Raw genomic sequence first — 205,167 nt, 5'->3', positions numbered from 1 at the left:
GTTCTCACGTCCCCCTCTCCAGAACCGGCCGGCGCTGAGGGGGTGGCCCCACCTGCGCAGCTCTGCGCCCCCAACGCCGGCCCCTCGTCCACCCCACCCCCACCCCAGGTCAGGCCTGCTCTGCCCGGAGAGCGCGCCGCTGCTCTGGAAGGAGCCCGTGAGGTAGCTAAGTCTCGTCCTCATCTCTCCCGCCCCGGGTGCGCGCAGCGGGAGGGGGAGGGGAGGCTGGGGCGGGGCCACGGCCCAAGGCCCCACCCTGCAGCCCCGCCCCTGCCCGCTCCCCACGCCCCCCACCGCCGGGAAAGCCCGCTTGGCCCCACGCCCCGCCCTGCCTGCCCGCCTGGCGCCGCGGCCACCGCGCTAGGCCTTCTTGCACTTGCCCTTCTTCTCGCGCTGCTGGAACTTGCGCAGCCGCCTCGCCCACGTGTCCCGCCACTGGATCACCAGGCTGCTTTTGTCTGCCACGATGCCGCTCTGGTCCGGCGAGTCCTCCGCGTTGCCCAGCAGCAGGTACTTCTTGAGGGGCTTGATTTTGGGACACTTGCAGGCGATGTCCCGTGAGCGGATCCACAGGCTCTGGTCACCACGGCGGATGCGGCTTGTGCCCTGCTTGTACACGGAGATGATGTTCACTGTGAACTTCCACCAGTCCCCTGCCTTGTCCGCTTTCAGAATGTGGATCTGGACCGCTGCAAGGAAGCACAGGCAGGAGAGTGGGACCCCGGGGCCAAGGAGTGCCGCCTGCCCCCGACCCCACTTCCTGCAGTCAGGTGGGCCCTGCCTGCTTGCACAACCGAGGATAGGTCAGCCAGTCTGATGGACAAGACACAGCTGGGACGGGACGGCACAGGGTATCCCACTGGGTGGTACCGAAAAGGATCTGGGGAACCCCACCTGCTGCTCCAGGAAGCCTTACATCATGCCTCTGTTGAATCTTTGCCTTTGGGGACAAACCTCCTCTAGGGCCAGCAAGGCCAGAAGAAGCTTAGAGGAACTGAACACCCCTCCTCCCAGCACTCTGGGCAGAGTCGCTGCCCAAGACAGGTGCCTTCTGTGAGAGCAGTGCCTGTCACTCCTCAGGCTGGGTAGGAACCTCCTTTAGTGCCCCCCCCACCCTCCTTCCTGCCACGGCGTTTACAAGGGCTCCAAGCACTGAACGTCAAACCTCATGACACCTCCAGACACACAACCTTGCCCTTGACCCAGTCCCAGAAAACCATGATGGGCTCTCAGTGCCGTGAACCTACCCCTCCAGATGGCCATGGCGCCCTTACAGCGTCCAGGGTCCTTGTAGGGCACCCCCTCCCATCCCTGCCAGGCTGCCTGCCTCCCTCCCGACCCTTTCCAATTCCCCAGGCCATTCGCCTCCTAATTCTCAACTGAAACGTCCCATGGTACAGGGGTTTGACCACTGGAGCCTGCATTGGAATGCCCCAAAGGGCTTGGTAAACAGACACTGCTGGGCCTCACCCCAGAATTTGATTCAACAGGTCTGGAGTCCACCTGTCACCAGTTCCCAGGTGGAGCTACTGCTGCTCCCAGAACACACTTTGAGAATCAGTGGCCTAGTAAATGTTAATGTCATTTCTGCTGGATAGTAAGAGAGATTTTTAAAGTAGGGAGAAATGCCTTTAAAAAAAAAAAAAGATGGGGAACTTTGCTTCAATAATGTTTGTGAAATTGAGTTAAAGTCAAGAGGTTTCTTTAACTGCAGGACTTTTCAGAGCCTTCAGTCTATAAATCGTTATATGCATGTGGGTTGGTTTCCCAAAAAACTCTTGAGTGCAGACCTGTGCAGCTAGCGCATCTCGGGTTAGCAGAGCCCTGTGCAGCCCAGTTGGGGAACTGCTGGGGGAGCACACAGTCATTCCAGGGGCGAAGGGAAGAGGTCTCTGCTGCACTGACCGATCAAGGAAAACCCGGTCATGAACCATCATTGGAACAGGGCATGCTGCCCTTGCTGAGCCCACTGCCACCCCCTGCACCTTCCCCCCCTGGCCCAGGCTCAGGAGTGCCCTGGTAGATGAGTGGACTAGGGTCCTCCTGGAAAAGCAGCAGCAGCTCGTCTCCAGATTACACCTGAAGGACCCGAGCCGTGGGCCAGCTCAGTGGCTCCCACAGCCTCGAGGACCTGTCCCCAGGCATGCCAAGCGGTCCTCACCTGCCCGCTTACGGCCTACCTGCCCATGCCGGCCAGCCTCCCTTAAGATCCCTGGGGCCCTTCCTGCTCCGCCTTCTGTCCCCACACTTGGCTCAGGATGCTGGCGAGGTTCAGGGATGGTGGGGCCCAGGGGCACGTCTGCCACCCTTCAGCTCTTCCTTCTGGGGTGAGGGACATGCCAGATTTTCCCATATTTCATTTCAGCCATTCCTGGGCATCCTGAACTTTGCACTCCAGTCTGAGGGCTCCAAAGAATGGCTGCCATGGCAACCGTTTCCATGTTTTTGTCACCAAGGGACTCAAGACTCAGTGTGAACTCTGAGGTGGGGTGGGGAGCCCTCTCCAGCGTGCAGAAGTGGCTGGGCCGTGTGTTTGTGCACACGGAGGTCACCGTGGCAACTGAGTGCCCCTCGGCTAAGCGACAGGGGAGCCGGCTCCCTGAGAACCCCAGTTTCCTCTCCTCGGGACTGAGCTGAATGCAGAATGAGGCTCCGTCAGGATGCCACTGTTTCCCTGCGTGGGACCCCCGACCCCCCGGCCCAGCCATGGTGCCCTCCCCCATCCCCCACCCCCATGCCTGCCGGCCGGGGTGAGCAAAGACTGGCCCCACAGAGATGCTGCAGAAGGCCCCTGGGGAACGCAGCTGTGACTCCAGGCACTGAGCACCCTGTGGTGTGACAGGCTGAGCCATGTCTCCCAGCCCCAGATGTCCCAGGAAGAAGTGCCAACCCTCCAGACCTGAGGATGTGCTCGAGTCCAGAGGGTAATTACGGAGGTTGTGAAGTTCCGAGGAAGGCAGGAGGGGCACTAGTGTCCCCATGAGGACACAGCGAGAAGCAGCCATCCGCGAACTGAGGAGGGGGCCCTCCGGAGAAGCCGCGTGCGGACACCTCCATCTCGGACTCCCGGCGTCCGGAACCCGAGACAATAAACTTCTGTTGTTCCAGCCCCTGTCCTGCAGTGCTTGGTTCTGGCAGCCCGAGCATATTTGTACATTTGGAACTGGGGGCTCGGGACCTTAGGTGTTGGCCGCGAGCTGGGCGGGAGGGCAGCCCCGAGTATGTGGGCCAGCCAGGCTGGGAGGCAGCCAGAGCACGCTTGCCTGACCTGGTCAGGCCCTGGGCTGGCCATTCTTACTCTTTGGCTCTTCACGGAGCAGGAGGATGGGAGACCCCCGCCTCACCCTTCCGGGGTCTGGACTTTCCCTCCCCTGAAGGAATGTTCTGGAACACCAGGCAGGGCATCCAAAGCAGCCCTCCTCCCCCACCGCACTTCCCCCGGCCCTGCCAGTAGGCCTGGAGGGGATCCACTCAACACTGAGGATGCAGCCCAAAGGGGTACCCCATCCCTGAACACCCTGCTGTCTGTGAGAATTCAGGGGCCAGAAGCAAAGGACACCGGTCCATGGAGACAAAGCAATGGTCCCTGTTCTCTCTCCACCCCAGCAGCTCACGGCAGCTCCCGGGCCTTGGAGCTGGACGGCACAGGCGGGCGCAGGGGAGGGTGGCAGTGGGGTTCATGTGATTATGCTGGAAAAAATCCACAGTTCCGCTGCCCTTGGCAACGCGTCCGCACATTACACAGCCCACCAAGTATGAGCTGCACACATAGTGTGCGGGCCAAGTCCCTGCCGTGCACATGCAGCTGAAAATATTCAAAATACACATTGAAACGGTGACCTCAGGCAGACCCACTCCGCATGCTCGGTGAACGCGCCCGCCACAGCGCCGGGAGTCCAGGATGGCTGGGGTCCCCTGGGGGGCCCGTGGCATTGCCCAACAGGCACGCCAGGCCCCAGGCAGCTCTGCCCATCTGTGCACCCATGTCCTAGCTTGACCTTCAGGAGGGCAGACTGGGCGCCCAGTAAGGATCCCTCATCCCATCTTCAGAAATGAAGGAGGTGACCCTCAGAAAGGCAGACAGAGACTACCTGGGACAGGAAGAGGCGTGCGGAGACCAGCCTGCAGGCAGAGGGTCCCAGCACAGAACCAGGGGGTCCCCCTCTGGTGCAGAGGCCAGGCAATGGCTGGGCTGGGGAGACAAAGTGGCCCCGCTCTCAGTGGTAAGCAGCCAGATCTCGGGGTCCACACCGCAAATGCCCACCCTTATGCTGAGGGCTTGGGCTGCAAGCATGCCCGGGGGTGGGGGTTCCGCCCTTCGCAAGACAAAAGCAGGCATTGGCGGGGGGGACCTGGAACTCATGAGGCAAGATGGGTGAGGTCAGCACCCCCGTGGATGTCGCTGAGCAAAGCCGCAGGGGGCAGCATGTCTGCAGAACGGGGCAGATGCCCGAGGAAAGGCATGGAGAGGGCTCATGGGCTCCAGGGAGCAAGGAGCTGGCCTCTGTGGCCCACGTCCTAAGGGCCAGGCCAGCCTAGGAGTCCCCACCATCGCAGCCAGCTCTGATCGGCAAGGCTGCAGACAGGGCGGGGCAGCCCCCCTTAGCAATTCTGGGGTTCACAGGAAGGACTTAGCAGCCCCCGACACAGGACTGTGACAACCGACTTCTCTTCTAATCCTGGCTTGTGGCAGGGCTGGCGGGGACCATTCACCTCTCATTCCTCCCCTCGGCTGCAGGTCTGGCTGTGACTGGGAGCAGGGCAGTGGCCGACCAAGGGCCAGGCCCACAGAAGCCAGTCAGCAAGAAGGGCCTGTGCCCGAGTTGGGCGGTGGACTCAGAAGGCAGGCCCAGGGTAGGCTGGGTGCCTCTGGCTGGCACCGGGGGGTGGGGGTTCCTCTCAGCAGCTGGGTGTGCAAGGCCCTCTGTGTCCTATAGGAACAGGCCTCGCCCTCTTTCCGGGGAGCCTCAACCTCTATGAGTCCCAATGCAGGGAGACCCTCAGGTCACCAAGGCACCCTAAAAAGTCGGAAGCTCCGGGTCCCATGCTTGGGTTCCTCCACAGGGGGACCTGCTGGCCCACAGCAGATAGTCTTGTCTTGCCCTGGACAGGGGAGCCCCCCATTCATTCCGAGCCTCCGTCCCCAGCTCCAGCCCTGATCCAAGAGACTCCGAGTCTGTCAGCTTGGCCCTCGGAGGACCTGGCACAGCCACCTCTGGGGACAGTTACTGATAGGAAGTAGCTCCAAGCTGACTGGTAGGTTTTGGGGACCCCCTACTGGCATCAAAGCTCCCGACTGGGCCAGATTCTAAGAACAGAAGTGTATACAGTTGTTGCTCATTCATCTGCTGGCTCAGCCTGAGGACAACCTGCTGGGCTGGGGCCCTGGGGGAGGGGCCATGGCAGAGGGGCCCTGGCACCCACCCGAGGGGAGAGGGGCTGCCAACCATCATCCTCTTCCCACAAGCCTTGAGCCCTGGGACACCTCCTCGGGGAGGCTTCCTGCCGCCTGGAGGTCTCCTGGATTTATGGGCCGCTCAGGGTGGGCCCCCAGGGGCTTCCCAGCAGCCGCCCCTCCCAAGCAGGCCTGGTGGCCAGCCCCTGGCCTCCCCCGGCGCCCCGCCGCCCGCCCAGCCATACCTTCCTGTTGGGCCGGTCCGGCCGGGGAAGGCTTGTCACCCATCTGTCTCGGAGACAGCGGCCAGGACGAATGGGGGAGGACACTAACCCCACAGAAACCATTAAAACCATGCAGCCCCATAAATCTCCCGGTATAGAAAGTGTGTCATGAGTTGCAGCTGCTTTCATAAAATGCAGCCCTGACCACATGTTTCCCCATCCCCCATGAAGGTAAGAAAGCCCGGAGCCTGGCCAAGTCTTGTTCTTGGAGATGCTGACCTGCCGGAGGCGGGGCGGGGGAGGGGGGCAGCGAGTGTGCGGGTGGAGAGGGGGTGTAGGGCATTGAGGCAGGACCCGTGTACCCACCACGGGGTATCTCGGCCGTCCTCTATAAAGCGAGGTGGTGAGCTGAAGCGAGCTGTGGCCACAGCAGGCCACAGCCCCCCAGCCATAGCCCCCCACAGGAGTCCTCTGGAGTCCCCCAGCTGCCACCCCCAAAAAGTCACACCTCAAACCTCAAAGAAGGCAGGGACGCCCACCTGCAGGCCGGCTGAGGGTCCCTCCTTTTTCCCCCTCTCAGCAAAGACATCTTGGTTTGCCCCCCTCTCCCTCTGAACCAAGAGCAACGTGAATGCTGCCTCAGTTTCCCAGCCAGGCCCCAAGGCTCCAGCTCCATTCCTGGGAGGGGAGAGGGGTAAGATCTGGGACCATCTCCCTGCACAGGGATCCTCAGAGGAGGGGATGCTGGGAATCAGAGTCAGACTCTGGGTAAGACATGAGCCCCATTCCCTGGGCAATGGTCCCAGCCTGACCCGGCCACCTGCATCCTCCTTCATGAGTGAGACGGGGTCAGGGGACTGGCCACCCCACTTGGCCAAAGGCTCAGGTAGGAGAGTGGGGCGCCCTCATCAGCGGGCTGGTCTCTTCCTCAAAGGAGCCAAAGGGACAGAGGGCCCCCTCCCAGTCAGGAGGGACGGAAAAAGCCTGGCTTGTCCCCTGCCCCCCATCGCAGGTCTGGCCAGAGCTGCCGGAGTGTCACCCGGAGGATGGCCTCACACAGCCCCAGGAGATGCCCGACAACCAAGCCCGCTTCCCAGCACCCCCGGGAAGGCCCAGGGAGGAGCGCCGCCCCAGGCTGGTGCACCAGTGGGGTCCTGGCCTCTGAAGGAGGGCAAGGCAAGCAGATTGACCTCTGCTAATATGGCCTCAGATCAGGCCCCTCATCACCCCCCCAAAGTACCCCTGCCCCCGGGCAACGCCCAGACATGAGGCCTCCAGGACTCACAGAAAGCCTGGTGCAGCGGGTACTTTTCTGGCTACAGATTGATGCACACTCCATGGTGGGGGTGTGGCCCGTCGAGCTCCCCAAACAGCCTGTAGCCCAGTGCCCATTTAGGACATGACCTCCAGGCAGCCCCTTCACAGGAGTTCAAAGAGCAGCCAAGCCCGCTTCCCCAACCGGAGCCCTGGAGTGGGGGTGTCCAGCAGCCATGGGTCCTCTCATGCACCCTCCGCATGCCCCACTCGACCTAGCTCCTAAAAGGCAACCCACACCCAAAGGACGGAAACCACTTCTCCAAGGAACCCTGAAGACAGGGCACCAGGCCTGGAAACAGGAACCAAGCAGGATCCAGACTACAGCCCCAGAGTCCTGGGGGTGCTCCTTGGCCGGCCACGTTCCCCCAGGGGAATCTAGCAGACACCTGTGAGCACTCGGAAGGGTGTCCCTGGTCCCCTGGCATGCCTCCCACAGTCCCGCTCCAGAGGGTGCCCTTGGGTCTGGGGGCAGGGTTGCACACAGCAGGTGTACACAGACTGGGGGCAGGCCTGGGGCAGGAAGGACCCACAGGATCCCCACCACGGTGGCGCAGGGGTCCATTTGAGCCCTGCGTCGCTGAACAAGATGCTCTGTGACCCTGGACACAGGCCCCCGGTGGGCAAAGAGGACAAGTGCTGCCCGTCACAGGTGTGGGACACAGCCGGCGCCCCCAGCCCCAGGGGCAGAGCTCTCCAGGCACCTTGGACAGATTCCCGACCCCACCCCCTCCAAGCCTCCACGTTCCAATCAAGCTGTCCCGGGGGGCCCTTGGGCCCTCCCTGCCCAACCTGGTGGTCACCCGCATTCCTCGACCCCAGCCTGACTCACACGGACCCAGCCCCACATCTGGCCTCCATATGGAGCTGGCCCTCTGGGAGTGGGGAGGAAGGAAGGTCACATCTGGCTGGGGAAATCGGAGTCTCCCCAGGGGGATGGTGACCCCCCCCCAGGGAAGGGTCAGCGAGCCTCTGAAACACCATGCCACGTGCCGCTGGCTGCTCAGTGTTCCACTCCCTGGGGCTATGGGGAACTGGGGGTGGGGGGTGGGGGCTGGCGTCTCCCAGGAACGGCCTCAGGAGGGGGAACACCCGCACCCACACCCAAGCCCCTGGATTGCAGGGGGCTGCAGACCCAGGCACGTCGTCCCTGGGACATGGTGGAGAACCCGTCCAGCTCTCTGCACTTAACGGGATTGGTCCTGACCAGGAAAGCTCTTGAACTCAAGGTCAAGAAAAGGAAGGGGACAGAGTGTTACAAGGGGAGAGGCCATAGTTTGCAGAGACTGTCCTCCCTCTCCCCCGGGTCCCTGGAGCCAGTGAGACAAAAAGAGACCTGAGTTAGGAGCCTCTCCCCTGACCCCATCTGATCTCCAGCCTCAGCAGTCCTCGCCAGCTCCGCGATCATCGGCGGGCTCCCACCAGCGGCGGCGCCCCCACATGCACCCCCCTCGGGGACCGCCGGGGACCTCCCTCCCCAAGGCTGCCATGCCCATCGCCAGCCCCGCTGGTCCCAGCCATGATGTCTGCCGTGTCGGCTCCATCATCACTAAACATCATCCCAACACCACAGGGACCCCTCCTGCCCCTCTGTGCGGCCTGGAAGTCTCTCGGGCTTTGCAGTCCCCAGTCCAGAGCACACTCCCGTGTCTGGTTGAGTCTCAGCATAACGTGGGCAGGACACGGTGTGTGCCCCGTGACAGGTGTTCGTGTGGATTTGTCAAGGACAGGAAGGAAGGCCATGAGGTGCCCCATCCCAGGCCTCGCAAGGCCCCGGGAGGTCCCTGGGTGCGGGGGGGGGGGATGTTGGGGTGAATGACAGTTCCAATTAGGTCCCAGGCCTGCTTCTGCCACGGGGCCTCCTGAGAAAGCAGGCGCATGCGCATACGCACAGCCCAGCAAGCCCCGTCTCTCCCCACGGATGCCAGCAGGGTCTCCCCTTTGAGCCGCACCCAGACGCCATCCTTGCGGGAGCTCAGGAGGCGTACTGGACGCAGATCGTCTCGTGAAAAGCATTCTGATTTTTCCATCGGGTGGTGCCAAAATGTCTTTCAACAAAAGGGGTGACTAATAAACATTTCTGGGAACGAATCATTTTTCCAAGAACTGGCAAAAGTGAGATGATCTCACCTTTCAGAATGTGAGCTGTCTGTCTCCCCCCACTTGCGAAGCCCAGGGAGAAGGAAAAGCCTGGAGGCAGCACCGAGGAGCCCACGGCGGCCCGCGTGAGCAGGCCCAGCTCTCCGTGGGCTCGGACGTGGCCGTGGATGCTGAGGCCCACTGGGGGCTCACTCCAGGCTCTCTGGCCCCCACACCCTTGCAGCCAGCACCTGCTTCCCCAGCCCGTTTCCACTTCTGTGGCCAAGGCCTTCCTCCCTCTGCCTGGGAGCCTTGCTTTGCCCCGTGAGCACTGGCTACCGAGGCCCCCTCCTCCAGGAAGCCCTCCCTCTATGCCCTGGCTGGAGAGCCAGGCTCTGGAACTCAGGCTTGTCCACCCCGCCCCGCTCTCGACTGTGTGCCTGTTGCCCTCCTAGACTGTAAGTTCCTTGGGGGCTAAGCCAGTGTCTCCTCCGAATCCATAAGCTCAGGTCAGGATGGGGCATACAGCAGGTGCTCGATGAGTGTGTGAAGAGGGACCGGCTGGGGATGGGTGTGTGAGGGAGCAGGACACCCCGGGATGTGTGTCGGAGTGGGGGGAGGGTGCACAGGTGTGGTGAGTGAGGACAGGGCCCAGAAGGAGGTCAGGGACAAGAGAGAGCAGAGGCAGGAGGCCGAGCGGCCCGGCCTGGATGGAAGGTCATGGCAGCGCAGTGAGAGCTGTGGGCCTGAGACCTTCCCTGGCCCCAGCCTGGCGCCCACCCCCCACAGTGCCCTGGGGACAGTGTCAGTCTGTCACCCTCATTGCCTTGACTCCCCTGGCTGGCAGCGCGTGACTCCGGGGGAGGGGCTCCAGACAGATGCTGCCCGGACTCGGTGGTGAACACACAAGCAGGCACACTCACACACACTCATGGGCCCACACAGGCACACACAGGTGTGCTCCCTATCACACAAGCACACACGCGCTCTGATGTACACACACACACAGGGTCACAAACACACATGTGCATCTGTGCACACGCATTCATACCTGCACACCTACCCCTGCTGTCACACAAGGCACGTGTGCACGCTCACACATACAGCCACACATGTGCGCACACACACCCACATGCACACACAGGAACACTTGCATGTGCTCACACACTGTCACACTCGTGCACCCACATGTGAGCACACTCACACAGGTAGCTCCACAGGAGCCCACTCACACGCCCACATCCACACTCACGTGCCCACACTCACGTGCACACCCACAAGCACACACGCAGCTGTTCACACAATCGCACCTACCCGTGCACACTCATGCATGCTCTCACACGAGCACACTCACCAGGGGCGTTCACATGAGGCAGGGCCCCTCCCAGGCGAGTGTCCCCAACTGGCCAGCATCACGGACACTGGACAATCACGCGCGCACCTGTTCTCCACGTGCAGCTCGCCAGCAGGGTCCCCTCGAGGACAACAGAGGGCCAGGTGACCACAGACCACGGGGTCAACCTGCACCTGCCCCGAGCACACTGGGTCTCATCCAGAAAGGTATCATGTCCCCTGGATGAGACCCCCATGTGACAGGAATCCGAGGCCCAGGCTGGTGAGGCTCCTGCCCCAAGTCCCACAGCACACTGGGAGGCTGCATGTCCAGACCATGGGGCTGCTGTCCCCTCCCTGCAGATGGGAAGAGAACGGGCCTCCCTTCCCTGCTAGTGGCGCTCTGTGGATGCAAGAAGTGCGGTGGGACTTGGCCCTGAGGCCCTCCCCTGACCCCCGTCCCCCTTGCTCCGCTTGGTGCCCACCCCAGCCCCTCTCATTGGGAACGTGCCAGAGTGAACACAGGGCAGGACCCGCCTGCACATCCCTTCTTCCCCCTGCTCCGGTCGGCAGAGACCCAGCTCCACGTCCCCGGCAGGAGACAGGGGGCCCAGGGCCTGCTCTTCATGTGGCGGGGCAGCCATCCCAGGGCGCTCATCAGCAGCTTCTGGAACATTGAGGGCACTGGTTACATTTTCTAGTTGGCTCCCTGCCGGGTGTCGGAGCAGGGAGGATGCAGCACCTCCAGAAAGTCTAGTCCCCAGTCCTCCTCGGCCTGGCCCGCTCTGCCCGCCTCACCTCCCCGCAGACCCCCAGGCCAGCTCCCTCCTCATCCTCTTCCTGTGCATCACACCCCCGCATCAGCCTGGGGAGGGATGCCCCGCTCTCATGTTATCCGGGGGTCTGTGGTCCCAACGGAATGCAGGGTCCTGCGAACCCAAGCACGACACCTCACCAGCCCCCCACCCCCAGCCCCAGTACGAGGCCTCCGGCTGCAACTGCGGGCCCCTGCCCTGGTGGGGAGCTGCTCCCTCCCTCCTGAATAAGCCGATGGGTCCCCTCTAAGTTCATAAAAAGACTGTGTCTGGTCCCCTTTGACAAAAAGAGGGTGTTTAGCCCTCCTGCTGATGGGGGCCAGCAGAGCACCGAGGGGGGACAAGGGTCCCCCAGAACATTGGGGGTCAGGAGAGCTGAATTCAACAGAGGAAAAGAAGACGAGAGAACAAAACGGGGCCGAGACCCACAGAACCAGGTGTGACGCACGCGCTATTCTGGTAACTGTTTTAAAAGCCTAATTTTTCCTTTCTTTGCTTTTAGAACCAAACAGGGGCTGCAGGCCAGCACCTCACGGAAGGACTGCTGGGCCCTCCTCCTCCAGCCCTCAGGTGTGTTCCCACAAAGATGCTTCCAGAAGAACTCCAAGCTCTCCCGCCCCAGCACACCCACCATGGTGTCCCCCATTCCAGGCAGCGCTCTCTACGGCCGCTGGCAGAGCCCCCACTGGAACCCCAGGCCCCAAGCCTGCGACTGCGACAAAACCCTTGGGCCCCCCTGCCTGAGCCCTCATCCCTCCCTTGTGTGTGTCACCGGGGCTGAGACCGTGCTCCCTTTTCCCTTCAACCATTTCAAGGTTTCTTCTTTTTCCAGCGGCCGCTGGACGTTCCTGCACTGTCGCGGGCGCAAACACTTGAACGGGGCTTTGGGGAACTGGCTGTTGGCCCCACAGGGGTCTGGATCGGGGCCACCTGGAGACATAACCCCAGCAAGGGGCAGGCCAGGCACCTTGGGCAGGCTCTAGGCTCTGGGGACATAACGTTGCGTGTGTGCGTGCGTGTGTACCCGTGTCCGTACACACACTCACATGGGTACAAGGATTACGTTTTATAAGTTCTCCAAATTCCTCTGGGTTCCCTCATGCATTTCGTTACATTTAAAGGGCCGGACCCTTGTCCTTATTAAAGAGAAACCCCTTATGTCTGGTTCCCAGGGCCTGCCCCAGGCAGACGGCAGGCCGGGCTGGGTCACAGAGGGACAGAGGGACAGACAGAGGTCCTCTTCTGGCTCTGCTCCTTCCTCCCTCCCTTCCTGCCCAGCTGCCAGGCAACTCACAAGGGTCGCTCCTCCCCGGGAGCCTGGGAGGCACCGGGCCCTGTTCTGGCAGCTTCCAGACATACAGGTCTGGAAAGGTGGACAGGAGAGGCCGGCGTGGTATGGGGTGGACAGGCCTGCCAAGCCCGTGGCTGGGGGACCACCTCTGGGGGCCAGGTGACAAACAGGACCGGGCAGCAGCAGTGGGAGTGGGGGGTGATGGAGGGGGGCAGGGAGGGTCAGCTGCCTCCCCAAATCCGCCAGACCCAGTGGGTCTAGAGGAGGGCCAGACGGTGGAAGGTGCCAGGCCTGGGTTCAGAGCCCCTGGGCCTCCATCCAGGCCGCAGTGACCTCTTGGCCGGGTGACAGGGGCCTCAGCTACCCATGTGGACACCCAGGTCTCTGCCTGGGGTCCTCCCCTGCCACTGCCAGCAGATCCCCTGGGGCTCCTGTTTGCTAGGCCCCTGCTCTGAAGTGACCCCCAGCTCTTGGCTGCAAGGGTGGCCTTGAGGGGCTCCCCTCCTCCAGCAGGCTCCCCAACAGCCTCCCAAGTCAGGCTTTGACCCCACATCACGTGTTGTCTGGCCAGCCCAGGCCTCCAGCCAGCACAGCCACTCTCAGGGACCAGACACCACAAAGCCGGCTCCTCACCTCCTCCTGGGGTTGGGCGGCAGCCTGGCAGGAAGGAGGTTTCCAGCAAGTGCATATGGAGGGGGACAGGACCATCCAACAGAGAAAGGGGGCACAGGGGCCCAGACAGCTCAAGGGACAGGGCTGTCAGCCCCAGAGCTGCTGGCCACAAAGCACCCTCCTGGACCTAGCGACCACTTAAAATGCAGATTCCCCGGCCCACCCCAGCCTTTACAGAATCAGCATTTGGAAGGAGGAGGCTTTTAAGCCCACAGAGCTGCTGCCCCCTTTCCCGACACCTGGAGGACCCCATGCTGAGCCACGGAGGGAGACTCGAGTTGAAAGCCCATCATATGGAGAATGGCACCCAAGATCAGAGAGGCAAAGCGACTAAATCTAAGGCCACACAGCCCCTAACCTGGGGCAGAGTGGAGGCCGGAGGCCAGGCTGGGAATCCCAGCCACAGGGGAGCCCCTGCTCGGGGCAGAGAAAACTCAGTCCTCCAGCCCTGCAATCCCCTTGTGCCCCCCGGAAGTCCTCTGGCGCCCCTTGCCTCCGAGGGCCTCGGGGGAAGAGCTGACAAGTTCCTTGGGCGTGGGATCCCACAGCCAGGCCCCTGGCGATCACGGGACACCAGGACCCGCCCCCCCCCCACTGGTCACATGGCCCCCAGACAGGGAGCCGGGCACTCACCATAGTCCTTCCTGCAGTACTTTTTCATGTTAATCTTCAGCTTCCCTTTGGAGGCCTTGCAGTAGGAATCACAGTCTGCAGGGGAGGAGAACACAGACAAAAAACCTAATTAGGCTGGCGATGAATAGGCCGGGGGCGAGGGGGAGGCCGCCTCCCCAGATGCCTGGAGGCCTGCGATACCCACGGGCCGGGCGGGGCGGCCATTCAGGGCAGCCAGGCCTTCTCAAGAGGCGCTTGGGACAAAGGGCCCCCCACCCGGCCCGGCCCCCCACCCCGTGGCCCCAAGGAGCCCTTCAGCCACTGCCTGGAGCCCCCTTGGCCTCCGCGAAGGACACTGGGGCCTGTGGTATTGTGCCACCCAGGGCTTCCGAGCGCCGCCCAGATTCCCCCCACCCCGTTCTTAAGACACAACTGGAACCTGATTAAAGCCGATAGAGGCCTCATTGTCACCCCGCGCCCCGGGTCTGTGTCAGGCGCTGGCTTTCATGGCGCAGTGCCTCTGGCTGGGGTCAGACCCCAACAAAAGAGGTCACGGAGGAAATTAGCAGCCCATGAAGCATTAGAAAACGCCTTTGGTGTCCACTCTACTGGAGTGTGCAAATAGAATGGCCCGCGGAGGGGAGTTCAGTTCTAATGGGCCCCACTGCTGCGAGGCAGGGCTGTGGGCCTACGGCCACCAGGAGCATGTCGGGGGGCTTCCCGGAGCCGGGGTGCGAGCCAGGCGGAAAGTGCAGGGCCCCCTGGGGTCGGCTAGCCCCTGGGCCCGCTTCTCCTGGGGCTGAGGGACTCCGTCCAACCATAAGAGCAAACAACCTGCCTCGGCCCAGCCGGGCCCTCTCCTGGCCAGCTCTTCCCGCTCCTCTGACAAGGCAATGCAATGCTTGGCCAGATCCACAGGGGACCGTCACACTCAGCACGATGGCCAGCCCACGCCTGGGGCCCAAGACATCACTCCAGCCCACTGCACGCCACTGCCCGACATGCCAGGCCTCACTCAGTCTCACCATCGTTCTAGGATGTGGGGGTGACGGTCCCATTCCGCAGATAGGAACACTGAGGCCCCCTGCCCAAGGCCTCCCTGACAGCTGGTGCCCAGGCTGGGCCTTGAACTCGGACGTGAGAGGCCCAAGGACTGCTCTCTTGGTTACGCCACGCTGCGGTTCAGTGAACACAATGCGAGCAGGGCGTGAAGCTCAGAGCAGGGCACGAGGAGTACCCCGTGTTCCAGCAAGGCCCAGACAGCCGGTGGAGGGCCCAGAATGTTCTAGAAGCTTCTGGGGGTGTGTCCGGGTGACAGGTTGGGAGGGCTAAAAAGGGGACACACACACATCGAGGGGACCGCCCCAGGAGCAGGTGCAGTCCCTCCCCCGGCAGAGGGCATCGCCAAGCTGACCTGGGGGTAAGGAAGGATCTGTGTGGGGCACAGGACAAAGCTGGGGAGGGAGTCAGGCCTCCCAGTGCCCCTCACCCGACCCCCGCCTTGGCTTAGCGATGCAGAGAATATTCAGAGACACCTCCCACTCCAGAGCTGGTCTCTGGCCCCATGAGATGTGGCTGCCTCCTTCCAGGTCTTGGAATTCACTGACTAGTGCCTCGGTTAGAGTCGAAACTGCTCCATCCCACTGCCCAGGGGGCCCATAGCCTGGCAGCTCCCTGCTGTCTCCTGAGCCAGCTTTTGGGAGGGGCAGGGGGAGCACCCAGTGGGGAACCAGTCCCAGGAAATAGAGGAAAACACAGCCCCCCTGCTTCCTGGTCCCCTGTGGTCTGAGCCCCGGGACCCCATCCTGGTCGCCAGGATAGCCTGCCAGGGGCACCTGGAGGCTATCCTGCTAGTGACTTCTGCCAGATAGCTGGCTGGCCAACAGGGGAGGGAGGGGACCTCTTGGGAGGCAGGGACACAGCTGTCCAGGGACCACCGCCCACATTCTGCAGCCACCAAGCCCGAGTGGTCAACGCAAGGTGATGGCAGCCCAAATGCACGGACCCGAGGCACCCGCACTGGGCCCAGCGCCCCATGCCTCACCCTAGGGAGCAGCTGCTCCAGGCCACGGGTCAGCCAACACAGGGACAGATGACGCGCACAGCAAAGCCACTGACGCAGCTGAACCCAGGATGTGCAAGAGACCCGCGGTCCCAAGAGCAGGCTGGGCTCCCTCCCTGCTCTCACCACCTAGAGAAGCTAATAGGATTGCAAGCAGTGCTGGGTGATCTCCCCGGGACGGCCTTGAACCCCCTCCCTCCTCGCCTTCTGGTTATTTTTTACCGAAGTCAAAAACCTTTGGCCCATGTCTGTGCTTGCATTCCGGGTTGGGAGGAAAATCATCTCCGCCCTCCCTCCCTGGGGGGCCTCTCCGGCTGGGCCCTGAGACACACAGCCCAGAGGGGAGGGGGACACAGCACCGTGTAGCTTCGGCCTCTACACACCTGTGAGGGAGGGCCTGTAGGCCCCACCTGAAAGCCAGGAAGCCAGAGCTCAGGAAGGTTCTAGAACACCTGCCATGCACCGTGGGGGCCGAAGACACGGTGGCAGAGCCCGGTGACAGTCTCCTCCCAGGGCACCTTGAGCTTACTTCTTGCCTTCTCTCCTGCTAACACCGAAAGTGGTTCTTTCCAGAGCCAGATATCCACCTGGGACAGACATTATCCCAGAGTATGTGGCATCCATTCCCAGCCCAATGAGAACATAGGAGTACCAGCCCCATTTCAGACCTGGGGTGGGCCGGCCGCAGAGACTCAATCCCAGGACCCCGAGATCATGACCTGAGCTGAACGCAGACGCTCAACCCACAGAGCCCCCCAAAAGCCCCAGAAATACTTCTTAAGGGCCGTGCGCTCATTGTGAGATGTCCCCCGACTCCCTTTGGATTTGTCGATTCCAGCTGGGTTGAGAGTAGGAAAACAAAGACCGAGACTCTTAGACCTCTACGTAAAACATGGGTAAACAGGCCTGGAATGAGGATGATGGAAACACTCTCCTTTGGGCAGAGTCAGTAACGTCCGGGTCACGGACACCGTGGCCGCTATCTGGCGGCCAGCGGATTCTTTGTTTTGGGTGTGTTCCACACAACTGAGGTCATCGGACAAGTGGTCCCTGGGTAGGGAAAATGTTCCTGCCTTTTCTTCTTCTATCAAATACACACACAGCCACACAGACGGCCTCAGGAGGGACAAGCCACAGGTTTCACATGTGGTTCTGACTCCTTCAAAATGGCATATCTACTTGACAGTGACCCACGGAGCCCCTCTTTGCCTGGTGCCAAAAGAGCTGTAAAGATGAGAAAAATGAAAATTCACACTCCCGCCAAAGAAAACCAAACAGATAGATGACCCCGTGCTGGAATCTGGGAGCAGTCTCTATTAATTAAAGGCAGATGGTAGCAGGAGAAAACCTGTCCCGGGTTTTACCTCGAGATGCAGCCTCTCGTCTGACGCATGGAGAGATCTTGAAGAAAGAGAGGACACAGGGACAATGAGCAGGAAACAATGGGCAGGAGGTAGGCAGGGGCGCTGGGGCTGGTGCCCTCCTTCAGGGAGGGGACACTGAAGGAAGGGGAGGGCCCAGAAGGACAGACAGTGCGCCTGCATATTTGCACTTCCATTTTTATCAAAGTGACCGGCGCAGAGAATGAGGAAATCAGGCAGTGCGGGTAGAAGGATGCCATCCCCAAGGAATACAGTGAATCAAGGGGAGACACTGGCAGGAGCCAGGGAGCAGGGCCAGAGCTATACCTAGTCCCCTGCCATCCAGCGTGTATCCGAGATGGGAATCCAGTTGTCCTAGTAGAAGGATCTCCATTTTTTTTTTCAAAATTACAAACAGTAAATATTTTAAGCTTTGCAGGCCATACAGTCTCTATCACAAGTATTCAAAGTGTCTGCTGCTGGGGCATGACAACAGCCATGGACAGCATGTGACCGAACTGGTAGGGCAGACTAAAAAAGATCTAAAAAGACACGGCTTCTGTAAAGTTGGAGAAGAAAGGCAGAAGGGAAAACCAGCCTGAGCTAAAGAGGCCATAGGATGATACAAAGAATGTGACACAGAAGAGGAAGAAGAGCTGGAAAAACCAAGACCCAAACCAAAAAACTCAGTAGCACAATCAAAATCCATTTCAGAAGCAGTCAAGAGAAGGGATCCTGGAGACACCTGATTCGGACGCAGAGAGAATGAACTGGGGAAACTCTTGCAGATTCTAGAGGAAAAGGAGAAAGACAATACAGGATAAAGGATAAAGACGAAGGAGAGAATGGTGAGAATGTGGAGGGTGACGTACGATGGGGCGAGAAGGCAGCAGAAGCCAAGCAGGATAGAAACAATGAACAAAGATCGGACTTCTGAGCTAAAGGCAGACCAACACATGCACAAGAAGGCTCACCAGCTTTTTGAAAAAACATCAAGGAAGAGAGGCCAACACCCAGACACATCTTCGCACACATATGACATCCCAGGATGAGGGAAAATCAGGGGCGGATTAGAAATCAACAAGAAGAAGCCAGCCAGATGGCCATGGAGCGATGCCCACAGGTCGTGAGGAGGGCAAAGTCTGTGACCAAGGAATTTTATACCCAGCTAGACTGTCTCGTATGTGTGTGCAGGCCACAAGAAGCCGAAGGCATTCTCCAGTGTGCAAGGCTGCAGACAATATTCCAATCATATATCCCTTTCGAGAGAGGTACTTGTGAATGTTTTCCAGACAACTAGGAAATGAATCAGAAGTAAGAGTTTAAGAGGGGGCAGCCTCGGTGAGACCGTACACTACCCATGTGGTCACGGGCTTGGAAACCTGTGAGGCGGAGATTTCATATTTGGTTCTAAAACTGAAGGCAGGGGTGTCTGGGTGGCTCAGTCATTAAGCATCTGCCTTCGGCTTGGGTCATGGTCCTAGGATCCTGGGATCGAGTCCCTGCATCGGGTTCCCTGCTCCACGGGAAGCCTGCTTCTCCCTCTCCCACACTCCCTGCTTGTGTTCCTTCTCTCACTGTGTCTCTCTTAAAGATTTTTAAATAAAATCTTTAAAATAAAATAAAACTGGGGAACCTGGATGACTCAGTGGGTTAAAGCCACTGCCTTCGGCTCGGGTCATGATCCCAGTGTTCTGGGATCGAGCCCTACATTGGGCTCTCTGCTCGTTGGGGAGCCTGCTTCCTCCTCTCTCTCTGCCTGCCTCTCTGCCTACTTGTGATTTCTGTCTGTCAAATTAATAAATAAAATCTTAAAAAAAAATCCATTTCAAAGGGACATCACTAAATGAAGCAATTTGTTTTTTAAAGCTTACAACTTTGAAAGAAGACACTATAAAGATTCTTTAAAGACGTTCTAAGTTCGTCACCCGCTAACAAAGAAGTTCGCCTTGTAATTAAAAAAAGAGAGTGTTTTGCCTGGAATAACATCATATTGAAATATACTAAGAACAAAAGTGTTAGGAACACATAAGGGAACAGACAGCAACCTGAGCAGTAAAATGTTGCTTAATTAATTCCAAAGGAGCTGGAATCATATAGGCCATGTTTCCTGACAGCAACATAATGATCAGGATTTATTGTTAAACAGAGAAGAATGACAATATATGTATTCCGCTCTAGAAGTTAGAAAGCAAGCAAAACCAACTCTGAAGAAAGCCGGAGAGAGACGGGCAGCAGAAGCTGAAACACCAGAAAAAACTCACACGTTGTAAATACCCCCCAAAACGGATTCTCAGGAAAGCCCCCAAACCAAGAAACATAAAAAACACAGACCAAAAAAACAAAAACAATGAAACAAAACAAAACAAAACAAAAACCAGACAAAACACTGTCATGTCTAATTATGAATATGAGAGAGAAATCAGGCCCGCATTAGGAAGTCAGGAGGAAGGGACTATAATCAGAGTCAAAAGTGTAATTATGTTATAAATCAGAAGGCTGCTACCCTACACCGCTTTAGGCTGAAAGCTACACGAAACGAACTCCATGACTTTTTAGGAAAATGTACATGACCAAGTCAAACAAAGAGAGGCAGAATCTTGGGCCATCTCTGGACCTTATGCTACCTGACCCGGGCAGAAACAGGAAGAGGTGGAAATTGCTTAGGAAATTCCAAGTACCTAAAATCGATCCTTTTGCAACTTAAAGAAAAAGTAGGGGGCCACGTCCTGTGATTCAACACTGATATAAAAGCCAGCATGAGCCCACGGTCACATAGATCCTGCAGCCCAGCTGACTGATCTCATTCAATAAGGCCCGATGTTTCCCGTCCGGCGTGGTCCAAGCCTCCCTGAACAAGTGGCCGGGCCCCCACCCCAGCGCCTGGGTCTGCCTCGCACAGGAGTAGTGAGGGAGGGGGTGAGGAGGATGCTTGGGGGCCCCTCTTCTCTCAGGGGACCCTCTGGGGCTCAAATGGAGGGTGCAGGTAAATCCAGGAGAGCTGCAGGGGTTCCCACACCGGAGTCACCCGCGGCTCCCGTCCTCCTCCCCAAAAAGATGGGAACTGCCAGGGAGGGACACGGGGACCCGGGAGAGCCGCGGAGACCCAGAGGCTGCCATCTGTGGCTCACAGCAGGTCCATCCTGGCTGGCTGGCATCCTGGCTCCTCCTGGGAGCAGCCGACCTCCCTTTTATTCCCCCCACCTGCTCCCCTGACCAAGCCCCAGCCAAGAGCCAAGAGGGGGCCCTACAGGCCCAATCCCAGAGGCAGCGCTGCTCCCTCCTCTCCCACCACCTTGGGTAGCTCATCCCTCTGGTCTGCCTCCTGTGTCCCAGGTGCCAAAAATCCTGCTGGGCAGGCCTGCTTGCCGGATCGAAGCTCATCTCTGAGCATATGGCAGGCGGGGCCCAGTGTCCCCCCGTCGGAGCCAAGGGCGCTGCATCTGGCGCCTCCCTCAGAGCAGGACGGGGAGCTGGCCAAGGTCTCGCTCTGAGAAGCACCCCTGCCTTCTCTGCCTTTGGGCTGTCAGGCTTGGGAAGGTGGGGCTGTGGTGGGGGCGGGGGGAATGAGCAAGGGACGCCAGCCCCCGAGGTCCATCCCAAGGCGGAGGTATGAAGGGTGGGTGAGTTAGCAGACTCCACCGGCTGGGCGCAGAGGAGGGAGGGGTTCCTGGTGCCACCCCCGGCCCCCTCCCCCAGCCAGGTGGAGGAGCTCAAGGAGGTGGGATGAGGAGGGACACCCCACTGGCTCCATCCATATCGACGGGGCCACTCTGCCCACCAGCAGGTGACAAAGGGCAGGTGAGGCCAGTCTGCCTGGACAAAGTGTGTTTTAGCTCCACCGGACTGGGGAGCCGCGGAGCTGCCTGGAACCCTTCAGGCCAGAGCCCCATTTGCCCACGGCGAGCGTCCATGGGTTTCATAAATTAGACATGATGAGGATGGGGGAGGCACTGCTCGAGAAGCCACTCTTGCCGCTTCCTCCGCAGCTGCAGGTGACTTAACGCTCCCCCCGCCCCAAGACACCTTTTCAGAATCCTCACCCACAAGCACTGAACCCAGGGTTCATCCAGCTCTCTCAGGAAAGCCGGGCTCCCAGGCAGCTCTTGAGTCTCCAGACATCTCTCTAAGCCGACGCTGGTCTTGCCCATCCACTCCAACACATCTAAGCCCTACCCACCTCTACAACATAGCGCCCTTCTGACTTCGGTCTCTGGGGCAGAAAACCCAAGGACCACTGCCACTGGCCCCCGCAAAAATGAGGCAGTCAGAGGAGAGAGGCACATAGTGCCTGCAACTGTGAGCAAATGACTACAGAAAAGCCAAAAGCGTTTGCTTTTGAGAGCAAAGGATTGGGGTCTTTAATATATAAAGAACTCTTCCGAACCAATAAGACAAGCAACTCAAAATTCAAAAAAGAAGAACAGGCAATTCACAAGAGGCAGGGGGAAGGGAGACCAAGGAGATATAAAACAGCCAATCTCAAGTAATCAAGGAAATGCAGCTTAAACCGATGGGAATATAGGACTTGTGGCTTGTGAAATGCCAAACGCAAACACACGCACATAAAAGGAGGTAGGGGTGCAAATTCCTCTTCTCTGACTTCAACTGGCATCAACATGTCAAAACCGCAGAAAGAACCTCACCCTTTGGTGCAGCACCCCGACGTCTGTGAAGTTATCATCCATTCACTCCCTTACAAAGTCGGCTAAGCGAGATCCCCGTGGCCAGGGATGGGAAGCACTGGGTAGACAGTGAGGCTGAGGAACAGTCGTGGGGGCTTTGCAGCAGGAGGGGACAGGTCAGTAACATGGGTGTGACATGCTCACCCAAGAGGGACACTCATAAAGGGGAGACGATGAGCAGAGGGCGCTGGTGGAGAACAAGCATGGGGATGCATTAATGAAGGCCAGTCTGAGGGAGGAGACATCTAGGAGGACAAGGACTTAGCTCCAGGAAGCACACAGGGCAGCAAAGGGCCAGGCAGGAGAGAGGAAGCAAATGGAGGAGGTGGCAGCCAGAGTTCAGGGGGTGCCTGGGAGCTGGTCAACCTTGGCAGGGGTTTGAATTTTATTCTAGAAAAGTATGTTATGTACCAAAATGTGGGTTGTTGGGACTGTGGTTGGTTTTTATGCTCTTGCTTGGGCTTCTCTATGTTTTTCATTTTACTAAAATGAGTATATAGTTCTTTTTTTGTTTTTAAGATTTTATTTATTTATTTGACAGACAGAGACCACAAGTAGGCAGAGAGGCAGAGAGAGAGAGGTGGGGAAGCAGGCTCCCTGCCGAGCAGAGAGCCCGATGCGGGACTCGATCCCAGGACCCTGAGATCATGACCTGAGCCGAAGGCAGAGGCTTAACCCACTGAGCCACCCAAGGCGCCCCGAGTATATAGTTCTTATAGTCGAAAGAAAAAAAAACATTAAAAATATTCTGAGGCCAGTCTTCCCTTAGTGATAACGGAGACTACTTCTTTTTGGGGGATCTTGTAATAAGCTGGTATCACGTCAGCAAGGCGACACCTGTATTGGTAACCCACGGGGCCACTGCCACTGGGAAGTGCTCTATCCCCCCCGCAAGAGATGGTGAGTGTACGCTTAGGTGCACGATCTTCCATCTTCCCTGAGCAGGTGACACAACACAGACCTACATGGTGCCAAGGGGGCGGGGCAAGAAGTTCTGAAGGAAGAGGGTTCCAAGCAGGGAAGACAGTCTGTGCAAAGGCCCTGAGGCAAAATCGTGCCTGGCACCTCCCAGCAACTGAATGAAGGCTGGGGTGCCTTGCACAGAGTGAACAAAGAGAGAGGGCAGAGAGGCAACTCCACAGTCTGATGGGCCTTGTGGGGTCAGGTATGGTTTTGGATTCTACTTTAAATGGAATGCAAAGCCACCAGAAGGTTCTAGTATGGCCTAGGTTGCTTGGCACTGTGAGGTGTAGGGTCTCTAGTTGTGCGGGTAGAGGGAGACGTTCAGCCTCCCACTAGCAGGGATGGGGCCCCCAGGCTTCCCAGCCCCCACCTCACATGATCTCCAGTCTGTGCTGTCCTTACAAAGAGGCGGCCCCCAAGCTCTTAGATACCTACCCTGTTGTTTGGCCCCACGAGCCTCATTCCTGCTCAGCATGCAACCACGTACTCTGGTGAGGAAGTATGGACCTGTGTGCTTTATAGTGTCATGAACTAAGTGCCAATTCTCTTTCTGCATCAAGCTGGGGGCCTGGGGCTCAGCGGGGTAGAGCCGAGGCTAGTGCTCCAGCCACCATCCCATGCTGTAAGGGGAGCCCTGCCCTGCCTTTCTGCCCCTTCCTCAGCTGTGGCCACAGGTACCCAGGGCTTCCTAGATCATCCCCTTGCTGCACCTGGAGGGGTGGGCAGCATGTGCACTGCACAAAGCCCACCCAGAGCCCTCCTTTCCCGTACTTTCCCCCACAAAGCCACCTGCTGTGACGGCTCAACCATGAGCCTTGGGTCCGACAGATCTGCTACTGCCTCTTCAGCATTCACCCGCCTTTCTTCCCAGATACCAAACCCCAATATTTCCAACTTAATATTCTCCAACATGCCCTTGTAGCCACACACCCAATTCTGGCCCTGATGGTGTCACTGAAGTCACCTGGGAGGGACTCCAGGGGAAGCAGCTGCTTCTTGTTGAAAGGGGTCACATCACCAGCCCAATGATCTGGGGCCCTTAACCACTCTGAGCCTCAGTTTCCCCATCAATAAAACAGGGTCATGGTGATGACATCCCACCCACGCACAGGGTTTAGGAGGTAGCAATGATGGTGCGGTGACAGAGACCAGGTTGGTCAGACAGAGACGGCCTCTCAAGGACAGGACCTCTCGCCTGGGACCTCGGGGAGGACAAGGTGCTGCCCCCATGCCCTCAGAGCACCCTTGCGGGGTCCCCAGCTGAATAAGGGGAATGACGAGCAGCAGGAAAGCTGGGGCCGGACCCTGGTGCTCAGCAGAGACTATGAAACTGACCCAAACCAAGCAGCGGCCGGTGTGGGCGTGGGGGGCGGGGTCTGGGCCCCCAAAAGGAGCCTCATCTGCCTCCACGATCACCATCCTTTCTGGATCCAGAGCCACGCATCCAACACTCCACAACAGCTGCCCCCCCCTCTGCCCCGCAGACCTTCGTCCCAGCATGTGGCACAGTGCAGGTCACCCCCGCACGTTCCCTGAACCCATCGGACAGCGCAGTATAAAATAAGCCGAAAGCAGTCGCCCTTGCAAGGTATGAAGCCCTCTGAGCCAACCAAACCCGCAGATGCAGGTTCCCCAAACAAGGGACGCGATCAGCAACTTTCACAACTGTTCGGTGACACCCACGAGAAATCACGGGTTCAGGCTTGGGCGTCTGTGACAACAAAGGGGGCAGAGCTGGGCTGGAGAGGGCTTGGGTGGGGGGCCCCCCCAGGATCAGGAGGCCCTGCTGCCTCTGCTGGGATCAGCGGCTGGTAGCTGAGGAGCGACATCCTGGAGCTCCGGCCCAAGGGGCTCTCCAGTGGGTCTCCTCTGCCTGTTCTCTTTGGAGCATCCATCTCCACCGCACCCCGGGACGCGATGCAGCAGGAACGGCCTGTCTCAGAACACCCTTGAACTTCAGGGCTGCAGGACGCTGGGGGAGGGACGTTAGCAGGTAGGCGGTGGAGGAACAGGGAATGCTGGCCCCAGGAGGTAGAGGCTGTGTGTCTCTGGGTACATGACCGCACCTCTCTGAATTAGAGACTTCTCACTGGATTGCTGGGCACGAGCGATTAAATTTTTTTTTTTTTTACAATTCTCACTCAAATATGGACTGATTGGCCTCTGGCTGTTCGGAAAAGCAGACCCATCTTTAGGGGTTCTGGTTCCCTCCCAGCACTGGCTATAAAACGCATATTCAATCTGGTCTATCTTCCGCTTCCCTCCCCGAGGATGGGGGCCACGGCCTCGTTCGCTGCTCTCTCCACAGGGCCCGGGACACGTGTAAGTCCTCGATAAATATTCCTTGAATGAGTTGAGTAAAAGGGGGGGGGATCGGCTTGCCGCCATGCTTCCCTGTCCAAGGGCGGAAGACAGGAGGACCCCAACACAGAGAAGGCAGGCAAGCAAAGGCCCGAGGCAGGGCTCTGAAGGGAGAGTGGAGAAAGACGATTCTGGAAAACGCTGGGAGACACAAAACCCGGCCCTTGGCGAGCCACGGCTCCTTGCCTGGGGAGTGCAACCGGAGCCCATAAATCTTCCGTCTCCGGGGAGGGTGCGAGGGCTTTGGTGTCGGGTTTGGACTTTAATAACACGGCTTCTAAATCCGCTGCCTTATTGTGAGAATATATTTGCAGATTTAAAATACCGAGGCCTGGGTCTGAGCGCTGCTCTTCCAGGAGGAGCTAGGAAGACTGCGGACCGGGCTGACCCCACGGGAAAGAGTACCCTGCCCTCCCCACCCCCAACACTACCTGCCCCGGAAGCCTGTCCTGGAAGCCTGGTACAAGGCATAGGGACACTGGCCTCCTGGAAAAGGGGACCAGCAAGCAGCCTTTCCCTCCCTCGGATGAGTGCGGTGACCAGCCCAGGCCCCTCCCAGGGGGGTGGGGGGCAGGGCGGCCTCCAGCCCGGTTTTGGGGGTGGAGGGGCCGGGCTGGGAGAGGTCAGGGGCTGCGCTGGCCACGTGAGGCAGGAGAGCAGCCCCTCTTCTCCACTTGGAACAAGAGGGTGCCGTGAGCCCTCAGCGCGCTCTTTCTTCTTGCTGAACAAGATGGATTGGAAAACAAATTGGCTGAAATAAAGCATGTAATTAGATTAAAGCCTCTTGCCCAGAGCCTTTGGGGCTGCAGAAAGCCCTCCCGACTGGAGGCAGGACAGCTCGGCAGGCTGAACCAGCTCCTGGACATCCAGAATTTTCTCCGGACCCCAGGCCGCCCACCCCCAGTCCTCCCCAGATGGTGGGAACCTCGCCGGCGGGATTCATCCCACCGCAAAGATGGCCCCAGCCCCGCCTCTGCCCCCAGTCCCACGGGCCTTGGGGTCACCCCGTTCCCCGATGGCAGATCCTGTCCTGTCCACAAGATGCAGCTGGGGCTCAGCCCACCTCCAGCCTGAACACCTGCACCGTGTTGAGCCTACACCTGGGCAGCCCCCCCAACCCAGGTGCGCTTTCCACCCGCAGCCTTTGAGCAGCGTAACAACCTCTGAGGAGACGGGCTCGAGGGTCAGCACTGCCATCTCCATCACAAACATGAGAAGACTGAGGCCCTGAATGCCCGGTGTCCTGGGTGCCCGGCTGGCGGGGACACGTCACTTTTACTAACACCAGCTGCCCCTGGGCCCTTCTCGGGTGCTCAGGAAACCGCCGCACCCAGGGACAGACTTCTCCTACAAGGGTCTTGGGAGGCGCTCCCTCCCCAACCCCCCGAAACAGCAGAGGAGTTTCTGGCCCTTAGCGTCAAACGAGACCCCGGGCAGGGTGAAAAAGAAAAAAAAGAGAGGAAAGTGGGTATGAAACTGGGGGCTCCTGATTGTAGGGCCTGGTCGTTAGCAACTTATCTCCGGGGTAGGGGGATGAGGCCTGCTGGAGGAGACAGGGCTTAAGAGCAAGCCTGGGGCGGGAAAAGCGAACAGGCAGCCCATGGGCCAACGGCATCCTGTGCCGAGCTCATGGCAGACCTCACAGTCAACCCCAGAACTCATCAGCCTGTTCTCAGTACTCCCTGGCAAAGCTGACACATTCTTGCCATCCGTGGTTTATTCCGAATGATACATCGGGCACAGGCCAGGGAGCCCAGCCTCTCTGCACTGGAAGGGTTCTCCAAGGTGGGCCGGCCCTCCCTGGTCCCTCCCTGCTGCCAGGTCAAGCCTAAATATGCCTCACCAGGCCTCTGAGTTTACGTTAAGCAGGACTTCTGTGAGCTGGACCTCACCTGTTTCCGTAACTCCCACAGGTGGCCTCCGTTCTCCACTCCAGACCAGCCCGGCACACGCCCACCGCCCACCTACCCAACAGATCAGCCCACAAGACCTTCAAAGAAAGCGTCCCAAGTCTTCCTGTTTCCCCCAAACCCCAAAAACCACAGCTTTCAGAAGTCCCACCATACTGGTCCCTCGCCTTAAATTAAACTCTCTGTCCCTCGGCTATCTGAAGTGAGAGCCAAAGGGACTAGTCCTGTCTCCTCCTCCCTTCACGGGTATCTAGGCAGAGTGTGGAGATGCTTCAGGACCACAGTGTCCTGCTGAAGCAGAGGTCACCTGCCTGTCTCGGGGCAGGGCAGGGGAGAACCAGGAAGGAGCAGGTCCAAGCAGCCCAACTGCCATCGTAAAAGCAAATCCCTTGGGGTCTCTGTTCATAGATTAAGCATCCTTCCTCATGGACTGAGAATGGATGCTGTCGGCACCACCCCAGAACACGGAATGGAAGGATGGAGAGATCTAAAGAGTGGGGGGGCCCCTCTGGAGACTGACCCATGGCAGGGAGGAGGAGGGGCTAGCCGGCGGAAGGTGGAGAGGAGGCAGGAAACAACAAGAGCAAGGGAAGCACATGTGGTACATCCGAGGGCCACAGAGAACAGAGGCAAGTGGTCCTACCACAGCTGGACAGCCTCGGGATGACGACAGCATCCCAGCACCATCCTGTCCTGCACCTACCGCAGCACCTGAAAGGCAGGATCGTGTTCAGTGGGCACTGCTCAGGGAGAGGGAAAGCTGGCGAGGCATCTGGGAAAGATTTCCATCCGAAATGATCAAAAAGGAAAAAAAAAAAAAGGTACATGGCATTTCAAGGAACTGTGACTCAGGTGTCTGCAAACCGTACTGGCGGTGGGGTGGTTGTCGTCCTCCAGCCACGCAGGAACCCTGGCAAATACTGAAATACGCCCCGTCATGACCAAACCTCTACCTTCCCACATGCAGAACGAGGGTAGTGTGTCTGCCTTGGGGAAGTAAAGCATTCTCAAAAGGCTCCACATAACCATGCAAATGCCCCTCCCCTCCCCACCCCCCAACTCCCGTAGAAGGTTCTAGAAGTCTTCACGTTCCTGGTGGAGGCACAGCCACTGTCCCCTGACCACTGCAGCGCTTAAAGGCTGGAGGTCACCAAGAGGCCAGTAGATACCCTGGGCCTCATCCCTGTGCTGCCCTCCCCACCCGGACACGTCTAGGCTGTCAAGAGACGGCCAAGGTCGTCGTTTATACCAGTCTGCCATTCTGTAACCAACCACCTCTTCGGTATCCAAGAACTCCCCAGACACAGGATTTCCAACTGAGGCTCAGCCTCCGTCTCCTAGTACTGGAGGGCGCCCCGGACGCGTCAGGCACAGGCCTCCCGGAGAGGCTGCTGGGAAAATTCGCGTGCAGAAAGTCTAACAGGCTCTGACTCCCGGGAGTGGGGGCATACGTGTGGGACACCATTCAGCTCCGTACCCAGCCTCCACAAGCACCAGCTCCCGTAAGTAGTAACCGGCCGTAGCAGCCTGTGACCCCCCAAACCCCCAGCTCAAGGACAGTTACTCAGAGCCCATTGGTTTCATGTGCCTCTGCCCTTGCGAGAGCAGGCTTTGTGGTAGGCCCTGACATCCTCACCACCCCCTTCGTCCCCCCTCCCCACTATAACACACTCATCAAAACCTTGAACAAAAATCCTTGCACCAGAGATGAGCCCAGCAAACCCGCTGGAGAGGACAAACAAGGAAGTCCGCTTGCTTCAGAAAGACGGGCTGCCCACAGCTCAATGAGGGGTCTCCAGCTGGGGCAGATGGCGGGGGTCCCGTCTCTACGTGGGAATGACATGGAGACTGAATCTGTCTCTGAGCCAGAGAAATACAGCCCCCCAAGCTGTTTTCATATGTCAACTCTGCCACAGCAGATGGACATTCTAGGAGTTTCGCTTGAGGACCCCAAATTTCTAGATATGCCACTGGTTCTCCTGCTCGTCATCTGCACTGGTGACGAGCCACCCTGGACCTGCGGCTTTGGATGAAGGAGGAACAGACCCAGCGAGGGCTCTCGGTGAAGCCTGACCTTGGGAGGCCCGTGGAAGGCCCCGTGGGGGGCTACTGACACATGATCAACTTGGCTTTACTTACTGTCCCAGGTTAACGGTCTGATTCAGAATCATCTGACTCTCCCGCACAGTCCCCTGAACTCAGGGAGAGTTCCACGGGGTTCCATCATCTCTGTAAACACAGCACAGGCCCCCGCACCGGCCCTCAGGAAGTGTGCAGGGGATGAACGAATGAAGACGGAATGAATAAACAGACGAGAGCACAAATCCTCCGACTGGAATTCCCAAGGAATGCTGGGAACGGAGGGGTGCAGGGTCCTCGAAAAGCATCACTGAGCCTGGCTGGACAAGAAATCCCCACTTGCAGCCCGCAGCCCAGAAGAGGCCAAGGCAAGGATTTAGAGAGCGCAGGATCTGTATTCCATAAACCCTTCCAAATTGCAGAAAAGACTGCACCTGCCAGCGTCCGTCTGTGGCTACTAATCCCCTGGAGCAGCTCTGTGCCCTCCATTCTGGCTCCCACTTGGAGGGCAGAGTTATCCCGTGTATTCGCCTTTAATAAGCTGAAGCCATTCGGGGCGCTGCATTCACCGGAATCTGCTCCCACAGGGCCGGCCCCACGGGGTCTCCTTGTCGGCTCTCTGAGCGAACAGGGGATTTTGTGTTCGGCAGGGAAAACAAAGCTGTCCCGATGGGGATGCAGTTGGCTCTCGAAACACTGCCAGAGCCAATGGTGGACACAGCCCGGAGCTGCTGTCTGCACTGGAGGGTGGTTCAGGGGAGCAAGGGAGGGGGAGGCTAAGCTGGGGCTCCCCAGGAAGGTCATGAAAGGGGGATGCCTGTAGCCCTGTAGTGTCTGCCGGCTGGTTGGTTGGCAGATTGGCCTAGCTGGTTAAGCCACTGCCAATGAGGTCATGCCTTGGAACTCGGTCTGGCTTTTGCTTACTTTCCCGGGGTGGGGGTAGGGAGCTACACCCCAAATCCCAGCTGTCCGGCAAGATGCACGCCCCCTCCCCCCTCCTTCCTACACACAGAAAAAGGCCCTCACAGTTTGCCATCTCTTTCCAGTGCCAATAACTGGGGCACCACGATGACAGAGGTGGCCACAGAGGCCCCTGAAGTCAAGCAGAGCGAACAAAGGTCTATGGCGAAAGAGTGTGCTCGGTTCTTGTGCCTCCTGAGCTAACGAACTACATTACCCAAAACCCTTTGCGTTCAGGTGTGACCACGTGACTGAAGTCTCGCTAATGGGACACAAGGAGAAGTGATGCCTGGGCAAGCTCTGACCCAGGCTTACACACTACACTGCCCAGCCCCCACTGCAGTCAGGTGTGGTCATGTGACTGAGTTCTGGTCAATGGGACATGGGTAGGCGTGACACCCGAAGAAGTCTGGCCTGGGCTTACAGACTACATTACCCAGCACCCCTTGCAGCCAGGTGTGGTCATGTGACTGAGTTCTGGCCAACGGGACACGGTGTGGGTGGGAGAAAGTGATGCCCAGACAAGCCTCCCACAGGGGCCCTAAGCTCTCTCCCGCCAAACCAGTGATGACTCCAGGGCCCGAGGGGAGGGCAGAGCCACATGATGGAAGGAGCCTGGGCCCCTGCCTCACTGCTTGGAACGGAGCCAACCAACCAGAAACACCTGCGTGGGGCTGCTAGCGCCACTTGACGTGGCCACTGCCTGCCCTAACCCACAGTCCTTACTGACTGGCTGGATACCAGAGGGGGACACGGGACTCCAGAGAATAACCACCAGGTCTTTTTACAGCGTAGGGAGGTTGGAGTACACAAGACCCACAGGTGGTCCCCAAGTCCCAGTAAAACGTGTTTTCCCCCCAAACAGTGTAGGAGGCACAGCAGATGTGGTTGGTACCCGGCCCAGAGCCCCCTTATGGGGCCTGCGCACCCACGTCCAGCTGCAGGTGCTGGCGGCTAATGGCTCCCACTTGTACCTTCTCTGGCTTGCCCTTGGCTGATGGAAACTGCTCTGCTTGCAAATAGCTGGGAAGTTGCACACCCCCCTCCCAGGGGGGGCGGGGGCAGGCAGTCCACAGCCTATGGCCAGGCTACATGGCAGGTATAACTATCTAGTCCTTTGACCTTTAAGCAGGATAACTGTGGTGTGATTCACTCTTCAACTCTCCACGGGATCAGGTTGGGGCCAGACTTCTCCCAAACCCAAATGTTTTCCTAGCTTCTTCTGCTACCCTGTCCTTCCCTCGCTCCTTTACCAATTTCTCCCAAGAACAACCCTCAGTAAATCATCTGCACAAGAATCTCTGTCTCGGGGCCCCTGATAACCCCAAAGAATGGCTGCCACTCCACTTCTCCTCCGTCTACAGCAGTACCTTTACCACAAAGAGGAAAAAGGGCAGGGATGAAGTCCAGAGCCAGGACAGTCCTGGACTCCGGAGCCTGAAAAGATGACCACCTTGTCAGAGCCATTTCCATCTGCTGCAGACACTGAAGTATGACTTCCCAACCCTGACACCGAAGGAGGTGGCCTTGTGGGGCAGAAGGAATGCTTGGCCAGGAAACCGAGAGTGGGTCCCACCTGCTGGGTGTGGAAGGGGGCAGGGGAGGGCAATGGGTGGAAAGCCCAATCCAGCCTGGACCCCAGCCCATTTCTAATCTCGGCAAACAAAACGACTTTCTCCTTTTCTCAATCCTACAGAGACCTTCGCTACTGAGCAGAGATCATAAAACAGGGCAAATGACACTTGGCGTCGTCTTCCCCAGGGAGACCCTGACCAGTCCAGTAGAGGTGGCTCTGCCCTGGGGTCCCAAGACACAAAGTCCCTAATATTTGTGTCCACGCCTTGGGGCACAGCAGGGACCCACAGCTTTAGGGGCGGAGGGACAAAGCAGCAGAGAACAGCAGGAGGTGCGGCTGGGAGGGCAGTCTGGGCATCACCCCTGGGTGCAGGAGGAGGCAGCCGGCAGCCTCCCCGCCTCAAGGCTACGTTGCTCCCTCCAACTCTGAAGGTCTATGTCCACAGTAAGGAGGACACCCAGTCAGTAGGCAGATAACGCCTGAGTCCATTCTCCCCTTCTCCTTCCCTTCCCCTGGGTCCTGGCACCCTTCATGGTCTAAATCCCCCACGGCCCTTTCAACACAGACCCAGAAAAGCCCCCAAGGCAACCCCCCAAGCCCAGGGGCCAGCGGGCCCTATGACTCAGTTGGCTTCCTGACCAGCCGGGAGAGGCTGGATAGATCAGGTAGCCCACTGGGCTTCCTTGTCGTTGAGAAGACCAAGCGCCAAACTATCAATTAGCTTAGGAGGACACTTTAATTGGGGTGGGGAGAGAATCATGAAAAACAATCCATGCTCTTAAGTAAAAAAACTACATGGTTTAAGGTTGCTGCCATTATGACCCACTACAGACTGTGTGGTACCCCCCCGGGGCACCCTGATCTTGGAATTCCAGCCTCCGAAACAGAGAGAAAGTCAACTCCTGGTGCTCCAGCTGTGAGCCCTGGTGACAAATGCAAGGTATAGAAGAATTGGAAGGGACCACTGCATGTGCTGCCCAACCCCCACCCCTGGGCACGGGGAGCCTTACTTGCTCCAGGGCCCTGGCTGAAAAGGTTCTGCTGGGGCCGAGGCTGACAGCAGTCCTGACCAAGATAGAGGGCAGACCATGGGCTCTGGGGCTCTGACAGCCTCCTGGCACAGCCCAGCCACGGTGCACCGCCCACCGGTGCCCAGCCCGGGGCCTCGACAGGAACCCTGTGCGGAGGCTTCTAGCTTTCCTCTGTCCAGCCCCGCAGCCTGCTCACCAACAAGGACCCTGGGACATCTGTGTGACACGGGGGCACGCCCCAGGGATTCCAATCCCCTCTCTCACTGACACCTGTCACTTGTCCCATTCCCATCAGCCGTCCCCTGGAGTCCCCAGTGGGAAGAGCTCCCAGGAAGGGCTAAATATTCCGCCCCCCACTTGTTCCCCTGGCCTCCCCTTGGCCTCCCCGCTCATCCCTTTATCCTCCTCCAGGCTGGTGGCCCTTTCCACCTGCAGAGGAAACAATGGGGTCCTGAAACCCGCTATGCAAATGGCTTCCTTTGTGCTCCCTGGGGTGACCGAGTCCCCAGGCAGGGGGGTGGGCGTAGTGTGCTCTCCCCCCACCCCCTGCTCACCCCCACCCTGACCTCTGCCCCAGGCCTTTGTGCAGACCCCCAACAGGGGAGAGTCAAGGGGGAGGGGGAGGGGACCAGGGCGGGAGAAGGAATAAGGAAGGTGTGGGAGAGGGGAGGAGAAGAGAGACAGAAGGAAGGGCAGGGAAAAAGAGACAGACGGAGAGACAGACAGAGTGAGAAGGAAGGAAAGAGGTCTGCTTCGGGCAGGTTGCCCAGAGCCGGGTCTCTTGGCCAAGGGGATGCAAACAGTAAGCTAGGCTCTCTGAAACTGCCCTTCCTGGGGGTCACCAATGGTCAAAGAAGATGACAATTCCATTCACTCCAACTGAATAGGTCTGGGATCAGCGTGGTCCCCAACCAGGGGGGACAAAGCAGATCCCACACACAGGCCGCACGTTCCCTGGGCTTGGCCTCGGGACTCCCTTCCTGGAGTGTTCTGGGGGGACTGGGTGAGGTCAGGAAATCTGCATCTACCCCAGTGGTTCTCATCCCGGGGCTGTTTTGTCCACTGGGGGACCCTGGATTATCACGACTGTCTGGAGGGGGGAAGCCAGGGCTGCGTGCAAGACCCCGGATGCACCAGAGAGCCCCCACACCCCAACTAAGAATTCTCCAGGCCTACTGGAGCCACACCGGGACCAAGAAACCAGGCTTCACACCCTGCGCCCTGATGGACATGGTCCATCACTGGGAAACCTCTCCGCTCCCACCACGGAGTAGTATGGCAAGGATTCACGATGGTGTCTTGTTCCCTCATGTCCTCTGCTGTGGCGGTTCCCCCTCCTCAGCAACACTCCCCTAAAGGAGGCTCAGAGCTCACACCTCCCACCCTCCACCCCAAAGGCACAGCGCGGGCCACAGTCAGGCTGGACGTGGTCCAGCCCCTTCGTTAAGCCACGAGATTAATGACGGTGATGGATGGTGGACACGTCACACTTGTCATCAGACACGCCACCCCACATGCGTTATGGCCTCAGAAGCAGCCCGTGCCCGGGGACGAGATGGGGCTCTGGAGACAAGGCTTTGTAAAACCCGTTAGCGCACAGCGCGTTAACAACGAAACCTTCGGGCAAACCCAGCTACAAAGGACGCGGGAAGTCTGAAGGCCGTCTGGGTGCCAGTTGACACGAACGATGTTTGGTTCATTTTGTCAGGTGTAACCACGTTATGGAGAAGATTTAGGAACGTGTCCTTAAGCTGTCAGAAATGGTATTCTGAAATATTGAGGGGTGAAATGTAATGTCTAAGCTTTTTTTTTTTTAAAGATTTTATGTATTTATTTGAGAAAGAGAGAACAAGAAGGTGAGGGATAAAGGCAGATGAGGAGGAGGAGGAGGAGCAGACTCCCCGCTGAGCAGGGAGCCCGATGCGGGACTCCATCCTGGAACCCTGGGACCATGACCTGAGCCAAAAGCAGATGCTTCACCAACTGACCACCCAGCCATCCCTAAGCTTTTCTTTAAAAATGTTTCAGGAAAGGGTGCCTGGGTGGCTCAGTTGGTTAAGCAGCTGCCTTCGGCTCAGGTCATGATCCCAGAGTCCCGGGATCGAGTTCCGCATCGGCATCCCAGCTCCATGGGGAGTCTGCTTCTCCCTCTGACCTTCTCCCCTCTCATCCTCTCTCTCACTCTCTCTCTAATAAATAAATAAATTCTTAAATAAAATAAAATAAGTAAAAATGTTTCAGCAAAAAACTAAATGCTTGAAGTGAAGAGGGCAAAATGTGACTCGCTAAGGCTAGGTGACAGGGATGGGGGTATCCACCACTCTGTCCTCCCTGGGGCTCTGAGGTTTTTCCACAATAAAAAGTGTAACAATTTGTTAAGTCACGTTAATTCCAAAATACAGCAATTTATAGGAACACTGAAAATTTGGGATTTTATTTTAGATTGGGCCACATTTTCCATGGAAAACAGACTAGCAAACATTTCCTACGTGAACACAAGATTTCTTTGCTGACTTGCGAAAATATCGCTTTCTAAACCCTCAGCTGCCCCCATTTCAATGTCCCGAGTATCAGATGAGCCCGTCTATGAATGTGGCAACATCTTTCCTTAATACTTTTGGAGCGAACACATGGATTTCATCCTGTGCCGGTGTACCACCTTGAAGGCACGTATTAGCATATGTGGCTGGATAATTCTTTGTTGGGGGTGCTGCCCTGTGTCTTTGGGGTGATCTCTCCCCACTGGATGCCAGCAATACCACCCTCCCTTCAGTGGTGACAATCAAAAATGTCTTCCAGGGGCGCCTGGGTGGCTCAGTGGGTTAAGCCTCTGCCTTCAGCTCGGGTCATGATCTCAGGATCCTGGGATTGAGCCCCACAGCGGGCTCTCTGCTCAGCAAGGAGCCTGCCCTGCCCCACCCTGTCTGCCTCTCTGCCTGCTTGTGATCTCTCTGTCAAATAAATAAAATCTTTAAAAAAAAATGTCTTCTAGAAATGTCCAAATGTCCCCTGGGGGAGGGGAGCAAATTTAGCCCCATCGCCAAGAACCACAGAAATATGTGAGCACAATGAAATCATTTACTTAACAAGTTCTATAAGCCAGGCTTTTCGCCAAAGCTGGCCCTCCAGAATGTACTTATCATTAATCATGCATATGGTCCCTCTGTTCACCAAAGTTGACCCTCCATGTGTAATCTGCTTTGGCAATATATCTTTCCATTTCATATTTCAATATTCTCCTACAACATAATTATACGGAGAACCTGTAACTGAGTAACACTATTGAAAGACATCTGGTTGTTTCCCTCTTTTGTTACTATAAACAATGCCACAAAAAGGAACCTTGTAGCTAAATCTTGGTACACATCACTATTTCCTTAGGATAAGTTCCTAGAAATGAAAGTGTGGGTCAAAGATACCTTATGATATGTTATGTTCAATCACCCTTCATAGAAGCAGTACCAACCTGACCTCCCATCACCAGAGTGGGTGAGTGCCTGTTTCCCCAATGCTTTAAAAACTGGGAATTACTTTTTGTTTTGTAAACGGTTATCAATTTAGTAAGTTTTAAAATGGTATTATTGTTAATGCTGTTTCTTTATTAATAGGTAGGTATAATACTTAAGATGCTTATTGCCATGTGTATCAATTCTCCAAATTTCTAATTCATTCTCTCAACCCAATTTTGTAATAGTATCTCCCCCGCTTCTTGTTGAATTGTAAGAGCTCTTTATTTATTGTGGATATTAATCTTTGGTCATCCACATCACAGTTATTTTTCTCTGCTTTTAGTCTGTCTTTCTGTTGCTTATAGAAAATTTTGACAGACTGAGGTTTTCACTTTTTTCAACTTAGGATCTTTCCCCTTATGATTTATGACTCCTGTATCATATTTAGAAAGCTTTCCTCGCCCCAAGATTACATTGACACTGATATATTTTATTCTAGGACTTTTAAGGATTCATTAAAAATATAGAAATATTTACTCCACTGGGATTTATGTTGGCTTACAGCCTGTAGTAGAAATATCATCTATAATTATTTTAAAATAAATAGTCAGTTTTCCCAGCATCATTTACTGATTGAGTCACTCTTTCTTCACTGATTAGTAATCACAGCTTTACCATCTACTAAGTTCTTATATTTACATTTGAGTCTATTTCTGGACTTCTACTCAGCTTGTGGAATTTCTCTATCACACTAATTTAAATATCCTGGTTATAATACTGTAAAAATCTGGTAGGCCAAGTTACCCTTCATTACTCTTCTTTTCAAAAAGTTCCTGCCTATGAGTATTTATTTTTCTAGCTGAACTTACGAATCCTGTCCTGTCCCATTACAATTTTGACAAGAATCATGCTAACCCAACAGATTATTTTGGGGAGAATTGGCACTTTATGGTCTTGACTCCCACCCTCCCAGAATGTGGTAAGATCTTCCTTTTCTCCCCCCCCTCCTTTCTGATTTTCCATAGTGTCCCTTCAAGAAGTTTTACCCTTTGTTAAAAAAAAAAATCTACATTCTGCACTTTAAAGGTTACACTTATTTCTGTATACTTGATATTTCTGGTACTGTTCTCATTGGGCTTCTGTTTCTATTATACAAATGTTGTGTCTTCATTGATCACTTACTATAGGCCAGACATCCCCTTAACATTTTCACTCACTAGGTCACTTTTTATGTTGTTCTTATGGATACATAAGAAAAGTTACTGCCCTTTGAATGTTAATTGTGTTAAGGTTAATCCTGGCCATGCTCCTACCCATTGTAACAGTTTTTGGGTGTTTCTCTACTGGCATGTTCTTAGGATACAAGTATCATCCTGTGTGTGAGAAAGGTGCCTGCCCCCCCCACCCCGCCCCAGTAAGTATAATACTTCAGATGCTTATTGCCATGTGTATAAATTCTCCAAATTTCTAATTCATTCTCTCAACCCAATTTTATAATGGAATCTCTCCCTTCTTGTTGAATTATAAGAGCTCCTTATTTATTGAGGATATTAATGTTTGGTTGTCCATGTCACAAATATTCTTCTATAAGCTGATTCATCTGCCTCATAGTGCTCAGGGCCACTTGCGACCAAAAAGACAGAGCTCTGCATGGCCCTCCATGCCCAGAACCTGTGGCCTCAGCCATGCCAGCCCCTCATGCTGATGGACCACACCCCCAACACACCCCCAAGAGCCACTGTAACAGACACTTGCAAAAACACAGAAGCTTTTAACCAGCTGCCCTTCTACCTCTACCTTGGTTTTTGGTCCCTACAGACACACTGGTTTGTCTTCTCTCTTGGTAGAATGCTACCACATGTTCTGGAAGATAGATTTAAAAATTACTCTAAACTGGCCAACCAGCATAGCTCCCTGGAGACAGAATGACATGGAGCTTAACTCCGAGGCCAGAAGACTTTGCCTGGGATCCCAGCTGTGCTGCCTATGGGTCCTATTGGACCTTTCTGTGACTCAGTCTCTCCTGGGCAACATGGGGGCCAATAACAGTGCACACCTCATCTGGGTGGGGGACGGATGATTAACAACTAATAACTGAGAAGAGTGCCTAGCACAGAGTAAGAGTTCCATGAATGTCATCTCCTTTCCCTTCTTTGCTGAGCTAGAATCTATTTATCTTTCATCGTGTGTCGGGTCCAACCTCTCCTGGGGGTCACACTTATCCGATGGTCATGACCGAAATAGCTGAACCTGGACAGGCTAATGTCCCGTTTCATACCACCTTTGAAAACCAGGATTTCAGTCCATTAACAGACTCTAGTTCTTACAAGTGGCATCAGCTGCCTACATGGTCAGGGACCCTAGCTCCTGCCAGCAGCACCCCCTGTGTGGACCCACGGGTCCCTTTCTCCTACAGCAGGAGTACTGAAAGCTCAGGAAAACCAATGACCCCCAAAAGGAGAAAGAGGATGCAAGCTGTGTGGCCAGACTTTTTTTACATAATGGGAGGGAACATGATCCCTGCTGAACGCCTGGAAGGCACAGAGGCTGTCTGAGCCACTCCTGTGTAGAGATGACGTGAGAAGGTGCTCGAAGATACCCATGGCCTCTAAATTCTCCAAGTGATCAAAGGGACAGGAGGGCAAGCATGTCCCCGATGGCTGCTTGTGCCCCAGCCCCCTGTCCCCATGGCTCCTGCTCTCCACTCAGCTCTCCCCAAGCTACCCACATTCACATCTCTCTTGGACCCTTGACCTTAAGCAAGTTTTAAGCAATTTTTTTTAAATTACTGTAAAATACACCTAAAATTTACCGTTCTCACCCTTTTCAATGAGGCAATTCATTGGCATTAAGCACATTCACAACATGACCCATCCCCCTGGTCTCGTTCCAGAACCTTCCTGCCACCTCCAAAAAGGAGGTATCCATCACACATCACTTGCCACTCCTCCCACCTCCCAGGCCCTGGCAACCACTAATCTTACTTCTGGTATCCGGATTTGCTCATTCCGGGCATTTCATATAAATGGAATCACGCACTACGCGGCTTCTCTCATTCTGCAAACCTCGCGTGTATAGGTACCTCATTCCTTTTTGTGACCAAACACACTAGTCCCTGTACGGACAGGCCACACCATGTTTACCTACTTGGGCAGCGATGGACATCTGGGGTGTCTCCACCTCTCAGCTCTCATAGAGGCAAGCTCTTGACCTTTAACTGACTTCCGGTTTTCAACTCCCCGCTAAGTTGGGGGTCTAACAGCAGCTGCTGGGAAGGCTGTGACGAGGACCACCCCACCCCCGGCAGTCCCTTCAGCTGCCCCGCCCCCACCCCAGGCAGCACCACCTGTTCCCTCCCAAGGTCCTCTCAAGAGACCTCCAGCAAGCTGACCCTTCCCACCTGTCCTCAGGCCCATAAGTCTCGCCTCCCCATGGTGAGCAGGTGAGCGGGCAGGAGAGCTCAGCTCGGCTCGATTCACCTTCTTCATTGCCCCACGTGCGCATGTCCCCATCGTTTCCTCACCAGAAGACAGGCAAGCACCGGACAGTAAGATGCGTTGAGCGAGAGACCTCATTCCCGTAACTTTTATTACAGACTCTTGCTATAGCTGTTCTATTTTATTACGAGTTACTGTTCATCTCTCACTGTGCCTGATTTATACATTAAGCCCTGCACAGGTAGGCACATATGAGCAAAGACAGTATGAACAGGGTTCCGTATTATCCACGGTTTCAAGCATCCACTGGGGGTCTTGGAACGTATTCCAAGTGGATAATGGGCCAGGGGTTGGGGGGACACACAACTGTCTCAGGAAACCAGACCAGGCAGAACTCAGGCCCCAGGGCTCCAGATTTAGTCAGTGCTTTTTCCTCCCCCACTGTCCTGGGCCCCCAGCAACCTGGCCTGTGTTATCAGTACCCAACCTATAGCTTCTCTTGCAAAATGAAAGCCAAAAATGAGAGAGTGCCAAGCTAATCCAGGTTGTAGGTGTATATAGACCGATCTCCCATGAAAAAGATGGCAGGGCTGAGAAACTACCAAAGGGGACGCGTGTAAGGTCAGCCCCAGCCTGGCACCCACGCCTGGGAGCACCGGTGGGTGAGGTCCTTCCTACAGCTGGGGGGCTCCCCGGGTTCTCTCCAGACCCCCCTGGAAGGCTGGTCCATGCCTCACCTCGGAGCAGGTGGCAGGAGGCACCTCGCAGGGCCCCAGCTTGGGGGCGGGGGGGGGGGGACTGGCCACAGGTGGAGTGTTTACACTAGGGAACTCGGCAGACGCTACAAACCAGGCCTGCCCCTGCCAGCCATCAACCATTTCCCTGGACGCTCCCGCCCACGGAGAGCTCTGTAAGGGACTGTGGACAAAGCAAAGCCTGTCACTGCCTGAGGCCTCACACCAGTGGAGAACCAACCCCAGGTGGCGCCCAGCTCCAAACCACGCTCCTTCCACTGAACCAAACATGCAGACTGACAATCGCCTTGGAGCTGACGGAGGGCCGCCGAAGTCAGGTGGCCTTCTTTTAGGCCTGGGAGGTGGAGGTTTCTGCAACCATAAGCAGGTGGGTATGGGGTGGGTGGTCCCGATCCCCTTCCTACCCGTTTCTGGTCCCCACCCCCCACCCGGGGCCCCCAGACCTCCCACGGGCAAGGCGTTCCTCACCTCCCCGTCCCCAGAGAGGGTCCCAGCCAGCTCTGTGAGCAGGTGGACAGCGTTCGCCGAGTGAGCTGGCCCTTCAAGGGGAATGGGTTCAGGCTGAGGTTATGTCCATCAGCTTTCAGGACAAATTCTCCGTTTATTAATTCTCCTCCATTACGCAGGCAAAAGTAAACAAGCTTTTCTCAGGCAGCCTGGCACGGAGGGCTTCCCTATTCAAACATTGCAAGAATCGACAGGCTTGGAAGTATGAGCTCCCAGCCCCGCTTCCCAGGGGGCCCCCTGGCCTCCTGCCCAGGACGCCCCGGCCTGCCGAGACAGGCGAGCTGGGCTCTGTGCGGCAGTGGCCGGCTCCGGAGTCCGGTGCTCCAGGCCTGGGAGTAGCCTCGGCTCCCCCGAGGGAGCACCATGGACTTCCAGGCACCTGGAAACACCCCGGAGAAGGTCAGAAAGGCTCAGGCCACAGCCACGGGCACTGGGACAAGCATCACACCTGCCCACCTCCCCCCTCCACAGGAGGTTGCGAGTGTTTCTAAGTAGTTAGTTGTGCGGGAGACTTTTCCCTGCGCAGCCGAGATGGCTGCCTGTTTTCAAGTCAAGTTGCAGAAGCAGGGAGAGAGAGAGAGAGACAAACAGACAGACAGACAGAGGCCAGGACCCAACTTGGCCTTGGCCCAGCTGCGCACACCACCCCAAGGAGGACCGTGCCCAGGTGAGTCCTCCTGTGACCCATGTCACAAGGAGAAAGTCGGCATCCACTGGAGGGAAATGTCTTCCAGCTTCCAAAATGCCCCTCCCCCACCGCCCCAGAGCTGGATGAACAGGGAGGTTCCTCTGAATTATGTCTTCACAGAAAGAGCCCCCTCGTCCCACCTCCCAGGTACTGGGGGACCCTACTTCTCTACCAAGCCTTGCCACCGCTGTTTCTCCTGGAAGGGTCCCCCGCAGCTCAAACAAAGGGGACTTCAGACTGCCCAACAACCCAAGACCCAGATCTCGGTGATTTTCTACGGTGTGGCCGCAGGGACTCTGTCCCTTCCTGGCTGCGGGCTGTTGCCCTCATGGCAGGCCTGGCCTGCTCTCCACCAGGCACCCCCTGTCCAGCCAGGCCACAAGCCCTCTTTGTACCCAGAGCCCAGGCTGCAGAACCCCTCCAGTACCAAGGGCCAGGGGATCCCCGGGGGCCCTTTCTCCTAGCAGTAATTCTAAATGCACAAATAATACACACCAGAGTACAAAGGAAACGCATCACACTAAACTATACCTATCCGAGTATTTTCCCCAAAACCCAGCTCTACGATACAGTTATGTAATACAGAAGCTTCTTTATTAATGATTACAAATCAGGATCTTGCAGCAGGCCCGGTGACTTCCGTCATTCTGAAGCAAAGCGCCAGCAAACACACACAGATTTTCATGATCTCTGCACCGACTCGTGTGTGGGGTGAAATTCGCTGTGACTTCCGTGCGCTGCCCCCTGCCCCCACCCCGCTGGGGGCTGGCGGTCCACGGAAAGACGCTGATTTCAGGCAGAAGTGAGGGGCAGTGAGGGTGCAATGTTCTTCCTCTCCCAGCTCCCTGCACCCCCACCCCGAATCCTGTTCGTGGACCCCTGTGCTCAAGATGCCTTTTTTATCCCCTCCCCACCTCCTGCCTCTCGGCAGCTCCAGGAAGGAGTATGCGCCCCAGCTTGGACGGTAAGGGGCACACAGGCACCTTGCTGCTCTTGGGGGATGAGCGGGAGGGGTGCACCTCTGTGGGTCTCATGCTGGGGCAAGAAGGAAGCCCCCTCCCTTTTATTCCTAGAGGGGGCATCACTGGGAAAATGCCCTGTGGCTCCTCCTACTCGATCCAGCCTGTGGGGCACCAAAGGCACCCAGCAGGGCCCCAACGGCGGCTCTCGGGAGTCCTGTAGCTCTGATTCCCCCCACCCTGGCGTCCCCACTGGCAAAGAGGGACACGCTTACCTTCTGGCTCCTCCACGCTGCTGGCGGCCGTGGTCGGTGGTGCCACAGGGATCTCTGTGAGGTTTGGGGTGGGAGGAAGAGACAACGAGGGAAGGAGACGTTATTTGTGACCTTGGAAGAGGATGAGCAGGACACAGACTCCTCCCTGGGCCCTCCTCCCTTCCCCACTCCTCAGCCCCAGCAGAGGAGGGCCGGGGAGCTGGAGGAAACCAGCAGGGGGGGCCCGGAACGTTGCTTTGCCTCTCCTCTGAGTACTGTCCCTCCAAGTGGGCAGGAACAGGAGTGGGGAGCAGGCAGGGTGGCCCCACAGCGTGGAGGGCTGACCTCCCACATGACATGGCTGTTTCGTTCTGACCTCCCCGGGTGGGCGAGGAGGCCTTCCGTGGCAGGGGCTGCATGTGAGGGGCCTGGGGAGGCACCTCACGCATGCAGAGGGGTCTGCACCCCTGGCCCAGGTTCCCACAGGCTCACGCTGTTCTCGGTGGCCCGAAGACTAAGGACAACCCAAGGGCCTGCGAGAAGCATGTGCTTTACTGGGGTCGTTCCCTTTCCACCTGGAAAGCCAATTCTTTCCTACCAGCCCCTGACTCCGCCCTGTGCTCAGGAAAGGTGAAGAGGTCCTGCCAGTCTCTGGAAAAGTCCCCAAGGGGAGGGACTTGCCTCCTCTGGGGCCGGACCACAAGAACGGGGGGGGGGGTGTCACAGGGGTCTCCACAAATCCCCTGGACTCTGGCCACCAGCTGACTGTTCCGGCAAAGACCTCCCTCAACCTCCAGACAGATCAACTGTGTCCTGAGGCTTGGTGGGTGGAGACAACTGCTGGCTGGGACCCGGGGGGCATGCCTGAGACCCAGCCCTCCATTCAGGGGGGCCACTCCTGCCCGTCTCCCAGAGCTGTGATCTGACAGGCAGGAGCCCAGCCCCCGCCCTCCTATTCCCTGGTAACACAGCCCGTAGCTGGAGCTCCCAGAAACCCCAGGGCGGATGGCCAGGTCTATACCTGGCCTCTGCCAGAACAGGTTGCAGAGTGAGAAATCCGGTTTCCCCAGGTCTCTGTCCCCGACTGTGGGCCACCGGCTCCACGTCAACGTCCTCCCCCTACCCCCGGGAGGCTCTGAAGTGGAGGTACCAGCCACTTCTGAGCTCCGTTTGTTTTTCTGATGTTTTCACACCCCCTGGGGGCAGTGCTGGGTTTCCTCCCGGCTTTCTAGAAATGTTCAGTTTGCAGCTTTTTGGATAGATGGAAGAGAAGGGTTTCTGCAGACCTTGAGACTCTGACGCGTAGAGGCGGTCTTGAAAACCGTGTCAAGGGGCTTGCACCGGAGAAATGCGGAGCTCGATTTCCCAGGGGGCTGGGATTTGGGTTATCCGCCGCCAGCAGGCCCCTGTGACCGCCATAGGCCAGCAGACTCTCTTAGGAAGAGCCATCTGGTGAACGTGGCCAGCTCTGCGGGCCACAGGCCTCTGACGTAGCCACTCAGCTTCGCTAGGGCTCCACGCAGCCACAGACAGCGGGTACACAGCGGGCATGCCTGTGTCCCCGTGTAAGTTCACGGACACGCCACTTCTCATCACACACATCCCACGTGTCATAAAATATTCGCCTTCTGACTTTGGTTTCGGTCATTAAAGAATTATTAAAAGAAAACACTGAGCCCCACGAAAACAGGAGGTGGGTCAAATCCCTGGGCCAAGTCCCGTTCTAGAGATGCCAACCTCAACCCTCGGGTCTGCCTACTTCGCTGGGATCTGCCCCTTTTTCTGCTCGCCCTTCTGGGTTAGGTCAGTCTTGCACAAGGAATGGGGAAGGCCAAGGTCTTGCCTTCCAACCAAGACTAAGTGTCCACTCTTAACACCTGGGAGAGTCCTACCGGTTATAAAACATGAAGTCTGTTCCGATCCAGGGCCCCGGAGTGGCCCTTGCCATCTTGCCCATCCCCTGCTCTCGTTCCAGCAACTAGGGGGCTAGCAGCTGGTCCAAGGGGCCACCAGGACTATAAGGGGAGTCACCGTCCCTTGTAAGGGCTGTGGAGGGCACGGGAGCCTGTAGCATCAGCCCGTTCTGCTCCCAATCTGCCAGGGCCTGGGGATCCTGGAATTCCCGCCACAGCTGCCATGGCGAGCCCTGGTTCAAGGCCACCTCAGTTCCAGGGCTTGCTTCCCCCTGGGAGTGGACGATTCAGTCTTTCTCAGGACAGAGAAAAGCAGGCCGCCTCTGCTGAGCTCCCAGCTTGGGAAGTCTCGCACGGCATCCCCCGTGGAAAAGCGTTCAAGCAGCTGCATATCAGCAGGGTTCAGGGAAGGTGATCTACCACCAGCCCTAAACCCGGAGCCCAGCCAAAGCCCGGAGCCCCGAGCCCGGAGGAGGAGGGGGCACGTACTTATGCAGGGGGCAATGGGAGAGCGGCTCTGCTGGTAGCCCTTGGCACAGCGGTTGCATGTGATGCCGGTCACGCCGTCCTTGCAGGGGCACTGGCCCGTTGTCTGATTGCAGGTCTTGCCGGCGGCGCCCACGGGGTGGCAATCGCAGGCTGTGGAGGACACACGACAGGAAGGTCAGAGGGCGGTGGGGGGTGGCCGGCCCCTCCCATGGCACCACATAGACCCCCACGCTGGGAAGGCAGGCCCAGTCAAGCACACACACACACACACACACACATTCCAGAACATATTCAGATCTCTGGCCACCTGCTCCCCTGGAAATGGGCAACAGAAGTCAAAATGGACCATCATGAAAGCCTGCGTGGGCAGGTGGGAAATGGAGCAGGGGAGCCCCTCCAAAGCCCCGAGGGGAAGAGAGGAAAGCAGACACTGAAGGATGTTTCCAGGAAGGCACAGCCCACAGGCTCATCACCAGCAGAAGAGTCTGAATCCCTAGAGGGTGAGTCTGCATCTCCTCACTCCTCTGCACCCAGGCCTCCTTCCCAGGCCCCCAGGTGTGGACCGCATACAGACTGGGGGTGTGCCAGGCCTGAGGGGGTGGGCAGGGAGGTGGGACTTGCCAGGCTACCGCGCCTGCCCTGATCTACAGCCAGGAGGCCCGAGGTGCCAGCCGTAAACCTCAGGACCAGGCCACGGCCACCACCTAGTTCAATACCCCGATTAGATGTGCAGAGTGACGAGGGGAAGGGCCCTCCCGGGGCCCTTGAAGAAAGGGGGCGGCCGCGCTGGGAGGTGGAGGTCAGGGGCTGCTCGTCACAGCTCCCCTATACCCCTTGTCCTGCTCTGGAACAGGCTGGAAGGCTGGGGTGAGCCCCTCCTAGGAGGAGGAAGAGAGAGTGTTTCTGCACAAGCACGCAGCAGGAAGGCTGTGCCCCTGCCCCAGGAAACCGGCCTCCCCCAAAACACAGGAGCTGGGGTCGCCGATCTTGTATGTCTCAGCTCTGGAACTGTGAGAAGTAAAATGCTGGATGTCAAAACCACCCCGTCTGTGAGGTTTTGTCCAGGAGCCCAAGCAACCAAGGTGCCCACCAAGCCTGGGCGGCTCGGGCAAGAGGAGCTGTGCCCACACGGACAGGGCGCCCGCGTTCCCGGCCCACTCCCACTTCCTGGAATCCAGGGGTGCGCTCAGGGGGCGGGGGGGGGGCGAGGCAGACATGAAGCCTCTCCCTCCGCTGCCCACCCGCTTCCCCAGGGAAGCCTGGGTGTGGGGCGTGGAGGCGGGAGGGTGTTGGGGCTGGGGGGAGAGCCGTCTGCAGGAAGCTGCTAAGTGTTTCTGCTCCAAATGGGGAAAAACCCTCCAACACAAGAAGGGCGAGCACAGCGTCCAGCCAGCACTGCTTGGTGAGCGCAAGCCTGCCGGTGAGAACTTGCCCCCCTCTGCCCCCCCCAAGTCGGTCCGGGGTTCCCGAATGGCCGAAGAGGAGAAGTTGGAAGCGGGAGGCAGAAAGGAGAGGAACGTGAGGGTTTGTCAAACTTGAGCCTGGACATGTAGGAGCTTCTGGAAGCTCTCCGGGTGGGGGTCCTGGCCGTGGGCAGCCCCCCAGTCAGCTTAGAGGAGGGCAGGGGACACGGACCAGGGACAGAGGGGATGCGGGTGCCCCAAAGCAGCCCGGGGTGGGGTGCAGTGAGGTGGGGGGTTGTCAGCGGGTTTCTCCTGGTGCAGGATCCATGGGAGGACAGTGAGCTGTCCCCATCTCGTCCCTGTAAACAGCAGTAAATCCTTCTGGTAGGAACTTGTCCTCTTCCATTTCCCCTAAATTCAAGCTCCTCCCCTGCCGCTGGTCTTTCATTTTTCTCTTCTTTTGTGGTGAGAAAAGACTCGGGCCGAGGATGCTGCTGGGAGGAGGGCATGTCCGGAGAAGCCCTCTGACCTTCCCCTGTGCCCTGAAACCCCGCTCCTGCGGTGAGAAGGGGGATCGGGCCTGGGGCAGCATCTCTAAGGTGGCCACATGAAAGCAAAGGGCCACAGCACGGGACCCCGCTGTCCCAAGCCCAGTGGGGGTCACGGGGCACCGGGCGGATGTGCACGCCCGAGGCCCATGCCAGCTGACCTCCCGTGGCCTGCTTTGCAAGCCTGCTGGTAACGCTCTGATTCGTGCCAAGACCTCCTCCCCTCCGCGCTGACGGAACACAGCTGTGTGCCAGTAACTTCTGGATCCTTGCACTTGGCTGCGAGGAGGTCACAGAAGGATGCTCGGGCTCTGAGGGGTGAGAGCTAGGTCTCCCAGCGGCACAGGTCACCTTTCCCGAAGCAGGAGCCATGCAGAGCAGAATCTCAGGGGGCTTCTCTGGTTGGGTGGCATGGTCCTAGCCCGTGGCCCCTCGTAGCTGGTGACCTGTGAGCTGCCAGGGCTCGTGAGACGTGGGGCGGGGTTGGTGGGGGGTGGGGGGATGGGCGCCAGCTGACACCGGCTGGGGTGGAGGGCCGTCCTCAGCGATGGCGGGAAGCCGGCACATCCTCTGGGTCCGTCCTTTGATTAAGGAAGGGGCTGCTTTGCTGCTGGGTTTCCCATCTTTCTCCCCAGATTTCGCAGAGACTATGAGCCCCCGTCCCCTTCGGCTGGTCTGACGAAGGCAGCAAGCCAGGCTGGTTGGGCTTCCATGAAAATTCACCATTCCGGGAAGAGAAGCCATCGGGGTGCTAAAGGGGGGGCGGGGAGCCTCAGAAGGCTACTCAGGTCACCTCTGGGCACACCAGCACCTGGATACCTGGGAACACGTGAGGGCATCCACATGTCCTCACACATCGTCACCTCGGGTCCTCCGCTCTCCTATGGGGTCTGCCAGACCCCAGAGGACGAGACCACGGGCTGCCCAGGAGAGCCCCAGCGGAGGGGAGACGGTAAGGACCTGCTCTCTCAGGGCATCATGGAGACCCTCACCCTCTCCGGACAGCCCCCTCTGCACTTCTGGGTCCAGAAGGAGACATCCCCGCTTGTCGGGCTTGCCGGGCTTTCTGTTTCCCTGGCACCAAATGTAATCCCAGCAGACTTGCAATGTGCTCATTCTCCATTCCAAGCAACAGAGCCACACAAAGCAAGGGTTCTTTCCAAAACCCACACACAAGAAAAGCCCAAGTGATGTCCTCTGTGCGAAGAAGGGTGAGCTTCAAGGTTTGGGGACAAGAGACAGGTGACCGTGCCCCACCGTGGGTTCCTCTGCAGCCTGGGAGTCTGACCAAGGGAGCTGACCAAGGGAGTCTGAGCCCAGCAGTTACAAAGGAGGCCCCGGGCCCCTGCTCTTAGGGAGAGAAAGCCAAAGGGATTCCGCTGTATTTGCTCAGCCCGGAAACACACCCAGACACACACACAGACTCCTCCCAACTTACGTTCACATGGACATGCTTGGACCCACACAGATACAAACACACAGACTCCTATTCCCTCTCCGCACAGGCTCACCTGGGACCTCAGTGGGCAGGGCAGTGGAGGGGCGGGGCCAAGCAGGGGGGTGGGGGGATGTGGATGAGGAGGGAGTGCAGGTCTTCCCCACCCCCCATCCCCCCAGGGCAAGAGGTCTGGTAAGAGGCCAGGGAGAGAGCCTCCCTAATCCTTCTGAGAACAGGGTCTGGGGCAGAGCACCTCCCGCCACGGGAAGGCCAGCTGGTGACTCCTATTTCCCTGGAAGCGAGCCACTCTTCTGGAGGAGGTCAATCCCTTCTGTGGCAGGTCACCCCGTGTGCATAGGGCAGGCAGCACCTGGTCATGGGAACCAATCTACCCGAGGGTTTTTCCATAAAGAGGAAGGTGAGAGCGGACGGAAGCCCGGGGCCCTGAGAAGGCGGCCGGGTTAGGTTTCTCACGCGTGCAGGGGGCTGGAGTGCCTCCCAGTGTGGAGGGAAGCCCGGGCCATCTCTGCTCTAGGCCATCAGTCAGGGACAGCCAGCTCAGGGCACACAGACGGTTTCTGGGAGAGGCGTCAGCACACCCAGGTCCCGGCCCGTCCTGCCAGGACCGCTGTGTGACTCTGGGTTAGTGCCTCGTTCTCTCTGGACCACGGGTGGTCTGCCACCTTAACAGTCCAATGCTTGGTGTCTATGGTTTCAAGGCCTCTGGAAGCACCCCCAACCCCTCCTCGCCCCACACTGCTGGAGGTCACTGCAGTCCTGGCCCAAGGGACACGTTGCCTGGTGTACCAGGCCTTCTGTCCACACCCAGAGCCCTGGCAAAGCTGACTGGAAAGGCAGACAGTCCCAATCCCAGGTTGCTTGTCCCCGAGCACTGCCCCTCCCAGCTTCTCCCAACGCCCCCTGTCCTGGGTCCCGAAAGGCTCACGGCCTCCATCAGGAGAGGATGCATGTCTAAGGCAGGCCTTATCCACTGCAGCCCACACAGATTTCCTGCACCCTATCAGGAGATCTGGCTGCTTTTCCTGCACACCTAGCTCCAGGGCACCCCACCCCAGGGGTCAGGCAGGACCCTCCAGAGGACATCCCTGCAGAGGAGATGGGAGCTGGCTTAGCACCCAGACCCCCTGGGAGCTGCTCCAGGATGGAGGGGGGACTTAGAACAATCACAACACTGACCCCAACTTCAGAGGTCATCACAGCTCACACATGTACACATCTTGTGCTAAGCCTGGACCCAGCATCTTCTTCCCTAGGCCAACTGCTGACTTTGTGAAAAGGAAGACAATCAGCCTGGGGGTCCTGATCATGCTGTTAGTGAACATAGCTCTCCCCGGAGCTGACCAGGTCACCTGAGGCCCAAGAGCCATGTCTGGTTGGGGTGTTGGGTGAGGGGGGGAATGTTCTTCTCTGCTCTGGTGAGACTGATCTGTGTGCCTGGCTGCCACCCACAATGAAGGTAAAGGCAGTCAGGACCCTCAGTGTGGGCCAGGCTGAGCTCCAGCTGCTGTGGGAGGTCAGGTAGGGAGGAGGGAAGAGAGGAAGAGGAAGGAGGAGGGAAGAGGGGAGGGTAGGATAAAGGAAGGAGGAGGAGGAGGAGAAAAGAAGAGGAAGGGGAAGGAGGGGAGGAGGGAGGAAGAGGGAGATAGAGGGAGGAAGGGAGGACTGTCAGGAGGAGGAGGAGGGCTGGAGCATGTTCAGTGCAGGTGAGGGTAGTGCACAGAGACAGAAGGGTCAGCGTCCTCAAAGAAAACCAGGCTCAGTTCCGTAGGGTTCCCATATCTTTCGTATGTGTGTTGGGCCTCTTAGGGGAAGCCCTGAGAGACCCCCTTGCCTAGAGGTGGTGCTGGGGGAGGACAAAGTGGACACATGTTGGGCACTAAGCGGTGTCCAAGAACATGCTTTTTCTCCACTTCCCCAAACGGGGTGAGGAGGACTTGCCACCAAGAAGAGAAATATGGAAGCTGACCAAGGCTGGCTGGGGTGCTCCAGAATGGAGGAGACCTGAGGCAAGGTGGCAGACTGGTGGGGTCGGGCTTAGGGACCCAAGCAGGAGAAGGAGCAAAGGGGGATGGACCTGAGTGAGACTGGTTGCCAAGTGAGCTCAGAGCTGTGAGTAACATGAGATGGCAAGCAAGAGGGCCAAAGACAGGCTGTCAGAGAGCCCCATGGAAAACTTCTCACCATCACCATCATCATTTCACTCGCATGGAGCTACAGCACTTTTTTGGCTGTACCGTCTTACGGGTTTTATCGCATGTGTAGATTCCCGGAACCACCACGCCAGTCAGGATATAGAATATTCCAACTCTCCCAGGAAGTCCCTCATGTTTGTCTGTGGCCAGCACCCCCACCCCAATTCCTGGGGACCACAGATCTGTTCTGTCCCTCTAGCTTCTGCTTCTCAGAACATCGTATTCTGGGACTGTCCAGTATGTACGACGTACGGATGCACCATATGGAGTCTCTGGGCCTGGCCTCCTTTACTCAGCCAAATGTATCTGAGATGTGTCCCAGCTGCTGCAACTGCTGAGCAACTGCTCATTCATTTTCATGGCCCAGTAGTGCTCCACGGTACACAGACTGCAAACTTTTACAACCGATCTATGTTTAATTTTATAAGAAACTGCAAAACTGTCTTCCAAAGTGGCTTTGCCGTTTTGAATTCCCACCAGCCGTGTATGAGAGTTCCAGTCATTACATATCCTCGCTGATGCCTGGAATTGGCAGTACTATGTATTTTTGACATTCTAATAGGTGTACAATTGTATCTCATGGTTTTAATCTATATTTCTCCGATGACTAATAATGGTTTATGTATTAAATTGCCACCTGTGCGTCTTTGGTAAGTACCTGTTCAAGTATGTCGCCCATTTCTAACTGAGTGGTCTGTTTTCTTACTGATGAATTTTGAGAGTTCTTCGTGTATTGTGAATCATGCATGGCCTTTGTCCAGTTGTGATGTGGGAACATTTTCTCCCATCCATGGCACATCCTATAGAAGGAGCATCTTAAAAAGTAAGCCAGATCCATCACTCTAGTCTCTCCTCTCCTGACTGTACCCCCCCACCATGGCTTTCAATGCTGTTTGAATTGGGTCCTCCTCCCGTCCACGCTCCCAAGAACTGCCCCTCAACCACCTCAGCTCCCTTTCCTGCTTCCAGACGCTGGTACTGCACACTCCTCAGCTTCCTCTTGCTTTTCATATCACAGATTTCACCTCGAATGTTCTGTCCTGAGAGAGGTCGTCCCTGGCCACCTGGCAGAGGGGCTCCACCCCCCACCATGACATGCTCTCCTACCACCCGGTGTATTTCCTCGACACAACTCACCACAATCTATACAATCTTCTACTTACTTTTTGTCCTTTCTTCACCATTGACCTCCCTCCAGCAAGTGAGCTCCAAGGGATGGTGTCTGCCTTGCTCAGCACTGGAACCACCCCTCTGCTGCATGCAAGCAGGTGTTCAATAATCATGCAGTCAGTACATAAACTTGGGCCAAATTCCCTCCCTGGAGGGAAGAAGTGGGGCAGCACGAAAGGTAATCCCCTCACATCCTAGATCGTGAGCAACCTCCATGCACAACACTTCCCACTCCTAAATTCTGCACACTCACGAGGGAGTGAGGATAATTTATGTCCGCAAATTATGCACAAACTGCCCCTCAGCACTCTGTCTGTGTCCACCTCCTCTGCGGCTATGCTTTCCTTTCTCCCAGCAGTTGCTAACAAGGCACAAAAGAATGAATGTTTCAAGTTGCACTACCTTGCCTCTCCCCTGCCCCACTTGGATCAAGGTGCAGACAGCAGGAAGGGGAGGGGAGCCCCATAATCCCAAGCTGGGTTATTTGACCCTCCGTGATCTAGTTAACCGTAGCCTTCCTGCACCTGATCTACAGCTGAGGCGGAAGGCACGGGTCCTACAGATGGTTCCCAGAGAGAGATGGAGATGGGGAGAGAGCATGCCTGTGTGTGTGTATGTGCCTGTGTGCCTGTGTGTGTGTGTGTGTGTGTGTCCACGCACACAGGCTTGGGGCAGGTGATGGGGGCTGGACAGCAGCTCAATGAGGAGGCACCAGAGCACCTGGGTCCCCATGTAGCAGGGCAGTGGGGACCAGCATGGACCTTGCATCCTGCTCCCGACCCCACGCTGGCCAGGAACCCCCAGGAGGCTGCCAGGCCCTTCTCAATAGCACTCTTACATGTACATGTACATGTACATTTACATGCACACAGCCCATCCCACATGTCCCTCAGCATTTCCACAAGCAGCTACTGGGCACACTCAATGCTGCTGTGCACCCCATGTGTCATTTTTGCTCCCAAAGCACGTCCATCCCTGACAGCGAGTGTGCAACAGCATTACAGCAGACACCGGGGCGGAGCCCCTCCAGCGGGCAGGGCCAGTTCCCCCATGCACCACGGCTTACTGAAGGCACTAAGGTGATCAGACAGTCTCTGCTCTGTGTGCAAGCTGGCCACCACAGGCGGCTCTGTTTAGTGGATCTTCTCCTATTTGGACAAAGGATCCTAACCGCTACCAGGCACGGGGTGTGTGCGCCATGTGCCTGGGACGTCTTCTGTGCCATCTCATGTACTGGACACCCCTGAGTAACATGCGCTCCATTAACTGAGGCATCTCAGAGATCCAAGGGCTTTTCTGCTCAAGAGTAGGGCCCGTGGGCTCCCCACGAATGTCCTAGCAGAAACAGGAGGAGAGTGGGTGTCCCGTGGCAGGGTGGCAAGGGCAACTGGCCAGGGTGTCAGGGAAATGGGACACAGAGCTGAGCTGAAAGACCCCGTTGTAGGAGCAGGGCACTTGTGCGGGTCACGGGAGCGGGGACGCCCCCAGAGCAACGTCACCTGCACTCCATTTCCTGGTTCTGCCGGCTCTTCCAAGCCCCAGGGTCACAAATTCCACCAATGCAGGACACTGTCCCGCTGTTATCAGGGACCCGTAAAATTCTGAAGATTTGAAAAGAGCACGCAGGCCGTGGAATGTGCAAGCTGGCCGGGACTCAGAGGCCATAAATCTGAACATGATTTCACAGATGAGGATACTGAGGTCTGGGGGGGGGGGTCACGTGATTTGCCGGATGCTCCACAGGCTTTGAACCTGGAGCCAAATCCGGAGATCGGGGGTTCTGACCCCCATGGTCCCCGGGAACAGGGGAAGGATGCGCCACCAGAGACCACAGTTGGAGTCGGCTCTTGCATGGGGGAATTTCCTCTCCTGATTTTCCCTCGCCCCTGAGTGCTGGGCCATCTCAGCCCCCTGACAGAGCCCATGGGCTCTCCAGGAGCTGCCGTGGCCACTGAGCGCCTTCCTCCCTAAGTGGATCATGCTTTTCCCTGCACTCCCAACAGGGTCACAGACCAGAAATAAATGTCACACGGGACCCACAGAACAAAGGGCATTCCTGAGGTTTTTAGGTTTTTGTAGGCTGCCTGGACATCACCTGAGAGTCAGGAAGGAGTCCCAGCTTCCTAGCTGTGATGTCATTAACCTCTCAAATGAGACAGAGACAAACCATGAAACAAAACTGAGGGTTGCTGGAGGGGAGGGGAGTGGGGAGATGGGGTAGCAGGGTGATGGGCATTAAGGAGGGCACGTGATGGGATGAGCACCGGGTGTTGTTGCTTTTTTTTTTTTTTTAAGTTTTATTGATCTATTTGACAGAGAGAAAGAGAGTGAGCACTAGCAGGGGGAGCACCAAGTAGAGAAAGAAGGAGAAGAAGGCTCCCCGCTGAGCAGGGAGCCACATGCGGGGCTCCATCCCAGGACCCTGGGATCATGATCTGAGCCGAAGGCAGATGCTTAACCAACTGAGCCACCCATAAAACCCATAAAACACTGGGGTTTACACGCAACCGACATTACTGAACTCTGCATCTGAAACTAATGATATACTATATGTTGACTAATTGAATTTAAATTTTAAAAAACATTAGAATTAAAAGGGACTTAAAATTAAAAAATATAATAAACCCTCAAACGATCCAATCTGCTTTGCACGCATTGTCACGTGCGTGCAAGTGCGTGCACACACACACACACACACACACCATCTAGCTGCGATAACCATCTAATCCCGTGTTTCCCTCTGGACACTAAGTCATCAGGATATACCAGCTAAGCTCCCAGCCTTGCCTGGCAAAAATTTAATTTTTAAAAAAATGTTAAACAATCCCGTCCCACTCAATTTTCGTCAAGAGAGCCTTAAAAAAACATTTACATTCATTGATAATAAGTCCCGCCCCTCCCCCACAAGCATCACCAGCTCAGGTCCTGGGTCTCACTCCTTTCCTTATTCCCCAGTGCTTGGGTCTCATCTGGACTCATTCATTAAGACGGGATCTCTGGGGGGGGGGGTGTCAGATTTTCAAATCTCCGGGCAATTCCAAAGTGCAGCCAAGGGCGACAACAAGTTGGACGATACCAAGGATGCCCTTTAGTGAAGGTCGAGAGTCAAGGCTGAGAAAGACATGGGGAGACCCACACAGTGGTCAGGGGGGCTAACGGGGTGGGCCCCGGTGCCCAGTTCCTCCCCGAGCTCTGGCAGAGCTGCCATTAAAACAGGGGGGATGGTGGTGGTGGCTGGGAGTCTCAGGTGTGCACTGGCCAAGACGGCAAGAACGGTGCGTGCCTGGGCCCTGCGACCGCCCAAGGACCCGGCCAGACCATCGTGGTGGTCTGCATTTTGGCTACGCTGACTGTGGCCTTGGAGGGTGGAGGCGGGCAAGGCAGGGCAACCTGGGAAGGAAACTGCCCAGAGAGACGGGACGCAGGCCCTTTGTGCGGGGAGCGTTGGCGGGACGCGGTGGTTCATTTCTTAACTCTCATTGCGATTCGGTGCACGGGAGACTCCCGGAATGTCTTTATCCATCACAGATGGTTTGGGAAGATGATAAATTAATATCGTTCAAATAGAGACACGGCTGGAACGGTCCAACGGCAGTGTCTTCTTTGCCGGCTCTAAAGAGAAAGGAGCCCCCGAGTCCATAAAGAAGACAAATGGTAAACAAAACTGCCTATCTTTTGACAGATTCCAGGATGAGTATCCTTCACAAACCATTCTGCGGAGAAAAGGGAGAGATTCATCTCCTCTGACTTTGTATGGGACAACAGCCCGCGCCATAATGAGGCCTTCCCAGTGGTGTGAAATTACGCTGAATAGCGGCGGACTGCAGCCGCCTGTGTCCCCGGGCATGTTTATTATGGCCCTTTGTATGCACCAGCCTGGCCAGCCCCGGTTTGGTTCTAAACCAGGGAAGGGAAGAAAGAACCCAACGAATCTGTTGCTATGAAACTTCCCCAATGGGGGGACTGCACAGTAACGTTTGGAATCTGATGCCCTTGCTCCAAGCTGCTCTTGTCTGGGTCCACCCCTGCTCTAAAGTGAGCGAGGTCGGGAGCCCAGCCAATCGCCAGCAGGGCCTGGGTGGCCTCAGCCCCCGGCCTGGGGCTCCTCCGGGGCCCTGGAAAGTCAAGGGTAAAGAGGGCCCCAGTGGCCATAACCAAGCAGCCTCGGGTCAACGGCCTCTGCCGGTTGTCCCAGTTCCCCAGTGAAATGTCCCCGCAACAGAGCAAGCAAGCACACAACCGGAGGCTACAGTGGGGCTCCCGGAGGTCAGCCCCAGGAGGCCGGGGCCTCACGCCACCGCTGCATGTAGCTCATCATCCCGGGGCCAAAGGCTTCCAGCAAAGGAGCCGTTTCCTCAAACTGACCCACCCTGGGAAGACAAGACACTGGACAGGACAGACAAACGGATGGACGGATAGACTCCGTGAGGGTAGGGTGGGGACAGCGACTACCGTCTGAAGACCTCAAGGGTACACAGCCCTCTCTGCTGGGGTCTGAGCCCGCAGCTGGACTCTCCCCAACGACGCCCCTAAGAGGTAGGTTCTCCATTGGGTGGGCAATGTCCCATGGTGAACAGGGGATTCAGAGTTCCCACTGGTCCTGAGGGGCTGACACCAGACAAAAGAGAGCAAAGAGGAAAGATCTAGAACTTTCCGCACCGGAAAACTGGCAGGACCTTTCAGGTCACATACCTCCTGTTCACTGATCAGAGAACAGATCGTTCAGGCAGTGTCTTTCCTCGCCCATCAGGAAGCAGGACCCACTACGGCTGAGGGCAGCTGCTATCCAAGGCTCTGAGGGATCACAGAGCTACCAAGGCCAGCCACAGCATTCGAAGTAAGAAGACAGGACCACACCTTCGTCTGCCTGCGCCTGTCCCGCCTGGGAACCAGCAGAGTGGCAGAGCCCCAGAGGACAACCTGCAGGTTCCTAGGACCTGGTGGCCTCTCGATATCTCAGCCTGAGCCAGGAGAGGCTGCAGGTGGCTCTCCGGCCTCCCCGCATGCAACAGAGGAGAGGGACGGGAGGTGAATGGTAAGATGACCGAGGCCCTGCGCCCTCCTGCCTCTCCAGGGGACAGGTCTTTCCTGCTCTGAGGGCGCATGACTGCTGCCCTTCCGCGCACAGCTGAGAGACGCCCCCCAACCACGGGCATAGGGCTGCCCACCTGAGTGGCTCCTGCTGATTAAAATTCCCCTGCAAGATCCCCAAGAAATCTATGTGCGACCGTTGTTCACAAGTCCTCAGCTTTGATTTCTTCTGTAAAGGGAAGACGACAGGGGAAGGACCTGGACACCTTCCAAGTTTGGTCTCTGAAAACCTGAAGCCCATTCTCTCTCCCTGGTCATGCTGCTGCTCATGACTTCCGGCCACCAGAGGCATTTCTGGGTCCCTTTGCTGCCGGCCACCTTCTCGGTGGGTCCCTGCTCCAAGTCTCCTGGGGGAGTGTCACCTTGATTCGCTGGTTTGGGATGTGGAAATAGCCGGGCCACCTTTAGGGGTAAACTTCTCTTGACAACCACCAGAGGCAGCCTTCGGTCCACAGATTTGGGAGGACAGCTCGCTGGTGTCCCGGGAGCCACCCACGATTCACCCCTGCTCCTGTGGAACCCAAGGGACTCCTCCTGGAGGAGACAGGCTGGGAACCTGTTTCGGTTTGGCGGAAAGAATTCTCCACCAGCGGGGCCGGCTTCCTGGGCCCGGTTGGTGATGGCTCCGCTTGCTGCCAATTTTAAAAAATTCTTAGCAGTGCCTCTAAAAGAAGCCCTGGGTTGTGGTTCTGCGCTGGGCCGAGTCATGGAGCCGGTGGTCCGCACGCGTGTCCGACATCCGGCAGATTTCCGGATAAGACGGGTTTCTGGAATGCAGCTCGTCGGAGCCTGACCCTGCTGTGGCTGGGGACTTGCTTATGTCAGGGTCTACACGGGTCTGTCTCAGGACCCCGATCATGTCGGATGACGGCCCCAAGAGCCCTCGGAGAGAAATCTCTTCTTGGGAACCCAGGTTCACGGCAAAGCCCCGGCTCTAGGGCCTCAAGTTTTAGACGGGGGCAGCCCCAGTTCCTGGAATTCCCAAAAGCAAATGTGGCGTGGAGGGATCCCCAGGACCTCCCCCCCCCGCCCCCAACAATAGCACTGAGTTCCTGGCATTTCAACAGCTCTGAGTTATCTGACCATTGCTTCATTTTTGTTGGGGGTTGGGGGGGTAAACACAACAGCAGAAAGGGAGAACATTCAGTCTCCGATCTCCCTTTAATTTTTTTTTTGTCCTCAGAAGGAAAGCTGTTTGCAGGTGGATTAAAAATGTTCCTTCTGAGACCCTGCCCCCCGAAGCCGCCGACCTCACCGCGACCGTGACCGTGCGTGTCTGTGTGAGTGCCGGGAGGCCCGGGGAGGGGCCGGGGCGCACACACATCCAAAGAAATACGTCTGCGTGGTTCGGGTAAAAGAGGGCCCTTTGTGCGGCCGGTAAGCCCGGTGAACATGACCCCCGCCCCCTGGTATGCAGCACACCTGCGCTGGGAGGAGCAGCCGGGCGGGGGCGGGGGCCCTGCACCCTCGAGGGGCTCACACCTTCTCCTTTCTTCTCCTCGGGGCCATGTCTCCACCGCCCCTTTGTTCCGGCTTACACCCCCAAATACCAGGGAGGCCGTGTGTGCACGCGTGCATACATGCGAGCGAGCAAGCGACACGGTCCCAGTCGAGGCCAGTGTGCATGGGGACAAGGGAGGACAGAGGAGAAGACAGGAGAACCCGTTCCCGAGGCCCCGCCCCTGCCTACCTTTGCAGGCCTTGCGGTGGGTGATGGGCTTGCCCATGTCGCGGTAGTAGCCCTCCTTGCAGTAGTGGCAGTGGCGGCCGGCCGTGTTGTGGCGGCAGTTCAGACAGACGCCCCCGCTCTTGCGTCCCGACAGCTTGTAGAGCTCCATGTTGAAGCGGCAGCGCCGGGCGTGCAGGTTACAGTTACAGGCTGTGGGAGGCAGGAGAGGCGTCAGGGCAGGGGCGAGGGAGGGACTGTCCCCAGCCTCCCCCCACTCTGCTGCTGGACCGCAGGAGGGACTGTCCCCGGCCTCCCCCCAGCTCCGCTGCGGGACCGCAGGAGGGACTGGCCCCGGCCTCCCCCAGCTCCTCTGCTGGACTGCAGGAGGGTCTGTCCCTGGCCTCCCCCTACTCTGCTGCTGGACCGCAGGAGGGACTGTCCCCGGCCTCCCCCCAGCTCCGCTGCTGGACCGCAGGAGGAACTGTCCCCGGCCTTCCCCCAGCTCCACTGCGGGACCGCAGGAGGGACTGTCCCCGGCCTCCCCCAGCTCCGCTGCTGGACCGCAGGAGGGACTGTCCCCGGCCTCCCCCAGCTCCGCTGCTGGACCGCAGGAAGGACTGTCCCCGGCCTCCCCCAGCTCTTCTGCTGGACCGCAGGAGGGACTGTCCCTGGCCTCCCCCAGCTCCTCTGCTGGACTGCAGGAGGGACTGTCCCTGGCCTCCCCCTACTCTGCTGCTGGACCGCAGGAGGGACTGTCCCCGGCCTCCCCCCAGCTCCGCTGCTGGACCGCAGGAGGAACTGTCCCCGGCCTCCCCCCAGCTCCACTGCGGGACCGCAGGAGGGACTGTCCCCGGCCTCCCCCAGCTCCGCTGCTGGACCGCAGGAGGGACTGTCCCCGGCCTCCCCCAGCTCCGCTGCTGGACTGCAGGAAGGACTGTCCCCGGCCTCCCTCAGCTCCGCTGCTGGACCGCAATCCTTCCCTGGGAGCTTCTCCTTGGTTCCCGTTTGCATTCAGAAGCACCGACCAGCCACCCAGCCACACCTGAACCACAGGCAAGTCCCCTGCGTCCCTCTCATGTGGACACTGTTCATTTCCATCCATCAGGCTGCCAGCTCCCCACCTCCATCACACACACACACATACCCCTTAAAATTGGGAGCTGGGGCGGCCATCCTCCTCCTGCCCCAATCCTGCTTTCGAGGAGCTGGTGGTGACCGTCCTCCCCATTCATACGCGGAGGCCCTCACCCAGCTGCTGAGAACAGCCTGTGTTTGGGGACGTGGCCTTTCCAGAGCTGATTACATCAAAACAAGGCTCCGAGGGTGGGCTGTCCTCCAATCTGACAGGACACCTTATGAGAAGAGGCAGTTTGCACACACAGGGGCGCACACACAGAGGAGAGGGGGTCTGCTAGCCAAGCAGAGAGGCCCCGGGAGGAACCAACTCTGCCGACACCTTGACCTTGGACTTCCAGCCTCCAGAACCATGAGAAACACACGTGTACCGGCTAAGCCTCCAGCCTGAGGTTTCCGGAGACGGCAGCCCGAGCAGACTCCTGCGTTATTTCCAGGGAGTTCTGCTCCGCGGGAGCACACTGCCCCCTCCCTCCCGAGCTCGGGCCACCAGACTGTCCCCGCCACCTGTGGCTGTTCCACAAGCCACGGAGGGCTCAGGGGCCGCCTGCACTGGGGTCTCCTTCCCGCCTTCCCTCGGGCACCCTCTCATCTGGTTTCCCTCCTGCCGGCCCCGCTTCCCTTCCCACGGCCACCAGAGCAGGAATTCTGGGCTCCAGTCTGAGGATGTCCGTCACCAGCTGAAAGTCTTTCCGTGGCCCTCCCGTTTTTCCTCTGGGTAAAATCTCAATCAGCTGTCACACCCTCGGGGCTCCGAATAAGCTGGTCCTGCTTCTCCCCAACCCCGCTCTTCAGCTCTGCTCACCCTACCCCCACCCTGCTCTGAGGCTTGAGTGGTCCCCCACGTTTTTCAGTTTCTAGAGCACACCATGGGTGAGGACCCCCTGGCCTGCCCCCTCCGTGGCTTGGAGGACTCTCTTCTCCCCAGAACCCTCCTCATCTGCTCGCACCCTTCTTATTCCCATGCCTTGGTGTTAACATCTGTCCCAGACCCACCTTCCTTTTACCCCCCACCCCCACCCGGGGCATCCCGCGCGGCCCCCTCAGACCAACACCGTGTTGCCTGTGACCTGCTCCTCTGAGCTCCCACCTCTAGGCTAACTCAGTTTCCCTCTGGTCTACTCCCGCTCCCTCCTCAGCATGCTTTGCCTGCTTTTGTGCTCAGTTTGTTTCAAATCGCGTTTTATGGAATGTCTAAAGAAATGCTCAGTGTCAGACATTTGATAAACAAAAGCAGAAAAGGGGAGGGGGTACGCACTCAGATTTGCAGCCAAAGGACCCACGGTGAACACAGGGGTCGTCCCTTGCAGACTTTAACTGACGTTTGCTCAGCTGCGGAGCTGTCAAACTTTGCTACGGACCTGGCTCACACTCGTGCATCTCCCTCCTTGGCCTATTTTCCCGGAATAATGAACATCTTTTAATGCCAGATATTGTTCTGCATGACTGAGAGAGGCCATCTCGCCTCCCTTGTGTACGTGTGTGTGTTATGGGCTCTTTGGAATCCCCAGCGGGTGCATTTCAAAGCGGGGCCTCCCCGGGGGTTGAGCAGTTGGTTTGTTCCGGGTTCGTGACTGTAACACACAACACCGACGGTGACCAGCTTTGGACCTGTGTATCTGTGCTCTGCTCTGATGGCCGCTGCCCCGGGAGTTTCTCAAGACGGCATGCCTAGGGTAGTTGCTGGATCCGCATGGTTTTAACTCAGGATCCAAACTGCCAAATCGCCCTGGAGAAAGGGGATCCTAGCTTCCAGTCCCTCCACATAGGATCTGAGAGCTACTGTCTCACCACGCCCTTGGAAGGAAAGAGCATTACCCCTTTGCTATCGGAATTCTTTATTTTTCATCTCTGCTGATTTGTCTGGAAAACACACACACACAATTTTAATTTGTGTGTCTTCCGTTACCAGTGAGGTTGGACATTTCTCCGTGGGTTTGTTTTTCTTTGTTATTTCTCTCTCTCTCTCTTTTTTTTTCCCTATGCATTGCCTGTTCATGCCATTTGACCACTTTTCAAATGAGGTAGGTTTTTTTTTCTTACAATATCTAATGCTCTTATAATAATGGACTAAAAACTATGTGCCTTTTCTACCATACAAGCTGCATAAATCTGTACCAGCTTCGTATTTATTTATTGCTTTTGTGATTAAAAAAATACATTTGCCTCTTTAATTTTTCTGACATTACTAGTTTCTTCAGATGTTCTTGCAAGAGGCATGCCACTAGTCACTTAGCTGACAAGCAGAGAAGGACACGGCTTAATAGGGAGGCATTGTGGGGGAGGGGTCTCAAGAGAAGTTCAGTTCACACCTGAGTCTGGAAGCAACCGGAAGGCAAATTAGACCACAGAATGACTCCTGAGAGCCTCACTAAGGGTCCCTCAGCACCTCCAGCCCCTGGATCAGCCTCGCCTCTGCCCCAGCACAAGGGACCATCAAGCATACATATGCACGTCCACTGTCCCTCTGGACTTACTCAGCCACACAGGATGCTCGGGGCTGCTCAGGATGAACTAACCTATCAGGACCACCAAGGCAGTAAATGGGGGCCCAGGACTAGAGCCCAGGTCTTCTGGTTCCTGGCCCACTACCCCAGAGGAAAGGATCCACATTACTGGAAGGAACAGCAGGGACTACAGCACAGAATCTGGACCTTTCCTACAGGCACAGAAGTCACGGGGCTTTGTACACCTGCCTAGGTGCAGGAATCTGGAAAGATCACTCAAGTCTGGCTTCCTCAAGGCTCTCTTGTACTGGGAGAGCCTCACTAGCAGTATCTTCTGGTCCTTCACAGAGACAGATGCTCACCGTGTCCTCCTCTGCAAAGACAGTGTCAGCTGTCCCTCACCCCCCCGCCAAAGAAGCTACCTGAAACTCTGAGCCCCTCCAGGGAGCTCAGCACCTCCCTTCCCCACCCCAAGGGGGACCCCTGGGTGATCGCTCTCTTCCATACGCACCTTACACCAACAGAAGTCTCTTCCTAAACAACTGGTCACACAAAAGAAAGCTCAGAGACCAAACATCAAAAGGCAGGACTCCCCTCCCTCCCACCTCCTCTTGGAGCTGTCAGGGGACATCAAGTGGCAATTGCCCACGCTCAGGCTTCTGCAAAGTATTTTACGGCTTGTTTTCTTTTCTCTGTGTTTTATTTTCTCTGCACAAATGGAAAAATGCATCAGGCGAAGCATCCCCATCTGGGTCTGTCGGCTCCACACCGAGATGTCACCCCACTCCCAGCTGGGCCCCAGCCCCTTCCTCAAAAGGACACCTTAATCCCTCATGCCTTCCTGTTTATCTCCTGCCTCTCTTGGAGGCAAAAATATTGGGTATTAGTTTCATTATCAGATTTCAAGGAGGGAAGGAAAGGGTAGCTTTGTGAGAGCAGAGGTCAGCCTGGGGGAAAAGGGGGCAGGGGGCAGCACAACTTCTGAGGAACCTCCATGAGCCAGGGCCAGGAGCCCTGCAGGCACTGTGTCCTGTCCAGAGGTCCCCCAGGCACCCAGAGAGAGCGGGTCTGGACCCCAACCTCCATGCCCTCGTTCAATTGTCAAGTGGGGATCCCCACGGACACATCACGTGTGGCTACATTTCAGACCTAGGGGCATAACACGGGGCAAGGAGGTAGGAACAGGAGACCTCCCCCCCATATCCCCCTTCCAAAATCTGATGGGAAAAGGGGCCCAACAAATGCTTCCATCAAGAGGTCCTCTAAGTCCTGTTTTAACATATTCCTGTCACCATCATTCCTTAAGTTTTTCCAAACCTGTCCCACAAACCTGGGTTGTCTGAACCCTCAGCACCGCACCACCCAAGCCAGTTCAACTCAACACACACCTAAGCACCCCAGCTACATGTCGGGCCCCATGCCACAGGCCACGAGGGACATGGGCATGGATTACGCACCCTCAAACTGTCCAGGAGCTCCCTGTCTGACAGAAGGAGGGGGCAGACGAGGGCTCTTGGCAGCAAGCTTTCAGATAAAGTAGGATAAATGCTCTCCCGAGCTGTGCTGGTTCCTTGAGCACAGGGCGGTGTTTGCCCTTACCTCCTCCGGCCCAGAGCAGATCTCATGGTACAAATAAGAAAGAGCAAAAGCAGGCAAGTTAGAAAGTAGATGATGGATGGCTGAATGGGTGGATGGATGGATGGATGGATGGAGAGAAAGATGGATGGACAGATGAGTGGGTGTGTGAGTGGGTGGGTGGATGGATGGATGGATGGACGGATGGATGAGTGGGTGTGTGAGTGGGTGGGGGGGTGGGTGGATGGATGGATGGATGGACAGATGGATGGACGGATGAGTGGGTGTGTGAGTGGGTGGGTGGGTGGGTGGATGGATGGACAGATGGATGGATGGATGAGTGGGTGTGTCAGTGGGTGGGTGGGTGGATGGATGGATGGATGGACAGATGGGTGGATGGATGAGTGTGTGTGTGAGTGGATGGATGGGTGGATGGATGGATGGACGGATGAGTGGGTGTGTGAGTGGGTGGGTGGGTGGATGGATGGACAGATGGATGGATGGATGAGTTTGTGTGTGAGTGGATGGATGGGTGGATGGAAGGATGGACAGATGGATGGACGGATGAGTGGGTGTGTGAGTGGGTGGGTGGGTGGGTGGATGGATGGATGGACAGATGGATGGACGGATGAGTGGGTGTGTGAGTGGGTGGGTGGGTGGGTGGATGGATGGATGGATGGATGGACAGATGGATGGACGGATGAGTGGGTGTGTGAGTGGGTGGGTGGGTGGGTGGATGGATGGATGGACAGATGGATGGACGGATGAGTGGGTGTGTGAGTGGGTGGGTGGGTGGGTGGATGGGTGGACAGATGGATGGACGGATGAGTGGGTGTGTGAGTGGGTGGATGGATGGATGGATGGACAGATGGGTGGATGGATGAGTGGGTGTGTCAGTGGATGGATGGATGGATGAACAGATGGATGGATGGATGGATGAGTGTGTGTGTGAGTGGATGGATGGGTAAGTGGGTGTGTGAGTGGGTGGCTGGCTGGCTGGCGGATGAGGGGGTGGATGGATGGGTGGATGGATGGATGAAAAGATTATGCATGCACGGGTGGATAGGTATGTAGGTGGACAGGTGCATGGGTAGAAAAAGAGGACAGATAGAGAATTATGTGGTCTGCCTGGACCACATCCTGGCAATCTACAGCTTTGCGACATTCGTGACATTTCTTGTGTTGCTTTGAGCTACTTAAATCTTGTCTGCTGCTTTAACTCCTTTGCGGAGTTCCAAATGGCACAGTTTCTTTCTGGCTGATCTGAGGGCCGTGCTTCTGCAGGATGGGTATCCTAGGACTGGCAACCAGTTTCTTGCATATGCAGCCTCCAGTCTGTGGACGGTGCATACATGGGCCGGTTATTTTGGACAGTTTAGCTGTAAACAGGTAAATCTAAAATTCCTATGCTGGGGGCACCTGGGTGGCTCAGTGGGTGAAGCGTCTGCCTTTGGCTCAGGTCATGATCTTGGGCTCCTGGGCTCAAGCCCCAAGTCTGGGTCCCTGTCCCACAGGGAGCCTGCATCTCTCCCTCCTTCTGCCCCTTCCCCCTACTCATGTGCACTGTTTCAAATAAACAAAAATTTTAAAAATTAAAGAAGGAATAAAACTCCCACTCTGCTACAGCAGCAAGTGGGGGTTGCCTTCTCAGAAGGTAAGAGGGGTTGGAGAGAGACTCTCATGGTCTCACCCCTGGGAGCTGGCTAAGATGCTATTCTCTAAGAGCAAACTCGAACACTGCCCAGGGGGTGAGAGACGTGTGCGCTCCTTCAGCAGACGCCGCCTGGAGCCTTTGAACAAACAGGGAGCTGGCTGAGTTCAGGGGAGACAGAAGCAAACGAGGCAGAGCCCTGCCCTCCGTGGGCACAGGAAATCCATCAACCATGTCCAAGTGTCCTGACTGCTGTAAGGACTCGACAGCCAGAGAGGGCACTCTGCTAGGCCCCTCTGGGGACCATCGCCCAGGGCAGGACCTGGGAAGAGAACCAGGACACAGACGGAACATTCCGGCTGGCCGGCCAGCCCTGTCCCGAACGTGACCTGCACGTGGGAGTCACCTGGGCATCCGGTTCAAATCCCGATTCAGCTTCAGGGGGTCTGGGGCGGGCCTGGGAGTCTGCATTTCTGACAAGCCCTGCTCCCCCCACCCCAGGCTAGTAGACCTGGAACGAAAGCAAAAGAAACGGGAGGGAACATGAGCCACTCGCTGGACAGGGAGCCCACAGGGAGATGATGGGTAGAGTTTGTGGCCAGGTGTCCGCGCTGGGGCCGCGGGCAGAGGTCTGGTTTCAAAAGACACTACTCCTTGGACGCCTGGTTTGGAATGAGGCCAATATTTAAGCTGGTTTTAAGAGTCTGAGGCAGCTTGTATGCCCTTTTATCTGTTTCTTCGCTACTCTATTTGATATCTATTTATTTAGCAGTGGTTTGACCCTTGTTTACAAATCTTATCGCTTTCCGCCTTCTGTGGCGTGTTGTCTGAGACCAGATCTCAGCTTCTGAGGTGACCAGGCCGGGCTGTTGCTGCTCCCCACACCCCCACACCTGGCTCCCGCCAGCACCCGAGGACACTCGGAGCCGGGCTCCCCAAAGGCTCCTTCCCGGACAGGGGCCACGTGAGGCAGATTTCTGGGGCCCAGACCCTCTCATGCCTACGCTACGGGTGAACTGGGCAGAAAAGCGATGACCACACACCGAGATCCATTCAGAAAACAATCCATTCACCTTACTAACGGCAAATGGATTTATTTTTTCCTTCAACGGATACTGCCTGAGCCCCTGGGGATGTCACAGTGCACAGGACAGATGCGGTCCTCGCCCTCGCCGAGTCTCTGTCATTAACCTGGCACGAATGGGTCTGGTGAACGCCACTGCCACGGTCACCTTCCTCCAAGGCCTTCCCCTATCCCCCAAACACAGGCCTGAGAGCCTGTCACCAGAGTCGTCAACCAGCCAGACGCTACAAGCAGGGACCGGCCGGAATGAGCCAAGCAAATGGGACAATTGCTAAGAGACCAGAAGCATCGCACGTGGGCAGTCTGGTTCCAGTCAGGGCCCTAGAGGTGTGCGTCCGTCTGAAGGGCGCCTTGCATCAATTTTAATTCAAAGGCTGTTTACGAGCCTCGCCTAGACGTGACGAGGAGCACTGGACAACTGTCAGGGAGACGGGAGTGAAGGGGCACCTGGGGGGCAGGCGGCTGGCTAGGCGTCTGTCTGCCTTCGACTCGGGTCATGATGCCAGCATCCTGGGATCGAGTCCCACATCGGGCTCGCCGCTCTGCGGGGAGTCTGCTTCTCCCTCTCCCTCTGCCCCTCTCCCCTGCTTGTTCTCAAATCAATAAAATCTTTTTTAAAATGTGCGTCAGGGGGACACCTGGGTGGCTCAGTGGGTTAAAGCCTCTGCCTTCGGCTCAGGTCATGGTCTCGGGGTCCTGGGATCGAGCCCCGCATCGGGCTCTCTGCTCAGCAGGGAGCCTGCTTCCCCTCTGTCTCTGGCTGCTGCTCTGCCTACTTGTGATCTCTCTCTCTCTCTCTGTCAAATAAATAAATAAAATCTTAAAAAAAAAAAAAAAGTGCGTCAGGAAGCCCCGCTGCTGCAGAGTTGACATTGGGCTTGACAGAGTTGTGCTTGACATCGGGCTGACGTCGGCGCTCTCGAGGCTATGACCCCTTCCTCCTCCTCTCAAGCCCTGGTTGGCAATTCAAGGAGCCACTCACCACCCCCCCCCCCAAGACCCCAGTACAGGACGGTTCTCAGAGGCGGGTGCAGAGAATCACTGAAATTGCCTTCCAAAAGGCAGACGGCTGAGCCCCAGCCCTGGAAGATTCTGATTCCGTAGGTACCTTGTGGCTTCCACCTGCTGGAGGAGGCGACGATGGGGGACAGGGGGGCAGCCAACGGGCCAGGGGTGACTTGGGTCTTCCAGGAGGAAAGGGTGTAGCAAGGACACCCAGCAGGGTGTCGGGCAGAGGAAACCACTCTGAGGAGGAGAACGAATCCACTCTGGGGCATGTGGGGGTCCCAGAGTGGGGGCTGGGGGAGGAGGTGTGTCAGCAGCACGGATCTCCGCCGGTGAGCCCGGGAGCCCTGCCAAAGCCACATTCTCATAGGGAGGCGTCTCTCCGATGAGCCTCCTCTCGGTGGACAGAAGGCCCACAGAGCCACAGCATAGTTTTGTGGTTTGGTTTTGTTGATTTTTTTTTTTTTAAAGCTCCAACTTGAAAACGGAAACTCTGACCCCCAGACCTGCGCTTTATCTCCAGTATCAGAAACAGAATCGACAAGATGTGGATCAAGGTGGTCGGAAAAATGAGCCATAAAAACGGGAGTGGGAAACCAGTCAAGGAGGCCCGCGTTCCCAGCAGCCACAACGGGGCCTTAGATGGTTCTGATAAAGTCCCCAGAGATAAGTGGCCTGTGTTTGCCGAGGGCTTAGAGAGCTTTAGCCCGGTGTGCGCACAAAGGGGCCCTCTGTCAACAGTCCTTCAGGCCACTAATAGGGCTGAACAAACACTAGGAGTAACAAGCTCTTCACACCTGTGGGGCTTGGGAAAGGCCGGCCCCTTTGTCAAGATGTCAGACAAAAGAGCCGCTGGGAGCCGCCCCCCCCCCCACCCAGCCAGACCCTCTCCTGGCTGCTGGAAAAGGACAGACTGGGAGTGGGGGACAGATTGGAGGTCTGAGGGGGGACTTGCCTCCCTCCTGCAGCCAAATGTGGACTCCAGCTGGGCAAGGAGAGTGGCCCACCATGGGGGCACCCCTACACCCCCGCCCCAGGCTGTTGGGGAGCTGGGGCTGGGCCGGGGTCCTGAGTACCCGGGTACCTGAGTCAGTGGCGCCACAGTCCCCCAGGCACAGCCATGGCCTGCTGGGACACCGGTTTCTCCTCCGTGGACAGACCAGGGCCACCCCCTCCCCCCCGCATCGGCCTGACCTCGCCGTCACTTTTTCCACTGACTTTTTCGCTCTGTAAACATCTTAGCGTTTTCTTCCCTCTGCCCTTTTATGGCTTCTCTGCCTCCCCTCGGGCTTTGACGCCTTCGGCCGCTACCGCCAAACTCAACAGGGCCTCCTGTTGCATGAACATCCTTGTCTTCGTGAGCAGGGAGGCCCCTCTCGGTGGAGGAAATGCCGAGGAGGCTTTGGTGAGCTCTGAGCAGTCATCAATTCTCTGTCTGCAGCCCTCATTCCTTGGATCCTCCCTCCCGGCCGTTCCAGAGCCCCGCCCCAGGCAGCTGGGCAGAGGGGGCCCTGCGCTGTCACCTCCCCACCGCCTCAGGGGGTGTGGGGGGGGACTCCAGCCCTGGCCCACTGTGAGGCATTCCCAGTTCCAACGGCCCTCCCTCCCAAAACCCCCTTCAAGCTCCTCTCACCTTGTTGCTGCCCTGTTCCGGAACCTTCTGGACCCTGTTCTGTAATCTTTTTTGGGGGAGTCCCGCTAAGTACAAAATGCAAACTCTCTCGCCGGCAAGGGTAGTACTGGCTGCAAAGCAGAGCTCCAGAGATGAGGGGGTCTTGCCTCTTCCTTACAGTAGGACCCTGTATGAATGCCCCTACCCCATCCCTGTCCTCACCCAAGATCTCTCAACCCAAAGGGGAAAGGGGATGTTGTCCCCCACCAAGGGCAAAATCAGGGTTTTGGAGCTGGTGTGGGCTTTCAGCATTTCCTAGTTTACCCTCTTGTCGGAGAGATGAGAAAAATGCAGCCCCAACTGGCCAAGGGACTTTGCCAAGGACCTGGAACTCATTAGGGGCACTCTTAATTCAGGGCTCTCTCCAGACCTCCAGCACGCAAGAGAGTGGCATGGTCGTGGGCAGGACAGACCTTGATAAAGCCCCGGTGTGTGGCTGCTGAAATGCATTCCCAAAGGCCAAGAGGTTTCTCGAAGTGGACGCTAGATTCTACGAGCAAAGCTTCCCCCCAAGGACTTTGGTGGCCCCGAAATCCTCTCCGCCTTGTGGCTTGTCCGCCCTGCCCGGAAGGGGCTCCCTTCCAAGCCCGCTTCCCCAGAGGTGGTGCACACACTCCCTGTGTTTTATTAAACGGACATATGAGGGCTGATTTGCCAGCCGCGCTGGCCAAGCCTGGCTCCTGGTTCCCTGGAGTCGTTTCCCATCTGTAATGGGTCCCATCACCGGATCTGGCACATGCCGGGCTGGAGATGCGAGGCCATGGGAGAGGCTGGTGGCAAGGGAGGTTTAATGACTTGAAGTGGTTCTGCCCCTGTGACACCGGGAGGAAATGCTTTTGATTCCCAGGACACCTCTCCCATTTCCATCACCACGGACCCACGGGCAGCGACGCTCCTGTCCTGGACCTGTTGTTTATTTCAACTCAGACTCGGACTGGAAGCTCCGGGGTCCAGCCTAACCTGCAGCCCAAACAGCTCCAGGGATGGGACACAGCACACGGCGCCCCTTGAGCCCAGGAGCCCGAGCTACCTGCCCCTGGACGGGGACAGGCTAAAACTGGGCTCCCGCGGAGGTGGTGGGGGGGGGGTTCGCACTGGGTCAACACCAAATGCCCTCTACCAACTAGGACTGCCAGATTCAGCAAATAAATATATGGGGACGCTCAGTTCCAGGGGAATTTCAACAAATACTTCCTGGTAAAAATATGTCCCAAGCGCGGCAAGGCTATCCTATCTCCAGCGCCTTCCAGAGCCCCATCACATGTGTGCTTTGCCTGCAATGTGATTTTTTACGTAACAGCTTAAAAAAAAAACTTTTTTTTTTTTTTAAATCAAAGGCAGCTGTCATCTTCTGGGCATCCATGAGTCCCACCAGAGGGTAGCAGGGGGTCCCACTCAAGGTGTCCTCCTGGCTGTGGACACCATCGTCAATGCTGAGAGGCCATCTCTCTGCCCCCACCAGGCTCTCTGGGGGCTCGCTGTTCCCCAGCACACCCCAAGTCCCCATGCAAAGATCCCCGTATGGGACCACACTGCCCTATAGGAAGAAACAGGAACAGGAAGGCCATTATGATTAGAAAGGCCCAAACTCTTTCCCCATTTTCATCGGGATATGCTTTGTGGAGGAGTGGACCCACGACTCTGCACCCCCACTCTGAATCCAATTATTTTAACCAAACCAGCAGGTACCGTGTATTTAGGTATCGGTGAAGTATTTGCGAGATCACAGTTAAAGGCTTTAATTAAGCTGCATGCCACTAAGGGATGTAGGTGGCTCTCTGGAAAACAGTATGGAGCTTCCTCACAAAGTTAACAATAGAGCTACCCCACGACCCAGCAATCCACTACTGGGTATTTACCCTAAAGATATAAATGTAGTGATCTGAAGGGGCACCGGCACCCCAATGTTTATAGCAGCAATGTCCACAATAACCCAAACTATGGGAAGAGCCTAGATGTCCATCAACAGACGAATGGATAAAGAAGATGTGGTTCACATATACAATGGAATACTGTGCAGCCATCAAAAAAACCCTGAAATCTTGCCATTTCCAACAATGTGGATGGAACTAGAGAGTATTATGCTAAGCAAATAAATCAATCAGAGGAAGACAATTATCATAAGATCTCACTGAAATGAGGAATTTGAGAAACAAGACAGAAGATCATAGGGGAAGGGAGGCAGGGAAAGATGAAACCAAAGAGGGAGACAAACCATAAATGGAGACTCTTAAACTCAGGAAACAAACTGAGGGCTGCTGGAGGGGAAGGGGGTAGGAGGCTGGGGGATGGATATTGGGGAAGGCATGTGCTATGATGAGGGCTGTGAATTCAGTAAGACTGATGATTCACAGACCCGTATCCCTGAAACCAGTCATACATGACATGTTAATAATAAAAAAATTAAAAATTAAAAACAAAACAAAACAAAAGAATGTAGGTGGCTGACCACAGGACAGAGGCAGTACAAGGAACGGAAGATACGTCCGGCCAAGGATAGGAGGGCACCCCCCGCAGGGAAGAGAGTGATCTTGCCGTTTCTGGAGGCGTGCAAGTAGAGAGATGCAGTACAAGAGAGTCTAGCTCTGAGGAGGAGGGAGAAGGAGGCTGATAAAGTCCCTTCCAACTCAGCCCTGGAGGAAACACTGTTCTGCCTCTGGGCAGCGAGATCGTTCCAGGTTTGAGGCCAGGACCAGCCTGGTGTCCAACCTTACACATGCGCTGGTAGAAGCGGTACTGAAGAAATCTTCCAGTCTGTAACTAACCGAGTCCTTGGGGTAGAGACCAGAAGTCTGGAAGAGACAGCAGAAGCGGGCCCATGTGGGGGGTTATTTGCAGAAAACAAATCCAGTGGTCCTTCTGGAATGATGTTCTAGTTATCTAGGGAAAATGGCCCTGGGGACGACAGTCTCCTCCCCCCCGTAGGCAAAGATGGCTTTGCCGCCGAGCATCTTCTGGGCATTCAGATCAGGGCACGAATAGCGGGACAGTGGGGGCTTAGCTCAAAAACAAAAACAAAACCAGCCACTTTTTGAGGGTTCCAAAGGCTTCAGGCCTGACGGATCTCCCGTGGAAATGCCCCAGCACAGCTGTACGTGGTTGGCGCCTCCATGACAGCTGGTGCTGGGAACTAAGGGTTGCTGAGCACTTTGAACATCTCCCCTGGATTTAGGAGTCACCCCAGCGGCTTGCTGGCTCCATCAGGCTGAAAATCCCAGGGAAGAACCAAACAAGGGGCTGGCTCTTATAGGAAAGAGGAGGAGCCTTTCCCGAACAACCCCTTCGCCTTCCTCCTCCAAATTATTCACAGCCCAACAGTGGGGCCGAATACCTCCCTCCCGGCCACGACCTGAAGGAGGAGATGGGCAAGGAGTGGGAGCAGAGGGCAGGAGGCAGTTCTCATAGAGCAGCTGCCTCCTGGCCGCCTGGGCCCATTTCAGCCACAAAGGACAGCAGGGACCGGTAACACGCCTAGGGCCCGTCTCCCTGCACCCAGGTGAGCCCCAGACACAACAACCTCTCCTGAGGCTGTCCCTCATTCTGCTGCTTCCGACCTCTAAGCCATGGTCCCCCAAGCCAGGTGAGCCATGGCGGGGGAGTAAGGGATGTCTGTGAAAGGTGCGGAGGCCTCCGGAAGGGTCCCCCAGCCCCGAAGCAGAAGCATCTCCTCATCCCCGTCCTCTCCACAAGGGGAGGGAGAGGGAGGCACGGACGGAGCCCATCCAAATGACCCACACCATACAGCTTCTTTTGTCTCACCAGAAAAAGCCTTAAATAAAAGGGATGGAGAACAAAGGCCGCTTAATTTTATATGCTTGGTCAGCCCAACAGCCTCACCAATAGCTCATTTTCCAGGTGAGGATACCAAAGCCCTGGGCAGAGCCCACAGGGACCCTGTTCAGCTCCAGCTCTGAATCCTGGCACAGTCCTTGGCTCCCAGCTGCAAATGGTGGGGCTCAGCCCTTTCCCCCGGACCTCCCCATGACTCGGGGGGCTTTGAACCCAGAACAGAACTATTTAAGGCACGGGCTGAGCTGGACGGGGGTTGTTTTGACAACCGTACCCCCTCAGGTAAAGTCTTTGGAAATGTTTCTTTTTTCTTGCCCCCAAATGAGGGGTTTTGGGAACGAGACAGGTTCCTTGTACAAGGAGAAGGGGGGCCGCATGTTGAACGCCCCACATTTCTTGGCCCTGATGCTTCTGGCTGCTTTGGATTTGGCTAATTCCCTGGGCGCCCTCTGTAATTCCACAGTAATGTGGCTTTAATTGTCCCCAAAGCGGCCCATTCTTTCTTTATTGTGCAGTAAATTTCCCTCCAGAGTTCGGATTTCATCCGCCTGCCCCAAGCCAGGGAGCCGGGAGCCAGGCCGGCCTCGGGGGGCAAGGGCCGCTGTCCTCACAGTCGCCTCTCGTGTCCAGGTCCGGTAGCCCTCCTCTGCCCCCTCCCCCGACAACCCGGCCTGCACTGGGACCCGAGATGTCTGGGCGGCGGGCTGTCAGACCCCCGGGGATGGGAGTGCACAGTGGGCAGGAGGCAGGGACACTAGTCTGTGGTTCTGTCTGGAAAACCAATTAACTTCACAAATGCAAACAAGCTGTGATCCCGGGATTCATTCGGGCTGCCGTCGGGGCGAGGGGCGAGGTCTCACGTCTGCTTCACCCGCAAACGCGCCGAGGCAGGAGGGAGGTGCTGAGACGGGGTTCAGGGGCCTCTCTGCGTGGCGCACCTGATGGGCCGGGCCCACCGCCCCGCCCCAGGCTGCTCTGCCTGTCGGTAAGGGGAGCAGGAATTATGAGCACTGTCTTATCAGGTGAGATAAAGCTCATAAAACAAGGTGAAGACCGTGAGCCTCGAGCTGGGTGCCGGCGTTCAGATGCCACCTGTCACACCAGCATGGTGTACTTGACCTTGGGTGTGCACGTGAACCTCTCTGTGCCTCGGTTCCCTTCTCTGGAAATGGGGCCATAACGATGTCCGTCTGTTACTGCGGCTAATGTAGGACCAGTGACCAGAGTCACAAGCGTCATTCAGACGCCACTGGTGAAGGCGTGTGTGGGAAACCGGATGCATGCAGGACACACAAGGTCAGCCACGGGCCGTGCCCTGCCTGGGTCCCTCACGGGGACACAGATACGAACGCAGACAGCAACGCCGCAGCACGCTCCCCCAGGAGAATGTCACAAACGGGGTCACCGCAGGGGCAACCCTGGGCCTCCTGAGACTCAGGCCCTGGGGACATGCCCAGTGCATCTTGAAGGCCCTCTTTGACCCTCCCAGCCCTGGCTGGCCCCATGTGGTTTGTGCCCAGGTTTGACACAACTCTCACTGCAACGATTTTCCCGAAAGGGCACTGCCTACAGCAGAAGCAAGAACAATACAGAAAGAAGGACATCTCCGGGGGGCCAGAGCGATGGTCACCAGTTTTCTCCACTTTGAGCGAAGCTACACACCCCCCCATACCCCGTCCCTGGATTCCCGTTTGTCTTCATTGTACGGAGTGTCCAACGCAGCAAGAACAGGGAACTGAGGCAGAAGACAAGACATAGGCAAGGTGAGGGCCCGGGTAGCAAGCAGTGTCAGGGCCTCCCAGAGCGGAGATTTAGGTCTGTGGCTCCTTCATGGCCATGACCTTCTCCTCTCCCCTCTACTCCGCCTGGCACAGTCCGCCTTTCCGGGCAAGTCACACCACAGGAAAGAGGAACACCCCATAAACTCGTGGCCACGCCTCACCGCTCACCACTCACCGCTCAGAGGTCCCTTCCCGGGGGGAGCTTGCCTGGCCCCACTCCCGAGCACCGCAAGCTCACGGCCAACCCTCCCCCAGCCCTACTGCGGCCGCAGCGCACCCGGGTTCCCGCACGCATGCGCTGTGTGCGTGGACTTGCGCCCATCCTGGCATCTTACCGCGAATGCAGACCTCGCATCTGCGCTCACACGTGTCCCCGCCATGCAGAACGGAGGCTCCCGGGGGGGCAGGAATTTATTTTTGGGTGTCTTTGGTTCCCTGCTATAAACCCAGGGGCTTAGGACACAGAGCTTGGGTACATAGTGGGGCTCCAGGAACATCTGCCGAGTCAAGAGCTGTCCACCTGGTGTCCCATGGCCTGCACGAGTCCCCAGGTCAAGCACCCCCGACCTTTTTAAACCCCCGGCCCCAACCACTGCCCACCTCACCTCCACACCTCCAGTCTGCGGCCTCACAGCCTCCTTCTCAGAGACAAGTAATCCCCCGTCCTGGTGCTCCCATCTTGAAGCCACTGTCACAGGGCCATCCCCTTCCTCCACTGCAGAGCTGGTCCCCCCTCCCCCCCGCGGGGTCATGACCTCATCCCTGTGCCTCTTCAGGAGGCCCAGGGTCATCCATGTCCCTCTCTTCAGATACCCGGCCTCTCCCTTGTGTCCCACTTCACCCCCTCATCCTACTGGCAGGGACGCCCTCCTTAAAAAAAAAAAAAACAAAAAAAAAACAAAACCGTCCTGTCCTCACCTCCCCACAGCTGCCAGCTATCCCAGCCTTCCTGGCTCAGCCCCCCAGAGCCTCCCCTCCAGCTCACCTGGGGCTGCCCTCCCTCCACCTGTTTTGTCCCTCCGTCCCATCAGAGCACCGTGCTAAGGCCACCCACAGCCGCGCCCCCAGAACCCCACCAATGTCCCTAGTGCACCAGGCCTGGTTCTCCTCCTCCAGCCCTGTCTCCCCTCCAGGCCTGCTGTAATCGAAGCTGTGGTTTTGGGCTCTGAGCTCCCCCGACACCGCTCCCTGCCTCTGTCCACACAGTGACCCCCGTTTGTCCGCTGACCCAGAGCACACAGAGCCCACAAGGTTCTCCCAGCCTGCGTGCTAACCCATGAAAGCATGTTGGCTCCAACTCCCCAGCGGGGCTGCGCTTAACCCGTAACCACCCACAGCGGGTCATAGGATGGGAGTAATGGGTTCTGGGACAGCATTAAAAAAAATAATAATGGGGCACCTGGGTGGCTCAGTGGGTTAAAGCCTCTGCCTTTGGCTCAGGTCACGATCCCAGGTTCCTGGGATCAAGCCCCGCATCGGGCTCTGCTTGGCGGGGAGCCCGCTTCCTCTTCTCTCTCTGCCTTCATCTCTGCCTACTGGTAGATCTCTGTATGTCAAATAAATAAATAAAATCTTAAAAAAAAAATAGAGTTTCTTTCTTGATAAAAAAAAAAAATAATAAGGGGGGGGTAGTTTAGGGAATCAGGGTGAGTCACACATAGCAAGGGTGCATTCGTCTTGGATGGAGGGATGGATGGAAGGACAGATGATGCAGAGACAGACGTCCTAGGTCATGATTCGTAATGGGAAATGTATTTCTACTGTATGTCATGGCCCAACAGTTTAATTTAGATTCCACTGACAGCGGGTATGGTTAGCGCTGAGGACAAGGGCCGTGTTTTCCTTCTTTCCCACCTCCCTCACTGGACGCAAAAGCATGCTGGGCTCGCAGGAGGCTCTTGGCCAACACGGAGACAGCGGATGGGCCAAGCGTCCAGCAGAGTGACCGAGTCGGTGGGAAACTGGAGCCCCGGGGAGCGGCATTGGCCATCTCTCCCGGAACCGAAATCCAGGAGGTCCTAGCATACTCTCTGCCTGGACCCCGCCGGGGCAGGCCAAGCCTGACCCTGAAGCCAGGATTTGGGGGACACTGGTCTTCCTCAGTGAGCTGCCTCAAGGACACTGATACCTGTGGGGGGCAGGTGCCAGGTCTGAGACCTTGGGGCTGCCCCTTGAGGCCTCCCCACTGCATCCTCCTTCAACCCAGTTCCTGCCCACGTAAAATCCTGCCCCACACGCCTTCCTTAGCTCCCATGCCACCGCTCGACCCACAGGTTCCAAGTGTCTCCACCTCACGCCTCGTCCAATCAGACGCGTGCCCTCACCCCACGGAGACCAAAGGACACACCCAGACTCCTCGGCTTGGTATTTGAGGTTCCTTCTCTGCCACACTCACGTCAAGCCCCAGCACACTCAGGTGCACCCGGGGGACCAGAGCCCTGGACTCGTCGGCCACATAGGGGTCCATCCAGGGGCTCAGCCCCAGAGAGCTCCTAGCCAACCCTCAGGGCCCTCTTGAAGTCTCCCTCTTCAACCCCTGGGTCTCTAGTTCCGTCTCCACCCACCCTCCCCTCCCGCCACCCTGTCCCCCAAAGCTCTGACAGCCCAGCCCCCTGTCCCCCCACCCAGGCCTGGCACCTAACACAGCTGCCCCGTCTTGTGTGTGCCGCTCCTGACCGCATCTAATCTCCTTGTGTCTTTAGCGGCTCTGTCTTCCCGGGGCAGCACCCGGCGTCCAGCTGTCCGTACGGCAGTGTGCACGTTCAATAAGTCGGTGTGGACAGACTGACTGACGGGGAGGGGATACCAGAGCCCAGGTGGAAGCCGGGGGTCCACCTGGCCTCTGTCTCCTGCTGGGACAGGGGCTTTGGTGACAATGTGAGGAGAGACGGGGACAGACCAGGGTCCCGGACGCCGGGCATCAAGCCCCCGGGAAGCAGCGTGTTCTAGTCTTCTGCCCACGGCGGCTCTCAGAGGAGCTTCTGCAGAGAGCAGAGCTCGAGACCGCGGCAGACACACACGCCAGGGCCCAGACGGAGGCCGGCCACTCGTCTCCGCCGCCCGGTTACCAGATCTCCTCGAGCTTCCTGGGCCTGGGGCGATATCTCACCACTAAAATTTATGCAAATGAACTAATGAGCAATTTGGGGAAAGGAATGAAACGCTGACCAGGATCCAAACCACCCCAGACACCCGCCTGCGGGGGTTTTCAAGTTGAGCAATCATTTTAAAGACAACTGAAAGTCCCTCGCTGGGGGGAAAAACAACACACCGGGATTCCCGCAAGCCAGGAGGCCCTGTGGCTTCATCCTGGAGGCTGCTGGCCTCAGCACTGGGGAGCGGGGGAGGCGGGGCTGGGGAGGGCACGGGGAGCCTGCCCCGCTGCTCACTGGTCCCCATGGCTGGACTACTGGAACTGTAGTGGGGCCCGTCCTGAGCAAACTACAGGGACCCATGCAGCCTTTGGCCTGGGACATTCCGAAATGCCCCCCCTCATTCCCGGAATCAGACATGGGGAAAGCGCCGGTCCAGCCCAGAACGCCCCAAAACGGTCACCAACTCTTACTAGGGGAATCCTCATGCCCGTGACATACAGGTTCCGCTCTAGAACACAGCAGGAAACAAATATTCACTCAGCAAACATTCACCGCGCTCTAGCTTCCTGTCATAATGGACTGGGGCAGGGCGGGGGATTGAGGGGCGTGGAATACAAGGGTGAACAGCAGCCGGGTGCAAGGGGCTGGGGAGAAAAGCATTCTAGGTAGAGGAGGTGACAGAGGACAAATACAGAACAACACAGGGTGCCCTGGACCCTCGGCCCCTCTCCTGACTCCTGAAGAAGAGAAATGGCCTGAGGAAGGAGTCCCCCTCTTTACAAGCTGCTACCGTCCGTGTGTATTCATTTTTGGCCACTAAAGAGCTCAGAGCCTCCCTCTGCACCCCGCCCCTCCCCCCCACAGAGGAGGAGGGCAGGGATGAGCCAGGAAGAAAGGTTAGGGAGGATCCTGGGGCTCCGGTCCCAAAGAACCTTCCGGTCATGCAGGTGCAAGGCAGGACTGGCGGGGAGGGCTGGCCTGGGGGCTCCTAGTCCTTCCTTTCTCTCCACAGCACACATTCTCAGTTTGCAAGACCTGGGGCAGGGGCAGGGGGAGGAGGGTGTCATAGAGACCAATTTCCTTAAAAAATTTTTTAAAAAGCTTAATGTTGTAATTTGATCAAGCTAGGGATGGACGCATAGGTATCCGTTAGGGTACCCTCTCTCTTTTTTTTTTTAAGACTTTATTTACTCCCCCCCCCACCCTTGCAGAGAGAGAGACAGGAGGAGAGGGAACAGGGGAAGGGGAGCAACAGAGGGAGAGGGAGAACAGGCTTCCCGCAGAGCAGGGAGCCCACTGTGGGGCTCAATCCCAGGACCTTGGGATCACGATCTGAGCAGAAGGCAGATGCTTAAGGACTGAGCCACTCAGGTGCCCCCGGATGCCCTCTTTTCTTAACTACTTCAGAATAAAACAAATTTTGGTTTGCTCTAGATTCGAGACTAAAGGACAGGATGGGGGGTGGCAGTGAGCGCAGGCGCTGCTGACCCCAGCGGCTGGCCTGGTGCTGGACAACTTCCCGTCTACTTCTTGCAGGAGAAGCTGCCCATTCTGCAGCCCGTGACAGTTTCCCCTCAGCGGGGACAGAGTCTAGGAAGATTCCAGAAAGTGCATGGGTCTGAGCACCAGGAAGGCATGAGGGAAGGAGCTCAGAGCCGGCAGGACAGCAGGTGGACGTGACGCATGCCCCGTGTGCATGCTGGCACGGGGCTCCGACACACGTGCCCTTGGCTAGGAGTGGCACTCTGGGGACGGGCTGGGCTCAGGGATGCTCAGTCACAATCGGTTGGCAGGGTGGCCTCCCTGCCCCTAGATGGGGGACTGATTCATCTGATTCATCTGATTAACAGCTCCAACGTGAGGACCCGATGAGTAGTTTCTAAAAGCTCCCCAGGTAATTCTGACCTACCCGGAGTGAGATGCTGTGCTAGACCCAAGGGGCACAAAGCAGGCTTGCGAATGTCCTCCTCTAGCCAAGGTGGTGGGCGTGGTCAGGGGGGCCCTGCTAGAGGGGAGGGATCTTGGGGTGTGCACTGGGAAGAAGGGATCAAAGCAAGGGAGGGACACAGAGGAATTTCCTAGAAGCCCAAAGGGGAGGGCATTCCAGGTACATGGAACAGCAAGACCAGAGGTGGGAACACATGATGTTCCTGAAAGCACATGATTCGCCAGTGCACAAAGGGAGGGAAAAAATGAGCCCAAGGTGAGCATGATGGGTTGGGGGAGAGAAGGAAGGTGTGATGGAGGCCGTGGGCAGATGATGGGGGCTGGCATGCATGCTGTAGAGAAACCAGCCTCGCCAAGACTGAAGTGATGGGCTTGGGTTTCTACTCGGAGAATTCAGACGGAGGCTGAGACAGCCATCCATTCATCAAAAGGGAATCAGGGACACCTTAGGACCAAAACAGAGACAAATATAATAGACTCCTACTCTCAAGGAGGCCCAGCTCTAGTGCAGGAGAGGCCAAGATGGACCATTAAAAAATGGAGTCATACATTTATTCATTCTTTACTCATTCATTCAGCAGATATCAGTTGAAAGCCTAAGTGCTGGACACAGGGGATTCGGCGGTGAACAAAGTCCTTGTCACTAGTGACTGAGGAGAGAGGAGCAACAGGGCACACAGGGAAATCGTACCGCTTGTGAGAAGATAAGCATGGTGAAGAAAACTCAGGCAGGAAAGGAGGGCAGGGTATGCTGGGTGTCAGGGAGGAGCACTGCGATCTTAAACGGTGGTCACGGAGGCCTCATCAAGTAGGTGGTATGTGAGTCAAGACTTTAAGGAAGTTACAGTGTGAACCATGCAGATACATAGGGGAAGAAAGCATTTCAGAAGAAGAAAGAGCCAGTGCAAATGCCCTGAGGCAGAGTGTGCATGTTTGGTTAAGGAATAGCAAGAGGCCATAATTGGAAGACACAGTTATTAGGGCTGGGACAGAGGAGGGGGACTTAACCTGGCCCCAAGCAAAGGCAGGACAGTGAAAACTGCCTAGGGCATGTAAGCCTAGCCTCAGTATTAATGAGCAAATAAAGAGTCCAAGACACTAAGATAATCAGGATACAATGCTTATGACTGGTGAGAACAACCCTCATGCCACAAGACCCTGCAAACTTGAGGGGGCAGGCAGTGGTACAGAGCCTGGGGGCCATTCAGGCATGGGCCGGGGGCCTGAAGCAGGGTGGGACAATGGGAACAGAGGAGGAAGCACACCAGGGGAACCAGGCAGGGAGACCTGGGGTTGTATGCCAGTGCATTGAAGAAGGGGGAGGCATCTGGGATGACCCTGAGGTCCTTGGGGTCCAAGAGACTTCATGGCCAAAGGAGAAACCCAGAGTGGGGCCAGGTCTGGGGTGGAGGGCAGATGGATTCAGCCCCGGCTGGTTGAGTTTGAGGGCCAGCCAGTAAGAGGGAGCTGGCCACCCCTGCTGTGGCTGTGGGGGACAGAGAGGTCTCAAAATGGGTATGAAAACTCCTGGAGGACAGGCACTTAAGCATGCACCTGCTCTCTGATCACCTCCCCTAGCACCTAGGAAAGGGGGGGAAGGGGAGGGAGTGTGAGCAGCTGTGAGCAAAGCATGGGTCTTCCTGCCACCTTCCTTAGTCTTTGGGGCTGCCTCCCATCTTAGAGCCAAGAGAACAGGTGCACGTGTTATCTGGGAGGAAATCCACAGTTGTCTAAATCCAAAGGCTCTGCCCTTCCCACCCCACCCCCTTCCTCCCACAGGCTTAAGAAATCCAAACTTGCTTCCTTTTAACATAGGCACACACCTTAGACTTAAGAATCTTCAATGTGATAGGATTCACTAGGATTCACGTGATGCTGGGGCTAGAGGCACTGCTTCCTCCCAGAGAGGAAAAAATCCATCGGGGGAATAAACATAACTCCAGAGTAGCCGCAATCAGACCAGAGGGCCTGAGACCCGGCCGGGTGTTCCTTCCAGGCATCCGGTGGCCCTGGGACTCCACCTCCATTCCCACAGCTCCTCCCTCAGCAGGGAAGGACAGGCTCTCCAGGGGAGCCTTCCAGGCAAAGGGCCTTTCAACAGAGGTCCAGGGAGACTGGACTCCTGGCGGGGGTGGGAGTTGAAAAAGAATAAGCACCAGGCTGGGGAGCCCTACCCCCCATCCTGCCTCCCTCCGACAGGCTCCCTGGGTCCTGGGCTGATGGCCGGGAGCATCACCTTTATGTTCTGTTCCTCAACACCCTCCCACTTTGCTGGTGAACCTCAGGAACGGTTCTGGAGAGGGCCAGTTGGATCAGGAGCTCCTGCTCCTAGACCACAGGGGTCAAGATGGACTGGGACACCTGTAGATGAGCCTGAACTTCCTCTTCTGAGTCTCAGGATCAACTCCACCCCAAGCCACCCATGTCTTACTCATCAATGAAATCTCTTTGTTTCTCAGGAGACTTTCCACCAGGGCCAGGCTGCAGGCAGTCTGGGGCACTGGAACTGCCCCTCCCACCCCCCATGAGCCCACAGTGGTTTTTTGTAGGGTCAGATATGCCCAGGAAAGGCTGAGCACAGCCGGAGAGTCAGGCAACCGAGTCTGGTGCCTTCTCTTCTGCATCTGAGCCCCCAACTCTTAATATCTGTCTCTAAAAACAACAACAACAACAAAAATCCGTCGCTAACATCCATCTCTGAGGCCTGCACCAGGCTCCCCTGGGTGACAAACTGGGGACAAAGAAACCACCGCTCTCACCTTTACCACTGGCCTATGTCCCCAGGCAAGCAGCACCAAGTTCCAGAGCCCCACCAGCACCAGAAAAGGACAACACCACAGGTGGCTTCCTGCGTGCCTTGTACTCCTAAAAGCAAGGCACAAAGTTCTGGTGGTATTCCCTCCCACAGAGACCCCAGATTCACCTGCTTCTCTCCACCGTGTCTACACCTACCCCTCCACCATGCACACCTGGGAACTCCCACAACCCCTCCCCCGTCTGCTGCAGGGCAGCCCCCGGTGATCATGGGAAAACGTGAGCAGGATCACATGAGGTCTACACAGACCCCAGCTTTCCTTTACCCTTGCAGGAAGACCCCTATGCCTTCTCTGTCCCCACCCCTACCCCCACCATCCAGCCCCTGCCCACTGCCTAGCCTCCCTCCTCCCACACCTACTCCACCCACCACCACTCAGGCAGGGGCCAGAACCTTCTGGAGAAATGCGGGTCACGCACAACCTGCCTCACAGCCCCACCCCTCAGTCCTTCACTCAAACACAAGCTTCCTGCAGCTCCTGTCTGTGGTGCCCCGAAAGCATGACACCCCTTGAGGCCACGACTCTCCAGTGTGCTTACATGTCTGCCCTTGCCTCCCATGACTCCTGGCGGGTCCCACAGGCCACGGGCCTGCCCCCACAGCTCGAGCACTGAGCCAGGCAGACCAGCATTACCTGGTCTGAGGGTCTGCATCCCCTCATGTGCCTACCACGTTCCATACCCTTCACTTTTCCCTTGCAAAACCAAGAGATGGGATCCACAGTCTCCTCCCCTGACTGCCCATATGCCCTTTACCTTTACAACAACCATTTCCCTAGATTTTATTAAATTCCTTAAATGCTATCTCTTGTTCTCCAATCCTTTGGGATGGGTTTCCCTTGCGTCCACCCATTCTGCAGCCATCCATTCACCCGGGCTCTGCTCCGGGGTCCGGCTGCCTGGGGGTGACTCCTGGCCTTGCCGCTTGGCTGCTGGACCATCTCTGGTGAGTGACTTGGACTCCCGGAGCTTTGGGTTTCCCATGTATAAAGCAGACGTGACACCCAGCTCTGCGATGTTTCCATCAGACGGTGTGATAACAAGCCCAGCACCCCACAGGATGGTAGAATTCCCAGGAGTATAGGAGAGAGAGAGACACACACACACACCTGTAAACAACATGCACCAGGCACCATCCTAACTCATGCAGCCTTCACACCAACGCTATGAAGCAGTATCCCCATTCTACGGATGAGGATAAGGCACAGTAAAGTTAGGTCATCTACCCGCATGTCACAGGAGAGCTGGAGTCAGGGATCAAGTCCGTGTGGTCAGGTCCTGGGTCTGAGAGCTCCACTACCGGCTCTGCTGTAGCAGAGATGACTGGGACAAGCACTGAGAGGCAGGCTCCTTTGACCCCCCCCCCCAGCATGGACGGCTGTTTGGGGCACAAAGCAGGCCGACGTTCAGTAATGAAATGATGATCTGTGCACGGCAGGCCTCTGGGATTTGCACCACACTGTCCGGCCACGGCCTGGCCACCAGTGGGCTCCTCCTCCTCGTCACTATCACGGTCGGCCTCATCATCGGAAAAGACAGCACGGCTGGGCGTGGTCTGAGTGTGGCCTGGGGCCCATGTGACGCCCTGCACAAAGTGTGGCCGTGGATCTCTTGGAAGTCTGGGCAGACCACCCAGCAGGCTTCCCACCCACAAGCTCCCTCTGGGTTCAGGAAGTGGGATCCAGAGAGAAGCTGGAGGGAGGAGGGCACAGGAGTCTATGTCTGTCCGACCACTGTCATGGCAACAGCCCTTACAGTGGGAGTGGGGAAGGGGTGTCCCCATCCCCACCTCCTGCTGGAGCTCTGTGTCCTCACCGTGTTTCCACCCTGAATTCCCCACCTCAGGAAGGAAAAAGCAAGGATTGTGCCCGGCACACCCAATTATGGAAGAAAAGCGTCTAGAAGTCAGAGAACATGAGTCAGCAGAGCGGGGTTGCTGATTTTTAAGAAAAACGGATGTGATTATAAGACGCCATGGAACTGAGGGACCCGGGCTGACACCGACCCGCCTTTCCTGGGTATCGGGATGTGGCAGGGCCGGGGGGTGGGGAAAAAGCCTCATGCTGCTCACAGGTTCAGAAGCTCCCTGAAGAAAAGCTTTAAAAATAATACAGATGGTTCACCCTTACCAGGGAGGAAAGGGATCATCAAGTACATTCAAAGACTTGGTACGACAATGTGAACGATCCCTTGCTTTTTGGATGGTGCTGTTCTGTTTCCAAAGCCTTCCGAAGTCTTAAAAGTACAGCGTGAGCCACGAGAGTCAAAACAGTGTGAGCTGGCATACAAGAATAGAGAGAAAACTTGATCAAACAGTCTAAAACAAGACCTGTTTGTATCATGCAATGGGTGAGGGGGAACGAGGAAGGAAAGGACAGTTGGGTAGGAAGAGCACTGGACAACTGATCTCCCATTCATGGACTAGGATAGTTTTCCTCTATGCTCATCGCTATTTTTATATTTCAGACAGATGAGAAGTTTACATGTAAAAAACTGTACCTGCAGAAATCACTGGAAGAAAAGGGAAGTCAAGAGTTCTATCATCTTGAGCTCGCTACATCGAAAGTGAAAAGCTAGAACGCACCTATTTGACCACAAGACAACTGTAAACATTTTATGTCAAAAGCATCACAGATCTTAAAATTTCACTAACAATAAAATCAATTAACCTGAGAGAATTATCTGTAAGACAAGAGATGGACCAAAAGTTACAATCTTTAACATATAAAGAATTCATTCAGAAAAAAGATGAACCTTTACTAGAGAAATGTATGAATGACCCCAGGAGGTAATTCACAAAATAGACATTTAGGAATCAGGGTCAACCTCTCTTACTAGTTTTGAGAGACCTACAAATTAAAACAATCGAATGCCACTTTTCATCTTCCAGGTTGGCCGGGATTTTTTCAGAGGAATTTGTGCCCAGGACACATGAAGAAGTAGGGACTGTAAACTGGGGTAATTTTAGGCAAAGCAGACACACAGCATGGATCAAAGGTCTTAAGCCTGTGCCCGCTCTCTGACCTAGCAATTCTGCAGCCAGGATTCCACCCTAAGGGAACACTGAGAACAGCACAGAGGTCAATCCAGAAGGATGGTCCCTACAGCAAAGCTTAGAGGGAAGCAGGCCAAGTGTCCAAATTTAAATGCCTGATTAAGAAATCGGGCCAAATCATGCCACTGATCCAGAACTACACAGCCAGGCAAAACTACAGCGTAAAAGACTATCCAGTAACATGAGAAACAACAACACTGCATTTGTAAGAAGTATGAAGACAGTACGGGGAAACACACAGACCCACATCTTGGCACACATACACACATACATGTGCACACGTGCATGTGCACTTGGACAAAAACCCAACGAGGCGACAGATCCTCTCGGGGTCAGCACAGTTGCCCAGGGCTGGTTACCAGCCACTGACATTTTTACTTCTTTAGTCACTTTTGTTCCTTGTCTATGTCTTGTAGCTTTTTTTTTTTTAAACAATGAACAGGTATAGCCTCGTAATACGAAAACAAGATTGTAGAAAAGCTCAATCAGAAACAAGAGCCCACAACCGGGAGGCTGACCTGGGAACCCAAGTACTGCTTAGTGTGGGAGGCTCCCCTAGACCCCCTCACTTGTGTCAGTCAAGCTTCACAGCACCCCCATACCTGCTCAGGGATGTCCCTGGGAAGCAAAAGACATTTCCCCCAATCCAAAGATTCTCATCCAAATCACCATTTGCTAGCTATGAACCAAACTTAAAGGGACCTCAGGGTGTGGGACGGGGGAGTGTTGCTGCTGAAAAAAAAATCACTGTCAAAGTAACTCTCTAGAATCCCAAACGCCTCCAGGCTGAGAAAGACAGCAGCCCCCTGGGCCCGACCCCTGGGGGTCGCGTTCCGGCTTTTCCACATCAGGAGGAGCAATGACCAAGTGCAGGCCATCACGGTGGGGGTGATGGGAGGCGATGAGAGATCTGGAGAGGAGGAGGGGACAGGTGGAAAGGGAGGTGCTCTGCAGTGTCCCCAGAGAAACATGTAACTGGCCAGCGCCACCAACCCCGGGCTGGACCTCAGTGTGGCTGACCACGTGCTGCTGACCACACCCCTGGGAAGGGGTGGGGAGGATGCACGGACACAAGAAAGGGGCAGGGGATGTGGGCAGGGTCTCTGGAGAGCAAGCACAGGTGATCCCCATACCAGGAAAGCACAGACAAGCCCCAAGGTCCCAGGACAGAAAAATGAGCGCCTGCACCGAGTCGGGGGCACTGACAGAGGGAGCAGGTTCAGAGAGGTGGGATTCGCAGAGAAGCTGGGGGAGGACCTTAACACTGCAGAGGCACTGTTTCCAGATCCTCTGCATCAGAAGGAAGGATTGATTACTCCTGACCCAGCCAGGGGAGGGAGTGGCCGGGAATGTGGGACTTCAAGGGGAAACATAAAGCCACTGGGGAGTTTGAAGCAGAATGGAAATGGCCTCTAGGAAAAGGAGAAAAGTGTCCTTCAGAAGGACACTGGACTTTCATCACCAGTGGGTCACTAACAAGCTGGTTCACTCTGTGAGCAGCTCATCCCCCGTGGGAATTCTAATTACGCCCTCCAGCTCTCTGTCCACTGTGTCCATCTGGACCGCTTGCCGCCCCGTCTGGGAGGCTGGACTGATGCAGGGCCGGCCTCCTTCCTGGTCCCACCACATGGGGGATGGCCTGGTGGCTTCATCCTCGGGGTCCCCGGACATCCCCTCCCTCAGGGCTCAGGATGGTTCCCCTGAGAGAGCCAGAGACGTCCTTGAAATGCTGAGGTCAAACCAAACCTGAGATCGATCCTCGCTAAGGAGTCTTAACTCGGGGAAACGGGGATATTTTTAAGCAAAAGGCAAATGAAAGAAGCCAAAGGTTTACATAGAGCCCACAGGTCACCTGGGCAGCCCACAGCTGCTAACGAACAATTTGGAGGGATGTAAACCTAAGGGAACCGCAGCTCCAGACAAAGTCGCTGGGATGAAAGGGGCAGGGGCAGGCGGGAAGTCCGGCATGCTGAGTTCTGGGAAATCTCCCTATGAATGAGTTCTAGGGCACTGCCCAGGCTCAAGGCATTCCTCCAAGCACTCTTGAGGACAAACTTCCTAAACAAAACAGACAAAGGGGGCACCTGGGTGGTTCAGTGGATTAAAGCCTCTGCTTTCGGCTCAGGTCATGATCCCAGGGTCCTGAGATCGAGTCCCGCATTGGGCTCTCTGCTCAGCAGGGAGCCTGCTTCCCCCACCCCGCCTATCTCTCTGCCTACTTGTGATCTCTGTCAAATAAATAAATAAATAAAATCTTTAAAAAAAAAAAAAGGATCTGAAGAAACATTTCTCCAGGGAAGATCCAACAAGTGGCTAAGAAGCCCGCGTAAAGAGGCTCGACCCCACGACCCCTTCAGGGAAAGGCAAAACAGAGCCACCGTGAGCTATCCCTGCACACCCATGGGGATGGCTTGGATCAAAAAAGGCAAATGCATGGCATGGGGATGGGGAAAACGCATTCCTCACGCAATCCTGGTGGGGACGTAAAACGGTGTGGCCACTCTGGGGAACAGTCGTCAAAAAGCTGAACATGGAATGAGCACGTGACCCAGTGACACCACTCCTGGGGATTGGTCCACCCCCCAAGGACCGAGAACACACGCCCACCCAGAACCCACCCACAGATTCACAGGAGCCAAAACAGGGCACCAGCCTATATGTCTAGCAGGGGATGAACAGATAAATAAAATACGGTATGTCCGTGTACGGGACTATTTCTCAGCCTTCAAGGGTGGATGATGGGAGGACATGGGGAGTGGCAGCTGGCGAGTACAGGATTTCTTTTGGGGGTGATACGCGCTGATGCTGAGATAGTTACACGGCTGGACAGACTGGAAACCACAGACCTGTACGCTCTAAATGGCTGCCTGATACAACACGGGAATTACAACCTCAATAAAGTCGCTTTCATTAATAGTTTGCTCAATCCCCACGTCCCTTTGTGTTAGGTGATGCGGTGAGACCTGGTTTACCAGTGGAGAGAGCAAAGCTCATATAATATTCCTCCCCAGATCACTTGGAAAAGGCCAGAGATGGGATGTGGGCCAGGCTCTAAGGCATCGCTGGAAATGGCTTACAGCCTGAGCTAAGGCACTTAGCTCTCTTCCTTGCAACATGCAAGGGACAAAGAGGCATAGACCCCACCCATCTCAGGGAGGACAGTGAACCTTGTCCCCAACCTCAAATGTTGGGCATCGAGGGTGGCTACAAAGCTTTGGGAAGAAACGGCTCACCCTGCTGGGCACAGCCCAAAGTCCGGCCGGTGACCCTCTCCGTCCTCATGCTCCAAAAACGCCCAGGCCTGACTCCTGGCCTCCGCAGCCACTGTTCCACCCCCGTGGCCGGCCTTCCCTTTGGGGTACAACATCCTCGCCACGTTCCCCAAGGCAGCGCGGCATGGCCCCTGTCCGGGCTCCCTGGACAGTCAGTGCTGTGTCCTCTCCGCCTCCCTGCCCTGTTTCGGCTTTCTCTCTATTCACGCACTGTTCCCTTACACGCTGCATTTTTTCCTATAACATCATGTCTGATCCAGACTTTCCTAAAAGCGCCCTTTGAGGTCATGCAGCTTCCCCTAGTGTCGCTCCGGGTCCACCCAGCCCAGCGAAGGCGGGGGATGTTGAGGGGGATGGGGAGTGGGGGGGAAGGGGTGTGTGCCTCCCAGCCCCTCCCCCACACCCCATTCAGGGACCACAATACACATTTTCTTTCTTTCTTTCTTTTTTTTTTTTTTTAAGATTTTATTTATTTATTTGAGAGAGAGAAACAGTGAGAGAGAGCATGAGCGAGGAGAAGGTCAGAGAGAGAAGCAGACTCCCCGTGGAGCTGGGAGCCCGATGCAGGACTCGATCCCGGGACTCCAGGATCATGACCTGAGCCGAAGGCAGTTGTCCAACCAACTGAGCCACCCAGGCATCCCCACAATACACATTTTCATATCAAAGCCACCTCTTGTACATTGGCCACAAATCCTTCCCGAAAGCAGACAAGATATCCTCAATCCAGGAGAAAAGGAACAGGATGTCTCCACACACCCCCCCCCGCAAATTTTTATACCTCGCACTCAGTATGTCAACGTTCCAGAATGTTCTTCACCCTCTACTGGTTGTCTGCTTTCGGAATAATATGCTCTTACCACCTCTTCTGCGGAGGACAGAGGGTTTTTCCTACAGGCCCGTGAGAGGACCGTCCCCAAGAGATGCAGGTTAAGACTGTGTCGAGAGGCCACTGGGAGCCGACCTTCTGGGACCTTCTAAAGGGAAATGACAACGAGCTGGCCCCATCTTCCTCAGCTCCACAGAGGGGCAGGAATTTCAGCTTTGGATATAAAACAGGGGGCCAGTCAGGGAGCTGGGGGGCGAAGAGAGAGGGAGGCAGGGGAGCGGGGAGGGGGGCTCAGGAGGAAGTCCCTCCCCCACATCATGGCGCTCCCTTCAAGGGTGTGCACAGTTCGCAGCTCGCGGAAACTCCAGCCATCATCCAGCTTGACCTCCGAGAGCGAAAGATGGGGCATGCAGGTCCAGTGAAAGGGAGGCCACACAGCTAGTCGGCGGGTGGAGGGCTACCCCGAGGCTGCCTCCTGACCCCGCGGGAGCTCTACCCCCGCCCCTGGGAGCACCTGCTCCAGCCCTCAAAGTCCTGCAGACACTTGCCTGCGTGGACAAGGCTCTAAAGGCCCACAGCCTCTCCAACAACAACAGAGCCCTCGTCGACACCGAGAGCCGATGGGCTCAGTTAACCCAATAAGATGATGAGACCCACAGATGTCTCTCCCGGGAACACTCTGCCTCTTGGAAGCTTCTCCGATCTGCCCCCAGAGAAAGAAACACAGAGAGCTGGAAGACAAGGGCCACCCAGCCTGTCCCCAGAGTCTCCACCCCATCAGCTCATGTTTGTTTCGTTTGAGAGCAAGAGTTTCAGACGGGTCACAGACCAGGGCAGGAGGTCCCCTTCCTCCCGGTGAGCCGGCAGCCCCCCTCCCGGCCCAGCATCTGGGGGTGCCGGGAGCAGCCAGCCTCCCGAGAGAGGCTGCCCGGGGCCTCCAGAGGCCTCCCTGCCACGGCTCTGGAGGCTGTGGCCTCGGGAAATGTCTGAGCCATGTGTCACCACCCCTGGGGGAAAGATGAGTCAGCGCGCAGACCTCGCTCGCTCCTGCCTGCCTTCTTTCCTTTGGAGGCCTGCTGATTGTGTTTGCGAAGCAGGTTTTTCAATTAAGTCTGGCACACTCAGGTCGGGGCATTTATGGCACTGATCAAACCCTTCTCCAGACTGCAGCCGGGATCTGTCCAGCTCCAGCCCCTCTGGGGCCCGGGACACGGCTTCGGCTTCGGCAACCAAACGGCTCTGCAGGGGAAACCATTCGCGGGTCTCCAAGATGCTTGGGGCCACGGGCCAAAGCTGAAGCCAACACGGGGGTCTTGGGAGGGCCCCGTGGAGTGACCTCCAGTTCCCACAGTCCCCTCCCAAACTCCAAAGGTCTTCCCCAAAGTCTTGAACTTCCTGATTTGGTCTCAACACACCCCTGGGTCCTCCCCATGAAGGCACTCCAGGTCAATTTCTCCATTCTCTCCCTAGCATGGGCCCCTCCTGTGGGCCAGGGTTCCCATCCTGAAGCGGTTCAGGCCGGAAGAGGGGACAGCTGCCCAGCACACCCGAGGAGCGAGGAGCGGAGGCGTGGGAGGCTGGGGGATGCCTTCCCTAACACCCAGGCCCGGAGCACCAGCTCCCTGTGGCACGCCCACCACATCCCCGCGGAAGGATGCCCCGAGCATCTCACACGGACCGCCCAATCTGTCGGCTTCTAGAAATACCGAGACTGCCCTCGGCGGTTCAGAGTCTGAAGAGGGAGATGGACGCAGACACGAGCGAGTATAGATAGCAATGCGACAGATGGTGACAGTCTCTGGACCAGGACCTCTGAGAGACGAGATGAGAGAGGGAGAAGAAGACGTGGTTTTGCACAGCTTTTGCCACGCTCTCCTTATCCCCACTTCTCTTTATTTATTTATTTATTTATTTGACACACACAGAGAGAGAGAGAGAGAGAGAGATCACAAGCAGGCAGAGAAGCAGGCAGAGAGAGAGGAAGAGGCAGGCTCCCCACTGAGCAGAGAGCCCGATGCGGGACTCGATCCCAGGACCCTGGGATCATGACCTGAGCTGAAGGCAGAGGCTTTAACCCACTGAGCCACCCACGTACCCCTTTCTTTTTTTTTTTTTTAACTCAACTAATATGTCAATACGTTCTTTTTGGCAAACAATCCAACAGCACAGAAACACACATGGTATGCCCTATAAGTAACTTTCATCCCTCCCTAAGTAAGAGTCATTCAGACCTTCCACTAAGTAAGCATTTTTTTTTTTAATGGAAATAAAAAGACTGATCCTGTGCTCACCCTATTTTAAATCCTGCTTTCCCCCACTGCCTTCTCTTTGTAAGTCAATGAGTAACACATGACACCTTAATAGTGGAATCCACATTTCGGTTCCATCAGAACTCACTTTACTGCATTCTACGGGTGGAGGCGGGTTTTTTTTTTTTTTTTTTTTGGTTCCTTGCTGCGTGTTATACAGATCTCGCTCCTGCGATTAACTTTTTTGTTTTCTTGCCATCTTTCGTTATATGCCATCTCGTTGTCCCTTTTGATGTCTCCACTAAGGAACGTGTGCTGGCAACCTGAGGCACCTACGTCCAGACGCCACCCCCTACCCTGGCTCTCGAGGAATGGTCGTTTTCACAGGTGGACTCTTTCAGATGTGGTTGATTCTCCTTATTCACTGTGTTTCTATCCTTTCTTCTCATGGCTGTGTAGTTAACCCACAGCGCTGTGAGTGCTTCAGTAGTTAGAGTCTATAAAGCCGGAACAACAACAGTTGGCAAATCCTGAAACGCTGCTCCTAACAGAGATACAGGTCAGGTTCCTGCAAGCTGCTGGTCACATCCTTCTCACAAACCAATCCATGGTTAATGTCATTGTATGGACGGTTCTGTTTAAAGACACCTTATTTGGTGTCTGTCGTTGGTTCGTGAGTGCTGGACTCATGGCCGTCATCCCTGTAACCCGTGCCTGAAGGAAGCTTATCTAACATGTGTAGTTTCTCCGTAAGGCACCCTGCAGCCTCTTTGTGGTTACGAGGCACCAGACAGCACCGCAGCACCACGCTCAGGAGGGCTGTTGTAAACAATGAAATCACTAACGGGAAGCACAAAAATTCACAACACGTGGCACCATGTACCCCGCAAAAAGGACACCTGTTTAGACAACAAGAGCTGAAAGAGAAGGCGGAGACTTGCCCTGTTTGACCGCAGCTGGGCTCTGCCCACCAGGTGACTCAAATTCTTCCCTGCTGTCCTCGGGCCATGGTGACACAGAAATAAGACCACGGAAGTCTTATTCTTGGGGTCACAGATAAATTTTAGCAAGGAGGTAGATTTACAAATATGGAATTCACAGATGTTGAGAGTCAAGGGTACTATCTTTCTTCCTTGACTGTTCTATTTTTTTTCTATGGGTCCTATTGGTTCTCCTTTTACAATGGTATCATTGAAAGGGCAACATCAACCCAAGTTTGGTATCTGTGAAGGGACAGAATAGCTCACCCTTGTTCTTGTCCTAACCCACTTTGGCTGGGGTACGGTTGCCCGCTCAGCTCCACGGGTGGGGGACAGGCTGATGGCCACGTCCAAGGTTCGACCTGGCTTATACCTGTTCATTCAATGGAACACCTTCTTGTATACCCACTGCCTATTTTCTGGGACTCTGAATAAATGAAAAAAATATCCACCATGTATGGACCCTCCTTTCTGGGGCAATGATGGACACCTCATAGAACATACTACCTCTGCTAGAATGTACCTTTCCTTCTCTATAGGGCACCCTACCCCCCCCACACACACACATTCATACCCTGCTTTTGGCACAGTCATTCTCCAGGATTTGTGGAGTATCCTGAATGTAGTGGATTGAACAGCCCCTGAAAGATATGCCCATGTCTCAATCCTTGGTGCCCATGAATGTGACCTTTGCAGGGCACTGCAGGTGTGATTAAAGCTAAAGATCTTGATATGAGGGACACCTGGGTGGCTCAGTTGGTTGGACGACTGCCTTCAGCTCAGGTCATGATTCCAGAGTCCCAGGATCGAGTCCCGCATCAGGCTCCCAGCTCCACGGGGAGTCTGCTTCTCCCTCTGACCTTCTCCTCGCTCATGCTCTCTCTCACTGTCTCTCTCTCAAATAAATAAATAAAATATTAAAAAAAAAAAGATCTTGATATAAGGTTTTCCCAGATTTGGAGTAGGCCCTGAATCCAATGACAAGTGTCCTTCTAAGAAAGGGAAAGAGAGAAGAAACCCAGCCACACTATAGGGAACGCTATGTCAAGATGGAGGCGGAGACTGCGATGATGCATATACACGTCAAGGTCGCCAGCAGCCACCATCATTTAGGAGTGAGGCATGGACAGGCTCTCCCTCAGAGCCTTCAGGAGGAACAACCCTGCTAACACCTTCATTTCAGGCTTCTGGCTTCCTGAACTGTGACAAAATACATTTCTGCTGTTTTGAGCCATCCGGTTCATGGTATTTTGTTACAACAGCTGCAGGAATCTCATACAGCTGGAGAGAAACAGATGCAGGAGTGGGAGAAGATGGGAAAGGAATTCTGCTCTTCCCACCTCAAGGGGAAGCATCAAAAGGGATTTGGGGTTTTTTCACTGATATAGACACCAAGCTTCTGAGTCAGGGGGCATCCAAAGGGGATGTATTAATTGGCCCTCACCCAAGCATTTCATGAAGCAAAACCAGATCAGGGGATACAAAAGAAAAACAAAAAACAAAAACACAGAAGGGAAAAAGAATAACAGACCAGGCAAAGAGAATGGTACCACATACAACAAAGAATCAGTATCCAGAATATATAAAGAACACCAACAAACAAATAAGAAAAAGACAACCTAATAGAACACATACAATAGCTATGAATATGCACATAACAGAAAAGGAAATGTGGACAGCCAATAAATATGAAAAGATGCTCATCCTCACTACTCATCAGGCATATCCTAATTAAAACCACCACGCAAATGCAGATTTAAACAATATACCCCTTAGACTGGCAAAAAGATACAAGTGTGGAAAAGTCACAAAGATATGGAAGAGGAAACATGAAACCATGTAACTATCATATGAAAGAGAACATCATATCTTCCCAGAGAGTAAGAGATAAAGTGTTCCCAGAGGACAGAGGACAAAGGCTTTCACCTCGGGAAGGCTTCCTGGAGGAGGTGGCAGCGAAGTCTTGAAAGACAGAGGGGTGGAATTTGGAGATAGGTCTGAGAACCCCTTTCATAGCACACCAGGCCTGCTCTCTTGAGCACTCTGAGCCAGTCTCCTGTGCCATGTTTACTGAATAATGTCTTAACTTCTCAGATTTCAACATATAATGTGAAATTTCTACCTTTCAAGGCAGATCTACCAAGGTAGTGCACTGGGGCTTCTGTGGTTCTGTTATTTGCAGCTAAGAAAGAACCCTGACTGGGGCACCTGGGTGGCTCAGTGGGTTAAAGCCTCTGCCTTCGGCTCAGGTCATGATCCCAGGATCCTGGGATCAAGCCCCGCATCAGGCTCCCTGCTCAGCGGGGAGCCTGCTTCCTCCTCTCTCTCTGCCTGCCTCTCCGCCTACTTGTGATCTCTGTCAAATAGATTAATAAAATCTTTAAAAAATAAAAAGAAAGAAAGAACCCTGACCAGTACATATTCACTGATTTTTTTTTTTTTTTTTTAAATCAAGCCTGTGGTCTCTGATTACCTTTTCCTTGTGAGCCCATGGCCCCTGAGCTAAGATGTCTCACCCCTGGAATCACACCACATTTGATGAATAAATCAGGGGGATTTAAGCATGTACGACCTACATAGGAAGAAAATTGAGGAAACATCCAAAATGGGATCATCAGACCAGGGTCTGGCAAACTTTTTTATTGTAAAGGACCAGAAAGTAGATATTTGGGGCTTTGCCAGCCATACAGTTTCCCTCACAACAACTTAAATCCAGCATCACCATGTGAGCAGCCATGGACGGTATGTAAATGAGTGGATGTAGCTGCTTTCTAATAAAACTTTATTTACAAAAAGAGATGGCAGGCTGGACTGTGCCCATGGATCATAGTTTGCCAATCATCCCCCAGAGGCTAAACATAACAATAAACCAATCCCAAAGCCACCCCAAACTGTACAGAAGGTGGGAGGAGTCCGCCATACCGTGGACATCCATGTCTGGTTCCCATACGAAGGAGCCACACACAAGATCCCGTGTCTCCATGGTTACACGGGGTTTCCCCACCCCCCCACCCCCAACTTCCTCTTCTCTCATATGATCTGGAAATGTACGAATAGGGCCACGGTATCCACGTGTCCGTCCCATTTTTTTTTAAATAACGCATAAATCACGTTTATTTGAGCAAATATTTAGGATTTCTTTCAACTAGCCAAGATACATAGGATTTCCACTTCAGTCTTTAATTAAGACACAATTAAAACCCATGTGGAAACTGCAACCAATACAGATACTGTAAAATGCCTCAACACACTTCAACATATGGTAACAATAACTATACCCATTTTGGCACTTGCAGGAGAACTTCTGCCCCACAGTCATGAAACTTGGGGACTGTCACAAGCAGGAAATGCATGACGGTTCTGCCTGACCTCCCCAGTGTAGGTAAGCATCATGCTGGAGTCACATGGTCTTTGGCCCACATTCCATCTCCTCTGTTATCGAGGTGAGTGACCACGACGGTCCTTTGAAGCCTTAGTTCCGAAGGTCTGACGTGGGACCAGTTCAGGGCAGATGGGACAAGGAGCTAACCGGCCTGTTAACCTCAAGGTGGAGACCCCAGGAAGGGCTCAATAATGGCTTAGTGCTGGGACAACGGTGACGATAACAACAGAAAAAAAAAAAAAACAACTTGTTTTGAAATGTCAGGGCACCTGGGCGGCTCAGTGAGTTCAGCTCAGGTCATGATCTCGGGGTCATGAGATCGAGCCCCACGTCTGCTCGCCCCTCCCCTCGCCTACGCACACACATGTGCACTCTCTCCCTCTCGCTCGGAAATAAATAATTAAAATCTTAAAAAAAAAAAAAAAGGGTCAGTGACCACACAGCAACGGGTGATGGGAACCAGGTCCGCAGCCTTTAGGGTCCTCAGCTCTGTGTGTTCACTGCAGGGCCGCACTCCACCCTCCCAACCCTAGCAAGCCCCCCCAGAAACTCCCATCCCCGAGGCACAAAACGCAAAGGGATTCACCAGGCTCTCTTAGCTCCGAGAGTCGAGTTCTGCTGCCTAATCTCACCGACACGACGGGCAAGGGGCTCCCCAGTGGCGGTGGTTAACCACCATGGGGTCACAGATAGCCACTTTGTATCTCTGGGCCAGGAAGTGTGGCCGGGTTAGCGCTTCCCCAAACTTCGAGGTACATGCAAGCCAGCGGGTGCTAAAAGACCAGTGGGCAGTCTTCCGCAGGTGTGGAGCGGGACGCAGCAATCTGCTTTGCTCTCGAGCTCCCAGGTGACACCAGGCACCCTGAGAGCACGCTGTGGGCACCACCGGCCTAGACGATTTCTTGGCTCCCCCAGACCCAGCCTAGCACGGTTTGATCTGAACGCGAGGCAGGTCGGCCCGCCATCCATTCGCCTCCCCAGTCATGGGTTCTGGGGGTAAGAAGAACAGAACCCGAGACAGGTCGGCCGTTCCGTACCAAGAGCCTGAAGAGACAGCGTGCGGAACTCATGGAAAGCGTTTAGGGGCAAATCCCATGGCTCCTTAGGATGGATCCCTCCCCCACCCCACTCTCCACGCAGATCCCGCGGGTGGTGTCACGACCCAGAAGGACTCCCAGGTCACCACAGATCTGTAACCAGACTGTCTCAGCAGGAAAAATGCTTCGGGATTCCTGCCCCCTACCTTCACCTGCCAGCTGGGAGCACCCTTTCTGCAAGCCCAGAAATGCTCCTCGGGTTTTCTGGGCCACCAGGCAAACACGCCAGGCTCTGGACACCTCCAGTGAGGTGGCCCAGGTCGGCAGCTGACCCCTGGTGGGCAAGCCTGGGGCGGTGCGGTGGGGCGGGAAGAGCCCATTTCCTAGGACTGGGCAGACAGAGTGGCCTGAGCTAACTGGCCCGGGGCGGGCCCCGGAGTCCAGGTGTCGGGAGGCAGATTTCTGGGAAACCTGTCCCTGCTGTTAAGAGTGTTAACGACACGCTTTCCCATTCCAAAGTGGACATTCAAAACAGAACACCTGACCACACAGCTGCCCTAGGGTTCTGGCACATTCAGGAAGCATGCATTCTGCACCACTACCCCTCCCCGGCCCTGCCCCCTTGGAGGCGCTCCCTGCCATCCGGCAGGGGCCTGGCGCAGGGCAGCCCTTGGGGTGCAGGGATTTGCCTCCGACTTTGCATGTCCCGCGGACAGCAGCAGCCCCCGGCTGTCACGCCAGCAACATGGTTCCAGCTCTCACTCCCGCAGAATAAAGCCCACAGGGGAAATTCCCGTCCTTGGGCCAAATCGCCCATCTGCAGTCTCGTGTCCCCCGGACCTGACAGCACAGACAACAGCCAGACCGGGCCCTGTGGGGTAAGAGAGGCTTCTTTCCAGACTGTTTCGACATGTCAGCCCGCATGCCTGCTGGTCTGACCCTTGTGGGGCCTCCAATGTCAATGGCCCCCTCCAACCGTCAGAACCCCTCCAGAGGTGGAGAAGCACCCCCCACACTCAGAGCCCCATTCCTGAGCTCAGCTGTGGGACCTGCTGCCCGGGGCTCACCCCGGCCCCTCCACAGAGCAAGCGTCCCGCCGTCCATGGGGACCTGCACCTGCTGAACTCAGTAAAACACACACAACAGAAAACCTACCACCTTAATCGGCTTTCAGTGTGAGGTTCAAAGGCACTGAGTACATTCACACCACACATTGTGCAACCGTCCCTGCCGTCCATCTCCAGAACCCTTCCCTCTTCCCCGACTGAAAGTCTGTCCCCATGAAACACAGACTCCCCAACGCCCCATCTCCCCCAGGGCCTGGAAACCACCATTCCACTTCCTGTCCCTGGGAACTCACCTACTTTGTGTACCCCACAGTAAGGCCACTGTGCAACATCTGTCCCTCTCCGGGCTGGCTTACCGCACTCAGTATCACGCCTTCAAGGTTGCAACACGTGGAAGCAGGTGTCAGAACTCTCTTTTAAGGCTGAATTGTATCCCATCGTATACAAATACCTAACCACGGACACCTGGGTCACTCCCGCCTTTTGGCCACTATGAATAACGTGGCTCTGAACGTGCATGTGCAAAGAGCAGCTCACGCCCCTGCCATCAGCTCTTTTGGGTCTATATCCCATGAATGACTTTTTTTGGTAAGATGTTATTTATCTATTCTAGGAAAGAGGGGGAAAGGAAGAGGGAGGGAGAATCTTCAAGCAAACTCCCCACTGAGCCCAAAATGCAGCTTGATCCTGCAACCCATGAGACCATGACCTGAGCCGAAACCAAGAGTCATTTGCTCAACCAACTGAGCCACCCAGGGGCCCCTCCACGAATTAATTTTTAACTTGTCCTGGACATAGAATATTTGTCACTTGTGTGAGCGATGGGCTCATGGAATTTCCACAAACTGAGCACGCCCATAAAATCAGCACCCAGATGGAGAACCAGAATGCTCCCTGCTCCCCAGAGCCCCCTCAGGTCACCCTCTCCCGAGGTCACTACCTGTGTCACCGACATCCTGGCTCCTAACAGCATTCATCAGCTTTGCCCGTTTTCACTCTTTACGTGAGGAGAATCTGCAACATGTGTCTGGTTTCTTTTATTCAACCTCCTCTATGTTCAGTCACCTGTCATGTGTCACTGTGGGTCACTCACGCTCACTCTTCGTACAACATTTCACTGTGTATGATACTGCAACTTATTCTTCTATGCTGTTGCCAGTGGGCACGGATGGACTGTTAGAGATAGTGTTGCTACGAGAATTCTAATACATGGCTCTCTGTAACCCTATGCACGCTTTTCCAGTCGGTATATACCCACGAGCGGAATTGCTGGGTCAGAGGGTATAAGCATATCAGCTCTGGCAGGTAAAGCCAAGCTTCCAAAATATCCGTACCAGTTTGGACTCCTGCCCGCCAAGCATCTCACCAATCCTTGATACTCTTCTTTTCATTTTAGCCCTTCTGGTGGGTATGCCATGGGAGTGCCTCCTCATCTTCATTTGCATTTCCTGGACAGCCAATGAAGAAGTTGAGCACCTTGTCACGTTTATTCTTTCCTCTCAAGTCTCAGAGACGAGTCACAAACCCCCAATAAGAAGGTGCAGCAGGGGTCTCTGTGTCCTGCAGGCTGGGTCTTCCAGCCCCCAACACAGCCACGATGCAGGATGACATCCAAGGCTGAGCTGTGTAACGCGAGATTAGGCTAATTTCTCTGCTCCCCCGGCTAGACCGGGGCCCCGGGCTGCAATAGCCATGGGCGGCCCACTCCTTAGTAACTCTTTGCTCCCAAGAGCGTCCCAAGGGCCAGGCCTTTAGCCAAGAGTGCCAGATGTCACTGGGCTGGCAAATGGCTGATGCCAAAAGCCAACAAACACAAGTGTGCAATTCGCAGGAACAACAAGTCTCTCTTTGGAACACGTGCCACACTACGGAGAATTCCGCAATCAGGAAAGGGACAAAGATGAACCCACGTCTGGTCTTAAGAGTCATAGGAAGCAACTCCCTGGGCTAGACCCCAACCCTTGGTCTGCCCAAACTCAACTTCATTCCACCCAGCAAGAAATTTACTGAGGTCCCTATTAGGAGCCACACAATGGGTTGATGATGCTAGGGTTGCAGACACGGAAGGTGGTCCTAGCCCTCAGAGAACTTATGGTCTCCAAGAATGTAACTAATATAAAAGGAGCAAGCAATAAATGTAGTAAGGTATGAACATAATGCAGACAGGATATCACGAATTTAACAGAGCGAAAATGCCTGGTGAGAGAAAACCAAGAAGACTTGATGGGGGAAGGGGCTCCAGATGAACTCTGAAAAACAGAGAGGGCATCTCAACAGCTGTAAACTGGTAGGGACAACAGCATGAACTTAAAGACACGGGGAAGAATGTTAGTGCTGATTGTTTCTAGGCAGAAAAGGGTTAATCAGTTACTTTTTGTTCTTCACATTCTTTTCTATGTTAATGTTTTAAAATAAAGTTGATCAAAATTCAGGGAAGAAACAATTTGACTTCAGAAAATAGAATACGTGTGGGGTACCTGGCTGGCTCTGTTGGGAAAGCATGGGACTCTTGATCTCGGGGTCATGAGTTCGAGCCCCAAGGTGGGCACAAAGCCTACTTTAAAAAATATATGTACATGATCATTATTTTGCCTAATATACGGGTAAAGATTTTTTTTTTTTAATAATAACTATTGGGCAAGAGTTTAAGGCATTCTCCTAGATTTCTGGTGGAAATGTGACCGCTTTCGTCTTTTTGGAGAGCAAATTTAAATTTAAAATATGCTTATTCTTTGACCCGGAAATTTCACCTCTAGCAATTTATTATAAGGAAATTATGAACTTACACAATATACATCTAGGACGTTCATTATAGAATTTTTTTAATAGGAAGGAAGGAGGGAGGGAGGGAAGGAAGAAAAAGAAATTGAAACAGCTTAAGTTTCTAACACGAGGGACTTGGTTTTAAATAAATTACCCTATACTCATAAAGTAAGACTGTATGAAACTATTGAAATGATGTTATAAAATTTTTAATAACAGGGGAAAACATTCCTGATGAAGCACATAAAAAGCCTAGATCCCAAAACAATATGGATAATTCTATCCCCTTTAAGATTCACGTACATATAAAGAAACAGGAAAAAATACCAGAAGAAGGTATGCCAAAATGTTACCGGTGTTTTCTTTAGATAGACTTCAGATCATTTTTCCTTATGTATTCTCCTGCGTTTTCTTAGAGGTCTCAAATAGCACACACTGCTTTTGGAATCAGAAAGGAAATGCACGTCAAGTGGTTAACACGGAGGGAAAACGAGAGACAAACTTCCCATTAATCTCAACATCCTAAAGTCCCCCACACCTCCACTCTCAGCAGCATCATGCTCAGCAATCTGGCCCACACCCCAGGTAGGGATGGTGCCTGGTTCCTTCCTGCGCTGGTGTGGCTGGAAACACCCAGCAGCATCCTGTGGCCTGTGCCATCCCAAGTCCTGCCATGGAAGCATCCAGCCAGGCCTGGAGCCAATGGCCTCGAAGACAAGGCTCCTGCCGGGCTCTGTGGCTCTCCGAGACTCTCTGCTTCCACCTGGGGCATCAGGTGGGACACTCTGCAATGACTCTCCCCACATCCTTCAGGATAGCTCCTCCCCCATCCCCCACGGCATGCGGTTCAGCTCCCTGGGATGTAGAACTCTCACAATGCCACAGGTGCCTCCCGGGACACCTGACTGCCCAGACCAGCCTCACCTGGCCCATGCGTGATGCTCATGGAATTACTGGAGAACAGTGACGACTGTGGCGGGTGCGGGTCACATGGCCAGTTAGCACCAGCCTCATCTCTGAGGACGGGGAGGGGAGGGATCGTTTCTCTGGCCGACTCAGAAGTCAGAGTGACAAGGAAGAAATGAGCCAAGGGTCCGCTCTGGAGTTGTAAAAAACCAACACAAAGTCCTTGACTAAAATCTGTTCACTCTGTTCAAGAGAATCACTGGACCCTCATCCGGGACCTATTTATGCTCAGTTTACATTCAGTGTTCACTAGCTCACCTATTCCCTTTCTTGGGGAGATCAGAGTAAGGAAATGAGGAGCAGAAAATCAGAGAAGATGAGCAAAGGCTTATATTTATACAGGCATTCCGTGTAGCTATTTTCGTTACAGCAAAACACTGGGAAAACCTAAGTACATCAGTGACTCTGAAAATAAAGGGTGTTACCTACACTGAACAGCAGAGTAAGAGAGTCATATGCGCTGATTTAAAAAGACGGTCAGAATATAGTAAGTGGGAAAATGTACTTCATTAATTGTGTGATAGTGTGCCCTGATTTGTATTAAAAAAAAAAAAACCCACAAGGATATGTATTCATGTATGTCCTGGTACAAGCACCAGACGTAACTGGAAGGGTATAAAACATTGCCTTTTTCAGAGTGAATAAGCATTTGATGTGAGAGGGAGATACTTTTTAGTATGATGTTTGAATGTTCTGCTTTTGAATTTTTACTTCTATAGTGCTTAAAATGTTTTCCATGCTCATGGATTATGATTTCAATTAAAACAACAGTTTAAAAAAGGAAACGGGAGAGGGATAACTTTTGGAAACGGACCCAGTGACAGCAGACATAATTGATAACAGACAGGTTGGGAACAAGAGAGGAGATACAAGGGACGTTTCCGTAAGTCAGTAATGCAAGAGAGAGAGAATGAAGATGAGCGAAAAATAGACGTCTGGGACCTACAAGTCGAACAGAAAAGACCCACTGATCCCTGGTGATATTACTACATTATAGGATAATTTTAAATTATGTAATAACGATGCCTCTGAAACATCAAAATGAGATTGGATTGCCTTGAACAGTCTTTAAGCAGAAAAGTTTGAAAGGCTTAGACACACACCCACTTAAGTCAGAATTAAGATAAGCCTACCTATTGTCATCCTCACAACCTAAAAGTTGTTCTGGAAGATGCAGCCAACGCAACAAGACGAGAAAAGAGAATGAAGAGCAGAAACGCTGGAAAGAGACAGAAGGCTCTACTATCCCGATGCTATGATGGTTTACCATCATATGCAGGAAGACAGTCTCACTGTTTAGTGAGCAAGCCAATTACTAAATAAATACATGAAGAGCAATTTCTTTCATATATGCCAAAAGCAAACAATGAGAAAATATCGGGGAAAATGCCATTCACCTTGGCAGCAAACATTTCAAAATGCGCAAGTAAAAACTTAAGAACCCTACATGGAGAAAACCATGTGAAACATCCAAGAGACACACACAGAGGTTGCAAATGAGAAGATCCAGTATTATGAAGATTCCAATCCCCTCCATGTGCGTCTAGAAATGTAGTGCAATTTCAATCAGAATCACAGAGGAATTTTTTTTCCAAGTTGACCAAATCATTCTAAAGTTCATCTGGAAATAAAAGGCAAGAGAACAGCCAAGGAATTTTGTAATCATGGGATTCGTGCCCTAAAATAATTAAAATATTAAAACAGTGTGGAATTGGCAACAGAACATAGATTCATATCATCGGACAGAAGGGAAAAAAAAATCTCCAGAAACAGAACCAAAAATATGTGAGAATTAACACATGGCAAAGGGAGCGTTTTGAACCAGTAGGAAAAGGACAATGTCGGGAAGATGTAAGGTTGGATTCTCTACCTCACATGAGTCATCAGATCATTTCAGGAGTGGAATCGAGATTTAAGTGTGGAAAATTAAGTTATGAACATGTTGGGATAAACAAAAATGTAGGCAAATGGCTGTAACATCTCAGAGAAGCATGGGTCGCGAAGAGTAACACCAAATGTCGAAGTTTACAAGAAAACATTTAGAAATGTCTCTATATGAAAACAAAACGCTTTTTTTCTTTTTCTTTTTTTTTTTTTTTTTACATCGAGAAGCACTAAAAGCAAAACTGAGAGGCAAAGGGCAAACCGGGATAAAGCTGTTTCAGTCAATATGACAAACAATTTACATCCTTGATACACAAAGATTTCTTACAAATTAATTTTAAAAATATTAATTCCCCCAAGGAAAAAAAAGCCCAGAGGGCATGAATAAGCAATTCTGAAAAGAAGGAACACAAATGGCCTACAGACATATACCAAAAAAACGCTCAAAGAAATGCACGCTTTTCAAACCTACGTGTCGGGGCGCCTGGGTGGCTCAGTGGGTTAAATCCTCTGCCTTTGGCTCAGGTCATGATCTCAGGGTCCTGGGATTGAGTCCCGCATCAGGCTCTCTGCTTGGCAGGGAGCCTGCTTCCTCCTCTCTCTCTGCCTGCCTCTCTGCCTACTTGTGATCTCTGTCTGTCAAATAAATAAATAAAATCCTTTAAAAAAAAAAAAACCTACGTGTTATTCCTTACCATTCGAGTTGGCAAAGATTTTTTTAAATTTTTTTATTTATTTACTTTTAAAATTTTATTCATTTGCTTGTCAGAGAGACACGAGCAGGGGGAGCGGCAGGCAGAGGGGGAAGCAGGCTCCCCACTGAGGAGGAGCCCAATTCGGGGCTCGATTCTGGGACCTGGGATTATGACCGGAGCCAAAGGTCATAATCGGTTCACCAACTGAGCCACCCAGGAGCCCCTCAAAATGGTATATGTTTGAATATGAAATCCTGTTCCTAAGTGACATACAAGGGCATATACCAAAATGTAAATACATAAGTATGCCAGAAGTTTCCCCGGATGGCAGGTTTATCGACAACTCATGTTCTTTTAACTTGCCTACATTTTTAAAATGTTTTTTAATTACTATACCTCTGCAATAAGAAAACGCAGTGTGAAACAGTGATTTGCAGGGGCACCTGGTGGCTCAGTCGGTTGAGCATCTGACTCTTGGTTTCAGCTTGGGTCACGGTTTTATCGGTCAAGGGTTTGAGTCACACACTGGGCTCCCTGTTCAGCAGGGGAGTCTGCTTGAAGATTCTCTCTCTCTCTCTCCCTGCCCCGCCTGCTTGTGTGCTCTCTCTCTCTCTCTCTCTCAAATCAGCAATAATCTTTAAAGAAAGAAAGAAAGAAGTAAAAAGCCATGGGCCAAAGGACGCACGAGCCCGTCCACATTCACAGCAGCACCATTCCCAATGGCCCAGAGGCAGAATTGACCCAAGTGTCCCTCAATGGATGGAGAAACACAATCGATGATTCAACTCTTCAAGTTTGGTGGGAGGGGAGTTCTCTAGAAAAGTCACTCAGGAAGAACAGCTCACTCTCAGATAGTATGGAAAAAACAAGGGTGTTCTCGTATTTGGTGAGATGGTCACCATTGGTCCCGAGACCCTTATCCTCCGCCTGGCACCCATGCCCTTCTCATGCGGGCCCTTCTCTCAGTCCATGTCCCTGGGGTCAGCTCTGCCTGCCAGGCTCGGGGCCGAGGGGGTCTCACCACGGGAAAGTAGTGGGGGCAGCAAGGTTCCCCTACCCCCGGCTACTTCCCCCTCCCGGCAACAGCCTCGGGTTGGGCTGACGCCCGAGTGTGGCCCAGCCTCCACTATCCCCGCCAGCGTCTCTGACCCCTTCTCTTGGCTCCTAGTCCCGGGGAGCATTTGACTTTCTTGAATCTACTCTCTTCACAACAAAAAACCTGGACATTCCCCAGGCGCCTGGCCTGGTTTCTGTACTGGAGCTGAGATGGCCGGGGAAGGCAGGCAGCAAGAAGCCAACCGGTCCAGAAACCGGCATCGATGAGCTTCATCAGTGGCCAGAGATAGGAAATGATTGTCTCGCCCGGTGTCACAGACGGACTCCCTGACTGCTGGGGGAGAATGGGAGGAATCAAGTCAGCCTAGGGCAGCGGCCCCCAGTGCCCACCAAAAGATGATCTGTTGTCTGCGGCTGGGAGGGGACAGGCGTTCTTTCCTCTGCTTACAACTGTGGGCTGGCCAGCGGCCTTGCCATGTCCGCCCGTGTCCTCAAATGCCCATCTTTCCCCTCCCCGCGGAGCCTCAAAAGGATGGGCAGGCACGTGGGCCCTGGGATTTCTCGGCACAGAAGAGAGTAGTGTTAATTTTGCTTAGTAACTGTGCTGCTGTGTCCAGATAGCTTTGTTAGTGCTTAAAAACACACACACAAACACACACACACACACACACACAAAACCCTTTTGGCCGATCTAACAAGTGCTCGCCAGAAACAGCAGGAGGCTGGCGGCGGGAGCCAGGTTAGAGAAGGGAGAGAGAACCCCCACTCCCCCTCTACCCACCCACCACCCCACCGCCGGAAAAAGCCGGTCACATGCAAGGGGCTGCAGCTGTGAACACAAGGGTCATCTCCGGGGTGGGGGTGGGGGGCGGTGATGTTCGGGGTGAGCAGAGGGAGAAGGCCCCAGGGTAACCAGGGCACCCAGGCTCAGGGGGCCCGTGCAGGCAGGACTGGGATTCTCGGGGCGGGGGAGGGGCAATTACTCCTTAGGGTCGGCCAGCAGTGAGAGACCCACCAGGGACCTGGAAGGGGGCATGTCCAAGAAAGAAACTCTCATCACGCCATGTGTCCTGCCCAGGAAATGATCGCCAGAGCACTACTCCCATGTGTGCCTCAAGGCATGATAAGTAAAAACTGTGGAGGAACCCACCTAGTGACACTGATGCCATGATCAAGACAGTGCACATCAGGCCCCTCCTGCCTGGTTTTCTAAGATGTCCAGGATGGAGGAGAGCCTCTCCCCGGGGCTCGGAGCCCTCACTGTGCACCCGGCACTGCCCAAGGTCCAGGCGTGGGGGCTGTACGGAAATTAATCAGGAAACCCAACCTCTTAGATCGTGCAAGCTCATCACACCGTGCAGGGTGGACGGTGAGGACGAGGTGCTCGTGATGGCTGGCCAGAAGGGACCTGGAGAGAGGCTGTTCCTCAGGCTTTGAAGTCATCCCAGCTCCTGATACTGGAAGGAGAACAGATTTCTAACCCCGAGGTCCTCCATGCATGCTTCCAGCCAGCTCGGAAATAGTCTCCGTGACTCAGCCAAGCTGCCAGCCCTGTCTGAAAACCCAAAACCTGCAAAGAAGATAATTGAAGCAGAAAAATCCTCCATCTGGGACCACTGAACACGAGCCAGGCCTCCGGGTCTGCCCTGAGGTCTCAGGCCTCAGATGCACCACCCACTCGGGAGTGGGGTCCCGTGCTGACTTGGAGCCAGCCCACCCATCTGTCTGAGCCCTGGTGGCTGGGGTTCTAGGAGCTCCGGAGAACCACACAGCCCCTCAGCTGGGAGGGACCTCAGAGGCCTTCCGAGGCCAAACCCTTGTTTCTTAAAAAGGCAGGGAGGCCCCAAGAAGGGAGGGGCTGGCTCGACCATCCCCCCCCCGGGAGCTGGTGGTCAAGCCAGGCCCAGGACCCAGAGCTCCTGACCCCAGCTCCAGAGAGCGAGCTCCAAATCCCAAGGGTGGGATGACAGGAAATGTCAAGTCTCAGAACAAGTGGCCTGAGGCCCTTGAGGTGGGCCCACAGATGGATCGGCTCCTGGGCTCCCACAGGGTCCCCCAGCGTGGCCTCCTGCCTCTCCCCACAGGGTCTGCCTGTTCACCACCAACCCCGGGTTGGTGGGACTGGGGTTCTGGCCGTGGTGAGGCCCTCGGCTCTGAACAGGACGGCTCTGTTCTCCAGGAAGGTCACTGAAAGCCATACAGCAGCCTCGGAGGGGGAAGGGGACAGCAGCACGGAGCACGGGACAGAGTGGGTTCCCTCAGTCTCCTGGTGGAGATGGTGTTTTTGCATCTGCTCCTGAGTAGACCATGAGCTCCCTGAGGGGACCCCCTAAGCCCTGACCCACCCCCCGCACCAGGCCTGACCCTTAGCCTTGAGAGCAGTGACACAGACATGCTGCACACTCCCTGGATGGGCCAGGTTTCAGGACCCTGTGGACACAGCACGGGAGCACTCGGGAGCACCAGCGTCAGACCCCTCTTGTCCTACGCTCTACAAGGTCATAGTCCTCCAAAGACCATCTCTGGCCTCCTGTGGGCCTTTCCTTCAGCCTCCACCAAGGAAATACACAGAAGGTAGAGCTGCTGTCAGAGGGTGAATTCATCTACTGGAATTCAGCTATGGGATCACGGCCCCAAACAAGGGGACTCTGAGGGGACCCCGCAGGCACAGGGGTGTCCTTCCTCTTTCAGCCCCATGCCTCTCCAGTGTGGGAGGTGGTCAGCTTCAGACGCCTCCCCCTTCTCCAACTGCGGTCTCCCTGCCTCAGTCGTCCCTCTTAGCTCCACTGTCTACTTGGCGACCATGGTGGTCCTTCCACAGCACAATCCAGGCACACCCCGTCTCTTCTCTCCTGTCTTCCTCCAGCTGGCATCACAGCACCCACATGCTGGACACGACCAACAGGGGCTTGTGGAATGGATTCCGCCCCCTCACCGCCCTCATCTCTCACCCCTCACACCCAGACTCCAAACACGCAGCCTCTTTAGGTCCTCAACTGCCCCCAGCCATCTGTCACCTCTGGGTCCCGCGCCTGCGACACTTTCTCCCTGAAATGTTCCCGATCCCAACCTGCCTGGCCAACTCCCACCCGTCCTTAGAATGTGGTCAGTGAAACAAGGCTCCGGAGCAAACAGCCTGGGCTTGAATCCCGACTCTCACACTGGTAAACTCACTGCGTGACCTTGGTCAAGCTGTTTAACCTTCATGAACCGAATTCCTCACCTCTAAAATGAGAATAATAAGTTGACTTCATGGCGCCATGGTGAGAAGTCAAAGAGATAGCACATCAAAGGGTTTGGCACAGGGCCCCAAATGTAGAAGGTGTCCAAGGAACGACAGTCGCTATGATGATGGTGACCAGGAGAGTGATGTGATGGTAGTGATGATGGGAGTAGAGATGACAATGATGATGATGATGAGAGTGAATGTGATGATGGAGATGGTGGTGATGATGGTGACAATGGGAGCAGAGATGACAATGATGATGATGATGAGAGTGAATGTGATGATGGTGATGGTGGTGATGATGATGGTGATGGTGGTCGTGACACTGGGTGATGATGACACTGAATGATGATGGTGATGATAATAGTCTGATGACAGTGGTGATGGTGATGGTGATGGTGACGATGGTGGTGATGATGGTGATGGTGTGAACAGAGATGACGATGACAGTGAGGATGACAGTGACTGTGAAGATGGTGATGATAATGGTGATGGTGGTGACAGTGATGATGGTGAGTGTGATGATGGTGGTGATGGAGATGAAGACAGGGGTGGTGATCACAGTGGTGATGACGATGGGAGCAGAGATGATAATGATGATGGGGATGACAATGGTGACAAGAGCAGTGACAGTGAAGGTGGCAGTAGTGCTTTGTTGGATGATCTCACTTCCTCCAGGAAGCCTTCCCTGATCTTACCCCACAACAGGGCCAGGTGCCACCTCTTCCTATTTCCACAGTGCCAGTTCTGACCCCTACTGCGCCAGTTCCGACCCCTACCACGGCACCTATCGCCCGATCGCCCTATTGTCATTGCTGGTGTATGGTCCCCTCTGCCCCTTGTGGTGGGCTCCACTTTATTTTCATCACTTGGGACAGAGACTTAGCATGAGAAAGATGCTTAAGAAATAGAAATTGAAATTGCTTAAGAAATAGAAATAGAAATTGAAGGATTTTAATGTTTTTTGGTCTTTATAAGGATACCATAACTCATCTCCCTACACCTACTTCCACTCACTCCCATTTGAAAAAAAAAAAAAAATGCCCTCCTAAAAAGAACAGGGAAAAACAGTGACTTTAAAAATAGGGATAAGTGGGGTGCTACCTGGCTTTTATTGCACGGCTTCCACACATCATCAGCAGAAATGCATCTCCCTGGGGCTCTACCACTAACTACAAGAAGCCCCCTGAGGTCTCTTGGCAGAGTGCCCTAAGCTGGAAATGCCATGTTTGGTAACACCAAGAGCTGGGGGAGGAGAGTGGTCAGAAGAGGTGACAGTTCTCCCCGAGTGTGCACCACTGTCCCCCCACTAGAAGGTGAGCTGTGAGAGTTGGGACTCTGGTTTGTTCACTGCCAAACACACAGTGGGCACTCAAGACCTATTTGTTGATCGGCTGAATGAAAACAGCCATGACGGCAGCTCCCATCTGAGTACCCAAGTCTGTGTGGGCGGTGGGCAGAGTCCCTTCTATGTGTCTTTGAGGTCAGCCCTTTGCTTCGCAGATGCAGGCACTGAGGCTCAGAGAGGCCAACGCAGGGACGGTGAGTGATCCCATGGGCCTCCTAGATGCAGACAGAGAAGCATCACAGCAGAGAAATGAATTGTCCTTGTTTCCAGTTCCCATCCTGCCCACAGTCCTTTTAACTACGGGGGCTCACGGCTGTCCGGCGAGAGGCCATATTTCCCAGGGATGCCCTGCCTCTAGGTGTGGCCACGTGATGAAGTCTGAGGTCACGGGATATGACCCCAAGTGCCACATGCACCTCCCTCATCACTTCCTTAAAGACACTGCTCTCTCCCCACTCTGGGCAGGTTGGAACGAAGACAGGGGTGCCGGGGAACCGGCTTCCACCACGAAAACAAACACAACACCCACGGGATGGTGGGGCCACGAGACAGAGGGCTGGGTCCCCTGTCCTGTTGGGTGACGTCACGGAGAGAGCTGCCCGCCTCCCAGCTCTTACGTGAAAAAGAAATAAACATCTACTTTGTCTGAACCAGTGTGTTCTGAGGCCTCTGTGTGTGTTCCAGAAGCCAAGCCTCCTGCGAACCAGGGATCCCCGGCCCAAGTCCCACAGCTCATTTCATTTGTTTGTTTCTGCAGCATCAGGGTACAAGGGCGTGGTGCTGCTGGTTTCACGCTTGTTGCTTTAAGGATCAGAAGGAAGCATGAAAGCTGGGGGGGGGGGGGCGGAGGGCTGGGGGGGAGGGGCGGGGACCAACACTGGAGCGAAGAAGCCCCTTGGAAGGCTGTGGAATGAGCTGTGACATGGCCAGAGGTCTCCCACCGTGGGTCTGTAGTGTGGCAGGATGGATACTGCTCCCCAGAGGGAAATCTCCCAGACAGGCCACGCCACCCTCCCTCGAGGGCCACAGTATGACAGCATCTTGGGAAAACAGCACCCCTGCTGGCTGTTTCCACACGGGAACGGTGACAGTCTGTGGAGTCTGGGTGATCCTCCCACAAGATGACGAGACAGAATGGCTTTTTGTTCACATTGTCCTGGGCCTTTGTGAAAATTCTCTCTTGCTATTCCCGGCATGTTCGTGGCGGCTACCAGGACATCTTATCTCATGCAAAACACGTGCTCCTGGGAAGTTAACCACCGTGCGATTCCACAAAACCTTGTCCTTTTCAAAACGTATGTGCTGAGCGTTTCCGCTGAAAGGAGGGCTATTATGCGCCGGTACATAAAAGTGGATCGTCACTCTCACTGGAGATGCTTTTTAAACCCGGATCCCATACGCCTCCCCAGCCCAGCAGCTGCTCACCAGGCACACTGCAGGTCCTCAAGGTGCATCTCAAAGACCAGGGCCCAGAAGTAAGGCAACATTCAAAGCAGGGCCGTCTCTCCCCGAAGTGAGCAAGGGCCCTCACTCCTGTGGCAAACGCCAGTCTCCATGTGCCAGGCAATGGAAAACTCAAGGCCAAATAGCTTAAGAGATTTTGATGGGTCTGGGTAACTGAAAGGTCTGGACGCAGAGCTGGTTTCATTCAGGGATGTCATCAAGGACCTGGCTTCTTCCATCTGTCCTCTAGGCCTTTGTGGTATCAGTATCAACCTAGGGTGGGGTGTCCTCATGGGGGCAAAATGGATGCAGTGGTTCCAGGCTTCATATCCACATACCACACCATCTAAGGTAAGAGAGAAAGGGCTGGCTTCCCGGGCACCTGGGTGGCTCAGTTGGTTGAGCATCCAACTTTTGGCTTTGGCTCTGGTCATCAGATTAAGAGGTATGGGGTCAAGCCCCACATCGGGCTCCATGCTTGGCCCAGAGTCTGCTTATGATTCTCTCCCTCTCCCTTCCCCTCCTCCTCTTCTCTCTCAAATAAACAAATAAAATCTTAAAAAAAAGAAAGAAAAGAAAAGAAAGGGCTGGCTTCCACAATCTCCTCTGAAAGGGTTAGGGACCTTATTACAAAAGCCTCCAGCCAATGGGGTCTTAGGATTCTAGACCAAACTGGGTCACACGTCCATTCCTGAACCAACTCCTGCAGCCAGGGAAATGTTGTGGGTTGACCAGCCGTGTGGCAAGGAGAATAGAGTCATCCTGATTGGATTAGACAAATCACAGACAATTCCCCCCGGGGACCACATGGCTATACACAGAGGAGAAAGTACAGAACAGGTGCTGGACAGATGATCAGTGATGAAGATCCTACTAGCTTCCTCCAGCAGCCACACCCCATATCTGACACATATAAATCTTCCCTTCAACTAAAATTCCTAAGTCTGTCCAATCATAGAAAGGACCCATCACAGCGTAACGGTGCCATTCACTTTTTGGACCTGGGGCAAAGACTTCAGACTTCTCTCCGATGTTCTTCCTCTGATTGGGCTGACTCGGTGAATTCCCTCATCCAAATGGGAGACACAGAACCGCTCACGACTGATCTCTACTCACTGCACCTGCCGGCATCATTTACACTGTCTGTTCTCACCATGAAACCTCGGGACGGTGTCCACAGCCAAGGGGGTGCTGTCGGGGCTCTGTGGCTCTCTGCTGCTCTAGGAAGCTGTGAGGGTTCCTGCCTATTTGAAACAGCAAGCAAAGGGGTGCTGTTTCTAAGAAAACTTAACTGGAAAGACAGAGCAAGTCCCAAAATTTATAAAGGTGCCATCCACCGAGATGTGGGGGAAATATCAGGGAAAAAAATTGTGGAAAAGATGAAAAAGAAAGAAAGAGGGGAACCTGAGTGGTTCGGTGGGTTAAAGCCTCTGCCTTCAGCTCAGGTCATGATCCCAGGGTCCTGGGATCAAGTCCCACATCAGGCTCTCTACTCAGCGGGGAGCCTGCTTCCCCATCTCTCTCTGCCTGCCTCTCTGCCTACTTGTGATCACTCTTTCTCTGTCAAATAAATATTTTTTGAAAAAAAGAAAGAAAGAAAGAAAAAGAAGGAAGGAGGGAGGGAAGGAGGAAGAAAGAGAAAAGATTCTGGTCTCTGATAACTTTACAAACTTCTCTGGAGAATCACTTCACTTTAATGAAGCAAGACCATGCGTCGCAGTCAGGGTTGATGCAAGAAAGAACACAGAACTCAACCAGCAGACCCAGACTCAAGGAAGATGTCTTGGCCCAGCATCAGAAACTTGGCAAAGGGACGTGCATGTCTATGTCTTAAAGTCAAATATTTAAATGTTTATCTGACTTATTTGATTATTCAGCCAAGTACTGCCTTCAGCCAGGAAACATTAAAAGGCTTCCCCCCATGGCTATCCCACCCCACACACACCCAGCTTCCTGCCATTCAGAACTTTACCGGCTGGTCATCAATCTCTTCCTCAAAGCAGTGGAGAAGGTGGAGAAGGGCAGGCCTGAGCCTAGAACTCTCTCTGTGCCAAGAGGTCTACTTTCTTGCAGATGCCGATGATGGGAGAATTTACTTAATGACAGTGGGTGCAGGTTGGGGGCATTGGTCGGGATGGTAACCAAGTCAAGGATCTGTGGGGCAGATTGGGGGGACAGGTTGGGATGGCAATCAAGTCTCTGGGTGAAGAAAACTTGAGTGTTGGCAATAAGAATGGAAAGGAACAGGGGTGAGTGGGGCATCATAAAGGGAGAATCAAAAAGACTGGGTGATCGGTTGACAAGTCAAAGAAGACCAAGATGGGGCTCCTGGGTGACTCTCGTTGACCGGTACAAAGGAATGACATTTTGGTTTATACGTAAGATTTCAAATGTTCTAAGTTTGAGATGATGATATTTGATGTTTTAAGAAAGACTAGAATGTGGGTGGATAATTTGGGAGCCATTTACATCTCGGCTCTAAGGATAAACAGAGTCATTGAGATAAGACGTCTAGAAGGCTAAGTGGACCTCACAGCTTACGTCAGAAGGCACACATCTCAGGAGCTGAAGGAGGGCAAGGCAAGGAGGGAGAGAGACAAGGCCTGAGCAGAGACATGGGGACAGACCGTGGCCAGGAAGCCAAGCTTCAAAGAGGTCACTCTCCCCTTGGGGATTTGCCATACCCAAGACGGACAACCCGCCATCCCCAGGCAGGGCTCCTTTCCCACAGCATGGAGACCCCCTGTAAGACCTGAGTTCTGGGATGCGCAAAGGACCCCGGGAGCCATTTCAGGCCCTTCTCCCTGCAGCAGGCTCCTCTCCCAGGCCCTAAGGCTGTTGTGTGAATGGGGAAACTGGGAGGCTACAAGGACCATAGAAGTCATCAGGAACCTCCCTATATACACAGCTCCTTTCCAGAGGATGTGCCCCAGACTCCTAAGTCAGTTTCTACATAGCCTAAAGAGTGGGTTTAAAGTCAAACAGAAGGAGGGAGGGAGGGCTAGAAAGGCAAAAGAACAAAAAGCATGTGGAGTGTTGACAAGGAGACCTTAACCTTCATCCAGGAATGGGAACACATGAGCCGAGCGATGGCAATAACACCTCTCACAGAAAACGTTTTCCTTAGGATGAGCTTCACGTGCCCAGCATGGAAGCCCAGAGCCCCAGAAGCCTCCACAGACACTGAGGACCGACAGACCAGAACCGACCATCAGCCCTGCCGCACCCACTCAGACGGACTCTTGGCTCTCCGGGATCACAGAGGTTTGGCTCTCTTGTCTGGGATCAGACAAAAGGGCAGTTTACACATCACCTCTTCTGTCTTCAAGTCTCCCCGGTGACCTCTCCACCATCCTGCCAATCTTCGTGGATAGTTTACTAGCAGTTAAAGGTCATCCTCCTAACCTCACTGTACTTTTTTCTACTGGTTATATCAGGTTGGTGCTGGTGGTGATGATAGTGATGGTGATAGTGACGATGGTGGTGACGATGGTGGTGATGATGGTGGTGATGGTGGTGATGATCATGATGGTGATGGTGATGATGGTGGTGACGATGGTGGTGATGATGGTGATGATCATGATGGTGATGGTGATGATGGTGATAATGGCGGTGACAATAGTGACGATGGTAATGATGGTGGTGATGATGATGATAGTGATGGTGATGATGGTGATGACGGTGGTGATGATGGTGATGATCGTGATGATGTAGTGGTGATGGTGATGATGGTGATGTTGGTGACGATGGTGACGATGGTGACAATGGTGGTAATGGTGGTGGTGATGGTGGGGATCACACAGGACCCTAAACATCAAGTATTTCATCTCCATCTTCCCTCATTTGGCCTTCACAACTACCCTAAGGGGAGAGCTGGGATCACTGCCTCCATTTAGCAGGTGAAGACACTGAGGCTTGCAAAGCAGAAGCAACTTCCTCGAAATGCTAAAATGAGTTGCCGGTACCGCCTGCCTCGGAAACCTGGCCCTTTCCCCTCCCAGCCCAAGGCCCAACCTCCAATATCCTGTTGCCTCTGGATGCCCTCCCTGTCACCTCGACTGCACTGACCTGATGTTCTCCTAGGTCCACCCCTCAAACGACGGGTAGCCCCAAACACTATCTTCTCTTCATGGCCAAAACCCACAATCCTTTCTTCCACTTCTTTTCTTTCTTTCTTTTTTTTATTATTGTTTCCGTTTCCAACAGGGCAGCAGGGCCTGGTTGCCCATGTTTTGGAGACAGTTTATCTCCAGCTGTTATCAGTTCTTTCCTCTGTCTCTTCCTTTGTTAATTCCAAGATGCCGCTAACAGAAAGACAGCGAATCCCACGTTCACCCAACTCTGTGACCACTACCTGCTGCAGAACAGGGCGGGGTGCTTCTCCAGGAAAGAGGGGGGAAAGGAGCAGCGTGGGTGGCTTGGCTTCAAAAGTGCACACCCTGTCCTCTGACATCTGTGCAAGGCAAGCAAGACGCTGGGATCTACGACACAAAGCTCAGAGTCAAGGCACACTGGATTATCACCATTTAAGAATGTGATGAGGGATTTCCTACAGTTTAGGTACAGGGGAGCTTCCCCAGCAAGAAAGCTCCTCTGACAGCAGGGAGGACACCCTGGGAGCTGGGAGGGGGCTGATAAAGTCACACAGGAGGTGAAAACAACCGATCGTCCAAATACATCAGTCACCAGTAACAGCACAAAATGCGTATTTCTGTGTGTCTGTCTCAGACTCTAATGTTGGGCACGTTGGAGGCTAAGAAACTGTAGGAAAGGGAGGCATGCTGTCCCCTGACTTCTGTCTTGCCTCGTACCCACAGTGTTGGGTCTCTCTCCTGGGGCCATACCTCCAGGTGGCCGTGGGCTGATGCAAGGCCACACATGGCCCTGGCCTGAGACCGCTGGGGCTGACCATCCCTGAGGTTCCCAAGCGCCCCTCCCAAGGGAAGCAGTCATAGCGAAGTTGATGGGAAACCCCGACCGGCAGAAAGTAGGTAACTTGCCCAAGGTCACACCCACCATAACTGGTGGGGCTGGGGTTGGAACTCAGACAGACTTCTCCAGAGGCCATGCCCTTAGCCCTCAGGGGTTCTGAATGCCCCAGGTGTGGGCAGCTCCTCGCCTCTGGGATCTGGACATGGCTTTAGCATCCAGACCCAAACCTCGGGGGTCAAGGCCAGGGAACAGGCTTCAGGAATGGCGCTGGGGTGATGTTGTTGTTGGATAGAAACTATGGGAAGTTATGAAGCAACAAACCCCACCCCCACCCCCGCCACCTGCCATGAGGCTGGCAAAAAGGCTGCTCAGGCCAGTGGAAGAAGCGTTGCTCTCCCCAGAGTGGCTACTCATGGGGACAGGACGCTCATCTGGGCCCGTCAACCCCAGTCTGGTTGGTAAAAAACAAGAAAGTCGGCTCCATCCTTTAGAGTCACACCTCCGAAGCCAGGGAGTCATGAACTTGGAGTTGTTTTTCCAGAGGTGGAGACGACTTTCCACTGATCTGCACAGCCACTCACCCGCTCCCCAGCTCTGCTTCGTAAGGAATGACACACATTTTCGAGAAGGCTGGCCAGGTGAGGAGTTCAGCCCAAGGCCGCGCGCAGAGAGACGCTCGCTGACCCTGGCTGAGAGCATGAGTCACGGCGCAGAGCTCCAACCAGCGCAAGCTGGCCGAGTCCCATCCCTAATCCTTCTAAAAATGCAATAGCCGAACGTACACCTCGCCAACCTGTTTCCTTCCTGCAGCGGTTGGGTTTCGGTGCCATGAGCAGCCAGCACCGCTGAATTCTCTCGGACGCCCCCTCTGTTGCACGGAGGGGCGCCTCTGGACCTCAGTGGCAGCAGACCGATCCCCTGAAATCCTCATTCAATATATCCGCCAATCCCTGGGCCTCCCGAACTGGTTGGTCACTGGCCCCAGAGAGCTCAGGGCGCTGGGTTACTAGTAACAAGAATCCCGAATCCCTTGGGCCCCGTTTCCAAACACCTTCCCTCTTTCCCATGCCCTTTGCAAGACCCCTGAAAACGGTATGGAACCAGCCCAGAGAAACTCCCAGAGAGGGGCACCAAACCCCTTGCACCCAGGAGACCCGGGAACCCCAACAGGCAGCCACACACCAAAGAGAAGGCCACAGACACGTTCATGGCTAATGCTTTCCAAGCACCTACTACGTGCCAGGCACTGACCGGGCTGGATGCTGCCGTCTGCACCCCCAGAAGACACACGTGGGATCAACAGGTGCAACTTCCAGAACCTTCTCCAAGGACTGACCTTGCGAGAGAGTGAGCACCTGCCATCAGAGGGGATAGAATAGAGGCTCGGTGCTCTTTGTTGGGGTTAAGGGTAAAAGGGGACTCCTCCGCTGGGCGGGGGACTGGATACTGGGTGATCTCTAAGGTCCTCTTGACCCCTTACAGTCACTAAGTCTAAAAAACCCGATCCAGAGAAAGATGGACACATGCGCACCCCCAGCGTACCCCAGACACAAGCGCATCTTTCTTCCAAAGACTGAGATTTTTACCCCAGGCTATCTGCAGGGACAGAGCTGCCCCCCAAATTCGCACCCTGACCTGATGAGCTCTCCGGGCAGGAGGTGACAGAGAAGGTCATAGGGGCTTGCTTGAGTTCAAGTGCTTCCCAAACGACTCCTTTTTGGGCTCTGGCCACCACCCCACAGGCACCTTCGCCTTCTCCCAGCTCTCTGTACGCAGGAGGCATGTGTCTCTGGCCCAGGTGGGAGACCCGTCGCCGGCTCCGGGCCACACCTGGCAAAGCCAAGGCCCTCATGGGCACTGCCTTCCTCCTTGCAGGGCCTCCGCTGTGCAAAGCAAAGCGTGCTGCCAGCCTGCTTTCAATATCCGCTCGTCCCTCGCTGGCCTACCAGCCAGACGGTCCCCCCACCCTCTTCTCTTTGAAGAAAAGTGATTTAATTTCATGAGACTTTGGGGTAATCATGTTATGATCTTCAACATTAACCAGAACCAACTCCCTGCTACAGGAGGGTGGGGAAGGAAAGGGGAAGAGAGAAGTAAACAGTCCCATGCGGGAGTGCCAGAAATGAGAGGGGAGGGGAATCACAGCAGCTGCTTTGCCGGTTCCCCTGTTGAGGACGAGCCTCTGCCAGAAATGGGGGCCTCTGTGCCAAGGTTTCTGGAAACAAGGAAGTTGGGCTTGGCAGGGCCTCCATTTCTACAGGTTAATCAGCTCAATTCAGGGGAGGGGGAGAGATATTGGTTTTCATTCCCAGCCTCCCTCTTATTCCCACCCCCCCTCCACTCACTTCCCCAGTGCACTGCAAACCACCCCCCCTGCCCCCTAGCTAAGGTGACTTGACATCCTTCTGGCCTGAGCCCCAGGCCTCCCCGCCTCCTCTCCAAGGCTGGGACGCAAAGCTGCTCTAGGGACCAAAGCTCCCTGAAGGGCCTCGCTTCCACACCCCCACTGCCCACCTCTCAAAGCTTTTCGGACCACAAAATGAGGCTCAGTGAGAAGGTCATGTTGAGAGAAGGCAAGAAGTCGGGGGCGGGGGAGGGGGGCTTCCAAAAAGAAAAGGAGTAATTCAGGGCACAACCCCGGAATAGTGCATCTAAGGGTTAGCTGGAGCCGGCAAGGAATTCTCATGAACAATGGTCCTTCTTGGCAGACAGTCCAAGGGTGTGGTGCTGGCTTGAAAGTACAGCACATAACCCAGGCTCCAGGGCCACCGGGGAGGGGGCTGGTGTGAAGCTGCGAGACTGCAGCCAGGGCCTTCAAGCAGACACCCAGGAAACGGCGGGGTCGCACAGGAAGGTAGTCCCGCTGGGGCTGCCGCCTGAGACAAGGGGGCAGACCCGGTCTCTGCTTCCCGGTCCTGGCTTCCCTCCCAACTCTCGGGGTTGCCTGTCTGCTCAGACCCCACAAAGGCCTCTGCGGGTTCTCCAGAGTATACCTCCACCTCCTCCCCAGGGATGCCAAAACTACAGCACCTGCCAGGGGCTGTGGCAACAGGGACCACCCCACCACCCAAGGTCCTGGTGAGCTCCCAACCTCCATTTGGATCTGGAGATGGGATGCCGAGCATCTGAAGACTCCTGGAGGGAAACAAGAACCTGGATGTGACTCTATGTCTGTGGTTTAAGCCCCTTTCTTGGGTGTAGGGAAAACAGTACAAGTGAAATCGGCCACCGGGCCTCAACAGCCACATCGCCCTGGCCCACAGGCCTCCCATCGGGGCTGCTGGCTGAGGCGCATGCGCGTGGGCTTCCCCTCCGCGGGTCAGGCAGGTGGGCACCCCCACCCCCTACCCCCCACCCCGGGGCCAGGGTCTGGTGGAAGCCAAATGCGTTGGCCTCCGCGGGGCACGACGGCACCGGAAGGAGAAACTACAATGCATTTTAATAACATTTTTGTCTTTGCAAACACGTTTTTGGTCTTTTGTTTGTTTGCTTTTCAACTTCATATGAAAAAATTTAATTTAAGATAAAGGTCAAACAGAGTGGAACGGAGGGATTATAAAGTCTAATTACCAAGAACGTGAAGAGATATCATTATACCAGAAAAGTGATCAAAACGGGCTTAGAGCGAGCCTTCGACCATGTCGGGAGCTTAATGTGGCGGTTCCAGAGACCGCCCTTTAAATACCCCAGAAATACTGAAGAAAATCACTCTGTCCAAGGGCATCGATGTTCAACCTGGGTCACATCAAAATTAGATCCGTGTCCCTGGAGAGAGCACACTCCTTCAGGCAGTGTATGGGGGTGAAGTGGAGTGGGGGTCCCGAGCCCCACGGCCTTAGTGGCTTACGGCTGCTCTCTCAATACTGAAAGTTCCAAGAGGCTGGAGGAACCCAGGTCTGGGGGGAAGGCGGCATCTAGGGACCAGAGAAGGGCTCTTTGGGAGGCACCATGGAGCTCCCTGCATGGGGGCAGGAACGTTCTGGAACAGAATCCAGAAGTGTCAAGAAGCTCCAGTTGGGGGTCTAACCACCATGAATTGATACATAAAGCACATGTCTCTTAAAAGCCAGCTGCAGGTCAATGGCAGCTTGGATTAGTGGCAAAAGATTGAAGTTCGAATTCCGTAACACCTGTCCAAGGTCGAGAGGTGGAGGGGTGGGGTTAGGCTAAAGGAGCTGGGCTTCCTCCATGTCGACTCCCTGGGTCTCTACGGCCTCTCTAAATGGTGGAGTGAGTTTAGACAAAAGGAACACCATTCCCTTGTCGGAAGAGGGGAAACAGCCACAGATGAGATTTTCCAAGTCGCCCTCGCCAGTAGCTTAAGTCAAATCCACCCAGAAGGAGCACAGCTAACCTTTCTTGGACACCTGCCATGAACTGAACACAGTCCCACACACCTGAAGTAACCCATTTGAGACACAGCAATCACATGAGGGGACATCACCATGACCCCCAACAGACATTAGAAGAACCCTCCCCGGAAGGGCTCTCTCAGAAGGCTGCCTGCTTACACCCAGGCTACCCCTGAACCCCTCCTGGGAGGGTGGTCCTCAGGGGTTCACTCCACCTGGGGCATAACCTGGGGTCTGGCCCACTCACCAAGGAAGACAAAGGCGGAACATATTAGGGTTACAGATAGAGGGTCAAAACCTCAAACATTTTCTTACCGTGGGGATCGACTCACAGTCTTTCTTCCTTAGAAACACCTGGAAACCCTGCGAAACACTTTTTCTTGGGCTCTGCATGCTCATCTTCCAAACTGGCTCTCCTGTCCCCAGATCCCAGTCGGTGACAAAAAGCTAGGTCCCCAAGATGCAGACAAGACCTCAAAGGTCAGGAAGTCGGGGAAGAAGCCGTCAGCAGACTCAAACCCTTCTCGAAAAGGAAATGACCCCCTTGGTCTTATTATTTTGTTTTTGCCAAAGTGAAAGTGGGATCAGTCCACATTCAAACCAAAATAGTTTATGTGCAGGGGTCTGCTGAGGGCTTTTCAATTATGAAATATGAAAGAAAAAACATTATTAATTATGAAATATGCAAGGAAAAAATATTCATTCTTCTGCTTTGCAAAAGCAACAGATCTTTACAGAAGACCAGAAAGAAATGTCCCCTAAAACTTAATTCCTACTCATTTTGTTTAATTCCCATAACTATAAACTAGCTGAATAGACCTTTAAAATGTTTTAATAGGAAAATTCCTGGGAGGGGAAGTGAGATGTTGGTGTCTAAGAGGTTCAAATTTAACAGCTGAGAAATGTGTCTCAGCAGCCCGCAATGCCCACAGGATTGTGAAATTCACCAGCACGCGGCTCCTGGTGCTGGGTCTTCGGAAACCGTGGAGGAAACCAGGCTGGGAAGCCAGAGGCTATTTGTAAGGATGGGAAGAGCCGGTGCCCTACTTCGAAAAGCAGACGAGCTTACTCCTAGACTCACAGAGGGGTGGATTGCTCTGCGGGACTTGGAAACCTGCCACTCCCTCTCCTTCACCGTGGATCCCCTGCTAAAAACTTGGGGTTGACACGCTGTTCCCTCCCTAGAGTCTAAAAAAGACCAATTTTTTTAAAAAGAAAAAAGAAAAATGACCTTCACCAGGGAACATAATCTGACTCTCTATTCACACCAAAGAGGTCCTTCTATAAGTGCTTTTTTCGCTCGGTGGCTTACGCAGCTATCCAGCCAATAAACCTGTATTAAGTGTCCCCAGGGAGACACTGAGCACAGTGCCGGGAGCTCTACAGAGGCAGAAGCAAATATGTGGGTTTGGGCTGGAGGACCCAGGCCCTGGGCAAGGAGCATCGTGGCTGTGGAGCAATGCATTTGGCATGCGTCCCCCAAGCCCGGAGCCCCCACTCACATCTCCTCCAGTGGCAGGCGGGACACACAGACATGCCTGCCTGCAAGGACTCCACACCCAGGCCCGGAGTACCAGAGCTCCACAAACCCAGTACCCAAACCTAACAAGACCAGGGTCCTGGCTGAAGAGGCTGGAAGATGGGAGCTGGGAACAGGCGCTGGAGGACCTTGAATTCTGTCCGGAGTTTGGACTTGATTCTGTAAGACACGGAGATGGAGTAGAACCACAGCAACAGGGAGCCCAGAGGCTTCACGCATGGGGTGCGCAAAGGAATATGCCTACAGCTCAGGGCAAATGTACCTTATTCACACACACACACACACACACACACACACACGCCCCCAACACATGTATCTATTATACTGAAAACTGTTACTTTAAGGTAGCACAAGGCTCAAAGACACTAAGATACAAAGTATCTGTTCTCTTCTATGGCTTGCTCTCCAACTCTGGGCACAGATGCCTTCTCCATACTCATGTCCAGTCTGTGGAAGTCGCTGTCATGTCCGCATCCGATGGGTTCTTGTTCAATACGAGTCACTTACGGCACCCCGGAGACCCAGCTGACCACTCTGGTCATCTATCAATGGATTTCCTGTTTGGCCCACAGAGGATGCGACCAAAACAAGTCTTTGGTGCCTTTAATACAACTAGTGATTTTCATCATCCAACAAGAATACATACGGGGCACCTGGGTGGCTCAGTGGATTAAAGCCTCTGCCTTCGGCTCAGGTCATGATCCCAGGGTCCTGGGATGGAGCCCTGCATCAGGAGCCCGCTTCCCTTCCTCTCTCTCTGCCTACTTATGATCTCTGTCAGATAAATAAATAAAATCTTAAAAAAAAAAAAAAGAATGTATGCTATTGCGTTGAATTCGTTTTTTAATATTTTATGGATTCATCCGAGTGGGGAAGGGGGTGTCCAGTATGTTTCATTCCTTGCCAGGTACACACTACACATGCATGCACTTGCTCCCTCTCCCCAGATGCTCCAATGTGTAACATACACTCTCACGCTGAAGAGCATACTCTAGCAGAGAAGTAAGGATGAGCAAAATGACAACTGAGGAACTTGAGCATTCATGGTCAACGGTGCTCGTTCCGGCCGTGTGTTTAAGTCACGCTTTCCTGCTAGGACCTTGCCGCTAAAGGGCTAAGTTTTGAAACGTCCACATACTCCGCTAGCCCGAGAGCACAGGCCACCTCCCGAGAGGCTGCGGAGCCCAGGTGCGCCCTGCTCTTGGCCATTCACACCTTCCCTCCTTCGCTCGGGTGCAGACGGTCACTGAGTTCACGGACGGTCCCAGGACAGGGGCGCGGAAGTTGCAAAGCAGACTCAGTGCCCGCCTTCATGCCACATCCCGGCTGGTGTCAGGAGACAGGCATGAAATGTACAAGTGTGTAAACAGGATTATTTCAGACTCGTCATGACCCTGGGTGTGAGGCCCCTACCTCGGATTTGGTTGGGGGGAGGGGTTGCTGTCAGGGAAGGCCTCTCTGAGCGAGGCACGGGGACTGGAGCCTGAGCTGCAGGAAGACAGGGGCGGGGGAGGGGGGGAGCCCCAGGGTGGGAAGGAGGGAGGGAGGCAGGCAGGGCGGGAAGAGACAGGGGGGCACAGTGGGAGCCTCGCGGGGTTTAGAGCAGCGGGTCTGCGATCTGATGAGCTCACACTGCTGCCCTGTGCAAACGCATCAAGGAGGGGCCCCAGCAGAAGCGAGAGAGCAAGGAAGAGGCTACCAGGGCCACTCGTGGGAAGGTAACAGTGCTGGCTCACGGGAGGAGGTGGGAGACAGGGAGAAACATTCCCTGTAGTACTAACCAGACTCCCTGAGGAACTGACTGCACAGAGTGGGGCAGGGGGTGGGAGAGGATGAGACGCGCCGTCTTCTAGGGGTTGGCCTGAGCAGTGCCGCACATCTATGAGACCTCCCAGAGAGGCGAGAAATCGGGAGTTGCAAGGTTTGGAGTTCACGAGCGCACCAGGGTCAGAGAGAGAAAACGGTGAGGGTTTGCATGGCTTCCTGTATGGTCAAGAGGAAGGGTGGGGTCATCAACACGGAAGAGAGGAGGGAACTCGGGCTTGACTCCCCCATGTGGCAGTGAGACAGACAAGGAGGGGCCAGGAGACAAGGCTGGGCAGGAAATGGACAGATGGACGCATGCACAGACAGACCAACGCATGGATAGACAGACACATGCATGCGTGGACCAAGGCATGCCCGATGGGGCCTTGCATGGGTGGACGCATTCACGGATTTGTGTGCAAACAGCCCTAACCAATTACCATAATCAGCGAAGTCAACAGGACTACTTCCGCAATACACTCCTTATCTTCCCCACTGTCTTCCCCTGCAAGACAATATAATCCCTCTCTCCTACTCTGATTCAAAGATGGCAACAAACCACCACTGCCCACTAGACCTTGACCAAGCAATAGCCAAATAAGGGACCTATAACTAGGGTGCTCTGCACTGCTTCCTTAACGCTTGAAAGATAAGTAAGTCCTACTGGAAAACGCTGGTGAGGTGATCAAGATGGATTTCTCTCCTTCCCACAGGACAAGAAGGCTGTTACAATGGCAACTTCCTCGAGGCATGCATCAGTTTTGACTAAAACCACGTAATAACCTTATTCAGAGCAAGGCGTGGAGCCTTCGGATTACAGGCTAAAGCCTGCCTATGAGCTCAGACCACGGAAAAACACCATTTTGCACTTAGTTTAGCAAAAACACCACAAAGCTTACACAGTCGTTAATAATGATATCTGTAAAAGGTTACAGGATGGATGGCAATTAGACTTTCCTTTAAAGGAAAGAAAGAAAGGAAGAAAGAAAGAAAGGAAGGAAGGTATTATGGTTTGTCTCCAGAGGCGGGATTTCTTAGTAGGAAAAAAGGGGAAAGCAGAAGTTCGAGAAGATGGGCTTACAGGTTTTAAATAGGCATCTAACAAATTCTAAAACAGTTTGCCGCAGCCCTGTATCTTCCCCTCTTAACGTAAAGGCAAGGCTGGCAAGAGCTGTGAGATTTGTACTACGAGTTGACACTGTCACACCTACAGATACACTGGGTGTCAGATATCCTCGTCATGTGATCCTTGAAATGCAATGCCTGAACATAATGCTATGTGCTATTTTTCTGAGCTTTCTCTTGAAAAGCAGGGTAACTTCTTGGGTAATAGTAATTTACCTTTCACACTTCTGTAATAATCAAGGTGCCTGATTGCCCTGAATAACATTCCAGGCTGTCAGAAGAGTTCACGGCTGTGAATTAGCATTTCAAAACCTTTTGCAACCCAGGGTAGGAGGGCTTTTTCCCTTCTCTAAAGACTCTGCGGGCTGCAAAGAAGCAAGTGTTCAGTACCACCTGGAGAAGCCATGTTTCTGCTGCGGAATATTTGACAGAGCTTCCAAAAAATGGGTCAAAAGGCTCAGGGAGCATTCTGGTTCCACCTGAAATTTCCCCAAACTGTTTAAGTTTAAACATTTTGGTTCAATGTCCCTGTAATGCATTAGAACATCCTGAAGATTTCAACACTTTCGGCATAGAATCGTTTTTCTACCTTGCTTCTCCGGCCCGGGGAATAGGCATCAAGGTCTTCCACCAGACCACGATCTCTAACCTCGAGTTGGGAAAACCATATCACAGTGGCTTCAGAAGTTTTGTTTTGTTCTTTTTTTTTTTTTCCTAGCAAGACCCAGGTGTGAGGATCCACCAAGATAGGACACACCCAGCCACCGCCATTTGCACCTTTCCTGTCTCCTCCTAAAAACCAGTCCTGGGGGGCGCCTGGGTGGCTCAGTGGGTTAAGCCGCTGCCTTCGGCTCAGGTCATGATCTCGGGGTCCTGGGATCGAGTCCCGCATCGGGCTCTCTGCTCAGTGGGGAGCCTGCTTCCCTCTCTCTCTGCCTGCCTCTCCATCTACTTGTGATTTCTCTCTGTCAAATAAATACATAAAATCTTAAAAAAAAAAAAAGTCGCCTTCCCTTTAAAAAAAAAAAAAAACCAGTCCTGGTTCCCCATTGGCTATCAGTGGTTCATGATGTGTGGCCTCCAGGCCAATGGCATCAGCCCCACCTGGGAACTTATTAGAAATGCACATTCTGGGGCCTTCTCCCATCTTGAGTCTCTAGGGGAGGGCCAAGCAATCTGTGATCCTGACCACCATCTGCCTATAGAAACCCAACATGGCTCAACCGGCTGCCATCTTGCCCAAGCTGCTCTCCTTTCCATCCCCTATGCCTTTGCCTTCAAGCCCTAGCCTAGATCCTAGCCAAATGCCTTCAAGGGCACCTTCAAGGGCCTTCAAAGACCGGATACCCCAAGAAAATGCCAGCTCACTCCTTCCCTCCCTTCCACTCACTACACTCCTCTAGAAGCTGCCCCATTCTTCTGCCATTGGTCCCACAGCCACTGAAGCAACCTAGAGGGAGCCCTCGGATCCCTCTTCCACAAGGCCTCCTCCACCTCCCTGGGAACTGTGGGGCTCTCCTGGTGGAAGCAGAGCCAACCTCACCCCCGGGCTCAAAGACACACACACTCAGCCGTATAGGGTCCTGGGGGTTTGGACCTGCCCTCTGGTGTCTTCCCAGCTATATGAATCTTATCTTTTTTTTTTTTTTTTTTGTAATTGAGGTGAAATCCACATAACATACAATTAATCACCTAAAGTATACAACTCAGTGGCAGTTAGGACATTCTCAAGGTCTTATGAACACCACCTCTGTTTAGTTCCAAAACATTTCCATCACCCCCAGAGAAGACCCCATAAGAAGACCCCATAACCATTCTAAGCAGTCACTGCCCATTTTGCCCTCCCTCCAGCCCTTGGGGAAAGACTAATCTGCTTTCTACCTCAATGGATTTGCCTGTCCTGGAAAAATGAATGAAGGAAGTCATACACTAAGTGACCCCTGTGTCTGGCTTCTTTCACTCAGCCCAGTGTCTTTATGGTTCAATGGTGCTGTGGTCCTTCATTTCTTTTTCATGGCTGAGTAATACTCCACTCTGTGTATCTATGCCATGTTGTGTTTATCCATCCGTCCACTGATGGACCGTTGGGTTGTTTCCATCTTTTCGGTCACTGTGAAGAATGTCAAGAACGCTGACATCCAAGACTGTTTGACCTCTGCTTTCTGTTAGTTTGATTTTATACCTAGGAGTGGAGCTGCTGGGTCACACGGTAGCTTGAAGTTTAACTTTCTGTATCTGCTCCATCGCCCCCCCCCAGTGTCATCTGTGGGCAGGAACGACATCTCAGACACCTTCATGTCACCCAACCTCAGCACTGTGCCTGCCATGTAGTAGGCAGGCATCACGATAAATGTCACAATGACAACACAGAAGGCTTACTATGACCCAAGCATTTTGCAAATCGCTGTAAGTATACGGACCTAGTTCAACTCACAACAGCCCCATGAGGTACGTACTCTTATTACCAACCCTGTCTTTCAGACGAGGGAACCGAGATGCAGAGAATTTAAGGAACTCGTCCAAAGTTACGAGACCAGGAAGAGGCAGGGCTAAGCTGAATTAGAACCCAGGCGGTCGGACTCCACAACGGGCACTCTGTTTGTTTGTTTTTTTAAGATTTTATTTATTTATTTGAGAGAGAGAGTGAGAGAGCGAGCGTGAGCAGGGGGAGTGGGCGAAGGAGAAGCAGACTTCCCGATGTGGGACTCGATCCCAGGACTCTGGGATCATGACCTGAGCCAAAGGCAGATGCTTCACCCACTGAGCCACACAGGCGCCCCTACAATGTGGACTCTTAAACCACCAGGTTTTCCAGCAATCAGTTTCCCTCACCTTCTTAAAAACAAACATGAGGTGGGTGGGTGAGTGGGTGGGGGAGAATAGTCCTGATACCTGAAGATCAAAACACAAAACCAGGTAAAACACAGTAAAAAAGCTCATGATGAAAAACATGTGGTCTTCAGCACCTACTGCTACTTTGTATTCTTTTCTTTAAGCTTTCTTTTTTTTTTTTTTTTTTTTTGAGGGCAGATCATGCATCAAGTACCCTACATAGGTCCTAATACTCACAAAAATCCCATAAAGAGAGATATAATTCCCCCCCTTTTATGGGCAGGAATAGTGATGCTTTTATTTATTTTTTTAAGATTTTATTTATTTGAGAGAGAAAAAGAGAAAGAGACAGCATGAGCAGGGGTAGAGGCAGAGGGAGAGGGAGAAGCAAAGCAGGGAGCCCAATGCGGGGCTCGATCCCAGGACCCCGGGATTATGACCTGGGCCAAAGGCAGACGCTTTGCCGACTGAGCCACCCAGGTACCCCAAAGTGACACCTTAAATACACTGCTATTTATTTTTTTTAAAAGATTTTTATTTATTTATTTGACAGAGAGAGAGATCACTAGTAGGCAGAGAGGCACAGAGAGGAGGAAGCAGGCTCCCCACTGTGCAGAGAGCCCGATGTGGGGCTCGATTCCGGGACCCTGAGATCAGGACCTGAGCCAAAGGCAGAGGCTTAACCCATTGAGCCACCCACACAATGCTATTTATTAAGATGGGGTTGGCCTTCTAGGGTCGACTGGGCCAGACAGAGTCCTATCCACTCCCATACGCTACATTCAACAAAAGGGGATCACCGATGTTCATATCGATGGCCTGAATCATTCAAAACAAAAGCCACATCGTGTTTGGAGCGCTCTTTGTAAGAAAGGAGGTGAGTATGACATGCGTTACAGAACGTCCCTATTCAAAGTTGCCCTTAGAGGAGGCGGGGGGTAATTTTCCAGCAAATTTTCTTCCACAGAACCTCTCAAGCCTGCTGGTGGCCAGCCGGTCAGGGAGCCTGCATGGTGAGGGGACAAGGCTGCCTTCGAATCTGACGGCTTTACAGAGCTGTCCTGTAAACCAGGATGGGTGGAGGAAGGATAAAAAATAAGGGAGAGACAGCGGTCACGGAATCATGGACTGGGACGGGAAAATACCCAAGAAATCAATCCAGACAGAGATGGGCTACGCCGAGCAGAAAGAGAAGGGTCACCGAAAGAGAGTCCGACAGGTCAGGCTCTGGTCCCTGGAAGCCGATCGGCAGAAAGAGGACAAAGCAAGGACGTGAGTGACAGCCCGAGCCATCACTAGGTAACAGACACAGGGGGTCACCGCGGGATCTGTGTGCAATCAACCAGTCACACGTCAAAGTGAGGGCTCAGTGATGAAATTATTTCAGCCCACGTACCCGTCTGCCTGTTGTTAACATAGCAAATTGAGCGAGGTCAAAAATAAAAGGTGATTGTAAGTTGGTACCAAGCATCTCCTTGCAAACCATGTCCCCTGGGACCCTGGGGGTGCCCAGCCACAGGCACCCCCTCCCCATGAGATCTTATATGAAGAAGAATCCTACGGGGAGGGGGCAGTGTTGCTGGCTGGCTCAGTCTCTAGCAGGTGCAATTCTTGATCTCGGGGTCGTGAGTTCGAGCCCCACAGTAGGTGCAGAGGTGACTCAAAAAAATAAAATCTTTTTAAAAAGAAGAATAATTCTAAGAATGAAAAACATTTGGTGAGCAGGTGGGACAAGAGGGTGAGCCCGAGGCGAGCAGAAGGTCTTTGCTCGGCTGTGGGGCAGGTGCCGCTCCTGACAAGCACACCAGAACAACGCACGTTCTCTTGACCGTCTGTCTTACCAACTTCTCCTCGCCCTTGATGCTGGACCAGCCCCGTATCCTACAAGTTCTTCCCTCCAGAGACTGGCCGGCTTCTTTCCTGTCCCTTCCGCGGGTGACCCCGGCAAGTCTGCCCCTCACCTGAATCCAACATCCTTCCCGCTGCCAGTTCTCTGGGCGGTCCAGTCCACTGTCCCCCTCTGCTCCCCTGCCTGGAGCACGCTCCCCAGATGTCCCCATGGGGCCAAGTGCCCTCAACAGCCTCCGAGAGTGGCTGGCGGTATTCCGGCCGACCTTACTTATTAACAACACTCTGGGCCGAGAGCAGAGATGGTCCCGCGTGGCCCCACGTCTCCGAGAGCTGGTCATGTTATTTCTCCCCAGTGTCTCTACGCTGAATCCGATGTGTCCAAGTGACACTGCAAGCTTCCGGGAGGAGTGCTCCCAGTCCCTGCCTACTGGCCAGTGTGGTTCTGCAGGGCAGGGGGTGTCTGAGAGAGCCAGGGCTGAGAGCCACCTTTCACTTCCAGCCAAAGGGCTGCCTCTGCCAAAGCTTGATGGCTGCTCCTACCAAGTGGGGGCTGAGGAGACCAAGCTCCCGCACCACACCCGTCCCCGCCTGCACCTCACCGCACGGGCTGCGAATCCTGCTTCTGGACTCGGAGCGGAGCCTGGCCAAGCTGCGCTAAGGCTCGCCTGTGCTGAGAGTCACGGTCCACCCACAGGCATTTTCGGGCCGGGCTGCACTAATGGCCTCGCTCGCCCTCTGGATGGTGCCCCACACCACTACAAGACCCTTCTTGGCCCCAAAAGGCCCTGGCTGCGGGCCCCACAGTCTCCAGGCTGAGCAGCCCCTGGGGCAGAGCTGACGGGCCAGACCTCCTGGGCATCTCTGGCTCTGATCCCCCAGCCCTGGGCCCTTCCCCGCTTCTCCTGTGTGCCTATTATGCACCAGGGGCCGGTCGGGGCATCTGCCTACCTGAAACCCTCCTAAAGCTTCCTATGGTCCTCAGCATAAAATCTAACCTTCTCACTGAGCCCACAAAGCCCACCCTGATGGTGGCCCCCGTGCCTAACTCTCCACGGCCTCTCCCACAGCCCTCTTCCTCAAACACAGCAGCCTCCTTCCTGCATAGGGATCTTCATTTTGCTCTCTTGACCTGGAAGGACCAGACCTTCCCTCCCCATGTGGCTGGCTCCTTCCCATTCAGGTCGCAGCTCCAATGCACCTTCTCAGAGAGACTCTCCTGGTAGCTTGTCTCACGCTGGCCTCCAGGCAATCACTACCTGCTGTTACCTCCCACCATGTACATCTGCAACATCGGTTTTGCCCACAGAACACGTGTTGCATGAGGGCAGAGACCCTACTTGTCCGCACTGGTGTTTGCAGCGGCAGAACTCTGCCTGGACACAGCGGCGGTTCAGCAACAGGTTGCCGGCTGAGTGAGCCAAAGAGTGGAGAAGTGAGTGAGTGAATGAATGAATGAATGAATGGGAACAGGAACAAGAGAATGAATGGGACAAATGTATGTGTGAATAAGTGGGTGGATGGGTGTCAGATGGATGGCTGGATGGGCAGACAGATGGTTGGATGACTGGATGGATGGTTGGATGGATGAGAAAGAGAATAAGCAGATGAATGGAATGAATGTGTGAGGAATGGATGGGTGGGTGGATGGAGGGAAGGAAGGATGGATGGGTGGGTGGGTGGGATAGATGGAAGGAAGAAAGATTGGGTGGATGGATGGATGGACGGATGGATGGAAGAATGGGGGGAAGGATGGAAGGAAGGATGGGTGGTTGGGTGGGTGGGTTGATGGATGGATGGATGGGTGGGTGGGTGGATGAAAGACAGACGGATGGATGGATGGAAGAATGGGTGGAAGGATGGATGGATGGTTGGGTGTGTGGGTTGGTGGATGGATGGATGGATGGATGGGTGGGTGGATGAAAGATAGACAGATGGATGGAAGAGTGGGTGGAAGGAAGGATGGATGGATGGATGGTTGGGTGTGTGGGTTGATGGATGGATGGGTGGGTGGGTGGGTGGGTGGATGAAAGACGGACGGATGGATGGATGGAAGAATGGGTGGAAGGATGGATGGATGGATGGATGGTTGGGTGGATTGATGGATGGATGGATGGGTGGGTGGGTGGGTGGATGAAAGACAGACGGATGGATGGATGGAAGAATGGGTGGAAGGATGGATGGATGGATGGTTGGGTGTGTGGGTTGGTGGATGGAAGGATGGATGGATGGGTGGGTGGATGAAAGACGGACGGATGGATGGGTGGAAGGATGGATGGATGGATGGATGGTTGGGTGTGTGGGTTGGTGGATGGATAGATGGATGGATGGGTGGGTGGGTGGATGAAAGACAGACGGATGGATGGATGGAAGAGTGGGTGGAAGGATGGATGGATGGATGGTTGGGTGTGTGGGTTGATGGATGGATGGGTGGGTGGGTGGGTGGGTGGATGAAAGACGGACAGATGGATGGATGGATGGAAGAATGGGTGGAAGGATGGATGGATGGATGGATGGGTGGGTGGGTTGATGGATGGATTGTTGGGTGGGTTGATGGATGGATGGATGGGTGGGTGGATGAAAGATGGACGGATGGATGGATGGAAGAATGGGTGGAAGGATGGATGGATGGATGGATGGTTGGGTGTGTGGGTTGATGGATGGATGGATGGATGGATGGGTGGGTGGGTGGATGAAAGACGGACAGATGGATGGATGGAAGAATGGGTGGAAGGATGGATGGATGGATGGGTGGTTGGGTGGGTGGGTTGATGGATGGATGGATGGGTGGATAGATGGAAGGAAGGGTGGACAGATGGATGGGAAAAGGAATAAGCAAATGAATGGAATGAAGATATGCATGAGTGGCTGGATGGATGATGAATGAATGAGTGAATGAGTGAGCGAGCAAAGGGACAAGTGAATGATGGCCTGAGTGTGCACAGGACCAAGTGAGTAGCTGAATGACTGGCCACAAGGTATGCAGAAGTATCTGCATCAGACAGGCACCCACCTAGGGGGTCCTCTGCCCCACCTCCAGCCCTCTCTCTGCCCAGGGGATGCAGGCGCCAGCCAAGTCCAATCCAGCCTCCATGGATCTGCTCCAGTGCCCATGTGGCCCGTCCGAGAGGCTGCCAAGAGGGCATGTGCACTTCGTTCTTCCTTTCCGTAACACAGATAAAACGTTTACTCTGTCCATTTACACCGCCACTGTTTGGCCCTCCCCTAAGGAAACTTCAAAACTGAAATCCCTTTCTCCACTCATTTGCCCCCCCCCCCCCCCCCCCCCCCCCCGTGTTGCGACAGAAATGCTCCATTTAGCATTCCTAAAGGGCCATTAGCATCCCAAAGCTGCTCGGGGGAGGCTGCACCCACAGGAAGGGCTGTGGGCTGCTGCCACCCTGACCGGGCCAGGCCCGGTGGTGCTGGAACTGAAACTGGGGGGGGCGGTGGGGGGGCAGTGCAGAGAGTCAGGAGGGATGGACAGACTCAACCCCCTGCCACTTGGCATCATCTCCCATGTCGATCGCCAAACCCAAGCAGTCCTCTCATTCCAGAAATTCGACTGTATTCTCACCCTCCGACTCCCTCCCCCTACCCCTTTCTTGGGGCCTCATGAGGGCACCTTTTGACAAATACCACACTAGGGGTACTTTTCACTCCAAAGAAAGACGCCCTCTCCAAGGCAAGATGGATATCCCTGTTATTGAACAAACAGGGCTGGGCGTGGGGGTGTTAACCCTTCCCTTGACACCCCCCCCCCCACACACACACACCGGCTCAGAGAGAAAGCAGAAGCCAGTCCCAGAGCGAGTGAGGCAGGTCAGACAAACCTGGGCGGACGGCGGGCCTCACGGATGACTCTACGTTTTCCATCCTTTCCCCAGGCCCGAATGAGCGACTCCTCCTCTGAGGTAACATTTGGGCTTGTCAGGGACGTCGCTCTGCGCGGCCCATTGTTCTAGATAATCACCCTGCTGCTGAAATTAGCCTGTGAATCAGACAAAAAATCCTCCTGGAAAGCCTAACCCAGTTGCTAGGTTCTCCGGGAGAGAGAATCAGGCTCGCTTGCTGTCTGCCTCTGAGCTCCCTTCGGAGCGGGTTCTCCTTTCTCATGGCAACCTAGTCTTTCCTCTCTAGAGACGACAAAATCAGACAGCAGGTGTCCTATAGGGACCCCCCGCCAAAGCAAAGGGAGACTGGCTGGTCGCTGGGGAAGGGTCCCTTCCCGCAGCCTGGGCACCTGGAGGGGCCAAGGTGTTCACCGCAAGATAGATGGGCTCGGCACAGCACCCCGCTTCCCTTCCACCGTCCTCAGTCCCCAGCGTTTCAGAAGTCCTACAGCTCACTCCCATAGAGGACACCCTCGCGGAGGACGGGGCTGCAGGGCTCCAGGTGCTGGAGAGGCAAAGACGGAAACGGGGACTTCCTTAAGGATTAATTTCTAATGAAGTGACTATTGGTCTGGGCTCTTGGACAGGTCTTCCAAACCTTGCCCAAGTCTAACGGCAGTGGGAACGGCCAGCTCTTTTGAGCGTCGCCCAGGGGTCTGGAGGGGGCCTGGGTTGGCAGAAAGGGACAAGGACAAGTTCAACAAACTTAATTGTTGTTGCACAGGCCAGATAACAACCAGTGGGTGCTCCCGCAGGCCACACAGCCTCGGTCGCAGCTCGAGGGCCCAAACATTGTTCTGAAAGCAGCCACGGCGGCGCGGGCCATAAACTAATGGGCGTGGCCGCGTGCCAAGGCTCAGTCTATGCACAAACCAGGCCCTGGGCAGAGTCTGGCCCACAGGCTGATTTTGCCAACCACTCCGTACAAGGCCTAGGTCAGCCCTGAGACAGACCAACTCCGGCCCCGCTCTTCCTTAACTGAACTAATTCCATTACTAACCCACGCTGTAACAGCAAAGTCCGTCGGGTCACAAAGTCCCGGGAACCAAGGCTCTTCCCCAAAATAGCACCTACTATGTACCAGGGCTATGGGTCAGGTGCCCCCAGGGGAGCTCCCAGGCATGGGCGTTTGCTCTGATGCGTCAGGGTACCACACCCTGTCTGTCACGGAGTCCTCTCCGTGGACACACAGACACACATACACACACGCACAGGAATTGACGATCTTTACCTGAGGCCTTACATTCCAGGGTGTGCATACGCTGGTGTAGTTAACCACTGCTTCCCAGGCTGTGTTTCTCTCTCTCTGTACATACTGATAGTACAGACCCAGATTACAGATAGAGCGAGGTAAAATGAAGATGAGACAGACAGACAGACAAATCTAGATCCATGCAAATCTGGGACAAACATTTGCAAATACCTACTTACGCACCTGTGTGCTCCCCAAGGGCAGGCACACAGAGAGAGACCTGCCGAGGCACAGGGAAAGCACGCTTAAAATGCACTCAGTCATTCCCACGGTCTCGGATGGTGCCTTTAATGCCAGCTCGCTGTCTCTTGTGTCCCTCTGGTCACACGGGAGACCCAAGGGACAGAACCCGGAGGGGCCTATGTAGTAACACGGACTGAGCAACCATGTAAAGTACATGGCCAGCTTTGCACACTACCTGCTTTGCTTTTATTTTAAAAATAACCCATGAAGGAAAGCAGCCGAGCCCAGGCACCCACATGCTGCAAGGTGCGAAGGAGTTAGAGGCGGAGGCAGGTGGACAGGAGAACCACCCCCGGGGCCCGGTCTCGGCTGTCCACAGAAAGCACACCGTGGAGGAACAGGCTCTTATTTACGTCTAAATAATTTGTCCCCAGGGTCAAGAATGGGAGCGAGCCCAGGAGAGGAGCTCTGCCCCCGGGGTCTTGGCATTCCTGGAGTTGGGAGGGGGGCCGTCAGGAGAGCCACCAGGATGGTCGGGCCTGGCTGGGAGCTCTGAGCACTTGGATTTCTGCATTCCAATGCCAAGCCAGGCCTGGCACTGGCCAGGTTGAGCCTTCCTTTGTGTCTGAAAACCCTTTTTGTTTGAAGTTAGTATAACTTTATGCAGGCTGCCAGCAAGGGCCTGTGAGAAAGCTCCCCAGGCCAGCTGCTCTCCTCTTGCCTCTCCTGTGATCCACCTTTTTCTCTGGGGGGGGGGGCAGCTCCCCGCCAGGCCAGAAGAGTGCAGCCCAGAGGACCGATCCTCTCCCTCAAAGGTGAGACTGGGACTTGAGCCTGGAGAGTGGGGAGCGTCGCTCGGAACGCAGGGACTACTGGGGGGGGCTGGTATTTCCTGAGCACCTGCTACAAGCAGACACCACACTTGGTCGTTGACACACAGCATTTCATTGCTAGAACCCCGACGTGATTAATCCCATTTCACAGATGAGGAACTGAGGCTGAGAAGCTCGACGTCCGGCTGGTAGGAGACGGCGCCCGGCGTGCAGCTGAGTCCTGTCCGATTCCAAAGCCGGAGCTTGCCCCGCTCCGCGGACGCCCTTCAGACAGCGAATCGCGATGCTCTAGGAGAGTGATTTCCTTGTCATTTTCCAATATGAAATAATTTGAGTCTCGGCCAAAAGGTGTGAAATGGTGTCAAGGATTCCTGTGGACCCCTGACCAACTTCTCCAAATGTTAGTATCTTACACACCCAGGAATGATCAAAACCCAGGAAACAGACGCCTAATCTATAAACCTTTTTCACGCTTCAGTAACTGTCCTACTAATGCGCTTTCCTGGTCCAGGACGGATCTGAGCCACAGCCTGACACTGAATTCAGGTCTCTCCCCACCACCCCCCCCCTTTCTTTGCCTTTCATGACCCTAATATTTTTCAGAAGTGTATGAGCCAGTTACACTGGACGGTATCTCTCGTTTGGGATCATCTGACGCTTTGTCGTGATTAAATTCAGGTTGTGGGTTTTCAATGAGATCCCGCAGAAGGGATGTTTAATCTCTGGTCCGTGCATGCTATCAGAAGGCACACGATGTGGGTCTGTCCCATTACTAGTCGTACTGGTTTTGACTGCTTGGTGAAGGTGATATCTGCCCAGTGTCTTCACTGCAAAGGGATTATGTTTCCATCTGAATTGCAGCAGACACTCTGATATTATGCCAACTTTCTCTTGTATCTTCGCTGGCTAACTTAGCAGACACTGTGATTATCTACAACTGCTCCTCGGGTTTTTCCCCCGCAAAAAGTGATTTTCTACACCCATCATTCCTTTTATATTGATTAACTGGAATGCGACTACAAGGAAACGTGAACAGAGATTCCTAAACCTTTCTGCACAGTGGTTTCATTGAAACTATTAGCGAAAGGCAGATTTGCAGGCTCTACCTCCCAGAGATGTGACCGCATGAAGGCAGGGAAAGACTCAGAAATACACTTTTCAATAAGCATTTCTCATTCCCCACAGGCTTTTTTTTTTTTAATTAATATAATTTGCATATGATGCAATTTACCCTTGGAAAGTATACAGTTCCATGGTTTTAGCACCATCACAAGGTTGCATGTGACCACTATCTGTTCCAGAACATTTCATCATCCCAACAAGAAACCCTAAATCCTCATTCACCCCTCCCTCCAGTCTCTGGCAACTGCAATCTGCCTCCCGAATGAATTTGCCTATTCTGGGCATTTCCCGTAAGTAGAATCATACCGTACAAGGTTTTGTGTGACTGGTTTTAAGGACCATGAAGTTTTCAAGATACAGTTTACACATGTCTCAGTACTCCATTCCTTTACATGGCTGTGTAATATTCCACTGAATGGATATACCACACTTTACTTATCCATTCATCCACTGATGGACATTCCGACTGTTCCTACTTTCTAGCTGCTATGAATATTGTTCCTAAGAACAATCACATTAGCATATTAGCATATTAGCATAAAGTTATGCATGAGGTTACCTTCGTCTCTGCCAGATCTCTTGTTATATCTCTTTCCATTCCTAATGTTTTTATTTATGCCTTCTCCCTTTTTTTTTCTTGACCAATCTTCCTAGATTTGTTTGTTTTATGAGCCTTTACAAACAATCAGCTTCCAGCTTTGCAATCCTTTCTGTTGACTGTTTGTTTTCTAGTTCATTGACTTCTTATTTTTGTCTCCCCCCCCCCCACCACCACCACTTTCTTTCTGGCTTATTCTGCTAATGTTTCCCCCCTCACTTCTTAAATTGGATACTGAGCTCATTCCTTTTCAGCCTTTCTTACAGTTCTGGTATCCTGTGAGATGCATGTCTCTCTCCAGCATCCCCTTCTTCTTCCATGAATTAATCACCCCTTGGCAGGAGAGGGAGGAGAAACAGAGGCAGGCACGGGGATGGCTACCCTGCCTGTTCCTGGAGGAAGCCACCCAAGGAGACACTATTTGGGGGGAGCTCAGAGCTCCTGGGGGTGGGGCAAGGGTGTATGCCAGAGCCAAACCAAGCCATTGGGGTCAGAGCTCCTTGTGGGAGGTGGCACCCCATGTCAGTGAGTTCTTGTGGGCTCACCATCTTGTCCTTGCAGACAGACTCTGTTTCAGTGAACCTCTTTTGCCAGGCTGGAAGGCAATGAGGCAGAGCCTCATGTATGAGCAGCAACGGGCCAAAGCAATAAACTCAGCCCAGCTGTCAGCTCCAACTGCTCCAGTTCCAACCAGGAGTCACCCTGGCCTTTCTCCTCTGCTTTGCATCCTTACTCCCAGCTCATTCCCTCCCTGGCACCACTTTGTGGGGAACCCCAAAACCATCATCCTGGAATGGGAGCACTGGAAGAGACTGAGAACTCCTCTGCCAACTCCCTCTCTCCACTGAGGAGAAGACCAAGGCCCATTCAAGTTCACGGTACAGTGCATGCCTTTTTCCTGGTATCGGTATCAGACAGCCAGCTTTGCCCCACTCATGGCATTCTGCTCTGAACTCGGTATTTCAGCAGTGATCTCGTGATCCTGCTTCCATTTGGCTCCACTTCCCTTACACACTTTGCCATTTCTCTCGGTCTTTAAAAGACTGGAGGACTTGTTCACCTAATTGGTTAAGTACTGAGAGGGACCAACAATGTCAGCATCTCTCACTAAGATCATGTTTTTGCTCCAAGTAGGCAAACATAAAAACAAAAATGCAGAGGATTTGGAGGGGGGGAAAATTACTAAGATTGATATAACAAATACGCTAAACGGTGCCCTAAAAACAGAGCCCTCTTTCAGTTCCTATGGAATATCAAGAGAACTGATCTTGTACACACACACACACACACACACAAGATTGTTAAAAACTGTACCGGCTGCAATAAAATAAAATCACCCACTAATTACAACATGTGTATTTTAAGGACCTACTCCCCTGGAAATGAAAATGAAATTCATAAATAACTCCAGGAGCAGAAAAGAAGGTCAAAACGACAATGACACCGTCATCCTCAAAGCAGTGACAGTGGGAGCAGGTGCAAATCAAAACGAAGGGTGGGTGGCGAAAGCTTCTCTTGAGAGAGAAGGCACAGCCTTTCATGGTTCCACTGTCAAGCACGAATAAGAAAATCACGCCATTAGCTGAGCAGAGCATTTAACAAAAAGTGTCTGGAGGACCACAAAAACCTGAACAAGAATGAATAAGGGTGAAATGGAAATTGGGAAATTGGAAACAGGGGTGCCGGGGCGGGTGGGATTCAGTTAAATATCTAACCCTTGATTTCAGCTCAGGTCATGATCTTAGGGTCATCAGACGGAGCCCCACCTTGCCAGCTGCATCAGGAGTGGAGCCTGCTTAAGACTCTCTCTCTCCCGGGACGCCTGGGTGGCTCAGTTGGTTAAGCAGCTGCCTTCGGCTCAGGTCATGATCCTAGAGTCCTGGGATCGAGTCCCACATCGGGCTCCTTGCTTGGCAGGGAGCCTACTTCTCCCTCTGCCTCTGCCAGCCATTCTGTCTGCCTATGCTTGCTCACTCTCCCTCTCTCTCTGACAAATAAATAAAGTCTTTAAAAAAAAAAAAAGAGTCTTTCTCTCTCCCTCTCAGGCCCCTCCCCACAATGCACGCTCTCATGCACACACTCCGTCTCTAAAATAAATAGGTAGATAAACAGATAGCTAGAAAAAAGAAAACTAGAAGCAATATATAACATCAAAAACAAGGGGCAGGCTCAAGCAGTAAGAGCTCCAGCACTGAGCTGACAGGTCCTACTGGAATTACAGCTCTGGGCTTTGCAGCCAGCTGACATCGGGCAAGTTGGATTTCTGAACTTCTCAACACCTGTAAAATGGGGATAATCGTACTCAGCTCATGAAGTTCTACAGGTTTAAAAACTGAGTGTACACAGAGTGCTCAGCACAAGGCCTGACACACAGTAAGTATTGAACAAGTAAGTACTGAACAACTTCAATAGATAGTATTACCATCACTGAAAAATATCAAGAAAAACACCAAACCTAGGCAGAGAGTGAGAATAAATACATAGTATTAGGAATCAGAAAGATGACATAGACACATGTGGAATTTTTTTTAAAAATGGCTTTAGTGATTGCTACATACAACTATGCTTGAAAAAAAAAAATGAAAATCTGGGTAAATGATAATTTTCCTGGAAAACAAATTACCAGATTTGACTCAAAAAGCAGATGAAAAATTCCTGAATAAACATGCAAGCATGGAAGAAATTGAAATCATTATCAGATAACTACTTCCAAAAATGGCACAGGGCCCAGATGGGCTAATTCAGGCAAATCTTCAAGGAAGAGCTAGCTATCATGCTCCTTAAATTATTCCAGGGCACAGCAATGACTGGAAACTCCTCACTCCACTGCATAAATTCAGAATAGCCCTGACATGAAAGGTAATATAAGGAGAAAAGCAGTTCAGGCAAATCTCACTTTTGAAGAGATCTAAAAAATCAAAAATAAAATATTAGCAAGGAACAACGTGTCAGAAAATAAACGCATTCCAAAATGCTAGACTCGCTCAAATTTAGAAAATCCCGAAAACCACAATGAGATACCACTTCCTACCCACCAGAAAGGCTATAATCAGAAAGATAGGGAATAAGTATCGACCAGAAGAATGTGGAGAAGATGAAACCCTCATATGTTGCAGGTGGGAGTGTAAAACGGTACAGCTGCTTTGGAAAACAGTCTGGCAGCGACTCAAAAAGTTAAACACAAAGTTACCATATGACCCAGCAACTCTACTCTTAGATACATAACCCAAGAGAAATAGGAACACATCTCTGTATGAAAACCTTACACATTAATACTCATGGCAGTGTTATTCCTAATAGCCAAAAAGTGGAAACAATGTACATATCTGCCACCGGATGAAAAAATATATAAGAAGCTGTGTACGCATACAATGGAATAGTATTCAGCCATACAAAAGAATGAAGTTCTGCTCCATGCCACATCACAGAAAGACCATGAGAACAGTGTTAACTGAAAGCTGTCAGTCACAAAGGCCACATACAGTACATCTCTATGGGAAATGCCCAGAACTGGCAAATCTACAGAGACTGAAAGGAGTTTAGTGGTTGGCTAGGGTTGGGGTGATGCTGGGAAAGAGGGAATGGAGGATGATTGCGAATGGGTACAAGATCCTCTTGTTGGGGGACAAAAATGTTCTGGAATGAATTTTAGTGATGGTTGCCTCACTCTATAACCATACTCAAAAGCACTGAATCAAATATTTTAAATGGGTGAATTTCATCGTACGTGAATTACATCTCCGTAAATCTGTTCAAAAAATTTTAGGAATGAATTAATGCAATTCACTACATTAACAGTCAAAGTGAAAGTATATGATCATTTTGATTGATATCCAAAGGATTACCATTCCACATATTTGTAATTTAAAACAGTAACACCAAAAAGGAGCAAATCTCCCAGTAAATCGGGAACCAAAGTCATTTCTTTGAGCACAATAAAGACTATCCACCTAAAACTAGTAATAAAAATGTACCTACTGAGAAAATGCTAGAAACATTCTCACCGGGGCCAGAAACCCAAGGGTGTATGTTAGCATTCCTATATACCATTACTTGGACTTCAAGCCAATGCAGTAAGACAGGAAAAATAAAAGTACAAGTGTTAGGAAAAAAGTGCTAAAAAATTCACGATTTGAGGATTACAGTTGAATCTGAAAAAATCCAAGAGAAGAGAATTAACTAATTTAATTAGCAAACTAATTTTTAAAAGTTCAGTGATGTTGCTATTTGCAAATTACTTACATAAAAATCAACAGCCTTTCTACATGTCAGCAGTATCCAGTTAGAAGATAAAATGAGAAGGGGAAAAAATCCCTTTTGTAATAGTAATTTAAATTATAAATGCATGGAAATCAACTTTCTTTCAAAAAAATGTGAGGCTAATATAAAGAAATGTATATACTCTGCAGAAGGATGTAAAAGAAGATATGAATAAGTGGAAATGTTAAACATCTCTGGATTGTTGGCCGCTTTTTAAAAAAGATTTTATTTATTTATTTGAGAGAGAAAGAGAGGACGTGGACCATGAGCAGAGGGGAGAGGCAGAGGGAGAGGGACAAGCAGACTCCCTGCTGAGCAGGGAACCAGATGCAGAGCTCCATCCCGGGACCCTGGGATCATGACCTGAGCTGAAGACAGAGGCTTAACAGACAGAGCCACCCAGGTACCCCCTAACATGTCTGGAGTGTTAGATTTAAACCTGTAAAGTTTAAGTGTCCCTCTACCATGTACCTCTTGGAATGGCTAAAATTAAAAGACCGACCATATCAAATGCTGGCAAGGACTAGAAATTGGAGGACAAGACACTGGAACACTCTTGCTGCTGGTGTGAATGTAAAGTGGTACAACCATTCTAGAAAACAGCATCGCTGTTTTCTTAAAAAATTTTTTTAAAAGTTAAACATACACGTACCATCTCATAGTCACTCCACTCCCAGGCACTTACGCAAGAGAGATGAACACATCTGTGCCCGCAAATACACACATGGGAGTGGCCACAGCTGCTTTATCAGTAGTGGCCAAACAGAGGACATGACCTCAGTGTCCATCAGCAGATGCAGGGACACAATAGACTGCTACCAGCGATAAAAGGCAGTGAACCAGTGATGCACATCGCATCACAGACAAATCTCAAGATAATCGTGCAGAATGACAGAAAACAGACAAAGAAGAATACATACCATATGATTCCATTTACCAGAAACTCTAGAAAGGGAAACTAATGCAAAATGACAGAAAGTGCTCTCAGAGAAAGGGGCAGGAGGTGTGGGAGGAATTACCAAAGAGCATTAGGAAATATTTGGGGCTGACGGATAGGTACTGTGTCTTGATCGTGGTGATGTTTTCATAGGTACACGCATAGGTCAAACTCACCGACTTACGCTCTTTAAATAAGTGCAGCTGACTGGATTTCAATCATAACTCAATAAAACGTCTTACAGATTTATCTTGAACAGCAAAAAGAAACACACAATTTGTGATTTATCCAGACGTCCATCCTACCCATTTTGTATCTTACAACCCTAACGGAGATGTTTTAAATCATTAAATCATGAAGTGCAACACTTGAGTTGATACAGTAACAACTGAAAAAGTGTGAGGTTGTCCATTATCACCAAGTTCACTTTAAGAACACTGCTATCCAATTATCCAGGGCATGCCTCCTGACGTTTCACAAACTCAACCAGAGCCCATGCACACAGGCACGCACACATACGTAAGAATAGCAGTGAGGATAACTGGAAAAGAACCAATGTTAAAAGATCAGTGAGTAAGTACTGAACACACCCGACACCAAAATGCAGCAACCAAACAGATGGGAAGTGGCAGGAAAACAGACCCATCAGTGAAACAAAATGGAAAATCCAGAAAACAGATGTGAGTTTATAAGAAAACGTAAGCATTCAATAAATATGGCATCTCAAATCACTAAGAAAGAATGATTTTTTTCCCCCCAAGTAATTGTCACTGAATGACTGGCTAAATATTTGGAGGGAAAAAAAAAAAAAGAAAGAAAGAAAGAGAGAGATCCTTACCTCACACCATATGTCACAATTAATTCCAGATGGATGAAAGATTAAAATATATGGCTCTGAGTTCTGGCAACGAGGTGGACTGAGCTCATGCAGAACCCCTACCACGGCAAACATCTAGAAATACTAGATGAAATGTAATTTTAAAAAATATTTAATGCATAGCAGATCTCACAAGAAATAAAAGGAAACCCCCAGGTGCTGGAAGAATTAAGAATCTGCAAGCCGAAGTATTAAGAGAAACACTGAGACCGTGGTGACCAAGAGGTCTGTGTGAGTGGGGCTGGATAAGAAGGAGAAAGAGATCAAAGAAAAGAAAGCCTGGGTATTTGACCTAGAAACAGGCCTTCATGGCTTTGGGCTTTGGTTTTAGCACCCACATACAGAAAGGAGATGAGGCCTTGAGACTTCCAAGGCCAGGATGAACAAATGAGACCCTGCATTCTTTCCTTTAACCAAGGCTCAGTAAGCATCTACTACATGCCAGGACCCTCAGGAGCGACACAGACAAGGACTCCCACCCTTACAGGAACTTAATTTCTAACGAGTGTTAAAATGGGGCAAGTGGTAGGATGGAAAGACGGTCGATAAACATAATTAAGGAGTAAATCACATGATGTGTTATAAATCACATGATGTGTTAGAAGATGGTAAGTGTTATGGGAAGAAAAGGAGAAAGTAGAGTAAGAAAAGGATGATCAGGATTTTCAGACCACAATGCTCTGAAGCTAGAACTCAACCACAAGCGGAAGTTTGGAAAGAACACAAATACATGGAGACTAAACAGCATCCTTCTAAAGAATGAATGGGTCAACCGGGAAATTAAAGAAGAATTGAAAAAAATCATGGAAACAAATGATAATGAAAATACAACGGTTCAAAATCTGTGGGACACAACAAAGGCAGTCCTGAGAGGAAAATATATAGCGGTACAAGCTTTTCTCAAGAAACAAGAAAGGTCTCAGGTACACAACTTAACCCTACACCTAAAGGAGCTGGAGAAAGAACAAGAAAGAAACCCTAAGCCCAGCAGGAGAAGAGAAATCATTAAGATCAGAGCAGAAATCAATGAAATAGAAACCAAAAAAACAATAGAACAAATCAACCAAACTAGGAGCTGGTTCTTTGAAAGAATTAATAAGATTGATAAACCCTTGGCCAGACTTATCAAAAAGAAAAGAGAAAGGACCCAAATAAATAAAATCATGAATGAAAGAGGAGAGATCACAACTAACACCAAAGAAATACAAACTATTATAAGAACATACTATGAGCAACTCTACGCCAACAAATTTGACAATCTGGAAGAAATGGATGCATTCCTAGAAACATATAAACTACCAAAATTGAACCAGGAAGAAATAGAAAGCCTGAACAGACCCATAACCAGTAAGGAGATTGAAACAGTCATTAAAAATCTCCAAACAAACAAAAGCCCAGGGCCAGATGGCTTCCCGGGGGAATTCTACCAAACATTTAAAGAAGAACTAATTCCTATTCTCCTGAAACTGTTCCAAAAAATAGAAATGGAAGGAAAACTCCCAAACTCATTTTATGAGGCCAGCATCACCTTGATCCCAAAATCAGACAAGGATCCCATCAAAAAAGAGAGCTATAGACCAATATCCTTGATGAACACAGATGCAAAAATTCTCACCAAAATACTAGCCAATAGGATTCAACAGTACATTAAAAGGATTATTCACCACGACCAAGTGGGATTTATCCCAGGGCTGCAAGGTTGGTTCAACATCCGCAAATCAGTCAATGTGATACAACACATCAATAAAAGAAAGAACAAGAACCATATGATACTCTCAATAGATGCTGAAAAAGCATTTGACAAAGTACAGCATCCCTTCCTGATCAAAACTCTTCAAAGTGTAGGGATAGAGGGCACATACCTCAATATCATCAAAGCCATCTATGAAAAACCCACCGTGAATATCATTCTCAATGGAGAAAAACTGAAAGCTTTTCCACTAAGGTCAGGAACACGGCAGGGATGTCCATTATCACCACTGCTATTCAACATAGTACTAGAAGTCCTAGCCTCAGCAATCAGACAACAAAAGGAAATTAAAGGCATCCAAATCGGCAAAGAAGAAGTCAAATTATCACTCTTCGCAGATGATATGATACTCTATGTGGAAAACCCAAAAGACTCCACTCCAAAACTGCTAGAACTTGTACAGGAATTCAGTAAAGTGTCAGGATATAAGATCAATGCACAGAAATCAGTTGCATTTCTCTACACCAACAACAAGACAGAAGAAAGAGAAATTAAGGAGTCAATCCCATTTACAATTGCACCCCAAACCATAAGATACCTAGGAATAAACCTAACCAAAGAGGCTAAGAATCTATACTCAGAAAACTATAAAGTACTCATGAAAGAAATTGAGGAAGACACAAAGAAATGGAAAAATGTTCCATGCTCCTGGATTGGAAGAATAAATATTGTGAAAATGTCTATGCTACCTAGAGCAATCTACACATTTAATGCAATTCCTATCAAAGTACCATCCATCTTTTTCAAAGAAATGGAACAAATAATTTTAAAATTTATATGGAACCAGAAAAGACCTCGAATAGCCAAAGGGATATTGAAAAACAAAGCCAAAGTTGGTGGCATCACAATTCCGGACTTCAAGCTTTATTACAAAGCTGTCATCATCAAGACAGCATGGTACTGGCACAAAAACAGACACATAGACCAATGGAACAGAATAGAGAGCCCAGAAATAGACCCTCAATTCTATGGTCAACTAATCTTTGACAAAGCAGGAAAGAATGTCCAATGGAAAAAAGACAGCCTCTTCAATAAATGGTGTTGGGAAAATTGGACAGCCACGTGCAGAAAAATGAAATTGGACCATTTCCTTACACCACACACAAAAATAGATTCAAAATGGATTAAGAACCTCAATGTGAGAAAGGAATCCATCAAAATCCTTGAGGAGAACACAGGCAGCAACCTCTTCGACCTCAGCCGCAGCAACATCTTCCTAGGAACATCGCCAAAGGCAAGGGAAGCAAAGGCAAAAATGAACTTTTGGGATTTCATCAAAATCAAAAGCTTTTGCACAGCAAAGGAAACAGTTAACAAAACCAAAAGACAACTGACAGAATGGGAGAAGATATTTGCAAATGACATATCAGATAAAGGACTAGTGTCCAAAATCTATAAAGAACTTAACAAACTCAACACCCAAAGAACAAATAATCCAATCAAGAAATGGGCAGAGGATATGAACAGACGTTTCTGCAAAGAAGACATCCAGATGGCCAACAGACACATGAAAAAGTGCTCCATATCACTCGGCATCAGGGAAATACAAATCAAAACCACAATGAGATATCACCTCACACCAGTCAGAATGGCTAAAATCAACAAGTCAGGAAATGACAGATGCTGGCGAGGATGCGGAGAAAGGGGAACCCTCCTACACTGTTGGTGGGAATGCAAGCTGGTGCAACCACTCTGGAAAACAGCATGGAGGTTCCTCAAAATGTTGAAAATAGAACTGCCCTATGACCCAGCAATTGCACTACTGGGAATTTACCCTAAAGATACAAACGTAGTGATCCAAAGGGGCACGTGCACCCGAATGTTTATAGCAGCAATATCCACAATAGCCAAACTATGGAAAGAACCTAGATGTCCATCAACAGATGAATGGATCAAGAAGATGTGGTATATATACACAATAGAATACTATGCAGCCATCAAAAGAAACGAAATCTTGCCATTTGCGACAACATGGATGGAACTAGAGCGTATCATGCTTAGCGAAATAAGTCAAGCGGAGAAAGACAACTATCATATGATCTCCCTGATATGAGGGAGTGGTGATGCAACATGGGGGCTTAAGTGGGTAGGAGAAGAATCCATGAAACAAGATGGGATAGGGAGGGAGACAAACCATAAGTGACTCTTAATCTCACGAAACAAACTGTGGGTTGCTGGGGGGAGGGGGGTTGGGAGAAGGGAGGTAGGGTTATGGACATTGGGGAGGGTATGTGCTTTTGGGTAAATTGGAAGGGGAGATGAACCATGAGAGACTATGGACTCTGAAAAACAATCTGAGGGGTTTGAAGTGGCGGGGGGGTGGGAGGTTGGGGTACCAGGTGGTGGGTATTATAGAGGACACAGCTTGCATGGAGCACTGGGTGTGGTGAAAAAATAATGAATACTGTTTTTCTGAAAATAAATAAATTGGAAAAAAAAAAAAAAGAAAAGGATGATCAGGAATGTGTGTGATGCATATGTGTGTGTGTGTGTGTGTGTGTGTGTGTGAAGGAGACAGACATAGATGAGGAAGCTGTCTTGGGATATTATTATGTAGGACAATCAGGGATGGCTGCAACAAGAAACAACAACCGATCAAGGGGATGAGGAAACCATCCATCTGAGTATCTGGCAGCAGGAACTACCAGTAAGAACAGATCGGGGGCTGGGGAGCAGGATAGACAGGCAAGAGACCAGCAGCGATCCAGGCCTAGGAGGGACTAGAGGAAAATCCTCACTTGATACAGAAATGTCCAAGATGATTAATTCATGGAAAAAATCAGTCCCACGCCTATGATACCATGAAGATGTCTGGCAAAATCAACTCGGTAGGGACACTCCAGATCTCAGACCAGTGGGATTTCCATAAAATCCCCCCAAAAAGACAAGCTCACAGTCAGACGTTACAAAACCCACAAGGAAATCATTCCCATGGAGCAAAGGTCAGCAGACAGAGCAAGCAGGATGATCTGTACCCCCTAGAAGCTGAGATCATCCATCAAACTATAAAGGACTCCAGGATACCATATGTTTAAGACTATTTATAAGCAAATAAGGCTGAGCAAAGGAAGACAGGTACTGAAGAGAACATACAGTATGATTTCATCTACAGAAAGTTCCAGAGCAGACAAAACTAAACCCACAGAGCCAGAAGACAAGACGGTTGTATACCGCGGGGTGGTGATCTCAAGGACGTAAGCAGGCCTTCTGGAAATGTTTTATTTCTTGACAGCTGAACTGGTTACACAGGTGAGTTGACTTGGTTGACATCCATCCAGCTGTATACGCAGGATCCGGAGAGAGGAGACCGGCTAGCAGACACGCCGGAGGGCAAAGAAGGAACGCGCCCCATGCTTCCCCTCCCCAACTGGAACAGCTGGTGAGGGAGAGAAGGACAAATCCCTGGTGGTCTTGAAGGGCCGGCCCAGGTGAGGCCCCCCACTCAGAGCCTGACCAGTCTTTCGAGGGACTCCCAGCGGAACAGAGGGCATGGGGAGCATGGCAAAAATCGCCTCAGGAAGGAGGCATATTTCACTGGAACACAGACTATCAGAGCTAAAGATGGTCTTCACGCCCCAAACCCTCACTTTAAGGGAGAGACAACTGAGACCCAGAGAAATAAAGGGAAACTTTGACCACCCCCCACCCAGTTATTAACAGTTTTCCTTGACAGGGTATATACAGATTTAAGATGAGAGGCGGCAATCAGACACAGTGGTGAGAAGCAGGACCCGGGGCCATCCCACCTGCTAGCTGGGTGATGCTGGGCAAGGACCGTGTCCCTCACGTGCCTCTGTTTCTTCACCTGCTGAATTATGTATGAATGTAAATTTGGACATCCGCCTTCTGCACAATGTAGAACCTGATGTACAGAGCTGGCCTGACAGCTACCCCCAGGATCCGATGACTCTACTTCTGGATACATGCCCAACGGAAATGCGTTCACACGCGCCCAAGTCAAAAGACGAGGACAAGTCCGTCCACAGCAGCATCCTTTGTACGAGCTGGCACGAGAAAACCACCCGAGTGTCTGCCACAAACAGGCTGGGTAACTAAACCGGACCATGTGTATGCTCCGGGATCCTATACAGCCACGGGAACTAAGGAGACAACTCGCGGAGAAGCCCCATGAACGGAACATGGGGCAAAAGAAGCCAGAACATGACTCTACTTACATAGAGCTCAAAAGCAGTCAAAGTCAATGTCTGGGTTTGGGATGTTGGGAAGGGCGCACGGCAACAGGGAGGGAGCCCAAGGCAGCTCTGGGGGTGCTGGTGTGTTCCTGATGTGGGCATTCATCTGCGGTCCTCGAGCTGGACACTTAAGATCCCAGTGCTTTTCCGTACAGATGTCACCCTTCGAGAAAGGAATTTCCTTCCGGATAATACTGGTATGGTAGAAGCCACATCGTGGTCGGTTGTGAGGATAAAATGAGGTCGTGTCTGTGCAGTGTTTAGAACGGAGTACAGCAGGAGGAAGGGGGATAGACGTGTGTCGAGCCAAAGTCAGATGAGCGGTCGGCCTCTGAGCTCCCCCCCAACCCTGCTCTGCAGCGCGGGGCAGGGGCTCCTCTCACTCCCTGGCCCCCCATATCCCACTGAGGTCTTGCACAGAACTCCCAGCACTCCGAGGGCATTGAAGGTACACAGGGGTTCAACGACACACTCACGGGACACACAAGGCGGGTGGAGGGCAGGTGGGGCTGGACACCGCTGGTCTGAATCCTAAGTCCTAACGCACACATCAAGCCCTTCCATATACGAGTAAACAGAAACCTTGGCTCTCCGACCTTGGTTTTTGAACAACATCATTGCTACGGAGCAGGACAATGAGAACCCGTTTTGTCACTTAAATATGGGTCATATTCTCCTGCAGGCATCTTGGACTTAGGAAAAACAACCATGTCGGGGTGTCCAAAAGCCCTGCCCTGGGGCGTCCGACTCAAAGGTACTTTCATGTTTCCGATGACAACCCTTGTATCTATCAACACAGTGTGTTTCCTTTTCCATGCTGGGGTGGGAGCCGTCAGTTAGTTACCGTCAGACCCACATGGAAGCAGGGCACCGAGGGGAAGCGGCTGGGGGAGAGTCTCTCAATGCCACCCAGATGTGGCTTGGGGGCCAGGACCCAATCCTCAGGTGGGAAGGGACCCCGGGAAGTGTCAGGCACCAGAGCCCTGCCCCCGGGCTAGGACATGCCCTCCTTGGCATGGGAGGGTAATCCCAGAGCTCTCCCAGTGCAGGAGAAGCTGCCTGGGAGCCTGGAGATGACCCCCCCCAGAGGGCACCCTTTTCGGGGAGCCCAGTCTCTCAGAGCAGGTGGCAGGGAAGAAAACAAAAATGCTAACCGCACAGCCAATGCACGGGGTTACTGTGTTGTGGTAGACTGCAATGCAATCCCCCCACATTTTAGAAGAGCCCAATCCGAAATCTGCCTCCGCTCTAGACCCTCCGCACCTCCTGCATCCAGGGCGTTTGGCAAAGTTCCTCCCTCAGGGCGCCCAGCAGTGTTCGCGGTTTAGCACGAGGGTACACGTACTAACCCTTCACACGCACAACCTCCCCAACCTGCCCCAACCAGCAGGGAGGGTCCCCACCCACTTCACACTTCTCTACCTCCCCAACCCAAACGATGGCCACCTCCACTGACAGTTCCAGAAATGACCACTTACAGGGTTCCCCTTCAACTGCGGGCTGGGGGCGCTGGGAGAGCTGGGGAAGGTCTTCTAGGTCCGAAAATTGTCACGCGGTTTTCATCTCCGAGGCTACTTCTAAGACATTACGGCAGCCCAGGGTATTCTGTTGTAAAGGATGCTAAAGCCCTGGGACCATCTCTGGCCTTAAAAGAACAGAGTGCTGTGGTTGATTAGTAATGTCTGCCCTGGTTCCAGAATGGGAGAGCTAAGTAGGCACCACGGCCACCCCAAGCCAGAAGAGATGAACTCAGAAGTTCCAACAGTGATAATTAGGCAGGCAGAGAGTGTCCCTCCCCTTGGGGATGCCCCATCAAATATGGGAAGGGTGCAACATACAAGGGCTTTGGGAAACTAAACGAGCTCTGTTCTCGTTTCCTTGTTACCTAAGGCTCAGTTATTCAAACCCAGCCCGTTGAAAGGTCCCTACAGTCCTACAGATAGTGGAACTCAGGTGTGGAGCCTCGAGAATGTGTATAAATTGCACGTGACTGCTAATACTCCCTAATATCCGCAGGCAGAAAAGGACCTGGGGAAAAATCTAGAAATCTATCAGGAGCACCAGCCAGGAAGAGGGCATGGAGGGGCTTCAACATGAAGCTCGACCACCTGCACCGACAGGGGGTGGGAGGGGAGTGAGACCTCACCTACCTTACCCAGGCCAGTCCTGAATCCTCCACAGAGACAGACTTCCGGAACCTCCTTCCAGCTTCCAGACCGAGCGGGAGCCCTCCTTGGTTATCAGTGGATGTAGTGTACTAGGGTGGTAACTTTCTGCCTTCTGAGGTCCTCAGCCGACCAATTTCCTTTGCCCGCTGAAAAGCCACCCCTTTCCATAGCCACACCTAGAGACATCTGTCTTTTGGATCTTCTCTACATGTGCAAAGGCACTGTGACACCAATTCCTCTCCCCCAAATGATGGCCTCTACGCTAGTCCTGATGGCAGGAGGCCGGGGATCATCAGGGATGGCTCCCACACAGCCAAAGCCAGAACACACATCTCCAATCCCTGGCAGAACTCCTCAGTCACGGTACCTCTGTCCCCTTGGTGACCTCAGCTTTTCCACTGTCAGGGGACATCTCAGAAAAAGGTTTATCGGGAAGGAGGCTCAGGGCCAGGCACCAAAGTGTTAGAAGGGGAAGTCTCAGATGAGACACATTCCACACTTGGTCCAAGGCAAGCCCGTAGCCCCTTCTCTCTGGCTCAGAAGGAAGTAGTTGGGCTCAACACACACCCAGCCAGGGCCTCCCCTGGGAGCTGGGGACGGGAAGGAAGTGCCACCTGTACGGGCCAAGGCTGACCACGGATACGGGTCTCGGCCTTCTGACACGGGGAGGAAAGGCACGCCAATTATACAAGGTTCCGAAGGCCGATGAAAATCCATATAAAGCACCTATTACAATGGTTGGCACCTTGTAGGGGGCACTGGTCTGTCTTCGGGATGTCGCCTGACGGCCGCCTTGCACTAATATTGTCAGCTCGGCAGCCCCGCAGCCTCCCAACCCAGTGCCACGTCTCCCAAGGCCACGGAGCCCACGGGGGCTGCTGTAGGTCTTCCTGGACAACAGGAAAACGCTGTGGGCCTCTCTTCAAGTATTAGGCTTAAATCCGGAGCCCTTCAAAAGCCCTCGGAGACCTCCGGGCTCCCTCTAATGAAAGGCGCTGCGGAAACCCAAGGTATGATTATCACTTCTGAAAGAAGAAAAAAATGCTGGCTCACAAAATATCCACCCTGGTGTATGGACAGATAAGGTTTTATAATCCGGTCCCCTAGGGAGCCATTTATGTTGGTGAGGCTGGCCTTGCAGCAGACCCTGTGGAAGCCATCAAGATAACACGAATAACAACCCAGCGGACTTTTGAAGTGTAAACATAGAAGTCTATTAAGAATACAATGTTGGTTTAATCCCAAGACAAAAAATTTACTTAATGAAAAGCACAACTCATCTCAAGGAGGAGATATCGATACCAGCTGTGAGCCGAAAATGAGGGGATTCCTTCCAGGGAACATCTGAATTTCAACCCACTGCCTTTCCAATATTTACTCTGGACATAAAGTCTCAAATACTTTTCCGAGGATCTCATTTTTCTACAGGAGGAGGAGGTCAGAGAGAAGTCTGGGCAGGGCCGAAGGCTTCTTGGCGAAGGCTGGAAATGCACAGACCCACCCTGGGAGGTTTACCCCGATAGGACTCTTGTCTCCCTTCTCTCTGGGCAGAGTAGGGAGCAGCCTTGCCCACCGGATGCTGGGGAGAAGCCCAGCAGAGACCCTCACTCCAACTGCCGTGCGGCCAACCGAGATCACCGATGGCCCTGTGCGACCGCATGTGAACGTCACCCAGCACACGAGCAGCCAGGGTAGGCCCCTAAACTCGTCTCTTCACAACACTTCTCAGCCCACTTCCTCGATTTTCTTCTGTATGTTTCAGAGAAGCCAGGGGGAGACGGAGCACTAGGGAAACAGAAAGGGCCTTATTATAGAGGATTTTCTGATTACGAGCTGTGTTTCCCCACCTTTGAGCAAGATCATGGGCCCCGAAATCAAGAGACTTGGCCATCATCACCCCTGGCGGATGCCAAGACCTGCAAGAAAGTATTTACACCCTTTTCACTTATATTACTAACTCCCAGCTCCCACTAGGCCTGATGGCTAAAATGAAGAATGATTTCTTTTCTTTTTTTTTTTAAGATTTTATTTATTTATCTGACAGAGAGAGAGAGAGAGTGAGCGCACAAGCAGGGGAGCAGCAGAGGGAGAAGGAGGAGGGTCTCTGCTGAACAGGGAGCCCGATGTGGGCCTGGATCCCAGGACCCTGGGATCACAACCTGAGCTGAAGGCAGACGCTTAACTGACTGAGCCACCCAGGCACCCCTGAAGGATGATTTCTTACATGCAACATCATATTTATACATGTATAAACATAATTAATACAATGTAACATGACTGACACAACTAGGGAACCATCTCCAATTCTAGCAGAAGTAAGAGGTTGTTCCAATTCTTTCCTATACGTGGATATGTAACTGCCATCCACCCACCAACCCACCCACCCACCACCCAAGCTCTGTAGAGTCCGCCCAAAGGATGCATTAAGACAAAGCATGAACACCCAGCTCCACCACCTCCTAACCACCCAGCTTCGAGAAAACTACTTTAATGCCTCTAGGTTATGGTTTTCTCATCTGTAAAGTAAGTGCCGTCATACTGCGTATTATTAGCATGGCTGCGATGATTAAATGACTAATGCGAGTGTTCAGCAAAAAAAAAAAAAAAAGCTCTCAAGACTTAACGACCTTAATAATGATGATAATTATAATAATCACCAAGACTGTAAAAACATTCAACCGATCTACAGCTATGTGCCAGGCTCTCGACTAAGCAGCAAATAATTCTGGCCTTCTGATTTTGCAAGAGTCTTTAGTGGGGCGTTGGGTTTCTCACAGCAACACCTCCAACACAATCCCCCTTCTCCTGCTGGGGATGAAGGTAGGCAGAAGTGCTGGAGAGCCATTCGCAGCATGAGGACCCCCCCCTAACCCCCATAGCCATGTTTAAACAATTACCAGCATTATGTTGCAGGTACCCACGACCATAGGAGGCCAGCCCAGCACGGGCGCTCATCTTGCAGAGACGTCTTTTGTGTGGGTTTTGGGTTTCAGCTGGGCAACGCAAAGCCACAGAGCGAGTCGCAGAACGAGTTTTCATAAGCTCACCCTGTCACAAACCAGGCAGGGGTTCATGCTGACATCCCCACAGTAAGATTAAACAGCATGCTTCGTCAGGCACTAAATACTAACACAGCTCCGACGTCAGGGGGACACTGATTAAAACTGATGTCAATAATTTATGAAACACAATATGGTCTTCAGATGCTCTCTTGGAAAAAAAAAAAAGAAGAAGAAGAAGAAGAAGGAAGAGAAGAAGAAGGGGGAGTGGAGAAAAGGCCTAGCAACCCAGGTGGTTTAAAACTGTTCATGCATTTTCCCTTGAATGTACATATACCCCCACCATGCTCGGATGCTCCTTTACGCAAAGAATATTAATGCACATGTGTGTGAGAGCATGGGAGCACCGTTGATACATATGGGCGGAAGAAAGTATTTAGTTATTCCGCTGAGAGCTGTCAAGGCTGTAACGTTATACACGGTCTTGTCTTTCATATTGTTTTGCGGGGTTTTTTCTTCCAGAAGAAATCCAAAATTGGATTTAAAATAAAATCAGCCTTTACGAAAAGTTCCCATTTATCCCGTAGAGAACTCAACCTTGAAAAGGCACCAAAAAGAAAGCTTGACCAGAGAAAACCTATATAGGCTGTATGCACTTCCCAGCGATCTGAAAGTACCTCGGCCCTGGTAGAACCGTGGAGTCAAATAATATCCATGTAATTTTTAAATTTTTTTAGTTTTTTTTTGGGGGGGGCAGAAGGGTGGGTATAATTGGAAGTAACCTAAGGAGAGATGCCATTTTAGTCTATTATAAATCACGGTGTCATTATTTTATAAAGGCAGAAACAAAATAGCAGAGCGATAATGCTTCATTTTTTTTTTTAAATCAAGACTGATTTTTGGAATTAAGAAACATCCTTCTTGATTTTGTCTTCCATTGTAAATAATCTGGGTTGCTTGACTTGATATGTCAACAGTGTGAAATTCACAAGAGGGGATTATGCTGGGGGGGAAAATCTGATAGTGCGAAAGTTAGTGTGTGAAGGATTTATTAATGCTTTTTTTTTTTCCTAGCACAGTGCCCTGTAGTATCTCAGAACACCTGTCAAATACTAATTCATTCACATATCTCCACTACAGGGCCTTTTCATAAAAAGCTCGACCTTTAATTGTAAATCACTTCTAAATTGTCTTTGCTGGCTTTCTCTTTTGCAGAACGATGGAAAAATCACTGAGACTTCAACTAAGACTTTATGGGAACTTCAACCTGGCATTCCCGAGGCTGTAGCTACAAGATATCAGAACATCTATTCAAAAGGGAAACTATAAATAACTTTAACTTAGTCGAATTGGCTTTGCTTTTATGAGATGACTGAATAATTGGCAAGATTCAAAGATACTTTGACTACTGAGAATTAAAATAACTTCAGGAAAAACCAGAAAATATTGTTGGCCGATTATTTGTCATGCAGATGATGTACTTATTAGGCCTAATTAAGCTTTTTGAACAACAACAAAAAAAAACACTTACTAATTACATTAGTTAGTATGTTGATTGCTCAATTTGGCTGTAAAAAAAAAAGCAGTCAATCCAATTTGTGCACACAGTTAATGCTGTGGTCAAAAGACAAAATCCTCAACTATAGGATTTATTTCAAGTGCATGACCATTGTTACGACAAATACGGGTTCCATCTCCACATCCAAAGGGACAGGGAGAGATGGGGGTGGGCCGTGATTGTGAACAATACCCAGGCTGAGAGGAATCCTCAGGCACAAAGTTAGCACAAGATTCCGTTTTTCACCTCAAATGTATTCACTAGCGTTCGTCCAATTAGACCCCGCTGTCGACAACCCGAAGATATCTTTCATATGCACAGGCGAGCTAAAACTGATAGCAAAGCCGTGGGAGGCCCTTTAAATGTCAATAAAGGGTTTTTATGCACAAAAGGCAGCAAAGAAAAGAGGGAGGGGGAAAGAGAAGGGATGGGAAAAACCAACATTTCTAAAGGAAAGAAGCAGATCAAAGCAATTTTATTCTCAAAGACCACGAAGTCAGGGTGTAACTACCAGCTCCCCGCAAACCTGCAAAGTCTCTTCACTTCAATCTGGCAACCCGTTCAGGCCCTTAAATGAGGGGGATGAACAATTAGGTCTGCAAAAGCCGGGGCCGGTGCAAACAGCCCTGTGCAGCCCCAGACGCCTGACTGGGCCTCAGTGCCCACCCGGATCTCCAAGACATGTTTTCCATTCGCTCGCTCAAAAGTCTGCATGCACAGTCATGAGGCACAAACTATTCGACAACAACATGACACAATTAATCAGAACCAGACCTCAAAACGTGTGTTTGTGGGGACCAGCACACTTAGCAATGTGCCTCGGACGGGGGAAGAGACTGAAGAAAACCCGCGCGGGCTGCCTGGGGGTTGCAGGGGGGAGGGGAGGGCGGGACCGCTGTACGTTCACAAAAGATGCACACCGAACGGCGCATTTAGGGACTAAATACTTTTCATTAAAACAGAACGTGGGATTTGGAAGTTGACATCTCAGGCTGGAATTCTTTAGCATTCCTTCTCCCCACCCCACCCCCAATTCTGTTTTTCGGTTTTTGTGTCTCCCCTCTCCCCACCCCGGGGGCGGAAAACTGATGCCGGAGAGTTTCTACAGCAGCAAAGTTGTACAATTCAGAAATAGAACGGATCTCTCTCTCTCTCTCCACACCCCCCTCCTTTATTGAAGCCTCATTTCTGACCCAACAGTATTCACCAGTGCCGGTTTTGTCAGACTTCTTTCAGGACTTGAAACCCCATTAAAAAGCCAGAAGCTGGACCCTTGGTTAATTCAAAGCTCTTCCATTTCACCTAACCCTGACGCTAACAAAACACACACAAAAATGTTGATACACTTTTTTGGAGCAGGACTCAATTATTTTAAAATAATGACTGAACTCTCCTTTGTAATCTGTAGATAGTAATTAATTTAAATCACATCACTCTTTTGCTAACACAAATACGCCGTTCAAAAGGGGAGGGATTTTTTTTTCCCTCCCCAACCCATGAAAAACAAACAGAGCGTGCTGGACTGAGATACTGGTCGGGTGCTGAACCGGTCCCAAACTGCTTTGCTACCTCCCAAGGGATTTGTGGTTGGGGAGCTGGAACTTCCCGGGAACTGGACCGGGGTTCCCAATTGCGCGCCCAGCTGCAGCCCTGGGAAGGGGATGGGGAGGTAGGGCGGGGAGGGTAAGGCGGAGGTGGATCCTAGGGTCCCGCCAAACTGAGGGTAAGGCAACGCATGTTTGCATTTGAGTCCGGAGTCCGGGGGACCAGTCGACAAGTTTTCTGAAAAACCCTCTGCCCCGAAGCATCTCTCATGCTTCCCGGCTTCGCAGAGCGCACGGCGCGCAATGCCGAGCGTCAAGGCCAGCGCCAAGCCAGCGGGTGAATCCGCTCTCAGCCCTCCCCGGTCCCTGACGTCCCGGACCGCGCCTCCCACGGGCCGCGCCGCATCCACGCGGCAGGCGGTCCTCGGGCGCGGCAGCCGCGGGTGCTCCCTGGTACCCGCGGCCGCGAGGCCCTCGCAGTCGCCGCCACCCGCCGCCCGCGTCCCCGCGGCGCCCCCCACTCACCCACGCACTCGTTGGCTTCGCGGGCCGTGGCGCGCTGCCAGGGCCGGTCGTAGTGGAACGGCTTGCAGCGGTCGCACTCCGGGCCGGCCGTGTTGTGCCTGCAGTCGCACACCAGGCTGTCGTCGCGGTCGCGCACGCAGCGGGCGGCGTGGCCGTTGCACTTGCAGCGGCCGCCCACCTGCAGGTCGGACACGGCATAGAAGTAGGAGTCGCGCGCCAGCTCCGAGTCGTCCTCGTTCTCGTCACCGAACGTGTGCAGGCGGCTGAAGGCCACGCGGATGTCCGTGGCCGTGACCCAGTCCTGCAGCACCGGCGAATTGTCGAAGTCGTGCGCGGAGGGCCGCCCGTCCAGCGTGCTGAAGGCGATGAGGCCGCCCGAGAGCGGGCGCATGTCGGTGTGCGAGTCGGTGCAGACGGCCTCCTGCTCGTTCTGCTTGGTGATGGGCGCACGGTGCGGCCGGTTGTACATCTTGCGGCACTGGGTGGAGTAGAACTGGAAGGGCACCCACGTGCGCCCGTAGTCCATGGACTTGTAGATGGCCATGGACTCGGGCCGCGGCGAACAGAACTGCAGGCTCACGTAGGTCACCTCGAACTTCTTGCCGAGCGACAGCGTGAGCGTGACGTTGTGCGGGAACTGCAGGTAGTTCTCGGACTGCCAGCACGTCAGGTTGTGCGGGTTGTTGAGATCCGTGAGGAAGGCGGGCGGGTGCGCCTTCTTGGGGTCGGACGCGTTGCAGAGGTGGCAGGAGCGCAGCCGCTCCTCGCCGCGCTCGCTCACCACGCAGTAGCGCGCCGGGGGCCGGCCGCAGGTGCTGGACACGCGCACGTCCTTGCCGAAGGCCGCGTTGACAAAGTCGGGGATGCAGCGGCGCGGGTGGCCGTTCTCGTCCGAGCAGGGGTCGGGCTGCGCCGCCTGGCCCGAGAACATGCTGAGCCCGGGCCCGCCGCGCACCGCGCCCACCAGGCACGCCACCGCCGCCAGCGCCACCAGCGCCTCCCACACTGCGCGCATCATGCTGCGTCCAGCTTGCCCCGGCCCCGCCGCGCCGAGGAGTCGGTCCGCCCGCCGCAGAAGGCGCCTGCGGAGAGAGGGGAGCTGCGCTCAGCCAGCCCGCCCCGCGCCCTCCACCCACCGGCGGGCGGTGAGCGGGGAGCCCCGGCGGACGCCCGGCTTCCGCGGCACCTACCCCGCGGCCGCCCGCCCGCCCGCCCGCCTCGCCTCGCTCCCCACAGTCCCAGGGGACGGGGGCCGGCGGCGGGAAGGGGGACAGTTGAGTCCCGGGAGGGCCACCACCACCCTCTCCCCGAGCCCGCACCGCCCGCGCCCGTTCTTCCCGGTCGGGCGGCGAGCCGGGGCCGCGGGCGAACGGTCGGCTTCCCCGTCCACCGCCGCCTCCACGCCGCCCAAGGGGGGCATGCCCGCGCCCGCCTTGCCGATCCGCGGCCAGCCCGCCTAGAGCCCCAAGCCCCGGCGCGGGACAGCGCGGAGGGTGGGGGGCCCGCACCGCCCCGCGCCCCTTCCTCCCGCAGCCCGGGGTCCCCCCCTCCCCACCGCCCCGGCCGGCCCAGAGCGCGTCCCCGCCGCGGAGTCCGCGCTCGGGACTTTACCTCTGGCGAGGGCAAAAGAGAAAGAAAAGTTTGCCCGGCCCCGGCCGGGAGCCCGCGCGCCGGACGCCGGAGAGCCTCTCGCTCGCGGCCAGCAGGCGCGTCCCGCCTCAGCGCGGGCTTGCCAGCTCCATGCCCGGCGCGGCCGCCGCTGCCCCAGCCCCGGCCCCGGCCGCCGCCTCGCTCGCCGGAGTGACGACGCGGCCGCCCGGCTCCCGCCGCTCCCGCCGCGGTCGGAGTGCCGCCCAGCCCGCGCCCGGGGCGCACACACACTCACGCTGGCTGGCGCGCACTCACACACACGCACGCACGCCCCCGAAGCCTCCGCCGCAGCCGCCGCCGCCGCTGCTCGCGCCGGGAGTGGGGGGCGGAGGGGAGCGCGGGGGCGGGGGGCGGGGCCGCCGGGCGGGGCGCCGGCCAATAACGTCGGCGAGCAGCGGCCCGCTCGCGAGCGAAGTTTTAACCCCGGGAAAGAAGAAAAGTTAAAGGGAAGCGGCCCGGGGCGCGGAGCGAGCGGGTGCGCGAGCGGCTGGGAACCGGGGAGCCCGAGGAAGGGCGTCAGAGACAAAGAGAAAGCGAGCAGAGCGCCCGGGGAAACCCCGGAGAGGGGGCTGGGCCCGGCGAGCACCCCCACGGAGGGAGGGGGGCACCCAGCCGGGGACTGTCAGCCTCGTCCCGGTCCCGCGCCGCCCGGGCAGCCCCGCAGGTTTCCGCCGGCCCCAAGCCCCGGGGGAGCGCGCGGGCGGGGCGGGGGAGGGGAAGACGTGCTCCCTCCTGGTCCCGGCCAAACACATCTGTGTTTGTTTTCTTTGCTGCGCCGAGGTCGGGCCTTCCTCCAGCCCGGCCTGATGGCCCCGGTGGCACCGCGCGCAGGGCCGTGCTCCCGTGGGCAGACAGCCGAGAATCCGGAGGAAGAGGGGTAGGGGGTGGGGAGGTAACCTCTGCCGGCTCACCCCTTCTTCCTAAAGCCCACCGAGGCGGGAGAGAAGGGGCTGCTACCCTGCCCCCCGCCACACACACACCGGTTGTCACCCTGCGGTGGGCCTGTGTACCGGGAAGGCGACTCCCTGCGTCCCAGGGATGCTGTGGTGGACTGGAGCCCGGGCCAACGCCCCCTTCCAGACTCGTCTTCCGGCCTCAGGCCGGGGGCGGGGGGGGGGGGGTGTCGCCCAGGCCTCCCCAGTTCCCCTGAGGCAGGCTTGTATGTTCAAGGGTGCTCAGCCCCGCACTAGCTCACGCGAGCCTCACTACAGCTTTGCAAAATTGATATTAACTCCATTTCGCAGATGAGGAAACTGAGGTCAAGAAGCTTGCCCAACATCTCCCAGCTAGTAAACATGGGTCAAATCTGGCAATAGAAACCAGGGAGGGCTCCTTCTTCTCTTTCTTGTCAAGTGGATAGCAATCCTACCCAATTACAGGCTCCCCAGCCATCCTGGGGACCACCCAAGTTTTCCTTCTTGTCTCACTCTAGGCCACCTTAACAAAAGGACAGAGGACGGTGACAGCATCCTTCGACTATCCTGCAGAGCCGCCAAAGCGCTTTGGGGGAAGAATACACTGGGCTGGGAGTTTGAAACTCAATCCCTGTTGGTTTGTTACTTTTAGATGAGTGATCCAGTCATAAATCTGGACTGAAAGCCCAGGGTTCTGGTTCTGGCCCAAGAGCTGACTATTAGCTCCATCAACTGTCTCCTTTTGTATTACTGGCATTCTCCTAAACTGTGAGAATCCAAGAAGGGGGCCTCAGGGCTCTCTTGGCCCCAGCTCTGTCTCCTTGGAAAACCGCCTTCCCCAGCCTCCCTGAGAGACGGCCACCCAAGCCAGCTTGGGTGTGCACCACAGCCCAAGGAAATAAACGCATTCCCTTGCACGATAGACAGCCCGAATTCATCTCCTGCCCTCAGGAAAGGTTTTAGCTTTGCCTTCTCTGTGCCATTTACCACTCCCTACCCTGTTTATTTCTGCCGTGTGGCAGAGAGGATTCTCGGTGACTTACGAGGCTACTTAGACCCTGGCAAAATAGCATAAATTAGACAGTGAGGTGAGAGATGGAGGAAAAGTTTAACTCTTGTGGGCTGGGTGACTGGAGGGCCAGGTGGAAAGCCCAGAGTGTGTGGCCTTGGCACAGTGTCAAATCTCTCTGTGCTCTGCTTTCCTCGTTTGTCAAAAGGGGACAGTAACATCCATCTCATCGGATTACGAGCACCACATGAGTCAGCATATACGAAGACTGTGGCTTATAATATGTGGACACACAAATTGAATTATATAATGTACACAAAGAAGGTATATATGTAAATGCTCATAAGGCCAGGCACACAAAAAAGTGGATACAGCCGTGTTCGTTGTGACTCTCAGGTTGCCAGATCTTTATAGATATTTAAAATAAGTTAGGGGGCGCCTGGGTGGTTCACTTGGTTAAGTGTCTGCCTTTGGCTCAGGTCATGATCTCAATCAAGCTTCTCCCCCCTATCCTCCCAGGCCAGCTCTCTGCTCAGCAGGGAGTCTGCTTCTCCCTCTCCCTCTCCCTCTAAGCTCTCTCTCACTCTCATTCAAATACATAAATAAAATGGTTTTTAATTTTTAAAAAAATAAAATAATCCAAAGAAGACCATTTAATTACATGCAAAGACGTTCATGACATATTACAAAAGCAGGGGAAGCAAACTACAAAACATTATGCCCCCCCTCAAAAAAACCCACTATGCACAGTATAAGCTCATTTTTATTTTTTTTTAAAGTACGCATAAAACATGACAACGATAGTGAGAGTACGGGTGTTTTTTTTACTGCTTTTTGCTGGGGCGCTCTCAGTTTTGTATGGTAGAGAAAGGAGAGGGAAGAGAAGCAAGAAAAACCAGGAGGACGGGAAATGGAAATAAAGCAAAAATGGTCCCTAGAATGCCTTAGTCACCTCCTATGGGTAGGTCTATTCGTCCCTCAGCTTTCCTGCGGCCCAAATGAAAAGGAAACCATGCCAGTTACACGATTCCCAATGTCCATGAAATGGAAACAGACCGATTACTCAAGAGAATTACAACTATTCTCGGTACTAAGATGAGACAGGAATATCTCCTGGGATGGGGGGGGCAGCCATAAAGGGATCACAGTATTAAGTACTGAGCCTGCATGCCCCAAGAACATCCCCATGGCAGTGACAGCAGCAAGCTCTGTGGGACAGGTTCTGCGTGACAGCTCGTGCTAGAAGCAGGTGGCATCACACAAAAACACAAGTCAGGGAAAGCCAGTCTGGCCAGGACAGGTCTGAAAGAGGCAAGTCAGGGTGTCCAGCTCACTGCCCACCCCAGTGGGGTCTATTTTGGGGGTTCTACTGGGCTGGCTTTCAGGGCACGCTCCAAGCCTTCCTCCTACTGTGTCATTTCTGTCTGCAGAGAATTTTTTTTTTTAATGTTTTATTTCTTAAGGACCCTCTACACCCAACATGGGGCTCGAACTCACGACCCCACGATCTCCTGGAGGTTTGGAATATTCTGACATGGTAGAACGCATCTACCTCCATTCAAAACCCACCTCCCTGCCACTAATACAGTTCAGACAATTCTACTTCACATGGTAGAGACCCAGACCAAGACCAGCCTCTTGCAAGTTTTGCAGTCAACCCTCTATCATCTTTTATCGGTTTTATCGGTGAGGCAAAAATGTTTCCAGTTCCTTCTGTGAGTTCTCACAGGACAGTCTTCTGGCCACTGGGCAGCCTCTCCCAACACCCTTTTGTTTGTCAGTGTCCCTCCCTAAAGCATACTGCCCTCTGAGGGGACAAATGAAAAAAACAGATGTCCATGTGTTGTGAGAGCTTCTCAAAGCGGTGCTTATAAATACACACCCGAAAAGGCATGTCAGGCACAAGCAGGAGTTCAAAACACAACAGTGCCGCTCTTGGATGAGAAAGCGAATTCCCAGGTGTTTCTTCAAGCAATGCGTCCGGCGGAGGTGGGGCACCATTCTTGACACCCAGCCTTACCAGGGAAGCCTGAGCATCATGCTAGGAAGAGGAGAATGTGGTCCTTTCAAGAAAATCTAGAAGGAGCCAGAGGAGGAGCGGGAGGAAAGCCAGAAGACTCGGGGGCCCTAGAAGCCAACGGGGAAGTTTTAAGAAAGGCTGGGTGGTGAGCGGTGTCGCTGCCTTCAAGGTCAAGATAAGATCTGAAACAAGTCCTTTGGATTTGAACAACAAGGAAGTCACCAGCGACCTTGGCCAGCAATGACAGAGGAGGGGTGGAGACAGACGCCAGACTTCCACGGGTCCTGAAAGTAGGACAGGAAGCATAGAGGGCACTCACAAAGTGTGGAAACAAGGGGTAAGAAAGAGATAGGTGATTGGAAGGAATGGAAGGAAAAAGGTTGGAGGCAGACAGAGCTGGCCTTGTAGAACTGGCGGTCACGTGCCAAAGAGCCTCTTGTCCCAGTGGAACAGGAAGTGGCAGCATCTTCTGACAGCGGGGGAGCAGGTGGGAGCATTGGAGGTTCAAGGACAAGGGAAAGCTTGATTGGGGTCATATGGACGAGAGGCTGATGCTTGCTGGCCAGAACTCGAACTCCTGCTGAGGTTCCATCTATGGGAAAGCAAGCCTCCACCGTCAAAGTCACAGCCTCCCCACCACCCCTGCAGTGCTCAGCAGCCCCCTTGTAGACCTAGAGAAAGCAGGACCACTGGATTAATCCAGAGTTGCAGCTTTCTTCCAGGAGGAAGGACGGAAGGGGCCGAGGGCTGCTGCCGGGATGAACCCTAGAAGCCAAGCTAAAGAGAGAAGACGTGAAGACAAGACATGGAGAGAACGGGAAACTGAGCCCAGGGTTTCTAGAACTGTGCGGTCCAGTCCAGTAGCTATTTCAACATGGACTCGAATGAATTAAAATGAAATAAAATTTAAGGGTTCCTCTGTGAACCCTCCTTTGGATGGAGGCGATAACGAACATTTCAATTATCCCAGAAAGTTCTATTGGACAGAGCAGCTGGTCTAGAAGATTCAGGAAGACAGGTGTGGTGAGTAGCGGAGGAGATCGTGGTCTCAAACTGGAGTCCACAGGGAAGATTCCAGAAAGGCAACAGCTCGGGTGATGATGAGGGCTGCTGAGGACAAGAGGGGGCTCCCTGCTGGGAGGCAGAGGTGAAGGGGACCAGGTGTAAGGAGGTCCAGGTGCCTGACGAGCTGTCCCCCTGGGTCTTAAAGGCACACAGGACCAGCCTCAAGACTTGGGGCTGGTGTCCTCAAAGGAAAGGAGAGTGACCACGATTGTAGGGTGTGGGGTGGGGATTCGGAGGAAGAGATGGGAAGGCCCTAAAGGAGGAGGGTATTGTTTCTTTGATGAAGACAGAAGGAGTTTTGGGGGTTGAGGAGGACAGCCCCTGCCCTTCCCCAGTCCTGGGCGTGGGGGAGTGTGGTCTGGAGAGCAGTCCCACAGAAGAGGCCTGTGGTGTGAGTGAGGGTGGGCTGGAATGGGGCACGAGTGGGAAGGCAGGTCGAGGGAACGCTCCGGGAACACCAGGAGGACGCTGGGGAGGGCAAGGCCCAGCGATGGGGGGCAAAGGGCGTCACAGGCTAATGGTTTGGGAGGAAGGGCTCAGAAGAAATGAGATAACCCAGAGCCTTCCTCGTGGGCATGCTCGAGGGTCCTACTTTCTAAATCAAACATTTATTTAACACTTACTGTGTGCCAAACTGTCTTCCAAGCATTCCACCGATGGCTAGTTCAGAATATTCGTAACACCTGACAGGACAGGCGTAGATAGACTCCTCTTTGAGGAGGAGGAAACTGAGTTCCAGGGAAGTAGATGCAGAGACCAGGGACTTGAACTAACGTGATGCAGTGCCAGGGTCGGGAGCTCTCGGTCACCGCTCACCGGCGGGATGGACTTGGCTGGCGCTAAGCTTTCGGCACCCATGGGCCTCTACCACGGCTGGACGGAGGAAAGTGTTTCGAGGTGCTACCAGCAGGACGAGTGGAGACCTGTCTCTGTGTGTCTGGTCCCCTTACGAGAGCAGACATCAAACCAGTGGGTCCCCGGGACTCCCGACAGAGGCTGGCCACTGCAGCGGCAAAGGAATGGAAGATTCTGGAGTCTGATGCAGGCATCTGGCCTCCCCACAAGGGTCAGGGTGGCCTGCTTTGGATAGTATTTCTCTAAGAAACAGGAAGAACGGGACGCAGACAAACCGTGATTCCCAGTCCCCTCGAGCTGACCTTGTGTGACCTTGAGTGAGGCACTCTGCCCATCTCACGGTGAAACAGGGGGCATCACATTTACGGTAAAGGCGTGTGAGACTGATTTAAAAGATGGGTGGGAGAAGAAAGAAGCTTGACCCATGAATGATTGTTTAGGGGTTTTTATTTGCACTTTGGGTTTTTTATTCTCAAAATCCCCAGATCTGGTTCCCAGATCCCTGACCCCAGAAGAACGAGGGGCATCCCCTCGGTTCTAGGATTCAAGGGCCCAGCTCACCTGACAGGACTCACGGAGGATTGCTCAAGGTGATTCCATTCCCTCGGCAGGATTTCAGGAGCTGGGACTGTGTGGGGAAAGGTTTTGGAGCATGGAAGAGGCTTGAATCGTGTGGAGGGTTTCTGGAGGTTTACGAACCCTCAGAGCTGTGGACGGCCCTCATCTCCAGATTGGGCCTCCCCAGTTGCTGGCTTCTCCGCCGCCGGCCAAGGATTCAGGACTTGGGCACAGAAGCCCACAGAAACCCCAAATCCACCAAATCCTTTAATCTACCAGAGCTCTTTGAAGGGGTGAAAAATGCCTGTGGATTGGGGAAACCAGCCCCATGTAATTTATTTTCATTTCCAAAAACCTTTTGACAAGGTCCCACCCTGAAAACTATTAAAGAAAATGCTTCACCATGGGGGGAAGCATTGTCAGGAGGGAAGGAAACAAAGAGTTCAGAGAAAGGGATGGTCCGCTGGGTGGAGAAAGTTGGGGGGGGGACTCTGAGCCCAGAGTTGGAGCTCTGAATCAGGGCATCCTCGCAGGGAAACCTCAAAGTGCAGAGGCGATCTCAAGAGACAGTATACATGGGCAGGGGGACACAGACAGGGTTAGCATACAGTGACGGATTTGGGGGAGAAATAGCCTGGAAAACTATTATAGGGCTAACGGTTCTCAGTTGCATTTGAAAAATGTTATCTTAGGACCCAGATATGGGCTGTTTCCTGAACATTGTTTCTCCAAAGAGGTGCTGTTCACATTTTGGGCAAGAAAATTCTTCACTGGGCAGAACAGTCCTCTGCCACGACAGTCATTAACATCCTTGACCCTTGTCTGTTAAACACCAGTAGGGTCCCTCCCCAACCCCCGGTCCTTGCATTTATACATCCTCATAGAAGAGCCTCCTGGTCCTCCACCCCATTCTGATCTACCTGAATTTTTAGCCTAATGTGCCACTAACCACCTCCCCACCAAACACACAAAAAGAAAAAAAATCTAAAATTCTCAGAAAGAGAAATGGAAATGAAACAGGAGGCATTTGTGTTTAGAATTTTCTGGAGAGGTCTAGTCATCGTTAGGTCCAAATGCTTGTGGAAGTGGAGATGGCCTGGGCAAGAGTAACTTGATGGTGTGTAAGTGCTGGGAAAATAAAATAGGGGACAGGATGGAGAGTGCCAGGAGGGAAGGTGCGTCTCTCACCTAAGGCACCGGGGTGAAACGGGGGTTGCCTCTCTAAGAAGGATCTAGCAGAGCAGAGTTAAGTGAGGAAGGGAGCCGTGGGGATATGGAGGTTGGGGAAGGGGAAGAAACGTGCTTCTAGGCACTGAAGACAGCAAGTGCAAAGGTCCTGAGACACAGCTTGACTTGCCAAGGAACAGGAAGGAGGCCAGCTTGGTGGGGGCTTGAGGAGTGAGATGGAGACTCATAGAAGAGGAGGTCACAGAGGTGAGCACAGGCCAAGGGACACAGACTTTGATAAGGAATCTGAACACTTTGGGATCTACCGTGGGTACCTGTAGCTCTTAATACCACATTGTTGCCCTGACCAATCCATGAGCTTCTCGAGGGAGGAATCAGGTCTTCTCCCTCTGACTCCCCAGTGTTTCACACCCTGCCAGGCATAGAATAGGAACGCACTACAAATTCACAATGAAGTCATTAAAAACCGCAGAATTACAGACAACCGGTGATGGTGACCAGCTATAGCAGGCAGGAAAATGCCCCCACCCCCAAGGAGAAAATTCACGTCTTCCTCCCTGGAACCTGTGAATGTGGCTTTATGGGGCAAGACATGATCTTTGCTGACATGACTCTGTTGGAGACCACAAGATAGGAGGATCACTGTGGGTTATCTGGGTGCATCCGAAATACCACATCAAGTGTCCTTCTAAGAGAGAGGCAGGGGAGCGCTGACAAGATGAAAGAGAAGGCCACGTGAAGACACAGACACAAGACAAGAAGGCCAGCGGCCACCAGCGGCCCCTAGAAGCTGAAAGACACAAGGGACCAGATCTCCACTGGAGCCTCTGTGGGAAGCACGGCCCTTGATTTCAATCCAGAGATGCTGCTTTCCAACTTCTGGCAAATTCTAGAGCTGCCTGAATTCAAAGGGTCCCCTTTCACATCCTAAAAGATGGCCTTAGGGGTGGGAGAAAGGAGCAGAGCAAGGGACCACTAACCCTCTGGTCCTGAAATGTTCCTGAAGCTTTCTTCTCGGGAGCAGGGACCGCATCTGGCTCTTCATTCCCTCCCACAATGCTGGGTGGAGAATTTTCAGCATCCGCTTGCCAAGGGCTTGCTGTGTGTATGGAGGTGTTGTAAACCCCCTTTTCCAGAAGCCGGGATTTCGGGAACCCCTTTGTGATTCAGTCCAGAAAGAAGGCAACAGTCTCCTGAGCATTTGAGAGAAGCAGAGCCACACTCTCTGGGTTCTCCAGTCCACAGGAAAGCCAGAAGGTCTTTATTTCGAAATGTTTGTCGGCAGAGGTCAGGCATCTTCTGTTGTTCCAGAGCCACAGATCAGGACGGTTTTAAGAATGGGAGATCCCGAGACACTGTTACTCTATGACGTCACAGCTGATGGTGGCATCTATTCCAGCCACCACTGAGGGATGTGGGACAGGTCCCACTCAAATTCCCGAGGGCGCTGCGGTGCTGGAGAAGAGGAAGAAGAGCCTTCCAGAATGTCCATTTTTTGCTCTCCCACTTAGTGAAGAAGCGGACCCTGGGAGGCTGAGCAAATTGCCCCAGAGCTAATGTTCCTCAAGATGGCTATGAGCCAACCAAGGAGATGGCAGGTCTCCCGATTAACCGCACGCACTTGGGGAAAACCTGCTATATTGGGTCTGGCTAACTTAAGTGAAAAAAAAAAAAAATCATCACTTTGCCGGAAAAAAAAATGGCTTTTGTGGCAACCAACGACATAGAAATTTTCTCTGCCTAAAGGAGGAAGCTTCTGTTAATTGTAAAAACCAACTATGCATAAGAGCTTATTTCCAACCACCCCCCACCACCAATATCAGTCAAATGAGGTGTGCCCGGTCCACGTGTCTCACAGGGAGAAGGTTAAGGGGACTTCATTCCAAGAGGGGCACAGGATGGAAACAGAAGCAGACCAGTATTGATTGACATTGGGTGAGTGTGCTGATTATCCAACTGTAACAAAGTATACAGGGTGGGGGGAGGGAGGTGACTTCTCTGACACTGATGCTCCCATCAGGCGAAGAGTAACCACCATGCTAGCCCCCCAAATGATGCCAGAAAGGAGACAGAAGCCTGCATGGACATGACCTACCCTGCAGAGCAGCCTCCTAGCCTCTGGCTGAGGTGGGTATCTCTTGGGACATCCAGCTTCCCAGCCCTGCTTTCAGGAAGCTCCTTGAGTGCACAGCAGGACAGTGCTCCCATCATGCCCATCCCCCCCCAATTCTAGCCACACCTCCGTGACAGTGGGTGCTATGGTGCGTCCCTCCCAAATTTACACGTGGAAGCCCTAATCCGCAATGTGATAGCATCAGAGGTGGGGCCCTGAGTGTGGAGCCCTCATGATGACATTAGTGCCCTTAGGAGAGACCTGATGGCCCTCCCGACGGGGTGAGGACACAGCAAGGCAGCATTCATCTATAGACCAGGAAGAGAGCCCTTGCCAGGAGCCAAACTGGCAGGCACCTTGGTATTGGACTTCCCAGCCTCCCGACTGGGAGAAGTAAATGTCTATAGCTCAAGCCAGCCAGCCGGTGGTGTTCCGGGTACAGCACTGGGCAAGCCACTCCACCTCTCTGAGCAGCAATCCGCTCTCCTGGAAAATGTGGACAGTGACATTCTGTCTCCTTCCTGCCTCCCACCGTCCCTCCCTCCCTCCATCTCTTCCATGGATATCAGGAGTCCCAAGCCAACAGGCAAAGGCAAGAGACCCCGAGGTGTCCAAAGCCCTGAACAGATTTATGTTTCATAAAGAAGAAAGTATACAGTACCCACAGGGTCACCCCACTCACTGCCCTGGGCCACCAGAGATCAGGTAGGGGACAGTGACACCAGCACTGCAGAAGACTGGGCTTTGGGGTAATAACACTTTCCGAATTACTAATAAGTCAGTGAGCAGGACTTAGGGAAGACAGGCAGGGGGACAGTAAGGCAGCACCAGCCCCACGACCTCGTGCCCGATGCCTAGCATGGTTTGGCACACGGTGGGCACTCGAGAAATGTCTGCTGAATGGAACAGAGAGGTGGCCCAGCCGAGCCGGCACATAGAACATGTAAGGATCAGGGACTTGCTGATGTCCAGACACATGCCTGGGCTCGAGGCTGGAGGGTCTAATTCGGGTATGCATCCCTGAACATTTGTTTCCCATGAATTCTTTACCCGAGCAAGGAAGACTCCCAACGTAGGTCATGCTGGCCTCACTCTAAAACTCCAATGATCCTTGGCAGCATCAAGATTCCATAATCTGTGACCACCACCCCCCACCTCCCACATATACACACATGTACCATGTCTCCTGGCTCCAGAGCAGAAATCAGCCTGTTTCAGCAGGAGCCCAGGACCCTCTCTGGGCTTGGTGCCCTCACCCTGGGTCCAAGGGACTCAGAAGAGACAGCTGCCTCCTGCCTGGGCCCCCCTCAGCTAAGATCTGATTTTCTCATCATCTGGATAGTCTCAGCAACTCGCAGCAAAGGGATGAACCAGGCTGACCTTTCTGGAGGTTTGTTTAAAGCAGAACAATGTTTGTCTTGTCCAAACACTATGAATTACTCCAGAGAATCCTGCCCAGTTTTACAATCCACAGCTACAAATGGCTTACATAAATAGGGACTCGTCCCCTCCACTGCCCCCCCGCCCCATTTTTAACAGCTTCTCCTCTCCTCCCCCCCACCACTGCCACCTTCTTCCACGCCTTCCCCCCATCCCCCCCAGCCCCCCACCCCACCCCGTCACACCTTCTCTCCTCTGAGCCCCAGCCTGGTGAAGGGCCAGGTGTCAGTGCTCGGGGCCACAACTCACCCCTGGGTTACTGCTGGCATGGGTTCCCTATGGCGGGTGGGCTGCTCTGTCCCTGGTGTGGGCAGGGGTTTGCCTTGCTAAGTGGGGGGCAGGGGGGCCTCTGGGCACATTTGTACTGTGTGTGTGGGGGGGACCTGTGGTGCACAGAGCTAGGTCCAGCTGTGAAAGTGTGTTGGTAAGAAAAGTCCCCTTGGTTTGCGGGGACGATCAACGTCCAACCCATGCCAACCGTCCTCATCTGGTGGGATGTTCAGCTCACCCACAGCTTTTTTCTTCTTTGGCTGCACATTCGGGGGGGGGGGATCCCCAGGTATCTCCTAGCAGTACACCCTCCCCCCTCCACTTCAGGCCTCCTGGGGTAGGAAACAGTAAATGCTGATCAAATATAAAGCACAGAAAACCATCCTGGGAAAGCAGGGTCAGCTGGGGACAGAGCCCAGTTTCCTAAACTATCTCCCTAAATACATTCCCTACACCACTTGTGCCCAAATGCTTTGGGGAGCTTGTTTAAAATCAGATTTCTAGGCCCCTCCCCAGGCCGAGGGAAGCTCTCTCTGGGGGTAGGGCCCCAAAGCCGATGCCAGAGTCTGAGAAATCCCCTCTAGCTCAAGTCCTCTGACTCAACAAGCCAGGTGACCCCAGCAAGCCACTCCAGACTCACCACCCCCATCAGCACAGCGGCCCCAGACTCTCTGAAAGGACCCTTCCCGCTCTTAGACTGTGTGGTTTTAGGGACAGCTGGGTACTTGAGCCCAAAAGCAGCAAGGGTGGGTGGAAGCAGCCCAAGAAAAATTTGGGAGAGTCCTTGAAGCCCCCAGGAGAGGTGCTGGTGAATATGTGGACAGATGCCAGGGGAGTGTGAGGCCAGATTGGTGGCTGGGGGTGGGGGTGGTGTGTGGGATCCTTCTACTAAGGGTCCCCATTGGGAGCCAAATGCGATTTCATCTTTGCTTTGCAGACAGGGAAACTGAGTCCCAAAAGGGAGGAGGGACTTCCACCCAGAAGCTGGTGAAGAGGGACATGATGCCCTCCCCTATGCATTCTGGCACACCCCTCCCGCAATCCCAGAAAAAACCCTTCTCCCCCAGCTGCTTCCCTTGTCACTCTAGCCTCTCAGCCCAGCTGATGTTGGCTGTCAGGGTCATAGTTCCTTCTGGTTCCGCATTTTCCTTTGATGGGAAGATCCCACTGGGGGTCCAGAAGGGTCCAGAGCCAGATCTGCCCCTCGAGCAGGACACACCGGTGAGCCCCAACAGCAGGAAAATCAAGCGCCTGGAGCTTCACCCTGGAGAAAGCCAAGCCAGCCCTCCCCACCCGGAGATCCCACAGCCGGGCTGGGGGCGATGTCGGTTCGCAGTCCGCCGGGTCAGGGCTGCGGTCGCAGCGCACGCACGATCCCGCTTGGCCAGAGGGCGCAGGGCGCTGCCAGCCAAAGGCCCTGGCTTTCAGAGCCCGAAGACCGCTTGTGCCCCACACTGGCGGCGACCTCGGGAGGTCAGAGGATCAAGCCTCTGGAACTCGCTGACGGACCGATAGGCAGCCCGTAGGGTCCGGGCAGGAGTGGCCAGCCAGAGGCCGGAGAGGGCACGGGGTCCCCTCTCCAGGCCCCCGGGAGACGGAGCCCACACCCCTGCGAACCCAGAACCAAACGCCTCCTGGTGAGGGTCGGGATTCCAGGAGAGCGGGCCCTGCTTCTACGATCTGCTCTGCTTGTGCGCTGGAATCCATTGATAATTTGGGAGATCCAGAAGCTTGCTGCGTGACCTCGGGCGCGCTGCGGACGGCTCGGGGCGCCGGCCCTCCTCTTTTGCGAACGGCGGGGCTGGAGACCGATGCTCCCCAAGCCCCAGCTCCAACGTCCGCGCCTTGAATTGGCGGCGTCTCCTTCTAGGTTAGCATTTGATTTTCTAATCAAGCTCTTTGTCCCCTGCGGCCTTAACCCGAGCCCCCCGCTTCCCCGTCTCCCTCGACCCCCGCCTGGGTCTCGCCCTCGCCCGACTTTCCCGTCGAAGGGCCTCGAGTGAGGGATTCCCGGAGCCGAGGCCGAGGCCGGCGGGTCCGCTGCGCGGGCCGGGGCTGTATGGAAATGGCCAGAGAAGCCGGCGGGCGCGGCGGCGATTTATTCTGGGAGTGACAGCCCCTTTGAGCGCTCAGCGAATGGCATTTTCTGTCTGTGAAAGCCTTTCTTCCCACCTCTGTTCAGATTAGCCCGGGGGATGAATGCGCCCATTATCCAGCCCGCTGACCATTCTGAAACGCCAAATTAATTACTAAGCACTGAATCAGGCGCCGGGGCCGGGGCACCGGGAGGTGTGAAAATAGCAAGCGGCTGGAGCTGGGGCAGAGGCGAGGGGCGCAGCGCCGAGAGGCCGGGCGGGGTGGCCCGGGGCGCGGGCGCGGCGGGGCCCGGGGAGGGCTTGGCCGGCGGCCCAGAGCGACCTGCCGGCGCGACCCCGAGCGACCGCGGGGCGAGCGGGCTGCGGGGGCCGGGCAGGCGGGAAGGCGCGGGGCGGGGGTCGCGGCTCTGGCCGGCCCGGGGCTCGCCAGGACCGCGGGCGGAGCGCGCCAAGTGCTGCGGGCGCCGGACGGAGGGCTCGGCCGTGCGCCGCGCGCGGGTGCGGGTCCCGGAGGCGGCTCCGGATCCCGCTGCCCCCCGCGCCGTCCCCGCCCCGGCGCTGCGCTGCTCCGGCTGCCCTCCGAGGCCTTCCCCAAACTTGGGCGCCGCCCTCCGACCGCTGCCCGGGCGGGAGCTCCCCGAGCGCTGGGCCGCCCCATGCCGCCCTCCCCCCTCTCCCGGGCCCCGACTCATGCGGGCCGGACGGCACTTACCTCCCGAGGCGCCGGGCGGGAGAGGGAGGCGAGCTCTCGGCGGCTCCCGCTGGAGTGCGAGGGGCGCGGAGGAGCGCGCGCCTTTAAGACTCTTCCCCGAGACTCCGCCAGGTGGTGTCAGGCCGGCCGGGCCCGGGCGGCTCCTCACCCCCGCGGCCACCCTGCTCCCGGGCCGAGCCCCAGCCGCGCGCTCCCACTCCGCGCCCCGCGGCGCCCGCTCCGGCCGCGCTGAGCCGGGAGCACGGGAGGGCAGGATGGGGACGGCTGGGGACCCCCGGATGCCCAAGAGGAAGCCTCTCATCCTACCCACTCTAGCTCAGGATGGCCCGGGGCTTGGAGGAATCTATTTTTGGACCGGGTGCTGGGGTGGCGCGGGGGGAGAACAGGGTTGGAAAGTCTTGTCCAAGGACGCGCGATTACGTCCCCGCTGTCATCACCTCGGGACGCGCCTCGGTCCGTGCTAAACTGGTCCTGTCGCCCTTGATCCAAGATGGCGAGCTGACACGCCTCCCCCAATCACCGCGGACAAGACCGAAGCGATAAAACAGAGGGAGAGCTGTCGCCACTTAAAACTAGGGGGAAGTGTCATTCACACTCCTGCAACAGAAAAGTTTAAGAGGACCCGAGGGAAGGTTGAAGGAACTCCGGTTCCTCCGGCGAGAAGCAAGGGGCGGCCTGGAAAGAGCCTAGAGCAAGCCTGTCTCCCGTGTGGCTGCTCCAAGTTCAAGGCAGCGAGTGCGTTCACGCGCGGGCCTCACCTGGGAACGTGGCGCAGGGCTCCCCGCTGCCGCCCGGCCGCAGGCTGGCAGGCGCAAGCCACCGTTCTAGCCCCAGGCCATTATTTAAAATTGCAAATCATGGGTCTTCCCTTTCAGGAATTATTTTTTGACATTTATATCGATCGAGATTGCTGGCTGCATTAATAACTAACTCAGGTTTTCTGCCTCCGTTGTTTACCTTCCTCATTCCTGAGTTTCTCCGTGTAGTTTCTGACACAACTGAAATGCTGCTTTGAGTAACCCTGGGGGAAGGACAGGTGGGCGTGGGGACTTTCTGAGTCCTTGCGTGTCCAGGAAAGTCTCTGCTAACTTCCAAGCAGGAACGGGTTGGATATAGGGTCCTGTAGGATCTAGCACCCATAACCCTTTAGGGACCCTGCAACTTTGCAAGACAGGGGTGCCCTTAGCACTAAACAGGGAAGCGAGAGGAAAGTGCTTTGCTTTGTGCCTGGTATGCCTAGAGGACCCCTTACTAGTTACTGATTGTCTTCTGGTTTTTATAGTGGCAAGAACTTCTCTTAGAGAAGCTTTAGAGAATAACACCATTCAGACTTTTCTTCCTTTTCCTTTTTTTTTCTTTTTTTTTAACAGAACTATAGGTTCTGTTATTATCTCTCTTAGTAATGACTGTTACTAACCTCGGGTTAGTCCTTTCTTCCCCCATCATTTGCGTTGCTTCTTCTGTAAAAGGAACAAATTGTGCTATGTGACTGTGGTGGTCCCACTCAGCACGAGCAGGCTGGGAGCCTATTAGCAGATGAATAAAAAGCAACCATCCCACCACAATAGGGTAGCACTGTGTGGGAGTAGGCCGGCTGTAATTAAAAGAAAAAGATAATAACAAGTGTTGGTGAGGATGTAATGAAAGTGGAACTCTCATGCATTCCTGGTGGGGATAGGGAAAATGGTGCAGCCTTTGGAAAACAGTCCGGCAATCCGTCAAAAGATTAAACAGACCATTGGTCTATGACCCAGCAGTTCCACTCTTAGGGATATACTCAAGAGAAATGAAAACATAACTCTATGCAAAAACTCGTACAGGAATGTTTATAGTAGCCGGTATTTAGAAGAACTCCAAAGGGGTCAACAGCTCAAATGTCCATTAGGTGATGAAGAGATATGTAAAAGGTGGTATGATCCTAGAGTGCAGTATTATTCAGCTGTAAAAGGAAGGAAATACTAATGTGTGCTACAGAGTAGACCTTGCAAACGGTATGCTGAGTTAAAGAAACCAGTTACCAAAGGCCACATTTACATGCTTCTGTTAATTCTGAAATGTCCAGAATAGACAGATCTATACAGACAGGAAGTGGACTGGTGGTTGTTTAGGGCCAGGGATAGGGCTTGGGGCTATGGGGAGTGCAGGTATGGGAAATGGGCTTTCTTTGGGGGCCGAGAAACACTGTGATGATGGTGGCACCCACTGCCGTGACTGCACTAAAAAGCACTGTACACTTTAAACGCAAGAATTGTATGGTATGCAGAATTATATCTTGATACAGATGTTATAGCCAAAGTCGGTCCCGAGCACGCGGTGGGCGTCAGGTGCTCGGCAGAGTACTGGGATACAGAAGTGAATGAGATGTGAGCCCGGACCTTGTGACGCTTCCAGCATAATTGGGAGGTTAGCTATTTCAGGATCTGCCAAAAGAACAAAACAGCCTCCTCCTCACACTATGCACAAAGACTTCCACAGCCCATACAGAGACAAGACAAAGGCAACACTCTGGTATTACTTTCCTGTTCTTTTTCCTCCTTTTCTCCAGCCTCGAAAGGAAAGGCTGCAGAAGCCATGAAGACTCAGTGGGCTTGGACTCTCAGAATAACGTCTCCCCAGAGGGCCTGCAAAGCCACAGCCGGAGGATTAAGAGCAGCCACTGGGGACGGAGCCAAGACCTGTAGGGTTCAAATCCCAGACCCTGCCTCCAGCCAGTTCCTTGCGCATGGTCAAGCCGCTTACTTTCTCTGCGCCAGCTTCTCTATGGGAAAAATGGGTAGAACAGCGCCTATATCACAAGGAAAGAATGAGTTAATATCTATAAAATGATAGCGGGCTGTGGACGTTGGGTACTAGCTGATAATATCACTCAGTCCTTGTTACCCATCTGCCAATCAAGGCGCTTGACCTAGCTCACAAACCTGCTATTTTTCTAGGCCCCACTAGGTGGCGCGAACATACCACTTCGGGCGCCGGGGGTGGGGGGGGGAGGCCCCTGGGTCCCTGGTTTGGTTAACTCTGGGCTTTGCTAAACCACCCCAAGAGTTTGCTTCTGCTGTTGTTGCCCGTCCCATCTGTGAGCTATATCCAGCAGCAGCATCGATAAGTCGGTAAATCGCTCTAGTCAGTGCCACTCACTGGGAAAGGTGTTGTCCAATCTAGAGAAACCAGGGCATGGATACAAATGGAGTGCGCAGGGTCCCGGGCTCAAGGTTCGCTGTGCACCTGCTCACAGCCTGCTGTGGAAGGGAGGCAGAGATGCTCCCTCCCACCGCCCCCTCCTCCCTTTTTTTTTTTTTTTATTTAAGATTTTATTTTTTTATTTGGCAGAGAAAGAGAAATCACGAGTAGGCAGAGAGGAGGAAGCAGGCTCCCTGCTGAGCAGAGAGCCCGGTGTGGGGCTTGATCCCAGGACCCTGAGATCATGACCTGAGCCAAAGGCAGAGGCTTAACCCACTGAGCCACTCAGGTGCCCCCCCTTTGTATTGCAAATATTCTGTAACACTCTCCCTTATTATCCTGAAATGAAATTTACAAAGATGCCACTTCCCCCACTGCCTGTCCCCTGCCCCCGCACACATAACTTCCTCCCCCTACAGAAGCCCCAAGAGTGACACACAAGCAAGAAATAAAGATAAAGTCATGTATAGTCAAATAACATGAATTTTCGTATGCCAGCGCCTTGGCACAGCTCCATTAAATGTGATGAAATAGTTTGCAAGTTTCCATTTCGGCATAGAATTGACCAGGAAGACCTCAGTAACAAATGATACTGGACTGAGGCTTGTGGCTCTGGTGATTCCAAAACCGTGAGTGGCCGATGCCCCGGGCAACGGGACTTTCCAAAGTGGGTCAACACGTTTCGGTCAGGTTGCCATCCCAGGAAGTTCATGTATGGTAAGATTGTGATTTGTGCCAAAACAAGTCCTTTGTGTTTGTTAACAAAATAAAGTGGGGTTCTGGGCACAGATTATTTTCATCTTGGTGAGTGTTCAGGGAGGCTTCAGAGGTGTGTGTGACGGTCCCCTGTGTACATTGCAGGTGTCTGGACCCTGAGGTCCTGAGGACTAACTTGTAGTCGTGTCCCCCTGTCACTGTGATGACTAAAGCTGCTCTACCACAAACGTTCAGTTGCACAATAACATCTCCCCTGAGAACCACCGGTCCAGGGTCAAAATTGCTTTGGGCATGTCTGGCAAAGCCAGCTCTCAGTCAGCCTCAGGCTCAACTTGTAAAAGGCACTTACTTTTCTAGTCCATGCAAATACACTTGTCTGGGACAAGAGCTGGGACTTGCGGGGCGGGAAGGAGCTGCAGAGAGAGGGAGGCTATGGGATGGGGTCTTTCCCTCCTAGGACCTCACTTCATGTAGCTCTCTGTCTCCCGAGGAAGGCTGGCCCCATCTGCCAGTCTCGGGCACAACTCAGTGGCCTTTTTGAGGCTTTTGCTAAAATGCAGCTGGAAAGTAAATCAGCACAGACAGAATCCCGATTTTAGCCACAGGGGCCGGGGCCTCTGATTCATGAGAATTTCCTGCTGTACATTTGCTTGGCAGGTCAGTCTCAAACTATTCGCGTTCTGCTTTATCCGGGATGGGGCTAGAGAGACCGGGGCTCGGTGGAACAAGGTTTGACATGTTGGCATGTCCAGGCTTGTCCCTGGGCTCCATTCATTATGTCGACCTCCACCTGCTATGGGGCTTTTTCCGGTCCATGCATCTGGCCTTTCCTTTCTCCCAGCAGCTAGGGCACCTCTCCTCCCACCCACCTCCCACCCCCACACCCCCGGCTCTCAGCTTGTTTGTCTTGAGAAGCAGGTATGACATGAGCCAATCTCCCTGCTGGTATTTCTGGAATTCAGCTAGTTTAGCAAACCGAGACCGGATCCCTCCCAAGCGAGGCAGCCGCTTCTCTCTCAGTACACATTCCACCGTGTCTCCCAGTTGAGGGCTTACGGCCAGTTGGTCACCTACAACAGAGGTTTTGACACCTCAAGAATTTCTTTCCAGACTCTCTGGCCTAAAAAGGACAGCTGATGGGCCCGGAATGTGTTCTGCCGTCAAACAAAAGGGCCAGAAGCCTTTCACTGTGTATTTCTGCTCTTCAGGCGACTGTCTGAATGCCTTCTCACTTAGACGTCCATGCACCTGCAGCTGTAAACTTAGGTGGCTTATCTAGTGCACAGACATTTATGGACTACCTCCTGTATGCATGCACTGTGGTACAGCGGAAACTGGGCAGGTACGGTCCCTGTTCCCCTAGGACTTACGGCCTGGGGGAAAAGGCAGATGTTCAGTACACAGTAACACAAACAGCTGTGCGATTGCAGCGACGGTGAGCATTACAAGGAATATAGAGGCCAGAGGAGGGAGCATCACCAAAGCTGGAGTGGGCGGGGGACCTGGGACTCCCGAGTCACCAATGAAGTCACATCTGTTGAGACCTGAGAGATGAAGTGTAGTCAAGAAATTATAATAGGGGGGGACGCCTGGGTGGCTCAGTTGGTTAAGCAGCTGCCTTCGGCTCGGGTCATGATCCCAGCGTCCTGGGATCGAGTCCCACATCGGGCTCCTTGCTCGGCAGGGAGCCTGCTTCTCCCTCTGCCTCTGCCTGCCTCTCTGTCTGCCTGTGCTCGCTCTCTCTCTGACAAATAAATAAATAAATCTTAAAAAAAAAAAAAAAAAAAAGAAATTATAATAGGGGGCGCCTGGGTGGCTCAGTGCGTTAAGCCTCTGCCTTCAGCTCAGGTCAGGATCTCAGGGTCCTGGGATCAAGCCCCACACCGGGCTCTCTGCTCAGCAGGGAGCCTGCTTCCTCCTCTCTGCCTGCCTCTCTGCCTGCTTATGATCTCTTTCTTGCACTCTCTCTGCCAAATAAATAAATAAAATCTTAAAAAAAAAGAAATTATCCCTCACTGTGCATCCTGCCTGTCCTAAGAGCTTTATGGGTGTCCATTCCAATGGTCACGATGGTATGAAATAAGGGACTGTAAGCCCTGTTTTACAAATAAGGAAACTGAGGCATGGGGCAGCTAAGTAAATGGCTCAAAGCCCCAGCTACAAAGTGACAGTGCAAGCATCTGGACCCAAGTCCTCCTACTTGTCTAGAGACTGTATCTTTCCTTTAAAAAAAAAAAATGTCCCCTAGCGTTATCAAGATATAATTGACATACAAAATGGTGTGAGTTTAAAGTGTCCCATGCCTCTGTTTGATACATACATACTGCAAAAAAAAAAAAAAAAAGATTATGAAAAGGTTAATTATCACCTCTTTGACCTCACATAGTTACCATTTTGTGGTGGTTGTGATTACCGTGAGGACAGTAAACCTCTGCTCTCCTGGCAGCTCCCAGGCATATGATACAATGTTGTCAATGAGAGTCACTGGGCTGGACTTGTTCCTCCTGTCAATGATGCCTTGTGCCCTTTGACATCCCCTACCTGGTCCCAGCCACCAATCTACTCTCTGTATCTGTAGGCTTGAAGTTTTTAGGTTCCTTCAGCTCAGGCTGTGATCCCAGGGTCCTGGGATCGAGCCCCACATCAGGCTCCCTGCTCAGCGGGGAGCCTGCTTCTCTGTGTGCTGCTCCCCCTGCTTGTGCTTGCTGTCTCTCTGACAGATAAATAAGTAATCTTTAAAAACAGAAGGAGATTAAAAAGGAGATTTTAAAAAACCTTTCTTTCTTTCTTTTTCTTTTTCTTTCTTTTTTTTTTTTTTTGTGGTACAGGGTGGATGGGCTGTATTTTCTTATTTTTTTTGATGCTCTGGCATCAGGGGTCTTGCGGATCGGGGAGGGCCTGCCTGTCCCAGGGTTAGCTAAGTCTAGAGATAGCAAAGCCCCTCCCCATCTCCCCCTCCCCTCGACCCAGCGAGGGTGCTTTGGAGATGCAGGCAGGCCGATCCCGGGACCACACCTATCCTCTCACCAGCCCACCAACCTCTCGTAGTCCATCCGGGGTCCTAACCACCCGGGACACCAGAGCCTTTTGGAATGATTCGAACAAGCCAGTCCTGAGCCTGCCTTACCACCCGCAGAAACCACAACAAAGCCTCTCGCCACGTTTCCCACCGCTTCTTCTGCCTCGGGAGGCCGCTGGGGCTTCCCAGGGGACCCCGCAGGTCGCGGGAAGTGTGAGTCACGTCCTGAGAAGCAGGTACCTTCTCCTAGGGCGGCCATCTGGATCTCCACCGGGGCTTCTACTGCACGTGAATAATGTCAGATCCTACATTTTAAGACAAAGGGACCCTGGACGTTGAGCTGAGGCTCAGGGAGGAGAAGCAGAGAAGCAGGACCGGACCCAGGTCTCGGGGCTGCGTCCCTGATGCTGGTTCTGCTGGTCTCCCCGGGAAAGGTCGTGGGGGGCAGGGATGGGCTAGTCTGGAGGTGGGGGGGGGAGGCTTCAGAAAAAGAAGAAATATTTATTTCTCAGATAAATACAGAGTCGTGAAGGGAGGGCGACCCTGGAGCAGGCATCTGGGTAAGTGGAGGCAAGGAAGGAACCGCGGGTGCATTTTGTTCATTAAATTCATGCCCATGATCAATAACGGCAAAGCCTCATGTGACACTTTCTGTGAGTGGGGCACTCTTTTAAGTGCCCTCTGTGTCCCGTGGTGTGGACCCCGCATACCAGCCCGGTCCGTTCAGTAGTAGTCTCCTCTCATCTTGGAAAAGAGGGAATGGACGTACCCAGGTTAAGTCACCTGCCCAAAGCCACCTCCTAACTCAGAGGGGAGGGCTCAGGTTTCTAACCCCGGGTGGTCTGAGTCTGCTTCCCAACAACTCTGTCACTCCGCCTTTCAGATGACTTCAAGGTGGGCTCACCTATCCATGGGAGTCGGTGGAGGGGACAGCTGACCCCATTCTCCACTCCGCACACACAGCTACATTATCTCTACTCTCATTCTGGGAGGAATTACGCTGCTCTGAGTATCTCAGCATCACCACTCAAGTGGCAGACCGTCATTCTCCCCCGAGGAGTCCCCACATATGGAGGAGAGAACTTTCCAGAAGGCTAGTGGCCCTCCTCCGATTTCCTCCGAAGCTGCCCCTGGGAGCCCCAGGTACCCCACCTGGTCACAGAAGAAAGGAGGACCAGGTCCCAAGCAGTTGGCTTGAAACTAACACCTGTGCTATTTCTCTGGGTTCTCGCTAGCCCAGCTGGCCTGGAGTCAGGACTGTCCTCACAGCCAAGGACGTGGGCAGCCATGTTGGCGAAATCCTCTCAGGGCTGGTTGGTGGGGATTCAAACCACCACCCCACCACCCCCAGCAGGAAGGCTATGCTCTCATCTGAGTTTCAGATGGTCACACCAAGAGTTGTACCTACACTGTCAAGGCGGTGTGTGTGTGTGTGTGTGTGTGTGTGTGTGTGTGTGTGTAGGAAGACAAGGAGGAGATGGTCTGGGGTGACACCTGAGCCCCATCAGAGGAAGCATGGGCACCTGATGCTCTCTTAGCAGGAGGAGCAAACTCCTCTTTCTTAAATACCAGCACCCCCTAGTGGGAATAAGCCTCCACTCGTCCTCCAGAGGTCTTCCCATGGAGTGTCTGAATTCAGGGGACCAGAATACACATCTTAGTTTTCGCTCAACTCCAACCGAAATCTGACATTTCCTTGAATAATGAGAATTTGCCACAAATCACGGTAGTGGCAGAAAACGGTACCCGCAACTCAGTCCCTAGCAAACCAACAGGTATTTTGTATTTTGCATCATAGTAGGGTTTTTACAAATAACGTGAAATACCATTTATGTTTATCACGACATTGAAATGATGTCTTACTTTGCCCCTGGTTCATGGTATGTTTCTTGCTGACAAAGAAGCCACTGTTACCGGATTTCCGATTTGTTTTTATTTATGTTAAAAATATAATACAGTATCATTGTTTTCCTTTGTGGGCTTATGTGTTCTATCTTCTGCATATAATACATTATTCTAAAAACAGGCTTCATCGGGCTGCCAGCGGGGTCCACGGTGTAAAAATGGTTAAGGACCCCTGCTTTGGAGAGGGCAGGGTTAGTCCAATCCTCTTCTCCTGGGGGGGTAGAGGCTGCTGGCCACAGTTATGGGCTTCAGGGTAGCCAGGATCGAGGCAAGTGGAAAGAGTGACCACTATGCTGTCTGCCTTCGGCTGATGCCCAGCTGACACAGGGTTTGAGTTGAAACATCAAAATTGGAAATGTCCAAATCCTACTCATATTTGTGCACAAGGGGACAATGGGGCTCCTCCCAGATGCCAGCGAATGCTGACCGTGAGATTGCATTTTAAGACAAACATGATAATACAATGAGATAGAATTGGATTGAACAGAATGAGGCAAAATTACCTTAAGGAGGGAGATTGACTACCAGGTCCCAGAAGCCTTTAACATGGCTACAAATGTTGATCTAAAGAGGGGAAAAAAGAGCTCTACCTTTAAAGAACGTTTAAAGCTTTTTCAAATCGTGAAATGCCACGTGCATTCAGGCAAGGGCACACACAACCTACATGCACAGCTTAATAAATAACTACAAAATGGTAACTATCACCAAGAAATAAAATAATAGTCTCTCCCCTAACTAGCTAGCCATGGGCTTCTCTCTGATCATAACTGGCTTTCCCAGAGGTAACCACTGTCTTCACTTTTGTGGTTTTAATTTGCTAATTACTAATGAATTTATGTTTATATGTTTATTAGCTATGCCTTATTTTTTCTCCTGAGAAGTGCAAGTTCATGTCTTTTGCTCATTTTCTAATCGGATGTATTCTTTAACTTACTGATTTATAAGAGTGTCTGATATATTCTCGTGGTTAAATATCAGTTATATGTGTTGGAGATACTTTCTCCAAGTCTAAGTTTGTCTTTTTCACTTTCCTTGTGTTATCTGTTAATTAACAGAAGTTATTTTTAAAGCGGTTTAAAGATTTTAATCTTATTTTATGGTGATGGCTTTGGTATCATGTTTAAAAAATCCTTTCTTAACCTATGGTCATGTGCTCGCTTCGGCAGCACATATATTAACCTATGGTCATAAAGATATTCCCCTATTTTCCTTTTATTTTTATTTTATTTTTTTTAAAGATTTTATTTATTTATTTGACAGAGAGAGATCACAGTAGACAGAGAGGCAGGCAGAGAGAGAGAGGGAAGCAGGCTCCCTGCTGAGCAGGGAGCCCGATGCGGGACTCGATCCCAGGACCCTGAGATCATGACCTGAGCTGAAGGCAGTGGTTTAACCCACTGAGCCACCCAGGTGCCCACCTTATTTTCCTTTTAAAGTTTTGTTTTTCACATTTAAGTGTTGAATCCATATGGCAGATTTTCACTTCCATGTATGTAATAAGTAGGGTGTAATAAGAATGTAATAAGTCGTGTGAGATTTTGTTGCAACATCTAGAAACAACTGGATAAATTATAAAAGTCATTTTTGTAAACACATCCGTTGCTGTGGAAGCAAACAGAATTAGATTAACTAAATTTTCAGAAAAGGGGGTGCCTGACTAACTCAGTTGATCAGTGTCTGCCTTTGGCTCCAGTCATGATCTCAGGGTCCCAGGATCGAGTCCCGCATCGTGCTCCCTGCTCCGTGGTGAGCCTGCTTCTCCCTCTCCCACTCCCTCTGCTTATGTTCCCTCTCTCACTGTGTCCTATCAAATTAATAAAAATAAAATCTTTAAAATTTCAGAAAAGGAAGGATTCTCATTAGATGAGCCACAGTTTTCTTCCAAAGGATGTTTATTGAATCTGAGCGAAGGCCGAGGGTCAGGCCTGCCATAAGGGAGGCTGCCAATAGGGGAAAGCGACATCAGCCGCATGTTTAATGGTTTCATGTATGACATGATGGACCAGAATCTAGGAGGTCCTCAGACTGAAGGCTGATTTCCTCGGGGATGTATTTGCTGAGGGCTAGGGTGGCAGGGGGGCTGGGGAGCTGGCTTTAAAGGTAACATGAAATCTCCTGCAATCTTGTAGTGCTTAGAGAGAGTGTGTCATATAACAAACATGCAACAGGTCTCACCGTGGACACATCTGAAAGCAGCAGTGGGCTAAGTGGAGCTGGAACTGTGACTTATTCTTGAAATGGCTCATTTCTGATTGGACTGGGATGGTCAACCCCTCACTCTTTGTGTCCAACGTGGGAGAGGACAAACTCTCGCTGGGAGAAAATAGCATTGACTTCAGTCTCCGTGGTTCTTGTATAAACACTGTACAACATACAATAGAAATTAACATGACAAGTATAGAGACCTGAAAACATGACCTATCATCAAGAGGGACACATAAACAATGGTAGTGGACTTGCAGGTGGTCTGGGTCTTGGAGTAGGTGAACAGGGACTTAAAAATGACCGTGGGAAGTATGTTAAAGGAAACAGAGGAAGAGGCAGACAAAATGGATAAGAAGATGGAGAACTGGATCTAAACAAGAATCCAGTGGACATCCAACAACTAAGAAACTGGTACCTGAAATTAAGAACTCATGGGGGTGTGTGTGTGTGTCTGTGTGTTTGTGTTTTTTTAAGATTTTATTTATTTATTTAGTTGAGAGAGAGAGAGCAAGAGAGGGAGTGTGCACAGAAGGAGAGGGAGAAACAGACTCCCCACTGAGTGGAGAGCCTGATGTGGGGATTGATCCCAGGACCCTGAGATCATGACCTGGGCTGAAGGCAGATGCCCAACAAACTGAACCACCCAGATGCTCTAAGAACTCCTGGGTTTAACAGTAGGAGACAGGATTGGTAAACTCAAACACAGTGTAACAGAAAATATACAACTGTTGCACAGAGAAACAAGGGAAAGAAGTAAAATACTCTTTATTCACAGACAACATGATTGTCTATGTAGACATCTCAATCTTACAAAAAGCTACTGGCACTAATAAGCAAGTTCAGCTTGATGTTTCAGGCTGTAAGATCAACACACAAAAAGTCAATTATATCTCTATAGACTAGCAACCTATCATTGGCTATTGAAATTAAAAATAACACATTTTACAATAGTATCAAAAAGATGAAATACCTAGTAAAAGATCTGATAACAATATTAAAGTCCTGTACACAGAAAACTACAAAACACTGCTGAGGAAAAGTAAAGAAGACATAACTAAGTGGAGGGATATACCATGTTCATGGATTAAAAGATCTAATACTTCTAAGATATCAGTTCTGCCCAAATTGATGTGTAGTTTCAAAGAAATCTCAATAGGCATTTTTTGGTATAAATTAACAAAGTGATTCTAAAATTTTTCTGAAAATGCAAAGGACATAGGATAGCAAAATGAGTTTAAAGTTGGAGGTTCTTGGGGCACCTGGGTGGCTCAGCAGGTTAAAGCCTCTGCCTTCAGCTCAGGTCATGATCCCAGGGTCCTGGGATCGAGCCCCACATCGGGCTCTCTGCTCAGCGGGGAGCCTGCTTCCTCCTCTCTCTGCCTGCCTCTCTGACTACTTGTGATTTCTGTCTGTCAAATGAATAAATAAAATCTTTTAAAGTTGGAGGTTCTATACGACCTGATTTCAAGACATTATAAAACTACTGTAATCAAGACAAAGTACTTTTGGCATAGGAATATATAAATTTATCAATGAAAGAGAACACAGTTGAGAAAATGGACCCATGCATAAATGGCCATTTCATTTTCAACAGAGGCAATTGTGCTAAATAATTGGATATCCTTATGTAAAAGCAAATTTTAAAAAAACAGAACTTTGGATCCACACCTCTTAAAATTGAACAAAAATGGATTACCGACATACATTTAAAACACCAAACTTTAAACCTTCTGGAAGAAAAGAAAGGATAAAAATCTTTGTGGTCTCAGGTTAAGTGCAGGTTTCTCAGATGTGACACCAAACCTACAATCCTATAAAATAAAAAATTAATTAACTTGGCTTCTTCAAAAGTAGCAATTTCCACTAATAAGAAATGAAAAGCTAAAGAATGGGAGAAAATATTTGCAAGTCATATATCTGGTAAAGAACTTGTATCTAGAATATATAAAGAACTCTCAAAACTTGATAATAAGACAACAAGCCCATACTTCCAAGTTGGAAAGATATTTTAACAGACTTTTCATCAAAAAAGATATACAGATGGCAAATAAGCGCATGAACAGATGTCCAGTACTATTGGTCACTGGGGAAATGCAAAGTGAATCCACAATTAGATACCACTACTGCCACATTAGAATGGATTTAAAAATATTTTAAAGATAAGGCTAATTGTTAGCAAAGATGTGAGACAATTGGAATTCATACCTATCGGAAGGAATGTAGAACAATACGACCAGTTTGAAAATAGGCAGTTTCTTAAAATGTTAACATTTTACCTTATGATCCATTCACTCACTTGCCCAAAAGAAGTGGAAGCATATACCTGTGCCAAGACTTGTACATGAATGTTCGTGGCAGATTTATGTATAGCAGCCCAAAAAACTGGAAAAACCCCAAATGTCCATCATAGGTAAATGGAAAAATTATGGTAAATCCTTACAAAGGAATATCATTTAGCAACAAAAATGGATGAACTTTTGATCCATGTAGCAGCATGAGCGAACCTCAAAATAACTCTACTGAGAAAATCCAAACTGTGGCTAAAAAAGAAATAGTTTAGTCTCTGTCCCTGGTTCCTGGCACAGAAACTCCTAAAACCTGAGTGAATAGGAAGGAGTGTCTTTTGCTTTTCATCATGAGCCCCTTTTGATCACACCTGAGTTTATGCTAATGAGATGGGCGTTTTTACCAGAAAGACCACTTGACTAAAGAATGGAAACTTTCAGACCCATCTACCAGCCTCTAGGAAGGGGCGTCTCAGAAATGAAGCTCTGTACAAACTCTTGAATGATGGGATTGGTGGAGATTTCTGGTTGGTGAACATGTGGAGGTGCTGGGAGGGTAGCACACCTGCAGAGAGCATGCAAGCTTGTGGACCCCTCCCCCACACACTGTCCTATGCATCTCTTCCATTTGGCTGTTCCTGAGTTGTATGCTTTATAATTAACTGGTAAACATCCGTTAAATGCCTCTCTGAGTTCTGTGAGCCTTTCTAGCAAATTATCAAAGCTTAGGAAGTTCTTATGGGAATTTCACACACACACACACACACACACACACACACACATATAGCTGGTCAGTACGGGAACCTTGGGATTTGTGACTGGCATCTAAAGTGGGGGCCAATCTTGTGGGGCCAAGCCCTGCAACTGTGGTGTCTGTGCTAATGTCAGGTAGTTGATGTCAGAATTGAATTGACTTACTGAACACCCACTTGGTGTCCCGAGAATTGGGTCCTTGATTACTGGTTTTGGAAAACACCCCAGAAGGAAGAAAATTAAAGAGGACATACTGTATGATTCCATTTATTCAAAATTCTAGAAAATGAAAACTAATGCATAGTGACAGAAAGTAAATCAGTGGTTGCCTGAAGGCAGGGGATGGGTAGGAGGAAGGGACTAAAAAGGGGCACAGGAAATTTGGGGAAATGATAGATATGTTCATTACCACGGTTGTGATGATGTATTTTCATATGTATACATGTATGGCGAAACTTCACAAATTATACTCTTCACATATGTATACTTACAGTGTACTCTCTCAAATAAACCTCAACGAAGCTGAAAAAAATTTTTAACTAACTGAACTGTAGACCTGTTTCTCCTAACCTATATATCTATACCTGTGCCAATACCATGTAACCATGGCTTTATAACACATTTTTATCTTGTGTGAGGAAGTAACCCAGCACCACCTCTGCCCACCCACTTCTTCTTTTTTTTTTTTTTTAATTTTCCCACTTTTTTTTTCCCATTTATTCTTCTTAAAGAGTGTCCCAGGTGGTCCCTTGGTCTTTCCCCGTACCATTTAGAACACCTTAGTAAGCTCCATTTATATCTGTTGGGATTTATCTTGGAATTGCATTGAATCTTCATCAAATTTAGTAAGGTTTCATCTCATACTTTTATCTAGTTCTTCAGGCGTGGTTTTCTTTAGTTGTTGTTGGGATTAGTATATTTATAATGGTTGACATAAAGTCTTTGTTTAGTAAGTGCAGCACCCAGGCTTCCTCAGGGGCAGCCAATATTGGCTGTTTTAGTTCTATGTATGGGTCATTCTCCACTGTTTCTTTGAGGGCCATCGTTTCTCATTGAAAACAGGACATTTTAAATCTGGAAATCAAATTCTTACCTCCATCCCAGAGTTTGTTGTTGGTTCTCTTTGTTGTTGTTGGTCCTGTTCTTTGTTCAGTGAGTTTCCCGGACAAACCTTGTGACAAGCCTGGGCTATTTGTAGTGCATGGTAAGGAAGTCTGTTCGGTTAGTTTGGTGGTCAGCTAAGGATTCGATAGAGCTTTCCTTACATGCCTGAAAACACTAAGTGTCCCACCCTTCGCCAGTGGGCTATGTGGATGTGTTCAGTGACATCCTCTGTGCTCTAACAGTTTACAACACTACCTTATCCACTTCCTGCTCAAGGAGATCCTCAAGGTCAGTCAGAGGTGAAAGATGAGGGCCCTATGGGGTCTTCATTGGGTGTTCACACAGCCCTGCACATGTGTCCAGCCTTCTAGTTTGCCAGGTATATGTCTGAACTTTTCAAAATCCCTTATAGATAATTCATTCCCCAGATTTTTTTTCTTTTACCTGTTTTGGCCAGCCTTTTGTCTGCCCACACTGGGACAGATGCCCCAGACATCTGCTGTTAAGTAATCCCTCCTGATGCTTCCAACAAGGAACCTGGGAATAGGGCAATCTGTGAGCCAGGTGAGTGGGCTTTTCTAGAGAGCCACCTGATGAATTAGATAGTGACAGTTCTCCAGGTGGGGCACTTTGGGGTTCCCCAAACCCATTCTGCCTCCCTTAGTGTCTGTAAGGTTGCTGGTTTTCAAGTCTACCTCAGAGCTGGGGACAGGGCGATGGGAACAGGGCAAGCTAAAGGTGACAGAAAGTCTGCTGTTGTCACTGACATTTAGATCCTTTTCTTGAATAAATGCTCACTAGGTTGTCACCGTCCGAGGATTAACCTTTGGTTAATTTCCAGAGTTCTGAAAAAAAGTTGATTTGGATGGTCTGTGGGTTTTGTTGGTGGTGGTGGGTTTTTTTGGCCACTGTTCTCGTTGGGTTAATGGGACACATTTTAGGAGGACTTTACTCTGATTTTGGAAGTGTTTCTCCATGATTCCATTAGAAATGAGTTTGGAGAGAACCTATACCGTTATGATACCTCTTCATCCATGAAAATGGGATACCTTGCTGAATATTTAGACCTGCGTAAGTGTCTTCGGTGACATTTTACAATATTTTGCGTATTGTCTTGCGTATGTTTTATATTAATTCTTATGTTTATGCTGGTGTTGTAAATTTTTTCCTAAGATATGCCTTTTGTTAGTTGCTGGGATACGGCAACAGAGTCCATTTTTTTTGTGCAGTGATCCTGCGCCCAGACACCTATTCTTGTTTGGATTAATTTTTCCGTGTCTTCTTTTTAGTTTTGTATGTCAATAATATTATAATCTGTGAATTTTTTCTTCCTTGACCATGATTTTACATTGTGTCGTTGTTGTTATCCCAATGTTCTGGCGACAACCTCTAATACAATGGTGAATAGGAGTGGGAACGTTGCACGTCCTTGTCTTGTACTGGATTCTTTTTTCCAATCCAGATGTTTTTTATTCCAAAATAACTGCTCTTGGCAACATCCCTCAGCTCAGTTACTGTTCTTTCAAAAACAGCTTTATTGAGATAAAACACACATACCAGACAACTCACCCATTTAAAATATGCAGTCAAATGGTTTTTTGCATATTCAGCATGGGGCAAGGATCGCTACAATCAACATTTTCATCTCCCCAGAAAGAAACACCATACACTTCAGCAGTCACCGTCCCCCTACCCCCCCACATCTCCCCAACTACCCCCAACCCAAGCAACTACTAATTTACTTTCTTTCTCTATGGATTTGCCCGTTCTGGATATTTCATAATAAATGAAACCATATACTATGTGGTTCCTTGTGACTGGCTTCTTTCACTGAGTAGTTCTCCAAGATATCAACATAGGTTGGTCCTGACTTCACGCCAACATCAAGAGCAGCCAACATCTATTTAAGAACAAGACATCACTGAGAGCATCCTAGAACGTGGGGATGAGGCTGAGGCACCCCCTGCACCTCAGAGACCAAGACTCACTTAGAATGAAGTCTTTAGGGTTCATCTACATTGTAACTTGTGCCTGATGTTAAAGAGGATACTTTCAGTATTTGCTCACTGAAACTTTCTATTCTAGGTATTTGATAGACGCCCTATTTCAGGTTAAGGAATTTCTGTTCCTAGTTTTCTAAAGGTTTTTCTTTCTTTTCCTTTTCCCATAAATTGAGGACTTTACCAAATGCTTTCTCAGCATCCAACCAGGTAATTACATGACGTTTCTCCTTTTTCACTGGCACCATGAAGAATGACAGCATAGAATTTTCTAACACCCCATTACCCTTACATTCCTGGGATAAACCCAAGTGGCCATAATGTATAATCTTTTTGATCTCTGAATATCTCTACATCTAGCTTCACAAATAAATTGGCCTATAATCTTTCTCTTCTTCTCCTACCTTGCTCGAATTTGAATATCTAGCTTATGGTGTTCTCATGGAGTGAGCCGTGGACCTTTCCTTCTTCAGTTGTCTGAAGGATTTTCCACACGTTTGAAATGATTGGTTCCTTGGAAGTTAGCTGGGATTGTCTTTGAGAAAAGATTTTAAATGGTCACTTCAGTGGTTTCTTAAAACCTTTTTAAAGGTTTTCTTTATTTAATTATTTTAGAAAGAGAAAGCTCAAGTGGGGGGAGGGGCAGAGAGAGAATCTTAAGGAGACTCCACGCGCAGTGCGCTCAGTGAGGAGCCAGGTTCTGGGGCTCCATCTCAGGACCCTGAGATCACGAACTGAGCCAAAAACAAGAGTCGGTGCCCAACTGACTGAGCCAGCCAGGCACCCCAGTTGCTTCAACACTTTATTGTTGTGGGATTGTAGGCATTCCGTTTCTTCTTGAGTTGGGTTTATTAAGATATTTTTTCCTAGGGGAAAAAAAATCTCCTTTCATCTTAAGTTTTAAAATGCATCATCATAAAGTTGTTCGTTGTATTATTTTATTTTCACAATCCTCTCGTATCTGTTGTTACATCTCCTTCTTAATTCCTTAAATTATTTACTTGTATTTTCTATTTCTCTTCTGTCTTGCCAGATACTTGTTTTTCTTTCCAAAGGAACATCTCTTGGCTTTATTTGGTTCCCTCTGTTGAATATTTCCTTTCTAGTTCATTGATTTGGGCTCTTATTTTCTTATCTCTTTCTTTTGGAGGGTGGAGTGGAGTCTTCTTTTTTTAATTTCTAAAATTAGGCACTTAACTGAATTTTCAGGGTTTGTTCTTTTCTCAGATTTGCATTTAGGGAGCTATACATTTCCTTCTAGCTACTACTTTCCTTGAACCCTGCAACTTTTGATATGTACTATTTTCATTACTGTTCAGCCCTAAATATTTTTTTTTAAATTTCCCATTGTGATTTTTTTATTTGAGCCAGGGGCTATCCAGAAGTGTCAAGTTTCTTGGTAATTCTTAAGTTTTTTTGACATTTAATGTAATAACACTGTGGTCAGGAATCTAGTCTGTATGACATCAGTTCTTTGAAATTTGTTAAGACTTACTTTATGATGTCAGACATGATTAATTTCTGTTGTCACATGTGTGCTCAAGACGAGCAAAAAAAAAAAAAAAAAAAAAAAGACGAGCATGGTGTTTTCCAGTTATAGGGTGTAGGGTTCTATGTTCATCAAGTTCAGTTTAATTAGTTTTGTTCAAATTTTCTATGGGTTTACTACATTCTGTATTTTGAAGTATTAAGCCTTCAGAGAGGATCGTTGGAAGTTGTCACAATGAAACTAGATTTCTCAACTTCTTCATGTAGCTCTATTAATCATTGCTTTATATATTATTCAGATTCTTTTTCTCCCAAAGATTTTATTTATTTATTTGACAGGGAGAGAGAGATCACAAGTAGGCAGAGAGGCAGGCAGAGAGAGAGGGGGGAAGCAGGCTTCCCACCGAGCAGAGAGCGTGATGCGGGGCTCGATCCCAGGACCCTGAGATCATGACCTGAGCCAAAGACAGAGCCACCCAGGCGCCCCTATATTATTTAGATTCTTTTTTTTTTTTAAGATTTTTTTTCCAATTTATTTATTTTCAGAAAAACAGTATTCATTATTTTTTCACCACACCCAGTGCTCCATGCAAGCCGTGCCCTCTATAATACCCACCACCTGGTACCCCTACCTCCCACCCCCCACCACTTCAAACCCCTCAGACTGTTTTTCAGAGTCCATAGTCTCTCATGGTTCACCTCCCCTTCCAATTTACCCAAACTCCCTACTCCTCTCTAACGCCCCTTGTCCTCCATGCTATTTGTTATGCTCCACAAATAAGTGAAACCATATGATAATTGACTCTCTCTGCTTGACTTATTTCACTCAGCATAATCTCTTCCAGTCCCGTCCATGTTGCTACAAAAGTTGGGTATTCATCCTTTCTGATGGAGGCATAATACTCCATAGTGTATATGGACCACATCTTCCTTATCCATTCATCCGTTGAAGGGCATCTTGGTTCTTTCCATAGTTTAGCGACTGTGGCCATTGCTGCTATAAACATTGGGGTACAGATGGCCCTTCTTTTCACGACATCTGTATCTTTGGGGTAAATACCCAGGAGTGCAATTGCAGGGTCATAGGGAAGCTCTATTTTTAATTTCTTGAGGAATCTCCACACTGTTCTCCAAAGAGGCTGTACCAACTTGCATTCCCACCAACAGTGTAAGAGGGTTCCCCTTTCTCCACATCCTCTCCAACACATGTTGTTTCCTGTTTTGTTAATTTTGGCCATTCTAACTGGTGTAAGGTGATATCTCAATGTGGTTTTAATTTGAATCTCCCTGAGGGCTAATGATGATGAGCATTTTTTCATGTGTCTGATAGCCATTTGTATGTCTTGATTGGAGAAGTGTCTGTTCATATCTTCTGCCCATTTTTTGAAGTGTTTGTCTGTTTCGTGTGGGTTGAGTTTGAGGAGTTCATTATAGATCCTGGATATCAACCTTTTGTCTGTACTGTCATTTGCAAATATCTTCTCCCATTCCGTGGGTTGCCTCTTTGTTTTTTTGACTGTTTCCTTTGCTGTGCAGAAGCTTTTGATTTTGATGAAGTACCAGAAGTTTATTTTCGCTTTTGTTTCCTTTGCCTTTGGAGACGTATCTTGAAAGAAGTTGCTGTGGCTGATATCAAAGAGATTACTGCCTATGTTCTCCTCTAAGATTCTGATGGATTCCTGTCTCACGTTGAGGTCTTTTATCCATTTTGAGTTGATCTTTGTATACGGTGTAAGAGAATGGTCGAGTTTCATTCTTCTACATATAGCTGTCCAGTTTTCCCAGCACCATTTATTGAAGAGACTGTCTTTTTTCCACTGTATATTTTTTCCTGTTTTGTCGAAGATTAATTGACCATAGAGTTGAGGGTCCATATCAGGGCTCTCTACTCTGTTCCACTGGTCTATGTGTCTGTTTTTATGCCAGTACCATGCTGTCTTGGTGATCACAGCTTTGTAATAAAGCTTGAAATCAGGTAAGGTGATGCCGCCAGCTTTATTTTTGTTTTTCAACATTTCCTTAGCGATTCGGAGTCTCTTCTGATTCCATACAAATTTTAGGATTATTTGCTCCAGCTCTTTGAAGAATGCCGGTGGAATTTTGATCGGAATGGCATTAAAAGTATAGATTGCTCTAGGCAGTATAGACATTTTAACAATGTTTATTCTTCCGATTCAAGAGCATGGAATGGTCTTCCATCTTTTTGTGTCTTCTTCAATTTCTTTCATGAGTGTTCTATAGTTCCTCAAGTACAGATCCTTTACCTCTTTAGTTAGGTTTATTCCCAGGTATCTTATGGTTCTTGGTGCTATAGTAAATGGAATCGATTCTCTAATTTCCCTTTCTGTATTTTCATTGTTAGTGTATAAGAAAGCCACTGATTTCTGCACATTGACTTTGTATCCTGCCACGTTGCTGAATTGCTGTATGAGTTCTAGTAGTTTGGGGGTGGAGTCTTTTGGGTTTTCCATATAAAGAATCATGTCATCTGCGAAGAGAGAGAGTTTGACTTCTTCATTACCAATTTGGATACCTTTTATTTCTCTCTGTTGTCTGATTGCTGTTGCTAGGACTTCTAATACTATGTTGAACAAGAGTGGTGAAAGTGGGCATCCTTGTCTTGTTCCTGATCTCAATGGGAAGACTGCAAGCTTTTTCCCATTGAGGATGATATTTGCTGTGGGTCTTTCATAGATAGATTTGATGAGGTTCAGGAATGTTCCCTCTATCCCTATACTTTGAAGCGTTTTAATCAGGAACGGATGTTGGATTTTGTCAAATGCTGTTTCTGCATCAATTGAGAGGACCATGTGGTTCTTCTCTCTTCTCATATTAATTTGTTGTATCACTTGATTGATTTGCGAATGTTGAACCATCCTTGTAGCCCAGGGATGAATCCCACCTGATCATGGTGGATAATCTTTTTAATGTGCTGTTGGATCCTGTTGGCTAGGATCTTGTTGAGAATCTTAGCATCCATATTCATCAGTGATATTGGTCTGAAATTTTCCTTTTTGGTAGGGTCCTTGCCTGGTTTGGGGATCAGGGTAATGCTGGCTTCATAGAAAAAGTCTGGAAGTTTTCCTTCTGCTTCAATTTTTTGAAACAGCTTCAGGAGAATAGGTGTTATTTCTTCTTTGAAGGTTTGGTAGAATTCCCCAGGGAATCCGTCAGGTCCTGGGCTCTTGTTTTTTTGGGAGGTTTTTGATCACTGATTCAATCTCGTTATTAGATATCGGTCTATTCAGGTTGTCGATTTCTTCCTGGTTCAATTTTGGTAGTTTATATTTTTCCAGGAATGCATCCATTTCATCTAGGTTGCTAAGCTTATTGGCATATAACTGCTCGTAATAACTTCTGATGATTGTTTCTACTTCCTTGGTGTTAGTTGTGATCTCTCCCTTTTCATTCATAATTTTATGAATTTGGGATTTCTCTCTTTTCTTTCGGATTAGTGTAGCCAGTGGCTTATCGATCTTATTGATTCTTTCAAAAAACCAGCTTCTAGTTTCGTTGATATGTTCTACTGTATCTCTGGTTTCTCCCTCATTGATCTCAGCTCTAATCTTGATGATTTCCCTTCTTATGTGTGGAGTTGGTTTGATGTGTTGTTGATCCTCCAGTTCTTTAAGGTGTAGAGACAGCTGGTGTGTTCTGGATTTTTCAATTTTTTTGAGCAAGGCTTGGATGGCTATGTATTTTCCCCTTAGGACCGCCTTTGCTGTATCCCATAGGTTTTGGACCGAAGTGTCTTCATTCTCATTGGTTTCCATGAATTGTTTCAGTTCCTCTTTGATCTCCTGGTTGATCCAAGCATTCTTAAGCAAGGTGGTCTTTAGCTTCCAGGTGTTTGAGTTCCTTCGGAACTTTTCCTTGTGATTGAGCTCCAGTTTCAAAGCATTGTGATCTGAGAATATGCAGGGAATAATCTCAGTCTTTTGGTATCGGTTGAGTCCTGATTTGTGACCCAGTATGTGGTCTATTCTGGAGAAGGTTCCGTGTGCTCTTGAGAAGATTGAGTATTCTGCTGTTTTAGGGTGGAATGTTCTGTATATATCTATGAGGTCCATCTGGTCCAATGTGTCATTCAATGCTCTTGTTTCTTTATTGATTTTCTGCTTCGATGATCTGTCTAATTCTGAAAGAGGCGTGTTAAGATCTCCTACGATTAGTGTATTCATATCAATATGACTCTTTATTTGACAGAGAGAGATCACAAGTAGGCAGAGAGGCAAGCAGAGAGAGAGAGGAGGAAGCAGGCTCCCTGTTGAGCAGAGAGCCCGATGCGGGACTCAATTCCAGGACCCTGAGATCATGACCTGAGCCGAAGGCAGCGGCTTAACCCACTGAGCCACCCAGGCGCCCAATTATTTAGATTCTTAAAAATTGGTTTTAAGTTTAGATTTTTTTCTGTCTGTTGGTGAATTAAACTCTATCACTCTACAGTGACTATATCTCTAATAACACTTATGCCTATTTTAATGTGAAATTAACACAACCAACCACCTTTATTTCAGTTAGTATTTGCCCTGTGTTTCTGGTTTCAGCCTTTTACTTTCAACCCTTTGGGGCCTTCATACCTCAGACTTACCTCTCATAAACCACAACTAATTGGATTTCGTTTTATGGAGTCCAACAATCTCTGTTAATGGGTCACTTTGTTTCACTGACATTCACTATGATGATTGATACATTTTGGCTTGTTTCTACCATTTTAGCTTGGTTTCTATCTTTCTCGCCTTTTCTATGTCTCTTTTTCCTTCCTCTCTTGCTGTTTTGGGGTGTGTGTGACTAGAAGCCTACACTCAAACACATGGAATTTTGTATGATTGATTCTAAAAGGGGCACCTGGGTGGCTCCATTGGTTAAGCATCTGCCTTTGGCTCAGGTCCTGATCCTAGAGTTCTGGGATTGAGTCCCATGTCAGGTTCCTGCTCAGCCGGGAGTCTGGTTCTCCCTCTCCCTCTCCCTCTGCCCTCCCTCCTGCTCATGCTTTCTCTCTCTCTCTCTTTCTCAAAGAAATAAATAAAACCTTAAAAAAAAAGACTGATTCCCAGAAATGGAATTTCTAGGTCAAAAAGTTGTATACTGTTCTGAAACTGCATTTTAAACCTCATATTTCATGGACACTTTTCCATGTCACTAAATATTCTTCCATAATATTAATTAATTGGTCAAATTTTACTATAGCATAGATTAAGCATATTTTAAAACTAATTCTCTGTGTTTACATATTCATGTTCCTTATAAATTTTTCACTGCTTTAAATTATAAGCAAACTTGTGATGAGTACTCTTGCCTACAATCTTTCATACAAGACTGATTTATTTTTCCTTCAAATAAATTTCTGGAAGTACCATTATTGGATTAAAGAGTATGTGCACTTTAATGTTTCCATACACAACACCAAATTTATACTTACTGTATAGTTTATGAGAAGTGGATCTCCAAATGTTTGAAAACTGTGGGTAATATAAATTCTTCTATCTTTTCCTAGCTGCCAGATGGGAGTTTATATCTCCTCTTTTTAATTTACATTTCACTTAGAGTTGAACACTTTTCATATAGTTATGGCAACTTGTATATATTTGGTGAATTGTCAACTTACCTGCTCAGATCACTCCTCTTTTGGGACTCTAATTTTTTTAGTGTAAAAAAATACGTCTTCTGTCAAAGGTGGAGTCCTTTGTTACTGCAAACATTTTGCCCTAGTGTGCCATTTGCCTTTTAATTCAGTGTTTATGGTTGTTTTTCATGTAGAGAAATTATTTGACTTAAAAAAAATCCAACTCCATCTTTTCCTTCATAACTTCTTATTTTGGTGTCAGGCTTTATAAGGTCAATTACAACTCTAACAGTATATACACACTCCCTTTTTGCCTTCTGACTACCCTTGTTTTATTTTAATTTTTGCACTTGGATCTTTCATTAGACTGTTTTTTTGTGGTATAGGATTGGAGGTAGAAAGCCACACTTGCTTTTCTCCCCCTTCTATGGTTAGTTAGTTGTTCTGATTCATTTATTGGGTAAAGGGTCAAGTGGATCCTATCTTCTTTAACACATATTAAATTCATTCAGACACTTGTGTTTGTTTCTGATAGATCAGTTTGGCCCCATTGATGTTACAGCTTACATGTATAGTGCCATTGTGATTTTATGGAACTCTGTGATTTCAGAAAACTTTCCTATCTCAGATGGCAACTTCTCTCATTATGAAACCTTTGGAAAAGTTTCTTGACTATTCTCACACAGCATTTTTTTTAATCAAATAAAGTAAAATCATTTTGTCAATCTCCTTCCCTCTCCTCAAAGCCTTATGTGTCTTTTATTCGAAACTGTATTACATTCATAAACTCAACTGGGAAGAATGGATGTCTTTGATAATATCATTTTCCCATTTAAGAACATAAGGTGTTTTTCCATTTATGAAAGGCTTTTTTAATCCCATAATAAAGTTCATAGGTTATTTTTTTAATATGTTTTTTATTTATTTGAAACAGACAGAGAGAGAGAGAGAGCATGAGCAGGAGGGAGGGGCAGAGAGAGAGGGAGAAGCAGACTTCCTGCTGAGCAGGGAGCCTCATGCAGGGGTCGATCCCAGGACCTTGAAATCATGATCTGAGCTGAAGACAGACGTTTAACCGACTAAGCCAACCAGGCACCCCCGAATTTATTTATCTTATTCATTTTTTGACTCTTACTGATTTCCCTTGACTTCCAGAATATTATTGATACCACCCATGGAGTGACATCCTTGTTTTTCTCGTTTTCACAGGAATGTCTTTGCTGTTAAGGACGGTCTTTGCTCTCCATTCCATTCACTAGATATCATACTGTTTGTTGGACTGAGATCGACACAGTTGTCATCTTGACAAAGACTTTCTCTCCCCAGTCACTATGCATTTTCATCAGGGTGCATCTTATTAGGGTCGTTATGTGGCTTTTCTCCTGTGTCCCATTCGTATGATGAACAACATTCATAAACTTTTAACGTTGGCCCTCCTTCCATAAACTAAGTGTCTCCGGAGCCAGTGGGAACAAATTAGCTCACATTAACAGAAATAACTCAGGTCTCACTGGTGCGGCTCCCACCTGTGTAATATAAAACAGATGTCACAGACTGGAACTCAGTAGGGTCATGTCTGGTTTAGCCTGCCAGGAGTTTTCAAAGATCGAATTAGTTGCCAGCATTTAAAAATCAAGAGATTTCAGATTAATAATTCTAATTTCTGATCTCTCTTTAAAAATTATAAAATCTTGACCACACCAGTCCTGCATCCCACATGCCCACAGCGGGCTGTAGCTGCCCCCAGCTCAGTGTGTGTGTGTTGTGTGGGGGCGGGAGACAGGCTCCTTCAGCTTATTTGTTTGCTTTCCACACCTTGCTTTCTCCATATTCCATTGTTTCCTAGACATCAAGGTCAAGGTTCCATTGCCGGTTTTGCATTCGTGCAGTTTTTCTGATAATGGGATTAGGCCAAGGTGAAATATTCCTTGTGATCATGTCTCTAGCAAATGTGGAAAAAAAACAGGAAGCCAAGAGAGTTATGGGCTTGAAGAGGAATGGGAGCAAATATATAATATATATATTATATATATAATATATATATTATTATATATATATATTATATGGCATACGTATGGAAGTGAAGAATATTCCTATATGTTTAATACGTAAAATGTGTCTCTTGGAAGAACACAGTGTAAGATGCCACCAGAAAAGAAATCATAAGAATACTGTGTGTAGGGAAAGAAAAGCTTACTGAACTGGGAAATAAAAGAGGGAAATTTGGGGGATTTGTTTCAGGAGGCACAGAGTATAAACAATGCCATCATGTGATGCCCTCATATGGGAAATGAACACCTTCTCGCCATAAGCTTGACCTCTTGGCTCTCAGAGATGCTCTAACTCCTGGCCCCTGTGCCAGTCTTCCAGCTTCTTTCAAAGCCTCCTTCACTGTGTGCTTCTCCCCAACCCTCTCCCCTGGCTCTTCTCCTGCTGTGTCCAGGTTGGAAGACCCCAACAGAAGCAGCTCCTTGTGAGGGAAGTTCTTTCCCCATCAGATCCAGATGCTAAGCTGTGAGACTGGCCAGGTATAGTGGTCACGGTCCCATTGGTTGCAACACCAAAGGACAGGCTTGGAAGGAGGGGGCGTGAGGGTCGGCCCCACATCCACCAGCTGCTCCCCAAACATCCCATCTAAATTTTAGGATGGCAGTCGATCAGTCCGAGCATTAGCCTCTCCTATGTTGACCTTCTAGAACCTCCACTGGAGGCCACTCCTTCTAGTCCACCCATAAGGTCCTCTACACAAACCCGTGAATTTTGACAAGCAATGCTTTGGGCAAACCAGTCCACCTGAGGCATTGAGTACGTCCAAACTCCTCTAGCTGCCCCCAGGATATTGGCATCCCTTGAACAAACCCTACGTTGTCATGGTGTATTACTGTTTTCACTAAAGGCTGAATATGGTTTGTGCTTATTTTACTTCAGATTTTTGTATCTGCATCGTGGAGAAGAGTGGTCTATAGTTTCCTTTTTAGGTTTTAATAACAGAAAACGAAAGGGGAAGTTTTTTAAATGTTGGTAAGATTTGGAACATTTGTTTTTTGCTCTTTAAAGTGTATACATGGATGCAGTTTTCGAATTACCAAAAAAAGTTGCAAAGAGAGTTCCCATAAAAGTTTCAACCAGGTTCCCTAAATATTAGGATAGAACATAACATAGTATGATTATTGAAATCAGGAAATTAATTTGATACAGTACTGTTAATGAATCTATAGAATTTATTTAAATGTTGCCGATGGACCCACTAATGTCCTTTTCCTTGGTCCAGGATCCAGTCCAGAATCTCTCATTGCATTTTATTGTTGTGTGACACTGCCCCTCGTCTTCTGCATCCTGACCTTAGTGCCGTTGGAAGATTTTGAAGAATGTCCCTCAGTTTGGTTTAGTCTGATGTTTTCTTATGGTTAGATTGAGGTAAGGCATTTAAAAAATAAAAGATTTACTTATTTAAGAGAGAGAGAGCATGTGTGCACACGTGAGTGTGGGAAGGGGCAGAGGGAGAGGGACAAGCAGTGGGGAACCCAACAATGCAGGGCTCAATCCCATGACCCTGAAATCATGACCCAGGAGATCATGACCCAAGTGGAAATCAAGAGTTGGATGCTTACCCAACTGAGTTACCCAGGTGCCCCCAGGGGTAAGGCACTTTTGACCAGAATGCCGTGGAAATCAAGCACATCCAATCAAGAGGTAAATGGTATTGACGATGCTCTGCTATGATACCGCCAATATTTTCACTTGGTTAAGGTATATTTCTCCCTGGTCTCTACGTTACCAAGTTACCATTCTTCCCTTTGTAGTGAACATGTGTCTCACGGGGAGCTACTTGAAGTCTAAGCAAATAACCCACTCATCATCACACCTTTGGCCACCACAAAGGGCATCTGCTGATGATTCGTGCCTACAAAAATTCTTACTGTGACATCTGCCAAATGGTGATTTTCTAATTCCACCACTCCTCCTCCATTTAGTCATTGAAATTCTACCACTAAGGAAACGTTGTCTCTTCTCCATTTACTTATTGATTTATTCAGTTTTCGTGTTTCCTTGGTGATTATTTTCAGAGCCTTGAGGATACACGTTAGAAGAGGAAGGAGAGGGACACCTGGGTGGCTCAGTTGGTTAAACCGCTGCCTTCGGCTCAGGTCATGATCCTAAGGTCCTGGGATTGAGTCCCACATCAGGCTCCTTGCTCAGCGGGGAGCCTGCTTCTCTCTCTGCCTCTGCCTGCCTCTCTGCCTGCTTGTGTGTACTCTCTCCCTCTCTCTGTCTCTGGAAAATAAATAAAATCTTTAAAAAAAAAAAAAGAGAAGAGGAAGGAGAGATGGGTTAGACCCCTCTGAAAACACAAGACAGTGAGAAGGAGAGATTAGAGAGAGACATATATTTTTATTTAATTTTTTAAAGACTTTATTTATTTGACTGAGAAAGAACATGAACAGGGGGAGTGGGAGAGGGAGAAGCAGACTCCCCGTTGAGCCTGATGCGGAGCTCTAGCCCAGGACCCTGGGATCATGACCTGAGCCAAAGGCAGATGCTTAACTGACTGAGAGACCCAGGCGCCCCAGACATATATTTTTAAATGAAGCAACAACAGAGAGCTGTACAAAGTGTCACGTAATCAGGGCCCACATGAGTGACAAGGGCACCTTGAGTCTTACCAGTTGCTTGGGAGAGGTGCAGGAAAGAAGGTCGAAGATGTGTCTGAGTGGCTGTAGTTGCAAGTTCTGGCCAATAGGTGTCAGGTGGTGACCAGATCTCCAGGTCAGTGGCCTGCCCTCTGAGGACAGGGAGACTCAGGGGGAGCTCAGTGAGAGGATGGGATAGCATGCAAACGCAGGGCATGCAGGATGGGACTAAGTGGGCTTTGTGGCATGCTCAGCTCCCCGGCAGTGAGCTCTAACAGGCAACTCTGCCTTCCTCCATCTTCAGTTTTAGGATACCAGGGACATAGAGGAAGTCAAGGATGCCATAATTTCCCTGGTGTCTTCCTGAGCCTTGCAAGTGACCTCACCACCCAACACGTCAATCCGGGCTACACTATGCCATCCTGGCGACTCAGTTCCTGATTCCAGAGCAGTGCCACCCCAGCGTCCCACCCTGGCCACCTCTGGGCTGTCTCCCTCTTCCCCCTTCTCCTATTTTTGGGGTGGAAAAGAGTAGGGATTGGGGAGACTAGAGTCTGTGCCCACCCTTATCAAGTCTTGTGACCTCAGCGTGCCCTCTCAGTCTTTTGTGGCTCGGGTTCCTTATTTGTGACATGGTGGCTTGCGTGTGTGTGTGTGTGTGGGTGTGGGGGGGTGGATGACGCATCCAAGTACCGGCTCTGAGCGCCCTTCCAGACCTAACTGCAGACTAGAACCAGACCATCGTGTTCGCCCGAGGGTACTTTCTGTTTCTGTGCCTTTGGGGAAGTTGCTTTTTCTTGGTATTTTGGGAGTCAGGAAGAGAAAAGTCACTGTGTTCACATCTTTTCAAAGCCTCAGGTAGGGGTGTGGCTTCTGACCCACAGTAACGTCTGACCTTGTGGCCAGTTTCATGCGCCTTCAACAGCTGTTGTGACACAGGAGTCCCATTCAACAGTGGAAGTGGAAATTTCAGCCTGGCCCTGCGCGGATTCTGCAATCAAGGGTTATTCTTGCCTCGCCAGGGCTGCCGGCACAACCCCTCCCCCAGCCCCATTTTGGAAGGGTGGGAGCGAGGCACAGGGCACGATTCCCTGCGGAGTTCTTCCTAGCGGCGGCGTCTGTGGGGGAAACCGAAGGGTCAAGAATAGGGTCTGGACTCTGGAGGCGACCCGCTACGGGGGCTGAGAAAGGGCCGAGTGACAGCCACCGGCGGGGGAGGGGATGGGAGTCAGCCCGGAGGCTGGGGGTCCCGCGCGCGTCTGCGCACCAGAGGTGCAGGCATTGTAAAGGTTAAGAGCGCCCAAAGAAAATAGAAGTAGTAGGAGGAAGTGGGGCGCTGGGTCGCCTCG

General features: G+C 52.4%; 1 protein-coding gene across 3 annotated transcripts; it reads right to left on the bottom strand.

Moving 5' to 3' along the window:
- Positions 1-312: 312 nt before the first annotated feature.
- NTN1 (netrin 1) lies at positions 313-160,981 on the bottom strand. Of its 3 annotated transcripts, none has more exons than XM_044249082.1 (7): positions 160,964-160,981; positions 159,079-160,160; positions 58,727-58,915; positions 45,174-45,323; positions 42,793-42,846; positions 13,756-13,830; positions 313-689 (listed from the first exon to the last, which is right to left on the bottom strand). In XM_044249082.1, exons 2-7 carry the CDS (start codon positions 160,094-160,096, stop codon positions 361-363), a joined length of 1,815 nt encoding a protein of 604 aa, XP_044105017.1. In that variant the 5' UTR covers positions 160,097-160,160; positions 160,964-160,981; the 3' UTR covers positions 313-360. The 3 variants fall into 3 exon arrangements, with proteins under 3 accessions (XP_044105017.1, XP_044105016.1, XP_044105018.1); XM_044249081.1 differs by lacking the exon at positions 160,964-160,981 and adding an exon at positions 160,690-160,840; XM_044249083.1 differs by lacking the exons at positions 313-689; positions 13,756-13,830; positions 160,964-160,981 and adding exons at positions 42,156-42,344; positions 160,690-160,840.
- Between the last annotated feature and the right edge of the window lie 44,186 nt (positions 160,982-205,167).

The sequence above is a fragment of the Neovison vison genome, chromosome 5, assembly GCF_020171115.1.
Source record: "Neovison vison isolate M4711 chromosome 5, ASM_NN_V1, whole genome shotgun sequence".
Lineage (NCBI taxonomy): Eukaryota > Metazoa > Chordata > Mammalia > Carnivora > Mustelidae > Neogale > Neogale vison.
The sequence above is the reverse complement of the archived record's forward strand: the minus strand, read 5'-3'. Positions and strand labels throughout refer to the sequence as shown.

Excerpts from the sequence above, each read along its gene's own strand:
- NTN1 (XM_044249082.1), bottom strand. The coding sequence starts at position 160,096 with ATGATGCGCGCAGTGTGGGAGGCGCTGGTGGCGCTGGCGGCGGTGGCG. Across the intron at positions 45,324-58,726 it reads CCACCGCAAGGCCTGCAAAG|CCTGCGATTGCCACCCCGTG; the intron begins GTAGGCAGGGGC and ends TGTCCTCCACAG. Across the intron at positions 13,831-42,792 it reads CAGCGTGGAGGAGCCAGAAG|ACTGTGATTCCTACTGCAAG; the intron begins GTAAGCGTGTCC and ends CCTCCCCTGCAG.